The sequence below is a fragment of the Trichoplusia ni genome, chromosome 2 (genome assembly GCF_003590095.1).
Source record: "Trichoplusia ni isolate ovarian cell line Hi5 chromosome 2, tn1, whole genome shotgun sequence".
NCBI classification, from domain to species: domain Eukaryota; kingdom Metazoa; phylum Arthropoda; class Insecta; order Lepidoptera; family Noctuidae; genus Trichoplusia; species Trichoplusia ni.
The window spans coordinates 10,051,564-10,296,483 of NC_039479.1; the positions used below are offsets into that span (position 1 = coordinate 10,051,564).

Here is a 244,920-nt window from a genome sequence, read left to right on the forward strand (position 1 = left end):
CACTACAACATGCAAACCATTAAGAAAAGAAAAACCCATTTATCTACCCTGCATGCAGTACGGCAAAAACACTACCACGTCATTCCTTTACCTAAGTTATCTAGTTAATTATAAACCAGTTGGAAATAACTAAGTTCAAAACTTATTTTAACGGTTGGTTTGAGTTTGAGCTTCCCTACAAAGACTACAGCAAAATTTCTTATCAGAGAATTTCCTGTGAAGACAAGTAAGTTCAGAAATCTGTAATTTATACAACGGAAATCATGACGATAATTCAATACCGGTACTACGATGTGATAAAACAGAATTGTCAATGTAGGAACAAGATGGTGACTCTACAAAGCACTTAGTGGCATTTTGCTCCTATTTCATTTCGGCAGGGAAATCAGCAAACAACTTCTCCTTCTTCTTCTTTACATTGGGTTGAGCGAAAGAGAGAGTCAGAGTTCTACTGACTAAAACTCATCCATGTTTCTCCTTTGCTCTTTGTGTAAAGGGCCCGTGGTTACCCTGCGGTAACGCTTTCGAACAAACCCGCCGGCCCATGTTGCTGGAACAACGTATTGTGAATTAATAAAGAATTATAAGCAAAGCCTTTGAAGATTGAATGTCACACATTTAATTTTGTGTACTACACGTTTATTATGCTAAGCATTGAAGCATATATAAATTTAATTACTCCGTTATTTGATCCCAAAACCTAACTTACAACCTTAAATAGTTAAAGAGCAGGGCACAAAATATTCGAAATATCATTTAATTAAAGTTGAGTAAGATATGTTTATAATAGACGTGAATTACTTTAACCAGTTCGCTGAAAGAGGAATATTAATAAAGAGGTTTCTAAAGACTATCTGTCAGGTATATGTATAGTGTGGTAGATATATTTTTGACAGTTTTAGTACAATAAAGGTAGAGAAAATACTATCTCTTTCCTGTGGGTTGTGTATAGCAGGATAGAACCTAACTCCTTAATTTGTTGAACTTTGTTAATCCGTTTGAGGGTGAAAATATGAGAAAGAATCAAACCTACAAGCACGAATTTTCTGGTTTTTAATATCAGTGTGAATTCCAATAAACTCTACGAAGATGAATAAAAAAGGTTGCTTTATCTCCTTGACTATTTGTATATTAAACATGACCGTTTAAGACCCAGGAACTATTTGAAATAGTTAAATTGGTTTTGTTATAAACAGAGGGAAGTAAGGAATGGCTAGGAAACATTCCCAATGGGAATTCTTCATATAGGATGTAATGTATCTCTATCCCGGGAACTGTAAGGGTGTAGACCACAAAAATTGTTGATCTGTTTCGCTGTTCAACTACCTCGTATTTTTTTCGAGCAACCACGATGACGATTGTCCATGAATATGATTTGACCACTCAGTGCGACCCTGGCACGAATCCTACAAATTAAGTTATGAGAAAGGTGTGATTAATGTCTTAATTTCAAAAAGTTGTTCGTAAGAAATATAATTTGGAACTTCGATATGAATAACCAATCGACAGTGTTATTCCTAATTTTTGAGTAGCTCACCATTCTTTTTCGAAACGCGACTCGCACAGAGAATATTAATTTTTGTCGCGGATTTCACGCACATGTAATTGACATGCATACAGACTCCTGACAAACTTTCGTCGCAGGTCACCTCGTCAAAACCCACAGAACGAGACGTGTCGCGGGTTCGAACCCTGTTTGAACATTTGTGTGAACCACGAATGCTTGTCATGATCTAAATGTCTGCGAAACCCCTTGATACCAAGATTAAAATCATTGTCGTTTTTTATAAAAAAATATATCTAGATGGGAATGGAAACCACGACCTGCGGCATGGCACTCAAGGCCACAAACCACAAAACCAATGTTCCAACAAATTCACTAACACTACACCAAGCGTAAACAAGACGATGAAATTCGTTTATTTCCAACTTTCTTCTCAGGGAAGCCAAAGCTCGAAAATTTCAACTCCATATAAATTTCATCTGTTAAAAGTAATACAACATTTATCCTATTTTCAAAATAAACTTAATAAAAGGGGTTTATGGCTGTGATGATAATGATTATTTACGGAAATACTTTGTTTCAATTTAAATTTTGATGCTTATTTTCAACAAAATCTATTCCTGAAAATGTTTTAACAGTAAGTCATTAATCTTGACAGGCATGTAACACGCTCATAAATTATATTACAAAACTTATTCATATTATGCTAAAACGTCAAAACAAGTGTGAAGGGTAAATATATTTTCAGTTTGTTCTATTCTAAACGAAATATTAACTTTCAACTAATGTTAACATAACATCTAAGGAAAATCTTTGTTGGTTCAGCATGTAGACGATTTGGTAAAAATACAAAAAAGGAAATGTGTGTAATACATTTTTCAGGGTTTCGCCACCATAAAGTAAAATCTGAACCTTGTAATCAGGGACCTATATTTCTGTTGCTGATACTGAACTGAAAAAGCAAAAATCGAAGCGAGCTTTGGTTGGTATGATATATTTTTATTCGCACATATTCAGTTTTATTTTTCGTTTGTCGTGAAAATCCAAAGGCGGTCAATGAACGAAATTCCATTTTTATGCAAAAATGTTTAGGCTATTTTATAGAAAATTGCCTTGATTGTCTTTTACCTCCTATATTAACGTTGCTTAGCCTTTTCTGTTTTTCTTTTAAATCTAACAGTGTTCAGGTTCTTTTCTGCAAACTAAGTTTAAAACTGGGATCTGGTCTAATCTCTCCTTGGTCACGTCCAGTGGCTATTCTTACACGAGCACAAAAGTTTAAGAGTAACGACTATCACTTTTTCATGTAAGTTTTCAGCCTTATAAAGAGTGAAGGGGATAACTCAGTAAACCCTCGTGTCTGCACAAATGAAGTATAGATTTTACAAAACCAATTCAATAAAATTTGCACAAAAAAAAACATTTTAATATCTAGCAATATTGCTGAATTGTGGATTTTGTAAGTTAGACCATGCTTCGTTAGTGGCAGATTTTGGAATCCTAATAAAATAAATTTGTTAGCAAATGTGAGGAATGAACATGATTAATCATGTCGATGTCACTTCCAATTAGTCACTTTCCTTAATGGAATTTTACATTTCATCGGTATTTAAGCTTTGGCGTGGTATTTAGTAGTGGCAGTTTATTTTTACTTAAAGTGGTCAGTAACGTTGTAAATTAAAATGTTACGTGCGAGTCTCATGACACAGGGATTTTGAACGAAAATACTTTGAAAGCACAATCAATTATGGTCACCCATCAAATTTCCGATCATATCAATTTCTGAACCTCGATCTTTGTTTTTCACTATAGCGTTTTTCTGTGAAAATTTCAACTGTAGTTATCATTATTCATAAATACTAGTGACAGACCGACATATGGACGAACAGATAACAATGCTTTATCTCCATTTAAACGCCTTGCCGAACCCTAAAAATATTAGATAACATATTCTATGCATTTCGTAAGTAACATTTAAAACCCATTTAACAAGTGCTGGTAAAACAATAGATAGTCCAAAATCATTTTTATGCTAATTGCCTCGTTTCATCCCAAAATTCATAGAAATATTGTTGAATGTATTTGCATAGCAATATAAAACAATATGTGTTATGTGCATAGTAATATTTTTGGTAAAACCAAAGTTCATTTGCATTTTATTTGTTCGAAAAACTATTTTTACTAGACGGCTTCAGTTGACAACCATATACACGGTGATTTTTTGGTCGTCCTAAAAAAGTAGCCCAGTTCACACATCCGACGTAAAACACCCCTAGGCGCGATTTTTATTTTTTTATCATCAACCAAGATAATAAGTACGAAGAAAAATTAAACAAGAGAAATCTGAAATATACTCTTAAAAATGATAAAAACGCCGCCGCCCGCGCCCCTCACCATTGTAACAAGGCTCGGACCGCGCTCGCAACAGAGCTGTGTTTCTAAAAAACTACGAATTGCATCATAATACTGAATAAAAATTGCATTTTAAATTTATTCAAATCTCATAAATACCTATTTTTTTATCATGAACGTGTTCTAGTCATCTATCTAGTGGATACATGAACTGGGCTGCTTTTGTAAGACGACTAAAAAATCACGGTGTATATTAAATGTAGTTAAAGCTACAAAATTTCAAATTTATCTAACTATGTAAAACTGATGAAGAGAAGGCAGGTGGACAAAAGCGGTGATAGAATGTTGGCCAACGCAAGACAAAAGAAGCAGTGGCTGTCCAGGAGCAAGATGGGTCGATGATATAGTAAAGGTATCGGGTCAAGTCTGGGTGAGCCTGGCATAGGACCTGAGAAATTGGCACGAAAAAGCTAGGCCTGCACCCAACAGTGAGAGGATAAAGGCTGTGAATGACGACAATGATGACGGGAAACTAATAAAATAAAAATAAAACAAATTGTATTTTAAAACTCAAACAAACAAACTCGTAAAACATAAACTACATTTGAAGGATTAAAACTCGTTAGCAAAAACGATTAATTTGATTTGAAATATTTAATTAAAATGAAGGTTTCGATAAATGGATGGTCGATGTTAGTATAACAGATTACAGTTCTAACGAATTATTTCAATCACCATTCTAGGACATCGAGAGATCCTTTTACCCTTTTTAATATGAAATGTTGGATATTTTTGGAACGAGACATTTCATTTCCAAAAAAATAAATAAAAGAGGACTGAATGACACGTGATGTTCTCATGACGATTTTTATTCAACCATCAAATAGGTACATTTTCAAATTTAAATCGTGCCATAAATGAGATATTTTTTTCTCTAAATTACGCAAATATCTGGTTTTCGATAGGAATTATTTTTTACAGTAGGTACTACAAATATTCTGACAGTAGTATGTTATTAAGAAAAGCTACTGGCACTGTGTAGGTACATATGTTTCGTTTTGAAAGTAGAACGTAACAGTCGAGCTTTTCTGTTTTTAATTTTTTATACTCAGCCAGTCCACTAAAAACCTAAACAAACCTTCACTTGCAGTCTTTATTATACCCCTTTGACCAATCAATGGTCGACCATTGTCATAAGTTTTCAGTATAATTGCCAAGGCCAACAGCATGACGCAAGATCGATCGAAACCATACGTTAATGACCATATGTAGGGGTTTCTGACTAATGTGTTTACTGAGTCATAGGTGAACGTAGAAAGCTGTTGAGGAAAGTGGTTTTCTATGGTTGTACAAATTGGCGTGCTCTTTTATTTGCTAAGGCTAAAAAATACCTACACCTATATATTATTTCACATAACGCCAACTAGTCTCAAGCTAAGAAAGGCTTATATTAAGAGTCCTAGGTAACTGATAAACCTTCTAATATTTCTAAATAAATACATAAGACCAAATGAACCATCCTGAACAAATGATCGTGCTCAGAAACTTTTGTCCTGGGTGGGAATCGAACCTGTGACCTCCAGTGTAGCAGTCAAGCCCACTAACCACTAGACCAGGCGAAAATATGGATGAATTGAAGATGAGAAATATATAGAGGAACACAATATGCACGAATATTGATTCAAATATGTTCACTCCAAAATGCCATACACTTAGCTTAAAGTAAGATTAAGTATTGTAGTTGTGAATGCGTTCAGTCTTCCAACATTTCCGTGTCTTAGAATCTGCAATATAACATAAATTCTTGAGAATTTTGGCCATACCTCTTTGTACATCCAGAAAGGATCCTATATACTGGTAGATGCTTGTAAGGTTTATTCAATTGTAAATGGCTGTGCCATTGATGTTGCCTCCAGTTCTATCAACAATAGCAGCAGACCGCAGTCTAACTCCAGTACTATTTGACTTACTTCTTCTATCCAAGTGTCAGATTTCATTGGTTTGTGGTGGATAATATGCATTGCTATCGTAGTAGCTGGAACTAGCAGAAAATAAAACAAATTTTGATTTTTGGTTCATATGCCTTTTGCTTGAGTTCTCGTATAGGAAAAAAGCAATCCATTCGATAGCGTAAAATAACAGAAGAAAATGTATTTAAACCTCATAAATAATTTACGACTACCTTCGTGATCGAGTGGCGTTCGCACCGGTTTCAAGGTGTCGCTAGCTTTGAGGTCCCGGGTTCGATCCCCGGTCGGGTCAATGTAAAAATTCACATTTCTACAATTTCCCGGGTCTGGGTGTTTGTGGCACTTTCGTGGTATCTGAATTCCATGACACAAGTGCTTTAGCAACTTACTTTGGGTTCAGAACAATGTGTGTGATATTGTCCGCATTTATTTATTTATTTATAATTTTGCTACAAGGGGTATCAAGGTACAGAGATCTCAATTTCTGGAAAGGATCCAGCCATCCAAAATCGTTAACCCTGCGTAAGTAATATGGTAACTGACCAGAATTACTCCTAATTTATCAATTCACACTAAGCAAGATATTATATAATTTGATAATCTAAGCGAACTTCTACCAAGCCATTAGTGCGTCAATAAATTCTAAGTGCTTCTGCTACCGATGATTGATGAGACCGTAATGGTCAATTCATTGGTAAAAGTCTGCATAATGTAAATAGTGATAGTATAAAATTATATTTAAGAGTTATGCCATGATTGGTGCCTAGGGAGGCTTTTACCGCTTAACGACATAAGAATAACTCTTTTATGTTTTTGTTCAATCAATGTTAAGAGTTTGTCTTAATCAATTGCTTTTTATTATCGAACCTTTACGTTTCAACAATATTCGACTCTGGCTTAACGTATATTTGTCTTTCTGTCTGTAGTCCAAGTTTGCAAGTTAGATTTGATTCCCATCCAGGTGAAATTTTGACGGCATATTTATACTGGGTGACAATTATGGCATTAAATAAAGGCAGATCTTGCTAAGCTATTCATTTCTAAACGTATTTAAATAATTCCGAGAAATTTCAATTGTGTTACCAATTTACCAAAATAATGTTTTGTTTAGGACTTCGAGAAAAATCTTTGAAGCGAAGCAAATGAGTCAAAATAAAACGAAATGATGGAAATTTTTCCGAATAATGTAACCGTAGAGAATCAAAGTAATATAACACTACAATGAATATTCATATTTCGGAGAACATCACTGAAAACAACTTTAGCTACAAAACTACATTATATATTAATTTTCATAATCACCAGAACTTTGTGCAGCAACACATGAGATGAGATTTTAGTACTGCGAGAACATTTTAGAATCTAAAATGTTCTCGCAGAACTAAAATCTCATCTCTAACGTCCATTGTCTGTTTCCAAACAACCCTGAATTAAAAATTCAAATAAGTTCCCTCAATTTCCCCACATAGTTATGAAAACTCATTCGTATTCAATATTCTTCACATTTTCCACAAGTGAGTTTCAAATTTAAACCGGAAAAACAATGATTTGCGTAAATTGTTTGTAAAATGTGTTCCACATTGCAGGTTGCCCTTGAACTTGTGCCAGGGACTAATGCAATTCGCCGGAGACGCGACGGGAAGCGTTAGATTGGTGCCAGTTGTAAATTCAAAAGGCGAGCGTTACTGATGTACCTAGATAGAGCGACATAGATTATGAACTTCGCAGAATGGTTTGAAAATACTTATTTTTTAGTCATAGCCATAACATTTTATGCATTCGTTCAGTTCTATTTTTTTGTAATTACGGTATCACAGGGTAAAAGCGAAATCCTATTACAAGAGTCAAAACACACTTGTATGACGAGCACTAAAAATAAAATCGAGTTTAAGCAACAGTTATTAAGGAACCGTTTCTATGGAACCGTCAGTGTCGCAGTTTTGACTAGCATTTGATTGTTTGGCCAAAGTTAAAGTAAAGTAATAGAGTCTATACCTAAGCTGAGTGTCAAAATACTCAAAACGATTATTGAAGTTTGAACCAAAAATTAATACCTACATGAATATAAATAACTACGTGTTGAAACGGATCCCCCTCATATTAGCGGCATAGTTTCTGCATCAAAACTCTTCCAAACTCCTCAGTATGAATCCACTCATCTGCTATACAAACTCTTTGGCATGACGTACACAATGGCTCGCAATTATTATAGCGCCGCGAATAAGGATATGTCGTCTGTACAACGGCCGTTTGTTATTAACTAACAATTAGGCTCTGGTTAATTGACTTGACTATGCCACGATGGACATACGTGGACGTTCAAAGAATTTAGGAGGGAGCGGACGGCCTCTCTGTACTTCCCTTTTAAACTGAGGGTTTTCCTTTAACAAACTTTGTTCCCACATTTCTATTGATGAAATGGGTTACCTTTTTAGACCAAACCCATACCAACTAAGGAGGGAAAAGGGAGGGAAAAAGCTGAGCCCTATTACTGAGGCTCCGATATCCGTACCTGTGTTTATCCGTCCATATGTCCTGAGGCCCTGATGTCCGTTAGTCTCTCTGTCTGTCCATCCGTCCGTCACAAATCATGAACCATGTTAGGTAAAAAATTAAAATTTTAGTAATGAATTTCAGCTAAAAATAAAGATGGAGGTAAAGCAACGTTATGGGCATTTTGTTGGTGGGTGACGAATAAATAAGGTATCCACAAATTCATTTGTCGGTAACGACACATGGTACACGGCAAACACATGACCAAAAACGTATACGTGTTTCAAAAATGTACCTTGACATGTACGTAAATTGTATTTACAAATCTGCCATGCATCTGGTAAACTACAATTTCTGACCTCTTACACAAAACTAGATAAAATTTAATAAAATCCTTTAGTCGCTCGCTGTGTTTAAAATAAATGTTTGTGTTGGTCGAGTTTTTGTAAGAGAATTTTTGAACAGCTGTTAATTTAACTTAGAACTTTGTCAATGTTAGCTACGTAAACAAGAAGATAGTTGCTAGCAGCAAACACGCTAGGAGAATCAAATTTCGTTTTGAACAACACGACGTTTAAAACAAAATCTTTTCGCAGACTGGAATCTCTAGGGAAGGAATCTATGTTTAGAAGTCTTTCAGTTCATAGTTCTATTAAAAGTACCTTTTGCATAACATTTCCCAAAGCAGGATTCATTGAAATTCACTTTTCAAGATAAAGATAAAAAGATACTTTAAAATTTGAGTTCAAAAGGGTGTTGCAAGTTTATATATTATAGTTCAGTCACAATTTCCCAATAGGGATGCAATTTATTTTTGTTAGAAGCACCAGAGAAATAAACACAACAGTTTTCTTTCGGGCTCCCTTTGCACAGGACACCTTTTTTATCTGTATTTAAAAAAAGCTACTTCCACATACACTTGACTTGGTGACCACCACTCGTCTTTTGGAGCAGAAGTTGGTTTGATGGTTTGAAAGCCTTTAAAACGGTTCCAAGATATGAAAAGCTTCATCGGTAGCATAATTTGACCGAATCAAGGGTATTTTCGCTATGCTATATCAAATTATTGTACGTAAATAGACATAATATATTAGTTGCGAATGTTCCTTATCACTTCACGGTCAGTTTTCACATTAAGGGTTGATTCCATGCAAAGGTCAGCTTACGGCCTTAATTTGCGGCCGGAAAACATTACTTCACATGTAAGCAACATAATACGTTTATATTCGCAAGCTTTTCAAATAAAATTAGGTTTTTATAGGAGTGAGCATAGCGTTTTTAAGAGTTCCGTACACAAATGTATTATATTGAACACTCTTGCCAAGAATTTGCTGTCTTTCGGTTCGTCTATCATCAAGCTATATCTTCACATATGACACGTTTCTGAAGTCGCTAAATCAAAAGAAAAATCTAAGCAAAGAACGCAAATTTTCTTTACTTTAGTATTTGTGTCGTGAATGCCAATTGCACTTGACCGTTTATTTTTTGTTTAGCCATCAATGCCATGTTGCAGGGTGACGGCCTCCAGTCCATTTTGATACCCTGTACGATATATTACTTTTGCCTTATATACAATGTTTAAACAAAGCTTGAATTATCTTCAGTATTCAACACTCTTTCGTCACTAGATAATACTGATTCGGAATTGCAAAAGATTTTACATCAGTGGTCTTTTTGCTAACTACGTTTACTTCTTTCTATAAATTGTCCTTAATTTTTATGAACTACTAAATCGAATAAAACCTAACAACATCTAAAGCCAAAGAAGCGAAACTAAAACCTTACAAAAATCAAATATAGGTATATTTGGTATCGAAACAGACTTGAAAAGATCAGACGTGCGAGAAACTATTTTCGCTTATAGAATCAAATTTAATCTTCTATACATAGAACTAAGGAGTTTCAACGTTTCCTTTAACGGTAAAGTAAAGGACTTAGAGCAATAAGCTCTATATTAGGTGGGATGGTGCGCTGAGCTGAATTGAAGTTCATAGTAGAGCTAGTGATCGACCAGTGTAATTTGAACCTTGAAGTTTTTCCATGTTTGATTTTATCATAAAAGTTTAAGGTTTGATGCGTTGAATTCAAAATATATACGGTTTTATTTACAAGTTAAAAAACAAAAAGTTTTTAAATTAAAGCATCAAAAAATTCATCGGCATCGCTGCCGGCTGGGAGTTTGCCCAAAAGGCTGGCAGCATTGCCACGTTGAATGTAAAATTGTAAAAAAAGAAGTTTTATTATATTTTATTACGGTGTATTACAGTAAAGACGTTTGACATCTAATGCAAGAAACAACAAATAACCATTTTTTTTTGTTTAGGCGGGGGAATCCTCATGGACACCCACTCCCTCGGTGGAGGAAATGGGTAGTGTCAGACTTTTACTGACTAAACCTGAACCGCCGTGCTGCGTCATCCGCGTTTTTGTGTCGGTGTATGGCAATGCGTTGCAATCCTTCAAACAAACAACAAATAACCATGAAAATTATAATGGCCCAAATGCATAAATTGACACCTAATTTGATGAATTACAATGTTAATATCTGGTTCACACATCTAGGAGATGGATTATATTATCCAAGAGTTATGGTAAACTATATAACTTGTTTAATCGCACTCTACAAGTTACACAGAGGGTGGTGTAACTACTGTAACATATTTGTGCTTGTCCTATTTCTTCTTTAGCAGTAACAGTTTCTTCTTTCTCTTCTTTTAGCGAAGAGCACTTGGGAAGCGGTTAAGAGTAGACGAATCTGGGTACTGTCTTCTATATTTTGCCGTTTAAGAATTGCCAATTAGCCAATGTTGAGGAAAAGTTTCTTGATTTTGATTCAAACTAAAACAAACTCTACTTAACCCGAAAATCATGTGTTCGTCAACTCGTCAACACATATTCATAGTAACGAATTTTAAAAGACATTTTTCCAGTTGCCATGAAGTAAACAACAAAATATAATTAAAAGGTAGTTTCTAAAGTTTGAATTAAAATCCGCACTCAGCTACGGCCAATTAACAGCAGGATTAAACCTTAATTAACAATGTGCAAACAAAATAAACATAGTGAATGACACAATTGTTTCACTTTCCCAGAAATCTCCCGAAAATAGCAGCATGAATCCAAAAACCGAAGTACAAATAAGCCAAAAAGATATAAACTACTACAGAATTATAAACCTTGCTCGTAAGAACGCAGAGTTTCTTTTTCTTTGAACTTCAAAGTTGATATCAAACAGAATCTAAACCTGTGTGTTATCAGGTCTGATATGCATCCTTTTTTGGAGGGTAATTTTAAAGTAACGTTAGAAAAATGTGGGCAAAAAGGCGTTCGACGGTAAGAAAAGCAAGATTGTATTAATTCTTCATGTGGCTTTTGTTTATCACCTACGTTTGTGTGTGTATTTTAGAAATACGAAACATTGTTTGTTCAATTATTTAGCACAGTGTTGTTCTCTGAAACCTATTGGCTGAATTTATTTTGAAACTAACCTTTTTACAAAGTAACTACGGCATTATTTACACAACAGAATAAGCTCATTTAGAAACAGTCGACGTTTAATAGAAATTACGTGACTTTTTTACAAGAAAAATCTAACGAGCCTCATACTCTTGGATATATCAGAAATAAAATTTCAGTTTCTGTTAAATTTAGCAAACACTATTGAATTATGCAACACAATACTTAATGTTATTAACTCTTTATGAAGTTACACTATACTATGATAATATATTAAAGTAAGTATGTAAAGTATTTCCTGGAAAGAACCTATTCAATATACATCTAGGATTTATTCTAAAAGATTAGTTGGAGTAATGCATTTGATAGTATTCTATGTTTGTGAAAATATATGCATTATACAATATATGTTTAGGATTTTGAACACAATATTTTCTATTTTCGACAAAGTGAAGCTCCGCCACCTCAAGATGACTAAAAATAGTATACTGTTTAGGTACGGGACCCTATAAACCGTTTTACATCTTAGAAATTGATTAACAAGTATGCAATAACATCTGTTAAAATAACTGCATGCATTTGGTCAAAAAACCATGCCACAATAAAGTCGATTTTATGTTATTTTGATTGGTCTAAATAATTAATTTTGATTCACTTTTTTACAAAACATTACCTTCATATCTTTGCAATAAAAGTTATAGCCTGTAAATAAATAAAATATCAGAATGAAGAAACATCAAAAATGTGAGTAATTAACCTGTTTAGTTGTTTTTTTTTTTCAATTTAGGCTGAATCGTAACCGTCTGAGAATTTATATTAGTTGAAATGAAAAAACAAAAGAATTTTTGTTTAATTTTAATTTGAAAGTTGAAAATAGACGATCCAGATAATACGAAATACTTGGATGTAAATAGATGAACAGTATGAAATCCGATGAATGTATAATTTATGACGCTCTTATGTAAACTCCAAAAGACCACATGACAAGGAAATTTAATTTAAATTAGGCTTGCGTCGACCTCATTCTGGATAAAGAGATTTAGTGTTTATGTAACTGTGAAACGAAATGCTTATGGTACGTAATACAAACATATGTCCTTTTATACTGTAGCTTTAAATAATTTCATTGGTATTGATATAAGAAAATTTATTTATATAATCATAAATAAAATATAAATGATAATAATAAAAAAATAAAACTACTGTTTTTACTTTCTACATAAGTTAGCTTTGTTTAGGATCAGACCTTTTTGGATCACGTACCACTTGTAAAAACAAGAGAGAGCTACTTCATTACGGATACAAAAGAATACCTAATGTTGAGTGCTATAACGTTCCCTTTTAGTTTAGAAAACTTATTCGAGAAAGAAAAATGTGTAAGTCTGAAAACTTATGTGACAAATGTCTTTTCTAAGCGAACCAAATTGAAGAGGTTCTAAGTTCAACCACGTCTTTCTTGGAACACTAAACAGTGATAAAGCTGAATTCAAGTTGTCACTTTTAATCGTACGTAAGATAATAATATTTATTTTACAGTATTTACAGATACAAGAATTGAGTATGGATTTTTTACGTGTAAATTGTTAAGAGATTTAAATGAAAATGAAAAATTCTTTGGAAATATGCAAAGTCCTTTTGAAAAAGTAGCTCAATAAAAATGAAGCACATTTATAAGAGCACACTCATAGTGAGAGCGTTTAAAAATATCCGATCCGACATTGGTAACAAAAAGCAGTGCGAAATGAGTGTCAAAATTATCACACTAATATTTTAGAAGCCACAGATTGTATGTATGTACACTAGACCAAATTGCACGTAATAACTTTTTAACCGACTGCTTTAAATTAGGTATTGCTCTGATAGCTGAAATCTACGGGGGCAAAGCTGCTTGGAAAACTGAAATATTTTGAGAAAAATCAAAAAGTTGGATGTCTACGGGGAAGACGTAGTAGCAATGGGACAAAGATCTACTTTTAAAGTATAAGTTAAAAAAATGCTCGTCTTTCATAATCATCACCTGATTTGTGTTAGGTACCAGCTACAAATGCATGGGTCTCCTTTTTTTATGTCATTCTGCTCTGTATTTTGCCTATCTAAGTGGCATTCGTCCGTCTTTGTCTATCCTTTTTATGCCAAAATTCAATTCATCTACCCATCATCACAGCGTCGTTCATAGTCATCTTAAACATGGTCCAATTTCGGGTAAAAGAACTACATTTATCTTGCCTACACATCGTAAAGATACCGATAACGGATCGAATAGTATGAAAACTCTCCAAATCCCTCAGGAACTGTTAACGCTTCAGGTTTCTCAGATGTAGACGCGATCGTATTTAATGAGATGAAGTGATCAAATTACAGGCACTTTATTGAAGATGACACTTTGATTGATCGGTTTGACTTTTGAACAATAAATTACGTTTTAATTTGTAAGTCTGCCTTTAGTAAAACTCCTTGTATCTGCTGTTGTTGATATTCTGAAAGTAGTCAATGGAGATGATTTTACTGGTGCCTGTCTATAATTTTAATGCATTGATAGTTGGGTGGTAATTCAACACGCTAAACCCACTGTGCTTAACGTGAGGCAGGTTTGATTCAAACGTAGGTTTACCATTTGTGTGTACAATTTCATATGTTTGTACTGATGTGAAAATTACCGATGTTAGGCAGTCGAATAATTTGAAGATTATGAATTCGGGATTTTTCTTATTTTGGTAATGATGATAATAGTGATTTAGCTGTGAGAAGTTTTTATGATTGGTTCTGTTACTACGACTCGATAGTTGTGATGATACCATTTTGTAAACTATTTCAAACGTAGGAAAGGGAACTGCTCTAGCTCCTATTACTGATTTAAATAAACTAGCCAATCAACAAACAATCATAGTCACTTCCAGGACTCGTGTTACAGCATAAATCAGTAGCCGGCAGATATTACCTGAACAACAAGAATTTGTTCTAGCAATCTTATGATTACTAGAACAAACTGGATGAGATCGACTCAATTGACGCTTCCTACTTTACAAAATATTAGCACTTTTGTTATTACAATGTCAGCTGATTTATGACGCGGGAGTGAACTAGTTTCCACAATAGTTTGTCCTAAAACTAGTGTCAATGTTATCAGCCTTCCATGTTTCGAGCAATATTTTTGCTTTTGTTTTTGTCTTCATCATTAAAATCAGTTTGAAAAAAATGCAAGAAACTCACATACTTGTATTGCACATGTAAGACTGGGTAGACCATGGGTGACTATAATAAATCTTCCAATTTAACAAAAATAGGTCATCGTCCGACCTGACCGCTTCAGGAAATAGTGACAGTAATTTGAGTTGACTAATCTCACTTAAGTCTAAAAGATTAGATGCGTCATGGATCAAATTTAGAGAGCTCAACAAATGGCCAAACAGCGTTCTTTTTTTTCAATTGTCACTTTACTCAATACAATCTATTTATTGGGAGCATGTAACTTTGTTTTGTAGTACAGAGAGTACTTTCAGCTATAGTTTCTTAATTAGATTACTTCGAAACAAGAACAAAGAAGCCTGTTCAGTGTGGCCTACACCAGTCCTAGTGTTGTGTTCCATAATGGTAGACGGTATGTATTTTAAAGGCTTTTATTTTTACCTATCACTGGATGAAATTTATCCGTTTCATTTTGGAACATATAGTTCATAATTGATTTGGCGAAAGCGTCCGGCTTTTTTCTGTAATTATTCCGGTAGATGCTAACTGTATTTATTGTGGACGGTTTCATTTTTATACAACTTTTTATTTATGCCTACCTTTAAGCATAGAGCTTGTAAAGGTTGAAGTGATTAATGTGTTATTTTTTTTCGCGATTATATACTTCGGTTGATAAATGGCGTACGCTATACCAGCAACCTTGATTTATTTTACCCCGTTATGTACAGTACTTATAGGTCTGACAACCCTTTCGAATAAAAGTATTTATTTCAGGAAAAGCCTAGTGCCTTCCCTTTCTTTTGCTATTGACGAATTAGCGAAAACTTCAAGTCACATTTTTCCGAATGTCAATTCTTTTATGAAGGCTCTCAAAAATGGACCTTTTGCTGCAAGTGATGGTAATCATGTTAATCGTAAACAACTTTCTATCTTTACAGTCGTCGATCCTGGAGTCGTGAAGACAGGTGCATATAAGTATGAAGATGGTACTCGTTACGTTGGTGAGTGGAACTCTAAGGGCCAGAAGCATGGGATGGGGCATCTGGTACTCCCTGACGGGACGCGATACGATGGCGCGCTGATCGGTGGTCTGTGCTCCGGACTGGGGGTCATGGCGTTTCCTGATGGAGCGAAGTAAGTAAACCAAGTTGATTAAGCTTCGAATAAAAAATCGTTATTAAATCGGGGTAAAGACAATTGTATTAAACTACTTAGTAGCACTTAATGAAGTCAAGATTACTCTTGGTCAGCAATGTGACCCTTAGAACGAGCACTTCGCAAGCGTTGATGAGAGGGATCACCACTTAGTAAGTGCTCTCTCCGTGGTGTAAAAAAGCGACTCAACAAGCATTTTGAAGTCGTTGAAAATAAAAACTTTTCTCGTAGACTCGTTGAGTAAAATTTTGTGAATTACTGACGTAATAGTGCTTCTTAAAACACACTTTGCAATGTTCTTCCTCTGCAATCTAACTTTCGAAAATCCAAATCGACTGAAATATTTTTTTTTTTAGCTGTTGAGACTAATAACATCTCTAATTTTTGGATAGTAACTTTAGTAAGTGACTTTCTAAAGAAACTTAAATTTTCTTTTGTCACAAGAAAGGTTTTCATGAAATTTGACATTTAAATGTACCTACAAGTTGTTCAAAAACTGTTTTATCATAAAATCATTTTTACATGATCTGGACATCAACCACTGCTAGGTGTACCATCTCTTTTTCTAGACAAATATTTTAGCTTAAAGCGCCTTTCACCTAGGTATTTCCATCAAGCATTGCGATGTTATTATAAATACTTCTTCTTATTTAAAACAACTTGTTCTTGATGAAAAATAGGTATCAATTTATACTATCTTTATAATTTCCATTTGACGCCAAAATACACAGTTAAATGAACACATTTTCTTCGAATGAAAAATGGCCGGGACGAAAAATGTACTATTTTTGTGTGTTTGACGGATTTTTTAATTAAAGTGGTCCTTGAGACTACGATTAGTAAATTATTCACGCCGGCAACCATTAATCGAGGAAGAGTGAATTCTTGGATATTATTTTGCGTGTGCTTCAATTTATAAGATAGTAGATGGTAGTATTCTGAGAAATAGAGATTACAAGCAAAATTACGTTAATCGGATAATAATGTCTTTGATAGTATAGTTGTAGATAGATAGGATAGTTGTTTCTGATAAGATAGGAGTGGGATTTGGAACATTGTTCAAATATAATAACACTCACAATGTCACAAATCTTTGCTACCCAAACACTCACTTTAATAATCTTATTTCAAAAATTAAAAACATGATTCTCAACAAAAATACAAACATTGTTTTATTAGTTGGTAGTAGCTTGGGCTTGGAGAGGAGGGACATAGTTGATGGCATTGACACCTTATTAAGCTTAAATGTAGGAAAGATAATGTTGTGTGCTCTGCCATATGCAGACACATTCAGTAAAGAACAAAATAATTATGTTCACTACTTAAATTGTACATTGAATACAATAACGTGTCGTCATAGTGACAAATTAGTGTTTTTTGACACTAATAAGTTTATTAATGGGTTTCAATTAACCCAAGGTACTATGTATCTTCCTAGAAGATATAAATATTTTGTTGCTAGCTTAATAGCTTATAATATTAACTCTGTTATAGAAAATATAACACAGAATAGGTTAAGTTGTAATTTATTGTCAAGTAACAATTTAGATTGTTTAAACTTACAACGCAGACAATAGATAAGCACTCTGATAGCATTCTGCTCTATCATCAAAACATAAACCGCTTTTCTGGCAAAATTCTAGATGTTGAACTTCTAGTAGATAAGTATTCAATAGATATTCTTTGTTTTTGTGAAACTTGGTTAAAGCCAAATAAGATGAATTTTAATGTTAACAACTTTGTGATTGCCAGCGCGTTCAATAGACTTTCAGCAGAGGGGGGTGGGTCTCTTATATTATGTAAAGATTTCCTTAAATATAAGGAACGTCAAGACATCATCTCTCTCTCTATTGACCGCGTATGTGAGGTAGCATGTGCTGAGATAGAAAACCTTATTATTCTTTGTGTATACAGACCTCCTGCATCCAAATTACTGTCTTTTATTTTCATTATGGAGGAAATTTTAAATAAGTTGTGTCGTAATAATAAAGAAATACATGTTTGTGGAGATTTTAATGTTGATATTTTGACTGATTCCTCTGATAGAAATAAGCTTTTGTCTCTATTCAATTCATTTAATTTAAATCATATTTTTAATGAGCCCACTAGGGTAACGGTAACTTCCTCTACTTGCTTAGATAACGTTTTTTCAAACCGTAATATTACTCAATTTCGATTATTACCCGGTGTAAGATCAGACCATCTAGGACAAGTAGTGTCAATTAAAATTATAAATAAATTGCCTTTGAATAAAATAATTAAATTCAGACCACTTAAAAATAATGCTTTGAATTCGTTCAAAAATGATGTTGCAGATTGTATTAAAAATAATTGTTCATTTTCGGGTGTTCCAAATAAGGATTATGATAAATTGTTTCACATAATCGTGAAGTCATTTAACAAAACGTGTCCACAAAAAAACATTAAAATTAATTTCAAAAGTAAATTTAATGAGTGGGCTACTAAAGGCATTAGAATCAGCAGAGACAGGATGTACAGTCTGTATGAGGAAAAATCGTTTAATATTAATCCGAGTTTCCATAAGCATGTCAGAGATTATTCAAAAATCTTCAAAAGGGTTTGTTTAGCGGCTAAGTCAAGTCTCATTAGTAGACGGATAGGCAATTCTGATAACAAAATTAAAACTGTATGGAAGATTATCAACTCTGAAACTGGAAATACTAAACAAAGAGATACAGATCTCTCATTAAAAATCAATAATAAAAGCATTGCCAATAACATAGAAGTAGCTAACGCTTTCGAAGACTTTTTTTCAAACATCCCGATAGAGGTAACGAAATCACTCCCCTCGAGTCCCTTGAAAGCGGAGTGGCTACTTAAAAGGTCCATAGATAGAATTATTCCAAATTTTAGTTTTATTCATGTATCACCTTCTATTGTTAAAAAAGCATTTAATAAAATTAAAGTTAAGACCACAGAAGATTTATGGGGAATATCCGTCAAAGTAATAGAATCTATAATTGACACCATTGCCCCAATTCTTGCAAAAATTTTCAACGACTGTGTGGATAGTGGCACTTTTCCTGATTTAATGAAACACAGTAAAGTTATTCCTATTTTTAAATCTGGTTGCAAGAATGACCCATCTAATTATAGACCAGTTTCGGTGCTTCCAGCTGTTAGTAAAATATTTGAGAGAATGGTTCTCGACCAAATGATGTCACATTTTGATAGGCATAGAATCTTCCATGAGCGTCAATTTGGTTTCACCAAGGGAAAGTCGACGACCGACGCCGGGGCCAAGTTAGTGTCTAATATTTTAGGAGCTTGGGAGGGGTCACAGGACGCCATAGGAATTTTCTGTGACCTCTCCAAGGCTTTTGACTGCGTTGATCATAATACTCTAATCCTTAAATTAAAGTACTATGGATTACGAGGACAATCCTTACAACTGGTATTGTCATATTTATCATCTAGGCAACAAAAAGTAGGCGTAAACGGCGCAACATCTTCCGGGTCCTTAGTTAGAGTGGGCGTGCCCCAAGGTTCGATCTTAGGCCCATTTCTTTTTTTAGCGTACATAAATGACCTCCCTTTCATGATGGACAACTCGACTGACATGATTCTGTTCGCGGATGATACCTCTCTCATTTTTAAAACTGACAGAAAATCTCTAAACGTTAGTAATTTGAATAATAGCCTTAACGTATTATCGGATTGGTTTGCATCGAATAACCTACTTCTGAACGCGGCAAAAACAAAATGCCTTAAATTCACACTCCAAAAGGCTCGGTCTCAGTCGGATTTAAATGTAATGCTAGATGGCAACAAACTCGATTTTATTAAAGAAACGGTCTTTCTTGGAATAACATTGGACGATAAGTTACAGTGGGGTGCTCACATCTCAGCACTGTCTCGTAGACTAAGTTCGGCTGCTTTTGCGGTCCGAAGAATAAGACAGCTTACTGATGTTTCCACTGCTAAGTTAGTTTATCACGCCTATTTCCACAGTATTATGTCATACGGAATTTTACTGTGGGGAGCAGCTGCCGATGTTGAATCCGTTTTCATATTACAGAAACGTGCGGTTAGAGCAGTCTACTGCATGGGTCCGCGCGAGTCATTAAGAGAAACTTTTAAAGAAATTAATATTTTAACGCTGCCGTCGGTTTATATTATGGAGAATCTCATGTTCGTTCGGAAAAACTTGCATACTTTTAGTGTAAATAGTGATTTCCACAACATAAATACGAGAAATAAAAATAAACTAGTAGTTCCAAGATTTAGGTTATCCAAAACAAACGCCAAATCTTTCCTAGGGAATTCTATTCGATTTTATAATAAATTGCCAGATACTATAACCAGTTTACCATTAAACAAGTTTAAAAATACCGTTAAATCTATGCTGGTAAAGAAAGCGTACTATAAAATTAGTGATTATATAAATGATAAACGCGCGTGGACTTAGTATTATCTCTGTACATGTGGTCTCCCTGGCGGTCTACTAGATCATTATCTTATTTTCCTTGTTATCTACTATTAGTTTAGCCACAGCTCTATTCATAGAAGCTATGACATGCCTTGACATTCCTGTTAAGGATTTGATTAGGACTACATATTTAGATTATGTAAAATTATCATTAAATTATTATTATTTTCCTTTTTTGTTTTTTTTTGTGAAATGTGCTTTGTATATGTATCAACAGTGTAAACCTCAGCAAAACTTACTTCATTGTAACGTTATTTTATTTTTCTTCTCTGGAGGTCAGTTTTTATAGAAAATCATTAACACTTTGCTATTTGATACTTGTTTTGCTAATTTACGCTGTTCTTGCAGACATTCATTTTAATGTAAAATGCTACTGTAAAATTTTATTTTGAAAAGAGTAACTTATGGAGTTTCTTGCCGGTTCTTCTCCATAAGAATGACACTTTGGAACCGTGCAACTAGAGTCAGTAATATAACGTTTTAAAAGTGCCTGAGATACGGCCTATTTGAAATAAAAACTTTTTGATTTTGATTTTGATTTTGATTTTGGTATAACAAAACTAAGAGTAGAATATTTGATTACGTTTTCATCAGATACCATTGTTTGCTTTCCATACAGATAATTCTATAATTAATTATAATTGATAAGTATACATTATATCATAACATATTACAGCATTAATGTGGCCTGTTCTGCTGTAGATTGTTTTCAGTTTCATATCGAATTTTTAGAATCATTGAATTACTATTTGGGTGTTTGTGAGTCATGGGTGGCTGTGTGCATGTAACTATAATGTTTCTAAAACTCCCGCGACACCTGAATGAAATTTTTAAGTGCGAGAGTTATTTTTTTGAAGTAAAACTTATTTATCTCTATTTTTGTTCATGAGAGAACCTTGTGAGAATATAGGATAATGTTGACAGAACAGAGACAAAACAAACACTAAAATTACAAAAACTAATCTTTGATCTAACACTATCGATGTCACGATAAAGTTATATGTGAGTGTAAATCTGTTGTTTTTAGCACTTTTGCCCAGGTTTCTGAAGGAGAAATGGAAGGCAAGCTTGTCATTTTTACCTTAGTTGTATACTAATACCAAACCTAGAGATTTATTTGTTTTTTTGAACGGGCTAGTTTCAGGAACTACACGTCCGATTTCATTTTCAACATAGTACAAAAGTATATTTACGGTGCCGTATAGCTAAATAAAGTCAAATAATTTATTAAAACTGCAAGAAGAAATAATTTCGGTTTAGTTTGACATAATTTGTAAAGTTTTATTGGGTTTTGCATGTCATGGGCAAGACAATTGAGGTTAGATAGTTTGTCCTCGTTTTGTTTTTATGAGAATACTGTACTGTGGATACTTACAAATGGTTTAAGTAAATGATCTTTAGATTATTTGAGATTTATAATATCTCAAAACATTCCGTATAGATGAGAGACGGGTAAGCAATGGATTTGATAGATATAAATCTTCTTCTGACTAGAAATTGACTCACAGTTCTTTGAGTGATTACCACTAATACATTCTCAAAGAAACATCTTTGTCAAAACAATCATTAATGCCATAAGGAAAAACAGTCAAATTACAGAATCGAACCATCGTATTCTGAGTTTAATTATCAGTTGATTAAAGTTGCTTTTTATTTATATAGGTATGAAGGCGAGTTCATGCAGGGCTGGTTCCATGGGCACGGCGTTTTCTGGAGAGCTGATGGCATGAAGTTTGAGGGAGAGTTTCGAGGTGGACGAGTCTGGGGACTTGGTAAGGTTCTGGAGCTTGTTTACAAAAGTACAAAATTTAATTTACCCATGACAGTAAAAACTTTCGCCTCCTCAACTCAAAAGGCTCAACAGATTTCTATTCAACATGTCTACAAACACTTGCACATAATTCACCTTTATTACAAAACAAACCAAATTAAAATCGCTCAACTAGTTCGCGAGATTTTATGTCCCTGACAGACAGACCAACAGACACGTCATAGAAACCTCATTTTGCGTCGGTGATTAAAAATCAGTCAGATATATTTTCTACTTTTAGCGGAAAGTTAAAATGAACATTATACATTCATGTCTAACATTCGCGTAAACCTAAGAAACCACTATTAACATTATACCATAGTCCGTAGCGTTAGTTGTTTGTTCCATCAGCTTTTAAAGACACTGGCCACTCAAAGTAAGAAGGCGTAATATCTTGTGAATTGCAAAGTCTCACTATAACCACAGAAAAGTACTTAAAGTTACATTAAATACGTAAACGGACTAGATTAGCAACGTGATAAGGATTCCTAAAAATGAAAAACTTTTCGAAGTTTTCTCTCTAATCTAATTTTCGTAACTTCAGATTCAGGACGACTAAAAATGTCAATTTGGGGTTCTTAAACTAATAATGTCATCTACAATAGGGCTATTTAATCTTCTTATTATGACGGTGAACAAATGCAAAAAATATTCTTAAAGCCTTCACATATTTTTATGATAAAGACAGTCAATCATGTCCTTCGACTATTTTTTGTAAGATTTCTTGATCGAATCTAAAAATAAAATAATCTTTAATTAAAGTTTCCACACTCTTAGACATTATTTTTAGATGCTAATGCATGTGTCATGGTCTCTTAAAATATAGAAAAAGTTTCTGTAAGTGGTCTCCACGTAAAAACATACGTGGACAAGACAGGTAATCATTCTTATTCATAAATTTAATATTAAAGTTTGTGGCCATATTCCCAGGTTCTAGAACTTAGTAGGTACTCTATATTCAATCCTTATTTTCTCAAGAGAGTTGTACTGAATGAAGGTATTCAGAAGTGAATTTTGTTGGAATTCAAATTCAATATTTTGACTAATAGGCTTCTCTTCAATGTTTCGATTTTAGTTAGTAAATAAACAGTAACTAAGGTATAACACCGTTGTCCTATAACAAGTTCAAAAATGGAAAAGCTTTCGTTTGTTTTAAATTCAATAAAGATTTTATAGGCAGCTGCACAACGAACTAATATAACCCCATTTTCATTGTATTTTTGAATATTTAAAAATAATGAATGACATTTTACAAAACTTAACGTAATAGTTCTTTGATGTAAACAGATCAAGTGTATCACAAACATCAATTGTTTTTTTCAAAGACAATGTTATCAGTCATGAATTTGGATTAAGTGAACTGTATGTAATTCCAGTTTACATAAAAAGTATGTTCAAATAAATTGACGCCATGTAACGCGTATCTACTATAACTCCCACTAAATGTTAGGTCACATTTAGACGAAACTTATCTTAACATCTAAGGCTTATCATACATGAAGCAACGCAAGTCCCTATCACGAGTCTATTTAAGTCTCCAAGCGATTACCACTCAACTAAATCGTAGGTAAAGTAAACGTAAGCACTTATATGCTGGGACGCTGTTCGGCGGTTCAGGTTTAGTCAGTAAGAGTCTGGTACTACTCGCTTCCTCCCCTATTGAGTATATGAGAATTGCCCCGCCTAACCAAAAAGAGGTAAGCCAAACGTACCTAGCCACGCGTCGTGGGAGAAAGTTGCCAGGAACCGTAGTCTTGCGTCGCTTTGTGTACAAAGTGCTAAAAGTTAGTCAGATTCGAAAATCAGGTCGTCTGACCGTGACCTAAAGTCAATATAGACTAGACATGTCTGCAACATAACATTTGAGGATATTATTGTATTGGCAGTAGTTATAGATAAACTTTTCCAATACTTGAACGTTCTGTATACATTTTGGTCACTCCAATATCAAAGAAGATTTTATTCAAAAGAGTTTTATCTCAACTACCATTCCATTCAACATATTACGTAGCCATTCAAGCCATGTCTGTTCAATGAGATCACTGTGCACTAATGTACACGTTCTATCTCGAGATTTCAGGAATCGAAGCCAATTACGGTTAGATAGAGTTCTGATGCTGCCTCTCACGTATTCTATGCATTTCAACACAAGTTTACCGGACAACCTTCCACCAGGTATTTGCAGTTGTGGGAACGAAATAGCGCTCTACACGCCTTAGAACATTGTCTCTCTTTCACACCTGTATGAATGTTCTCATATGACATGGCTACTACGATATCTTAATACCTACATGATATTGATCTAGGATTGCGTGAAACGAAATCGTTGCGTTTTAGCATATGCTTTTTAAAATTACATCATAAAATAGTCATTCAAACTTTTTTTACAGACGACAATGGACATAGTAGAGCTCATTTTTAAAAAAAGCTGTGAATTCTGTTCAGTCAATTTCTGTTGCGGTGTCATTTTCAAAGATATATTTAGCGTACCTTTAATATCTATTTATGAAAAACCATGTTTTGGAATACTACAAATATTCTAACTTGTATGAGTATAATTGCAGCGATTTATTTATAAGGCGCTATGTAATATTTTTGTACAAGACTTTTTTTAAATATCTTGTTTTTCTTGTTTCTCGACCTCTTCGTTTTCTTTTGTAATAAAAAAAAACTTATCTAAATTTATGAGTATCATAATAACAATAATCTATTCGTTATTCAAAGCTTTTCGTATTAACATTGTTAGAACTCTTTCTTTTGATAAAATAAATTAGTTTTAAAATAATGAAGACGATATTCATAATATAATTGGTCAAAATATTTAAAATACTTTTCTAGTTTGACTCAAAAGAGACTGTAGTACTAATTTGTAACTTTAAAGTGGTACTTGAACCCTTAATATTATACGAATTTAATAGTTTCGTTTAAAACAAAGCTAATTTGGTATTAAGGCACAATTTGTTACAGTAAATTTAATATTAGTGTCTCTTTTTGTGTAATTTGAGTTTAATTTTTTAAGCAGTACTAACTTATCTGTACTAATATAAAAAGCTGAAGAGTTTGTTTGAACGCGTTAATCTCAGGAACTTCTGGTTCGAATTGTTTTTTTTTGTGTTGAATAGACCATTTATTAAGGAAGGCTATAGGCTATATAACATCACGCTGCATCTAATAGGAGCGAAGATACAATAGAAAATGTGGAATAATCGGGGAAAATTATTCATTTTTAAGGGCTTCCGTTGCATGCGCTGCAAAAACAGTTCAAAATCTTCTAACCACGTGGACGAAGTCGCGAGCAACAGCTAGTACTTAATAAGTCCTAATCTAATCCTATTCTAACTACACTTTGATACTTTATATAAAGGGGTTCGATTAAATCCATTGATCAACATCAGCCAAAATGTATGTCAGAACTAGGCAATGATTTCTCATTTAAGCCTTAATACGTTCATCCATCTCCATATCGTGTTCAGCCTGTATGTTCAAATTACTATGACACTGTTTTGTGATACTCAATAGGAGCCTACCACCACATAGGTATTATATTTTATGGCGAGTTGATTAGCCCCTATAGCCAAGTGATAGTCTTACAATCGTTAACTTCAATAGAAAACATTCCAAAATATGGAGATGATAGGGTAAAGTCACATGACTTATCGACACTAAATGTCATCTCTACACATTTGAGCCTACTTTACTCTACTTTAATTTTGATATTCACGGTTGTAGAAATGTTAGATGGGTGGTTGTCATTAACAGTTGCGGAAGCAAAACAACACACACACTGTAGAGCTGCGCCTTTTTCCCTGAATTACAGTTTCACTTTAAGAGCTGTTGAAAGAGTTTTATTTGCCATCCATATTCATCAGACTTCTATTATTAATCTAGTTAATCAAAACGTTTTGTTTTTGAAGGTCTAGTGACATTCAGCGACGGCAGCAACGGGTTCCCTCGCAACGAAGGCTTCTTCCAAGACTGTCGGTTGGTGCGACGCAAACGTTGTCCAGAAGTCGTGCAGCGCGCTCAGAAAGTTGCTTACATGGCCCGAGCTCAGTGCCAGCAGATTTAAACGTGGCAAGCAAAAATAGACCTTATTGCTTTAGGAAGAAGACAGAAATAATAATATCTTGATTAATTCTCCTAATGTGCCAAGTTCAAAACAACGGGAACGAAAAAAGCTTTTGGTCTTGAGGTTAGAAAGTTTGTGAAAGATTTTAGTATAATCCCAACATATACGGAAATAAGTATATGGTATACACTGATCTAAATATTGTAGCTGCACTGAAAATAAATGCTATTTCAATTGCTGTGACCATTTTTTTATTAAACTCAAACAAAAAATAAACGCGTCACACGTCAAGTACTATTAAAACCAAAACCAAAATTTTGTAAACGGATCAAAAGAACTCTTAAAGAAAAGCGTTTCAATACAAATTCCAACATTTTCTCAAAAACCACAATCACAAAAATTCTGTCCACTTAAGGCACTCCAGACGTTTCCATTCATCCTATCCTCAAAATGAAAAGGGATGAGTATCCTAACCACTTGAGGTTAACGTACCCAGCATAGTGACAAAAAAGTGTCACTGTATACGTTGGTCCTAATATATAAAAATGGCCGATAAGCTGCTTTTTTATTTCGGCCATAGGTATATAAAAATGTAAAGACAATGGCTGGAGAAGGTTAGAAATATACCTTAGGTACTGACTATATATTTAATACTTTTAACATTTTTTATCTTGTCTTAAACTCTTAATAGAATGATTCAGACTCTCAGCAAATATTTGAAGTCCATTATTTTTATACACAACAAAGAACATACCTAATGAAATAATACATGTTAGAAAAAAAAGAGGAAACACAAAACCCAATAGAACAAATTCTTAAAGTTCGTGAATACAAAACATCGTTTAACTCGACATAAAGAGCTTTTCACGAAAATCGAAACCAAGACTTTGAGGAAACCTGAAAAGAAAACATCAGAATAGTGTATTTTTTGCAAATGACTCACGTCCAAAGAAATTTTCTAATGTCAATTAAATACTCTTTCATAAAAACACTCTTTAAGAAGCATTGAGAGAGTATTTATAGAAAAGCTTTAGATGTCTTTAACCGTTTCAGACGTCTTCGAAAATAGTTATGAAGCGTTCAAGAGCGAAAGCCTAGGGTCTTGTAAAAATAGAATGCATTAAGAAAAAAAACGAGGTATCATGACGCACGTAATTCAAAACAAAGCCAACCAAAGACTATAAAACCTCAAGTTAACTGCCTGGATTAGTATTGTTAAATTTTCCTAGAGTATATTATATACGGGTGCCTCTTAGTTGTTCAAGAGAGAACTAAGTTTAAAGTTGTCTAAAGCCGTAGGTGTATTAAGAGACAGGAAAGAACATTTTTAGACTCGAAAATTATATTGGATTGTAAGAATATTTACTGGTATAAAATTGAGACTCTAGGATTAGCTCTATTTAATATTTATCGTGTCTTTTTTCTTAAATACATTAATTTGTCCTGAGTGGGAATCGAACCCAGTTTTGCACTCATAGTTCATTTGATTGATGTGATTGGTTTCTTGAAGTTTATGTTTTTTTTAATAATATTGAACAGTTGGTGAATAGCTCAGTAAAAAGCTTGTGTCAGGTAAATGGAAAATAATAAAATTATTTTTTTCGTCAGGATAGGAATAAATAAGGAACACAATAAAAACTCCAAGTAAAAATCAACGTACCAAAAATATTTTATTTAGCATTTACAAGGCCATTCTTTAATAATAACTATTAATAATATACTAAAGCTAAGTTTTAATAAATTATTTGTTATACTATTTTAATTGGATTTCAACTTTCGTTTCGCTATAGTCTCTTCATCGTCGAGGCATTGTCCGTATCTGACTTCCATGCATTTGCTTCCCTGTAAAAAAAATAAAGATTGATTAGTATATAAAAACACTGTAGAGTTCATAATACTAAGTAACTGATTATCTAATGTTTTTATTATAATAAGTTAAGTTTGTTCACCTAGTTGTCTAAAATACGAATGCTGTGATCTCCTGTAATTGAGGGAGCACAACTCAAATGTACACTATTTTTTGTTTGCAAATGTGTTTTTGTGTATGCTTTGTTGGAGATCCAATATTAAATAAATAAAAACTGTCTCTTGTAAAACAGACTCGAAACACTGCTGGTAACGTACGAATTGGCTTAAGAAAATTAAAATAGCAAAACGAATTAGTCATCTTATTTCAATTATCTTTTTGGGTCATGAGAATCAACATGGTGACAAACGGGTAGCCAGAAGAATAAGATTCCGCTTTCACCTTTTGGGTGTGGAACCTTTAAAATAAACAAAACCTAATGAATAACTTACACAACAACGATTAAAAAAAATCATTGAAAATAATTTTAAAAAATATGGAAAATTCTTGTTCTATTTATATATAGAAAGAAGTTCGAAGTTCGAATGGAAAATTCCAGGCTTCTATTTCAATACTGAACAACGTTATCTTCATATTCTCTAAACTTTAGAAGACGTGAGCTTCAGCGGGCTGCTGTGTGGGTGAAAACAGCGAAACTAATAAAGAATGCGAATAATAAAGTATGATATACCTTTGTGTGCTAACACAATAAAAAACCCTTTACATGCTATTGTTCCACAAATTTTCTTTACAATCGCGTAATTGTATTTTATAAGGTTTTGTTCGTACTGATAGAAATGTTTTACTGAAACCGAAAAATAATGGCAGACAGTGTTAAACGTAAATATGGAGTATTTGAGTTTCAATGTTTCCTTTTAAGTTTTTTTTGTTTGAATCCAGTAAGGCCTATCACGGAGTTAAAAATCTCTACCTGAATTGAAAACCAAATTCAACAGTAAATATTATTTATGACTTTTTGATCAAAAATGCTTTGCGGTAATTGTACAGGCATTCAGTACTCTGTATTGAATTAACTTATTCCGGAACAAATTAATTTTTAACTAACCAGAATAAGGTAAAGCAAAGGTTATTGCGGTCATAATTATTGCCTGACAAGAATTCGACCCTTCAAATTTTTTGTCGCAGTCTAAGTGGCGAGAGTCCAACTCGAACTTTATCGGTAAATACAGGCCTTTTTCGTACAGCCTTTCAAAATAATAATGATTGTTTAATTAAAATTCCTCTTCAACTGTTCGCGGTTATGCCATGCCAATTATAAATACATGTTACGTAATTGGAATATTTTCAAAAAGTAAAATTACGTCGCCTATATTATTCGTGATTTTAATGACGATTATTAACTTTTTAATTGAGAAATAATTTGGGAACAAATTAAAAATGTAATTTGGAAACAAGGTCTTTATCTATTAAACTCTCACTCAGTTTCATAAACTTATTCAAATTTTCACAAAAACCTTGATCGGATGTCGACTTCCAAATACAGAGCATTTAATATCACAGAAGCTTAGTCTACAAGTCTGTATCTACAACAAAATCCATAATATATTTGCTCAAAACGATTCACGGAAGACACAAGTCCTACTAACACCTACATATCCAAACAACTTTCTTCATAATATTAGTTTGTTGCCTCTTCGCATCTAGTATTGACACAATGCTTTCAACTTCCCCTACTAAGTACCGGCTAAAGAAAGTAAAATGATCCATGACATAACGAAACTCGCCACACAGTCTCACTTTCTCTCGGAAGTAGGAATACGTAACAGTTTATGTAACACTAAGTTCCTCATTAATGATCAGATTGATATTATGGAAACTCACTCGTTTTTACCGTCAGACATATTTGGTATGAATAAAGCTTCATTACGTTTTTGTGTGAGTGGATTTCTGAGCGAAGATTAGATGTGAAGGCTTTGAGTGCTTGACTAAATAATTGAATGTGGAAATTGAAGAAAAGCCGATGGGATTTTACCGACATAACAAGCAAAATCAAAGATTACTTTTTTGTTTTGCTTTATAAGTGTCAAACAAGTAGAAAACTATATATATTGTCAACTTAGCGTGCCACTCAAGGGATTTGATGAAGGTACGATAAATACACCACTGATATCCTTTAGACTTATGATTCAAGATTTTACAAAAACTTTCAATAGAAAACCTAGTCCAAAAAATCGTTTTTCTATTAGTAACTTTGCTTATCTTATTTAAACTAAAATCAAACAATAAATTCAGAATTAGCTACAAACCTTAGCAATATAGGCTTTCATGTAGAAGTTTCCGAAGAGGATGATGAAGGAGATCATGTAGATAATGAGGACGTAGTGCATCCACAGCGGGAACTCGCAGCCAGTCCTGATGCCGTTGATACCGAGGACCAGGGCGCAGGTGAACTGGATCTGGAAGGTAAGAGCAGATATTAAAAAAAAACCAGTCGTATAAGATGGAATAGATGAATATAGAAATGTCTTAGTAGATGGGATGGATGAACGAAGAATTTCCGTTTTGATAGATAAGAATTTAAATATTATTGAGATTGACGGGAAAATTGTTATCCACTTCGAAGTTTACAGATTGCTTAATTCGAAAAGATGGCTTGGATGGTTCGTAGAACCATTCTGCTTCCAATAAGTACAGTCCATCATTACCATGGTCATGTTCCGCTGATATTTCAACTACAAAATTTAAATTTACTTCTACGAATTCAACTTCAAAATCTCTAAAGGTATACGAAACCTCAAAAAAAACTTAGTAATACATATACTAATAAACACGCGTAATTAACTTTACTACGAAAATTTTTATCCGTTCAAAATAACATAAAAACTAATGGAACGTAGTCCGAATTATTATTATTAATTCGAAACATAATATAGTAGTGGCATGCAAACAAAAAACAAACAATTCCAGGTATGTTGACCCAAAAGGAGGAACTTATACTTGCTTACGTAACTTTTATCATAATAGGCACCAAAACGATATAATAACAGAAAAAGAAAACAAAAGAAACGGTGACACGCAACAGTATGCGTGTGCCGTTTGCAGATACAAAATATTTGTAGTTTGATTAATGGCAACTCGGAAACCTTACTATATTATGTAACTTTATATACTCCCTATATCGTTTGTTGATCAATCGACGTGTATAGATAATGTTTACTGACATGCCTGTACCGGAACTTGTGATCATAATCAACAAATATTCCATTCATTCGAAATTTCCCTGTGGCATTATACAAAGTGATTAAACAAACCTATGGCAAAGATACGTTAAAACTGATTCTCAGAACATACTGTAATAATACAAGTCAGTTGTTAAAACCAAAAATGGGACGGAAGTACCATGTTTTTTTGATATGTTATTAATATCTTGTGTGGTTTTCTTTCGAGGGATTATTAACAATATCCATGCTTCGTCGTAGCACGTTGTTTGCAGCTGGCGGTCCAGTAAGAACACCGTCTTTCTTCAAATATACAAGCTGAATATACCAACATAGCTGACAAATTGCCCAACACAAAAATAAATGTTCTGAACAAAAATCTGATGAATAATTTGTCGTCTAGAGAACAAATAACCCTCTTGTCACTGATGTTAAGTATGAAGGTGATACCTATACGTTGCGCAGATAATATTTTTTTTAACAAAACTCTTTGATACGCTTTCTCGCATCTGTACTTAATGTAATCGTAGATAAAGAGATAGTCTGTCGGCAATTATATTATAGTTAAAGAACTAATTACTTGGTCATTAAATACCGTCTTATGTAATAAGTTAATGCCGAAAAATGAATTGCTGATGGTATCTGAGTATCTCATTACTTAGAATTATTACGACGTAAGACAAACGAAAAGATCATGCAAGTATTTTAGGTCCAGAAAAATCTGTAGAACAAAGGAATCAAAGCTTTTAATTAACTTAGTTTTCTGATGTTCAAATTTAAATTCAAGTCTATTGGTACACAAATTATGAAATGAAGTTAATTATGCGTTAGCAGCCACTAGTTAAGAAGTGAAAGTTTTTTCTTTGTTTAAATGCGTTTTCCTATCAAAATATTCTAAATTGGAGTATATTTCTGGAACAATACGGACCAAGGACCATTACACCCTCCACTTAAGTATCCTTTGAAACTGTATAATATTGAAGTGGCGTTGCTAATAAGGCTGGCATAAAGGTTTTCTGCTGCCGAGAACCCACTTGTGTGATCAAACTCGTTATGTACCCAGTTATAATATTTAGATCGTTGATCGTAACAATATGACAGGAGATATTCCTTTGTTCATTTTCCAGAAATTTTTAAGAGTTATCTTTACTGTAATTCGAGTTTTGAGAAAGGTTTTGATTAGCAAATAGAGTAGAACCATAGCATACTTCATCATCAACTTGTCTCATTGTCTTTGTGTCTATCTGTTTGTATCACCATAGCTCCCGAAAGAGTTGAGCCCGAAAAATTTTAATTTAGTTATTTTTTGTATTAATGGTGAAGTAATCTGTGTGTGTGTTTTAGATATGTTTCATAAAAACAGTCAAGACATTGAAATTGAAAGATAAATTTAATCTTATTCCTCAATCTAAACACTAAGGATGCTGTAAGGTTTTACTCACCAGCTGCATGATAGTAAGGTACTTCTTCCACCAGAGGTATTGGCTGACGGCGGGCCCGAAGACAGACAGACCGTAGTAAGTGTACATGAGGACATGGATACCACTGTTCACCATCGCGGGGAGGAAGGCTGCAAAGAAAAACAAGGTTAATAAAACGAGAAATAAGAGAATATTGTGTATAGCTAACAAACGCCGCTTTATCATTTATTTAAAAACTGGTTGAATGTAAATCAAGAAAAACGATACTACATTAGTTGTTAAAAAAAAAATGTAATACTGTACATTAAACTTATTAGCAAACAAAACAGGTGCATCAAATTTATTTCGTCAATTAGGGAAATATGGACATATTTTTGAGATTCCTACGACATGACAGTATTTCACTGATGGTTTGCTTAACAAATATTTTTGATAGGGATCAGCGAAAAGTTGTTTGAACAAAGCTGCTCGCTTTAACCTACTACCTCTACTAGAAATATAATCATTCATTCAATAGAACTTCCTGTTTCTGAGTATACACTTTAAACCCTATTTTCCGCATAATAGAAACTTCTCTCTATGGACCGAGCGATCTATCTTGCGCGGCAGACATTCGACTTACAACCTAAAAAGATTTTAAAGTCTTCCTTATTTATATTCATCCTCATAAATCCAGGTTTTCCTGAGAGTAAGATAGACATTGCAATGGGTTATATTTTAAAATAATAATGTTTTGTTAACAATCAGGATGGCCGCAAACACTGTTTTTGATCGACTCCTAAAAAAAGAGCTTACTCAATTCTACCGTATATAACAAAGTTTGAAGCATTTTAACTTGTTTGGTACTTTCATTAATTTATAACAATAAATTAAATCAGTACAATTGAAATTTAAGCCAATGATTTAGATATGTTTTTTTGTGTGTATTTTGCTTAAATTAAATAAATTACCATTACTCCAATAAATTACGCTCGTATATTAGATGAAATCAATTTCAATATGAAAATGACACATTTAGCGATCACACATCTGAATGTCGAACTTAGGATGAAACTCACGAGTACATTTATACAGCATGGATTTCATCTGATAAAAGTCATTAAGGATATACGGATATGAGAGAAAAGAAGGCTACTTTTTACAGTAAGTCATTACAGTACATAAAAGAAAAATATACGAGCCCATAATATTTAAAATACGAGAGCTGTTCCTCAAAATAAAAGTTCAGGTAAAATATTCAGACTCTTTAATGTAACTGACACATAAAAATTACGTTTCGTAAAAAAGAATTAATATCCTGTTCATAAGAAATTGGTCCTATTTTTAGATACGTTAGGCAATAATTGGTTTATCGAAATAAATGAGAGAACCTTTATTATAAGCGCTTAGAGTGTACTATTGAATTGTGGAAACAAGACACCGCTATATATGTGTCTCGCTCACACAGTGACAGTCACTCTGCTATAAAAACTCCTAGTACAGGCATTGTCATCAGCTGTCATTGGAACTCTCTATCCCGAAATACTACTCAAATATTGGCCCATAATTCCTTAATGAAATATTTACTCGACGCCAATGATTAATTATCTCGTGAAATTAATTGCAGATAGAAAATACAAGTTATTGAACAGGAAATTTCCTCAGGACAGTAGCTAGAGATAGGGCTCCTAGTAGAATTGCCTTTAATTATTATTTTTAAGCTTCCGAAACAAAATCCTGGGACTAAAGGGTCTGCTGTCTTCGGCCTGTCTGTCCGTCTGTGTGTTACCAGGCAGTATCTCATAAACCATTAAAGCTAGACAGTTGACAGATATTTTGTGTCGCTATGATCACAAGTTATAAAAATTAAGTTTAAGCTGTGTTTCGGAGATTTTTCTAAATTTGATTTTCTTATACATAATATTTTTACAGAAGTCGCTGGCTCAACTTGCTTTTATATCGTATCATCTCTTAGGAAAGATATACTGATATATTTTACTTTTCGAGTCACAGAACGTACGTGTTTGCACGTATTCACTACGAACTAAAGTTAACCGCTTGCGAAAACGTTTAAATTCTTTTGAATTTTCGTACTATTCGGAATAACATATTTTGTAGGTTTCAAGTAAAAAACACATCTAATATTAAATGATAATATAAGTAACATACAACATTGCCAACGTCATCAATTTTATTGTCCTGGATTTCTATAAGATATTTCATTTTGAAATCTTTGAATGGGAATCAAATAGATAGACAAAATGGGTGGACCATCATGAAATTAATTAACTATTAATTTAGAAATGTTTTGGTGATCTTTAATGGCAATGTTAAATATTTTACAGTTCGCACAAATTTTAAGACACCCAATATATCATGTAGTCGTAAGCTCAATGTATCAATCAATAAATTAATTCAGCCTATCGTGTATTGTGGCTTATTTAGCGAAGTCCTATATCCAACAGTGGACCTCGAAGGGTTATTTATAATGTCATTCGCGCAAAATCAGATCAAAGAGTATTTCCACGAAATTTGCTCAACTATTTAACAACAAAACAGACCACAATTGAGTTACACTTTCACAACTAAGTTTGCAATATCACGTCACAAATCTAAGGAACTTCGACCTAATATAACTTTTGCACTGAGTTGCGTCTGCTTGTTATTCGAGTTCACGCAACCGCTTACGAAACCGACTTGTCATCAAAGTTTTTTCGATTCGTAACTTTTTTACGAAGAGCTTATGATTAACTTTATGTCTGAAACTTTTTTGACGTTTTCGTATGCGGATGGGACAAGTACAAGGATAGGCATGCCTCTAAAATCCCAAATTTTACAGCTGTATTGACGAATAGATTTTAAATATTGATATGTGAAGATGCTAACCCGCAGTAAACTAGTTTAAATGCTATTTTGAACTAACAGTGTCTCAGAAAAAAGCACAAACTGTTTGACTGTAAAATCAATTTCATTATCAAATACAGGCTGCTATTATTTTTTGCGAATAACACTGAGTAAATGTTGTGCGAAAGTGTCATGATCTTATTATTACTGTTAAGTAGTGGTAAGTGAAAGAGCTTTTGCACTTCCTTTATTCAACTTTAAAAAAAAAGGGCTATTAGTCCTTATTTGTGCTCGCTGCAAACCTCTATGAGTTTGTATGGTGCTAATTTAGGGATTAAAGTCGAGAAGTATTGGGATCAACATTGAGTCTCGTTAGCGGGGTTTAAGTTGTTAACCAAAGTCCGGAATAAACGTAAAATCTGATTAGCAAGGGTTGTGTAAGTTGTCAACACACATAAGTCTCTGGCGAGTTTGTTGTACTAAATAACTAAGAAGTTAGAAATCTTGTAGCCATTTCAATGCATCTTGAATTTTCTTAATCAAATAACTTTAGACTTAAAAAAATAGATTGACCCTGTTTTCTTACTCTTAAACCAAAGCACTTTACTAAATAAAATAAAAATGATTCATTTTTTGAGAAGCTTTCAGCCTTACATCAGCTACATATCATCATAATCTTGTACTGTCACACAATATACGCAAGCATGTACAACTCAGCATAATCGACACTGAACAAATAGTTCCAATAGTACGGTTGATATAGATCGACATTTAATTTGCTTACAAACAAGATTTGATTATAAAGGGTTAGATGAAAGTAGAAAAATTGCGACTTACTGGATCCACTAGGCACCCACTTGATTCCAATCCACCAGAAACTGAACATCGTAGAGTGATGGTACACGTGCAAGAAGGTCAGTTGCTCATCTTTCTTCCTCAAGATAAAGAAGAATGTGTCGCAAAATTCTAGAAGCTTCGAGAAGTAGTACCACCACACCGCGTCAGCTATCTGTAAAAAAGAAGTTTTATTTTAGTATACATGGTAGGTTTAAAAATTAAAAGTCACCACTTTCAAATTTTATCAAAATAGGTCCTGACGTTTTTATAGTTGCCTCAAAATTGAATTACAAAATTCCAACCAAAACGACAAACATACAAACAAGAAAGTGAGTGTACAAAAAAACGTGGAAAAATGAACAACATTAATCTATTTCAAAACTTGTCAACTTCAGTTAGGGTCTGCAAATTGAAATCCTAAACAATTTTTACCCGAGAAAAGGATGTTGAAGTGCTCAACGGACAAAAAATTAAGAGGAAAATTGCCTTCAGAAAATTTTAAGAGACCACTTCGCTAAGAGTACGTTTTCTACTCTACATTCATTGCTTACGTGCATAGGATTAATATTAAACGAGCATTTCCTTCCTAAGGATATGTGTCAAGGTTTCCGATACCATCTCGGAAGAGGGGAACAGGACGTAAACACAGCCTTTTCGCATCTCAAACACAAATCTCAAATAAACCTTGACACAGTCAGAATTCAAAATGTTTGCTTTACAAAATTACTTTGTTGACGATCATTTTGGAGTGAAACAAACGTACGCGTATGATTTAAAGTCAACAAAATATCTATATGTTATACTAGCTGTTGCCCGCGCCTTCGTCCGCGTGGTTAGAAGATATAAATTAAGAATTATTAAACGGAAGCCGTCGAAGATGAATAATTTTCCCTGTTTTTTTCCACATTTTACATTGTATCTTCGCGCATATTAGTCGCAGTGTGATAGTATATAGCCTAAAACCTTCCTCGATGAATGGTCTATTCAACACAAAAAGATTTTTTCAATTTGAACCAGTACTTCCTGCGATTAGCGCGTTCAAACACACAAACAAACAAACTCTTCAGCTTTATATTTTAGTATAGTATAGATTATATTTCATTCAATTATGATAAAAGAGATTTCTTTTTACCGCAATTCCTTAAATCTCCATTCAAGTTTATAATTATTTTTTCATGAATAACTCTAAGAAAATTATAGGTAACTAGAAGCAAATTGCCGAGGATACATAGTAAATACTATGCTTCGTTACATACTGACTCAATGAATGAAATTCCTACAAGCTAGTAACACGGTAAAGCTATAGGCTATAGATTTCAGTAGGTAATTATGCATGAGTATTTATACGAGCGCTTGGAGCACAATGAAATATAGGTGAAAGGGCGAATTTTAATGGTTGACCGACTCTTAACGGTTTTTCCTACAATCATTACCATAATGTTTGTGTAAGTTTATTGCCTGTTAAATAATTTCTTGCAGTATTTTACCAAAAAGGTTCTAGCTTATAAAGTACCCGTGTAATAATTTTATAGAACTAAAAAAAACATCCTTTGTTCTCTACTTTATTTGAATTTGTAGACTCTAAAAAAAAACTCCTCTAAAAATATTCCAGTTTTGAATTTTATTCCGATCGTCAACTGTTTCTTTGTGTTTTCAGAGCCTTGTATTGGAGGAGAAAGGTCTTCATAGAAGGGTAGTTCCACTTACTTGCAATTCATCAGGATCGTATTTCTGCCGGCAAGGTTCGCAGATGTAGCTGTATCTTAACCTGAAGGACGCCGTCAGGAGTCGTAACGCTATGTACGCATTCAGAGCGGCCATAGCCAGGTTGTAAGGTACTAGCAGCCAGGTCAGCTGGAATGGTCTTCTGTTCTTCATCATTTTAGGTCCTATCCAGACGATGAAGAGGTACATTAAGGTGTAGAAGACGGTTGGGGCTGGAGAGTCCACGAGAGGCCAGCCTTTTGTCCTGTTGTCTGTAACAAGCGAAAAGATTTAAAGTTTTTGTATGAAAAAAATAAATATTTTGGTATCCAAAAAATATGTTAACGTATTCTACTTAAATTTTAACCTTTAAAAGGTTTCAAGTAAGCTCTCGGTATGTTCTGTCTTCGTTAAGTTTCATCGAACTAATAAATTATGAAAACTATTTTCTAGAAATGTATTGCAAAGATATGTACTCTATTACCAAGTCATATTTTATTTCGAAAAAATAAAGGAGAAAAGCGATTTTATAAGTTAATAAAGTACGAATACGATTTAATGCGACTGTTGGTGAGAACAGGAGAACGCTATCAAACCTCTGAGATTTGGTAAATAGATCATAAAACATTGCCTGATAATAAACCAAATCTATCAAAATCCATACAAAAGTAACTTTATATCTTCACCAACAAGCATTTGTTTTCAAATATTTGTATTTTATTATTATATACTATTATAGTTTTTCCCGTATCCTTGTTTTCCTTCAATCTTCAATATATGATATCCCGTTCCTCGAAGCGACACCTACGTAATATCTGTCATAAATTCTCGTATACCCATCAGTCTATTTGAGGATCGATTCACGACGCATATAAAGAAATGCTGTAGTTTTTATTTGCTGTTTGTTTACCCTTAGATGGCATTGTGATAACGTGCATAGTAGAGTTTATTTTATGACCCTACTTAGTAACGCATAAACTTTATATGGTAGATATAAAAGTATTGATTTGTCTACTAGATGGTAACTTCAGTGTTATTTACTCGAAATTACTTTTTATTTGATTTATATGCCGGGGGTTTGCCACTATCCTGAAAATAGTTGTATTGCAGTTGTGGAAAAGAGACGCCACGCTGAAACGTATAGAGTGCTGTCCTGCTTCCGCAAATATAAAATCCTGACTTAAGACTACTACTTTGAGTGGGTAAGCGGTTTGTAATTATTCAATTACTAATCTGAACAAAAAAAAGAAAATTACAGAAAATATATACCTCATAATAACAGTACCTATTCACTAGGGTATTTTGCAAGTAGGTAATTATTGACCAACACATAATCAAATCTGAGCAAATACCAATCTTAACAATTTGCCCAGAGATTTTGCAGAAAATGTGTCTAATTGGCATTAACAACATCTGCTTGCAGCGTCATGAGACTAATTATCATCTTGTTCAGTATACGGACAAAGATTAACAAACCATTCCGATTTAAACCCAAAAATAATATTTGGGTGCATTAATGCTCTCCACATCGGTTATCCATTTATTCCGGAGCTCCCATTATTAATGTTCTGGGGAATGATCGCTTTATTCAAATTGAGTAATTTGTACACGCGTCCCTTTCACATTTCCTATTGATTATGCTCTATTTTGACTAATTTAAATTAATAGATTTTTGTATATTCCTCTTATTTTTTCTGATCTATGGAGCTACTGATTTCAAGGCAGTCAATCGATTCCTTTTGCAACACCGGGTTTAAGTGGCAGTTGTATTCGTTGGTTTTCATCAAAACTTAAAGGTATTGCAATGATTTTCATGTATGTGTTATTTGATTTTGTAAAGATCTTACCTGACAGTGATAAAGTCCATAGGTAATAGTCGTAGGTTTCTTTCAGCACGCTCTGTGTCGAATTCATAATGATGTCCGCCATTTTGTTTTTTTTTATGGGTTTCTGAAACAAATAGAAATACTGTAATAATTAGTTTTTCCATATATACTAGACGGGTTTATTTTGCACGTTGCAATATCAAATCATAGAGGTATTTCGTGGTCTAGAAATAAAAATATGGAGTTTTATTTGATGAATGTTGGTACCGAATTTTTGGAGCCGGTGGTTTTTGAACGTCCTTTTGACGTGGTATGTGTATTTGATTTTTTACCTTTGAAATATGAAAAAGGAATATCCATTCTTTTCCAAATGGTCTATGGATACTATTTTTTTTGTAATACATTTTTATTACTGATTATTGTTTCCAACAAAAATGCCATATTATATATTGTAAATCACCATTCAGCTCGATACGTATAAGGATGAGCAAACATACGAGATCTAAGTCAGTATGTCGAAGCACGCATGGGTATGAATAATGAAAGCAATCAGAGAGCACTTCAAATTAATGCCGAACCGTGAACATCTTTAAGTGTTCTTAATATTACGTTCTTATAGCAATATGAGGAGTGGCTGTTGAGAAGTAATTATGCGTGTTGGCACGGATTGCTGTGTCGGTTGTAGGCTACCACGCCTCTGTCGTTCTCGTGTAGGCTTTGTTGAGAATTCCAAGGCTTAGTCTGCCTCCAGGCTGTTTCTTATAAGCGATTATAGCTCGACAGTAGGAATTCTGTGAAGTATGCCACTAGCAAAAATAACTAAAACTTAATATCGTGGTTTAGGAGTGGTTATTACGGTTTTGCTTTTCTTTGCAAATTCTTTGACATATTTGTACGGAACCCTCCGTGTTGCACATGACCAGTTTTATTTTTGTAATATGGATCGACTGTCCACAGATGTGGGTGTATATGGTTTTATTATAAGTTTAGAGATTCGGCAAATAATTTGCGATTGTTCTATATTATCATTCAAAGGTTCAAGAGGTTATTAGATTCAAGATTGTGATCAATTCTTTTCCCATCCAAACTAATGCCTTCAAATATCTCGTGTGCAGAGAGCCGGTGAACATTGCGAAAGGTCATTGTCGAAGTTCGGCCATGCGGAAGTTATCGTTACAACGCGTTTCTGGATTCCAAGAATGGTCGGAATGCTTATGGTCTGCCATAAGAATTTATTCTGGTCAACAATTACTAGCCACTTTAGAGCCACTGAAAGTGTATGGCTATGGGTTCTTGGAGATGGCTCAAATATAAGAAAAATTTGGTGACTTTTATGCCATGAGATGATATGAACAAATATTTTTGGACATCATCATCATCACCCACAGCCTCTATCCTCCTACTGCTGGGAGCCAATCCTCGTGCCCATTTCTGCGGTCCTGTGCCAGTCTTTACTATATCTTCGACTCATCTGGCTCACGAACGACCGATGCTTTTTTTAGCACATACCTATGACAATTATGATACTTGGAATCATCGCTGTCCATCTTACCACTTACTGTCACTAAGAGACGTACCCTACACAGCTAATTCTCTGGTTGAATTTCAGCTAGATGTTTTACTTACTATTTAAACTTATTAAATAGCTACTGATTAATAGCAAAGCCTTCGCAATAACCTTAACTGGAGATACTCTAATTTCACGCTTAATAAAACTGCTTTTGAGTTTTTGATTATGAAAAAATATATATTACTTTTTTTCAGTTAAAAAAAGGATTTCTTTGGAGGACTACTGATTGTGACAGATATTTCTTCAGACAAATTCTTCGGTGTCACTATTTAATATCTTGACAAAAGAAAAAAACATGAGCAAAAGTTTTTTGTGAATACCTCAAAAGCTTACAGAGAAATTATTTCATCATTTATTTTCGTTTAAATTTGGAATTCCCTTAACGGTTTAAAAAAACCTTTTTCTGCTGGTCGGAAAATAACTTGATGTCGATTATGAAATTTAAATACAAGAAAGTGCAATATAATTACTGATGTCTAGAAGAAACACTGAACTTGACAACCATTCAATTTTCGCAAATCCATTAATCAAAAGAAACATAGGCCTAAGGATAGCTAATCTGTTGGCCGAAAAAAACAGCTTTCGCCAAACCGCGCATGACAATGCATAATTTAATTTTCATCGTCTCCTAAAGAATCTCTTTGTACTTAACTTTTATTATACTTATGTTTTTAGATAGGCTAATTAATTTTGTTAATTTCTTCTTAGCTAAGGATTCCCTAATAACAACATAATGAATGTAAAAATAGTATTTGTGAACAGAAGTTGCACCGAAACTTTTTCCATTCAGTTTTTTTTTTCTTATTATGACATTTTAACACCAAAGTAACAATATTGTTAGAGTACTGGTAGTATGACAATGATTTAATTTAATACCAGCCAAGAAGTAATATAGCATAGGAGAAGGTCGCGACGCCTTTAAGCTGATGTCAATAAAAAGAGTTTCTTTCATTAATTTCCTTACACGTGCCAACCCGCATCCCTGCCAATCCAATCATTTAATACTCGTGAAGCGGAAAATCGTTTGACAATGAGTTAACGAAGTCTTTAGATAAACAATACAATATTGATGTATTGTGCTCGGTGTTCGCACTCGGCTAATATTTGAAAAGGGATACGTCGACATTTATATGAGAGGATTTTTGTGCGAATGAACTTTGTAAATGTATGTCTTTATATGGCAAATATTATCAGCAGCGAATTTTGATAAGGATGAATTTAGCAACTTGGTCGAAGATTATTCATAGTTAAATGATACAACGGTTACCTACGTTTCAGTTCATACCGGAGTCTTTCTACTTCTGCCTACTGATGTTGCGGTCGTTGGTCCTAAACTGGGATCACGATACATTCATGATCGCCCATCACGTGATGATAGAGTATTTATATCATTAAAGATAAGTAAGTAATATAATAATGCTAAAATATATATAACTTTACCTTCATTATTTTATAGCTAACACAACATCACGCAGTGAGCTTTTCAGCTTAAAGCCAATTTATTTTAACCCCTTTTTGATTGAACGTGGCTAAAAATCCGAACGTCTATCAATAAACGCCAGGTCTAAAACAAAAGAATTAAAACAAACACCAAAGTTACGCGGCATCAATAGTTTTGCTTCGACAAGAAAGGTACGTGAAAAGTAGTTATATCGCTTTTTCAAAACACTGGCTTGTCAACTAAATCGTAAGAAACAAAATAGTTTATTGACCAAACTATTATAACAAAACCTCGAAAACGATTAACTGAAAAAAGGCTGATCGGCATAAATGAAAAGCTCTAAATTTTGAAATGAAACTACTTTTACGGATTTTATCGCGGTTTAATTATAGATTTTAGTTAAAATCCGTAAAAGTAGTTTCATTTCAATGTCTAACATTCGCGTAAATCTAAGCTCTAAATTTATTAAGGATAGACTAATATTTTCAATGCGATGATAAAAAGGGTTAAAACGCGCTGGTTGAGATTCAATGTTCTGTAAATAAAACTAATATATCACTCCCGTGTAAAATAGTCCCAAAAGTTATTAAAAACAAAAGAGAATTTTATCTGTACCTAAGCGATTCAATAAATTGGGCTTTTGTAGTTTAGCTGGGTGATCCTTTTTAAGGCTTGTGGGGTGTTCCATTAATTTATTGGAAAAAGAGCCTTAAAACTTTGACACAAGATTGAGTGTAAAATTTTTGTTTCAAATCCAGGTCTTTACTAGCCAACAGGTTAATAATGCATAGCAATACGACTAAGCTTGGCTAGGAATAAGACCTGATTTTTATTTAATAAATCTGATTCATAGGGGATTAGTATTAATTGCTTCGGTGTATTTTAAAGTGTTCAGTTCTTAAGTTAATAAGCAGAAATTTATAGTGATAGAGTAGTTTAATTAAGAGTTAAGCAACGACGAAATTTGTTTTATAATATTTCAGTCATACTGAAGATTTTTTCTTTTTATATTTTCAAGCATTTCAAACCGCGCGTTTGAGGGATATTTTTCCAGATACGCACACATTCCTATGTCAGCTGACAACAAACTATATTTCAATCTATTTCAAATTAACGTACACGTGTTCAAACAGTAATAGCTATTGTTTTTGTGTCGGGTCGTGATAGGAAAATGGGAAATATGTTATTTTTGCTAAGTCATGTTTATTTGCCGATTCAGAAACGAAAATATGTACTGAAAATATGAGAGTATCGTGTTTCAATAAAAGTTGTTATGTAGACGTTGAGCATGTACTTTTTGTATTGAAATAAGATTGTATAAAAGTAGTCGTTCTTGTTTATATCTGTTTATTCAGTGAAAAGTTAAAATTGACTTTTAGTTTTGATTTAATAATGGTGGGTTGGGCATGGTTATGGCCATTGTTGGCGCGGGTTTGCGTGATCAAAAATATGTGTTTTTGTGCATCATCATTCCCCGTGGCCTTATCCCATTTAATTTGTGATCTTCGCAACATGTCTTTTTCTTTCATATTGTTCTATCTGACGTCATCTCACAAGAAACACTGAATAAAAATCACTGCAGCCTTATGGTCTTTTACACTTTCCATCCGTTTTATTTCAAACAAAATTCCCCTCTTCATAATATCAGTGCAGTTTGTACCTAATAGGCACTCATATAGGTATGCGATATATTTCAATACGCAAAATCGAACTCGCCGTATCGAAATTCCTTCTACGCTTCCGAGTTCAGATTCTAATCCTTTGGTATGTTTGATATTACGAATATTAATTAAACACGGAATAAAATCCGGCCTTCGTACTGCAAAACAACTAAAAAAATTACCCACATATACCCAAAAGCGAACTTTATGCCATTTTATTAGGAGCGCTATTAACGTGAGTACCTACTGGATAAAGTGTAATTAATGTCCCTTGAAGAGTAGTGGATGTTATTACAAAAATACATTAAAAAAAGACATGATTTTTTTGGTTTGACGTTGATTAGTTTTACGTTTTTAAACTAAGAAAGCGTGGTGATCATTGCTCATTTCATCCTGTATAAGAAGATACCTTTGCTCGGCAGTAAAAATGGTAGAGGGTTATTCGTGGTTTACGAATTTTAGTGTGGCATTTGAGACATCAACGTTATATAATATTGTAATCTGCTCTTGAAACAAGCCAAGCTTTTTATCATTGTTAATTTTCCATGTGAACTTCAATTTCCGAAATATTTTCCCACTTGACCCTAACCTTTATTTGAAAAATCTATTTACCTAACAGATTGGACATTTTTGCTAATTAACATATCTCTATTAGCAATGTAACCAAATTATTTAACAAGTCAATACAAAATTCGTTAATCAACTGTGATAGAAAGTGCAGAATAATTAATCAACTACGTCTTCAAAAACTTTAACACCAACTGCATCTCTATTCCTAACGCAATAAATGCCAAATTCGCACATCATTCTGCTATTGTTAATGACTTGGGAACCAATAGTATTCGAGAAATCTAATTTTATGCCGGTTACTAAACCATAAACCATATTGCATTGATGCCTATCGAAAGCTACACATCAAGCCATGTTGGTATTTATGTAGGCCATACTCATGTTCAATATATTTTATGACAAAATCTTTTGAGATGAAAGTTTATATTTTAGTACTTAATTGTATATCCGATGTATAAATGACATTCAGAGGGTATCTGAATTTTTGAATGTTTGTATGTTATTGAGTATCTCGGTAGTTATGGAACGATAGCCAGTGATGCGGTCACCACGAATAACGACTGCGCACGACATTTCACAGGTTTGATCCCCGCTTGGGACAAGCATTTATGCGATCGACGAATGCTTGTTCTAAACCTAGATGACTTGACAATTTGCTTACACAATAGTTACATTTATTACGATGGTAGTAGGTCATTTAAGTTTCTTCATTTGCAACAAAATTATCGGGTATTTCAAATTGGAGCTGAACCAACATTCAAAGTACAGGTTTAATTTTTTTCTTTCGATATTGTTATGCTTAGTTAAACAACCAAGCTGTCTGCCGGAATGGAACAACAAAAAGAGCTTTCAATTCTTTTGAACAATTGCGCAAAATTTTGCAGTTCTCTTCGAACAATTGTACGATAAACCGAGAATATCGTGACTTTGCATATTTGGGTAAGAGAATAATGAAAACAGATATGTATACAATACTAAAAGAGGTACTACCAAGAAAGTCACAAACGTGGCCTTTGTTTGAAGTGAACACGGATAAAACATCATGAATCTTAACAAAGAGTTGTCATACTTGGAAACCATAGATGATTTCTTTAAATATTAGAATTTTGAAGATACATTCCAATATTGTGGAGATAAAGATGATGATGATAATATAATAGTTTACGTGGCATTGCTAGCCTTAAAGACAATAAAAAGTGCATTTGGTGAATCATGAACAAGAAATTTCATTAGCAGTTTGAATTGATAGAGGCTCGATTGAATTAAACGAATTTGTTTTTAACACACTGTGTGTTAAATGAACTGAAGATAGTAACGAAGATAGAGGTTAGTAATAAAAAGAAACCACTTGTACATACATTTTTGAAACATGATACGATCTATCCCGCAATTGACCCGTTATTTCTGAAACTATTGGTATTTGGTACAAAAAATCTGAGAACTGTTGAAATACTTTATTAATTAAAACTGAATTCCGTGTAAAAAAAACATTGTTTTGTAGAGGAAAACGAAAGATAAGGAAATATGCTACGAACAGAAACATTTCATATTTATTTTGATATGATTTTTAGATCCCTGTTTCTTATTCAGAAACATGAGCTGCCTTACCAATATCCACAAAAACAACTTTTTTTAGGAATCTTGCTGTTTTGCGGTATACGATCGAGCTTCGATTCATATTTGATTAGAAATATACTACAGGCCTAGTTCATCTCTTGGGTAACAATAGCAAGAAACCCATTGAATTATTCATGTTCAAATAAATCATTCAAAAGTTATCCATTTCTAGCATGATCCCCAATATCATTAAGAAACTTTCTTTGCCTTTCTATGATCATAAATCGCTGAACATCGAACGGTAATAATTGTTTAGTTCTGTCTATCTTAATGTATATTAAACAAGATAATTTATTACGTAGCTTATATCATTTTAATTACCTCAATTTCATCGTCAATTACAACACATTCGTTTTCTTCAATTAATAAATTAATTGAAATTATTATGAGCAAGCAATTACAAACAAAGCACTTCCTATTATTGCTATAACAATTACGTCTATCTCTAATTTATTATTTGTTTTAGAGAATCTTAGAAAGTTGTCATGGGGAATTAAATCTTATTTTAATGACTTTAAGGTTCCAAAGAGTTCCTTATGTATTTCGTAACAATAATATTAAGAACAAAAACTTAACGTGTAACTGATGGTGGTCATTCATTGTCACTTCCTATGTCGATGGTCATCGCAGAGAAAGTGAAATGTTAGACAGAGATACAAGATATACTTGTATGGAAGGGAAAAGGAGAGCAACAGATGCTGAATCACGTGCCGTTTTGAGATGTAAGTGTTCCGCGTTAAGCAACCGTTCTCTTGGAGTTCGACATATAATATATAAGGCGGGGTTTACAATGGATGCGTCCGATATTATGAATTAATTTTCAATGTATTGTATTTTCGCTTTTTATCGCAGAAACATAGGTTACTGAATATGGTAAGTAAATAGGTAAATAATTAAAATCAAAAGCAATTTATTCATTTTACACGAAGTGTAATTTCTTCAATTCTTTTTAGACTATTTAATGATACAAATAAAACAAAATGAAAAAGTTGTCAAGACCAAAAGCGGGTACAAAAAAAAAGGGTTCGGAAACGAAATCTTTGAATTATATGGGTCAGTGTGAAAAACGTTTAATGGTCATCCTAATTAATACGATCTGTTAGACCTTCGATGAACTCTTAACGAGTATTTCTGTAACAAAAAATCTCGAAAAAGGTGAATGTTTTGGGACCTTTTATACGTGTTATTTTACATGATTAAGTATCTAGAATTATAACAAATATATATAAAGTGGAATTTGTCTACTAGAATTAATTTATTACTTTTACAAGAATGATGTTGTGTAGTAATATACCTGCATATACAATCCGTCTACTAAATTTCAAAAAGGTATCAGGTTTTTTTTTACATTTGATACATCTACTGAATTCCACGAAAAATCTCTCTGGAGACAAAATATTCCAATAATAACATATAAAATCCAGTGTGTACTTGTGTTAACAGTAACATTTGGTTAAGTTATGCAATATCTACTTAAAGGGACTTTATAATATACGTACTACTTTCTCTAGTTATTTCCGAGAAAACGAAATTTATCGAAGGGATTTAAATTGTAAGTACTGCTAACAGCAGTTACACGCGTTTAAAAAATAAGGAAAGGGCAATGCTTGATAAAAGAGGTTAATAAATACAAATATATAACGACAAAGACTCACATTCTGTTACTTACCAATCCTACTGTTGTGACTGTCAAACAAAAATAAAATCTTAAATATAATATAATTTAAATATTGTTTAATGCTACATATGGACATATGTACATTAATGCTACTATGACAAACCCATCAAAGGCTCGATGCCGCGAATGATAAGCATGTTTAGATCCACCAATACCTTTCTGAGTCTGAGTGTTTGAAACTTCCGCGACACAAGGATGAAATTCTTTAAAGCAGGAGTCACTTTAAATATATTAAAGATGATAAAAAACCACTTTCTCCAATAATACAGGTATATTGAGAGCGAAGTGAGTGGCGAGCGACATCGACAATAAAATATCAGCCAATTAATATTCGAATATAATCATATGAAGCCATAATAATATTGTATTCAGTTACAAACTCAAGATCTCTAATGCTAAGAAAATTAAATTAAATACGTTGAAGTAGGAAGTGAGCTTTCTAACGCAAAATCGCAATTGAGTTCGACTCGCTCGCCCGCCGCCGCTTCAGGTCATGATCAAGGACTCCGGTTGGGTCCAAAACTAGTCGAGCTACCCCGATAAATACCCGTGAATAAGCCGTTGCCTCATTTCATGTATGTATCTTCACAAAAGTTACTGCAACATCTTAATATCTACTTTTCTGTTAGTGCATCTTAAATTTAATTTCATAAAAAAATGATTCATAAACAACAGCGCCTAAAAGACAAGCTTTCAAGACAAAGCTTTTGTTTCCGACAAGATTTAAAAGATCGTCATTACTAACATTAAAAACCAATTTATACCCTAAATGGTATCAGCAAGTTTGTTCAAAGCCAACATGGTTAACAAGATAGATACCCACAAAAGCCGAACAATTTCAAATGCAAATCAGGTTCGCTGCAACACGTGTTACAGCAACTTCCTATCATTACATCCAAGCGTTCAAATATTGATCAAAGAAACAACTATGCCTGTACTAAAATCTCTTAAAGAACAACTTTTGTCATTGTTAAAACGAGACAGCGCATAACACTGTACGTCACAGCATCTCACTTGTACAACAAACAAGAGTTCAGTTTCGACAGCTAGAGCTTCATAGTAAGGGGTCAGATCCTTGACAGGTGATGAATACACACAAACTTTCATGCCTCAAGTTACATGACAAGGGTAAACTTTCGTTTTTGAGTAATGGTGTTTGATGTTTTAATATAATAATAACGTCAGCGCTGACGTTAATGAGTGTGTCTTAGGCGAAATACAAGAAGGAATATTTAATATGAATCTCACATTGAATGACTGAATTGCATAGTATCAGACCTCAACAAAGCCTGTAACTTCATAAGGGAACTTTCTAATAAAGTCTGTATCCCTCAAAAGGGCTTAAGAAAAAACAAAAAAAATATTCAAATTTTAAATCCAAGTCACCTCTCAGTAGGTATTTATGGTAGACTAAATTGTAAAGTCAAAAACAAAACGCAGTCTATTTAAAGTCAATACGAGTGCTGAGTAGGTAGGTTGGGTATTAGCGCTTTCGCATAGCTTCAAATGAAGCTGTATGGCTTAACGGTAATCTTCCAGAAAATAAACGAAATGAATCTGTCTGTTTATATACAAACTGCATGAATAAATCAAAAGGTAAGATAGAATTCGAAGAATGAAGTATCAGATTTGATAATTTAAAAAGCATTCAAATGAAAAATAGAAAGAAATACCCATTTACATTGAACAATGAATACATTTCAAAAATATTAATCGAAAATTTGTTTAAAATTCACGAGCACATACCTAGTGTTTTTATTTCCCATTTTTTCCAAAATAAATTAAATACTAAAGGTCAAATATTTTTATTTTCTTTCCAGTACCAAGCTAACATACGAATATTATAAATACAGCCAATTTGTGAAGCTTAAACTGGATTAGGTGTTCGTGTAAGTCACTTTCTTTTCCCAAAATAAATATGAAATGTAAGGTCACGAACGTGGGCTCAAAACTCGTTTGGTTTTTGTTTCGATTTGTTTTTGTGTCAGATATTACTTACAATTACCATATACGGATTTCTTGTTAAGAATAGATCTGGGAAAGGGGAAAAGCCTGCAAGAGATTTGTCAGAAAAGTTCTTTAAGAAACAGTTATAGAACGTTTTCCTTATCAACTTATTTTTGTTTCATTTATTGATATCTCCGTTTTGGTATCAGCACTAATGAAAACGGAATTCGTGACACTGAGGATTCCCCACAAATTAGGTAAAGGAAATCAAATCTGCTTAACTATATTAGGCAACAGAAATGAATTCATAATCAGTGAAAATTTTAACTGTCTAGCCATCACGAGTCAAGAGACATAGCGTCATCACAGACGCACAGCAGAGCCTCAGCAAAATTGTTCCATTTCTACCCTTTGGATATAGAACCCCAAAAAATCATGTAACGGAACCAGCCACATGAAGATCAAACATAAACACCTGATCTCAACCTACTTGATCGCTTAACGTAACCGCTACAACGTTATAAGTGAAAGTGTCGGTAAAAAGTGGTCGTATAATAATATTATTGATACTTGTAACAGTAGTATTATGTAAATGTTTGCTCTCGTAACTTTCGAAAGCCCCTTCGTTAAGCTCAAGATCAATAGCATCATTTACAATTTATATTTCGATCAAAGTTCGCTTGAATGAGAACTGATTTACTTGAATTACGAGTTTGTTTGTGATGATTGCTCCAAATAATAATAATAATTTTGTATTTGTTGTTTCGAAGAATCAGCAATTATTGTTTAATGATAAGAATAATATAGAGCGTTGTGAACCAAACTAGAAATAATAGCAAAAAAGAAACTAGCAATGGGTGTCCATTAAAGCTGTAAAATTATAATAAAAAGGAGAAATAAGAGGATTACATTGCAATTTATTTTGGATAATCCATTATTAATATTCAAAGAGACTATAAATTAATATATTGCCAGCGCTCCGCCTACTACAACTCACAAAATTATTCCACAATAACATAAAATCAGGATAAAAACTATTCTATGTTAATCCAGTTCATAAACTATTTTGTACCAAATTTCGTCCAAATCTGTACAGTGGTTTTAACAAAGAGTAACAAACGTCCATCCAAACTTAGAAACTCTCGCGTTTTATAATATTAGAATTACTAAAAATGATAGAGTAACAATTTCTCCTAGACACAGCTTAGTATTTTATCAGCTGTTACTCCGTGAATGAAGGAGTCATAAGCAAAATTGAATACATCTCTTAAGTAATTAACAATACAAGTCTTGGAAAGTATGCTAACTAGTAAGGACAAGCAATCATTTTATTTTAATTACTCTATTGTTTTTTAATGTTAATTATTCAATACCTTGAGTCTTATTTATTACATGATGTTGAGATTGATAAAGTGTTGAATCATTTTGAGTTAAACGTAATATTGGATTGGAGGCTGTGGTTTAATTAACTTTCATAATTTAATCCTAATCCGACATACAGGTAATTATTTCTTCAGGTGGTTCCTTTTAATTATCACTGCCATGTTATCTTTCATCTTATTACTCAGCTTTTATTCCGTAATTAATTCGATAGCCTAAGCATTACTTGTTAGGTATAGGATTAAATTTAAAAAAAAATAGGATAAAGTGTCTTTATTTTTAGTTGTATCCCATCACACTCATTAATAAATGGCCTGACCGATATTCGGGTACGACGGCTAGAGTCGCAAGTCACCTGCCGAGAGACGTATTATAGTTCACAAGCATATGGGCCAACAAAGGTGCACTCTCTGTTGCCACAATCTCATAGCCCGATGGGACCAATGCGACTGGAGGGAGATCAGACGCAGGACAGAAATTTGTACGTGCCTTCCGAAAAACGAAAGCTATGATAATAACTTCTGTAACGCGCAAAACATCGGATAAGTCTGTGCGTGCCTTGGAATCGAACTCGACACGTTTGACTCAGCAGCCCCACGGTCTTACGGTAAACGATTATGAGAGCTTTTATTATTCATCATTATTTCAATTGAAAAATACAATTCCAATATATTTTAGTTTTCTCAATAAACTCTTACATTAACCTCAATTATAAAATAAGCGAAAGTCAATGAAATATTTAATGTTTCAGTCACAAGTTTCTTTGACAATAAATCTTTATTTTGAATCCGAAAACTTTCGTTTCAATTAGATTACTTTTGAATATTTTCTAAGTTTGAATGACCTTTATCAGAATCAATGATTTCGAAGTTGTTTATGCAAATGCTTAATTTTTATTCAGAATAGTTAAGTGACGTTCACATTGTTATAAGTTATTCGAAAAGCTTTCTATTTTTTGAAGTTAAATCATAAATTAACGGTACATAAAATCAATACATTTTGGAGACACCGAGGTGTAAGTTCAAAATATTATTTAATTTACGTTTTAATTTTTTACTTGCATGGATTTTACCCAAGTGCAGTTTCAAGTTTATTATTGAACGTTGCATATTGTACGATATAATAAAATATACGTAGTAATTTTATTTAAACTGTTATCTTTATAATATTTTAATGTTAATTCTTCAAACAAAATCAAAATTATTAATTATTTTACATAAAATAAATTATTTACTAAACAATCAACAAACATACAAAAACTTACCTTAAGTTCCCTAACACAAAGTTCAAACTTCCTAGTCAATGTTAGCACACAACACTCGCGTCTCCCGCGCAGCTGGTGCGCTGCGCTCGCCGGATACGACTGCGCATGCGCGCGATAACCGATACCTTACTACGACTTTACACTGTGAAGGGTGGGTTGAATAGGTTCGGTGACCAGAGAAAGAAGAGCTGTGGATAGCGAATTTGGTATAAAAGTATTTTTGGATTGTTAGATTTTTAAATTCTTAAAATACCGGACGATAAGCGTATTATTTTAATTTTAATATATGAAAACAAGGTGTATTTTTATGATGTTTATTAACAGCTTCCTCCATAATGACGAGTAGCTTAATACTATCAACAGTTATTAATGAATAAGTAAATTATGAAAATGATGTTATGTATAAGTTCATTGCTTTTGGGTAACGCTAACCAAGATTGTATTAGTAACCGTCTACTGCTGAAAATATGTTATATTATGTAAAAATATTGAGCTTTTAAACGATTTCATAACGAAATAATTACTGAGGAATCTATTTGACCCAATTAATATATTAAATATGATCTAGTTTGACTAGTAAAAATATTACTAAAAGCACTCTACACAGAATTTATTTTATCGTTTTAAATTTCTGAAAACTGAAGGAAAAGGGAAATAAAGCTATATCTTAATATCGCTTTTCCTTCAGTGGATATCAACCTTATTGTGTTATGCGTAACTTTTCTCAGTGATTAATCTTACGCAACATAATTAGTATGTAGAATGGACGGCTCGCGATATTTTTTGTGTAATTTATCACGCGACTGCGGTCAGTTTTTGGGAAAGTCTTCGGAACACAGTATCATAATACAGAAACACTTGTTTGTATATTGTTTTTTTTTTTACTTTCCATTTTAAATAGTTTCAGGATTTTCCTTGAATGTCTTTAAATCAAAATACTGTATTGAATTCTTTTGGTGATTCTGTAGTTTAGTAGTCTAGTAGTAATAAAAAAATGAAAAATCAATACACAGTGAAAGGGTGCATTTGATTACAATGGTTACCGAGATAATATTTTCTCCAAAGCTAGTTCTGAGAATCAATCTGTCCAATGTCAAATGCTAGCCTCATTTAAATAAAAGACTTTTAGGTAAATATCTATGATTATTTGTTTAAAAAAAATGCCGCATTAGCTTAGCATGATCAAGGACTCCGGTTGCGTCCAAAACTAGTCGGGAAATCCCGATAAATTCGCGTGAGCAAACCTTTGACAATAATATTTAATCCACCCCAAGAAAGTTACAATAATAATTTTAAATATCCTTTAATATTTCCTAATTGCTTCATTTATTTATTTATTTATTTAATTATCACACTAATCTACCATTACAGGTAACTTAACCTAATGCGGTAGCTAGGACTAAACAAAGGTCTAAGTATTTATGTGAACTAGGGTTTCAAAGATTGAATTATTATGCACATAGTTGCAGGTCCAAAATTCCAGCAACTGTTTTAATATGTAATTTTCTGATAATTCTGATATGCATAGGCAATAAGTTAGCCTGATACACATGCCCATCATTGCTCCTCCTGGAATTGCTGGTTGCTTCATCCACTTTTCTCCTAGATATGAAATTTACGATTCCCATTTTTCAAATGTCTGTCATTCCGCGATTTCTTGGAGTGCTCATAATAATAGTAGTAGAGTAGTCATAATTTTTTAATAATTATCCCTCCCAGAAAATCTACGAATAGACGGAAAATATTTAAATGTAGAGTTACCTCTACAATAACTGTTCATAACTGTATTATCAAACGAATACTACTTCGAAGAAATCACCTTGCTTTTCCCAAAGACAATTTATTGGTTTCAAACTTTCCTGATAATATACGTTTCGTAGAAGTACTTAGCTCTTGACAAACATTTATAGTCTTTAAGAAATACTGGCTTCTGTGATTTTATTCGATTGTGAATTGAGGTAATATGGGACGATTTCAAGTGGAACGTCGGTCTATCTACATGGAAAGATTAGTGAAGAAAAAATCGAATTTGGTAGTGAGAAGTTCATTTCATTGCATATTTTTAAAACACGATTTCTATACATGTTAATGATAAAATAAACCATTTAATTAAACCGGGCAAGTGCGAGTCGGACTAGCATATTATCAAAAATTATTTATTTAGTTTTTTAGGCACAGCAGCTGCGCAACAGTAATACATCATCCATAAAATCTTCAGTTGTCTAGCTAACAGGCTTCATAAGTAACGATGAAAGATAGTGAGCACATCCTTAACAAGGTTATGTTTGACGCTTTGGGTATGAAACCCTTAACCCAAAAGATAAGTGATATTTTTTCAAGAGACATCAGATCATGTTTTAAAGATCAATTTGCTTCGTAAAAGGACAATGAAATTTCTCATTTCCCATCTCAAAAACTGGTCTAATAAAATAACTTAAATATCATATGGTCGAATACAGCAAAAGTAGACATCTAAATCAAGTAGTACCGAATTTACATGGTTACATTACAATTTACATAGTTTTTAATTACAGCCTATCTGAGCTCTCTCTACAAATTGCTTCTAACAAACCGGGTAGGCAATCAAAATATCTTGAAAATTATGTTAATTTAAGTAAGCCACTTTCATTATTAATTTTTCAAGTTATTGCCTAATTTTCGAATTTAATTGTAAGAACCAAGTAAAATATCTTAGGACGTCTTATTGTATTAAGATTATTTTAGGCTTGTACTAAGGCTCTGCTGTCGGTCTGTTTGTCTGCCTATAAGCATCTAGCCTGTATCTTATTAACAGATGATCTATTTCTAGAGTAAGCGCCACTATCCGATCCTTGGCCACTTCTAGCTACTCATCGGCATAAAGCACCTGAAGGTCCTCCTGCCATCCTTTTGTCGGCTAACGGGGCCTCTACCTGTTGGTCGTCCCAGATACGCTCTCGTAACACCATGATGTTCTCCCATCCTTTCGAGTCTATGAGCTTTAAATTTTATGTTTACATTCAAATTTGTGAACGTTCTGCTAGGGAGTTTGTTGCGCCGTTTCTTCTCTCACAGGAAGAGGAAGCCGTGACGGGTGGCATAACTGGGTGCTGTCCAATGTATGCTGACCTCAAAGAAGTACTTCTTAGTAACCTAATTTCAATAAATGACTATTAATTTTGATTTTGAATTATATTATTGCTCATTGCAAAATGCAAAAAAGCAAATACATGAAGGTCCTCGGATGTGTGTGTTAGTCATACAACTCTCGTCGTTATGTGCTGTGTTGTATTTGTTCCGGTTGCGACTCCTGATCGACTTGTATGACTCGTGTTTGAAGGCTTGTATGAACAACGCTTTAAGTGCACTTTCTTTGTTTTATGTGGTATGCAAAGATTGTAGGTGAAGCTTGAACAAGTTGAACAAATTCTGTTTGTAAGTTAAATCTAGGTTTTGACTTGAAAGCAACATACTCATTCTTACTCATTCAAAATTGGGAACTTTAAGAAGTTAGGAAACTTGTTTAAATTTTCATGTTTTCACATTTTGTTTTTATCTGAGTAGAAGTTAGGTCAATAAAAATTGCTTCACCCTTAGTTCAGATTATTACGAAAATGCATTTGATCGCTGACCTTAATGACCAAGAATAGAATAATCAAAGGTATTGTTTGCTTATTCTGCCCAAGAAAAAAAAACCTGGGCCTGCAAAACACAAGCGAACATACTATCCAATAAAAAGAAACATAAAAATGATTAAAACAACAATTTTACGTCCAAATAGGTGTATAAATTCTATTTAAAATACTAAATAGCATCTCTTTCATCTATAATAACTATACCAATTATTATTACATTGAGCTTAATAAAAAATTCTGTGTGAATAACATTAATTGAGTGTTAGCGTTTTGAATAGCTCTCTTTTTGCAGTCGTCATGCCAATTTGAAAAGATAGCTCAATTTATATGCACAAAAAGTTTCGCTACAGTCTCGCACTACTCATAGACTAATTTGATACCTGTTATGCACTTAAATTAAAAAAAACAGTATAATGAAACGGTTTATGCTCGATTAGAACACAGAATCTTCTAATTTATAAAATTCCCGTGTCACGATCGTAGTGAACGTACTCCTTCGAAACGGCTAAACCGATTTTTACCAAATTTTATATGCGTATTCAGTAGGTCTGAGAATCGACCAACATCTATTTTTCATATCCCTGTTAAGGGTTGCTCACAGTAAAAAATATATATTTTTTTGGACGAAATTATTTTTTTTATTTTTTATAATGTGGCATTAAAAAATACATACAACTAGAAATAATGTATTTGGCAAACCAACGTTTGCTGGGTCAGCTAGTATAAATATAATTTTGCCATTACGGTTAATCATGGGAATTAGAACTGAAGGAAGAGTGGGACTGTGTCCTTGGTTTTTATTTACGAGGAATGTTTTACAAAAAAAGCCTTTTGCTGTACCTTGAGGATCTCAATGTGACTAAATGGGCAATTTTGTTAATTCCAGCTTGAGTATTTTAACTTTAATGACCCCTAAATACTTATGTTGTATACCAGAAGGGTTTATATATTTATTATTTTGTCATATTTTGGTAGGTTTATTGGTTTTTTTGTCATGATATATTAGCAATTAAATTATTAACGAGACCAAGAGTACCTACGTATGCAAATAAATTAATCGGATAAAAAATACTGTATTTTAGCATTTACTGTGTGGTAAATACAATACAGATAGACGCTCACACAAATAAATATAAATCAAACATTACTCGGTAACACTCACAATTAAAAACCATCTATCTCTAAATAAAAATGATAAAAGTAACTATTATAATTAAGAGTATATAATAATGTTACACGTATTACGTAACGTAGTATACGTACATAATTAATTACCTCTGATCTAAGAAAAAGGAAAGTCAGATGCGCCAGAGCGACTCTACACACACATAGAAAAAAAAGAGTTCAAATATAAAATGGTTAAATAAAAAAGTATAAAATTAATTATAATTGATTTTTATTAAAAAAAATGTAAATGAATATTTATAAAATTGAGAGAAATAATCTAGCGGATTAGTTACAAAAACAGTTAATAATAATGTCTAAACGGTTAAATGAAATGCAAACACTTATACACAAGTGGCAGATGATATGCAAATAACTAATATGTAAGAACATAAATAATCACTTGAATCTATTAAGTGTCTTTTTAACACAGTGCCACATGAATTTTATTGATATTTTTGTACACAGTTTTCGTATTGAATATAATACGAGTGTCACTTATTTTAAAAATATTTAAGTTATATGCTCAAAGACTCCCAGACTACAACAATTACTTTTGCTGTGCCTTATAGAGTAGAGTATAAAATTGTTAATCATAATATCTATACATTAGACCTTAACACTTTATAGAGTGCAAAAAAAAGGTTAAAAAATTATTAAAGTTGCCTACTCTCCATTTTTTCCATCTTTGAACAAAACTTATTTAACCAACAACCGAAAAATACCATCAAAGTTACATCAAATACTTCTTTTGAATCATCATCAATATAGCTCCATTTCACCGGTACTTTTATTATTAGGTAAAGCGGTTAATAGTCAAAGGTACCAGGGCAACATGAATGCAAGGCGTCCGATACCAACGGACGGTCATCGTAAACGAGAATCTTTTATAAACAGTGAAAGGCGACGGAATGCCACTTGCTTTCGACTCGATTGCAACACCGGAACTTGTATTTAGCGGGCTACGACCAATTAGAGGCGTTAAGGTATGTTAGACGATAATCTGGACGAAGATTTGAGATTTGAGGCTTACTTGCTAATTTTTTTATACGAAACGTACTTTTTAACAAGAGTTTTCCTCATAAGATGCTTCAATATTTGTTTGAGTAAAGAGGTTTACGCAATCTTTGATTAACCTAATTGTATTTTTTTACTGTCTTCTTTTCGTTCTTTTTGATATACCTAGTTATTTTTGAAAGTTAAAACATTTTAAATAAAAAAAAAACAGAGATATTTACGTTTCGATAGGTAGTTTAATTTTAATAAGCAATACTCCAAATTGTAACAATTGGACAAATGGTCCAATTGAAATTTAATTTTAATTAATATAGGCTGATTGTATTTAATTGCAAAATGTTAAAACCTGACTGTTTGTAAACTTCCATTTTAATTTAAATTAAGTTTGAATATAATTATATACACAACGCAATATTTTCTCGAACGTTTCACCAAAATTGTTGATAATTAATTGATAACTTTAAATCAATATTGACTGCTCATAGTTAAAGTTCATTTTAATACTAAATATTAATTTACTTATTCAAATCTATAATTTATTGTTTGCAATACGTTACGTACATAAATATTTTAAGTAGTAATCAAACAGACAGGCAAACACAATACACTTTTGGTTTGTTAAGTTATGAATGTTCTATTGCCGATTTAAGACTTTGCAGTGCAAATATAAATATTGAAAGCTTTGAACATTTAATAAATCACTACTAAGCTACTATGAGTATTTTATTGCTTTTCGAAATACAAATAATTTCAAAATTTTAGGGTAATCATGCATTAAAGCCGTTACGTTAATATTATTTTAGATCCACACAGTTTAAATGGAGAAACTGGTGTCAGAATTTAATACCTATGTCGTGAACCTTGAAAAATTATCTATTCTGGTGGTTACCTTCCGTGGTTTTCCTTCATCGTTTCTAATTAAGGATATTAATTTGGTAATAAGTACAATTCTAAAACCATTGGTGCGCGCCAGGGAATCTGTAACTGGTCTTATCAAGTCATACCTTATCTACTTACAATATTTTCAAGATGGAAAATAAATACAGGTATCGTGTTTTCGTTAAGTTTATAAGTATATTTATCGTGTTTCAAGGTACTCTTCCTAGCACCCGTTCTTTTTTACATTTTTACCAAACCTAAATTAAGTCTGTTGATATTTGATTGGATTTTGATCTCCAAAGGGACCACATTTTTATGTAAATTGCTCTTAGCTTTTTCATTCGCTAATATTTGAGCGACTTTGTTAGCTGAGGTGTACGTAAAATTAATATTCATTAAACGATGATTGGGTTGTAAACTGGCAAAGCCATTGGAAAAACAATAGAGAAAAAAATAATGCCGAGAACAATTTAATTATTTTTTTCCGCACAACCATTAATATCACGTCCAATAGTGACGTCACGGGATGATGACATTTTTTTTGCAGTTTCCGTCTTGTAGTTTTTTGTATAATAATGGATACATATTTTTTAGTTTGTCCCGCAAACATAAATTGTCCAAATGACAGTAAATGAAACTTACGCGTGACGTCACGATTGAGTATAAATTTTACCCTATCGTTACGTCACAAGCCCCCTCTCCTAAACTTCAAAGCAGTTAATCTTTGTCAATTCTAGTTTTTTTCTGAAAAAGGAAAAAATACGTGTCTCATACTTTTCAATTATCTAACTGAGGGGCTAATGAGATTTTTTCTTTTTATATCCAGCCATCATCCCTATTATACCGTCTTATTTCTCAAAAAATGCGCTGTACCGCATTTTAAATACTTATATTCATTTCATTAATATCAGCTGATTTGGCTCACAACCCATTTATTGAGTCACAGCATACGGCACTTTAGGCTAGTGCCTAGGGGCCCACTATGACCAGGGGCCCAGCACTAAAATGAAACCACGGTAGAAGCCCACATTATTGACAGTTAGCATCTAAAAAAAAGCTCGATAAATTTAATTTAATGAAAATAACTTGAACCAAAGGGGCCCCTACTCTTTTGTTGCCTCAGGGCCCCTAGGCCCCTAGATCCGGCCCTGACAGCATATATTGAAAATAGTAAATAAATAAACAGAAAGTGTAAAGAGAAACGGGCATGGGCATGAATTATTCTCTGGCAGCCCACTCCTCAAAGCGACACTTTTGTCTTTGCACATCGAACGAACAGCGTCAAACGGAGTCCCTACGGAATCCTTACCACAACTTGAACAGTCTATCACATAGAAATAAATCGCTCTACCACAGCTTCAAGTATTTATAATAGAATCAATAAAAAAAAACATTCGAGACACATCTGGACACAACCGACCTTTAGGACTATTGCTAAGGTCAAATCCTAAAGCCTAGGCCAATTAGTAAATAGTCCTTTTAATATTTGTACTAAACAAACGCGAACTAAACTCGGGTGTTTATACTATTTATTGCTTGAGCTGGTCGGCAAACATATTGGTTTAGCCAAAGTCGGTATTAGCAGTCAAGCTAATCGTGTGTATTTTAAATATAATCGAATCTGTGTTTGTGCTTCTAGCTAATACTGGATAACTTGTTTTCTTTTTATTTTCATCTTCAAAAATAAAAGGCTTCTAAAAGTGATTCCAGAACTATCATTATTCCCCTGCCCTTATCCCTATTATTTTACTTGGGGTCAGCGCATGATGTCTTCTTCTTCCATACCTTTCTATCTGAAGTCATCTCACAAGAAACACTCTTTGCAGACATATCGTCTTTTTCACAATCTATCAACGTTTTTTTGGTTCACATCCATGCTCACCGCATGATTCACATTCCTCCGCATAACATTTTTCCAAAACTATGATATCAAAAAAAAGGAAATACTTATATTATTGTTTAATTTGGATAAAGAAGAAAAAAGAATTGTTTATATTCACAAGGCAACAGCCATCTAATAACCTTAAATCATGAATCGTTTTAATTAAATCTCCGAAATAAAAACCAAATAAGTTTTCCACCTTATAAATTGCCGTACAATTGATTACCAACTTTTAGTAAACAATTACATTAATTTGAATGTAAAAACTCGAAACAATTAGTTACTTCAAATAATACTGTTGTGTGGCTTCTTTCCTTTGATTACACATTTTGTCTAATTGCGAATATTACGTTTCGGTTACTCGTGTATTGATTTGACATTTTCAAAAATAAAGGTCATGTCTCAAATAATAAATATTTTTTTTAGGTTTCATTAGGTTTTGAAATACAGAATTTTATTGGTTCCTATGCGATTGTCAAACATTTTCGACACAAACGGCTGCATCTTTTGATTGCGGTGCTGAAGTTTTGCAGCTTCAGAGAACAATAGATCTGAGTATGTAATACGAAGTTATTCAGTCTAATATCACCAGGAGTCCCTGACAAAAAGTCTAGGCACACAGAAAGACGGGCAATAAAGTGATCATATGAAAGGCTTATTCTGTTCTGTATATTCTTTCCAACTTCGAAACTCATTTTTAATAAAATATATATAAAATAAAGCACTGTATATTATAAACAGGATTATAATGGTTAAATGGGGCTATTTAGTAAATAAAAATATTAATTTCTAAATCCTACGCTACTGTCAGCTTTATCACAAGATCTTTGACAAATTTTCTAATTCAATGACTCAAACATTGTGTGTCCAAATTCATTGTCATGAATGAAAGTTAACATATGACCCCCGTCAGTGAAACACAAAACATGCCTTCGCAATATTGAATGATAATAGGATACATGATAAACCGTGTTGCCTGATAATGACGTCATCTTAAAAAAATGTATTACTACTAAAGCCTTAGGCGAGAATCGTGTAGATACTACTTTCGTTTTTAGAGTTGCGCTGTTCATCAAATATTATATTGAATACTTGTTCGAAATTTGTGATAACTCACAACCAGTTCATACAAAGGTTTTTAACTGTTTTTTTTTCATTGATGGCGTATGGAGGTTTATGAGTAACTGCTTACCTTAAACATTCTGTATATGATAAAAAATGTCTGTTAGTTTAAAAAACTTAACCTGTCAAACCGAGACCATGTATGAACCAGCTGTTACGATGATTTTTGTATTTTTTAAATATTTTTTGCAGACTTTTATTAATTAAGTAAATCATTTATTTTTGACCTATTTAAATATCATCATCATCATCAGCCTATCGAAGTCCACTGCTGGACATAGGCCTCTCCAAGTGCACGCCACTGAGATCGATTTTCGGCTTCTCGCATCCAGCTCCTGCCAGCCGTCTTGCGCAAGTCATCACTCCACCGTGCCTGAGGACGTCCTACACTACGTTTGCCGAGGCGTGGTCTCCACTCTAGAACTCGTTTACCCCAACGGTTATCGGTTCTTCGGCTAATATGGCCAGCCCACTGCCACTTCAGCTTGCTGATTCGGTGGGCTATGTCGATGACTTTGGTTCTCTGACGGATTACCTCATTTCTGATGCGGTCCCTCAGAGAAATACCGAGCATAGCCCTTTCCATAGCCCGCTGAGCGACTTTAAACTTGTGAACCAGCCGTACCGACAGTGTCCACGTTTCGGCTCCGTAAGTCATGACAGGTAGGACGCACTGATTGAAGACTTTTGTCTTTAGGCACTGTGGGATCGACGATGTTAGGACTCGACGTAACTTCCCAAATGCAGTCCAACCCAACTGAATTCTCCTATTCACCTCGTCCTCAAAGTTGTTTCTACCTAACTGCAATGTCTGCCCGAGGTATACATATTTCTGAACAACTTCGAGAACGGCGCCGTGTATCGCAATCGGTTCCGGTAGAACATGTTCATTGAACATGACCTTGGTTTTGTCCAAGTTCATCCGTAGGCCGATGCGTAGAGAAGATTCAGCCAGGCCGTTCAGCATCTGTTGTAGGTCCTGCAGCGTTTCCGCCATGATGACAATATCGTCAGCAAATCGCAAGTGAGAGATGTGTTCGCCATTAATGTTGATGCCGCGTCCTTTCCAGTTCAGCGTCTTGAACATATCCTCCATTGCATTAGTGAACAATTTCGGGGAAATAACATCCCCTTGTCTCACTCCTCGATGCAACGGTATGGGCCTTGTTTGCTGATTCTGTACTTGGACGGACATTGTAGCGGCTTCGTAAAGACATCTCATCACTTGGATGTATCGCCAATCTACTTGACAACGCTGCAGGGACTCCAGAACAGACCAGATTTCCACCGAGTCAAAGGCCTTCTCATAGTCCACAAATGCTAGACACAGGGGCTGATTATACTCTTCGGTCTTCTGTATAATCTGCCGCACTGTGTGGATGTGGTCTATGGTGCCGTATCCGCTCCGAAACCCGGCCTGCTCCGGCGGTTGGAATTCGTCGAGTCTTCGCGCAAGTCGGTTCGTGATCACTCTTGAGAACAGCTTATAGACGTGGCTTAGGAGGGAAATGGGTCGATAGTTCTTCAGCTGGGTTTTGTCTCCCTTTTTGAAGAACAGGACGACAACACTCCTACTCCACGCCTCTGGAGTTCTCCCTTCAAACAGGACGGCATTAAAAAGCTTTTGGAGCTCCCCTAGTAAGGGGTTTCCGCCTGCTTTTAATAGCTCTGTTGTAATGCCATCCTCGCCAGGGGCTTTTCCATTTTTGAGCTGTCTCAGAGCGATCTCGATTTCGCCACTGCTGACTTCTGGCAGGTCTTCGGTGAAATGGCGTGTTAATGTGGCTCTGGGATCCTCATTTCCGGGATCAGGTCGAGATGCATGCGATGCGTATAACCGGCCATAGAAATTTTCCACTTCCGTAAGGACTGCCGGCACCGAAGAGACGACTTCTCCACTTGTTGTGGTCAGCTTCGTCAAGTGGCTTCTTCCAAGAGATTGTACGAACACCTTTGACCCCCGATTCAGCTCAATTGCTCTTTCAATGTCTAGAGTATTGGAGCACCGGAGGTCGCGTCGTACGTGCTTGTTGATCTCTTGGTTTAGAGCCCGCTTAGCTGACGAAGTGACAGGCGGGTTTTCACGTCGTTTCTTCATAAGCCCTAATGTCTCTTCCGAAAGCTTTGATTTCCTGCCCTTACGCTGCATGTTACAGAATCTCGAACCTTCCTCCCTGAGGATCCGAACCACATATTCGTGGTTCTGGTTAACGTCTGTTGTGGTTTCCACGGCGGCAAATCGGTTCTCCAAATTTGACTGGAACGTTTCAGATCCTGTCATGGTTTGGAGCAGTGTTGGTCGGAGCCTGGCCTTCATCAGACGGAAACGTTCGGCCTTGAAGTTGATATTCAGAGAGCCTCGGACAAGTCGGTGATCGCTCCCGGTATTAAACCTATTGATCACGGAGACGTCTCTGAATATGTGCTTCTTGTTCGTCATGATGAAGTCAATCTCATTTTTAGTCATAGTGTCGGGGCTTTGCCACGTCCACTTCCTTTGAGGCTGCTTTTTGAAAAAGGAGTTCATCAAAAAGAGCCCCTCGCGTTCGAGGAAGTTGACGAGCATTTGCCCCCTATGATTCCTGCTTCCAAATCCATGGGATCCTACTGCCGATTCGCCGCAAATCTGTACTCCCACTTTAGCGTTAAAGTCCCCCATGACAACGGTGTAATGGGTCTTTGTAGTGAAGTGGAGGGCCCTTGATATATCATCAAACATATCCTCCACTTCATCGTCTGAATGTGTCGAGGTCGGTGCGTACACTTGCACGACCTTAAGGCTATACCTGTCGGTGAGCTTTATGATAAGGTACGCTACCCTGTTCGACACACTAGACACCTCCACAACGTTATCAGCTAGGGACTTATTAACCAGAAACCCAACGCCACCTTGAGATTGTTGGTCTCCCTCTCGGAAGTACATTAGGTGACCTGATTCGAGGGTTATGGTGTCCTCTCCCTCTCTTCGAACTTCACATAACCCTAATATGTGCCACCTAATCTTCCCAAGTTCCACCTCGAGTTGCGCCAGATGCGAGTCAAGCCGTAGCGTGCGGCCGTTGTACGTCGCAAGAGTCAGATTTGTTTGGTGGCCTCTCGTAACCCGGAGATTCTTCGCACCCCCTGTCCCGCCGTAACCACGGTCGCCACCGTGACCGGGAATAGCGGGACTGCCGGGAACTAGGGGCCGTGGCTTTTGTGTGCTGCCCATGGAGGTATTTAGCCTACTGCTATCACGCTGGCCAGACGGGTTGATAGAGGGTTTTTTTTTTTTCCGAGTTTTCCTTCTCTCGCACTGGTGTTCGGTGCATTTTGACTCCATTAGTCGACTTCTACGACACCCACTGGAAGAAGGGGTAGCGACATATGTATTCTTTAGCCGTCGCTACACGGCAAATGAAGTGTATATTTAAATATACACTTCATAAAAATATGATGCATTTCTATAAGCTCATATAAATCTTACTTTCTTAAATCATAATTTTATTAAAATAAAACGTAACACCAAAATAATTTAAATAATTTATTGAATTAAATAATTACTTGCATGATGTCATAATGAAAAAATACTTTACTAAGAGATTAATCCTTATAATATCTTGTGACTTGATCAATTTTAGATAACCAAGTCAGAAACGACTGCAGAGAGATCAGGCGTAGGTCCCTCATTTTTACGAGGCTTCCGAAATTTAACAAAACGGACGCTGTGTTATGAATTTCCAAAACGTGTACTCGAGACTTTTAGTGCTTTTGCGGTTTATCACTAGGCCACAAATCTTTAATCTAGTCATATTAATTACAAATGTCATAATGATGTACACTGGACTTCACCGAGGTGTCCACACGTCACCGCTGTCTTTATACATTTCATCTATCCCATAACTTGACAGATTATCGATATCGCAAACCACTAACGATGACTGCAATGCAATACTGACGAGATAAGTCAGGGCGCTTAACATACGGATTCTCCACAAATTCAGTAAATCAATACTAGAATATGTTTTTTACATTTGTGTTCGTTATGTCAACATAAAATCAAATGGTTTAAAATAGATTGTGAAGAATGAAGTGAAAAATACTACTAAAAAAGGAGTCAAAAGTTATGAAATGGACTATCCATAATTCGTTCAAAAAATGTATCGTCATTTTTAGGGTTTCGAATCCTATAATTGAGATTCCGCCATTTCTCCGTCTGTCCGTTTATCCAAGTATCCATCACTGGGCTTTATCTCATGACCTCTGTCAATTGGTGTAAGAAACTTTCGTAGATAATTTATTTTTGCGGCTGCTATAACGATAAATTAAGATAAAATATAGAAATTAAGTTTAAGCAGCAAATTAGTTTATGTCGAAAAATGCCGCTTGGCACAAAGGTTTTTTTTTTTTTAAACTACACTGTTAATTTATAATGCAACAAAGAAGTTGTTAATACGCAGCAATGAAAATCGTAATTTACAAAATTCAACCACCAAAATTTTAAATATTTTCCTTCTTCTTTCTGAACAATAATTACAGCCTCTTGTGTTCAACATTTTAAAACGTTTTAAATACGCCAAATGTTTTTGTCTTTGACACAAAAGAATGCTGCTTTGTATAGTCAAATACTTACAAGGTTGCCTGATTTCTCCAAAAGCATTTCGAAGACTTTGAAAAAAAATAACGTGGTACTTAGCTAAAATTATAATCGAATTTGCTCGTTTGCGAAAATGTCTATAGAATGAGATATAATAGTAAAATCGGTTAAGTGTGAGTCAGAGTCGCATCACTCAAAATTCTCTACAAATAGATTCAGTTTTTGACCAGTTCTCTTCTTACTCTTTGTGTACTGGACCCTAAAACTGGGCTTAAAACTGAGCCTTACTTTTTATCTGACTGTGATACGCGAGCAGCCTAACTATTCAGTCAAACGAAAAACCATTCGATCTGGCGGCGAGTGCCAATCAACAGACGTGTCTACCCGGAGGCGGCAGCTAAACCTATTGAAACTGTGGAACGAAACCTCATAGCCCGGTGACACAAACAAATAACGCTCGGGCAAACTGCATAGACCTATAGAATAAGTGAGACCTATATTCCATCTCTAGTATAATAGTTGCTTTTATAGTAGTTAGAAAAGCAACAGATAAATAAATTAGACCGGGCTTATTGAATTGATGTCTTATTGAAAAGAACAGTCGAGTGCGAGGAAGGCTCGCGACACAGAGGGTTGCGTTTGAAAGAAAAGCAAGTTGGCAATACTAAAAATGGATACCTAGGAGTAGTAGGCTTAAAATAGGCTAGTAGTAGGCATAAATTACGGAAGTAGTACTATAATTAATATAATTATTCAATAGTTTCGTATGACTCAAGGTAGCTTTGGCGACCCATGTGTTCTTGTTCATCAATAAAGAGAAGGTGACCTCCGGTAGATGTTCAACCTTGTTTAAGATTAAAGTTCTCAATCAGGACTTTGTATTTTACAGGTCTAAAAAAGGACATCTTGTCATGAAGTTATCTCGTGAATGAAAAGAGATTTAAAAAGGAAAACAGCCATCTCTGTTACATTGCTTAAGAGTATTGTCGCTTTCTTTGCCAGTAAGTTAAACTTAGTTAAAGTCTTTTGTTCGTGTTAACTAAGTGGAACAGCAACTGGAGTTAAACGTCAATTGCTTGTGTACCTTGTTAAATCCTAGGATTCAGAACAAGTAAAAGGAGTTTTAAGTTCGTTTTGAAAAGGAATTTGAATGTCGGTGATACTCTTTGGCCATTGTGAATTTGAATTGAATGTTTTTAAAACGAGAAAAAATGAGGATTTTTTCCCGAGGAAGGAGGGAGATTTTTTTTTAAATGAGGAATAATTTTAAGTTCTAATGTGAGAGTTTGTTTTGTTTGACGGTATAATACAGGCATGTTATTCAGATCACCACTCGAATAACCACTGTGCCGTAAATTTAATCCCCGTTCATGTCAAACATAAATGTCATCAGGAAATGGTATATAGTGCTAAATCTGAAAGTCTTTTGGATATCCCCGAATATCACATTACATCAATATCAAGTTATTTAGTGCCAAAGTATTATAGAATATTTGTTGTTATGCGAACCATATTCTACCGGGCTGAGATGAACCATCGGACTAGCCACAAAGAAAGATTAAAACTTCTTAGGTTTACACGTATGCTACACATTGAAATAAAACGACTAAATTACGGATTTTATGCTGATTGATTGATTCTATCATACCTGCAAAGGTGTCGAAACGTCGGGAAAAAAAAATCTAAAATTAATCCGCGATAAAATCCGTAAAAGTAGTTTTATTTCAAGATTAAAATTGCTATTGTTCAGTGATATACATATAAATTAGAATTAGATATCCAAAAAAAACAATTCACGATCAACAGAAAATTTAAAATCTCGACCCATTGTTCTGTTAAATGAATTTTTAAACTGCTAAGTCTGCAATAGCTGGTTCAGAAGTAGTTGGTCATCTGACCTAGTTTTCTTGGTTACGCATTTCATTACGTAATTCATAGAGCCATCAAACTAAAGCCTCTGGACCCTAACGATCATTTTAAAGCCATTAAAGTAAAATGTCAAAGACATCCGTTTGTGACGTCATAGACGATTTGACAGATTTTTAAACGATGACTTGACTACGTGACTTTATGTCTGTTGGCAATGACACTAGGTATTTTCACACGTTTTCTTCCTTCTAATGCTCTTAGTTTGCACGTTTTGACCAATAAAATAAGAATAAACTTCAACTCTTTGTCAAAAAAAATATAGAATAACGTCTGTAATCGTGTCAATTGCTCAACACAATTTACCTAAAATAGTAATATTTCTTCTTTATTCTCAAATATTTTCAACAGAGGCTCTACAATACTAAGTACATAGCGTACATTTTATAAGCCTATTCATCTGATGTCACATTTTTTTTTCTTTTGTTGTTCCTTTTTTAACTGTTTTTCTGACTAATTATCTTATGTCGAAGGGCGCGCCTACGCTCATACACTTTCTATTTAAGAACACATTTTGTCCAAGTTTATACAAAACGTGGGTGTTCCTGAAAATAGAATTTATGTAGGGAATACGTCAAATAAAACCAGGGAAGTGCGCGGCGGACGGAGGGTGTGAGGGTTCTGTATGTTTAGGCTAAAGAAAACGAATTTTCAAAACATTAGGTCATCTAAGGAAGGTTTTCAACTTAAAACCTTATTTTAGAAGGGCAACAAAATTATAACTTATTTGATATTTTTCACTATTTAGATATCTCAGTTCTTGAGATACGGCTTCACAGACTGACTGACTCTCGGCCTAACAACAGAGCCTCAGTATGGAACCTTATTACTGAGGCACTGTTTTACTTTTGGGTAACCCAAAAATATGTGATGTACTTACAAGGAAAATAACCTAAAAAGGCACAAGAGGTTACTTAACATTTTCGCCAAATTAGCTTGATACAATTATCATGAACTCGTATTGACGTTAATGTTATTAAACCCCCTTACAACATTATATAGGCCAAGGATACTCTTGCAAAACATGATTACAGCATTAGGTTGTTCACATCCACTGCTCCACTTTCCATTATTATCTATACTCTATACTAATATATAAAGCTGAAGAGTTTGTTTGTTTGTTTTTTGAACGCGCTAATCTCAGGAACTACTATTTCGAATTGAAAAAATATTTTTGTGTTGAATAGACCATTCATCGATGAAGGTTTTAGGCTATATACAATCACGCTGCGACTTATGGGAGCAAAGATACAATGGAAAATGTGGAAAAAAACAGGGCGGGTAGAAAATCATCACTACATAGTATAAAACAAAGTCGCTTTTTCTGTCATCATGTTGTATGTCCCTATGAACGCTTAAATCTTTAAAACTACGCAACGGATTTTGATGCGGTTTTCAACAATAGATAGAGCAATTCTTGAGGAAGGGTTTAGTGTATAATAAGTTTAGGTTTTGTGTAAACTGACAATATTACAACGATATTAGTTAAACATGTCGGATAAAATTAAGCCATTCGAGAGCTTTCCTCGAGAACGCTGCCAAAACCTTTTGAGTTACAACAAAATTATGTATGGCGGGTTTGTACCTCTTTAATAAATCTAAAAAAAAGTCCGCGGTGGTATATGTCTATCTTCCAAGGATAACCCACAATAACCATTTTTATGTGTTTTCTTAATACAGTAAAATTATGGGTTATTTACGAACCTATTTTTAACAATACAGTATTAATCCTTATCCAAATAAATAAGTTAGACATATTATACATGTAATATAGAACAAAATTGCCTTTTACACTACACCAAAAAAGTGAATAGGTAATGAGTTATCGTAATATTAAAATCTCCGCGCGAGAAATTAAAAATCGATGAAACGTAGCGAAGATATCGTTGGCATCTATATACTTAAATACTTATACTAATATATAAAGCTGAAGAGTTTGTTTGTTTGTTTGTTTGAACGCGCTAATCTCAGGAACTACTGGTTCAAATTCAAAAAATATTTTTGTGTTGAATAGACCATTCATCGAGAGAGGTTTTAGGCTATATATCATCACGCTGCGACCAATAGGAGCGAAGAAAAAGTCATAACTTATATCTTCTAACCACGCAGACGAAGTCGCGGGCAACAGCTAGTAACTTATATCTCTAACCACGCGGACGAAGTCGCGGGCAACAGCTAGTATATAATAATTGTTTTATTTCGAAATAGCACACAGCCGCAAACCGTAGTTTGTCGTAATTTCCCTTTGACGTCACGAGATCTAAATCACTCATTCATTGGAATCTATAAACAAATTGGCAATTCTGTTTGACTGTCTTCAGCCAAAAACATCATCAACATTATCTCACTTATATTACAAATGCGTGTGTGTTTATTGCCTCTTCACGCTTAAACTGCTCGACCGGTTTCGATGAAATTTCAGTAGAAAGGTTGCTGATGTTTAGAATTTAGATATTCGCTACTTTTATCCCACACGTCTGAAGAAGTATAATGATTTTGCATCCTGGAAAACACAACATCCTGGAAGCTGAATCCGCAAGCAACAGTTATTTTTATATTGTGGAAAGTAAAAGGAAATCTGTATGCTGTCTGGGGCGGTTGAGACATAAAAATATGAATAATGATTTAATGCTGATGATAATGATAATGATCTGTTTTTTATTACAATAATAACTTGGAGTTTTTCATATGAATAACAGATGAAGCAAACAATTCTTGCACAAAAAAATTGCATTGCCATTCAACGTGACAACACTGCCATCCCTCTGGGCACGTTTCCACAGGATCACAGGTTAAGCTACGATTGATACGATGGGTTTCGGAAGTTCGGAAGGCAAGTTAAATTGCGGGTCTTGGTGAGCTTGGTAGTCTTCAAATGTTTAATATTAGTAATAGTTCTGTATGTAAAATCATTTTTAACCGACTTTAAAAGGCAGGAGGCTTTCAGTTACTCTTATTTTTTTATGTTTCGCGACCTTAGAACTTCGCACGGGATGAACCGATTTTGTTGATTTTTTTCTGCTTTAATTTTTTCAATTTTGGTTCCATAAATTGCCCCAGATGTTTTTGTATAGTTTTTAAAACAATATTATCATACATAGTACATTCAGTAGTATTCGTTGCCAGTTTCTAATGACGTCAGCAGATATTTTCGAATTCAATGAAAAAATCAGACTGCACTTTACGTTGGCATAAAATAATGAGCAGAGCAATGTTGATCCAGTTATTTTATATCCCGATCTGGTTTTGAATGTTTTATATTTCTTTTGCGAGAAAGTGGTTTTACTTTCAACGGTTTAATGGCAAAAGAAATATGCAGCGGTATACTGGTCTAGATTTTAAATAAAAGTTTCTTGAGTGATTAAATTTATAATAATGGATTATTCATCAAAACTTGTTTTTATGACATAGACATAGCGTATAATCGTAGATAAAAGATTGTCCAAAAAGTTTTTTGAAATATTATGTCGTCTTTTTGTATTCAGTTATTTAATATAATGTATCTGGAGAGATCGGATTTGCTTGAGAAAAGTCAAAACACAAAGTTTTACTAAGAAAATTACTAAATACAAAAATATATTATTATCCAAGCGACTATCAAAGATGGGTTAAAGTTGGGTCGAAGTTGGGTTTACAAAATGAAAACAGTTGGTACGTCAAAATAAACATAAAAACAAAAACATCGTAATATTTAATTTTACTCACTCATATCATCATCATCATCAAAATTAAGTGCTAGCACTTTTCAACGTAATAAACAAATAAAAATTACAAAACTAAAATCAAAATTACAAACAAAAACCCAAAAGTTCCAAGAAGTTTTTGTACTCATTATAGATTTATGAGTACCTAAAAGTTTTTTGTGACTTCAGACCCGAAGCTTTTCATTTAACACCTAACTTTTATTCTAACTAGGTAACTACTTCAGGTTATTATGAAATCGGTGGTATTAAAACTTGGTCTCATGACTGAGGAGAGAGCCTCTCGGGAACAATTGAGTCTGAAATAAATTTCAATCCTAGCCACAAGATTCTTCTTTTATAGAAAAATAATAAAAATATCTTAATTGTACAGAAATAAACATTACGTAGGTATTTTACGGTAACTTAATCAAAATTTCTGGTAATTCGAATCAAAATATTTGTTTCTAGTAAGCCTAAAAGGGGCGCTAAATAAACGTTATTTTACACTACTTATGACTCTAAGTTCGCGTTAAGAAAATTAAATTCCCATGAAAGAGAAACCTAAAACTTCAATCGAATGGCAATCATAATTTCTGACGACACGTGTTAAAGATTAACTTTATGTAATTGAAAGGACATCAAAACGGGTGTATTATTTTAGGCCCGTACAAGGCTTAAAACCTAAAGAGTATTTTCTTACTTGGTCATACAGACGACCGAAAACAACATTATCTCTGTCATTCGTTTTTACGAGGTTCTTCCAAAGTAAAATCGATGCTACGTATTAATAATTTTGAAAGGGAATAACATGGAGATTCAAAGTTCTGGATACGATATAATAGAAGGAGTAGTAGCTTTATAACATACTAGCTGTTGCCCGCGACTTCGTTCCCGTGGGTAGAAGAAGACTGATATAAGTTATGATTTATACCCGTCCTGTTTTTTTTCACATTTTCCATTGTATCTTCGCTCCTATTGGTCGCAACGTGATGGTTTATAGCCTAAAGCCTTCCTCGATTAATGGTCTATTCAACACAAAAAGATTTTTTCAATTTAGACCAATAGTTCCTGAGATTAGCGCGTTCAAACAAACAATCAAACAAACAAACTCTTCAGCTTTATATATTAGTATAGATTTTATAGTCTTTATGTTTCAAGGACTATAAAAATACATGGATACTATTTTTGCAACGGTCTACCACCATGTCTTAAGTCAATGTTATTGAGGGTGTTGAAGAAAGATGTCGCTTCACACCGTAAATTGGGTGTCACACTTCCACAATTATAAAAAATCTTACCAATATTATAAACGCGAAACTATGAATATAAGGAATATAATACGAAATAAAAAAATACATATCCAATATTTTTTGGAAGTCTGTGTGACGGAAAACATTTTTTTTTTTTGGTTAATACGTGTAAAAATATTTCGATAGTGTTATGTTGGTTTTATGATTGATATCTTTACAACTTTCCTATTAAAACACCGTCGGATACAATACAATACATGTTCTCAGATACATGAGATATTTTATTACTTTATATAAAAAAACCTTACTTTTCACACAGCTGTCAATGAAGGCTTGTCTATTTAACGGCCTGCCTCGTCTCGGCTAGTAGATAATTAAATATATCCGTTCAAACATTTGTAGTTGGTGAAACAAACGAACTTTCACTTGGAGTTATTGTTGTCGTTAAAATGTGTTGAAAACATAGCGCTCTTGCTTAACAGACCGTTTTTAGGATTCCGTATTGAAAGGTTATCGAAACCTTATTATGAGGTTCCACTGTCCATCTCTCACCTGGCTGTTTCTCATGAACCTTGAGAGATCTAGGAATATATATTTTGACGACCTCCGTGGTCGAGTAGCGTACGCACCGGTTTCAAGGTGTCGCTAACTCTGAGGTCCCGGGTTCGATCCCCGGTCGGGTCAATGTAAAAATTCTTATTTCTACATTGTCTCGGGTCTGGGTGTTTGTGGTACCTTCGTTGTATCTGAATTCCTTAACACAAGTGCTTTAGCAACTTACTTTGGGTTCAGAACAATGTATGTGATGTTGTCCGCATTTATTTTTTTTTTTTATTATTATATATCTGTTGCCGCTATAATAAGATATACTAAAAATGAAGATTGAGGTTTAACAAAGATGTTACGGTCATAAATGTGACGTGTTTCCAATTTTGATTATCTTTATCTTTTAACTCTTTAATATGTACTGAACTCTCACATGCCGGTTTTTAATATAGTCTAGTCGTATTAAATTGTTCAAGCATAATAAAAATCGCAACTAAACTTGTTTGAGTCATAGTATTTTATGTAGTGCCAACGTACTTTAACAAGACCAGCTGGAGAGTCCGGCGAACTGTCAAAGAATGCGCTTAACATTACAGATCTGTCATAATCGAATGAAAATCCTGATAACTTGACTAATTTTGTTAAAAAAGATTATTAATCAACTGAAAATATTATTACACTCACTTTCGTGACGCGGATTAATAATAATGTAATAAAATTTAGTAAAGGTTGAGTCACGCGTGTTTATTGCGGTTCTCCGACTAGTTTTGGACTCAACCTCAAGTCCTTAGCTTAACTTTGAGCTGACGTTGTTGAGTCCAAAATTTTGTTTGGCTTTCCTGATGAATTCAAGTCAGACAACCGTATTAAATGAACAACTACAATTTAAAATAGTTTGTCGTGTGAAAAGTTATGTAACTTTAAACAAATATAATGTCACTCTTAAATTATAGCTAAACTTTGTAATTAAAACTCCTTAACTTTAGATACCAACTTTGGGAGATCAAACAGTAGTCTGCTGGTATTTTCAACAGTATATTACAATACAATTTAAACTCCAAGGGTTTTATTACAGTCTTAACAACTTTCTCTGGAATAAAACTATTTTCGGAAACTATAAGGAACTTGCGAGTTCTCATAGTAGGACTTTCATTCTTGTGGTAGGAATACTCAGTATATTTACTGTATAGGTACATACCGCCGTATCGTTTCCATGCAGACTGGCCCTATATACCAACAAATGCCAACGAAATTTAAAGCTATTTTTAGGGTATTACGAAACGTAAAGATTTTCCATATTGAGTACGAGCCTTGGAAAATCCATCTTTCATATTTTCCATCAAGAATATTTCAATTCATAGCTAACTCCGCAGCCGCAAACAATTTGAAGGGTAGCTGCTAACTGCACACGAGTATCGCTTACATCACAGTTCGGAGAATACGTTTGAAGCTTGTTGTCAATATTTCACACCATAGATAGCCACAGACCACATGAAGGTATAGATAGAATATACTCTTTAATCAAAAGCTAAAAGGTTTAGCAAAGTGCTTCTATATGTACTATAAGTTATTTGATACATATTTTTCTTTACATCGATAATTAAATAATAACTTACTATTTTCGATGCAGTCTAATTGTATTTCAATCATAATACTTTGCTTTAGCGATGACTAATTTGGCCGATTTCGATCTGTTTAACGTCTTATTTAGTGCCTATTGTATCTTTCGTTATATGCCATCACGAGGAAATTACAAATACCTTTCTGCCGATTTCTAAAGTGTCATACTCTAATTTAGAAGTAATTGAATATATATACATTTATAGTTTTCTATTTTTCTTTCAGTAGAACTGTCACCGCGCAAAAGGACCATACAAAAAGTATGAAAATAAATAAAAATGAAGAGGCGGAAATCGGTTCTATTTTTTACCATCCTTACTTCGAAAAGAAATAAAAATGTTGTTTTGCTTATTTAGTTTATTTTTAAGATATTCCTACAAGTAAGTGGATTATTAGCGATTTTTATAATTCAATGCAACCAACCCAATAACTCAAAATTAGTTTTGTAAAGGAAACCATCAGAACCCTTTTTCTTTGATTACGTGTTCAGAAAATGTCTCCACTTTACAACTTCTTAATCTTAATAATTGAAATCTACATAAAGATTTAAATATTTTTATATTTACTTAGCAATTTTTTTAACCCTTCTCGTTTCTAAGCAAAGGCTGTTACTATAATTGTGCTGGGATGAGGAGAATATTGAAATTAATTAAGTGGGGAAAAAATATTCTGCCATATCTGGTAAAACTAGGAACCAATGCCCACAAAAAGTGAGGTTTACACAGGTATTTACAGACGCATATTTTTCTTCGCGGCAAAAAAGGACTGTCTAAATGGCAATTCGACTAGTTTACTGATGATTGAAAGTGTAAGCCCAAGTGGGGTCAGAGTGGAGCGACCAGCCATATGTAGCTGCTTAATTAAAGTGACTATGAACCCGTGTAGGGCAAGACTTGGATAAAGACTGGACAAATGACAGTTCTGTCAAAGAAGAGACGAAGGGTGGGCGAATCTGGGTGCTGTCTACTGTAATTTGACATTCAAAAACTAACTGCTCCTAGCCCAATTTAAATAAACAAATTTTTATTTTGACACAAAACTTTTTACTTTATCTCAAAGTACCTAAATAATAATGCGGATACGAATATGCAAAAATACACACACACATTAGGTTGTCTACTTATTAAAAAAATATTAGTTTGCAGGACAAAATAAAAACTGATATTCCCAAAACCGGATAGCAAATGACTTATTTATTTTAGTACGGCTTACAAAACCAGTAACATTATCTTAATACCTTACTCTTAATTTATCGATAGATTAAACAAAACATTATCAAGGTATCCATCATCTACTCATCTAATAGCTAATGATATACATAATATAGAGAGCCTACCTGTGTCCACTTTCTCTTAGTTTTTGAACGTAAACTTACAACAAAGGTCATCAAATCTATACTAATAGATAAAGCTGAAGAGTTTGTTTGTTTGTTTGAACGCGCTAATCTCAGGAACTACTGGTTCAAATTTTTGTGTTGAATAGACCATTCATTGAGGAAGATTTTAGACTTTATACCATCACGACTGCTACTAGCGAAGATACTATAGAAAATGTGGAAAAAACAGAGAAAATTATTCTACTTCGAGGGCTTCCGTTCAAGAATTCCTAACTTATATCTTCTAATCACGCAGATGAAGTCGCGGGCAACAGCTAGTATAAATATAAAATTATGTGAGAAACGAGTTTGTTGGATAATCTTTACAAAAGATGTGACTTTTCGCACTATTAAAATTCCCTTTAGGTACGAAAGCGAGTTTTGACTTTACTGTGTATTAATTGTTGGCTGCGACTTTGTCTGAGCTTGTTAGATATTATTTAAAGCGTACAAAAGAACCAATATTATGAGAAGCGATAAAAGTTTTTTTTTATTTCGGCATTAATTTATTACTACCAAATGTGCATGGTTTCGTACGTACTTGATTTTGGACTTAACGTCTTTATAAACTTGTAGCCTGTGTAAGATGTATCAGAGTGAAGTTTCATCAAAATCTATTCAGAAGTTTTGGCGAGAAATAAAAAGAAGCACCAACCCATACTTACAAATTATTGCATTTGCAGTTTTAATAGGATTGAATAGGTTTTATTAGCTTAAATACAACTGTGGGACATGAGAGGATCTTTTACGTAACATCAGGTAACGACTCACTTGATATTTGTGTGCTGTGTAAGAGTTGTATTAAAATGTATAAGCCTTCCTACGTGTTTTTCAACTGGATGTTTCTCAAACTGCAAAAAATCACTACATAGATCATCGGCATTTTATTTAGTACCAGGTAAAAATGGTTTTGCGAACTCATAATAATTATATTTATACATACAAACAATCAATATTAAATTATAATAAACGAAAAACTATGGCACTACCAATTTCTTTTAAAATTATATTCCTACACATTCCTACAGATCAAATCACAATATTTCTTGTTCGTCTCCTTTCGAGCCTACTGATTGATTTCTTTAATGCGACCTAATTCGTTTTCGTTCTAATTTAAGAGTATATAAATAAAACACACTTGAACCAGGGCAAAAACGTACTTATACAAAATAAACTCTACCTAAGCGACCTTAAGGTAGTTTTTGCAAAATAAACTTTCAAGTCCTTACATATTTTACGGCCTGTTTCTGAAGCCTAAATCTTGTTGACGGTTAGGTAAATCAAATTAGATACCGGATTGATTAAAGGCTCCTATCATTGTAACGCCTACAACATTTTGTCACGTGCCGCAAATACATCAGTTAGACAGTGATTGCTTGCTATGTCCAAGCTAACAGGCGCCATATTTTTCCACCTTGACACTTGACACCAATAATATATTTAGGGCCAATTTTTCAATGCCCAGATAACTTTTATCCGACGATTATGTTTGATGTTTTGACAGTATAGGAAATTTGTCAAACGCCCATATTAATTCTTCAGATAAAAGTTATCCGACGATTGAAAAATCGGGCCTTAGAAGTTTAGAGATATTATATAGTTCTTCAAAAATGTCTAGAACGTTATATAAAATATTAACACTAGCAAAGGAATAAACATGGATAAGATGATACGTCCGTAAATTAAGAGTTCAATCAAGCTAAGTACCTAAGTAGTTAGTAGTTGTCAATTGTCCAGGTCATTAGGTCAAGTTTAGAAAATCCAAATACTAGCTTTCCGCCCGCGGCTTCGCCCGCGTCGAGGTCAGTTATATGACGTTTCCAAGAGAACTCTTCAAATGTCCGGGATAAAAAATCCTATGTTCTTTCTCAAGGTCAAGTCTATCTCTGTACCAAATTTCATTAAAATCAGTTTAGTGCTTAGACGTGAAAGCGTAACAGACAGACAGAGTTCCTTTCGCATTTATAATATTAGTAGGGATTATAGCCCTAACAAGCACTAGGTAAATAAATTTCCAACTAAGACTTATAATATTACTGAAGTATCACTCTTGTGCTTTAAGTTTTTCTCATGTTTATCTCTCAAGTTGCTTAGCTCCGTCGAGTCTTGAAAGATAATATGATTAATGCATTTTTATTCAGTGCACGGAACAAACTAATTGAAGCCAGAATAGTTTCCGTCATTAAGGAGATAAACATAAAAGAAAAACGCCTGAAATGTCTCTAATAACAGATGTTCAAAGGAAACCAAGTCCACTAAGCTAAATAAAAAATAACAAAATAAATTAACCACGTAAAAAAGACTCTAAAACAGATTTATTGTCTGCTGAGTAATAATTTATTAAAGTCGGCATTTTCTCATTATATCCAGGATATAAATGGTAATATAAAACCTAAATTAACTCAAGTACCCCAGTCTGCCTAAATCTTGCTAACTTTTGCTATTACTTTTTTATAAGGCGTAGTATATTTTTTTGGAGATCCATTTTAAACTTATCTTCTAAAGCTTGGAGTTAAAAGGAGGTTGTATACTTAAAATTAGGTCTTATTCATAGAGTGATAAGGTTGAAATAAGTCATTACATATTACAGTTCTTGGTACTTTACTTTAATATTGGAATGTTTTAAGTGATGGAATTACTTTTACCTATATTTAATATTATTTTAACGATGTTTATCTCATAATTATTTTGTTTGCTTGAAAATTTTATCTAAGTAATGGTAAGCTATTTTACTTATATCTCTAACTGCTTTAATTGCCTAGAACAGGGTGGCACGAGCCACAATACCTATTTTGGGCACGTCGCAGAATTAGGTATTTTAAGACGATCAGTTTGATAGTATTTATTTATAATTATTTTCCAAATAATCAGAAAGTCAAAATTATTTGATGGCACGCGAATGACCTCATTAAACTTTTTTTTGGAAAAAGTGGCACGTTGATGCATAAAGGTTCGCCTACCCTGGCCTAGAATCACGCTGGTAGCAAACTACTTTTAGCCTTGTAGTCAAAAAGGGATAACTAGGTCAAAAATTAGCCTTGCAAAATACTTTGTTGAGTAATAGGTTGGTCTGAAAATTAGGCTATCCAGTTGCGCAAGCCAGGACTATTAAGTAATTAAAGTAATTTCGGTGCAATTAAAATTAACGCTATAGTCTATTTTAGTTTTCGATAATAATATATTTCATTTGTTTTGTATTTTTATTTTGTCCTTGTGTAAGTTTCCTTTTATTTGATGTCTACATGAAAGTGTAATTGTATGGCAGTGATGACAGATAAAAACTAAAATTTAAAAATGACAATGGCTCTATATAGCGAATATATTCATTTTTTCGAGTTTTTTTTTTAATTTTGTATATAATGAATACAATAAGATAACGAACAAAAAAATATTATTTATATCAAGCCTATCATAAATTAACAGAACGATCGTTTAAAAAAAGATACATAAACTTACTTCTAAAAACATTTTGGAAGATAATCTAAAATTAATTAGAAGCATGATATCAATGTAAGCATATCCATTTCACAAATCTACTTACTTCAATAAATTACTATTAAGTTGTTATGTCAAATTAAGGTTTTAAGGCTAAGAAAATGAGTACAGTACCTTGGTGTCCCTTTTCCTAATTTGTCTTACTTCATGTAATATACATTCCTCTTATATTTTTTACTTTTTTATCGAAATTCCTGATACCAAGTGTATATCATCTATACTAATATATAAAGCTGAAGAGTTTGTTTGTTTTAACGTGCTAATCTCAGGAACTATTGGTTCAAATTGAAAAATTCTATTTGTGTTAAATAGACCATACATCGAGGAAGGTTTTAGGATATATACCATCACGCTGCGACTAATAGGAGCGAAGATACAATGGAAAATGTGGAAAAAACAGGGCGGGTATAAATCATAATTTATGTCTTCTAACCACGCGGTCGGAGTCGCGAGCAACAGCTAGTATTTATATACGACCCTAGTAATATCGAGGTTCATAATTGCTATTTACTTCACGAACATAAACTTTTATGTAGTTTAGAATCTATGACCACGGACCAGACTTAACGAGTTCATTAAAATTACTTGTGAAATTGTATTCTTCAATTATATTTAAACCTGACCTGTTGTATATTTTAAAAATAGGAAAGCAAAAAGACACGAACAGGTCTTAATTGTGTTTTTGATCCATTAAAAGTATGAAAAACCAGTCTCTAAGTTATACGTGTCACGTTTACGATATGTGCTACGAAACGTCTCACGTCCCTGAAGGCAGCCTGAGTAAATCGTTAACTCGAAACTGTTATTACAATAACTAATTACCGCATCCAAGCACTAAGATTTAATAAGACCAATAAAATTCCAGACTTAGATTTTCTCATACAGTGCACCACACATCTGTAGCAATATTCCCATTATCAAAACACCCTTATTGTCAACGCAGTAAGGACAACATTTGTAGTTCATTATGACTGTAATCATGGTATCTATTGTACCAGACAATAAAAATCATCTCTTATACAACTCTATAACATGTTCCCTTCGCATTTGAATGACGTCATAATTTTTCATTGTTTACGTAAATTAGCATGAGAATTAAACTCATAATAACATAATACGAAGCACTTATAATCGTACATTCAGGTTTATTATTGTCTACTGATACTTATATTTTTTTTTGCAAAAACTAAAATGCAATCGTTGGACGATAATTTTTGTCTAATTCTTGATGAATATAAGGGATATTTTCATTCGGTCAAAATGAATTTGGGTGTACTCAGACGGAGATAAGGTCGAGATTGCATAAAAGGGATGGAAGCAGATAGTGTAAGAATAAATAAATTCTCTAGTTTGTTGGCCACGACTTAAAATAGTATTGTCGGAGTTTTGAAATCATGAGAAGTGTTGGTTTTCCTTCTGAGATAATTATCACGAAACCCTTAGATACGGTTTCTATTAAACTAGCCACTGAACAAAAAAACTATAATAAAAGTAATTCGATCAAAGTCAAGGTTTATAAAAATCTGGGTAAAGGGATCAAATTAAGTCAATTAGAATCTGACAAAGAGACCTTGTTTTATGAAAACAATGATTCGAGGCGAATTCCTGTCAACGGAGACCCAAGATGATGACCTTTACTGGTGACCAAAACGGAAATCGCACGTTACTACCTAATTAAATGTTTACATTTTCAAGCAAACGCAAATTAAACCTATACTTTACATAAATGATTAAATGCCCTAATACGTCAAGTGTGCGATTAAGGGTATAGACAGACAGATTTCGACAACAATACCGCTCCCAATTGCAGTTCAAGTGCAGACGGCGTGCAATCGGACTGCACGTTTGGCTTGCAGTTCTATTGCAGTAGTGTCAACTGCATTCAAACTGCAATTTGCAGTTGGATTGCATTTAAAATGCAGTGCGTCTGTCTGAAGCCTAAGTACTTAAACGGGTCTAACTAGTCACTATAAATTAAGGTTAGTAGCGAAGGATATCTCCTATCAACTCCTATGCCTAGTAGTCTATAATATATGGAAAATGTTAAAATTTCCATACTAAATCAATCAGTCAACTTTGTTACAGTTAGGACACTTATTAGGTACTTGTGCCACTACCGATTTCCACCGGTATATTCTGTATGTAGCCGCAAGAAAGACGCATAGCATATGCATAGCATAATGTTTAACTCAAGAAGACAGCTAAATCATGATACCTTTATTATTTTCAAGTACAATGTAATTCCTAAGTGTCGCTATTGCCTAGGGCTACTCATCGACGATGGGACAACTGCCTTCCTTAGCCTTCACTAGTATTTTACCGATGTTTTAATAAACAAAACGAGTGATGACATGGATACTGTATGTAAAAATAACACCTAAGATATTGGAAATATCTCAACGTTTTGATCTCTAGAACCGTAAAGTCAACGGTTTTTAAAATATCCATTAACATTCTTCGAACAAATACGATATAAGAAATATTTCAGCACCCGTGAACGTCATGCCCATTAACATAACAATTAAAAACGCAGTTATACATTGTTATAGAACAAAATATAACAATTTACATAAATTACACACGTTATGATCTGCGATCATTCACAAAATCTGAAACAAAGCTCTTTATTTAGAACAACAATAATGTCGTTGGATGTATTATGTAAATATTATTAAATTTTGAGATTTGAAAAATAAAAAAAAACGAGATATTTTTAAAATGTTTCAGGGCAAATATAAGTGGCAATTTAATCTTTACTAGAAAATGTTATTTAGAATCAAAGATTATTTTAATAAAATCATTCAATAGCAGAATTTTCCTCTTACGTGAGGGTAAAACACACACTGTTTTATGTCGTAACATTTCCAGTGATTCATATTTTTTATCTTAACATTGAGAAATTCAAGAGTACCAAAATGTCATGTAAAATTTCGAATTTACCTTGAATTTAGTGTTAAGTGTAGCTGTCAATGATAATTCTACATGTTTGTGTAATATTTCAAAACAAATACTACTCTCTGGCTCGGGAACAAGATAAAATGGTTTGTGATTTTTATCAGATTTCCAAAGCAAGTTAGGACTGAGTTCAATGCTCGTTCGATTTGAATTTTGATCAGAATTTTAGTAGCTATTGGGGGTGTGCTAAACGAATTAAATGAATGCACAAGAGATCTGACTAGAACTGTTAAATTATTTCAGTCATTTATTTGGTTACTCACCTAAGATCATCTAAAATAGAAACTAGGGTCATTTTTTCGAACAAAAAAAAACTATTCATGAGGGTTTCAATATTACCAAAAGTTTAACGATTTTATACTTGGTTCAATATGGGTTATTCCCCCACAAAAGTATATCTATTAAACAAATCAGCCTATTTGTTATCTCATCTATTTATTTGACTTTTTTCCTTTACAAACCCATTTTCTTATCAACTGTCAATTTGACACCTAACATTTAAATCTGATATCTCAATCGGACCATTGTAACTATGTTGCGTCATTGTAATACAGATTGATGGTGGAAAATAAATCAAGTTACCCAATTCGTGTATCACGAGATAATTGTTATTAACATTAGTAGTAACATTCCAGTTTCCCCATCTACATAGGCGAAGGCAGGTCTTAGAACTTGGAGCGAGTGATATCGCTCAATTTGTGCAATTGCAGTTTAGCCACGAGCTCCTCAAAAATACCAATTACGTTATATAAAAAAACCCAAATAAATCGCATTTCATTTTCGACTCCAATACGTTTAACATGAGGTATCACGTACTTACTCTGTACACCATCAATTACACCGTCACGAGCAAAACGTGACAATAACGACATTTAAATTAAATGTTTTTGTTACGTGATAATTATTGTTATCATGTCAGAACATGAGTAAGAAACTAAGAACATGAGCAAAAACATTGTAATCGCTTTGTAATGGTACAATTTGTTACGTTGGCTATCAAAACTGACTAAGTGTTGATGAGATGCCTTTATCATAAATAAACACGGACAACATCGCTCTGAACCCAAAGTAAGTTGCTAAAGCACTTGTGTTATGGAATTCAGATACAACAAAAGTACCACAAACAGTAAACACCCAAACCCGAGACAATGTAGAAATGTGAATTTTTACATTCACCCGACCGGGAAGCGAACTCGGGGTCCCAGAGCTAGCTATACCTTGAAATCGGTGCGTACGCCACTCGACCACGGACCTCGTCATGACAGTTTTAGAGTCTAGCTCAAAATAGATGCTGCATTACGCGGCAAGATGCGTTATCGTTTTTATCCTTTACTCCTGCACTAAGTAATTTCATCCTTCTATCGCGGGGAGTTTCACAGAGATTTCATTAACAGGCACAAAGACACCCAGAATGCTTGTTCAGAGACGAGGATTCGTGGATTATACAAATGATTGTCTTACACGACGATCGAACTCGCGGCACGTCAAGCAAGATTTGTCAAGTTGACTCGGCTTCCACAACTAGAATAGCCTTATTTAAGGGGTAGTGCAAAGGTCCCTGGGTTTATTGAGATTGTCGAAAGACTGACCTGGACAAATATCCGGACGTATTGGATTTCTTTTTAGTGTTCATTATCTGATCTTATTAGGAAGATTTAAAAAATTATGTATTTCAGTTTATGCTATAACAAAAGAAAAACGAATCTAAGCAGCAGTTGGTAAGGTCATCTTATTTTTTTTTTACAAATTTGTTTTGCTTTGCTTTAGACAATTGGTACGAAACCTTCAGTATCGCGATCAGGTATTGTTTTTCGATTTGTTAGTCATCACATACTTTTTTGTAAATGTCATTTAAACTGAAAACCCGTTCGTTAACAACCATGAAGGAGGTTATCAATCGACCCGTATATTATGCTGTCTTGAGTTTCACTAAAGTCCTTTACATACAGGCGATGCATTTCTCCGATACCAAACGACTTTAGTATCAAATTGAATTGAATTGAGAACCACATAAACTAATATTGGTCGTCGTCGATATTAAATTAATCGGGTACCTATGACGTAGACTTGCCTCCACTAAAATATCTATAGCATACAAATATGTTTACCCAATGCTAATAAAGTTTAAATTTGAATGAAAGTCAATTATTTCCAATTGGGTGTAAACGACCAGTTTAAGTTTATCATTTATTTAACTGTTTTTACACATAGCAGTAAAACAGCAAGATCCTCCTAAATGGCTGGACCAATTTTAATGTTTTTTTTCAGGCGGCGGTTGCGCCCTCGATAGGTTTGGTTTAGAAATCAGCCCTTTAAAGCGAATTTTACGGATTTTAGTGCGAAAAAGTGGCATGTTCTTTGCAAATTGAAATATGAAAAAATGGTTAGTAAGTATAGAGAAAAAAAATATCATCTTCCGATAAAACGTGTCAAAAAGACGAAGACCATGTTTACATTACTACATACACAAACGTTCTAGTACCTAGCACAAACGATTCTAAACTCAATCACAGGGCTCCATCTAAAGTTCCCATATGTACCCAAGTCGCTTGCGTAAACTTCTTAATTACCTATAGAAATGTTAATACAACACCAAAATCGTCACGGCCTTCAACTGCGCCGATTTGGTTGACAAAGGAAATTACAAATAATAGTAACTACGTCCTGTTTATCTTAATAGCTCTTTTTACAGCTGGTTAACTGTTTTTTTGGGCTAGGCATATTATCTTGAAGGACATTTCCATTTTTTTTTTTAAGAATCGACATTGCCTCTTATAGGTCTTTTATCCTTGTATCGCTGGGGGTTTCACAAACTTTCAATTCACATGCAAAAAGACACCCAGATTCAGGACAAACATTCGTGCATCATACAAAATATTATGCTGGTTCTATTCCACTAGCTCTAGAAGGTATATTATAGCAATGGTGCGTACCGAGTGGTGCGGCAGACTTTAGACTAATATTTTGGACTCTGAAAAAAACGCCGTTGGAGATTTTTTGCCGGTTTTCCAGGTGACTAGATTTGTAACTTAAAGATTTAAAGCGCCATTTAGGAGCATCTGGATATCAAATATGTTTTTATTTTGGACTGATACTTGTTTTTTTTGCAAGCGTCTTATTATTTTAAAATTAATAAAAATTACGTATATACCATGCTTACATCATTATAATCCATTTATATCCTTAGTACCTTGCCTGCCTTCATTTTTATTCTGATCACTTACCTGACCTTTGTGGGCCGTAAATATTTAAGGAAAACACGCTTAATTTTATTATAAGTACTGATACAAGGGAAAATTACAGTTTTATAATTTAATAACTAAAGTGCTACAGGTCAAAAAGAAACTCGAAAAACCCATATGGGCATTTTTGTGATTGATTGATTGTGAAAAACGATGCACGGCTTCAAAGAGTGTTTTTTAAAGTGAATTAACGTCAGAAAGGCTTGAAAGAAGAAGAAATGCTGCACCGACCCCAAAAATATGGGTTTCAGGACAGGTTCTCCTCTTAATTTCGCATATTCATTTTTCAGGTTTTTAATAAAGAACTCAATTTGTATAATCCGACTTACATTGAAAAGTATTAGCAATCGCATCGCCACACCGAATCTAATTCGATAACTGATTTATGAATTGGAGCGTTAATGAAGTTATTAATGAGAGCAAATTACCTTCGTTAAATCGACGGGATAATCTCATGCAAAACGCGATTGAAAATGGAAAATAAAAATAGTACTTTAAGTCGCAATTAATACGGACAGTTTTTGAATGCAATAAAATTAAAAAATACATCTTACTATTATCCGCAAATTAAACCTAGTAATTAATTTATATACCTACTTAGTTCATTTTTATTTGCTTTTAAAGTAAAGGACATCAGAATTGTTCTCAGAGTAGTGAGCAATCTCTTTTCAAGGTCGCTTGCATCGGCTATTGGCATTTAAAAAGTTAACGCCAGCCTGCTATCGAGATGATTTACAGATTAAAAAGGGAACAACCTATTTATTGAACTTCATGGTCAAGGGCGTTTTTATTATCGTTTTATGCTCTTCAAGGTCGCATCAAAATTAAATGAAGAAGTCTTTTCTTTTTGTATAAACATACCTCTTTTAATAGAAAATTTGAATTCTTCTAATAAATAATTTGAAATACCCTTTCCGTTGATTTTCGTACCATCCTTTTGTTTAATTGTTGTCAATACAGTTATGAAGAGGATATTAGAAAAATGCAAGCGGATATGTCAATACCTGAGTGACGCTATTGGAGGTCACAAAGTAGGTTGTGTTGTGATAATGATTTGTGACAAATTGTCGGATCGTGCGCGGGCGCACCGGCAGTCATAATTCGAGTGCCGTGCAGTACTTACATAGTGTTTATTTACTCATTTATTTTTCTTTTCAACCAATGTGATTATTAGGCTGTGTTTTTTTGTTCAGTGCTTCGTTTTCTAAAGGTTTGTTTCTGATTTTTTTATTACTTTTTTATTGAATGTATTTTGCCTACGTATTTTTTTTTATTTAAATTAGTAAACAATTAACTTTTTTGTAATGTTTATTTTTAATTATAATCGAATGACTGCAGAACTGTTATCCAAGAATTTTAAACTAAAATCTTTTTGTTTTTATTTCATTTAGAATTGGTTTAATAAATCAATCATTTACATATTTAACAATCAGTGGATAAATTCAAATTATTTTCATGGTATTATTTCGTGTAGTTAAGGCTTGTGAATTTATAACAACAATTACTGTTGTTAAACATTAAATATACTAGAACTACCGCAAACTATAAAATTAGCTCCTACCCACATGAATAATTAATTGTGTACTTCTTGGTAAATGTTCTATTTATTGACATTTCTCTTCATAATTCAATCGAAGTATAATCTAATAAGCATTAAAGCTCGTAACAATAAGGCGTCCGGTTAAAATGATGTACTCGTATTTTATTCTTTAATTTGCCTTCATTTTTTCGTTAAGATAAACAAACAGTGTTTTTATTAATTGTCAAGTATTACGGCTTACGTTAATACGTTTTAGAATCCGATAATTTCTCCTAAGAGTCCCACACTATACTGTGAATGTGGTTATGAATTTGTGTGATAAGCAAAACCTTTTTTGCGAAAAGACTCATTTAAAAATATGGTATGCTCGTCCTACTATTTTCTTATGTACTATAATCAACTCGTCCTGAATAATTAGTCTGTGTTTCTTAAATAATAATAATGAGCGAAAACCAGATTGAAATACGCCTTAATTTTCTACAATGCAACAAAAATTGTTCAATAAAATCAATTTATTATTTACATGATTAGTTTATCGCGATCACGATTTTTCTGTGTTGTGTCGATGAGGCGTAAATTCTTTACTGAATTAAATTTTATTGAATTTTCCTTAACTAAACAGGCATATTTGCGATCTTAAGAACTTCAAATGTATATTATAAACATACATTTTAATTCACTGTCCAGCCGGCATTTTGACTGACCAATGGTTAGTGATCCTGACTTCTATACCAGAGGTCGTTGGTTCGATTCCTAACCAGGACAAATGTTTCAGTAATGAGCATGATCATTCGTTTTGGGTTTGAGTGTAATTATCTATGTATAATAAGTATGTTTCTTATAGGTATATAAGTATGATAACGATATATTACGTTAGTGCGATGTAATTAGCGATTGTCTAGTACTCATAATACAATCTTTGCTGCTGGTGTGAAAGATGAGAAAAATACTACTTACTGGGCATAAGATCATGAACCTCTTTTTCAAGTTGCCGTAGGTCCTTATTTTTAGAATTCCGTAAGTAAAACGGAATCCTATTACCGAGGCTACACTGTCTGTCTGGCTGTCTATCAACTGGTTGCACTATTTCCATGAACCGTTACAGCTAGACAGTTTATATTTTTACAAATAATGTATTTTTGTTACCGTTACAATAATGTGTTAAGAGGCATCGCTTGTTCATAACTAATTTTTTTGGGTGACCCATTTTTTTGGAAATGTATGATCCACAGACCCATATTTTTTTGGAACCTTTAGTGTTGGTAGTCCAATCTTTTACTTTTAGGAGTTATATTATAATTTAAAAATTTTTAAGTTAGGCTCATTTAAATTATTTAAGAATCCGATTTGCATAACCGTTAATACCTAGTTTCCGATGCTTACCGGGATGTATAGAAATTATTTTACAGTTTCTATTACCTTCACAATACCTATTTCCTGCCTTAGGGATTAATTTTATGCTTCGATTAGAGCTCTGCTAGATATTTATTACAAGACGCTTAGCAAGCTAAGCATCGTTCGTCTCAGCATCAGCGAGCCAAGTCAATTGACCTTTCAACAAAAACTTGTGATAAGGCACAAACAAATATGGACTCTGGACTTTCAGCAGTAATCAAACTATAAGATATTCAAATAAGAATCCATCCCTATACCGCTTAACAACACATATGAGAAATCCAAAGTCATTTCGAATCTTTTTCCGAGACAAATTTGAAAATACTACGAGATATCCTTATGATCCCTGATTTATACATGCCTACCCTTATCAAGACAGATCCCGAAGCTACTTTATCGATTCTATTCGTATTTGTCTCAACCACGCCATAAGGATGTGGCTCTTGGTTGTCTTTCTCAGTGCAGTACATAATATATGGCCTGAAGTGGTAACCCTTGGTTGTCTTCATTCATTGACTGAGTTCGTATTGCTCTTGTGAACCGTAAGATAGTGAGTGACGAAACTGGCTTGATATCTGTCTTATTTTATAGCTTTATGTGTAACCATCACGCCTATGTTGTTGAAGGATGAACAGAGGTGCAGTGTGTAAAATCAATAGAAAACAAATTGCTCACGAAAATGGTTTTGTGGTCTAGTTACATATATTTGTACATCCTAATATTTGTAGCCACCAACATTCGACATTAAAAGAGAACAAGCTTATTTAAATATGGAATTATGAATGTGTTAGACGCACAAAATATTACAGTTATTTTTTTAAAATTCTAGAAGAACAACAAAAAAATGTTAAATAAGTTACAGTACTGAAAAATTGCTTAACTTGGATTGAACCCGCATACATACAAAGATCCACCTTCAAGTCATTGCTCTAGGTCACTACGATCATAATATTTCACCATCGACCTCCATAAATTTATTTTGTTATAGTTACGACAATTTATAGGGGTCCAAAAGATTGTGAGGGTATCCTGAAAATACTGAAACACATTTTCTTAAGGATAACGTTATTGACTGCGTTACTATGATTAAGGGCTTTTAACCTCCCAATGTTTATCATTGTCCAGATGGCTCTGACGGCCTATCGTTAAAGGTACCTTTGACTTTATAAAAGTAGTGATAACTCTGTGTTATAGCCGTGGGACTGCGAAGGAAACTCATACGTTCGATTCCCGGTACTGATGCCTTTCTTAATTAGTGTACATAATATTTTTTTATTAGTAAAGCGAATGACACTTGAGATTTAATTTCAAAGATGTCTTTTAGATATTATTAATTTCTAGAAAAAAATGGTGTTTTCAACTTCAATAAAGAGGAAGTTTTCAATTCATTTTTGTATGTTTGTTAGCCTATAACTTCGAACTGGATAACCCGATTTTGTAGATTGTTTTTTTATTCAATGTGATATAGCTGTCATTTCATCCCATAAAAATCGACAAGTTTGGCTCACTAGTATTTATTTTTAGCTGGTCGTATCGAGCGGGAAAATTCGAAAGTAACAATCTCTATTTTTAAGATATAACTTTTAAATAATTTTTATGAATATAAATTCAGCGGTTTTACCATATTGTAACATCATACGAACTGTCAGAATAACACAACTATGTATTTATAATGTTTGTTATTGATGTATTTATAATTATATATTTATTAAATGAAGTCATAATAATGGCCGGTGCATTAAGTTCCGCTTTGAAAATTCTCCTCGTGTTGGGCTTGTAACTAATTATATTCTGCGATAGTGTAAACATATGGATAACAGTAAACACGGAACCCCAATACTTAGGTACTACTGTTAAGGTCGTAAATATGATGGGTGATTAAATTCCGTTGAAAAAACATATTCTTTAAGCGTACTTACTATTAGTACCTACTTGCGTAGCGAGTTCAACTCGTAATTCACCGCAATTATAAATTATCTCCACAATTTAATAAAATTCCAAAATTAAATTAAAACCATTATGTGCAAGAGAAAAACCAGACACCTTGCCAGACATTTGAATTAATAAAAAAAACTCGACTTTCAATCAAAATCTTTGATTGCTTTTTGTAGATATAAATAGGTTTATTTATAGCTATAACTTCCATAAAAACGGTGATTATAACATCAATATCTGTTTAATTACTCTGAGGGGGAACACGATCTCTTAGAGTGAGACTCTTGTTGAGGAAGGGAGAAGGCGCTCTACAATATGAAGTACGCCATCCTGCTTTTACAATTACACCGATCCAACTTTACCGGTGGTAGAGTGCCACCTCTCAGCAATGCCTCTAAGTTTGCCTGTTATAAACGTACTTGCCTTTAATGATAAGGAATTATTGCTATCGTTATGTACAGCTGACCGTATTTTAATATCAAGCGAAAATAAACTTACTCCCTTTGATATAAAGATGATTTTAATTTATTCAAAATTATACTCTACGTTAAAATAAATGTAGGTACAGATTTTAGTTCTTTTTTGATCTTAGTGTAAAAACAGCTATTGCTATTATTCGTTTCGGAATTTTAATTTGGTTTGAGTATATTTAATTATATCTACAACAGTTGATGTTTTTATCCGCATAACTTTGAAATATTTTTGTTTGAAAAACACTTGTTTTTTGTTAGTGTGAATACCGTACTCAGAATTAAAGTACTGAAACAAATGTACATCAAATTACCTTTAACTAATTAAAATACTGGGATTTCTCAAAATCTCACAATAAATAAAGTCTGTCTTGACTGATAGTCGAGAATAGGTCACTACACTAAGTTCGCCGTGTAAGATGTAGGATAAGCATTTGTGCGATCTACGAATGCTTTGCCTGAGTTTGGGTGTCTTAGTGTATGACTTGAAAGTTTGTGAAATCCCAAGCTACACAATGAATTAAATTCCTCAGTGTCGGCGCAGTTTATAAAAAAAAATCAACTTGTTTCAAAGTAGCCATTTGAGAATTAAGAGGTCTTAAACATACACACACACATGCTTTCGTGTAGTTTATTATTTAAATATAATTAATTCGATACCCGACGTCTTTCTGAATTGACGTCTAGAAAACCTATCCAGAATTGATTCTAGGATTCCGTTTACACATACTCAACAAAAGAAAAATTAAAAGGCTCTCATAGAAAAAGCATTTTTTTCATCATTTTCATATCATTCGCGCGCAAATCTGACTTGCATTCACCGGTTTTTAGTTCAAAACATTAATGGAAACCTATAATGAGTTCATAGCGGAAAGCCATGGAGGTTCTTTGACCTCGATCTCATGGCACATTTCCTCCTATTGTCAGAGATTTCATCGAGAAGTACATTCGTTGCAGTGAGGAAACGCGACCTTGTCAAATACAGGTGATATCAAAACTTAAGTAGCAAAGTGATAGTTACAGAAGCGAGACAGTGCTCTATAAGGTGTAGTGTGGCATCTCTTTTTCACAATAGTATTCTCAATTTGGAAAGATTTGGATGGCTAGTTTTGTGATTTCTTAATGAATTAATTTCACGGCTTATCTACAGATTGAGAGAAAATTATTAAATTTATAACTTGTTACGCTGTTTGCTCGTGCTGTGCCTTGCGTCAAAAATACCTGATTATTTTAATAAAAATTCTGGTAGGCAAGTTTTTTTAATGATGTTTTGAATTTCAATAATTACTTAATTATTACGAGTGAATACACAGTTAGCTGAAACAGTGCACTCAGGCTGAAATACAATAATAAATGAATTTTACCCAGATTCTCCCACTCATCAATTAAAAATAATTTAGCTGGTAATCTATAACAACTTCCAAAACTTTATTACCTATATATTGTTTACTATTCAACAATACATCAGAAACAAAACATTCTGAATAAATAAAAAAAAAAAGTGATCCGCGTTATAAAAACATGCTGTATTTTTTTGGCCTTCACCGAATTGTTTGTGCATCCCACGCGGTTTATTCCTCATTAACACGCGTATTAGGGGTCATCGATATGTGGGCTAGAGAATGATGCAAAACTAATTGTATAGTGTGGTTTTGGGAGTTTTAAGATCGATAAATTAATGTATCGAGACAAAAATATATCTTGCAATTTTCTCGAAAGGTTTTTAAACATAAACTTGTTTTCGTTTCGTAATTTCTGTATTTATGTATCAGAAAATCAGGGATGGTAACAAAAAAAGTCTACTTTCACTAATATAGAGTAAAACCACAGGAACATTTTATTCTAATAACTTTTATGAAACGGACTCATAATTATAGTTATTTGAGAACGCTTAACTCTCACGTATTAATCGGGATCGCCCGACAAATTTTATAAGCAAAACGGGAGCCACTTATCATGACTGGCCGCGTGTACAAAATGTTCACGTTTAATAGCTTACAGTGGTAAGTACGTGGTATAGAAAATAACAAATTATTTGGTAACAGTTGATAATGTCCGTAGTAGTCAAAGTCACGTATTTAATTGTGATGGAGAGTTTTTAGTGTTTTAAATTATTTTAGGGACAATATTTTATTTTGGTGGTATCTTTGTGAATAAATTAAAATTGCAGTCGTCCAAATATACCCGTACCAAGCCGTTATGGCAGAATGCTCGCTGTACCTTAATTCAAGTTACTCAAACGGAGAAATGTTAACAGATTACTAGTTGTTTTAAAGGACATTTTTATCATTATTCAAAATAATAATATATAGACTTTTTGCTAAACTACCTTTATATAAAAGTCATCTGTTGGCGTCCACGTGCGCCCGTAACTATCAGCTAACAAATAGATCCGATACGCCGTGAAACATGTCTGAAATAACTTACGCATTCCTAACAATAATCATTTATTTTGATGTATTTTTATACTGTTCCACTGTTGATTAGGCTTGCGGTATAAGGCACATAGCTTGTAGCAGCATAAACGATATGTCTTCCAAACGAAATTTACACAAAATAGGTTATTGACAGCATTCAAAATTGTGTGGTTTAGCTGAAATTGCACAAGTTGACCGACCGATGGTTGGATGGGTACCATCTATGTCATATCAAGTTCTTCCGTGTTTCGGAATACAAGTTAAATTGTGGGTCTCACCTGTTACAGATATATATATCGCCAGATATCTTAAGCAGTCGTTACGGGTTGATAGAAACTGGAAAATCTGACCCCTAGTCTGATGGGATAACACGTTGCCCAGGTAACTGGGTTGAGGTCAGACAGGCGGTCGCTCCTTGATAAACGCTTGTACTTTGCTGTACTAGGTTAGATTGGAAGCTAACCTCATAGTTTGAAAAAGGCTCACAAAATTATAGCTATGACATTGGATTTGCCAGTGAAGGCAACACCGATGCTAGAGATGGTTTTCTTTCTCCCTGCCAATGAATACCATGTCATTCGTGCTGTAAAGATATTTTTTTGAAATCTACAAAATATATGTAAATATTTTAATTTTCTATAGAATAGCTATCACTACTACTACTAAGACAAGGGTCTTCGCGACTCAATAATGGTATTTTTCCATACTTTCTCGCTCCAAACCTAAACCAATATTCTTGAAATAGAATTTGTGGCTTATTGTTCTTATTGAAAACATAAAACGGTAAAAAGAAATATTGAAATAGAAAGACAAATGTTATTCTAGGAAATCTTTGAATTTGCATGTTAACTTATTATAAACCCACAGGAATATATTGCTTAGATGAAAATTCATTTATTTTCTGCGGTTACTAACCCTCAGGTATAAAATTAGAGTGCAAAGAACCCGGTCAATTGATTTTCTACCGAACTTGTAGGTGCTCCACAAAAAGTTAGGGATTTCCCTTTTAATCAATTTTCATCATTTAGTGAGAGGAAGTCCCCGGTACGAAAATGTTTGACCCTACTTTAAGATCTATAGACTCTATAGTGTTGTCTTTTATAACGGAAACTATAGATTTGAGTGTAGGTAAATACGAAAAATGCCTTGCGTTTGGTGATAATAATATGACCAAAAACAAACTTGATGAAAAATAAAATACTCTTTATTAAAATTGAGAACCATAAAAGTAATAAAGTCACGCGGCCAAGGTGAAGTATAATGAGTTTTATGGACAAGATATAATAAATGACAGTTTCATAACAATGCATCCATTTTTGGAACAGTTTTTTGCATAAAAATTGATTCAAAACACCTTTTAGTTCAAGGACAATAAGTTATTTGTTTTTATAATTTCTCGAACGGCGCGTCGCATTAAGAGGCTACAAAATTTAGTGAAAAAAAAATTATACGAAAATATAATATTACATCGATGCCTCTTAACGAATGTACATATTGATGAGTCCTTGAGATGTAATCTTCTAATCTTGCAGCTGAGTGACTCGAGATAAACAAGTGTTTCCAAGTGTCAAATCTTTCGTCAATATCTTAAACTAATCTTCAAGTAGCACTCGTTGATAAAAATCTAGTAAAAAGGTTGACTAATATCTGTTGCAATAAACTGTAGCCGAGGTAGAAGCGAGATGGCAATCTACGGTATAGAGCGACGTCCCTCTTGCACATTTGTAAAAAGAAATACTTTGAGAGGTGTTGGTAGGGTTTTCAGACAAGATTTTAATCCTTCACTTAATTGGGGGTCAATGATTATGTAATGGTTAGGTATGAATTATGTTTCAACTATGTATTACTTTATCTAATTTTTATTTTTTTCCTTTTGAAATCTAAGTTTGATACTGTTTTTTATGTTAGCACCAACTTTATGATGAGTGATCCGTTCATACAGTGATTGAGTGATCACCATCACTATTTTTAAAAACTCTTGCTTTTTTTAAATACCTGCTCTTAGTAATCTTTATGTGGTGGCTGATTACACAAACAAGTCACATAAACATAAACAAACCCAGAGTCTGAGCAAGCAATCATCATACGCACATATGCTACGCGGGGATCGAACCCGTGGAACGTTGCATACAGTCGTTACTTGGCGAAACGATCCTCGACTCACTCGACTGTCAGTCACTTTGATATAATAATAATGTTGATACGAAGCATCGAAAATCATTTGTGGTATCTCAATTTTATTAAAAAAAAACCGTAGCTTTTGGGCCTATGCTAAAAGGAATTTGTAATAAAATAAAGTTCTTTGAAGGAACTGCATGAATTATACATTTGAGGCTGCCCTTCGACCCGAGAAACAGTCGTGGTCAACTGCGGTTTCTGTCCAATCCCTCGCATTTTACTTCCGAGGCTTCCACATTTTATACTTAAGCTTGCAAAATTTTAATAGCTTGGAGTTATGAGTTATGACTTCCTAGCAGCGTATACAATAGAAAATACGTAATGATTTTGATCCCAGGGCCTCGGGCCAATGGTAGAGTAAGTTGAATTTTTTTTTACTACTAACTACTTTTAGTGGTTGTTGCACTTAACTTTTTTGAAAGTTTGTTTTGATAGGCGAAGCCTAAAGTAACTATACCTTCAAATAGTCACAATTTTTTTGAGGTATAAAATATCCTCAAATTCGGGTATCTACAAATTACAGGCGAATTTTGGTATGAGAAATAACTTTTGGAGAGTCGCTGTTATAAGTCACATCTGAGGAAAATATCAAGGAGGCAATAAAATATCCAAACGAAGTCTTCCGTAAATTTGTTTCAGTCCTTCAAATCAAAGAAAAGGAAAGTCAGTTCATTAACCCTTTGAAAATATTCTGAAAATTTAATAATTTCTTGCTTTTCATGTTCGGTCGATGAACTGTCTATGACCTTGTCATTTTACGGAAGGAATGATTGAATTTTAGTTATGAATTGATAATTAAATTTTGTTTCTGTTTAAGTAGATTTTTTAAAGCACCACGGCAAATCAAAAGGGACGATTACTTTGGTTTCCTATTCTAGATGCAATGTTAATAGGTTCGCCTTGAGTTCCCAGGTATCAGACCACTAGACTATCAGAGCTTTAAATTCATTTTAAAATTTTTGTAAGAAACAATTAGATTTATTTCATTTCGAAATGTAACCGTCACCGCCTTTGTCAGCTCACCAATAAATAATTATTTGCCTTGACACTCACTTTCCAGAAGGTACCAAGGTTTGTCTGCATCGTTATCGATAATAGCCTATCTAGTAAATTAATTAATCCCTGAAGCCGAGTGTATGAGATCGGATAACGGGGTTATGTGACGTAAGACATAAGATCAATGAGGTCGGAGGAGAAAGCTTGATCCAATAAGAAAATAAAGGCGAAAATAAAATGTCCAGAATTATGATGCAGTCAAAATAATATAAGCGTTTGCGATTTGCGTATCTCAATAAAACCATATTAAATAGCAAAATTGCACGATTTTCCTACGTTTTTATACACTCACTTTTCTTGTAAGTTTGTCGGTTCGGATGGATTTTTGCTGCAGGCTTGGGTAACTTCAAATCCGATGATATTGTAATTTACAACTATAAAAACGGCTGGACTGATTTTTATAAAATTTGAAAGGGGTGAACTTTAAAATGGGGTGTTTTTTAGATTTTTAAATTATAATAATACTGACTGACAAAATGACTTCTTAATAAAGCCTGTCCTAGATCCCACTGCTGGGCAAAGGCTTACTAAATACTAAACGTAAATACGAGTCAGACTCGAAAGCAAATTGCCAGTATGCCAATACCGTAATTAATCTCTCTGTTAGACTAATTACTGAAATTACTTAATAGGCAATCTCAAGTGCAAACCGCTATTAAGCAGAATCTCATCATCCTCGATTACACTGCAGTGTCTAGAATCAATAATTATAATTGTATCGTTTATCACATTAATTTCGAGGTTAAGGAAAAACGGAACTGTAAAAATACTATACAGCTTGGTATATTTAAGTTACAAGGAACTCGTAGCTAAGTCATAACTGTATAAGTTGATCGATCACTGGTTAAGCTATGCATGACAAGGCCGGTCTGTAGATAGGTGACCATCTTTGTCACAACGAATTCCTTCGTGTTTCGGAAGGCACGTTAAATTCTTGGTCCCGGTTTTTATTCATACATCCCGGACAGTTTTTAGACTGATTGCCAGACAGGAAGTCTGGCAACCAGTCTTGCTAAGGGGTGTCGGGTTGCCAGGTTTAAGGAGGTCAGATAGGTTTGCAGGTTGGGTTCTCAGTGAGAATCAAAAATACTTTTTACTTTTTTCTGAGATAACAATTTCAGATGATATTTAGCTTACGACTGTAGCGACCTACCTTAATAAGGCGGTTACCTACTTAAATCATCATAGAAGCTTTATACTTGGATCGGTTTACGCTGATTTAATACTTTATGGTGTATTTCCACTGACGAGGATTTATCGAGTACCAATTAATCGCCCCGCATTCATAAAACAGAATACTGAATTATACGAGGACTTTGTATGAAAGAAACTCAATATGCAGTAGCTTTTTGAGCAATTAGTTAGATACGTCCATACGATCTTTAATGAGCCAAAAAATTATTAAAAAAAAATAGTCTGTATTATTTGGCTTTATAATCTTTACCTTCAGCCTATACGGAACGTGCACGACACCAGCGCCACCATGTAAACGCAACAAAAGGGGAGTATGTCAAACAGTGAATGACAAGTGCATAATGTTTATTGTTCTAAAATAAATAAAGTAAATATATAGAAAGACAATAAATAGTGTTTTTATAGATATATGTTAAAAACAATTAAGGAGAACATGGATGTGATTATAAAAACTGGTTTTGAGAGTGTAAAACATGAAATAAGTTTCCAGCCCCTATAAGAACTTTTGCAGTGAAACTTTTTTTGTAATGGGAGTAACAAGCAACACGATCATCCACTGCTGATGGTACTTCTATTCTGAATTCGGTGCAGTCAATAATTACTCTTGTATTGGTGTAATCTGGACTGAAACATTCTGGCATTGTTCCCTGTACTGCAGCCCTAGTAGGCCAAAATACCAAATTAGCAGATGCAGAAGCTAAATTTTTTAAGATTGAATGAAAAATTCGTGAGATAGTTGTTCTGTGTTTACCAAATAACACACTCAAAGCTGAAAATGTTAAGCCAGTTTTCATTTTCATTAAAAATATTAGAAGCCGGTCTTTCATTGAAACTGTACATTTAGTCACAGTTAATTTGGTTAGTAAAAAATCGAAATTATTGAATGACACGCCAGCAAGATCTAGCAGTTCATAGTCATTTTTTATTGATGAGATACCAGCAAATTCTCGGCTTGTAGTTTCAGAAGACTGGTCTTGAAATGATTTTTTGTTGGTGCAACAGCTTTTATCTTTTTTTCTGGGATTAGTTGTTGTTACAATTTTTGTAGTTGTTGCAATATCTACTTGAATTTCAGCATCACAGTGATCAGTGTAAATAAAACTATTGCAAATAAAGGTTGTTTCCCATAAATTGATTTCAGAAAAGATATTAACTTGACATCCTTGATTCACCAGACGAGGTTGAGTTTGATTTCCTATTTCCATTATTATTTCATTTGTTGTGGTATCCGAGACTTCCAAGATATCTGCTGCAGCTTTTGTGGTTCTTCGTTTAATCAGGCGTGTATATCTAGCTTGTACATGTGGCTCGTTAACCTTCCTCTTCCGATATACTTTGGGTAGTATCATGGGCACATAGCTTGGACTTGCTTGCGCGTCTGATTTTTTGCCTCCTATGAAATGATCACTGCATATTTTGTCGTCGGGTTTTGGATGCCATGGCGATCCATCATCACTATACAACAAATAATAATACCATAATTAGTAAATATCCTATAACATTATTTAAATTAATATTGTAGGCAATTGTATTTAAGGTTATGTCCAACATCACTTACTTTTTCCTTTTAACTGCAGCTATCCATTTAATTCTTTGATCTATTTTCCAGGCTGCTTTTGGAAAAATATAGAATTTACACTGACTATTTCCACTGGTATTTTTGCAGTTTATAACACAACAAGAATAATGACCCATTTTCAAAACAGCGTTTGACAAGTTTCACTAACCCCTTTTGTTACACAATTCTGCCACACCGTGCGCTGCCATCGTTTACTATATCCCTTCCATACACTACGCTCGTACTCAATAGATGTTATAAAGTACAATTAAAAAGCGAAACAGCGCGCTTAAAAACAAATAAACATTTATAAAGGCTTTGTTACTAAAAATATACGTTACTAGCTGTTGCCCGCGTCTTCGTCCCCGTGGGTAGAAGATATAAGTTATGATTTATACCTGCCCTGTTTTTTTCATATTTTCCATTCTATCTTCGCTCCCATTAGTCGCAGCGATGGTTTATAGCCTAAAGCCTTCCTCGATGAATGGTCTATTCAACACAAAAAGAATTTTTCAATTTGGACCAGTAGTTCCTGAGATTAGCGCGTTCAAACAAACAAACAAACTCTTCAGCTTTAAATATTAGTATGGATTTGTCTCAAAAGACACAATGCATAAAAACAACAAAACAAATAAGAACAGTAGTACTTAAGTAATGAAAGTCAACACGTGTCACACACATTTGCTACATAGTACAACCTGCTTCCTATTTACCTTCTAATCGTTTTGTAATTTACTAGATCGGCGGTGACGTTTACTGCCAACAGAATTATCGCTAAAAGCCAGAAGCGAGGTGCAGTCATTATTGATGCACAGAAGCCGTAAAGTTTACACTGGTATACAATGTGACCAGTCTGGTTACACTGTAACAATTTACCTTTAGGTAACTTATTCCTGGTGATTTGTGATTGGTTTTATCGATTACCTGCGATATATGTATTTTGTGTTCAAGCCTGATCAACAACAGACAGCGGATTTAATACAGAGTTTTAAATATTTTCCTACTCCCGCACTAAGGAATTAAATTATTAAGGGAGTTTCACAGACATTCAAGTCACTTATTCAAGACTCAGAACAAGTATTCGTGGATAACTCAAATGCTTGCCCTACGCAAGGGTGGAAACCGCGACCGGGGTTTGGACACAGTAGGTTAGGCGTGGTGACCTCCACCATCCGGCTACCCGTTGAATATTACAGATGTCGCTTTCTTCTCTTTATTTTAAATGTTAGGCATAATGAATGTAACAAAGTTTCTTAAATGTGTGAGACGAACTTGGCCATCAGTAGATCAAACATTTTAAATGATCACGTTATTTAATAAAGAAGAATTAAAAAGCGTTGCCTATCTACTGTATTCATAATTATTTGCAATAAATGTATAGGTCACTGAAATGTATGTCTTAATGTTCAAGTTAACACCTATGTTCAGAAACAACACATAAGTAAATCCTTTATTGTGTGAGGATGTCGAAATCTCTATTAAATAAATCTATATTTTTAATCTGGAAATCGAAAAAGAGAGAAAAAAGTATTTTGTTCCGTAACAATAGCAAAACGAATCAATATACTTACGTTAGCAAAAAAAATCAGTTCTTTGTACTTTTCTTTAGGATAGTTTCGAGAGGTTTCTAGACTAAACCAATATTTATGTGATCTAGGCAGAAACGGTCCTTTTCTGTTGAAACAGGCTCGTTTATTCAAATTAGGATGTCCTCCTAGTGTTCTTGAGGCATTGCTACAACGTATTGTTGAAAATTAAACTTCGAAACTTTATTAAGAATAAAGATAATTCCTGCGCTTTTTAGGGTTCTTTAATGGAAGGGTAAAACGGGAATCGATAGCAAAGATTTAAGTGTGTGTCTGTCTCATGGCTATACAATTCGAGATACTCACACTACATCCTTATGAACAGTGACAGTAAAACAAGTTTTTTTTTTTCAAAATAAGAAAGAAAAGATTAAAAATATCTTTATAATCGTATGTCTGCTGAGAAACAAATTTGTTTTTTTTTATAGCCAAACCGATTAGGTGCGAGTCCATCTCACACTTGACCCGTTTTTCATTTATTTTAGTTTCCTTAAAGGCAACTGTTTCGTCTAAATGACTGATCAAATGAAATTGTTACTTTTCTCACCACCTAAACATTCTTGTTTTACCGCATCTACATATTCCTGTAAAAAGACTCTTGAAAATTCATATGAGCTTAGTTATTTACCTGTAGTTTCAGCAGCAGACAGACACCGTCAAATGAAATCTATCGAAAACTCCTTTCTGAATGAAAACCCCGTGTAAAATAATTAATAATCAAAACAGCATCACTTGACCCAAGCAGTTCAAGTATAATTGGAAGTAAATTGATTTAAAAATTGAGATTTATTTCTAACCAAGCCCCTTTGGATTTAATTGGGTCATGCTTTATAACCAAACAAACCAAAGAATTTGTAGAAGGAATTGTTCAATCGAACTTCCACAGAACTTTAGGGGCATTGAACTTTCTCTTCTATTTCTAGTATTATTTATTTATTTATTCAACCAAAACTTACACTATTTTTACAGGTATAACCCAATATAATAGTGGAGCCATCCTAATACTAAACTTAAATGTTATAACTAATTACATGGAATGTTATCTTTGTGAATTCACTCAATGGACACGCAAAAATGTCAATCTCCTCTGCTACCAGGTTAAGATGGCGAAGCGCTCGCGTCAGGGGCGCGTGCAATAATGCATTAATTTGAATAGAATTAACTGATAGCTCAAATTACTAAATAGTTACTTCCTAATAGTTTGAGAACAATTTAAATATAATAAAAAAAAAACAGGAGGATTATTAGAAAAATTACATTCCTTTTTACACGCCGTCGTCAATAAGAATCTGTATTTTAGAAAGAATTACCGCCAATCTGACCTAATGAACACAGTTGCCTGAGCAAACTGATACTCCTTAGTAATACTGGTTAGTAGGTTTAGGTAGGTTAGCAATATGGGTCCTAACCGTTACGACAATCAAAGATGTATGAATAACAGCCGCAATCCACAATTGAACGTGCTTTCCGAAACTCGGCGGAACTCGTTATGACGTAGAGGGTTACCCATCCACGAAACGACTGTGTCACGTGTAGCTCCTCTCCTCCTAATCTTATTATACAAAAGTAAGTAAAAAAAAGAAAAAATGCAATAAGTGAAAGAAGAGAGCATTACTATTATCTATTATGATGTAGCTCTAGATTTTTCTGGTTTTCAATATTTATCTACTTTCTTATGCGTAATCTGACAGTTTCTTTACAAGTTGTAGCAATCGACTCCGCAACTGTATTTGATAGGAAGAACATACGAACTGTCATAATTCGTTTATCAAATTATTGTTAAAAATTATAATGCAACAGTTTTTATGTACAGGTATATTGCTGCTGGTCCAAGTAATATTTTTTATCACTCCGTATATCACTTTAACTTTATTGAGATCATGATTTGATGTCCGGTTTAAAGTGTTAGATTGACAGTTTGACTTAGAGAGATTAACGGATTGCCGCAAAATTACACATGCCATTTAAAACATTTATGTTCAGTGGAATCTCATTGGAATTCTGATACTACAGCTATTTTGTATTCTAGGGGAAACCACAAAGACAGGACTTATCGTACGCAATGTAGAACAGAATATTAAGAAAAAAGCTTTTTAAAAAACATAATATGCAACTTAAAATTAATAATTCCAACTTATATTTCAAAGGACTGTCAAAATCAAAAGAAGCTCGTTTAAGTCAACACGCGAAGTTTCTTATTTATAGTTTTTAGTTGACATTAAATAATGCCATTACTTAATAATAATTTTTTTTCAGAAAACCAAAATGGCGAAGGAAAAGGATTCGGTAGAGGTAGACAACTTTAAGTCAACGTAAGTGATCGTAATCTTATTTGAAAACATTTTAGCTGCTGAAAATTTAGTGAAACCAAATAAATACTAAGTGCAAACAAACTATTTAAAGAGCATTTTTAAGTTTTTTATTCGAAAATAAGCGAGATTCGATTTTTTCAGAAAAATCGTTTTTGTTAAAATATGAATTATAAAAGATGCTCAAAATTGTCATTTATGGGAAAGAGGATGTACCTACACAAGAATGGAAAAATAGGTTGGTATTTTTTGGGTCAGTTAATACGATACAGTATCAAATCAAATAAAATTAATAACGAATTTTAGCAATACTTTTCATATTACTTATCTAACATGGCTTTGCTTAACATATTTTCTACTATATACTACTACTATATTTTCTAGTAGTATAAAACTCGCAAAGTTTTCTAATTAGACCTGATGTTAGGAAAAGATCGACAAAACTTGTCGGGGCAAACAATATGTTGCTACAAGTTTTATCTTTCCTGATATTTTGTCGCAACCTTCGCAAGTGGATGCTAAGTTTCTCCATCATGTTTTGAATTATAACACTAAAAATAAGGTGCACCATGATAAACAGAAGGATATAGTTGAGAGGTATAAAATATACTGATATGATATTTTTGAATAAAACAGAAGATACAAAGCTTTCCAACTAAAAAAAAATCCCAAATCTTTCTTTTCCTTTTTGGAGTCTTTTTTTGAATTAATAAAATAATTGCATAAAACCTAAAAATAGTTATTAAAAATAAAAAGATTAATTTAAAAAGGTTTTGTAATATTTTCGTCATATATCTAAGGTCATGCAATAAAGACAAAAGTCAAATGTTTTATGCATGTTCTTCTTTGAACTCTCATTAAATAAATTATAATAAAATTTTAAGCCTTCTCTCAAATGTTTTCTTAGTTACTGTTTACAAGACGAAACTATTATAATTAAAGAGTGGTCTTAAAAGTTGTGTATTACTGAAGCTTTAAAACTAAAACAATAATATTTAACTGGAGATGTTTTTGCTGTAAGTAAATTTAATTGAGAGTACCTATAAAATATTTTGTTAACTTTAAAACAAGCCTATTATTATTATATTAATACCCCCCTATATACCGCCCACTGATGGGCACAGGTCTTTTCTCATAAGCAAGGTTTGAGAATTATATCACCAGGCTAGCTTACTGCAGTGTGCAGGGTGGCGTTTTCAGATTTCAATATTTGAAATCCAAGTTGCGATTGGTTGGAACTAAACCTGCACCTCGTGCATAAAAATGGATGCAAAAAATCCCTTTAGAGGAAAATGGCTTGCAAGTGGGAAGCTATTTTACCCAAGTATTGCAAAAAAAATTTCATTGTTATGTAATAAAAAACTCTAATTTATAGTCACATATTTTTCTACATTAAAAGTATCTACTACTGGAATTATCCTAATTGATTTGTCACGAAAATCATCTCAATATTGTTTTGGTATTGAAATGCAAAACCCGATTTGTAACCTTGAATTTATGTGTACAAATAATCCAGCCAGGCGTAACCACAATAGAAATTAAACGCTACGTTTTTCATTGATGGTCAACAAAACATCGTTCCGAATCATTGGATCACTGGCAAGGTCGGATTGACGAAAGAATCCACAAATAGTCACTCTTTACAGATTGCTCATGCTATTGTAATTTCGTTCTTAGTTTTTTGCCAACGTTCTTCTGGTAGTTTGAATGGCATATTCGTGTTTTGGTGACCCTTTTATTTGATGAGATATAATGAAAGTTTGAACAAGAAAACATGACTACAGTTAAACAGTAATAGGACGTTATGTAAACATTTGCTCTCATGTCTCCAAAAGGCAGAAATAGAGCAAATTGTCCATGTTTATATTGTTGTTGAGTCGAACGAACGAAAGATTAATAAGATAAAAAGTTCAATATTGCTTTCATAAGCAATACAAACATGGATGTGCGCATATTATATTATAATTTTGTATCGTGGGGGTTTAACAAATATTCAAATCACATGCCCAAAGACACTCAGACTCCGCAAAGTGTGTTTGGCGTCGTGACCTTTACCAGTCGGTCATCTTATTTTAAGAAAAGTTCCTTAAGAAATGTAAGACTCCCTTCGCTGTTGCTGAATCTGACCATTTTTTATTGCATAGCTTTGTTCTTACGTTTTACAATAAAACCATGATGATTAATGTATAATTATGAAATGGATACAAGAAATCATCACTGTCATCAGTTGTGCTAAATAAAACTCGTTCTGCATCCTTGAAGATGAGTCTTTAATTAATTTACTGTAGTAATAATAAATCATGAACAATCTTTTTGTCTGACGTACAAAAAGATCGTCTTAAAACCAGCTTAATATCTACACTTGGTTTGATCAAATTAGTACCAGGTTTTTATGAAACTTCCTTTTTGCAAACAATGAAATAAATATTAAATAAATGTTATTTTCAAAATCTTCTGGTTAGATTTTGCTAAATTATTAAACAAATTAACATACTCCAGCTTTTTAAATAATACAAATCGTTACAAGCAAAGAAATTTTTTAGTAAATTATACCTTAAGATGATGTTAAAAGTTACTCTGACAATCATTTTTTATATTGATTTTCTTCAAAATTTTCATTCTCTTCATATTTCCAGGGCGGACCTGACAAGTAACCCTGGGTTCCAGTCGTCACTCAGCATAGCATCAAAAACCGTAGCTGATGAAAAGCCATACAATCCTTTTGAGCATCGAACAGTTGAACATCCTAACTCGTAAGTACTCAACATTTAAGTAAAGTCACAAAACAATTTTTAGGTTGATATTTCAAAATTAGGATAACCTATCCTGGTTTTTATAGTATCAAAAACAAAACAAACTATTCGTGTAAAAATCCAGAATTCGGAAGTTGAAAATCCCATCCTACTAATTCTATTGCCAGTTGGCAGTTTGGAATTCCGCATTGGAATCAAAGCTTTGGCAATATTCTCCACTTCATGTGAATTTCTACCATATCAAAATCGTGATTATGGCAAAAATACTGTAATATTTTTGGCATAATCACGTGTCCATAGTCGATTGACCAACCAAGGCATGTGTTAAGTCCAATTCAAAATCATAAGAACTAAGAAGAATTTTAAAAAGGACTTTGACTCGCCTTTTTGTCTTAGCTACAAAAAGGAAACTACGTATTTCAGTATTATTCACGCCAGTTGCACCTCAAAAAAATATTTTCAGAAACTTATTTTGAAAATTAAGTCTTTGTCTCAGAACGTCTCCAATATCGATTGTGATTCAAACCGATGAACGCTGTAACTAATTTCAGTTACGTGTTTTAAGAGGACAAATTAAATAACAATGAGCGTTTGAGCAAAATATTTCCGGCCATTGCCCTGACAATGCAATATATTATCTTATCTTATCTAAGGTATTTCAATTTAGATGTATTATTTTTGTATCTAAGTGACATTTTAAATCACTGTACCTCCTTCTCGTTTTGTTTACGAGATAAAATAAAAGTCTGACGCATTAAACAGATTTCTTTTTCTAAAACTCTACTTATTGATACCAAGGCTTACGACGTCGTACCGGTATAAGCACAAATTCAGTTGCGAAGGTTAATATGTCAAGCTAAGTTATACCTTTATCACAAGTCTAGACAAAAGGATTCCTTGCTCTTGTGTCTCACCTCTAATTTTCCCTTTAGAAGCTATGCCACATATATTTTTCTAAACTGCCTAAACTTAACAAAGTCTGTAGGCGTAAACATACTTTACTAAAGTCCTCAGTTCCATTGTTCAAGCAAAAATAGTACAGAAAACAAAGAAAATACTTAGTAATATATTTCTAGGTTAAAAATTTATCAGACTGTTAAGGTATATGAAAATTAATTTAGGCTTCTATGCCTTCAACTCTCTTCATGAAATAAACATCAAACGGTTTTAGGTTAACATTACTTAGGCATCTTGTAAATTTGGATAAAACGATGTCGGTGTTGTAATACTTAAAACTTGCTTTGTTAATTTTTACATGAAAAGTTGAACAGAAAATAAACTTGTCTTTAACAAAATAAAAGTTGATATTATTCAGTAAGATGCTAGCTTTTTTAGTTCCTAAATGAAAACCAAATCTAAACAAATAAAGCCTGGATTTTTCCACGATAGCTTTTGTTTTCAATCAACTTACCTGACAAAGAAAAGCATTTTTACAAGCTAATATATTATGCTTTCAAAAATAAGAAACCAACCTCTAGACGCGACAGTTCAAAAGACAGAAACTCTCAACTTCATCAAAACTCCAAAATGGAATCCAGACGCAACTTTAAAATTTCATCCTTCTTCATACTTCGTCGTTGTTCATTTACAGAGCCAAAATATTCAAACAAGTTTTATTGTTTACAGGACAATTGGATCTATAGTTCATCTCCTGAAGTCATGTCTTGGATCTGGCATCCTCGCTATGCCTGCCGCCTTCAAGAATGCTGGTCTCGTAGCTGGAACTATAGGAACACTATTAGCTGGGTTTATTTGTACTCATACAGTGCATATTCTGGTTAGTCTATCATTATGAACGGTGGTCAGTTTGGATACTACATCGACGAAATTATTTACTGCTTAAAGCATTTTTATATCTATCATTATTATTAGTTGCACAAAAAGTTTGAAGACTATCAATTTCACTTAACACGTGACTCAATAGTTTTTAAATATGTTTTGCCGTAAAAAATATTTTATTCTACTCCCTTTATTACTAAAACACCGTAATCCTCACCATCGACTAAGTCACAAAGCGATATGATACATAAATCACAAACGGTTAGTCCATCTATCTCAGATCAGAACTGCAAACTTGCAATCAGTTCTTGCAAATCCTCGGTGTCAGTTTCTGTAACAACTAGTTACAGTTCTAATAGACTAATCTACGATCCAGACAGTGTTTAAGCAAAACAACCTTGACTGGGTTTCAACTGAGCGAAATTGCACCGTCTGCAGACCGAGGTACATTTAGCTATTCCGTCTAAGCCTAATTTAGAAGCATCAAAATTCACTTGACAAAGGAGCTGGTGAACTTTTAATGAGGTTTTTGAGCAACTCTTTGAATGAGCGAAGTACCGTTATAAACAAAACAATGTTTGTGAATGGAAAGTCATTCCTTTGTAAAGATATTTTAAAGTAGAAACGGTAATAAGAAACATAATTCTCGATGAACCTTGGTCCAATTGTATTGTTTGACAGCAAGTCTTCTTGAAATAGCTCAGCGGTATGACGAAATATTAATTAAAATACCTATGATATTTCTGTAACAAATTAAAATATGAAATAACTGAATATTTTGGGAATAAACATAAACTGATTGGTTGACAGCGTTTTTAAATAGATTTCAAAGGTCAAAGGCATTTTATGCCCAAAAAATCATTATTTGATCAATATTTGAATGTATCTTCTCTTTTTGATGGAGTAGGCAACCGCCTTTCTTAAAAGTTTCTGGTTAAACATCCTTTACGTCCAAAATCTGGTTAAAAGCCTTTTTTCTAGTTCTGAACACATATCTTTCGCCGCGCGTTCATGGACAGGTAAAAACTCTTCTCTGGAAATCAGGTTTTTCGTGAAATCCCCCATTACCAATAGTATGTATTTTCAGAAACGATGAACTTTTGTAAAAAATAATGTATTCTTTCAAACCAAATATAATTTTCAGGCACATTTGTAACTGTCGTTCATTGACATTTACTGTAAAAATAAAACATATTTCAGTTATTTATATCTTAAAATATCTTCTTAAATCATCTCGAACTAATTCTTTGAGATGTTCTCATACGTAAACAAATTTATATTTACCGTTTATATTATTTTAAGTATTAACATTCTTCTTATATTCTTTTGATCTTTCGTTGAGTAATTGTTGAGCGGTATTAAATATGCAAACAAAGTTATCAGTGGAACAAATATGACGTTACTTTACCATTTTAATGTTAAGGTTTTTTCTTATATTTTTGGATCAAGATACAAATCAATAAATTGTCTGCATTAAAAAAAAGCAATTTCATAAGCATGCACGAATAGCCGAGTGGTTGAGGTCACCACGCCAAACTCACTGTGCGCGTTGTGTCGCGGGTTCGATCCCCGCGTAGGACAAGCATTTGTGCGATCCACGAATGCTTGTTCTGAGTCTGGGTGTCATTGTGTATTTGATTTGTATGTTTGTGAAACCCCCGCGGCACAAGGTTTTAAAATCCTTACTGCGGGAGTCCTTTTGGAGTAATTATTGGATTTGGATGCAAACTTCCGTTGATGAAGTAGACAAAATGACAGTTATGTAAAACAACATTACCAAAGCAAACACAACAGTCAACAATATTATACATGAAAGATACCATATTAAAGATTCCGTATATTCGACCTAAGAGTCTGTATGTCAATAACGTGAAAAGGAAGAAAACCTTGAAGTACCCCACTTAGAAAAGCAAATCAATAAGACCGGTCCGCAGTAAAATTTATGAGAAGTTTTACCTAGTACATTCACATATGTAATGTTATCATAATGATTTTCAGGTCAAAACATCTCAGGATGTGTGTGTAGACGCAAAGAAGCCATCACTTAGCTTTGCAGAAACATGTGGTGCAGCATTTACTTATGGACCAAAGAAACTACAACCTTGGGGCGAATTCGTGAAGTAAGTAAGAAAATCTTTGTAAGGACATCCATCATCCCTTGGTAATGTTTAAACAAAAATAACTCTACATTTGAAAATCTGTTCAGAGGATGAGTATTTTAAGATCCTTGCAGCGTATTTAAAAAGAAAAAAAAAATACTTTGGTATGTGTATTTTTTAATAATAAGTTATTACTTCAATTCATCACCTATAGGATACTTTACAGTATTTACGATAATGGTAAGCCTGTTCGTGCTTATCTTAAAAAGAAATGTTCCATCTGATGCATAGTCAGCAAAACAGTTGATAAAACAAGTCAGATTTACAAAAAAAACTTCAAAAAAAAGCTGACAATAATTGGCATTTATACGTATCGTAACATGTTTGTGAAAATAATAAATCGTTTTATAATTGGAATGGGCATCTGTTGCATTTGTTTTGTTTTGTTGTTTTTGTAAATCTGATTGGGTTCATCAAGTTGCTGAAGCTTGAACTTGATTTTATGTAAAATTAGTGATACTCATTTTATATTTTCAGGACATTGGTAGACTATTCGCTTGTTTTAACATATACCAGTGTATTGTGCGTATACGTTGTCTTCATCGGATCTTCTATAAAAGAAGTAAGTTATTTTTAATTTAAGCAATTTTATTTATAAAGTAAAAATCGGCGTTTAATTGTCTAGTCACATATTCTTTATCCTTATTATTCAACTAGCTGTTGCCCGCGACTTCGTCCCCGTGGGTAGAAAATACAAGTTATGATTTATACCTGCCCTGTTTTTTTTCACATTTTCCATTGTATCTTCGCTCCTATTAGTCGCAGCGTGATGGTTTATAGCCTTAAGCCTTCCTCGATGAATGGTCTATTCAACACAAAAATAATTTTTCAATTTGGACCAGTAATTCCTGAGATTAGCGCGTTCAAACAAACGAACTCTTCAGCTTTATATATTAGTATAGATTTCATAAACAATAATCAGTTAATCCAGTAAACTTCACAAGAAAAGCCTTTGAGTAATTTTCCTACAATTAATGGATTAATTGGCGCTGAACCCTTAATTTAACAATAACAAAAATATGATATTCTAAAGGTCAAATCTTTATACCTCGGATTCGCCCACCCTTGATCGCTTCTAAAAACACTACCAACGCAAGAACCAACACAACTCGCTCACTAACAGCATAATGAGAGACAGTTTTGATAAACATTTCACAACCTACTCAGAGCATCTCCGTAATTACAACTATTGCTAACAATTTCACGCAACTTAGATACAAAAGTTACGCAACGTTAAAAGCTTCAAGATTGCATTACACAGAGAGGTCTCAAACTGAAATGAGCAGAACATCACTGAATTATGTATGTGAATAAAATATGTAATTGAAGTAGTCAAGGCAAGCTTATTCTCTTAAAAAACTGTCCTAGACTTTTATTTTCACATGACATGTGTGTAATGTTATTTTCACATGTGTTTAAGTAACTGAACAAACCAAATATAGATAACACCTGTTGAAATTATATTTACAGTTTTACTTTACATCTAAACCATTCGTAATACAAATGAAAAATATATTCATGCTCTATTGTATTTCATATCGAACGCAACATAGAACAAATGTGCTATAACTCACATCAGAAAGAAAATACCAACTTAGGAGTCTATAAGTGGGTCACTCAACACGGATGACTTCGTGGGATATGCATAAATTATGCATTTAGGTATCGAAGAAACTTCAAGGACAAATTTCACGGGTGAATGAACGCGATCAGTTTGAATATATCTTGGCTCTCGTTTGATTGAATTTCGCGCTCCAATTTGCATTTCAACAACAAAACCAAATGTAGTTTACGAAAAAGCCACAGATCAAGTAAAAAGTGTAGAAAGGTTACTGACGAACTTTATTCGAATAACGGAACGCTAGTTAAAGAATAATATTCACGTAATTTTGAGGCCTACGTTCAGCAGTGGACGGCGATAGGCTGAGATGATGATGATGATGATGAATTTTGTTCTTAACTGGACAAAACACGTGGAAAAGATGAAGTTCTTAAATTAAAAGTTTATTTTAGGCTCATGTTGCTCATGCGAAATTTCTATTCACTGCCTGCCTATATTTCGTGTTCAGGGGTTTAAACAAAACATCTGTTTCCAACATCATTAAGTAATTCCCTGGTTTCCCAATTAATCATGATTTTCTTCCCAGGTTGTGGACGTCTACTGGCCAGATTCACCCCTGTCTATCCAAGCCGCCTGTGCACTTACCCTGGTACCACTGGTCCTGATCTGCCAGATCCGGAACCTCAAGTACCTGGTGCCATTCTCAGCGATAGCAAATATCCTGATCTTCGTGGTCTTCGTGATAACGCTCTACTATTTGTTCCTGGATCTACCTCCCGTTAAGGATAGAGAAATGGTCGCCAGTATAACCCAATGGCCTTTGTTTTTGAGGTAGCTAGTTATGCCCACGTTTCTATACTCTCACTTTCTTGTCTGTTTGTCGTTCCCATTTGATTTTTGCAACTCAATTTTGAGGCATTTTCCGGTAAGCTAGCAGGCTGAAATTTTCAGGCTAGCTTCAAATCCGATGACATTGCAATTTATAACTATAAAAACGGCTAGTCCGATTTTGATAAATTTGGTATTTAGGTATTTTTAATCTTTTAATTTTATTTTTTTCCAATTTCGTTTTTATTATTATATCGTTATTAAAAGATTTCTACCTGTCATAATAACGACAACAGGCTATTCAGCAGTGTGTTAAAAATAATATTAAAATAGTGGATGATGAAGTTAATAAAAAAGGTATTTTTTTTTTTTGTAACACACGATTACTTTTTTTAATAAAAATCCGTATGATATTTCAGGGTGCAAAAGCTCCTGTTTGATCTTGGTTATAGCATCAATATAATATTGTGTGTTCCGTAAATATTTGCTAGAAGCTTTGTTGCACGTTAGCCGAGAGTTCATGTTAGCTTCATATACTATATTATCATGCATTTAGGGCAAGGACAAGAAAGAAGGTCCTTTCTATTTTCTCATATAATAAGTTTCGTCTTGATTAAGTAAACAAAATAGTTTTTTAATAGATAAAAAAAAACTCAAAAACTACGCTATTTTTTCAATAACGACTTACTCACGCGTATAATTGGGATATTCCGCACTTTCTCCGGGTCTTTAATCATGAGCTACCACCGGTTCGGTTGTTAGTTAAATAAATAGTGACGTACCAAGAAAGTTATTGTAATATAATCAAGAACCAAGTGTTTTAGAAACAGTTTGTATAACATTTTCAAATTATTTAATGCCAATAAGACCTTTGATCATTCTTATAGACGAAATTTTTAACACCGCTTAAAATTATGATAACTTTTACCTAAAATTACCAATATTCGAAACAGGCTCCATAATTTTCCATATTTCTCGGTCCTCTGAATACCATATACAATTTTGAGATAAATCGAAAATTATCAAAGTTTGAACCCCTCAATAATTTTCTTCCGCACGTCAAAGCAATTTCGACACATGTCTCGTGTTCATTACATTTTATCAGGCGGTTACAATAAAGCAGGTGCAGTTCAAAACCCAGACACTTTTGAAGTCTGTCTGACACATGATAAAGTGAACTGCAGTGCAGTCGTGCGGAAACTGAAATAAGATTAATTTAGAACTTTAGATGTTTTGTTGTCGGTCAAAGTCAGACAATGCTGAAATGTGTTTTGTTTTTATTTCAAATTAACTATTTTCGACAGAATCCAATTTGTTTCTGAAAAATGTTTGATACAGCAATTTGAAAAAACACTAACTGAATAAACCATTTTTATTAAATTTATCTTACACGAAATACTGTCTGGTTCTTTGAAAAGACTAGAGAGATTCGTCGTATTTTCTGTAGACCAATTGAGGTACAATTTTGATAAATAAGTGAAGCATACTTCACAAGGGAAACAGTGCAACTCTCCATTTGTATCTAAAACTCAACAACAGTTCAAGAAAACAATTTGTTGTATAAAATACCTGCTTGGCTATGCAAGGAATCTTTGAAGTCATACAAGAAACGAAACGTTATATGAATATAATGCATCGTTTATGATATCCCAGAAGCCGTACATTTTCATCTTTGTTACACAGTTGCGAAGTAATTTAAACTTCCGCAATCTTCTGCATAAATATAATTTATTCTGATGCTTAGTTCGTTAATATCTTTCGTAGCTCATATTATAAGGAAAAGAAGATTAAAACTTGACTTGTAGCTCGACATTGCACTGTTTGATAAAACATATAATTTCTTTATTCGTAAATCTTTAACTTTTATTATCATAATTTTTTGACACTACGCACAAACTTTCTTCTCGTCCTTTACAAAATATCTTATAAGCCACCAATATCAAATCATTTAATGTTTTTGCTCGCGGTCTCATCCTGACATAAAGAATGAGATGATAGTTGACCCTGGCGTCATGATCTTGTTCTATATGTATTCTGCGGTTTATTGTTCAAAAAATTCATGTACGAAGTTTTCCATTTTATTGATAAAGAATTGCCAGCGTGCTATGCAGTCAAAGGCACCGATTTCTTCTTCTTCGCTAGAGCACTAGGTAGGGAGCAGTAGACGATGGGCAATACAGGTGCTATTTTTAAGCTCGACTAATTTATCTAATTTTCCAGTACCGTGATCTTCGCAATGGAAGGCATCGGTGTCGTGATGCCCGTTGAGAACGAGATGGCGAAGCCGCAGCAGTTCCTCGGATGTCCCGGAGTTCTGAACACGGCGATGGTGATCGTCATATCTCTGTACGGAATCGTCGGCTTCTTTGGATACGTTCAGTATGGGGATAATGTCAAAGGATCCGTCACCCTAAATCTCCCTGAGGGGGATATGTAAGTAGAATGTTTAGATTAGAATATTGCTTTATGATGTGACGGTTTATTTGAGCGTATTTATTGGAGACTAGTTAGTCGGCCATCTTTCGACTCATTCGACTTTCGATCCTCTCGCCTTGCAGCTCATGAATGTCCCGGTTGGGTCCAAAACTAGTTTTGCTTTAAATACCCGTAAGTAAACTGTTGCATCAATTTCTTTAGGATCGTTGATGTTGTCTTTTGGGTCACCTCAATTTTTTTGAACATGTTCTAATATTTATTTTTTAACATTTTGGGCTAGGTTTCAGCTGACTAAAACAACTAGATCGTGCTGCATGAAATGATACGTAAAATTAAAGTAATCATTAATCACATTAACTAAAACAAGTTAGTGTTGTCTTAAAAACATCTATTTAAAGCCTTTCGTCTAAAGTGTTATAGTAACATCTGTATCGAACCTAGACAAAAGGCATTACCCATGATTTTTTCACTGTCGGAGCTCATCAAAATTTCCGAATTAGCTGTCAGTTCACTTAAATAAATTGGCTGCTTGAAAGCTTAAGATTACTAACGTCTTAAGGCACTACAAATGATGTCTGGATTTACCAAGAGTTTTGTCCACTTTATTACTTTTCAGAGGTTTCAGAGAATTCTGGAACGATATTCCGCGAAGTCTATAAGATATAATATATTCATTATTCTTGGAAGGCGGTCCGTAAGCTGGGAAGAATAAATGTCTGGTGATTTTCCTATAATTTGTTTTATTAATTTTGTACGACATAGTTTTCCAATATAATTGTTATGAGCGAAGTATTCATAGAGATTATTGTCAGCTATAAGATTTAAAGCATTTTCCTGAAAAAACGCTTTTGTGTTTGGTCTGGATAAGTGTTTGATATAATACCAGCCTAGAAATACCCTATTGCTGAGCACAGGCCTTTTAATACAAGAAAGATCTGGGCGATGATCACCCCGCTTTTCATAAGAGTTATTTTAGAAAAAACAAGTACGAATTACAAAAGTTTGAAAAAAAAACACACTATGCCTACGTAAGGATTGAACCTGCTCGTCGTTTTTACGTATCCATGAATAGAATCACAAGGTCAACACACACAAATTTTCAAAAAAACAACGCTATTGTGTGACGTCTGTGTCATATTAGAATAGGCGAAGTTTGGTTTCGCAAGTCATATGCGCGCACATGATCGAAACCAAGCTGCCAGTATATGCCAGGGTGTCGCCGTCGACGGAAACGTATAGAAGGACATCATCATCATCGTCATCGTTAGGGTTCATTTCACTGCAGAGAAATCGGCGTCTGCGCTGCTCTTGCGTTTCTCGTACAAATTTGTTAATCGAACACTAGTGTTCGAATACAAATCTCAGCTAAATATGAGATATAATAAATGTAATAAAATCACCTGCAAACAATATAAGGCTAAAACAATTTTTATTAGCAATTAATAAATAATGATCAAAATATCTGCCTACATTAATGGCAAACTCGCTTAGCTTCCAAATATACGAATCAATGACCATAAAATAACATTACAATGATTACTGAGAAGCCCCTACTAATTAACCTTAACGACTACCAATAAATATATTGTTAAGTACAAATCTCCAGGCTTTCCGAAAATATTTGTGTTACTGGGTAACAGATCAAATAATTCTGTTGACTTATATTTTTAGCTACCTTTATTACGAAATATAGCCATTTATTTTAGATATTTCGTGTTAGTCTAGGTCTGCTCTAATTAATTTTGATTAAATTTATATTGTAGGTTAGGTAAAGGTTTAAAGTAAACAGACTTGTTACTGTTGTGGATGCGCTTTTAGTGTGCCATCTTATCTTACGGGATCGGAAAACACAACAACTTTAAAAAAATATCGGTTCCAAGATATTTCAACTTAAACGTTTCACAAAAATATGTTTTTCTGTATTTTTGTATTTTTTTTATATATGGAAATTATTTCAAAAAGCCACGTAGTACTAAATTTACTGCAAAATTAAATATTAATCAGCATCTTTCCCCTCTGCTGGATTTTTATCGATACAAATTTCGAATTAAACATTTATCACCACCAAAATCCATTTTCTTCAATCCTGTACAAAATTAAATATTAATCACTGTTAATTAATCGACTATTAAATAAAATGGAAATAATTGTATCATCAGTAATTGAATAGCACAAGCACTTTATGCATTGAGTCTTACAATTGAATTTGCATAGAACTCACGTGAATAATTTAAATGTATTAAGAATTCAATTAAAATTTAAGAGAAAAAATGTATATAAGAAAGGTACATTTGCTTCGTTATGGTCTTAACCAGTACCATAAATGTGTTTATCGTGTAAGACGCCGATTGGGTTCGGATTATTACCGATTTAAAAAAAAAATTGGTCAGACTTTGTAGTTGGAAACCTTGGACTTTTTATAGATAATTGCGTCTACACTGGAAAATTGTAAACCAGTAAAATATAGAATTATTTAAGTATCGAATTAGTCTTTGCTTCCAATTTTTATGACTCATGTAAATAATGTAATCCTAGTTGCAAGGGGTCTCCCAAACATTCAGGTTATTTGCATCATTATATAATAATATTTTTTTTAAGTAAGTCACTTAAAACGTAAAATCAAACAGACATGTCAATAATTTATTATGTAAAAATGTTTAGTGAACTATTTTCGATACCGTTTACGAAACCCATTTTAGCGAGTAAATAAATAAGTGTGAACAAATATTGACATGAAAGCTTCAATTACTTCTCATGAAGTTTAAATATGATTGAATTTTAAACGCAAATTGAATTTTCTCGTATATTGCTGAACAACTTTAACATTTCTTCAAATTGACTTCTGCTATGGACTTACTAAAGTTAATAATATTTAAGGTTTGTAGCCAAATTTCAAAGTCCCATCAGAACTTATACGTATATTTATGAGTTTCCATTGCATATTTGAAAAGCATCCGAAAGATTTACCAAAAGTCCCAAAAAAGGCAAAAACTTTTTGGTTTGTTGCTCGGTTCTTGGGAGAACTATTGCAAACTTTGTTAGAAGAAGAAATAAAGTATCGGCCTCAGCGTTTAATGATTGTTAGTTTCTTCATGCCATAATAATTATTTCAACACATCCAATAATGTTACGAGACAAGATGGAGTAGTTCCAGAATTTTCTAGTTAATTTAACAACGATTATATATTTTGTGAAGAAAACAGTACTTTCCGAGATCTTTCCGGACATACATACAGACAAACAGACAACCAGACAAAAAAATCTAAAAATCATATTTTCGGCTTCGGAATCGTTTGTAAACCACCCTGCAACTATTCTTTTTTTTTAAATGTTCAATGTACAGTTTTCACTTTTCTACTTCAGTTTTATTCTTGTGCTTTAAGACGCGCTTGGCTTGTCGCCAGAGTCTCATCTACGAAAGTGTTTCTGAGCAAACTATCAAACGTCTGTGATCAGAATTGTAAAACTCATTCCACTAACTTTGCCAAGAACTTCAGCTTCCTTAATGTAGCGTTGACAGCTTAGCTTCTTGTAGATACATTCTTACTAGACTTTCATGGTATAGAAATGAAATAATACTCTTTAAATATATTAAACACAATATTATAAATAAATAAATAAATGCGGACAACATCACATACATTGTTCTGAACCCAAAGTAAGTTGCTAAAGCACTTGTGTTATGGAATTCAGATACAACGAAGGTACCAAACACCCAGACCCGAGACAAGGTAGAAATGTGATTTTTACATTAATCCGACCGGGGATCGAACCCGGGACCTCAGAGCTAGCGACACCTTGAAACCGGTGCGTACGCCACTCGACCACGGAGGTCGTCAAGATGTTATTTTCAATCATACTTTCAACACATATTTTTCAATAGTATATTAATCGGAGCTGTCAGATTTATCAGTCTATGCAGATTGATCACTAACATACATTCTTAGTATTTGTCACTTGAGTGTTTTTAAGACTTCGTGGCATGGCGTGAATTTTATCCTTGTGCAACTCCGTGGCACAAGGATAAAATTCCTTAGCCCGGTAACCATTTAAATAAAATCTATTCTTGTATTTCTAGTAGAACTGAGAATTCTGATAGTAAAAACTCGTATTCCTACGAAAAGTAGCAAAGGTCTTGCCCTTTTAAAAATACGAGTTATACAAAGAAACAAGAATTTACGACCACGTTACCAGCTTGAGAGTTTTCACTAGAGAGTACTTGTTTTATGGTACCTAACTTGAATGTAAGCTAAGGAGCACTAAATCCATTTTGTAAACTCGTAAATAGTTAGTGCAGCTTTGTGAATCTGTGAACTAATTTAAAATAGTAGCGATAGAATATTCTTGTTCTGTTCGTATGGTTTATGCATGATTTGATATGGTTGATGGTTGATGGATGATTTGTGTTAAAATTCCCATAACAATGTGTGCTAGTTTAATTCCTATAAAACATTTAACCTCGATCTTTATTTGTTGTTTGTCTGATTCTATTTTTGCCCAGCGAAACCTTAAAAATAGCATTGAAAAAGTCAGATTAAATAGAGAAAATTGGCTTTTTCCAGCATCGCACAAGTAGCGAAGCTCCTCATGGCGTTCGTGATATTCCTGTCGTTCGCTCTGCAGTTCTACGTGCCCATGGAAATGATCACCAGGAGAAGGAAGGGAAAGGAGTCCAAATACGAGAACTTCCTACAAGTTGGAGTCAGAACAGCGATTGTGACTATTGCTGGTAAGCATTTTATGATATAATTTTTTGACCAAGAAGATGTGGAAGCTTTTGCCTGACAGTGTGTTTTAATTGGACATGTGACCACAACCAATATACGGGGACAAAAAGTAAGTAACAGTGAAGCTGTAATTTCCCATGCTTATCATTTCTTCAATAAAACATTGTAAAATAGTTCAGCAATTTCGCGATGTTGGTGCATCGATATCCCACCACTCTGTTATTTGATATTGCCCCCTTTATGCCAAATATACCATCAGATGTTACAGGACATATTACCTATAGGATATTAAATGACTTCTGAACTCCTTACTTAATTCATACAAGAATTTAATAACGTAAAATGACTCAAGTAAACATAGCTCTCACATTGATAACTTTGATTTTCCTCATAAACTTCTACTTTCTGAGTCATCAGCTCATACGATTTCTAAAACAGCTAGTATTATCTGTGGGATTATACAAATTCTCTTATTTACAAAATTTAATCATCTATTGAAGCCGTGACGCAAATTGAATTTGATGAGATTCTTGCCTGAATTCCTAGTATCGTGAGCAAATTTATAATATTTCAATTTCGATACACAAAGTTGCTTATTATGACATTATATTTCCATTTTCGTCTTTGATTTAACTAATGACTGAGTTTCAATAAGATTTAGCTTTTGGCCTTTCTAATAACAAATTCCAGTACATTGTTTGACATTTAAACAAGAACTTTATTAAGGTGTAGATAATATTATAGGTCTACAAATTAATCGGGCACCTACTATTTATTTGTAACTATTACATTTGTAATAGTATATGATTATGAACAGTTTCTTCGCACTTGGACATCAAAAATGTGTCATTTATTTCCTCTTATCTCATCTTATGTGTTTATTATTTACAATGTCCAACCTAACAATACTTACTTTTCCAATTTGATCATAATTACCGTTGATTTAATTGCTCCAATATTCAACATTTCCATATCCATTTATTTCCCCTACCAGTGACTAATGAATATCAGTTTCTTCCTTTAATTAAAACGGTAATCCTTTTTCATTCCAAACAACAGTGTCCTTACCACATAATTAATGACCCTGTTTATACTTATAACGTTTTCTTGAGTATTTGGAACATGTATCTTATTTTACCTGTTGTTTTGTACGGAAGGCAATAAAATACTATAAATGTGTTTTTTGATAGAAGCCTTTATCTTCAAGTGATTTACAAACAGTTAACGTAACAAGATATTTAGCTATCCTTAGTTCACCTGCAGTATTTATAAAAAAAAATATGGTCAATTTCAATATCGCCAAACTCGTATTAATAGACAGAGGTTTTTGCCGGTCCATTTATTGCCTAATGTAATATGTACATTAAAGAACGAAATTAAAATTTCGACCTTGTATCGATGGAAAGAGGCATATTTTTCTTCATCATCATCTTTGAAGGAAAGGGGGATTTTATTTCCCTTAGTTACTTCATTTACTGTTTGTTTTTATTTTACAAGTTTTTTTGTTTCACCACTCCAGTCGCCATCGCCGCAGCGTTCCCAAACTTGGAACTGGTCATCAGCTTTGTTGGAGCCGTTTTCTTCTCAACCCTCGGTCTTCTACTCCCGGCTGTGGTTGACACCGTCTACCGCTGGGACAACGGCCTTGGACCCTTGAACTACGTCCTCTGGAAGAACATCATCATTGGAATCATCTCTTTGATAGCCCTGTTCTCTGGTGCAAGCAGTTCCATCAAGGGTATGATCGAGGATTTTGGAGGCCACGGCAGCGTTGGAAGCCATGTTAATGAAACTTTAACGTAAAATTGAACTTTTTAAACCCCGAATGTTCACCAACCAGTTTTTGTTAAGGTAGCTGAAGTACGGAGGTTGGTTCTGAAACGAGTATTATGTTATTGGAAGAGAACTTAGTTTATAAGCCTAAAAATACTTAAAGTATATAATAGATAAGAAAGTATTTTTTTTCTGTGAATACCTAGTACAAATTATTTTAAATACATTTTAGGTAACATTTTTGTATCACGTTACCTAGTATGGTAACAATTGTTTATCGACCGACATTCGATTGTACTTTTATTTATAATTAAAGTACAAAATTGTGTACAAATCATCCTACATTAGAAATGTACCTAGTTATAAGTTGTATTAAGTTTTTACCATTTAAAGTGTAAAAGTCCTTTGAATTGAAAATACCCTCATATTCAAAATGCAAGGAGAAAAATGATTATTTTCATCTGCTAATAAAGTCCGAAAAAGGGAATTATGAAAGTTGAAAAACGAACATGACTTTAAAATCGCTTGCAAAACTGTAATTTTTTATTTTTTCCAATATCAATTTCGCGACCGATACCGCTATAGTAAATATTTTGCAATTTTCGTAATACCTTTTTTGCTTAACTGTGCCAACTTAACGTTGATAAATATTTATATCCACAGGTACGATTATCCACGTGCCTAAATAATGTCACTAATAAATACAAAAATATGGTATTAAAATTTAAATCCGATTAAGCGTTAGGTGCGCTGTTCAAATTAAATGCTAATTTGTTTTTAATAATATTCGATTACAAGCAATCATTTGTTTTATGTATGCCAGTTTATTTGTTTTGCCAGTGATATTAAAACAAAAAAGGTTGTGTATATTAAAAAAATACAAATGTCAATGATCAATTGAAGAGTTTAAAATAAATAAAAATATCCCTGCTGTAAAGTAGCAAGTAAAACATAAAGTACTTAATCGGTGAAATATTTATTTTAAACAGTGAGAAATATTATTTATTTATACCCCAAGGTAAAACCTAAGTCCTATGTAATTAATTTGGTAGCCTGTCACAATTATTAAACACAGTAGATTATGTTAATGCTATTTTATTTAGTAAAAGTAATTTACAACTAAATTAAGTTTGTAAATAGTTAGACAACACCTATCTATATAGATTTTGTTTTATTTTAACCATTTTAGGAAAGTTTTGAAGAATGAATTTTGCTTTGTGTTTTAGTCATGAAATTCGTTACTAATTATGCAATTGAAAATATGTTCATTGGTATTGATGTGTGTACTAAATTGTTATTCCACAAATACAACAAAATGCAATAACGTTTGATATTAGAGTCTTAAATAATGCCATATCTTTCTCCTGTCTTCGATAATTAGCCCCAGTGATTCAACTAAGCTTTGTTTTTTTTCCACCGTTTTTGTAAACGAATGTTTTAATAGAACACCACATTATTCAAATGTGATTTACCTTATAAAATGCAACAGCAAAGAATGATATTTAATTAAAAACTTTTGAGTAACAGCGAAACTCAGTTGGAGAGTTACCTCAAGGTAATAAAAGTCATTTTCGCATAAGGAAAATTTTATTTTTAATTGTAAATTTAACAATAATATTGTATGTATTTTTAAATACTATGTATAAGAAGGCACTGTAATTTAAATGCTGTACTTACTTAAAACACAAAATCATTTGAAAACCATAATACATAGCGTATTAAATCAAAGTTTCAACATGGATTGTTTAAATAAACCTGATCATTCTTTAAATTAATTGTAGTTTTAATAAAACAGCTTTTGTAAAATCTTTGTATTTTATTTTATTCACATCATTCGTGAAAAGGCGGATGACATTAGCTTACTATTTTTACTTTGTCCCTTATACCTATCAGCTACCTTATAAAGTACGTTTAAAGCTTACAAACGACGCTTTCGACTGCCAAAAAAAAACATAATACAAAGGATTTCATAAGAAGGAGGAATAAAAAAAACGATTCCCAAATTCAGGAAGTTTGATTCGTGTGTCGTGAGGTTTTTACAAAAATACGAGTCAAAAGTTTTTCTTATCCTATTTTAGAAATTTATACAAGCAAACAATAGTAAATGTGCGTGTCGAATCAAAGCTTCCGGGTTCTGCCTAATTTACGTAATGATTCTAATCTACTAGAAACCTATGAAAACAAAAAGTTAATAAAGAAAGAATTCCAAAGTATTACAGTAATAGCGATGTTATCACCAGGTCAGGTTTGACCAGACGTGACCTAATTTCATTAAGATATTTTTTATGTTGTTTTTAGACCAATGCTGACTATTGGAGAATGAAGCTTATAATTTGTTTACTATAATTTACGCACTTGATCAGAATATCAACAGACTGGCTGTAATGATTCATGAGATCCAGTCTAGTGACAGACGAACAGACAAACAGACAGCAGTAACCATAGATACTGTAGTAGTTAGAGATCGCCGTTGTTACCCGTTGGTTGAAGCACCTTAAAAAAGCGCTTTGTTTTAAGTACACACAATTATTTATTGTAGATTATAAAGTGAAACCACTAATTTATCTTTCGGCATAAAAGGGTTACCTCAATCTGTTCCAACGTTAATTACTAACATTTATTTTGTAAGGCAAATTAAATAAACTTGTAGTTATGATATAGTGGTTTTGAGATTTTTTTCTTTATCCCATTTGTTTAGAACCCTCAGTGTTGTGAATTCGATTTTCACTTGAATGGCCATGTTTGTTTAATTCGCTAGATACTCATGTGTCAAGTCTGTCAAACTTGAATACGAAATAAATGCTTTTTAAGGGAGGGTCAATCAAAAGTAACAAATTGAATTTTGAATTCATTCAATATTAAGGTGTGAAAAAGTTGTTTCAATAGAAACGATATTTCTTTTGTCCAAAACATGTAAGAAATTGAACAAAAAAAGACTTTGAGTAGAGAATTGTCTGGCGAAGCTAATGGTCTTCTAAGACTTAAAGTGTAGGCAAAATCATTTCTGTCATCACAAAATTTATTGTAATCCAATAATATGTGTTCTATACAATGAAAAAAATTACATTTATTGCCGCATTTTAGGATGACATTAAATATCTATTAATATTGAAATTATAATTTCCAAAAAAGAACATGACTGAAGTTGATAAGTTCTCGGGACTGAACCATCGGGTTGCTAATCTGACTCGCACTTGACCGCTTTTTTCTTATGGTTTCTGATCCGAATAAAAAGATTTCCAAACTGCTTTCATTCTAGACATTATTGTTTTTTTCTTTGTATTCAGTAAAATTTATAAACATAATTTTGAATGATTAGATTCCATCCAAAACTGGTATCTGTTTAAATGGAAAGGTAGTTCAAGGTGTGTTTGACTATAGAAAATGTTTTAGGTATTATATCGAATGATTCCTGATATTTTGAGAACCTGTTTATAGTCTGACATTTAACGTTGTTATATTATCCCGTAATTAAATTAGACTCACTAAAATTTATGTAAACTATTCCAGTGTTTAATCAAAGGATAATTTGACGCTGTCGAAATTAGTTTGAACAATGAATACTGCCCACACATCAAACACGGTTGCACCAGTTTCACAACTTTTTCACACAACGCCATCTAGTTTCAAACTAAGCAAAGCTTGTATTATGACTGATGTAATATATAACTGATAAACGTTTCTATATAAATTCTGAATACAACCGCTGTGTTAATAAAGAGAATATATTTGAAATAACAGTTTCATTTAAGTGAAATACCACTAGAAAAAAGTGCAAAGCTTTTAAAGTGTCACAAAAAGATATCGATCACACGTACTATAAACTGATATCTCGAACAGATATCTAAATGGATAGTTGAAAATTGAATTGATATTTTTTTACTTGTTTCAAAATTGAAGCTCAGAGTTAAAATGTCGTGGTGATCCAGCGGCTATATGAATGGGTTTGGAACCTCGAGATGTAGGTCCGATCGTAACGCAGGCAATTAACTAATGTGATTATTTTAAGCAATCTATTATTTAAAAAACATCGACGACAAAGCCTGTGCTAAGTAGTTGGACATCTTTAAGCTGATTTTGCATTTTGTCAATCACATTAACTCAAGGTTTTTATTGCTATTTAAGAGCTCCTTTTGCAATGGTCTCGGACATTTACGGAGGCAAAACCATTTGCAGGACCTTGTATTTAAAAACTAAAACAATAACTAAACATTATTTGGGTATGTACCAGTAGAACGATGCACAATTATAGTTTGTGTGACCTATAACCCGACTATCTGAGCATTTAATGACGATACTAACCCTATTGTGAAACTATAAATAGCTGATAAGGAACAGAGTCACTTAGTTCTTAGAGAACACCTACTCACGAGCATTTGCATCATCAATACCTACACCATTAGCTTCTAAAGCAAAACCATCGGCATTGAGAATGCGAGCTGGTCCATTCCACGTTTTGCATTTGATGTCGTAGTAAAACACCTTTTTACTATTTTGTTCACACCTTGAACATTATTATTTTCCACCCACGGGAAGGGATAAATGACAGATTAGCACCAACCAGAAACACCTTTCTCCAATTTAGTGGATCCAATCTCCACTTTTCTCAGAGCCAACATCGTCCGAAATATCTCCCTTTTTTACCTTTTTCCTTTTTAGAGCTCATACCAAGCAGGCCGTGGTTTTGGCTAGTTTTAAACAGGTTTACTAGTAAATCATCAGCTATTTTGGAAAGATAAGGTTTATAAAATAATCAAATAGACCATCATATTTTAGTCGCTTTGGCCATTCTATCAGGGGATAGGTAGTGTCTTACTGAGTAAACTAAAATCGCGGTGCAACGTCAGCCCACGTTTTAGTGCCGGTATGTGGCAATTCGTGGCAATCCTTCATATCTTCGTTCCTGCTTATCACGATGTACACGTGTCTGCTCATACAAAGTTGTATACTTGAATGATCCTTCAAATCACTTGAAACTTGAACTGAACACGTCGGTTGCAAGTTTACTCTGGTATTAGGCATTAGTGTTGCAAATATGGCTATTTAGGTTTGGCTGCAACCTGAAGCCTTTCGCACGGCATTCTATGAACAAAAAGGACTAAAAAAATGTAATTGGTTATAAAGTTTGCTGTGTAGTATTTTTAAATATACATTTCGACGGGCCTGTTGGTCTAGTGGTTATTGACCCTGACTGCTATACCGGGTTCGATTCCCGCCCAGGACAAATGTTGTGTGATGAGCATGATCATTTGTTCTGGTGTCTGGGTGTAATTTATCTATAATATGTATGTATTTAGAAATATATAAGTAAGTTTATCAGTTGTCTGGTTACCATAACACAAGCTCTGCTTAGCTTGGGATCAGATAACCGTGTGTGAGTTGTCCCATGATATAAAATGATATATAAAAATTTACTATTTAGTTTCATAGAAAATCATTGGAATCAGGTGTCATAATTTGAATTGATTTATGCGCACAAGTTTCATACTTTTCTTGACAAATAATATCTATTAGAATATTTTTTTGGTTTATTGTTCAATATAACTGGAGCCTGATCAACATGGTTGGAAGCTAACCCAAGAATTTACTGCTTAGGATCAGACAACCATAAACAATTTTAAAGTGACACTATACTTTTTTTCTTACTCCTCCCTTTTATAACACTATTTCTGATTAGTTTCGTTGCGGATTCCAACGCAGTTAATTGTTGCCCTGGGACACACCGAACTGTGGTCGGTGGTTTTCGTTGGTTTCATTGTAGATCCTGGCTTTCAAGACTTGCAATGACGGACATGTGTGGCGGGCTAGTCCCAGAAAAAAAAACAATACTCGATAGGAATACTGATTGTCGGTATTACGTAGGAGAACATAACTATGATGATAACCATCGCTGAGAAAGGTTAACTTGTATACACATTTTCACATAGTTTCCTTGTTAAAAACACACGAGACGTCATAGTTTTTCGAATTAGTAGGACCATGCGAATTGCAACCTTATTGTTTTGAGATAAGTGTGTCAATTTCTTTGTTATCTTAATAATATAGTTTATGAACATGTAGCACGTTTTTGCACACATTATTATGGCAAACAAGCGACCTTCTATAGGTGATTGTTCTTAATGTAGATATAATGAATGGGTAGGTATGAAAACAGAACTGTGAAACATGGAAAATCTATGGAATTTTGTTTTTAGTATTTTGCAGCCATATATTATGTAGTTTTATCGTCATGTAACCGAGGATAGAGAATGGTGGAAGGATTTTGGGAGGCTTTTGCCCAGCTTATGGAAACAGTAGACCAGACAAAATATTTGAATTTTCCTTCCTGCATATTGACTTATCTATGTATATATTTTGTGCTTTGGGTTTACTACCTTTATAGTTGTCAATATAATAATATTTGTTTTCCATTCCAATTACCAGAAATATCAATAGAGATCACGAAATAGTTTTTGATGTTAAGGCAATTGAAAGAGGACTGTAAATACTTTGCTAAATACTGGATTATTCTACACTAGATATAGTCATCATCTCATCATCTCAGCCTATCGCCGTCCACTGCTGAACGTAGGCCTCCCCCAAAGAGCGCCAACCATCCCGGTCCTGGGCAGCCCGCATCCATCCGCTGCCAGCCACCTTCTTCAAATCATCGGTCCATCGTGCCGCAGGACGTCCTACACTACGTTTGCCTAAACGTGGTCTCCACTCTAACACGTGTCTGCTCCATCGACCGTCTGTCCGTCTGCAGACATGGCCGGCCCATTTCCACTTCAGCGTGCTGATTCTGCGAGCAATATCGGTAACTTTGGTTCTCTGGCGGATGACTTCGTTACGAATTTTATCCACCAGAGATACCCCGAGCATCGCTCTCTCCATCGCACGCTGAGCAACCTTGAATTTATGGACCAGGCCCACGGTGAGTGTCCACGTTTCAGCTCCATACGTCATTACGGGTAGGACGCACTGGTTAAAGACCCTGGTCTTAAGGGATTGTGGTATCGACGATTCAAAGATATGACGTAGCTTCCCGAATGCTGCCCAGCCCAAACGTATTCTTCTGCTCGCTTCCTTCTCGAAGTTGTGTCGCCCCAGTTGGATGGTTTGGCCAAGATATATGTATTCTTGCACAACCTCGAGAGCAGCGCCATTTACGACCACGGGTCTCGGAAGAACAAGGCCATTGTACATGACTTTAGTTTTATTTAGGTTCATTCCGAGACCCACACGTCGCGAAGAATCGCTTAGGCCGTTAAGCATCAGCTCCAACTCCTGCAGAGATTCCGCCATGATGACTATGTCATCTGCAAATCGCAGGTGTGAGATGTACTGACCGTTGATGTTCAATCCCCGTCCTTTCCAATCAAGCGTTTTAAAAACGTCCTCCAATGCGTTTGTAAACAGTTTCGGAGAGATTACGTCTCCCTGTCTTACTCCTCGACGCAATTGGATTGGTTTTGTGCTCTGTTCTTGTACTTGAACGGTCATTGTCGCAGCCTTGTACAAACACCTCAGCACCTCGACATATCGGCAGTCCACGAGACATCTCTGCATGGATTCCATCACAGCCCAGGTCTCGACGGTGTCGAAGGCTTTTTCGTAGTCCACATACGCTAGGCATAGAGGTTGATTATACTCCTCTGTCTTCTGTATAATTTGCCTTAGCGTATGTATGTGGTCCACGGTGCTGTAGCCTTTTCGAAACCCGGCCTGCTCCGGTGGCTGGAAGTCATCGAACTTTTGGGCGAGACCGCGAAAATTACCGCCCCCGTGGTGGCGCGCGTGGCGATAATTCGCCTTTTTTGAAAAATAATACCACCACGCTTCTGCTCCATGCCTCCGGTGTTATGCCAGTATGGATGACGGAATTGAAGAGCTTAACAAGCTCTGTCAAGACAGGTGTTCCACCTGCCTTGAGCAGCTCAGTGGTTATTCCGTCATCTCCCGGAGCTTTGTTGTTGTGTAGCTGTCCGAGAGCTATTCTAATCTCACCCATGTCAATGTCGGGAAGCTCGTCTGTAAGGTGGCGTGTAAGTCTGGCTCGTGGGTCATCCGCGCTGTGTGCTTGGGGCGGGCTCGATTTTGGTGAGTATAAGTCCCCATAATACTTTTCGACTTCAGCGAGTATCTCTGGCTTCGAGGTAACGGTAGTGCCCTGTGACGTACTGAGTTTTGTCAGGTGACAACGGGAGATATGAGCCTTGGAAAATACTTTTGAGCCTTGGTTCCGCTCTATAGCTTGCTCAATGGATCGGGTATTCGCACGCCGAGTATCGCGTCTTATCAGCTTTTTTATCTCCCTGTTAAGTACCTGACGCTCAGACGGTGTTGCGTTTATGTTTTCTCGCCGTTTCCTCATCAATTCCAGGGTCTCGCTGGTGAGTGCCGACTTGCGTCCATTACTCATCGGTCGAAAATACTTATAGCCCACCTCACGGACAACCCGTACCAGACAATCGGTGGCGTCGTTAATATCCTGAGTAGTTTCCAACATAGCGAATCGATTTCGTAGCTCCAACTGGAAGCTTTCGCTTTGGCAGCCAGCCTCGACCTGGGGCAGGGTTGGTCTGAGAGTTGACTTCATCAATCGCGCTCGCTCGATTTTGAGATTTATACTCAGAGTGCCTCTTACCAGTCGGTGATCACTACCGGTATTGACCCTGTTAATCACAGAGACATCTCTGAATATCTGGCGCTTGTTTGACATAATGAAGTCTATCTCGTTCCTCGTCACGTTATCGGGGCTCCGCCAGGTCCACTTCCTTTGGGGCTTCTTCTGAAAGAATGAGTTCATCAGGAAGAGCCCCTGAGCCTCGAGGAAGTTTACCAGCATTTGCCCCCTGTGATTTCTGCGCCCAAAGCCGAAGGGACCCACTCTCGACTCGCCATTCTCTTGTACTCCTACTTTGGCGTTGAAGTCACCCATGACAACAGTGTAGAATGTTTTGGTACGAGACATAGCTTTCACTATGTCTTCGTACATGGCCTCGACTTCGTCGTCTGGGTGCGAAGACGTTGGGGCATACACTTGAATGACCTTCAAAGTGTAACGCTCCGTTATTTTAAGAACAAGGTATGCCACCCTTGCCGACACACTGCCAACTTCCACAATGCTGCCCTTGAGTGACTTGTGGATCATAAAACCGACGCCACCTTGAGATGGTTGGTGTCCTTCTCGGAAATAGAGTAAGTGACCAGCCTCGAGAGTTATCGTCTCCTCCCCCTGTCTTCGAAGTTCTGATAACCCTACGATATGCCAGTTAATACGACTTAACTCTACTTCCAATTCGGCAACGTGCTCGTTCAGCCGTAGTGTACGTCCGTTATACGTCGCCAAAGTCAATTTGCGTAGGTACCCTGCCGTCACCCGGGGATTCTTAGCACCCCCCACTGCACCGTTACCGTGGCCGGTACCATGGCCAGGAATAGTGCAGCTACCGGGAACTGGGGGCCGTGAATTTAAATTGTGCTGCATAAGGGGGGGATTTGCCGTAGTCACCACGCTTGGCATGCGGGTTGGTGACCGCAGTTCTGTGGTACAGTTATTCTCCGTGGGGCGCTGCTGCCCGCCCCCGGTGTTGTTTTGTCCCTTAGTCGCCTCCTACGACACCCACGAGAAGAAATGGGGTGGTGCAATTCTAGCCCGGCACCACACGGGTAAGACACGGGTAGATATAGTAGACTTGTGTAATTGCAACAATTTAATATATGCAATTTAAAATTGTAATTCACATTATCATAATTAATTATTTGATGAAGTTAAATAGTAACAGATGTTATGTCAAAAACTGTAAAAGAATAATTACTATTTATAATGAACATTTTAAAAATTACTATTTGTTCAAGTGTACCATAAAAGTTTCTTGTAACACTATGCAATACAAAATGTTCATATTATTATTTATTATGTCATTACAAACATGGTGTCAATTAATAGTATCGAATTAAAAATAGAAGAGTCTGAAAAGAGTTACGCGTGCAGCAGGTTTGTTCTACATTTTGCTAGTGTCAAGGTCAAGTGCGAGTCCTATTCGCGACACAGGGCTCCATACAAATAGGCCGAAGATAAACAAATAAGTTAGGTGAAAAATTGTATGAAAAATTTAAGTCTTTCACAGCAGAGCCTCATGTGTAGGGTTCTGTTTTTACCCATAAAACAGTTGAATAATAAATAGTTGACAGCTAATTCCTTATTAAGATCATTATTAACCAAAAGTCAAGGTCCAAAATCATGTCAAGTATTTAGTAAGGAAAATTTTGCAAGTCTGACTTCAATTTTAAGTTTTATTAACCTAATAATAATATTTTTAAGGTCATCATTAAAATAACTTTTTGGATTTAAATGTCTCATTTTGGACGAAGGCCACCATGGAGAAGGTTTCGAAATAAAAACAAGATTTCTCATAAACTTTTATTGAGCAATTTTGTTTTTGACTCACTATTTCAACATTATTAAGGTTCCGTACTATATAATATATTATGTATTTAATAACCAAAAATATACTAGATATTTCGACGTCATGTCGAGTAGGATATTATTAATATTTATAGCCTCATTATTTGCACAAGTGTTTTTAAAAATTATTATAATTATTAAACAAGTAAACTTAACTTTTAAATTAAAATTAAAAAGAAAGTAAATTAACAAAGAAGCTCTAGTAATTATGCACAATGCGAGGAACTGGAAATTATTATAAAACAACGTTTGGAGCTAGTGGAATCATCGGTCTTATCAAGAGCCAAAATCGTCTGTTTTGGGTCACACAGGTGATCACGAAATTCAAAGGTAAAGAAAGTTTTAAGCAGCATACAATTTGGACATAGCTTTGGTATCAACGTTGAACGAAATTTATTGATCGGGCACATCAACTGAACGTTTCAGTTTAAAAACTGTCAATTCGTCAGCTTGCGAGTCATCACCTACTCTTATACTCACATTACCAGTGGGGAAGAATCGACTGGAGAACGTAACTTCTCCATTACCACAGAACACTTCAATGGAACTTGCGTCGATAAATATCTGCCAGTAAAGCTTGAGGGAAGGACGCCAGTTTGTCCTACGGACACCGTCATTGCCTCCCCGATCAAGTGTCACTTTACCTTTTCTGTAATCGTAACTTATAGAAACAGTATTATTTTCGGATTCAATGAGTAGCTCGAAATTTTTCAATCTAGCCGCCACTACTCTAATTTCTGCAGAATTGTCATCCAGTTTAATAACATTGTTAGGTTTAGCTCTCCCAGAATACAATTTCCTACCACGAATATTAGATACTTGTCGCACAGGTTTTTGAAGCAGTCTGAAATCTCTTGTGAGGTATAAGTATCGTGGCAGAGTCATTTGTCCGTTAAATCCATCCTGCTGATCAGGATAATTCTGTTCCCACATATCAAACCAAGCTACAACAACTCTATTTCCACGGGTATCCAACGTTGTTTGTGTAGCATAAAAATCATGACCGTGATCTAATTCCATGAACTCAGTTAGGGGTGTAAACAATTTGCTTTCATAATCAAAATTGCCGACTATGTAACCAGTTTGATACAGATTTCTATACTTATCTCCTCTGGGCTCTAGGCCTTGTGGCGAAAACAGCAGTACGAATTTGCCACCCAATTCGAAGAAATCAGGACATTCCCACATGTAGCCCATAGATCCGTCAGACTCACCCAATATTGAAGCTTCAGTCCAAGAAACTAAATCCTTTGATGTATAAAGTAGCACTCTTCCGACAGTGTGATTATTGTAAGAATTTCCCAAAACCATATAATAAGTATTACCATGTTTCCACACTTTTGGATCCCTAATATGCGGCTGGCGGTTCTCAGCTTTGAGGATAGGATTTCCTTCATATTTTTCAACGTGCACTCCATCTTTGCTGAAGGCCAATGCTTGACGCTGCACTCGTTCAGGATATTGGTTGGGAAAATTCACGTTTCCAGTGTAGAAAAGGTACATGGTTCGGTTTTCAATTAAAGCACTTCCCGAAAACACTCCAGTTTTATCGAATGATCGGTCTGGATACATAGCGATCGGGAGGTGTTCCCAGTGGAATAAGTCAGCACTCCTGGCATGACCCCAATGCGCGATTCCCGGATCTTGGCTTGATTCAGGGTTGAATTGATAAAACAAATGAAACTCGTTGTTGAATACACAAAAACCGTTGGGATCGTTCATCCATCCGTATGGCGGGGCGAGATGGTAACGCGGATAATATCTTGCTGATACATTGTTCGCTGAGCACCTGTAAAAACAGAGTGCTATTAGCAAAAACTTCGTGACAATCACCAACATACTTCACGTCCTATTAAACAGACGGCTCTCGTGTCTGAATAGTTTATTTCCGCCGCCGTCCCCAGTTATATACGGATGAAGTCGTGTCTCATCCAATTGCGTCGCCTGAATGTAAACTTATAGAAATTATTATAAACAATAGCATGCAAACTTGTGGCGGTTCGGAGTTTAATTGTATACTACTGAGATACTGATAAAGATAGTACTTTAGCAGTGATGTACGATATATTTGGTAACATATTATTATTAGCTAGCGTGACATTTTATATTATGGTGAAGTAAGCATTTTTTTTAGTCTTAATGCGATGTTCCCTCTCAAACAAGTTATAGTTTGCCATGAAACATAATCTGCAATGAAAATTATGTTTTTTGTTTGACATTTTGTTTTACATTTTATTCCTTATCTCGTTTACTCACTGTTGAGTTTTGTTGAGATTTTCATTCATAAGTAATGTGAGTGAACCGAGCGGCTCGCGTGTATCACGTAAGAAATTGTTTTGACGTGTTCTTAATTATCAATTTTACGTTAAATAAAAATATTAATACGACTAATTTCTAATCCACTGTAACAGAAAATTTCACTACTCCGTGCACTCTTTATTTTATTTATTCAAGTTTCTACTTCAAATGGGCTACTCACAATTTGGATATCTTTGCATTTTTCAATATTTTTGTCAATATTAATATCTTAAATCTGAACCACTAGAACATATTCAATCGGATGTTTGTTTCTTTTTTTAGGATTTGTGACTATACTTACTGTGAGAGTAAGTATCTTGTTACCTAGATAACACACAGCAAGATAGTTATCGACACGCTAAGATGCGTTATAATGTTCATCAAAGTAATTATAGTGGGTGTCCAAGTAATGAGGCTAGTTGGTGTCAAGAAATAATTATTGTTCTAAGATTGTGGAATATATTTAGTGTCCCAGAATGGCTAATAAATAAACGTCTTTGTCGTGGCGAGACGATCTTAACGCTTACCTCGCGGGCTGGTTCCATGACGGCCAGAATAGAGAATCGTGGAAGGATTTGGGTGACGCCTTTGCCCAGCAGTGGGACGCAGAGGGCTAGATAAAAAAAACAGACTCCGGTGCTACAAACACCCTGAGGTCAAAGCCGTTTTTTAAAAAAACATCGTTAAACCGTTTCAAGGCCAAGAGTGGATTGTGTGGCTACAAGAGATGCCAGGTCAGATAGCCTTCCTCTGGGTCAATTTAATTTTTTACCTATCTAACATACATATGCCAAATTATAGTAGAAAATATTAGGGCTTTCTTGAAGGCAAATCGTTATTTAAAACACTATTTTGCTTTGACTAATCTGGCAGGTCGAAACCATTGAAATGAAAATACTTTTTCCACATGTTTTTCGTACCCAATTTTATTTGTTTCTTCTTAAATTTTAACATCATATATAACATAGGTTCTCTGAATACAATTTCTTTACAACAACATTTATTTTAAGAGACACGTAGGCAATATTATGTCTGGTAAAATAAATGTTACGGCTTACAGACACAGACGATACAAATAAAATCGTTCGTTTTTTGTTTCGTCATTATGAAAATAAAACGTGACATCATTTGTCAATACACCAACATATTCTTTGAAGTTGTGGGCAATATTTTAATGATAGTTACAATGAGTATTAAATTCTACGTAACGTAATATAAAATTACTTTACTAAAAATAGATTCTATGATGTTTGACATAGGCAATAAATAGATCTGGTAAACAAACTCGATATATATTTAAAAATCAAGTCTTTGAGACCACGGCAGACCATCTTCTACTTTTTTATGAAAAGAAACACCCTCTCATTGGTCATCATAAGAAAGATGCATATATATAGAATAATCTAGGAAAAAACTAAAACACTTAATAAATATCCCGATTTGGGATTATTGCCTTTTTAATTAAGCATGTAGTCAAAATAAATTAGTAACATAAAAGTGAAAAGTTTTGGGAAAACGTTGCTTATTGCAGAAAATTGCGTTAAAAAACTTCACAACATACAAGTAATACAAACTTCTTTGATACATAGACAGTTTGCCTCAATTCAGAACATAATCTTTAAACCATTAAAATAACAAACAGAACAATTTGTGTCGTAAATTATATTTATAATCATTTTATAATACTCGTTCATGTAGAAGAAAACAAGTGAAGATCCACTGTGACGATCGACCGTTACGAGCTGAAACCAAGGCTGTTTGCCAGTACTTCGAATCAAACAGCAATGCAAAAGCATTAATTCGTCAGTTTAACAAAAAAATATGAAAATTCATTAAAAAAGCTTTAAATTCAGACAATCTTTTCAATTCATTTTTGCAAATGATCAAGCAAGTTTGACCAAACTAAAAAGGTTTCAGTCAAACAGGTTTGACCGTCTTAGTACCGGGAAAACGACAGATATCTCGGAAAGACACGATTATCGTGTTTATTTTACAGCTGCGGATAAATCAAGACAAACGTTCAATGAGATTAACGAAGCGTATAAGATTTACATCCTGAAGTAGTTTCAGATTCATCACGGTAACCGTTTCTAAACATTAATTGCGTTGAATTTAAATGTATGCACTCTTGAAATTATATTAAGAACATGTGCATATAGTCCTCGGAGTTGGGATATAAAACTATCTAACATACAACGGGCTAACTGTTCAGTAATCACGGAAAAGAGCGGAAACTTAAGTAACATTAACAACCATAAAGTTTGCTTGCAGTCCACCACAAAGTCTATTTACCACTTCTAATTAATTTTGATGATGGTTTCAAGACTTTTTCCTTATGGCAGATCAACCTTAAGTGCTAGGTGGTTTTCATTGGGATCCTGGTTTACAGCGGAGCCATGTGTGGCGGGCTTGTCCTTCAAAAATAGCTCCATAAGTTATGGTTTTAAATGTAATTGGTCAAGTTGAAGAGCTAACGAAAATATACCCCTATCGGCTGTCGTTTTATAATATTAAAGTAAGTCAGCAAACAGATCCGTGATTTCTCAAAAGTTGTAAAAAACCATGACCGTAAATACATAGTTATAAACGGCTACAACAACTGATAGAGATGGGAGGTCACCAGCTGCATTGAAGAAAATTCGGCCAATCCATTCGCTGCGGCTTCAGTATTGCAGGTTGTTGCACGAAGTTATTAATAATTCAAATACGGCATCTTTATGTGGATATATACGAACGAGCCTAATTTCAAAATCAGATTAATATTTAGTACCTGATTTTGAAATTAAACTGGTCGAACTTCCTTAGTTGCAGCTGGTGACCTCCCATCCACATCGGCCGCTGTCGCCATTTAGAACTATTTACGGTCATGATTATTTATACAAGTTAAGTTATAGAACAAATTACCAGAATTTCGAAATTAACACGTTCAGTCACCCAAGTGTGTGTTTGTTTTAAAACCAGCAAAAGTATATTTTTTGTAGTATTATTAAAAAGTGCTGCAAAAAAATTTGATAAAGTAATATTATTTTATCAAAATCTAAAAATCTAAAAAGAACCCAATAAAGCTTTTATATCCGATGGCGTATTCAATCAACTTATTATTCTCCCAACATCACACTATAACGGTCTATAACTGATGAAGTAAGCGCAGTGCATACAAGAGTATTGGATTCACAAATAATCGATTTTAAAACAATCGAGATCATCTCACCTAATAAATGTAAAACAACGCAAATTCTGTGCTCATTGAATTAAGAGCGAGAATTCCAGGGCACGAATCATTAACCGCATTCATAAATCACGAAAAAACGGATATAAATTCTATTTGACGTTAACGGGGTATTGTGAATGATCATTGCAATCTGGGGGCTCAAAGTGGTCGTTTTGGAGAATCTTAAATAGGTATTAAAACAAAATATATTGTCTTACTTGATGATAAAGTTTGAATTTACTTAAATGGTATTTACATTTATAATTCTCGCTGATTAACTTTTTTTTTTAATTTGATCTAATCACTTTAATGTTCGAAAGGAATAAAAGTTTCTTTGCATTTCAGGGGGTGTGCGGGATTGTGTGGGGAATGCCAAAATATTACTAATCTACTATTACTACTAATTTAAAGTAAATAAAGTATTAATAAAACCAATTAATTTCAATTCATCATCATTTTATTATCAAATTTAAATAAGAACGGTTAACATCAATTTTATGAGATAATATCAATAATCCAGTTATAGTAAACATTTGGTATTGAAACAGTTATTATATGCGCTTAATATCTATGTAACATAATTATTTATTAATTAACATTGAGTTTTTTTTAAACAATGCTTTTCGATGAGTTGAGTAAATCAAGTTTGAGAAAATGTTTTTTATCTCTGCTTAGACGCATCACTATCTTACAAATTCGTTGGCAGAAATTTTATTCTGATTTTCTAGTTTAATTTTAAAAGCCTTATTTTTAATTTATATTATATTTAAAGGAATAATATGATACTGTATTTGTTTTGTGCAGCCTTCTTCTTGTAAAAAACTACATGAACAGTTACTGAAGTTATATTTTTATAGTAATTCGTCAAACTTGAAGGTTTTTTTTTTATCAAATCGTTTACTATATTATACGTAATAAAATCTCCCTCAATGAAAATTCGTACGTGACTTGAGGTTTTTTTGGAACTAAGTGAAGTCGCTTTTCGATAAAACCCCAATTCTTCCCTAGTCATCATTTTGAGTGCAATTAAATAGGAATAATACAGTACAAGAATTCAAACCTCAGATATGACATGATTAAAAGTTCTGGCGGAACTTTGCGTAGGGCCCTGGATTACCGCGGATGCGGCACACAAAGGGCAAAGGAAGAAATATCGGTGGGTTTTAGTCAGTAAAAATCTGACATCCCCTTCCGTCTAACCCAAAACGTAAGTCATGACATTTTTTTGCTCATCCAAAAAAAAAAAAAAAAATTCTTGGATTTTTGCGCCAGTAACTTTCCTAACTAAACTACTGAGGCCAAGATTTTAAATAAGTTCATTGTACCGCGACACTTATGCCAGACCTTATGAATAAAGCCTTTATTCATTAAAATCTACAACATTATTAGGATTTGTTCAGTATTTTTTTCAGTCTTTAAAAAAAGATGAAATTTTATTAATTAATAGTTTTTTTTGTTCAAATCACTAAGTATAATTATTAATCCAGTTTTGATATTAACAGTTATAAAAAATCTCGTGGTCGAACTACAGATTATCACAAACTGTTCTTGACTTACACTATATTTACATCCCAGTTTTGTTTATTATTCTTAAAATATAATTATTAATATATTATTTATTTTTGCTGTATCACATCCTCTTGGACTCCTCACAATCTTAATACTTTTTTACAGATTAAGACTTTTAGAATGAAGTAATAGAATGCCCAATTACATGGTTTATTTTTCAGTGATAATTTCAATCAACAATAAGAATAGTTGCAATGGTTAAAATTATTTTTAATAAATATACTTCCATTTCATTTTCGTGTCAACCTTTATGGTTACTATATAACTTAAGTACATACAACATATATACAATCATCAATAAAAATAAGGTTTGCGTTTCACGATATTTACAATGTCTAATTAAAGCATATATCCCAAATTTATCGTTCCTCAGAATTCACAACATACGATAGAATGAGATCACACTGCCATCTATCGGCAGACTTAGAAATCACAGAATAATAAATTACATGAAAGTGAAACAAACACCAATAGTCCATAACGATGCTTAATTACGGTATAATTGTTCTGTCAACAGATACTCAAGACAAATGTCAAAGTTTTAAAAGTTTTTCAAATAGTTATTCGAAACAAAGCACTGCAGTTCAAAAGGTCATCACTACACTATCACTCACAATCTAAATTCAACCCTGTGTGGAGTAGTTAAAGTGCACACTCGCATATCACTGCCACTCTCCCATCCTCTATTCATAAAGAGGCTGAGTTGGTCCACTGGACTTTGGCAGGCCTGTTCTTGCCCACGTGATGCGGTACAGGAACTGGCTTCCTTCTTCTCCTGTTTCGATGACCTGGAGGAAAAATATAATTATTATGATTTATTTTAAGGTACATCAAATTACAAAAAAATGCATTGTAGATAGCTCACAGATTTAGGAAGGACACATATCGTTGCGCAACGAATGATAGGAGCAGAGTAGTAATGAAATATGTTCAAAAAACGGAAAGAAGATGTGTGCACACTAAAACTATTTATCCGATTATTATAAGCTCCTAACTCATTTCTTCATTAACGCGCAGACCAAGTCACGCGCAACAACAAGTTATTAAATAAAACCACGAAAACAATTTCCAAGCCAAGTTCAGTACTGTTTCTGTAGAACTAATTATAAAAACAACTGAATACCATAATAAATTCCTTAGTACTTAACAAGGCATTTGAAACTTCTTAACAAAACGCAAGGTAAATAAACAGAGGTTGGTATTAATATAATCCGCAATAAAGTAAAACGAATGAGAGTTGTAAAGACGAAATGCAAAGCTGTTTATTCCATCCCCACAGCTTCCTTTAAAAGTAGGTCAAACAAGGTTCATTCTGAAGTTACCAATAATATATTATTATCTCTAAGTTATTAAATGGATAATAAAGATACCTTGACACATACATCAAAATTAATTTGAATAAAATAATTTGCATGATTGTTTAATTATTATGCTCATCACTATAAAATAATACTAATTAGAAAACATAATACACACAACAATAAAAATAATTAATTTAGACAATACAAAATTCCGACGAAATCTGAGCCTTATTTTTAAAGTTTCGTACCGAAAGAGTAAAAATGGAAGCCTGTTACTGAGGTTAGACTGTCCATCAGTCCATCAGACACCACGCCGTATGATATTGATAGCTAGACATATGTAATTTTTACAGAATATGTATTTCTGCTGTCGCTATCATAGACCTTGGTTAAGCATCGGTTGTTAAGTTCATAAGTTTGATATCCAACGTGTTTCAACCTAACTGTTTTGAATATCTTTAGCCTATTTGAAAGGACCCCTTTGTGTTGCAAGTCCAACTCGCTCTTCACTGGTTTAATTTGAAATCGATCGCCGAATCGATCAAAATTAATGAACAAAGCTACACTGAAGAAAAAGGCGACTGAAAGCAGGTCGACAAAAAACCAAATAAAACATCTTATAAAAGTTCAATTTATTTTTAATCGTCTTAAAGTTTTCTTGTCATCGCGTGCGTGCTTGTTAATATCGGCTTTATGTTTTGCGAGAAAAGAGCCACGTATACCAATTTATATGTAGAAACCGTAGAAACCTGTCTTAATTGTAACCATCGTTTGAAGCGGCTGTACCGCGTCAGGAGGGCAGTCTCGAAAATACGCGGGAGTAAATCATTTAATCATTTAATAATTGCAAAATACTATCGTAACTATATGTGTACTTTAATTAAAAACCTCCAGTATGTAATCTACTTGCAGCTATACAATGTATAATCTACAATTTCTTCAAATGACAGCAAATCGTAATTGGATTTGAATCAATACGACAAAAGGCACAAAAGACTCAATTACTTGGTATAATCAGCTTGAATTGCAGTAATTGCTATGTGTGAGGGACTGAACTATTTGTGTGTTCTTACATCCTCAAGGTCTTGATACCGAATGACAGAAAATATTCTGAAAGCCTTTTCACTTGTACGAGGTTATTGGTAGCGAAAATGGGATAAGGCGAAATTTACCTACATCAAAATCGAAAATAGGCCATGGATTTGCGAGTAATATGTCTGACATGTTTATTTGAATTTTTGAAAACGTCAAATGACTCTTATTAACCTGTGGTACTATACCTAAACACTTAGCCATCTGAACTAAAATTCATCTGTTACTAATTTATATATTGTATTTAAACCTGGGCTCCAATTCCGTTAATTGCAATGGCCGAGCAATCGATTAAATTTGACACCATTCGTATTTCCCTAAGCATTTTGCCAACACAAAAATTGAAAATTCATGGAATTGTCCGTGAGTGGTCCGCCCCGTACTAAATTTCCAATTATTGTGTATCAGTAAGGTTTCCCCAACCAAGCGGTGGAGCGGTGACCTTGAATACCGCTATGATTATAGTGTTAATATCCTAGTGGTATGACTATTGGGTTTCCAAGTTTTTTCGTAATTTTGTACATAATACAATGTAATAATCACATAGTCACTTGCTAAACAATGTAAAAGAAATCATCGTGAAGACCGTAAGCATACCTGAGAATTCTTCGAGGCTGTAGTGAGACACTTTAAAGGCTTATACACTGACACCAGGTTGATATGGAAAGAAGACCACCATGGTAGGCGTTGAAGTGGTACTCATATATTAAATCAGTTGATGATTAATAGAAATATACACGACCCACCATATAATGGAGCGAAGAGGAATGTGAAGAGCTATCACTTTTACCAGTTAATCACCTTATATTTCCTGTCGCAAGGCCACCGCCAGAACTTTCATAAGAAATAAGCATCTTTGTACCTTACTTTGTTTTTCGCCGGCGTGGTAAAGCTAATGATATTAATCCACGCCGAGGCCACGGCTTTGGGATATGTCGGACCCTCGCTGACTAAAAAAACCTCAAGCCCCTTCAGCCAGACCGGGCCTGAACTAAAGCAACCGGATGGCTCGCGACTCTTACTGAACATCTTTGTATCTTTTTGTTTAGTTACGCGGGGAAATCCTCTTGGACACCCACCTCCTCGGGGGAGGAAGAGGGTAGTGTCAGTCTCTTACCGACTAAGAATGAACCGCCACCGTGCAACTTCCTCGTATGCATGGTATTTCAACATGCACCGGAACATCTTTGTACCTACCTACTGTATTCCCTCTTCTCACCAACTTTAGTTGAATGTATTACGTCTTGCATGGTGACTACAATGAATAGTTGCTATACCTGTGTGAAGGGTCGCGCGACCACGGGCGCGGGCAGCGCGGGGTGCGAGCTGCTTCCCAATGCAGTGCTTTGTGAACCGCTGCTAAACACAATCCTCCCCTTCCAGTCCATCCAGCTCTAGAACAAATTGCAACGTTGAAACACTTCACCTGTACTCATTATCTTTTTTTTTATTGTAAGTTAAAAAAAAAACAACTCCCGCAATAAGGAATATAATCAACAGACACCCAGACTGGGAACAAGCATTCGTGGATCACACAAATGTTTATTGATTTTTATTATGACTGTAAAAATCCTATCAGAAAACCTACCGCAAAAGAGATTGTTTTAAAGAGAAGAGAGAAAAGATTTGATAGTATAACCTAAGCTAATAAAGACTTATTAACTTTAACCTCTCTTGGCTCCAGTTCAAGTACAATCCAGAAATTATTGCACGCCGGTGCAGTGTGGTTACATAAATCGTAAAATATTGTTGGTTTCACATGAAGCTTTCACACATTCTTCATGATTTATTTTTCACAGTTCGAGATTGAAATGAATTAAATAAAAGGAGTAATTTGATACTGCAAACATCAGTACAATCATAAGTCCTAAAAGGTTCTTAAATTAAATCATTACTTAGATTTTCTGTCAGCAAGCAGTTACCAACCTCCATTACCATAAATTAACTAAGCACCGTGTTTTGTATGGATAGACACAGGCTAATTTTATCCGACTGCGAAAAAGGAGAGTAATGTTTTAAAACTATAACCAACATCAAGGCCAACAAAACCGCGAGCAACAGCTGCTAGTATTTAATTGATTAAGAAACCTTTGCTGGCTTTGAATAACTTTAACTAGTTAAATATCATATGTTACTTCAGCTTATACTTTTGGCAGGCCGTTGACTCAAACATAAACTTCAAATAACTAGTATTTAAACTTTGGAACACTATTTAATTAAGGTAACCACTTGTTTTAATTAAGCAGGTAATTTTAATGAAATTATAGATACGTAAAGCGCCTGTCTTCTTATAAAGTTCTCTAACAATTTCAGGCGCTAATTAATCTGAATTGAATTAAAATGCAAAATACATGTCTTAATAAAGAAAGGTGTTTCATAGGTGTATAACTATGACTTCATTTCTTGGTGGCTATTGCTATCCACAGACTGACCGGGACAAGCATTGCTTATCCTGTAAATTATCAGGCATTGAGCATCACGTAGCCGTGATCCTTCCTGAATTTCAGTTTTCATCTCAAATACAATACGAACCAATCAAACAAGACTCCCGATTATTAGAATTCCAATTAGCCCATTGCAAAAATATTTGTTCATCAACGAAAAAAACTTTTCATGGAAATTTTTCTTCACGTACCTAACAATGTTAGCAAATATTAAATTCGAGCTTTAATTGATAGTTCCGAAAACATTTGGTTGTTGTTGAAATTTCGTTTTTACGTACATACCTACATACAATAATCATTTTCAACTGAATTCATTTAAATACTTTAAAATACATAAAACTTTATTAAGTAAAAATTTAACAAGAGTCTCTGGAACTGAGTTGAAAAGGAATTCCATGTGGTTATTAATTATTTCAGTTTTATTTAAATATTATTTGTAAACAATCAATAAACATTAAATGTCCCGTTTGCGTTCATGGCCTTTGATTGATTGACAGCACAAATTAATTGACACAAGTGATTTAAAAAGCGTGTTGGTGGGATGTAAATTTGTTTGTGTGATCGAAATAATGAGTTATGATATGTTTTTTATCTGTTATTTTATTCAAAAAAGTTTATTTAAATTCAGCTTAATTAAAGTGCTTTAAATAAAATATGTAAAAAATACCCAAATGGACTAAAAATTTAACTGATTAACAACGTGACAAATTAATTATGACCAAACTAATTAATTATTATTTTGGTACTTATTCTTTTTTTTAGCGACAACAAAGAGACATTATTAGTGTAAATTTCAGGCATCTAACTTTTCATGAGATACAGTCTGATGACGGACAGACGAATAGTGAAGATTCAAAAATAGGGTTCTGTTTTATATAATTTAGAAAAGGAATCTTTAAAAGAAACATTTTATAATGTATGCAACTTTTGATGTAAGCGTAAAATCTTTAAAAAGAACAAAACAAGCGTTAAGCTCTTAAATGAAAAAGAAATACTTCATACCCAAAGCTTTCAGCTCAACTTATAAAAGTACACTCTTAGAAAACTTTTCACTTTCAAATTCTGCATACAATTTGTTTCACTTTCAAAGTAGCGCGTTGGTCGGGAACCATGTTCAAACATTTGACACCAAGAATTGAATAGAATGAACTGAAAAATATGGAAACCTTTTTACAAGTAACGAAATTGGTCGTAAAATTTTCTTTGATTTCTTCAACATATTCCTTTGCTTTTTGGAGTGTTTCACATTGTTTTTGTTACACAAATTGTCATTTTCATTCGTTTTCTCTTTGGTATTTTAGAGGCATATCATTTCATTACTTTGGTGAAAAACGCTTTAAACGAAGCAAAGCATTGCTAAGATACCTTTACACTTATTAATAAAATTGGTAGAAGTATGAAAAATTGAATAATTATCGATCGGAATCCTTAGAACGGAAACGGAATGGAAAAATCTTTCACAATCAGAGGTCCCTGCGACTTTTAGGTAATTAGATGTTAATAAAGACCAGTCCGCAAGTAATATATTTTTTTCAAGTCTTCTTAAATCGTAAATTGAAATTATTTTTTATGTATCAACGAATGTGTCTTGAAAAGTGTTAAGTGTGACGTCGGTGAGTTTGGATTTTAGAAAATCTTTTACGAAGTGACCTATATAGTATTGCCAGTAAAAATTACAATTTTATACTTGTTTCATGCAACTGAAGAAGTTAAAGCTCCAGTTTCATTATCGTACAAATGAAACTTGTTAATTAATTAATGGATGTTAAAAGTTACTTTGCGCTAACTTAATATGACGAAAGAAAATACACTTTCCGTTAACTGGAAATATCGAAGACCGCCTTTCCGAGAAAATTAAAATGAAATTAATTTTTGTCGTATCTAAAATGCTCTCGAATGCTGTTGGAGTCAAGTCAAGTCCGTATGGTTCATTTAGATCATTGGGACTTTTAGAAAAAAAAAAATAGTTGTTAAAAAGACCCATTCCAATTCAATAGCCGGACTGAGATTCAATTAGCTTATACATTATTTAGTAAGAAGGAGGAACTCGTGGCTAATCTACAACAGCACTAGTCGATGAAAGATTAAGCCACGCTTAATACGGTCTATCCATCGAGGAGTGACAGTCTACATAATGTCATAACGAGTTCCTCCATGTTTAGGAAGAACCATTGTGGGTGCCGGATTTTATTTATACGTCTTTGACAGTCATTGCGGGTATTTAGAAGCTGGGAATTCTGACAACCAACCTTACTAAGCGTTATCATGAGGAGGTCGAATACACAGTCACTCCTTGTAAAACCAACGCCTTACCGAAGCCCGACTCCTACATAGTTGCAAAAAGGCTAGGCTGATGATGATATTATTGATGTAATTTAGTTTAAAAAAAAATCTTATCTGTTATTTTTTTATTTCATGTGGAATTCTTTCATGTTTCAAAACATGTTTGACTCGAAGATATATTATTTTCAGTTGAAATAAAAACTTTTTTTAATCTAGTAGTTCAGTCATATTACGATATTAATTCAATTGATTGTAATGCAAGTAATTACCTGTGCGTCCAGTGTGGCTGCCCCGAATGACGCAAGCGGTGGCATCCTGGCTGGAGCTCACTGGTGGAGGAGTTGCCTGCTTGCATTCCAATTTCTCGGGAAAACACATCCTGTAACAAATGTTCAAGTTTAAGGTACATCTTGGGACAATTTTTATTATCTTTACTCTGATACTACATCAAGATTTTGGCCAAATTTTTCTATTTGAAATTAGATTTGATACGCTTATTGTATAACATTCATAAAAAAAAAATGCCATTCGTTCCGGTGGTCAAATTGTTGGACTGATTAGGCTTATTCGGTTTTTAGTTAATTAGTAAAATGTTTAAATTATTTAAGAACCAATAATATGGAAAATTAAATAATTGATGTACCAAAACCGTTTTCAAAATACAAAACAGCTTTGTAACGGAAACTAAAATAAGTTGTAATTGTTGAAATAAGAAAATAGAAAATTGTAAAATTGACTGTCGAAAAAAGAAAAGAAATAAATTTAACACGTTTATTAAAATCTATAACAAAATTGTGAGTGGGCGAGGACTTCACTGTTACTACTTATTGTTATTATTTTAAAATGCCAAGGACAGGACGTCCTGGCAAAGGTCACCGAAATCAATCAAATGAGTGACAAAGTGTAACTAACTTATATTTAATGAAGATATTTTATAAGAATATGATTTTAGCTGATACAAGATAATTTTACTATAATTATAACTATATTGAATACCGTTAGATTATGTTAGATATATACTGAAAATGGCATAGGCAGTGTTGTTTATTTCTGAAAATTAAAAGACAATTTTATTTATGAAATTAAAGGTGTTAAGAATGAGAAAATAAATCTAAGTTAATAATAAATCCAATCCAACACCTTTTTTCATCATCAAAAATTAAGGATTATATGCATAAATGGATCTTTTTCTTTTCAAAGACAGCTGGAACGTAAGTCATAAACAGACATTCACGGTCTGTCACTTTTTTCATAAGAGTCGTTGAATTTTTTATGACTTTATGAATTTTTCGGGACAAATATTTACCAGTTTGGGACTTCATAACTTATTTTTGAGTTCTGGTAATTGTCCTCCAAGAATGATCAACAAAATGACGAGCATATTAATTAAAGTCATCATTTACCTATGTATCTAATTAACTTTTGTGCTTTTACTTTTTTCTACATAGCCTCATTGTATTTATGATGCATTTATTACAAAAACGTTTTCATTTTGTTAAGCCTTTTCGTAAAGAACTTTTAGTAGTTTTTTTCTGTGTCTCTGTAATCTGCCTATAATACGTACATAATGATTTGTATTTCGTGTATTAACTTTTATATAGGTATGGTTATCAGTGATCTGAAGTCACAATAAATCACAATAAAAACTTCACCCTATTTGATAGTAGATGGCGTTGTGTGAAGTTTGTGGAATATTATGATACCTCCACTTTTTTCTTTGCACGAAAAATACCATTACAGAACCCCTGATATAACCCTCATCAGAAATGCTCCCTCAAATGCTGACATGCAATTGTTTTTATATCAAAGGTCACGCAATTTCCTGAGTATTCAGGAAAAACTCAGGAGTCAATAAAATGCCTTGTTGACAAGTTTGAAAACCACATTCCGATAAAGCTGAGGTTTTATTGCAATGCGTGTTTTGTACGCTGTTCAGAAAGTAAAGAACAAATGAACAATGAGCTGGAGGTTTAACAAGAATACGTTTTCTTGATCTTTTGTTTTGAAATGAAGTTATTTATTCATTCTGCAAATAGGACATATATTATTATCATTTTTACATGTCTTTTATAGTTTTTTTATTGGAAGAATATCGAGGGATCAGTGTGTAACTGTTTGTTAATAGCGATCTAGCCTGACGAATCAGACTTATCAGTTTAGTGCCCAATAAAATTTGGTGGAGTGAGAATATAATGTTGTATTTTGTGTTGCTACAAAAAAAACCTGTCTCAATCTTTTTTGTGAGTAATGAATTAATTAATATTTTTGGAAACAGCCTACGGAGGCGAAATAAAATACAATTCAAAAACGAGGCGAGCGAATCCCAAATCCAAAAATATAGTACCGAAAATACAATCAAAAATTCTGAAAATTTGGTTGACCTGGATAATATACTCATACGTGTACGTACTACAAGTTCTGATTAAAACCAGCCCTCATTGTCACCGTAATAATATTTCCGAGAAAAATACGTTGGTGTTAATCTTGATTGTAATATTTAAATTACTAACTGAAAACAATTTACGAATAAACAACAATTAAAGACTGAAATCAGTTCGAAATTTAATATCTGAATGTCAATGATGCAGAATGAGATGAAAACTTTATAATTTGCTGCATTGTTCATATTTTTTATTAAATTCGTATATGCGTCTCACAGTAGATACATTATTATTTGACAACACGTATAAAACCTCTCAAACGTTATGTAGTAAACTTTTGCGATCAGTAGTAATGACAGATATTTGACAACTCTTTTAAATGGCGAGATTTAAAAGACTTGTCAATTTTATCTGTCATATTTAGTTAAGCTGGGAATTTCGCGCTTGCTTTTGCGATGAAAAGAAAAGTCTATTTTCAAAGTGTAATTCTACTGAGATATTAAAAGCAGGTAAAAACAACTGAAACGAAGTCCTGTAACGTTGAAATTCAATTAAGATCCTTGGCGACAAGTCATTTAAACTGCACATCTGGTGCAACTGTCTGCGCGCATACCTCAGAAAATGAATAAACTCATTTCAGCGGGGAAGCTTAACAACATCAGGCCCCTCGTTATAATGTACAGCGATATAAGAAACATTAGAGGTGAAATTTATAGATACTTATTTTTGGAATATACAAAAAAATATTTACACTGATCCAAGAAGGTCGTCACAAAATTTGTGTACCTACATATATTTTATGTCGGCCATCTTAGAGTTTACGGGTTTTCTAAATCATAGCTAAGAACACTTCCAGCTTCAACATTTACCAAAAAAACAAAACAAAATCGGTTTATCTGTTCGAAAGCCACAAAGCCTCAGGGCAACGATGCGTTTTTACCTCGAAGTTAGAATGCAAACAAGATAAGACGAGGCACATGTTTGAGTTTGAGCCCGCATGTGGCATGTATCTTAATAGTATTTTTTCGTCTATGGATCCTGTTCAAACCTATGTCGTATTCGCTACTCATTGGCCTAGCCTTTTCCCAACTATGTTGGGGTCTACCAGGGCCACCAGTCCAACCGGTTTCAACTAAGTACCAGTGTTTTACAAGGAGCGACTGCCTATCTGACCTCCTCAACCCAGTTACCTGGGCAACACGATACCCCTTGGTTAGACTGGCTGTCAGACTTTTTCAAGCTTCTGACTACCTGTAACGACTGTCAAAGATGTAGGAATAACAGCCGGGACCCACAATTTAACGTGCTTTCCGAAACACGGAGGAACTCGTTATGACAAAGATGGTCACCCATCTACGGACCAACCGCGTCAAGCATAGCTTAACCTGTAATCGAATCACTTATGCGGTTATAGCTTAGCCACGAGCTCCTCTGTGTCGTCTATGTCGTATTCGCTACTATCCGCAGTAAAAAAAACCCGAGACAATATGCTGCAAGAATATTGTTTAAACTTATCTCCTTTATTCATCAGCACTACTCAGCGGAATACTTTACGAGTTAGGTCTGTTTTGTCTGACAAGCGAAAATCCTGTAGCGCTATCCCTACTTCCTACTCAGTATAACTTATTTGTTTTAGTCAGCAAACTTCAGCGACTGAAACTGTAAAACCAGTATGCTACTTACTCCACATCGGCATCGAGGACTCAGCTTTCAAATAAGCCTTTACGATACAAATCTTGCAAGTTAAATTTGACCCAGTTCCCGGTTTTAGATTTAGCTTAAATTTTGTATGCATATGTTGCTGTGTGACTGCAATATTACAGAGACATTGAGTTGATCCGATGGAGCTGGAAGGTGATCATAGGAGCCTAGCTGTAAATCGACTCTCCACTTTGTTCTTTTATTTTTTATTGACTAGTAGTTTTATGGTAAAAATGAAAGTTATTTTTTTACCTGAAGAGTCTGCAACTTTTAAACAAGCTGATGAAGGCCTGTCGAAACTTCCTGTTCATGAAGCAGTAGGTGATGGGGTTGCAGCACGACGAGCAGTAAGCCAGGAGTTGCAGAGAGACCACACCCTTGGGCCCGATGTACTGGTACAGCTCATCGGGGTAGAACAGGTAGATCTGGAAAGAGTATACTGGTTACACATCGATGTTAGACCGACTTATTAATAACCTAACCTAAACCTTATTAACGACCTAAAATCACCAACTGCTGGGTCTTAAGTCTAGGTCTTGCTATTTTATGAGATTTTTTGTCGTGCGCCGTTTTTATGTAAGTATTTACAAAAAGTAGATAAATGATTTCCATTTCGATTTTAAAAGCTGTGCATATGTTTTGTATTTAAAAGATTTATTTTCTGCTAAAGAATGTAAAAAAGCATACTTTTTCAAATAAGTTTTCGACAATCCACATCTCTCTGTAAGACAACTGCTTGGTATTAATACTGCTTAAGTCCATCCAAAGGCCGTCTGTAAAAGAGCTCTTAGCGATAAAACTGCCCATTTTATTGCGGAACCATGTAACTATTTACGTTGGACAAATCCGCTACAAATATGGGTCATGTAAAATAAAGAAAATTATACCTATTTAATTGAACGTCTTGCTTCTATTCGTCTTTTATATTATAACTATCATTTCTCTTTTGTAATTCGTTTCCTGAATCTATTGAGTGATTGAGTGAGTCTATTACTTAAGGTAGGGTATATCCATGCTATGCAACATATGTGACTTCTCGGCAATCTCGGCCTTTTCCAACGTTATGTTGGACCATTCAGCACATTACGACTCTACTCTTGTTGGTTGATTGTAAAAAACGGCAAGAAGGCTCGAAGTTTGGTTAGCTAAAGGCATAATATAAGATTATTTTATAGAACATCTAGTTATTTTACAAGCCAAGTCCTTAATTATTGTTATATGAACTTCCTCTTGTGTAGACGAATTTGTTAAAGATTTTTTTCATGTAAAACCCCAAGGGTAAACTTAAACAGGAGCACTTCCTTATAAACTTTGTAACAAGTAAGAAAGATGGGTGCGTCAGCTATATTAAGTGCCATGTAGCCCCTATTTCCCCGGAAGGCGACACTAATGAGCAACCTTATATCATTAACATTGAAAGTAACATCTTTCATTAATAAGGGTATAAGAAACTCACACAGTAACACCGTTTATAAAGTTCTTTTACGGATACAAACTTTCCTGATCGGGACAAAAATCCTTAAATCAAATTCGAATGGAGTTCTTTGAAGGTACGGTTTGTTTGGAAAAGTCTGAAAGTTTTGAACAAAAACGCTGTCGAACATAAAAATGGATCGAATTTGAGTGTAGCTTTCGATTCGATGGTCATATTTCATGTGTTTTAATTGTACTTGAAATCGGCCAGTCGCAATAGCTTGCTGATCTGCTCAAGATGGCTGGCAGCCGAAGATAGATTTCAAAGGGCGTGTTATTGGAGAGGACTAGGTCCAGCAGTAGATGAATGTAGGTTGATCATGATCGTCATAAATAGCTTCATAGAAACAAAATAGAATTGGTTGTTTTGGCTTTCCATTTTGTTAGTACTTCCATTTAATTTATTAGGAAAGAGATCTTCATGAATTCATCTAAGTCAAATTTGAGGGATGCTCTAACTGATTTTTAAGTGAACAGAAAAATTTTAATGTATTAATTCGGTAGGTCTGGTTTTGAAAATCCTCAATGAGCTAACGTGGTTTCAACACCTGTTACATCTCCACTTGAAAATACTCTTCCTAGCATTGTTATTGAATTAAAATACCAAAGTGTAAACCTCAGCTAGATTTTATATATTGTAAGTAATTATACCCAACACTTGGCGGTTTATGGCTGTCTGGAGATTCAAGGGCTATCATTAAAGTATAATCGTTCAGTGACGTCATCGTTCTGGGCCGCTTAGCTCCCTTTAGTGTGCTGATAACTGCTAGGTCATTTCAGTTTCATTTATAATATCAGTTTGGTTGGTTATGTGTAAGCATTTGGCCTTGTTAAGCAAGGGTAGCTAAAAGTTGCTTTTGTTAACATAGTTGTATCTATTAACGTATAAATATGAAGACTTTGGTAAGTGATAATTTTAGGGTTTCGTACCCGAAAAAACTGAACTCTATCACTGAGGCAAAGCTGTCGATCTTTCTGTGTGTCATGGCTTCTACCATATAGTTCTATTTCTGCTAAATCTAAAGAAAAAAATCAGAACCGCGGAAAAGTAACATTTGTTACGGTAATAATGGAAAAGTGAAGATTTTTTTTCTATTGGTCCACGTCGTTTAATAATGCTAGTAATAAATCAAAAGCTACCTGGAAAGTGATAAATAGTAATAAATATAATTCGCCCAGGGAAAATATTGCGCTTATAAAGTTTGAAAATAAATTGATACATGCCCCTGATAAGATTGCCGAAGAATTTAACAATTTTTATATAAATCAAGTACAACCAAATAATAGCAATAGGTCTCAGAAACATTTCTCTACTAATAGTTTATTAAAATCCATGTTTATGCCTGCATGCAATCCACACGATATATATGTAATTATTAATAATTTAAAAAACAGCAACAGTGCAGGTATTGATGACATAATCACTAAAGTAGTTAAATATGTGGCAACTAAAATCTCCCCAGTCTTAAGTTATATAGTAAATTTATGCATAGAAACTGGTACTTTTCCTAACAGCTTAAAAGTGTCTGTTATCAGTCCATTGTTTAAAAAAGGCGATAAACACGACCCTAAAAACTACAGGCCTATTGCTCTACTTCCAATATTTTCTAAAATCATAGAAAAAAATATATATAACAATCTCTACTCCTATTTGGAAAATAATAATATATTAGCAAACGAACAATATGGGTTTGGAAAAAATAAAAACATAAATATGGCCATATACAGATTTCTAGAAAAAGTAATCACAGGTATAGATAATTCTACACCCACGAGCGCCTTGTTTATGGATCTAACTAAAGCATTTGATTACGTAGATTTAAAAATATTAGAATTTAAATTGGAAAACCTTGGAATAAGGGGTAATGTCTTAAACCTAATAAAATCTTACTTAAATAACAGGAAACAAATTACTAAAATAAAAAAGATCTGCCCTATTACTAAAATCGAGGTAACATACTTATCTTCGCCAAAACTTATAAAATATGGAGTACCACAAGGCAGTGTACTTGGGCCTTTATTATTCCTAATATATATTAATGACATGCCCCAAGTTACGCCACATCCAATGACTTTGTTTGCCGATGATAGCACTGTTTTGTTCAACAAGCAAAGTCAAGTAGGATTAAAAATTGAAATTGAACAGAGTTTAACCAATATAATTAACTGGCTAAGAGATAATAATCTTCAAATTAATTTAGAAAAAACTAACATTATTTCTTTTAAACAGAGAATAAAGTACCCGGACCTTGACGTACGTTACGAAAATAAAAGAATTAAAGAAATCGTGCAATCAAAATTTTTGGGCCTATGGCTGGATGAAGGAATGACATGGCGTAAACATACTGAACAAATTATAAAAAGAATTAACCAATATCACTATGCATTACATAATCTAAGCAAAATTGCAAACCGCGAAACAGTTCTAACTGCTTACCATGCATATGTGTCCTCGTCGTTACGCTATGGCATAATTTTTTGGGGAAACTCTTCAGATCGAGAGCTAGTTTTTAAAGCCCAAAAAAAAATGTTTGCGAGCAGTGTGCAAGCTGCAGGTTACTGATAGTTGTCGGCCGTACTTCATAAACCTTAAATTATTAACTCTTCCATCTATATATATACATGAAGTAGCTGTGTTTGTAAGGAGAAATTTTAACCTATTTGAAACCATTAATTCCAAACGCCACAAATACACACTTCGCATAAAACCACATAAAACAGCTCTATTCTCAAAGAGTATATTAGGTATGGCTCCAAGAATTTTTAATAATCTACCTTTACTCATCAAAAAGACTGAAAATTTTAACAACTTTAAGAAACTACTCTTAGAATTTTTAATTGAGAAGGCTTACTACTCGGTCAATGAATATTTAAACGACAAATTTTGAAAAAATATCATCCTTTTAAAATGTATAGAATAATATCCGATTTATTTAAATAACTTTCTTTAATATATAATAATTTTGATAAGATTTTGATAAAAAATTCAAAATAATAATATGATGATTATTATACTATAATATACTGTAATATAGTATAAATTAATGATAACACATATTTTATAAGGCCGCATGTATTAATATAGTATAAATTAATGATAATACATATGTTATAAGGCTGCATGTATTAATTTGATTATTACAGTCAAACCATATTTGTATACCTTCTAAGGTGAAACATAGTGCAACTAAAATGTAATTTTCCACCAAGTGTACCACCTATGTTTAACAAATAAATAAATTTGAATTTGAATTTGAATTTGAATTTGTCGCGGGTCCGACTCGCACTCAGCCGATAAATAAAGTTCTTCTCCTGACCCTTCTATTATTTCAAAATGAAAATATTGGAAATTACTCCTTTTTTCGAGAAATTTCTACTAGCAGAACAACATATTTTTTTTTAATTTAACTTATTTTTTTCGCACATTCATGAGAATTATTTTGACGAAATTAATAATTATAATTCAAACTAAACAGAACCGCTACCACAAAACTAAAATATATTTATTAAGCAGAAGCCCTCCAGAATTTAACCCCTCTACCTAATGGTTGAAATCTGAGAATCGGCTCTTTCATGATGCTCATAATGGTTGTAACAGCGTTTCTAATGACTTACCTTTAAATGATAATACCATAACGAGCCTAATGGAGAAAGGTGTTTTAATAGGGCAACTTTGTTATTATACTGGATTTCTAAGTGTGTTTCCCTGGCCTATTAAAAGCAGCTTTGATGTTAAATATCAAAGCATACGTATGGTAAACTGTCGCATATTAAACTTCTCCCCAACTCCTTACTTTTACTCCCTTCCTTTCTAAAGCAAAAAGAAAGTCTTTAAGGATTTTTTTGGCAAAAAGTGACATCTATTGTACGCTTGAGTGCTGCGTATCAGAACCTCTATTGCGTTACAAACCGCGAAAAAGTTTTTTTTTTCTAAAATAAAATTTACAAAAATATATTATCTGTGTTCACTATTTTTTTATTCATACCTGGCAGTATCTCTCTTCACCATTCACATTACCCGTGTTAGTTTGTATAACGTTAAATCAAATACACAAGGATTTACTCAAATACCAGGAAAATGCAAACGAATTTCGAGTTAATGGTACTATATACCCATTATCCGTTGCGAATTGGGTCTGTAAACGTAATATTACCCTTTGTTACAGGGCGTTTGTTTACTCCTCCGCCGTTAGCCCTTTCTGATATCCGCGTTATTCTGTCGGTGCAGACTTTTACATACTAAATATTGTATCTGAATGTGTTTTACAACGATTGTTTTTTTTTGTGTAGTTTGGTATGTTTCCATAAATAAAAGATTATGAATATCATTAGAAGGCATAGATAAAGAAAGTAGATTGGGTTTTTCCTGCAAGGCAGATAGTCAATTCTCAACCCTTTCCTTTATGGACAGAGGAATGTACCCGGTTGTGGAACATTTATAGTCCGGTATCATATATTACTATCGATGGTCACGTCATAGCAAAAACTAAGAGCATTAAATAACTGTTCCTTTATTTAATGCATCAAATTGCATTTAATTCATCCAAAAAATAAATAATAAAGTTAGAAAATTGCATCAGCTTCCGATTGACTACTAAAAAATTCCTCAAGTAGTTAGTCTAGTTTGTAAATAACTTGATGCATACACAAGAAATATGAAATTAAACGAAGAGGCTTAGCTTCTATAAATCGCATTAAACTACTTCCCGAGGAACTTTACATCATCAAAACGGTCCACATTCCATCATTTAAGGTGGGTTAAGCCTGCCATAACTATAACTCTTGTAAATAACGGAATGCAAATAACACCAATAACACCGCCCAATACCTTTAACCCGGGTTGTTCCCGGAAAACGATTTAGGTTTTCAGAAACTAGAACAAAATTCATCAGAAAAACAGGCAGTATGCAAACAATATTTTCCATTTGTTTTTAATTACTACCTAAAATCCCGTTTACCCGTTGAAAAAAAATATGAGTTTTCTGCTATCATGTATTAGTATTAGTTGGTAGGACAAAGAATTTATACAGAAGCTAGTGAATCATGCCTATCCGTACAAACTAAAAGAAAAGGAAAAATCTAAAAATACTGCGTCATACACAAATTTCTGTGAAATAAAAGTACAGTGCGGAACAAAAGTGCATGCATAAAGTAACTTCGTTTCCCTATCGTAGTTTCAAATAAATACAGCACGAGGGATATACCAATATGTGTGGCCTACTCCAGTGTTCACTTTTATGGATATGTGTAGCCGAGTGGGCACAGTGGTCGCGACGTTTTGCGGGTTCGATCCTCACGTAGGGGAAGTATAAATGTTATCCATGAAGTTTGAAAATTTGTAAACCTGTGAAGCCTTAAAAAAAAGAGAAAAGAAACACTAGCCTGGAAAATATACTTATCTTTTTTATCCATATGCTAAGAAGTTTAACGGATTCGGAGCTATTTATTGTAGAGCCAAGAACTTAGAGAATGGATTTCATAATCGATTTTACAATTTTCAAATACCTTAGAACACGATCCGGAAAATTTGCTCCAAAATTAATCGTCGAAAATTAAACTTTGAGCACCATATTACAAAACAGATTTAATGTAATAATAGGCACTTACATTTAAGTATCAATAAGAAGCCGTGCTTTTCCACCAAAGGAGTTATAAATTCAGGTAATATTATCTTAAATGGTTGTACAAGGTCATTCGTTGAGTAAGGTATTTATAGCCAATTAGGAAGACTCCTTGAAATGAAATGGAGAGTTTTAATGACAGTGACAATTATATTAGAAGTTATTTTAAATGGTCGGTGACAAGAAACTTTACTGTTGGATGTCGTGAGTAACGTGTGTGTTCAATTGAATGGAAATTATCGCTCGCAATTGATTTTATTATTACTTCTACATAAATAATGAATCCTATTTTTTTAGCCTAAAACAATTTTAAGGTTTTGTTTTTTGTCTACATAGCTTTATGATTTAATTGACGTTAATGTCTTTTTTAGATGCAGCGTTCCAAAATATCGTTTCTATTTAGGAAAACCGGTAAGAAGCTTCATAGGTTACTCTTTAATAGCAATCAATATAAAAGTATTTTTAGTAATATTACGTATGAAGCAATAAGAAGAAGAGGACTCTTCCCATGAAGTTAGCCCGTGAGTGAAAAAGAATGTTTAATCGTTCTAGTACAACTTTAATCAGATCATCATCATCATCATCAGCCCATATTCGACCATTGCAGGGCATAGGCCGCCCCATTGATCTTTCTTTGGTTGCTAGCATCTCGCTCCTCATTTCTTAATTATTGATATTAACACCAGGTAACGAAGCCGGTATCTAATACCACAAGCAAGTTAATAAAGATATATTTGATCCGATCAGTATCAAAAATTTGAAAATAATGAGATCCCTTCGTAAATTATCAGGAAACGACTAAGAATCGAAAATGACTTCCTGACACTCGTTACTAGGTACTATTAAAATGGACGTTATGCAAGAGTAATTAATTATGATAAAATCTTTGGGCTGACTACACCAATAAAATGAGTCTTAAAAATAATCTTGAATTTTCCCTCATTATCCTCTTACAGAATTACAAGTACCTATGCCTCACGTCCGTTTTATCAAAGATTAAAGTCAAAAAGACTTCCTCGATGACATTATCAGTGAAGGTAATTATTCCAAAATTAGCCTGTTGAAGCCTCATCAACGTTGAGATGGATTCGGATAAAAACACAACCTACAATTTCAGCCAAAATATAATTGATTGATTATTGAACTTGGATACCAATCATTAACATCCAAAGTTTTAAGCCAGTTTTGAATATCACGTTAATTGAAAATACACAAAATAATATATTTGTTTTAAGTGCCAATTAATATGAAACTGTAAATCGTTGAGGTCATCATTTGTGTGATTTTAACAAACCGCTGTTTACACCCAAAGATAACTTGATCGGCAAATGAAACTGGAGTTTTCCAAGAATGAAGTTGATTCTAATCTGGTTTGAATGGCCTGTTGGTCTAGTGGTTAGTGACCTTGACTGCTATACCAGAGGGTGTGGGTTCAATTCGCACCCTGGACAAATGTTTGTGTGATGAGCACAATCATTTGTTCAGTCAGGGTGTAATTTATGCGTGTATGAAGTACTGCAACGCATTACCATACGCCGACATAAAAGTGCCGATGACGAAACACTCACGTTTAGTCAGTAAGAGTCTGACAGTACCCATTTCCTTCCCCGAGGTATTGGGTGGTCATGAGGATTCCCCCGCCTTACCTTGGGTGTAATTAGTGTACAATTATTTTTGTTTTTGGAAATATATAAGAATGTTTATCAGTTGTTTAGTACTCATAACCAGTTTTGTTTAGTTTGAGACTAGATGACGTTGCGGAAAATGTTATATGAAAACTAAAATCAGTCAATACTCCGAAGTGTTTATCGAATTCAGTCAATAGAGTAATAATTTCAATTAAACGTTTCCGAACCATTATTCGGTGTTTAAGTCACTTTGGAGTTTGCCTGGGGGCAAATTTAATATTTCATAAGCGCTTCAGATTAATCTGGATATTAATTTAGTATTTATTGGATACTTTTATAGGCCTTTAGAGATTTATTGAAATAAATGGTAAATTTACGACCTGCCGTGTTTTCTGAATCGATATTATAGCTTGGAGTATAGGCCATCGCCTGAAAACACGTGTAAATTCAATCGCCTGAAAACACATGTAAATTCAATTATTTAGTGCGATGGCCAAATCTCGATATATTTATATAAAACATTCAAGAATTTTAATATTGATATACGTCACTATAAGATGCTGTTAATTATTACGTAACAACTTAATGCTTCGAGTACGGAGATTCCAGACACAATAAAATTGATTTTCAATTGTTATCGACCACGATCGTGTTCTTAGAGACTGGACGTATTAAGACAGAAAGTCACTTAAGTAGAGACTGAATAAATTAATAACCGACTTGGTATTACATGGATCTCACAACTTTTTACCGCAGAGCAACTGAGTTTTGCGAGACTTGGTATTTTTGACAAGTATTGTTTTTCATGGGATACATCTTTACATCTTCCTAAAGATTTGACGGCTATTCTATATCGAACTTTATCTATAGTCCCACCATAGAAGGCGTTTGAGGAAGAAGGGTTGTGAGGACCTCGAGAGGTATCATACCGATTTTGCTATCAAAGCTCACACACTTTGAGCGAATTTCTATTATTATGCAATAAGAGTAATCCACTTATGTACATAGCTGTTGCAACCAATCTCTCCATTGAACCGGTTACAACATGCAAGAGCTCTGAGTCCCCGTAAAGAGTAGCCCCCTGGGACGTTCAGGTAATACTCGATCATGGACATATTATTATTATAATGACATTGAAACAAAGTTTTCAAATTGCACTAAAAGCACTAAAGTATTTTATGCTATGTCGCTGAAAGCATCAACATAGTACATTTCTATTTCAAGCATTATAATTTATTTGCTTAAATTAAGGAATAAATGAAATGATACAAGTTGACATTTACTACAATAGGTATTTTATTATTAGAAAAAGAAACAAGCTAGTTAGTTGCCAATAGAGGGTGATAAGTAAGCCATTAATCATATGTTTGTCGTGCAGGTTTGATAAACGGTAAACAGCTCATTAATGGAATACTCACATTATTTACTTACATCCAATATTAATAACGATTGACAACATACATTATTGTGTAATAATGGCTGACTCATATAAGCAGTAGGGACATTAATTTTATTGCGCCGTTTCTTCTTCACAGATAAACGGTGAAATATTGGTATTTCGGGATGCTCTCAAAAAGTACTGCTTAGTAGCCTAATTCGAATAAATTATGTTTGCATTTGAAATTCAAACTTCTTTGTCTGAACAAAAACTAGACTTATTAAAAATGAAACACACGTATGTAATCCTGGCTTAATTAACCAAATCTTTAGAAACAAGGTCCCTATAAGGAAAACGACCACGGCTTTCACTTCCCAACTTAACCCCTGAAACAGCTTCTCTATTATGTTAATACAAAGTTAAGGGCAGATTAAGTAGCATCTTAAGTCTTTTGCAGCTTTCACAGGTAACGAAAGTCAACGGATTGAAGCTGATATCCAAATGGAACGAACATTTCTATAGCACTAATGCTCAGCACTAATTAGGAGAATTTTGAGAACCGAGAAGTGACAATGTTACATCGCATTCGAATAGAAAAGGAATGGAAAACTTGATTAAGACGTTAATTCAAATGATTGCAGTAATTTTGTGTTTTTTAGCGTTCGAAGAATTATACTGTACTAGCTTTTCGCCCGCAGCTTCTTCTCAACTCTTCAAAAGTCCGGGATAAAAACTATCCTATGTTCTTTTTCAAGGTCAACTCTATCTCTGTACCAAATTTCATTAAAATCAATTCAGTGGTTTAAACGTGAAAGCGTAACAGACAAACAGACAGAGTTACTTTCACATTTATAATATTAGTAGGGATAGTAGGGATCTACAGGCGCTCATTATTGGAACTTCAAATGTACGGGTACAACATTCACCTTCGTAAAGTATCATGACTGACTTGTCAGATCGATAGTATAGAATTTAACTTGTCTCGATCCTTAAGATCACGTACTTATCACAGCCTGTACTGATTATACTTATCCAAGCCAATAACGTCTTAACCGCACAAATTCAATAATCCACTTACTAAGAGCTTTTCATTAAGCTTGCGTATTCAGTGTTACGTGCCAAATTAAACAGATGTTGCCTCCAAAGTGGGTATTAAATTAAGATTACTCATCCATGATTGAAACTTCAGTCTAATTGTAATAATAATTAAAGGTATTCTCATAATGCGAAGAAATCGCTTGAAAAAAAAATTTAAGTGTATTTTATGAATCAATTTGACTGCTCATATTTAGATGCAAACATGATTGTCAATTATTATGATGTTCAATCATGTATTTTTTTTTTCTTTTGAAACTGGACAGGTGTTCTATCTAAGAAATAAAATAAAAAATACTCTTTATAAATATATTGTAAGAAAATTTGGAACCCCAAATGTTAAAATCTGAAATCGCCAACTCGCAGTGAATTGGCGTAGTGATCAAAGGTCAAACCTCCCCTATATGGGCAAAAGTCTGTGCCAAGCAGTATGATAAATAAAGGATGGTATTGTTATCATTAATAAGAATGATAAATCTTACCGTATTTATCACGTGGAGAGGTGTCCAGCACACGAAGAACTCCAATATGATGACAAACAGCATTCGTATTACCTGAAAGAAAACAAAACTCTTTATATTTTTTCTTATTCTTTGTACACAACTTCAACTATGTATGTTTCCTAAATGTTTGAAAAGCGGGGCCTATTTAAACTCTAGAGTTCTCTACGTAAGACTGACTGTAAAAGTTTGATTGTTAAAGAATAAACATTTTTGTTTTTACCTCATGTGTATCATTATTAAATATTTTTATTACAATTTCATTGTTATAAAGACTCATTGTACACGCTAATACGGTGTCATGGAAGGTTTAAATCAATTGAAAAAAAAAAACAATTTAAATAAGGCGTTAGTTTTTTTTTGAATAGTTTAATAATTTTCAAGGAACTGGTATTAAAATGGAAGAGTATCGGTAACAATCTGTTGGTAAGCAACGTTTCTTTTTGTCGCGATGACTTTCATCCACATGATCAAGCAAATTGTCCAAATATCTATCTTGAATGTACGTTGATTTAAGCTAGTACCTCATTCAATTTTAACATCTCTAAAGTTTAGACAAACTTACACTGTTTTAAAGTAGAAAATATCAAATGATTAGAAAGAACTTTCCATTTCGACAAGTGACATAACTTTAACTTGTCAGGATCAGTAAATATGAGCGATTTGTCAGTGTCAGCGCTCGTAAAATTATACCTTGTTTACAGAAAGAACGCTTTAACCAGGGTACGTAAATACAAAGAGTGATTCCCGAACCGAGAAACAAAGCTGTTTGTGGAATCCCTTTCAAAACATAGCCAATGTCATATAGAGTCAACATACCATACGCAATACCAGGGCTAAAAGCAATAACATGTCACGAGAACCAGTGAATATGAAATACGTATCTTTGATATTTCCGCATTCCCCTTCATTGCGTCATTCCAATTTGAATTTATAATATATTCCTTTGACAGCACATTAATTATGGTTTTCTCTAGATTAAGAAAATTTTAGAACGATGAGGTACATTTTTTTAAATAAACTTTATCGATGAAACGCCTGAACTATATTATGTCGACAGATATTATCGAAATAACATTTTGGAAAGAACAAAGTTTCGAAACTAATATAGTATCAGAATAACTTCTTTAAACTGTTACTTTGATGACAGCTTAGATAAACATTCATACCTCAAGAAAATCTTAAGGTTCTAAAATTAACTATTCATACCTTAAGAATATCTTAAGTTTCCAAAATAAAACTTAAAAAGTATACACCTTTATCATGAAGACGATTTATACAATAAATTAAACAAAAACTTCAATTTTAAAACTGAAAGTATGTATAATTCAATAAATAATAATTTAGGTACAACCCTAAATTAAACCAAGGGCCATTTAACACAAAAGTTGTAGTTTATTATGATTTTCATAAAAAAAACACCTTTTCTAGTCAATATTACGCGTCATTACGGCACGTGTTATCGCTAAAGAGAAATAAAGTATTATTTCACAAACTGCGCCTGCTTACAATCAAAAGCTGAATATATATTTGTTCATATCAAATTTGCACAATCAGAAAATGCTTCAAAATGTAACAAAACAACAATAAACAATTCATTTCAAAAACAAGAGCCGACCATTCGTTCAAATTACAAAAACATTTTGAAACGAGTTTATTGAAGCCCTTAATAATTATTTATCAGCTTCCAGTTCAAGGTAAAAACTCCATTGTTTGAAGGGTTACATGCCCTTGCTGCTGACAGCAAGGGCCGCACTTCGAACAGGGATATGACGTAACAAACATGTTCTATTCATGAGCCTTCTCGGAATGAGAAGCTATTATTATTTGTATAGACTGATGAAACGCTGTATCAATTACTCTTGATGAAATGTGGGGTTCCGTCTAGGTATACAGACACTTTAGGCCCCAAAAATCTTGACTAAATGGTATAAATCTCAGACAGACAATGTTGCATCACAAATTAATAATAATTATCTGGAATGATGTTTTCGTCAAGAACTATCGAAGAAGAACATTTTTTTATGATTCCCGCACTTATTAATTTATTTAATCCTTGTGTGGCTTTGATTTCACAGACATTCGAGTCACATGCACCAAGACACACAAGCTAAGTACAACCGTTTGTGGATCACACAAAGTCTCGTAGGCGGGATCTAACCGGTGACTCGTCGTGCATTGTGCTTTTGACGTAGTGACCTCAACCACTCAGCTAACTTTAGATCAAATCTTGTCTATTTAGTTCTGTAGCGCTCCGAGAAATTCTACTTGAATGCTCTGGTGTTGTAGAGATATTTGATATGAGAGATTAAAAAAAAACCTGTTCAAATAATAAAAATCAAAGGCAAAAGAAAGCCACGCTCAAATGGTTTCAGATTGAACAATATAACAGTATTTCTATTTAATCGATTTAAGAAGAAAAAAACAAAAAAAAAAATGTAAAACCATGTTAGTTATTTTAATCGTCATTTCCATCATTTCCTTCAGTCATATTACCGTCTACAGTCTTCTCCAGTTCCTTTCATCTTGTTATTTTTTTCTACATTTCTTCAAACGCTAGACAAATTTTAAGCAAGTTTCTTACAATCATATTCTCGGGTTCCGTCGTCAAGTCCATTAGGTTTGTTAAAAATAAGTCGTTTTGTATTGACTGCCCTCGTTGTGCTTATGACATCGTTAGGGTAACGTATACACGTTGACTTCTTAGCGAGTCATTATCGAGTGTATTTATAGAATGTATAAAAATATCAACGTGCTGAGGAAATACAGTAGTAGAGATATTTTATCACTGGTTTTACTTGTTACGTACGTTGGAAGTAGGGATGGTAACATCAGTTGCTAGTAGAAAGTGTACGAGCTAGTGCCTGGTCACACGAATTTTCAACTCACTGTCAAATCCGCATCATTTGTCACGCCATAAACTGCCGATGGTAAAAACTATCACCCCTACAACGTTTAAATGGCTCGACAAAATGTTATTAAACATGACATGAACATGATTCGATTTAAATAGAAAACAAACAAATTGAATAGCTTCATCTGCTCGGGAGCTACGATGCCACAGACCGACATACAGACACGACATACTAATAAGATCATACTTACTACTTACGAAGTCACTTTTTTGTTTTCAGTGCTACGACACAGTTCAGAGCAAATTTGGAATCCACCCCCACTAATATAACTTAAAGTGACGGTGGGCCCTATTAAAAATACATCAGTACTTTCAACAACACTTAACACCATTTTATAAGTTAGTATTTTAACTACTACACTAAATTAATGATAAGACCCAAAGATCCCTTAACAGCTATAAAAGGGGAAACTTCTAAAATCATTGCCAGAGTAGGACGTAATATAGTACTTAAAAGTTAAACCTAGATTAAAAAGTGTTGTGAAATGTTTTAGTCAAGACTTTTGATGGGAAATCTATCAAAGTCGATACATTATTTTACAGTGACTGTCGTGAGATTCATGCATGCCTAATTATCAATTTACTCATAGTTTCAGGTCCGAAACTAGTCGGACAATCTTGTTAGTAAACAGTTTGTAGAATGAAAGTAATATCAGAATTTGATTTTTTTTGGAATGAAAAATATTTTACGCAAATTTTCATACCTACATAATAAATTGGACAGCAAAAGATATGTGTTGCGTTACACAATATGAGCCTAAGTTCGTGACAAAGGCAACTCTATATTAGGCTTCCTTATTAATCTTAGCAGACAACAGCAACAAAAATAGAGAATTATTAACATTATATTATAATTAAAGTCCCGCGCGTAGCTACGGAACTTACATTAGCATATCTACCGAACATTTCGGCCTCACAAATGAAACAAAACAAGGGACCTATCTACATATTATTACTTACACAACAACGCTTGTTGTTATTTCAGAAATGACGGAATAATCTTAAATGAATTCCTGAATCCGCGGCTGATAGGCGTCTACAGAGGAGGTTCGACATTTATACATGTAAATTGAAATTGACACAGGTGGGCGAAATACAAAAGCATTTTCTATTCCTTGATAATCCCATTTGGATGGGTTTCAACATTATCGGAAAAAGATCAGGTGTATTCAGATAATAGAGCTAAATAAGTTAATTTTCACCGTTTATAATGAGTTCTTGCCGTTAAACACTAGTAAGCGAGTGTAATCCGCCTTGCTGATGATACGAGCTGAGATTTGAAAAGAACCTTTTAAAAAGACGATTTATAAGCTCTAGGTGAAAAAAGCAAACTGAAGGCCTCTCAGATAATAAATAATACAGTATTTCCCTTCGGAAATATTATCAAGGTAGAGCAAAAACGTTCAAGTCATGTTCGTAATAAATAATACCTGGAGTATCCCAGATCTTACGATTATAGTATATGGAAATAAAGGAACGTATATTTATTCAAATAATATGTATATATTTGGGTTTCTTTTTGGATCTAATCTTTGATTCATTCACATTTTTCGTTTCAAAAGACTAGAGATCGTAAATCTTAGTCATATGTCTTGAATGAAATGATCACTTTTCTGATAAAAAATTGTGGAGCAACCAAAAATATCTTACAATAGTTTGGGGTGATAACTCACTTTTCGTTTAGCTTCTATGCTCTTATCGATGTGTGTGGACCTGACAACGTGTCTGAACTCCAAATCCACGGTGTGCATGCAATACGACTGAGCGCTTTTGTTGTCTGCGTCCAATCGCTGCTCAGACTCATCCTGGGAACAAAAGAGGGTTTAATACGCATTGAAGATAAATCAAAAGCACGTATCTTTCGATTTCTCTTTCAAAAGAGTGGAAACAATTTTTGTTTGTATGCGGTTGCCATTGTCCTGCAATGTGAAAGATGTTTGATACAAACGTGTATATGTCACTGAACCTAAATGGCTTTAACGGTTTTTACGTTATTTTTGTATGCCTGGATGGCTCCCAGGATGTACTGGGTAAAAAAATATTATGTGAGTAACTGCAATAAACTTTACAAGGTTCGGACGTTGTTTTGATAAAATCCGGAACTACTGAACTGATTTTGAAAATTGTTTCACAATCGAAAAATCCTGGCCAATGAAGTGGGCACGGTTCAGCTAGTTATAAATCTATTTGTATTGATAATTATATTTTATCTAGTAAGTGAATACACGGGAACTACTGAGACAATTTTCAAAATTGGTTCTGTAGTTCTTCAGTTCATCCCAAAAACGACCGAACTCTGTAAAGTTTTTGTCCTAATAATATTAGTATAGTTATCCTTAAAGTTAAATAGTTACTATCTTCAAACTTAACAGTCTTTACATATTATCTTTAAAGTTATTTTATTAAATTCTCTTTGGTTACATGTAAAAAGATCTATTTTAGGAACAGGATCGCATATGATATTGTACTTAATTGCATCTCACGTGAATCTAGGAACTAACCCGGTCTAGTCGTGGGTGTATGTAATGCTCATATGATACCATGCTAATCTAGTTTCTGATACATCCACCCACATGCGACTCTACAAACAAACACTACAATTAGTTCACTTTCATTTGTACGTGACCAATGAGTTAAGTTTCTCTATGTGGAAAGAGGTGTGTGCCCATCAGTGGGACGTAAATAGGCTGGCATGTTACTTTAAGTATGTTGTCATGAACGTCAAAATTATTGGAGGTGTTTTTTGGATTACGCGTGATCGTTCCCTCGAGAAGGTCAAGCATTTTGTGTGATCCACGAATGCTTGTCCTGTGTCTAGGTTTACTTTATGCATGTGACTTGAATGTTTTATAATTTCCCCGCGACACAAGGTTTCAATTCCTAAATGCGGGAGTAGTAATAAAAAGTATTACAAATCATTACTTTATTAAGTTTATTAACACCTAAATTTATAAACAACAGGTAAAGTTAAATGCTTACAAAAGTAATATAACAATAATAGTTTAAATAACTTCATCAGAAGTTAAAGTACTGAAAGCATTACCTATTCCTAAATTGAACATACTCAACCCTTAAATTTAATTATGAAACTTCTTCCACAAAATGGTTTATATTTTAATAAATATATGAGTTTCGGTAAACACGAAACGTTGAAAATGAAACAGGTAGAGGCGTATTTTATAAATTACAATAGTACGTTATATTTTACGTTAGCTAGTATTTCAAATGTTCAGGCTTCATTAGAGGCCTACTTGTATCTAACTTTAGCAATATCTAGTGAAATGATGTTGAAAGGCGTACTTTGAAATAATTTCAAAACCAATAGGCACAAAGCCGATAGGTTACATTAATTTTGTAAGCTCAGGTTTTTGAGTAAAGATGTTTGAAAATTTTTTTTGAGTCATTTTTTTGAGCCACTTTTCGTAATTAAAAATCTTAAACGTCACCACGCCGAACTCACAAAACCCCCCGCGAAACAAGAATTAAATTCCTTAATGCGGGACTCACATAAATTTAAAAAAAAAATGTTATTAAATTAAACCAAAAAGCAGCATTCTATTATACGCTAAACGTTAATTTAGATTATGGTTTCAAATGTGTACGTCACTTCCTTGAATCTCTGCTATTACAGGCAATCATGGTTGAGTGGTTTCAAAATCATATAAGCAACGATATCAGTCAAGGTTTAGGATACAATTTAAACTTATCTAATAAGTAATTTAATACAATTTGTTTAATACAAAATTAGGCCTGCATACTAAGATTTGTTTTTGTTTTATTTGTGGCAAAATATTGAACTTTCCGAAAAGGGTTGCGTGTTTGAACCTTTACCATAAAGTGTTTGTACAATATAACATTTCATCATTAAACCCATTGGAAAGGTCAGACGGATTACGAATAACGCAGAAAAATATCCAATTTATGTTACTGGGCAACCCTCGTCGGTATGTTTATGAACAGAGCTTGGGTCGTTCTCAAACGCAGTACCCAAGTGTTTGCACATCCTCCTACTGAGCCTGAGTCATTAATTAGGAACTCTGTTTAGACTCATGTTTACCCAACTACCTTTCATGAGTAGGGTTGTCAAATAATGTTAAAAATTCTGGACGCAAAATGGACCCGAAATGGTATTAAAAGTCCCAATCGCCTGAAGGCTAATTTTAATGGGAAACTAACTTAATTATCTGGATGCGACACTTAATATTTAAGGATTCGGATAAAACATATTGTGATGTAGGAGGATTAGGTGGACGAAACACAAAGCTCAAGTGGCCTTGAAAAGGAGGGTTTTTGTTAAATGCGAGTCGGAGTTCCATACAAATAGGATAGAAAAACTGCAAATTAAAAACAAGCATCTTTTTTCTGACGATGCGAGCCGTTGCTTGACTTAGATTTGTATTTAAATTATTTGTTGTTTTACAACAACAAACAAGCATTATCTGTGAAAATGTGACCTGGTAAGAAATGGACAGACAGTCGAGCCTAATCAATAGGGTTCTTTTTATAGTTCATACCCAAAAACAAAAATAAATAAAAATAAAACGATAAAGATTATTCAAAGGATAATGCGTTTCAACGTCACGAGATACTTGCATTTTAATTATTGAATCAGAGATGCCTTTAAATTTTGTCAAGTAACATTTCAATAGCTTTGAAACAGCCCCGGTCTCCTAACTTTCAAAATGGGTAAAGTTTGCTATTCCTGTTTCAAACTACACCATAGCGGTACAGGCTTTCGTTAAGTACATGAAAACTTCAGTATGCAAATATTTAAAACAGATCAAAAACTATAAAAGCTCGCAATGAATAGAACGCACTGACCACTGAAATAATTCGGTTTGACACATAATTGGATCAAATTGTTTGATAATTACCGCAACTAAATTAATTGAATTAAACGTGAACATCCCACGCGGTGTTTTATGACATAGAGCAAAAATATAAAATAGATTGCAAGTGATAATTTCTGGATCGAAATGGGTGTAACTAACAGTATTTTTTTTACAGTCTAGTTCAAATATTTGAATCTGAGTATTTGAACAAGATGAAAAAGAAAATCAATTGAATAAAACCAATAAACAAATAGCAGAAATAATTAACTCGGCTTATCGCAGTCCACAGCTGGGCATAGGCTTTCCCAAACCAGTTTTCTGCCTTCTACATCTAGTCCCTCATATTGCAGATATATCCTAGATTCTTGAAAATACACTTTCACCCACAGTACCTACTTAATGCAATGGTGGAATTGCAGATGAAGATGGATTTAAAAAAAACTAACATGCATAAAACCTTGAACTTAAATCACTCCCTTTTTTAAAGAACGTATAAGCTTTTATAAATTGCGACTCAAAAAAAGTTTCTGAGAAATTTCCATTTCAGGAAAACACATTCAAACTAATTCAAAGGTATTTTTTTTTACGTTCATTCATAAGTGTTTGACGGATCCCTATTCGGAGTATATCTAGCGATTCTGATTTGTTTACACTATAGTTTTTGGTGCTGAAACAATGTGACAGTTTTGGCTGTCACATAACATTTTTCGACGACTCTTTCGGAAAAAGAGCTTTCGGCTTTGTGTAAAAAAATTGTGTTGTTATAGAATATGGCCTCAAAATACGTTGCAATGCCCCAGAATTGTACAATATTTCTATCAAGTTTTTTAAAAGACAACACAATAGGCCTCGTATATAAATTCAGCACTACTCTTTACGAATATCCCAAAACATATTCAGCAAGTCCTTAATAAAACTTTTACATCGTTGACATATTTTTATGCCTATTTTCCTATTTATACCATACTTTATTCAAAAGCTTAGATATTGCGTAAATAAGGTTGAAGGGCGGAAAAAGGACATCAGAACGAACTTGAATGGAGCGATCCCGTGGCCCTCTGAAAGATCACCGTCCCATTGTGACTCTTGCCTGTAAGATCCGGATTTTTCTCCATCCCCGTACAACGATTTCCCGTGAGAATATTCTACAAAAAGGCCAATATAAGTGTGGAACTGAGAAAACGCAGCAAAAACTACGCAATTCAGAAATATGCTGTGTTTGTATCAGGTATTACCAAGTTGTCGTACAAATGGTAGTAATTCTAGAATTTTCTCTGTTCAATACTTATTACGTATTTCGCATTTGTCGGGACTTTAAAAGAAGCTGCGTCTTCCAAGTTTGTTTCGACATTATTAAAGTAGTTTGATAAGGAATATCGAATAGCAATCTACAAAATGAAATGAAAAGTTATGATATCCTCTTTACAGCATGAAATTATTTAATATTATTTCATGCAAATACTGCCAGTTACGCTTTCGTAGTTTTAAGAGTTTAGACATGTTTTTTATGTTCTTTAGTGTTCTGTAATATTACGCAGTTTATTGCTCGTTAACCTTATACTTTCTGTGCTTACACTAGTAGTGATATTACAAACTTATTATGTCGTATAGTTAGAATAGTTTTAGATAGGAGAGGACATTTTGAATTGTACGAAAGAGCTATGTATTTTCAGTGTCCAAAACGTCTTAAATATAAAATGAATGAAAAGTTAAAGTGAAAAATTGGTTTAGTACATCCTCAGTTATGATGAAAAAGAAATACGTGCGAGCTAAAGTAACATTTTATTTAACCCGAAAAGTTATAGCGTAACAGTGTTGCAGTTTCTGAGCTTGGTGCTTTTGAGCAACACTTTGAGCTAAGGAGGAAAAATTCATTCACAGAAGTGACATCCATAAGATCTATTTACAGTGATTCGTTTAATTGTGTTTGCGAGACAATTTATGTTAATATTAAAGTCTTACATCACATATTTACTTCGTAATATTAAATAAATTTTATAAAACATTTGGTTCTTAACTCCATTGTACATGAATGTTTTTGTTACACTAAATACTACAACAAACTTACTCGGGTTAACCCCTATTAGCGGAGGCTCAAAGATCTCTGGCATTAGCCTCTTAAGTAAATAACTAAGTTATGGAATTAGGTGATTCAAGTAACTAACTAAGTGTTTAACAAGGCCTAAGTAGCGCTAGGGTCAGTTACTTAAGTTTCTCCTCTAAGTCAAATAAGTAAACCATTAGTGTGGGCCTAATTATTGTAAAGACAACTTGCAAAGGACTAATCTACTGGGTAATTAAACGTCTCCATAAGTATTCAAAGTCTAAATTTATGTATTGAGGTAAATTAACAACTTTCGAGAGACAGTCAATTGATTAATAGACGAAGCCCACATTTGATCAATCCTGCTCCCCAAGGGTTGACTATTAAGTTTATGTAATAAATGAATAAAAAACAGTTTTAATTATTTTTTGACTTACTCGTATACACAAAATAATACTAAACTTATATTTCACAAAGGCCTTTTCCATGGCCTAGTATTCACGCGAACAGATGCATGTCTGAAGTTCAGTCATACATTAAATTATACATTCAACATTCAATCAATATATTGATTTACAGAAAACTTTCTTCAAGGCACGTACTCTATTATTAGAGTTCCGAACTAGAAGGTTAAAAATGGAATCTGATTATAAAGACTCTCCTTCTTGTCTGTCTGACACTTCGCCTTATATCATGAGCATCAGTAGCTAGATAGTTTTAACGTTCCAGAATCATGTATTTCTTTGGCCAACTTTTGTTGCGGTAAAAAGAACAACTTTTGTTGCCTGAAAGTAGGGATGATTTTTTCAGTTTCTGTCTTGTAGTATACTGTATAACAATGGATACGTAGTTTTTGATTAGTCCCGATAGCATAAATTGGTCAAATTAAAGTGAATAAAATTTATGCGTGACGGTAAGATTATTTTACTTTATTCTTACGTCACAAGCCCCTTCTTCTAAACTTTAAAGCAGTTTATCGTTACCAATTACAGTTTTTCAGAGAAAAGAAAAAAAATAAAAATGATGTCTAATATTTTTCAATTGGACTAAAGCGATTTTTCGCCAGTCGTTATTTTGTCTTATTTGAACGGAACTCTCAGCCACAAATCCGTTTTGAACTTGACCGGGTTTACATAGTAGGTACTGTCCAGTCAAAGAGTGAATAGATTCATAAACATACATTCAGAGCACGATTCTTATTCCATACATATTAAGTTTGAAAATGCCGTCGAAACGTGATACATTGTTTCTCTTCAGTTTTTATACTATTTGTTTTATATTAGTTTGAACACCACTCTCACACATCAGTTGATATTACAGAATAAGGTAAATGTGAGTCAAATAGATTTTCTTTTTAAAAACGATTCCAGTATTAAGGATTTAATCCTTGTGTCGCAGAGGCTTCACTCACATTCAAGTCACATGCAGACTTAGGAATCTGGATGTTTTTGAACTTTTTTTTATTAAATTCATATATGATATAATATCATTCGTTCATAATATTATACATAGATGACGCTTTCCCCACATTTTTATACACTCACTTTTCTTGTTTCTTTGCTCGTTCCAGTTGGATTTTTGCAACTTAATTTTGAGGCAATTTTTGATAAGCTATCAGGCTGAAATTTTCAGGGCAGCCTTAAACCCGATGACAATTTACAACTATAAAAACGGCTAGACCGATTTTGATAAAATTTGAATGGAGTGACATTTAAAAACGTGGGTTTTTAGATTTTTGAAATCTATTCATTTTTGTTTTTCAAAAGGTATATTGACTTACTTTTTGTGGTTTCTTGGGGTACCACTTCTTGCAGCAAATGTCAGCTGAGTTGCTTTTGATCATCGGCGTTGTGGGTATCAGCTGATTGCTCTTGAAACTGTTTTGTCTGGATACTGTGGACAAACAGAGAAAATATTTTTTAAATTAGACCAGTAGAGGAACAACTAAGTGTCTTACTTAAAAGTCACGCTTTTCTATCGGGATTGCCCGACTATTTGTGGACTCAACCGGAGTCCATAATTAAGAGCTGACGTCCTAGCGGCTACCTAGACCTACGATTTAAAGTAAGGTAAGGATGGGATCTACTTATGTGTTTTAAGAAAATCATCAATATTGTGAAATCACGTGTAAAAAAAAATCTTCATTCCGGCTGTAATTGGTAGAAAAAGGTTAAAACTTTTGAACCGAAAACGTCTTATAATCACTTGAAACAACACGCTCTCATGCAACCATAATTTATTTGTAACAAAGCATCACCTGCAATAAAGCAATGTTGGCAAATTGCTGACGTAATTATAACATTACAAATCCAACGCGCATGAGTTCGTTAGAATTTGGTGGAAAACCCTGCCGCTAAATATAATTGGGAATACGAGTATAATTACATTAATTCTCATTTGTGGCCCACAAATATGTATGAAAAGTTGTTTATCATGTTACGGTGATAATACAGTTGAGCATTTACCTGGAACAGAACAATGAGTCTCTCACTGCAATGTTTTAATGTATCACGATTAAACAAACCGAATATTTAGTCGAGCCTTTATATGAACACGAGCTCTCGATTAAAAAAAAACAAGCCAGCTCACTCACCGGCTGCGAATAATTCACTGAGGTCCGAGCATTCGCATAAATGTTACATTATATGTTAAGCCCATCCTCAGAATTGTAGATATATGTTGGTATGTACATATACACAATTAAAAAAAAGGATTTGTAACTTGTTTTTCCTTTAATATCTTGCCAATTAAGTTCCAATTAAAATATTGTTACTCTACAAAAATAATTTCTAGGGCTTTTGATATAGCAATATTGTTGCAAAAATTCGCGTGAAATGAAATCAAAGCTATCCACTCCATTATTCCTAGACATTTTCCTAAAGAATAATCCGTCAAGCTGAGACACATTTGTAAGTAATTTGAAACTCCACACTCAACACCAGATGTGGCATATTACTGCACTCGTGTTTTTACGAAACTTTTTCTACGAAGGACCTACTTTTTGTTACTACGTGTCTAGGTTTAAAAAGTGACAGCTTACTGGTAACATTGGACTTGCCGAAACGAAAATTGGAATCAAAAGACGCAAATTAGATTTTGAAATTGTGATTGTGAGCACTAGCTAAAATCTTTTTTTTTAGATAGTAACTGTCGTGAGAATGATTCATTATTAAATGATGTAACGGTTTACTCACGCGTATTTATCGGGGTAGCCCGACTAGTTTCGGACCCAACCGGAGTCTAATCATGAGCAGACGGGCGGGATCGCGAGTCGAGTCGAGTTCGACTCGCATCATTTAATAGTTAAAATCTGTCGTAAGCTTGATAAAATTAGGAAATAAATAAATTATAACATAGGAAAATAGTAAAGTAAAACATTGCAAGGAAACCGACACACCTAGAATATTTCAACGGTATATTTGTATATGACGTCAGAGATATGCAATTTAAACTCTGACACCAGGTTGGAAAACAACCTTACGATAAAAAGAGTATAGCTGAGTCACTTATACAGCCTGCTACCGGAGACTTCACTACTTAAAATATGTGGTTAATTGAATATCAGTGCACTAGACATAGAATATCAGGACATATGTTTATATTGTACCTTCATTTAACTATATTACATAATATTTTGAATATTGAATACTAAGGCTTCATATTTCACTAAATTAATTAGATAATATTTTCAAAGAATAACAGATTATATAAACGTCACGTATTAAAAAACCTCTATCATACTTTTATAAGAGAATTTTAACAGGTAGTTATAACTAAACTAAATACGAGACAATTCTGGGAAACTGTCAAAACTCAAATAAATCAAAATTAGACTAACAAAATAAAACCAGATTTTTATTTGACGTTACCAAATATGAAATAAAAATATATTTATTTCGAACTATGTAGCTTTTATTCGTATATCCGCTATCATCCCTAACGGATTTGAGGCATCGCATATGGAAATGGTTAGAAAGATATTTATTTTGAACAAGCTGTTGCCCGCGACTGCGTCCGCGTGGTTAGAAGATATAAGTTATGATTTATACCTGCCATATTTTCTTCACATATTCCATGGTACCTTCGCTCCTTTTATTCGCAGCGTGATGGTATATAGCCTATAACCTTCCTCAATGAATGGTCTATTCAACACCAAAAGATTTTTTCAATTTGGACCAGTAGTTCCTGAGATTAGCGCGTTCAAACAAATAAACTCTTCTTCATCTTCTCTTGTATATTAGTATAGATAAACTTATTTTTCTTATGCAATGGCACTTTCTAAATCATTCAAAGTAGCTCCTAACAGAATGTTTCTTGACAAACGTTAAAGTTACATTTCACTGAGCACCAAAATGGCGAATCACTTTACGAAGTGACAGGTCAAGATCACGTCATTTGTCAATAATAAATGTCATAAACAAGTTTACTATTCAATTTGTCGTTTTCTATGTGTTACTGTGGCTTTCAGTAAACATAAATTAATCAATCAACTGAGCCCATCCTGGTACACAGTTGGAGATAGGCCTCCCGCTAATTCTGCCAGAAAACCCGGTTCACACCCACCCCTTCAGAGACAGCTACGTACCTTTTTAAGTCATCGGTGTCTTACACTAAGTCTGAAGATTCGTGGTCTCCGTTTCTCTCTCCTCCTAGTGACGCTTTTTATATCGACATGACACATCACATGTCAATGAAAAGCTAATTCTAAAACGTATAGTAGAATCCGTGAAACAATACTAAATATCAGCAATATTGATAACATCGTAAAACAATATTTATCGAATCAGTTTACTGTCTTCCTAAATTATATTCACTGAGCCATGAATTCATGGAAATTAATATTAATACTGATTTGATAAGGTTCAGGGACAAGGTAACATGAAATATTATTTATTGCAAAGATAATACGTATATCAAACATTTGCAAGAACTTGAAGTATTTATACCAAACTTAATGTCAGTCCAGACGCTTTGATAGCCTTAATGTTACGAATGCAGGACTTCTAAGTCAAAGGTCCGATACCAACTTATTGAATGTTGCGTGCGTTTTAGAAGATCATAGCTTCTGTGTTTCGGTAGACACGTAAAATATGCCCTGCGCTTGATCGTTTTCCGGCCGTGTCAGATTACCGGTTCAGGTTTGTACTTAAACTTGTACATTAAAGCTAACCAGCCAGCAATTAAAACTTGATAATAGATAGAATGTTACTTTAATATCTTCATTCTATTTGTTTGTTTTTTAAATATTGGAATATTCATACCAACTTCATTAATACTAATTATGTTTTGACGACCTCCGTGGTCGAGTGGCGTACGCACCGGTTTCAAGGTGTCGCTAGCTCTGAGGTCCCGGGTTCGATCCCCGGTCGGGTCAATGTAAGAATTCTTATTTCTACATTGTCTCGGGTCTGGGTGTTTGTGGTACCTTCGTTGTATCGAATTCCATAACACAAGTGCTTTAGCAACTTACTTTGGGTTCAGAACAATGTATGTGATGTTGTCCGCATTTATTTATTTATGTATCTTCATCTCTGCACAAAGTTGGGAAACGTGCCCATCGTGCTTATCGATTTTAAAGGTCCACAATTGTCACGTCGAAAAACTTTACCACATGCAATGAAATACTTGATACAAACCCAATGGTACGTGATTTTAATCAATATGATAACCTATGCACTTCTCTCTATATCAATTATTCATAGTGCAAGCTGGCTCTCTATTAGTCAGCTTTTAGATCATGAGTGTTTGAAGGTAGACCAACCTTTGTGAAAGCAAAACGCCGCTTCATACATTGAATGCAAGATCCAGACATCAAATTAACCTACAAACTCAATGCCTTGTCGTTTAGGTTCCAATTGAATTTCAACCATCGGTATTTTATTCATTGAAAATCTGAAGCAAAAATCGTACGTAGCATCAGGTATGAATATAGAGCATTCAGAGCTATTAGAACGAGAAAACTCACCGTAGGAAAAAAATTGACAAAGAAAATGGAAGGAAATTGAGAAATTGCTGAAGAAAACATTTATATACATTTTTATGAATTTCATCGTGCTATATACACTATTAAAAAATAAAACCTTCCTCAAGGTCTTCATCTATTTCTAATTTTAAACTGTTAATTATAAAAGAAGGTCTCACACACCTCCCACAGTGGCCATTAAATTCCCTTTCAATCATACTCCAACAACTTCCTCAATCGACAGATCAATGTTTTTCCCATCTCAATAGAAGGAACCGGGCAGCGTTAACAATGCTAGACAACTACATTCAGTTCCACGACCCGCGTCAGCTGGAACGAACAATACCTCGCATTACTCACCGCTGTTAACTGGGATGAGGTTTTTGGAACAAGCGGAACGCGGAAGCTTCGACTTAAACCCACAATTCAAACTGATTGAGGTTTCCTGTCTTCTGAATAACTTATTTGTGAAATTTACGGGAAGTATTCACAACTATTTGAAATATAGATATTATGTAACTGTAAAGGCCCGAACTACTGTTACAAGATTTATTGACTTTGAATGTTAAAGTCTGAACCAATCTGAAGTATGATCATCGTTTATATTGGAGTTTTACCATTCAATTGAGGTTTAAGTAAACTCTAATGGTAAAAGCTATATTTTTTTTTTATTTTTACATTTTCCGAGTCGTGTTGATAAGCTCTAAGATTTACTGGTGAAACCAAAGATTTATGAATATTCGGGGTATTATAGAAACATATGCATGTATGTATAAAACATACTTTTAAATCAATATTGTTGAACAAATAAATGCAATTAACCAAGTTGAATCAGCCGGTTAAGCCACGAACTTTTGGTCAACTATTCACCTGAACAGTTGATTTTCCACAAGCATTCAATGCATTAATTAAATAAAATTATTTCAATAAATTCACGTCGATTGGTAAAACACTGCAAAGGGTGTAGAAAAAAGATGTAGATTGACCATCACATAATTTAAACACTGTTAATTATATCAATGTGATAATTAAGCTCAATATTTTCTACGCGTAAAGGTTCAATATTTTACAGTGTAAAACGTAGCAGGATTAATCTATAGTCCGAAACGATTCGGGCATTTATATGAAATTCGATGTATAGAAATTTACAAAACAAAAAGCGACCAAGCCAGTTGTGTCATGGAGTTTAGACGCCGATTGTGTGAAATATTCGCGCTTACTGTGACTTATGGACCTTCCTCCAATATCCTTGACATATCTCTTAAAATTCTGGGCACGAAGGTTCAGAATATAGGCCTTTAGCTCAAACAAATACGAAAGTCCTTGTATTTGTATATTAGCCTGCTTTAATCTGGAAATTCGTCACATAAACGCCGTTTATTGCTGTGAGTAAGTGACTGTGAATTTGTGGTTTCGTTTGAATTTCGTGAAGTGGTTTTGGTAATTTTTCTCAACGATAATATATTATGTTGCATTTCCGATTACAGGGGTAATTCACAGAAAAAGGATTATTATTTTTCATTTTAAGCCTAAATCCTCAAATAAGCTTAAATTCTTAAAATGACAGTCAAAGAGAATAGTAATTTTATTTTACCTCAAAGTATTGTAACGGTTTTTGAACATGGGAGAATCTCTCAAATAGAATATTTAATAATAATCCGAGCTTCAGATGTGCTTTTATATGTATAAAGGCTTATGGTTTTTCTCTCGAGGTAGGTTTTTATGCTAGTAAACTTAACCATACTTGAAATCCCGACTAAAATTCGATCATTTTAGTCCTCGTGTAATAATAACTATCGTGAGAATGATTCATTATTAAATGATGTAACGGTTTACTCACGCGTATTTATCAGGGTAGCCCGACTAGTTTCGGACCCAAATGGAGTCCTTAATAATATAATAAAATACACGTTATTTTTTTTTTAAATCTATTTCTAAACAGAGCTGGTACATGTTTCACTTAAATTCAAGCTTTTAAAAAATAAAAATAAATATCTATCGATAACTTAGGGGCCTTCTATCTCGACTATTTCTTCTTAAAGTAAAACTGGTGCTGTTGTGTGAGCAATGTCCACTCTACACGACATAGAACGGTATCTCGCTTCGACAAGTAAGTCAGCTTTACTTTATAGATAGTGGTCTTATTCAGTCACATCTAACAATGTACACCTCTAACATGGCTGTCAACGCATTCGCAGAACTAATTTCAAATCAATTAACCCGCACTCTATGCCTCTATCAGATTATTGCTTGAGACGAGGTTGGAACAATCATATAGAAGATTTTTTATAATTATGTGTACTAGATGTCCAGACTATAAAATTGAACGTCAAAAAGACACGACGCAAAATGAAAAAAAAAACAAATTACGATCCCGGTACACGTTAGCAAAGTAAGTATTTTAAAGTTTTGTCTGTTCTTATGTGGAGTGCAATAAAGAATATTCTACCTTTCTGCCTACCTATCTATTTTGAATGCATTCTGATCGCGAAAATTTCAAATACCATTTATTGAAATGAAGATATTCCAAATTCTCAATAATATTACATATTGAAGAAATATCTGGTAACATTAAAGAGGATAACACTACTTACCAAGAAATGTAAAATTCCAAATTTCAGCTCATGTCAGTGGCACATAAACGTATATCGAAGAAGCAAGAAATCAATATAATTCACCTCTCCCATTCCAAATTCAATGTAGTTGCATGTAACTGCTGGGAAATAGACAGCATAATAATTTGTGGTTGCTGAACAGTTGCGGGATTCCAAAACGAAGCTTCTACGTATTTAATTGACCCGAATGCGGTAACATCTCTACGAGGATAACTTGAAGGACCATTGAATCGTTCCGTCAGGGAAACGTCCCATTTCTCTATCACATACCGGAATTATATAATAACTAGCTGTTGCCCGCGGATCCGCCCGCCACAAATTGAAAATGATCACAATGGAATTTAAAATTGGGATGAAAACTACCCTATGTGTTAATCCTGATTATACACTATCCAGGTTTCGTCTAAATCTGTTAAGTGATTTTTGTGTGAAAGAGGAACAAACATCCATACATACAAACTTTTGCGTATATGATATTAGTAGGATCGACATTGTACGTGAGAGCAAAATTAATTCAATTTCCAGTAAATGATCCAAATTCCTTTATCCAAGAAACCTCTTCAACCAGTTTGCAGCCTAGTACTTAGAATGGACGTAGCCGATGGTACTGAAAAAGCCCTAAACTAGGAATTTCCCTGAAACTTTGATTTTATAGGGTAACATGTTTGAAACGTTCAGTTTTGCTGCTAAAACGACCATTTACATAATCGTGTGAAAATCCTGTCCTACAGATCTTGGATGATTGAATAAATTTGCTGCCATTAGATAACGTGTATACCATTTGGTAGATCATTTACTCTATTGAACTCTGAAAGCCTACATCAAGATAGGGATTTGTATTCATTGATTTTATACGTGCGATGATTACTGAATACTACCAATGTTATATTGAAGCGGAAGTTTATTTTGCCTAGAAAATTATTGGCAAATGGAAAAAGAAAGTGCAGCAACGAAGAAGGAGTGAATTCAGGTATTAGTTGTAGAGAATGAAAGGGGAGAAAAATACCCTTATTGCTTAAAGTTTGTTTCATTTGCCAACATTGTTTTCAGTATTTTTTTTCAGATTTAGTCGTGGAAGGAGTTTTGGATAACTTGTCCAGCAGTGGGACGAAGTAGGCGAAATAAAAAATAACATAATAGTGATATAATAAGTACTCTCTGTACTCATAAAGTTATCCTATTAACAATAAAGACAAGACATAAAACTACACGTTTTTTTCTTTACTAAAATAAAAGAAAAACGATAAAAACAAAGTAAAAAAATACAGTGCTTAGCAAGAACAAGTTTCATGGAAATAATAAAATTTTCGCGATATGTCAAATAAGATTTACGAGGGTGTGACATCATCGGCAGCTGGGGTAACATTCCTAGATTTTTAGGGTTTCCTAATAATATTAACGGAACGCTCATAAACTTCTTGTTAAAAATTTTATACCAGCATAAAACCTTTTTTGTTATATTATAATAAGTATTTTTTGCGTAGGCTTTAGCGGAGGTTTAAGACGATTTACAAGATGTATTAATTCCATAAAATTTTATTTTTAACTCACTTAAAAAAGAGGGAGGTTATCAATTCGGCTGGTATGATTTTTTCAAGTAGGTGTGTAGCGATTAAACCAAGACGTCTGGTCCAATTTGCGTCTTTTTTCGGTTAAATATAAACTTAAGAAAGGCGATCCTGAAAAAGCGTTGATAATGCGCAGATAAACAACCAACTTACGAAATCGCAATAATTAAATTAAATTCTATAAACTGAAGAAGAAAATATTAATTTAAAACTCAGAGGCGTTATTACAATAACATAATGAAAATATCAACCGAGACATTTTGGTAACGCGTAGGCGAGGCGTTGTCAATCAGACTGTATTATTATTATTGCGCGGCGGTCTGGATAAGGATATCAAAATAACAGTGTAGAGGCGTTAACGAATACCTACGCACTAGTTGGGATTGTTTGTTCTATTTCATTTAAGACTAGCTGTTGCCCGCGACTTCGTCCCCGTGGGTAGAAGAGATAAATTATGATTTACATATACCTGCCCTGTTTTTTTTCACATTTTTAATTGTATCTTCGCTCCTATTAGTCTCAGCGTGATGGTTTATAGCCTAAAGCCTTCCTAAATTAATGGTCTATTCAACACAAAAAGATTTTTTGGACCAAAGATCAATTTGGACCAGTAGTTCCTGAGATTAGCGCGTTCAAACAAACAAACTCTTCCGCTTTATATATTAGTAAGTATAGATTAGAAGTTCTTTGTCGAATAGATGTGGAAGAGGTTGCACTGCAGTTCAGTTTTAGTCAGTAAGAGTTTGATACTACCCACTGCCTAGGAGCTGTGTCCATGAGGATTCTCTGGGCTAAACGAAAAAAAGGGGCAATCCTTATTGAAAGAGCAGTAATCGTCTCGGCTATTCGTGCTCTTTTAGTGTGCCCTTTAGAGTATTTGTTCGGATTAAATGGTGGTGATATACCTACTACTTTCTTACGACTACTACTACCTTCCTACCTGGTGACGTTCGATATTTTTATTGCTTCCGTTATAGTATTAGTTATTTTATCACGCCATATTAGCTTCTCAAAATTCTAACCCTACGTAGACAAAGTCGCGGGCACCAGCTAGCAAAATTATGTATTACATGTGTCATGAAAATTCTAATTTCAGCAGAAACATTCCGTTATTGTTACAATTAATTTGATGAATTGCACGTCCCAATGACACTTGTTAAAACAACTGAACACCTTTTGTTTTAATAAAATACTTGAGTTTTCTTTACAGGACTTGAGTTTGACCCCTGTTTCAATTTAGTAGCACTGCGTTTGTAGAGAACAAAAATACAAAGATAGAACATTGAACTCAACTTGTTGACGCTTTTATTAAATTATATTTTTTTTATTAATTTTCTTTCTTATCATGAAAATAGAAAAGGATCAAAATCAATTAACTTTTAAATATGCTTTTAAAACAAAAAGTGCCTACTCAACTTTGGCTTTGATTCTTAAACTAACAAACACAATGAAGCAAATCGATACATTTATCTAACATCATGAATAAAAAAAGATTTTTCGTTTTCTTAGAAGCTTTTAACATAGTTTGGGATCTTCAGTATCAATTTGAGTGTCGGTCACTTATGATAATGGGAGTTTGCTCTCAGTCTAACGACATTAATTAATTAACAGGCGAATGTCCAGGTTGTGTAAAGGTTAGGACAGGCTTCTAGATGCAGTTACTGAATGGAGATCAGACTAAAGGCAGTCTTCCTATCAGATTTGCGTTGAATGAACTTAATATGCAGTGAGATGGTACAAAGGGGATAGGTTAAACGGGTGCCTTGCAATCTGCTAAGTAATCGCTGATGTGACAGGGACCTCAAGTCTCTGAGGTATGGTATAGCACATATTAGTATGGTGAAATATTGTCTTACAGGAGTACGTTTTTTACCATTAAGAGAGCAATTCGATGTATATTCCTAGTAAATAGAATGATGAAAATTATTTGGAAGTTATATAGCTTTTCAAAACTACGTTACGTCTAAACGGATGCAACTACTGGAGGAAACTTATTATCTGACCTCCTCAACCCAGTTACCCGGGCAACAGGCTACTTCTTCGTAAGACTGGTTGTGTAGTTTTCTAGCTTCAGTTTCTGCGTATAGACTCTTATCGATTAGGAGAAACTCGTTTAAATGGTCAATCATCCAGGAGCCGCTCACATAAACCGTCGCTAATTATTTAGCTTCGAACTACTCCTCGCTGTATTCAACAATAATATTGAGTGATTTAAGTTTGTACATATAATTATGTCTACAATCATGCCCTTTCCATTATACCTAAGCCTGGGTAATATAGCTAAGTTTTCACAATATTTTGAAACACTAACAAAATTTAACAACACACCGCTAAATCAACGATAATTAAGTCTACAAGAACCCTTGTCAGCATAAAATTATAATAATTTGACGCTCAGCTCTCCGAAACTCTGTTGTTGATGACTTTGAGCGGTCTAGATCTAGGTAACGTCAGCAACAAACTTTGGCAACAAGCCTACACAACAGAACTACTTGAACCGAACCAGAACTTACAAAACAAAATGCGAACACATTTATTTATTAAGAATTTCATTAATTGAGTGTTTTTTTTCTGACCATACTTGTTTGAGCTTCTGAGTGTGAAAACATGGCTTTGTTGACTAAAACAATAACTGTGTCAATCCGATTAGGTAGGGAGCTGGAAATAATACTGATTTGTTTATTCGCAACGTTGACGGCATTTACAATTTTGTATTTAAATTATGATGAGAATCGAGTATTAATCATAATACTCGTAAGCCTTGTCACATCGTACTCATTCAAAATGGTATTGGTTTCGTGCGGAATTCATGGTGCTGAATGCGCCATAATTGTATATAACTTTTTAAAGTATTATTATTGTAGAAGTAAAACATATGATAGTGGCTGTCCCGCATCTATTAAATAGTTTGTATAGATATAGCCATTTTAATTCGAATGGGTTGAACTGGCTTCCAATTAACTTAATGTAATAACAGCCAAGCCTTAACTAACAATAATCTCTATTTATGCTACAACAGAGAGAGATATAAAGAGTGATAAAACTTAATTCTTCTCAAATAATTTATTTCCAAAAACAAAATCCAAAAGTTTTTATTTCAAAAAGGCCGTTTTCCAGACGATTGAAATACGTTATAGATGTTCTAAATTGTTTTTAGAACTTTAAATAAGAGCATTTGAAAATTTTGCCTCTGATTTCAGCATAGAACTTAAGCAGCTTAACAGAATACCTATCTCATCTAAAATGGAACTGTAATAAGGTTTTATTAACGGGTGAGGACTTGCAGAAGACGTTCGTGTCAGTGCAAACAATTCCACCCCCTTTTAGTCAAAGAAGATATTTCAGTCTATAGCGTGATATCTATACTCTATACTATACTAATATATAAAGCTGAAGAGTTTGTTTGTTTGTTTCTTTGTTTGAACGCGCTAATCTCAGGAACTACTGGTTCAAATTGAAAAATTATTTTTGTGTTGAATAGACCATTCATCGAGGAAGGCTTTAGGCTATAAACCATCACGCTGCGACTAATATGAGCGAAGATAGGTACAGTGGAAAATGTGAAAAAATAGGGCAGGTATAAATCATAACATAATATCTTCTACCCACGGGAACGAAGTCGCGGGCAACAGCTAGTAGGTAATAAAGTTTAAGAGACAAATTCAAAGTGTTGGAAAGTAATTTGAAGTTCCAGTTTTCAGTTTAAAGTTCGATGTTTATATCCCAAAATAGCTTCTGCAGTAGCTTGTTTTCAATGTGATCTTGTATATTTATTTATGAGAAATCATTAATTGTATTTTAGTGTCTATTGAAAATGTTTTAGCAAATGAACATAATCTTTCAGCTGTTTTGAATACAGTTATACTTTCAACCTATTTTGAAAAATCTGGCAAACATTATTCCACGTTGCTTCTTTAAAGTGTCTCTTTAAGTTGCTGTTCGGTTACCCTAATCAGTCCGTGGCGGATAAGGTTGTAGTTTGTTTTTGTTTCTTAAGTGGGTTTTATCTTAGACAACGACTATTCTTGCTTAGTGCCGTATGTTTTTGTAAAATTTTGTAGAAGTCAAAAAACTATCCCTTGGCAAATTTTAAAATTAATGACCTTTCATAAAGTACCTCTAAGAAAAGGCGCGTATTCATTTTTAAAAGGTCGGTAACGCACTTGTGCCTCCTCACGTGTACAGTTCCGGGTGTCCATGGGTGGCGTTAATGGCTTAATATCTGGGAATCCGTTTACTCATCTGCCCCAATATCATTAAAAAAAAATCGGCTTCAAGCCTAATTGAGAATTGAGGCATTCGTTTATGCAACCTCTGTATCTCAAAATGCGTCATAAATGGAACACTATTTAAATTTCTACTTATCAAGAACACTGAATTGTCTGTCTCATTGGAAATTGATGTAGTTTATACGGTAATTGCTCGTATACTTGGCAGTCCGTGAAATCCAATATCAGTTAACTACGCGTATACGAGAATCATGAAGACACAATGCTTTTAACTTAACATAAAAGTCTGTTATATCATTTATTAACTGTCCAATATTTCCTCATGGAAAATTGAATTAATTTTCAGTAAATAGAAAACAATTTAATTCTACTTCAGAAATCCATATCGCCCTAGTGCTGGAAATCAAAATGCCGTGACATTTAATAAGGAAATTCTGCCGCATAGAGAAATAAATCACATTCTGTGTCGTTTGAGGAATTATATCCGGTATGTTATAGAGTTTGCTACAGCGAGACGGGAGTTACCAACGTTATCAGCTTTTACACTTTCCGTAGGCGCTCAATAAGCGTATATTTATTATATTATATTTTTTATTATATTGTATTTGAAATAAAAAACCTATCCCACAGTAGGGAACTTAATCCTTGTGTCGCGGATAGATTCACATACATTTAAATCACATGTGAACAAATACCTAAATACGAGGATCGAAACCGCCGAACTTCGCTTACAGTGAGTTTGATATAGTGATCTTTACACCCGACTATCCATGCCGTCAAAAAAAACGTCACATCAGCGATAACCCACACAATACGCCTGTTTGTAAAGTTTCCTCTATAGCATTGGACCTCATTGAACACTACGCTAACGCGAAGCAGATACAACGGAATTATGTCAGACGTCGTTGTCAATGAAGAGTGAATGAACGTAAACCTCAAAGGAAAATTCAAAAAGCGTGATGGACGTAACACATCACAGCAAAATGTCGGATATAACCTCGAACAACAAAATGTTAATATGAATGTGGGTTAACATTTATTTTGGTAATTAAATTATGCTTCATATTTCCATCTGGAAAAGTGACAATTGAAATGGTCACATAATAATACTTTGATTTATCATTATTTGTACGTTGGTGGGTTGACATTCGTCGTAATTTTGGTTGGGAATAAAAGTCAAGTATAAATTGCCATAATATTTTTTGTATCTTAATTTATAAGTTGTTGTTCGTTAATTAAATTAACATGCACTATTGTGACAAAACCGAGTATGACACGGACACAAACAGACTCCCAAGAACTCATTATTTAGAGTAGCTATTCCTCGTAGAGCAGCTAGTTTTTACATACACGTGCAAGATATAAATAAGCATCTGTTTTGTATTTCAATTCAAGTGATAAATTCATTTTACTTTAAACACTAAGATTATTAACAAAAACTTACAAAAACAGAAAGAAGAAAATATTAACCATTAAACATGAACCGCTCAACAGAAATAAGACCTGAAATTAATCTAAGTTAAACTGTTTAATATTAAAATTGAGATAAAAAAATGACAATTCAAAGAAATGACAGCTACTTTACGGTAAATAAAGTATAATAATCATGGAAAAAAATTAAATACAGAAAATTTGAGAACCTTTTCGTATTTGAAGTCGGTTAAAAAGGTTATGTTAAGCCTTCATATTAAATACTTTCCACTAAAGACTAAATAAATAAACTTACAATGTCGTTGCCACTTGAAGTTATGTTGTATCTCGTGCCTCATCCCTCTCCAGAGCTTGGTCACGATCAAGCAGTACGCGAAGGACATGATGAAGAAAGGCACCAGCAGCAGCCCGCCGTCCAGACCCAAGTTGAATGCTCTCTCCAACTCTAGACTCGTCCATACTTCTCGGCACTTGAAAGCTGGGAAAAGAAGATTTATTAGTGAAAATTTTAAAATGTGAAAGAAACACGGACCATTTGTCATATGAGATGGGAGTATGTTGATCAAAATTTAATATGGAAAGGAAATTTGAATACGCCTACAGTCTAATTTTATCGATAAAATTACATTTAGAATCGTGATTTGGAGTCCGACTTCTTATTAGATACTATTCTGATCTCTGTTTTTTATTTAGGCATTGCCTACAAGAGTTTTAATTTTGGATTAATAACTTGTTCACTTAACCCTATTTCTGCGGACCGTCTGTCCATCAACAGACTATATCTCAAGAAAAGTGATTATAGAGTTAAATAGTTGAAATTATCACAGATAATATATTTGTGTGGCCTCAGTTATAATAAAATAAAAACCAAGGTTACGGTTATTACCTTGTTGTTAGGTGACAAATTTTAAGGGAGAAAACCACAAATTTATTTCTCACCCAACCTATTTGTTCATTTTTAGCCTATTTTTAGAGAACACTCAGAATCAACGTCGTACTTTATCTGTTATTTAAAATTAATAAAGATTTTCTTCATATGACCAGATGACGGTAGTTGACGTGAGAAGACTGATTAATTTTAATTGATCATGTTTCAAGCTTTTGTAGAGATCAATTTGAACAAAGTCGCTCTAGAATAACTGTTAGTGTCTTAAGAATAGGTCGATTAGGTGACAACTTGGCACAGGCAACAACATCAAGTTAATTTGATTCATAGTTCCATTCCTTAAGTTAAGCTGCCAAATATCTTTAGCCAGATAATATACAGAAATTGTCAAAGGTTCTTTGGCATGGTCTCCGGAGTCCTTATTACTTGGACTAAGCCTGCTACTGGAATAATAAGGCATTGAAATAATTGGCCAATGTTACATTAGCGTTTTATATAAGGCCCTAAGTAGGTGCAGCTAGCAGTTTATAAAATTCATATTAGGCCTTTTTGCTTGTTCCGTTCCCGAAGGACGAAAACCTTTATTCAGGAATCCTTTGGTAATGGTTCAACTGTCCATGATGTGTCACTATCTAGCTATTTTAAGATAAGAATAAAACAAAAAATTGTTTTAAAAGTTACAATTTTAATTACTTGAAACTTTCACAGATGATGTGTTTCTGTTTCTGATTTAAAAACAAAAATAATAATTATATTTTAAAAACCATTTTTTTTTGGAAATTTTTAAACTAACGTAATTCAGCGTCTCAAGTCTGAGTTGCTGTTATATTTTTGATAAAAGTATGTTTTATTGTGCCCTCTGACGTTTCGTATTTCATAAGCAATTCTTTTTGAAATGCCATTAGGTCAATAGACATCGAATCCGACTAACCTAATAGAATACTTTATTGGCAAACTTGAAAGCTTCTCTAGACGACTACGTTTTGCCTTTTTCTTCGTAAGATAAAATTTAATTGAAATTTTAGTTCGTTTCATTTAGTCTTTTGTAAGGACACATTTTTATGTTTTATAGAGCGTCTGCTGCAAAAAAGCAATGCTTTTTTTTTTTGTTTTAAACAAAAACTTACAATCATCTTTCTTCCATCATACTAGTGCAATCTAAAACTTTAAAACATCTGTTACAGTTCTTTAAACAACAAAATTCTGCCTGGAAACATAATAAATGAACACAACAAAATCTCTTTACAAATTCGTCTCAAAATTGCTACATAATGACAATATGCGCGCAAACTTTCAGAAAAAAATGGGCTTACATTCTGTGCGAACATTTATCACATCTACACCATTACGGGCGACATTTTTACATAGCCTAGCAGAATTTACCACGGTCATTTTCACTTGGTGAAACTGTAGTAGAAGCGAAACTTCACGGTTATGAATTTCACACTCCAAAGTTAGTTTCCAACTATTCATTTATCTTTTGATCTTCGAATGGCGAATGAACTGTATATAATTCGCTTGAAATTGTTTTGGTTTGTGGCCGCAAAGTTGATCAGTTTTATTCATCGGTAATTTGTGTGTTTATTGTGGCAATTTTAATAGCGGTCGTTTATTATAAGATTAAAATATTTCATTGAAAATTGTTGTAATATTCAAATACTAGCTGTTGCCCGCGACTTTGTCTGCGTGATTTTCAAGATGTGAAAAACTAAGAAGTTTAATAATAACGATCACCGCAAAAATGTAATGCAATATTGAAAATGAAACATTTTTTTTACATTTTAAACTTCCTTTTTTATTTCTAAATTATAAGTAATCTTGAGCGGCCCAAAGACTATCAAATGTTTAAATTAAACACATTTCATCGTTTACGATACTATCCTGGTGTCAAATATTTCACAGCTGTTTTAATGACTTTTTCTTATTTAATCCCAAAAAGAGGTCTATAACTTTGACATATCTGCCTGCCTGTCTGTCTGTGACATCATAGCTTTCGAACAAATTGAACTATTTTAATTTAAACGTGAATTATGTGCAAGTGTTCGTTTAGACATGTTTGACAAATCGAGCCGTTTAAAAATGGGGGGGTTGCAAGTAAAAAATAATAACACTTCTGCCAAAAAATGTTTTACTTTCGAGGGTTTTCCATTTTTTAATTGGAAAACCCTTGGTGGGTTATGATTTTCGAGCACGTCTGTTCTTGGGACGGCCTACACCTGAAATAGCTAGACGGATGATGACAGTGATTATGAGGTACCTATCATAAAATTGGAACAGTGATAGCCAGACAGTTATTATTTTCACACACGATGTTTTCTGACGATATAAAGAAAATGTCAAATTATTTTTGTGGACGGAGCTGGTGAAGTGAGAGTCAGGCTCGGTAACTGTGGATTTTACATAGTGTCATAAGATATAAGATTTTGCAAAACTGCGCCCAGATAAACGGTTTCCTGAAACACGTTTGATTGCCCTCTTAATATTAAAACTGATCTTCCTCACAAACATTTGGACTATTTCTAAAATAAAAAAGGTGGGAAACGTGTTATCTTGACCCCCTGGTGTTTTGATCATGATTTGCCTTTAAATTGCTGATAAATAAATAGCGTGATAAAAAAAAAACTATCAGACAACCCTTTTTTTAAATTGACAATGACAAAAATCTAAAGTATAGGATATGTGTAATTTGTGATGTTACGACAAAGCAAAATCTAAATCTATATCTATACTAATATATAAAGCTGTAGAGTTTGTTTGTTTGTTTGAACGCGCTAATCTCGGGAACCACTGGTTCGATTTGAAAAATTCTTTTTGTGTTGAATAGACCATTTATCGAGGAAGGCTATAGGCTATATAACATCACGCTGCGACTAATAGGAGCGAAGATACAATGGAAAATGGGGAAAATTCTAACCACGTGGACGAAGTCGCGGGCAACAGCTAGTTAATATATAAAGCTGAAGAGTTTGTTTGTTTGAACGCGCTAATCTCAGGAACTACTGGTCCAAATTGAAAAAATATTTTTGTGTTGAATAAACCATTTATCGAGGAAGGCTTTAGGCTAAAACCATCACGCTGCGACTAATAGGAGCGAAGATACAATGGAAAATGTAAAAAAAAACAGGGCAGATATAAATCATAACTTATATCTTCTACCCACGGGGATGAAGTCGCGGGCAACAGCTAGTATGAACATAAAAGTGACTTCATGTGCATGAGTTCTATTTACTGTACCAATTTACAAAGAAAAATTACGTATTTTATTCGTTAACCTACCTGACGATCATTGAAGTAAAATACCTACCGTCATCCCTACTGCATAAATGGAACTTAAATAAAGACTACATGAGGTTAGTTATGAGGTTACGCTGTCTATACCGACAGCCAAAATAAATTTTCCAGACATTGTATGACGGATGTAAGCGCTGATAGCTACACGCTATTATCGCCTTATTGGGGAAATTTCCAAAAATATGTTCCTAATCCTCGTCGGCTTAGCTTTGGGATCTCAGAAACTCATTCAGTCTCGTTCCTTCCCCTGTTTTTACCAGGCTACGAAAGAAGAAAATTTTAAATAAGTAGAGATTACAACAAATTGTTAAAGGATTTCTTGGAAGGACCACGTGTGGTGTTACGAGAGCGGATAGAGTAATAAATGAGAATATAAGGGGAAGTTTGAAAGTGGCACCGGTTACAGAGAAACTACGTGGTAACCGGCCGGTATAGGCATGTTATGCGGAGGAATGAAAATCATGTGGTAAGGAAGGCGTTAAGCATGGATGTGTGTGATATAGGGGAAGAGGACGACCAAAGAAACGATGGATGGATTGTGTGAAAGACGATATGGCTGTAAAGAGTGTTTCTTGTGAGATGACGGCCGATAGGAAGGTGTGGAAGAAGATGACATGTTGCGCCGACCCCAAATAAAATAATTGGGATAAGGGCAGAGGAATGATGATGACCACGTATGCGGTCTCTGTAATGGCGGATGTAGACTGATCAAATCGTTAAAATGTTGAAAAATCCCAGGTATCAGTAAACATTGTTCTGTCAATAGATACATAATGTCAAAAACCGTCTAGCGTACGCTCTTATTCATTGATAGGTTTGGTCGTACAGATCTTTCACATTGCATACCTATTATGCAGTTTTATGCAAGTTTTGTTTGAATGTTTATATTTTTGTTGCTAGTTGTTACAGATGAACCAAGGTAATAATTAACTGTGTCGTTCAGTAATTTATTGTTGCATATTTATAGATGATGTTTATGTTTCTTTTATTTTACTTGTGAAATAGTCGCAGTAGGCCTATATCAGACTTGAAAGAGAATGAAATCACTAATTTTGTGAAAATGATTTATTTTCGAAAAATCCTATTATTGCTCTGCCAAAAGTCTTAAGATAAATAGCGTGATGTTTTTTGTGTAAATTGATGACCGTGCTGCCTACTACTGAATGGGGTGAAAATACACCTCATAATTGTATTAAACGATGTTATGGGTGAGTCCAAATATTTAAAACTTTACTGCTCATGCCCCCTGCACAGTAGCGTTATGGTTTTTGTATATTTGTTGTATCATGTCTACGATAAGGTTCATGCAAAATTTGAACGAAATATATTCAGTAGTTTATGAGATAATTTGATATTTGTTTATAGATATAAAAGGCTCTTGCTCACTCCCTGTAACGAAAAGCGAGATAATAAGTAAAAAGTATGTTGACCGGACCTCTTGTTGATATTCTCTGAAAATATGAATCAAATCTATCCAGTACTTTCCGAGATCTTTCCGGACATACATACAGACAAACAGACAAACAGACAAACAGACAAAAATTCTAAAATTTATATTTTCGGCATCGGAATCGTTCGTAGACCACCCTGCAATTATTCTTTTTTAAAAATATTCAATGTACAGTTTTTACTTTTCTACAATTTTATTATATGTATAGATTAAAAGCTCAAACGATTTATGGTCACTACGAAAGCAATTATGTGTCATTTACATTATTTTACTATGTCTCTAACAAAATTGCGTTTTGCATGTTTAATGGCACTATTCTTATCAAGAGCTTCTCTTAAAGTAAAATTGATTTTTAGGCTGTAATTCTTGTTTCATAGGTATGTAGACGCGAGTTGTTTGACTGAATGACGTAATATAACACCTCCCTTTCACATCTGCAATCGTATTAATTTAAGAGTTGGTGGTAGGCCCGCTGGTACATAGAAAACTTTTTCATATTAGTAAAAGGTTGATCAACAGATTGTATATTTTAATATATTTAGTAAATTTAAATGCTGGACTGGTTCTTTTGAATTTATTTTGCTTAAATAGAATTTCTTTATTATTTTCCATGTCGGTGATTCTGCTCGCATTTCCGACTACCAAGAAATATTTAATAAACAATACTACTTTTGGAAATATCCCAAGTTGCGCAGCCTTCGACAAGTTTATTGCCTGAAAATTCATGTGCAGGTCATGTTTACGAGTACATAAATATTTTATTGATGTTAGCGTAAAGTGACTACCGGTAGACTATTAAACATAGATACGGCAACATGCAAGTGTTTTCAAATTTAAAAGTTTCCCAACCCAATGAACGACGGCATATTTACATGCTTTCAACATGACCGGAGGAAGAAGATGGCTGATGAAGCCCACACTAGTCATCTTCGAGCACAAGCGAGTCAAAATACCGACTAGGATGAAGTTGTCGAAAAAGTTTTGAAAAATTAAAATCGTATTTAAACCTTAAACTTTGCTTACCAATGGTAAACAACTAAGATGTCGGTGACAGTCTTTCACACATTACCCTAAAGCAAAAAAGCAAAAAACGCCTATGAAAGAATCCTTAAGAAGCTCAAAGAACAGATAGACAGACGTACAATGTATTCTTCAACGTTTCATCATCCCTGATAACAAATCTCTAGATCACGGTAATAAATTAAGCTTTGCGTTTGTGTCGTGAACGTAAAAGGCAATTTATATATAAGTTATCTGTGTACGGTATTTAATTAAGACGTATGTACTCTGTCTACTCAGCTTTTTGTTTCAAGAGGCTGTTAAATCTGAGTTTTGTATATTTACATAGTATGAAGATGAAGTAAGCCTTAGTTGCTAGTTATAAATGACGAATGTTTAATTAAATTTGTATGTTATTTTGCCATTGATTTTGCAGAGGAAACTATTTTGTAAGGATTTCAAATGCAAATTATTAATTTCTCTAAAGCTGTTGTGTTATAAAGTAACAAAATAGACTTAGAATCTAATGCAGTTCAACCAATACTGTCAGTGAAATACGGTTCTATTGTTGCTGACTGTACCATCAGCACAGACTAAGTAAGATATGTATAAAGAATGTTAAAATTTAAAATTTAAATGTTAATTAAGAATGCCTGACTGTCAGTTAGTCAGCAACAGCTGTTGATAAAGAGTTTGAAAAATTACGTAGACCTTCTTTAAATTGAAACGAATTTAAACTAAACAGTGTTCAACGAATCATTAATTTAAATTTAGATTATGTTTTTATATCAACTTTCTATTTATAGGCGAGTCTCAATTTATATGAAGTTCTGACTTTCGTTATTTATTTTGATAGGCATCTGATTCTTAATTTTTTCAGAAACATAGGGTGTTTTTTTTCCATTCCATACGTTGATTTGGATGTGTTTCTACTAGCTTCTTGCCATGCCACCCGAAGTCTTGAATTGTGCTGTCATGTTTCCACGACCATACTAATATTACTTTAAGACGTAGTGGTAAACCTTCAGTACTAACGGCCAACACCGAAGGGAATTTTATTTCTTGCCCAACCACTACTGCCAAAATTGGCCTGTCTAAATACGCAGTAAAAAGAACGTCTAACTATCTTACACACAACATACACCACAATATTCAATACACTTTATGCAAAAGACAATCTTACCGAAGCGTCGTGAACGCAATCTGAATGCGAAAAGGGAAATCATGTCTCATTTTCCCCGCAGTCAAAGTAGATTGCTTTTAGGAAAAGCAGAACATGTGCAAAGACAGCTTACGAACGATGTAATGATTAAATGATACGCGAGCTATCTCGTCGTGTTTGCTTTATTCCTTCTGAAGATGATATGGATTTGACTGTTCACCTCTTGTAACCTGATAAAGTGTTGCTTAACTCATTGCTTCAATCTAGCATCTATATAGTGTTGCTGAAATCTAGATCTCTGAAATGATAAAGCCCTATGTTTCTCTTTTTTTATTTATCAGTTTCTGTCCCACTGCAGGGTAAAATCATTTCTACTCTCGTTCAATCTCTTATTTGCCTTTTATCTTTTTTGTTCTTGTTAATCTTTCGGAAGACCTTTGTTTTTTACAAAGATAAATCTGTCATAAAGGATCTTAGTTAAGCGTCCCACTAACGCCATCTGGGTCTGCCCCGCGATGTTTGTATTGAATGCCACATTCTTGTGTTTATGTACACTAGCTGTGCTCTAAGTAATTAATTTCCATTTTCGTATCAACACTGCACTGCGCTGCGCAGATAGCCGAGTGGTTGTGGTCACTACGCCAAACCGACTGACTGTACGCCTCGTCTCGTAGGTTCAATCTCTGAGTACGACAAGTGTTTTTATCATCCACAGATTTTTGTACTGAGTCTGGGACCTATCTTTGTTCATGTGACTTGACTGTTTCAAATGTTTGTAGTTTGTACAACCCCTGCGACAGATGGATTAAATTACTCTGTGCGGGATTTGTTAAAAAGACATGAAAAACTTATTTTAAGTAAACATTTCGGTAATTAACCATTGACAAAATAAATGAAAAAAAATATGCAAAGACTGCGGTAATTAGCATGTACGAAAAATAAAAGTGCTCTTGAATAAAGGCTTGTAAAATGAGCCGCCTACATCACAAGTGCCGAAAACAGATACAACCTTTCTTACAAAATAGTGGTTTATTTTTGTCATCAACAAAAATGGGGAAACTTTGTCTCATGAAGGTGATAAAGCTTGTTATCATATTGGACTGCACGGATAGCCGACTAATATAGGTGACCATACTAAGCCTATTGAGAGCGACAGATCGAGGGTTCGATCCTCGCGTAGCGCAAACATGTTCTCAGTGTGGGTGTCTTTGTGCAAGAGACTTCAATGTTTGGGAAACCCAGCGTGACACAAGGACTTATGTACTATGAAAGACTAATGGAGTAATATGAAAGACATAGGAAGAGAATTAGACTTTTGGTTAAAATAATTGAAACATAATTACCAAAAATTAAATATTCATGATGATACTTTAAAGTAAATGCTTTAAATACTCAGTTAATTATTTACGTGGTAATCGTGTCAGTAGCTAGAGTAAATTTGCTTTAATTAATTAAACACGGTTGTCACATTAATCATTCAAGTCAATTAGCTATGATCATAGAATGGTTGGCGATTTAGTCTGTTATCTTAGTAACATTAATTCTTAAGTGAAACATTCATTAGGTTCCAGTAAATGTTCAGGACTTAAATAGGAACATACTTGCTAAATAAACGGTCAAGTGGGAATTGTACATACAGGCTAAAGAAAGAAGAAAGGTTTAGGTGAATATAAAAAAAAGAATGACTCCCTGACTGAATTTTAATCCTTGTATCGCGGGAGTCATTAATAATATAAGCCATGGTAGGTGTCAATAATTAATTAGCAAATTAGAAGATTTATTTCTGCAAACAAATAATATATTGGCTACTTGTATGAATGGCTACAGGCATTAATTCCTGTATAGGAATTAATATGTGATTCAAAATAAATAAAGTAATAATGTGACACTAAATGCAGTGCAGCTGAAATAAGCGGCTGTCATTAATTGAAGACTAAAAAACATAAATAAAAAACAGACGAACCGAACGAACCCACTTTTACAGCAGCTATCACTAAAACCCTGTCGGTATTGAATGGGCTCTAGGCGCGAATTCCACGAACCACTTACCCGTTTTCCGGTTGCGCTACAAAAAGTCGTGACGATCCTACGGTAAAAAGAACTCGAATGCCTCCCTTTGAAAAATCGAGTGAATGAAAAACAAGTGCCAGTCAGACTCGCACACTCGCCACTGAGAGTTCAGTACAAATATGCTACAGACAAATTTCGTGCAAATCTACCATGAAAATTGGTCACACATCTCATTTGTAAGTTTCTTAACCTTATTTTTTTTATTATTTCTTGTTGTAGTATCAAAAGGAATAACTCATCTTTCAATATTTCAACTATTAAGACATATCTTAGTTATGTGGTTCAGTAGCATCCTAGGCTTTTATGTTTTCAGTAGGGTGTATTTAAAAAAATATCAAACAGAAACAGATACCTAGTAATTTACGTACAACTTAAACAGTATTATAACTTAACAATAAACCACAAACAGAATTACTTAGTCATTAAGCCTACACCTTTAGTAAACAAAGGGGGCGTTAAAACATATTGTTAGAAAGTTCACGACCCCAAAATATCAACGAAAAGCCTTGACCGTGGCGGGAAATCGCGTGTTCAATGTACTCTCCATAGCAACAAAGACAGTTTATCATAACTATAAGCTACATCAGATTCAAAACAATTTTGATTGGCTTTAGAAGGTCGCGTGAATTTCGTCATTAGGCTTTGTTTGGCTAAGTGCATATAGTAGCGCGATGTCGTGAAAAATGGCGTGGTATCACACGAAATCATAACTTCTAAGCTAAGCTGTTTTGTAGCAATTTAAATCGGGATTTGCAAAAGGGAGTAGCATCAAATAAGGCATATGTATTTTTATTTGAAAAGACAATAACGCAATCTAATAATAAACTTGCATGAATCGAAAAACGTGGTTTTAGGCAAAACATTATTGAAATGAAAACAGCATTAGGCAACAAAAACAGTATTTATATGACTCCTATAAAATTTAATGTCTAAAAAGTTTCTTCATAAAAGTGTACTATCATAAACAACTTTAAAAATTAACAGCACTAATTAAAAACCTCACGTCATTCAGCTATGAATAGGTTAAGTACCAAAGCCTAATAAATAAAAAGGCTGAAATAAATATTTTGAATAAAACTGAACGACCTTATGCAAAACTAATATAATGGTATGTGCGTTATATATGGCACAGCACTTAAAAAGTCCATTCTAGTTTGACCTCCAGGGATTCTTGCATGTTAAAGCATTCTTTTAGTAAAATGAGTGCACATAGAAACTGCATAAAAAAGAAGACCATAATGGTATTATACAACACTACGTTCAATGCACTACGGAGTATAAGGTATGTTTATAGGGGAACTTTAAAATAGATTTATAATCTAGAATTATTTTTATTTATTAATATATTGACAGCTATAAGCCTTATATTAGGCACTCTTAAAATGTGATGAATATTTATAGACCGCCCGCAATTTCTCCCCGTTTTTTGAAACATATTTCATTTCTGTTCGTATTTTATTAATCACTAGCTTTTCGCCCGCGTCGAGGTTGGTTACATCGCGTTTCCAAGAGAATTCTTCAAAAGTCCGGGATAAAAACTATCCTATGTTCTGTCTCAAGGTCAATTCTATCTTTGTACCAAATTTCATTAAAATCGGTTCAGTGGTTTAGACGTGAAAGCGTAACAGACAGACAGACAGACAGACAGACAGAGTTACTTTCGTATTTATAATATTAGTAGGGATAGCGTAATAAAAAAAATCAAAATCCATTTATTCAAAATAGGCTACACTTATTGAATGTCAAAATATACAGACAGCTCCCCGTATCGCCCACCCTCACCGCTCCCTAAGTGCTCTAGCTGTGAAGAAGAAACGGCGCAACAAACTCCACAACATAGCACGCTGTCGCTTTATTACATAAATATATTTACACCTAAATTGATTATTAAGGAAACGCTGCAAAATAAGACAGTGTTTACAGAGGGTGGGGTATGACTTATTTGATCTATTTAATAAACTAACAACCAAGACAGTAGTACGACCAGTCACCACAAGCAGCACCCGTTCACGAGCATGACGCAATGTTATACATTCTATAGTCTTCCTCGATAAATCGGCAATCTATCACGTATATTTTTTCAATTCGGTCCAGTAGTTTCTGAAATTAGTACGTTTAAACAAACAAATTATCAAACTCTTCATCTTTATTGATAAATATTGAAATATCTCTAAGCGATACATCATAGAAGAAAATTTAATAAACAAATTGTTTGTTAAGCTGCTCCATTCCGGTTGTGATTTTCTCCGTTTCGACTGAAGAAAATGGCTTATGTCTGCTTCAATAGCATAAGCTGGTTTAATATTGCTTTCAGATGATTATTAAATGTTGAGAGGAAAGCTAAATTAAATGGTCTTACTATTATTATACGGGCTAAATGAAAATTTCTATTAGGATTTTCCAAATTGTTCTTACGTACAGTCTCAAGAACTTATTATTTTTATACGAACGCAAATGACTTAAAACTATTTATTATATTGGTCAAATTATTCCAAAATATAAAAAAAATAGATAAAAGTACCTCTACATTACTTCACAGATGATTATTGTAAAGCAGAACCACAATTTCGAAAAACGAAAAATGAATATTAAGATGATAATATAAACGTGGTCATGAAAATTCAATTAAATCTCCATGAAGCGTTGTAGTTCGCACGTTCTGAAATTGCATTTTCTGAAGACATAAATTTCAGCTTAACATATGAGCTAAGTTAAGTAACAGCCTATCAAAGGCTCAAAACACGAAATTACATGAAGTTGTAGAGTTGAAGCCAGCTGTTAATATGTTATTTAGCAACACTTCAACTTATAATTAGAAAATATAATTTCAACACGTTTGTGAAGAACAGCCGGGATAAGTCATTTATTTGTTGTGATATTTTCAGCTTTGAAATAAGGTTGAAATTGGTGAGACTATTTTAATGTAATCACTATGACACCTTTTGAAACGTCATGAAATTTACTAGTCAGTGACGAACAAAACGTAAGAATGATTGCTTTAAAACAACCTCTACTTTTAGTACTTGTCGTAAAAGCACCGTCTCACATCTGTAAAAGTTTCAACTTTATGGTTTAGCTATCATGATTTATGAGATGATGATGTCGTACGGCCCGACAGACAAACGGTTCGACAGCGGAGCCTCAGTAATAGGGTTCTGCTTATACCCTTTGGGTACGAAAGCCTTAAAATATTTGCAAACATATCAGTTATACCACTTGTTAAAAATTACACGGACTTAGTACAAGTACATATTTTCCGTGTTGAGGGCTAAAACGGTCCACTTCCACAAATTCATTACCAAATACTAATTCCTTGCTTTCGAAAAGTTTTCAAGTGAAAAGCTCAGTAAACAAACTCTTCAGACTAATGAGGATAAACAGTTACAAAGTCTTTGAAGAAGTACTTCAGCTTTAACAGACTTTGCCTTTTGAATTCTTGAATAATTGGTTTGAAATAAACAACAATTAAAACCAAAAATTCGGATTGCCGATTGGTGGAAGTCACTACGCCAAACCCACTGCGTGACACGCGCCTAAGCGTGGGTTCGAACCCAGCGTAGGACAAGTGGTTGTGTTTTTCACGAATGCTTGTCCGGAGTCTTTGTTCAACCGCATCGTTTCTAGCTAGGGTTCTTTATTACGTTTCGCCAAAATCGGTCTAGCCATTTCAAAATCATGAACAGCTTTCTAGCTTTCTAAGAAGGGTGTTATAAGTCCAAAATTGGTTAACCAATTAAAGTGCAGTTTTTTTTTGTGTCTGGTATTTTACATTTAAAACTAATATTACCTCGTTTCTGAGATAAACTATTAATCTATTACATTCACGAGAGAGAACCCGCAGCCAAAATTTATCTCACTATACACGTTCTAATTATTTTGGAAATTTTGGAAATGTTTACATATAATCCCGTGGTTCATTACTCGGTTAATTATTAACAGAATACTAATTAAAACAGGCCGCATGGAACTCGACAAGCTGGTATTATCTCATAGTTATCAATAGTACTGGAATTGGGTTGTGAAAATAGTTCACTGAACAATAATTAATTTGTTTTACTCATTTTCGTGAAGAGGAAAACCTTAATAGTCATTATTGTAATTGGAGCTAGGCGTGGGTACACCCAGAATTCTAATTGTTGTAATTAATTCTGGATGTAGTACCAATTTATTCTCATTCAAAGCATATTCATGACTTTCGTTAATATATTTAAGATTTATGTATTTCATAAACTATGTTTTAATATTAATGACCCTACATTTTAGCAAATTTACAAAATTTTAAAAACAACTTTACAAAATACTAATCTTGTTAAACTTATTTAAATAATGCAACGGCTCGCAACTCCGTCCGTCGGAAACTAGTCGGGTAATCCCGATAAATACGATTGAGTGAACCGTTGCAATTAGCTATGAATTATCCTCACGAAAGTATATCAAATTTAAGCAAAATACTTGAATGAAAAACCCATTTCAGCAGTCTCAGTACGTTAAATTTAATTTTATGAAATGTCATTCAAGGTGCAATCCATTCACAGTTTTATTTTCAGAGTTTTCTCACGCAACTTACGTGTAGGTATCATAAAATGTTATGACTTGCACACTACAGCCCAATAAACAAATGTAAATTGTCAATTTCGTGTTTTTTTACGTCTGACTGAATATTTAAGGCAAAATAAACCACAAAGATGGGTAACATCTGTTTTCATTCTAATTGATGGGCCAAACACCTTCAATTAAAATAAAAACGGCTGACGATATAAAAGCTGAAGGTTCTTTTTAAAACGTTAGTATGCAATTTTAGAATCTGCGGTGGTGGAATAAAGATGAATTTGCAACGTATAGATTTAATGTCTATAGTATTAACATGAAATATGTTCTTTTACAAACTAGTCTACATTTCAAGACTTGTTAATGCTAGACGCGTTATAGCGTTTCCATAAATCAAAAAGATCTCGGGTTTGTAACTACATTATCTACAACTAAAAATAAACGGCTCCCGACCAAAAGAATTTAATCCTCGTAAAGTGAGGGCATGCAAAAACATTCAAGTCACAGGCACAAACACATGTGTCTCCTCTTTGCATCTTCCTCAAGTTTATTTGATTTAAGAACATAAATCTTGTCTGAGTTAAAGACTGACTGAATATAGCTGTTTATTATTTAACACAGAATATTACGAGTAAATCTTATTCATCCGCATACATCACAGATATGCACAGGAAATTTGGACCTTATGACGTTGTAGCAAGGTGAATTATTCACTACGTCATATTATGGAACACCGACCACTACCTTTGTTCGTTGCGAAATTGGTGAACAGAAATAGAAAGTCATAAAACGAGCCATTTATTCCTTTCAGGCTGGTATGCGTGTACGAATACGTAGCTATGTTCATGCGCTGTGCATGTTCCACGGGTATGAAGGGTGTATATTTCCAGTGCCGGTGACATCGCCAGAGAGTGTTCATGAATAAACTCTGTTCGATTGTGAGTCAAATTGGTATGAATCGGTCCATAAATATTGTTTGTAGTCTGTATTTGTATGGATAGTCAAAAAGTCAAAATGGTTGATGCAAAAATAGTAGTCTCATTTTGCCAAAATCGTTTTTGGGTATATGAGCGGGTTGTGTCGGTTTTGCTAGAGTTTTTTTAATAAAAAGGGAACAATACAGTAAAAAAATGTGATAACTGTTGTTATAGAATTATTGACGTATGCGAAATTTGAAAATGGCGTCTAAAATTGTTATGTGCACGCTGCTGATTAATGATAATGATATTTTAACTAAATAACTGTGTGTGTTCAAAACGGATACGTCATGATAAATTATCATTTCTCTAATTAGTTGTAAGCAAACAGTTTCTAACTTCGGGATGATTAATGACATATCCACTGCAAGGATATCTGGATAGTAAATGACTTTATCAATGCATACTTAAGAAGGTTAACTGTATATAATCAACTAGCTGTTGCCCGCGACTTCGTCCGCGTGGTTAGAAGATATAAGTTATGATTTATACCTGCCCTGTTTTTTCCACATCCTCGATTGTATCTACACTCCTATTAGTCGCAGCGTGATGGTATATAGCCTAAAACCTTCCTCGATTAATGGTCTATTAAATACAAAAAAAATTTTTCGATTTGAACCAGTAGTTCCTGAGATTAGCGCGTTGTTGTTGTTGTCAAACAAACAAATTCGTCAGCTTTATATATTAGTATATATAGATTCTTTTTTTTTTGGATGAGAAGTCATCAAATGTTTTTTCCCGCTTTAGTTAGAGGCGAAGTGAGTTTCAGACTTTTAGGGACTGGCTACCCATGTTTCTTCCTTTGCCCCTTGTGTACCGGGTAGCAACCTTTTCGGATAATAACGCTGGACCGGCAGGCATCAGCTCTAATACACTAACATAGAGCTGATGCTACATGCTGAGCTGGGCTACATAGAGCTGATATCTCTTTGAGACGTGTCTTGGACCTCGAATGCGTCTTCCGGCGCGGGCCTGGTCCCGATTGGGCGGTAAGCTACCCATTACCGACGGTCTGCAGGCTTCTATGATTGCCGGGAGTAGTCACATGATAACATCTTATTGTCTTCTCGTCAGTCTCCCTTATAAAGAACACAAAGTTATACTAAAATTTATTCTAATTTTAGGACCACAGAATGATCTAAAACTGCAAAACTTCTAAACGTCAATTCTAAACTTTCATTTAGTTGTACTGACCTATTAAACCTGACTTTCCAACTTTTAAGTGATGTTTGGGCTTTCACATATATTAAATAGTCAACCCTCGTCCCTCGTGCTTTTAAGAAATAACAAACATTTTGGGTACTGCAAAATTTAGGGTGGGACAATTGTATAGCTCGTCATACTTAATTGTTTGTCATAGCAACTATTTGGTGGATAAGCTGTTGACAGAAATGTTACTGTGAATTGAAAAACTTAAAATAATTAAAAGTTTTAAGGAACGAGAGCCCTCTGTCACGATGAAGTCGGTAACTATGACGATAATTTGAGAGTTTTTCCAAATTCACCCATGCACTGTGAAGGAATATTTTAGGGGCAGGTCCGAAAATTTGAGCAGTCCAACCAAAAGGAGGTTCGTAATAACAACAACGATAGATAACTTGGATATTGAGCCAAACTGTATGCGGAAAGCGGGGGATTGGCTATTGTGGTGCAACCTGCGAAGGGTCAATATTTATCTGCGGATCGCAGTAGGTTGAGAATTTTGATTGAAAAAGGGATGTAAAAGTGTCTCAAAGCCAACGTAAATATTAAAAAAGTCCATAAGAAATGACCCCTGTGCTGATCAAACACCTACACAAATATTTACACCACACCATATTACTAAAGTCATAAACTTTTAAGAGTCGGTCCTAAGATACAAATCTGGTCCTTTTCCTACGTGACTGAAATCAGAATTGTAGGAAAAATATCAAATTTTCATTATTGCTTTCTTACCTTATGATCCCAAAAATTCTTTCGTTTTATTTTTTTTTGGGAGAAAGGGTTTCTTGGTTACGAAGCACGCGTGTCTTTTTTGTTTTTGTGTAATTGCCGGAGAGTGACAGTGCAAAAATATGTCCCTATTGGAGTACCTTGTTCTACTCTCCAAAGGACGAAAACGAATTTTTTTTTTTAATAAATCAAAATATAATACGATGTTAGCTTACATATCTCATAATCATAACAACTGGAACTGAATCAGGACAGACACTTTGAGAAGACATTTTCCTGCTTCGAAGGTAAGAACGAATCTTACATACGTACATATATACTTAATTAAAACTGAAAGACACTAGGCGATGCTTCATCACTGAAAAAGATCGGTAAAACGTGTTTGGAGTGTAACATGAATGCTAATTAGGACGAAGTAGAAAGTTATTGTAGACGCCCTTTGGCCCACACAAGGGAACTAGGAAATTTTAATTTAATACTACTTTATAATCTTCAATCATTTTAATCAACAATAACAAGGATTTGCGTAAATTATAAAAAGCTCTAGGCAAAACCTCACAAAAGTAAACTATTCCAAGAGCCATTGTTAGGCTGCTTGGGATTATGCCACGCGGCCGATAAGCTCCTCTTACCGATAAATACAAGTTAACTGTTACACGAATCCGTTGGACAAGTAAAGCGATTATGGAAATTACCTTCTTGAATGCGAAACGTTAATCGGATTAATTCCTTGATAGCGTAACGCTTAACTATAGAGAATTTGTCTTTCAATCAAATCCAATATCTTTATTAGCTCAAAATTTGATTCAAGAGATGAAATAAAACTATTAGTTAAACTGTCCTGTCGGAGTAGTGGTTAGCGGCCCTGACAGCTATTATTGAATACCGTGGGTTTCGATTACCACCTAGGACAAATGTTTGTGCGATGAGCATGATCATTTGTTCTGTGTTTAGGTGTAATTTACCTATATAATGTACTAGCCGTCCCGACAAATATACCCTACGTATCGCCTAGCAGTCGACACTATAATTTTTTCTACGAATATTGTGAGACATACATTAGCCAAATCGGTTCAGCCGTTTTTGAGTTTTAGCGAGACTACCGAACAGCAAATTCATTTTTATACATCAGAATATGTTTATATATTTAGCTTGTACTTGGCTCTTATTTAATACTTATTTTATTGATGGGATCCACATATGTAAGCAACCCCAACCAAAGCAGAAAAGTTTTACTTTTAACACATTATTACTGTGCACTTCTTCGTTAACTGATAAACTTGTGTTCCTTGTCACAGTTATAATGATGTTATTGTCAAAGATATTTCGGGTCTATTTTCCAGACGAGCTCCTTCTAACCATAATAAGCAAGACATAATAATTATTAAAATGAAGTCATAACAATTTTCTTCCGTAGTTACATTTAAATAATAAACACTTTACAGATGTAATGGCTTTGTTTACCCCGGAGTAACATTAACTGGAATATTTGTGTCTATTTCTTTTTCGTATCAGTTGGCAGTCGTAAGATTAATGTTTAACTTTGATAAACAGATTTGCACTAATAAAGCTTTAGATATTAAGGATCGTATCAAATTCTTATGACATCCAGTTTTCTAGGGTAGACGCTAAAAGTTAAAGTTCGACGGTCGAAAATACATATAACAAAATTTTATCTCCACAATTTGCAATAGTATTGTAGCTATCTTGAGAAGTCCATGTTTATTCTTCTATGGTGCAGGACTAGCTAGCCCCAGGTAAATAATCTAAGTCAATTAAAAGTAATCAACGATGCGTCTGTATCTTGGATCTATGTCCACGTGTTGGTCTTTAAAAAGAACCGGGTCTCTTCCGATAAAGTTTTACCTTGAAGAAGATACAAATCCTCAACCCAATTGCCTGGGCAAAAAGATACCCCTTAGATTGGTTGTTAGACTTTTGACTACCTGAAACAGCTGTTTCCTTTGTTGACAGCAGTCGAAGATGTATTATTAACAGCCGGGACACGAATTTAACGCGCTTTCCGAAAGACGGAGGAACTCGTTATGACATAGATTTTCACCCATTCACGGACGTAAGCGTAGCTTAACTTGATCGATCCACTTTTGCGGTCGTCTTCTTCGTTTCTTTTCCTCCTTTTCGATGCTGAATATGCTTTGGTTATTGTGTCGCTCACTTTCTAATCCGTCCAATTAGTGCGGGCGTAGACAAGGCGGTCGTTCTTGTTCTTTGACCGATTTGAACTAACGACACACGGTATATCCCACTACGTTTATGACAAAAAATGCACTTCAAAATTGGGACTTTTCATTTTCCTGAACTATGTGTTTTAGCGAGTATTTTTTTCAGATCTTAGCATTATAGCTCAGATCTGACTTTGACTTCTTCACTATCTTCCGGACTATAATGAAGTCATGATATTTTTATAAGTTAGGAAGAGATCTAAATTCCGGTATACAATTTTAGATCATTTTCAGCTTCAATATGGCGAATATCAATCAAATTAAATAATAAGGATATATTTGAATAAATATCCTTATTATTTAATTAAAACAACATAAAATGTATAAAAGTTTCGTTCCTCCTTTTTTGTAGTAAATTTTGCGAAAGCGTAAATTTCGTTTTAAACTTTAAAATATGTCTTATCACGTCGCCGGTTTATTTGAGTGCGCGTCATTCGTGTAATATTAACTCAGTAATGTAGTTTGTCAGTTGACATAATTATTTAACTTTAATGCCAGAAGGCTTTTACAACGAGCAAAAAGCATGTATTATAAGTTTGCTTACAAATAATGATGTAAACTATTTTAGGTGTTGCTCTTGGGGATTATATACTTAGTCTAAAGATTACAATTAAATTAATTACCTGTTCGACACGGTCATGAGAAAAGTACTAGATACGTTTAATTTAATATCCTCAATTCAAAGTGGTTTAGCCATGTTTTATTATATTAACCAAACATGGCTGTGGCAATAATTCCTATTAAGTCGGACTCGTGACACTGACGATTCCGTACGAAAAGGCTAAAGAAAAAAGAAATGGTATCCAAATACATTTCTAACCAAATTAATACCGTTATAGCGGCAAGAATACATAACTTGAAAAAGTAACTGGATAGCTCATGAGATACAGCCTGGTTACAGACAGAGGAGCATTAGAAACTGAGTTTCGTTGATACCCTTTATCGTTTTTATTTAATTAATTAAAGATAATTAATTAAAATGAAATGAGTAGTCGGTTTTGATTTACCAATTTGCTATAGGTACCTAATTATACTTAAGTACTGTAAGGTATTGACTTTTCGTATTGACTTACCGTTTCCTCTCATTGGTTGTAGAGTAGACACGATCAGTATTGGTGAGTTGAATATGATGGAGAGGATCCAGACCATGGCTATCATTTTGTAGGCGTGGCACTGCGTCTGCCACTTCCTGGACTTGAGAGGTCGGCAGATCGCGAAGTATCGTTCCAGAGAAATGGCTACTAGCGTCCAAACGTCCACTGAGACGGAGACCGCTGCAAAGAAAATAACAATTTAATATGAGGTAACTTAAAAAAAAACTAAGGCAGAAAAATTAGAAAATACTTCAAGGACCTTTGAAATTAAGAAAATATTCGTTCTGATTTATTTTTTCGAGGTTATAATGTCCGACAGCTTTCCCTCAAATTCTTCCACTCCTAGAAAGCGAGAACCTTTATCCCTTATAAGCGTTATTTTATATGTACATACATTTTTAATTATATACTTAATGAATCTCTGATATTATTATATTTTTCCAAGATTGTAATATTTCACTACTGGGTTAAGCTCTACCACAAATCCTCGTGAAAACGAAAGTCTTTTTCCTTAATGACCTAGTCTAGCTTTTATCCAGAAAAATCCAATAACACCCTAACATTTGAACTCGTCATATTTTCGGGTGTTGTTCAAATAACCAATGACATGGAGTATAGACATAATAAAGGGGACCTCGATCGTCAAAATTGATTTGAAATCCAAGTGTGGTCCTTGAAATAAGTCTCCAATGTCGACCACAGGCCTTTGACTGACATAATCGTCCGTCGGTATTTGCTCGTAACCTACACACATTTTATTTCAGAAAATGGTTCCAAATTTTTTTTGCATGTTCGTATAGATTACTCTGGTTCTACATGTAATGGATATATTGAAATCCTAGGAGATTGATGAATGGAAATAGCTTTCGACGATGATCGATGATCCGGTCGACATACTTCGGGGTACAAATCGACTTCAGATGAATCAATGAGTCCCAAGTGAAATGTAGAATTTCATTTCAAAATGTCGATAGACGAATAAACAAACTGACAGAACACGGAACCTTAAAAACAAAAGTTTACAATTCTTTTTTTACCCTGAATTAAAATACATTTTCGTTGAAAATAAATTAAAAAAACCTGTCTCTACCCACTATCTTATTTTTTTTGGCTCAAAATAAATTAATAAAGACCTATCATTTCTTTTTTCCCGTAATTTAATAAACTCAAATCAGGATATAAAAAGAATTTAAAAGCAAAACGCCAAATGTTGATTGTTAAAAGAGAAGGTATTATGTCGCTCAAGTAGGATGAAATGTTTTACGCTTTTCCAACAATCTGTCATTGAAAGGGTCGCACCAAGAATTTCATGTTTTTCAACTCAATCTGTGTCAAATTTAACTAAAAGGTTTAATTTATTTATAAATGGGAAGTGAAACAGCAAACAACGTTGTTTTTAAAATAGATTTGAGGAACTGACAGCGCTTTTTCTTTAAATATATTTCTGGGCTCCGGTATATTTGAACACTGGCTCTGTAGGTACTACCTATGCGGTCCTATTTATGGACTTGCATCCACGAGGTGTTGAAGGTGTTACAGTATAGGCTTTAAGCTATGTACATTTGTGGACCCTGTAGGACTTTTTCAAAGTAATATCATGTTTCCTCATATTTTTTGTCAAATACCACAAAAAATGCTGGAGAAAACGTCGAAAAGAACCTGGATACTAAATAGAGGAATATGATACCGCCAAACCGCAGTGAGCTAGACTATAAATCAATACTCAAGCCTCCCCTATATGGAAATACCCTATGCCCAAAAGGGTCTTATATATAGAGCCTGATACTATACAACCAAGTTCTACGATTTCTATCGATAGATTCGGCATCAAGTGATCAGAATTTTGATAAATCTTAAAGTACGTCACAATACTAAATTTCATCATCATCATCATCATCATCCACAGCCTTTATCCTCCCACTGCTGGGCATAGGCCTCCCCTTTCTCGTGCAAATTTCTACGGTCCTGTGCTAGCCTCATCCAGACTCGACCCGAGACATTTATTATGTCATCGACACATCTTGCTCCCGGACGACTGACGCTTCTTTTGCCTTGTCTAAATTAATTCTAAATTTAGTTACCAAATATCGGTCTAGTTAGCCATAGTTGTACTAGTTAGTTGCAGTAGTTGTGGTGTGCCGTGAGATTCTTAAAGCATTTTCTTAAACAACATTCAAGTTATCATCAGAAAGACTCCTAGAGTCAGTACAATCGTTTGTGGTTGACACAAATTCTTTTCCTACGGTGGGATCGAACCTGCGAAATGGAGCGCACAGTCTATCTGGCGTTTTATTATTGCAATAGTCGGTCCGTTATCTTCTAGTAGTAGAAAGTATAGTGTTAATTGCAACTAATCGGATACATTTATGAAAATTATGTAAAAATATCGTATAATACTATGTTTGTATAAAATAAATAAAACAAGAACTGTTATCGAGCCGATCAAAGGCTTCATTAAATTATTTTTAAATTTATATTGATTTCATACGCAGAACAACGAAACCGAATAACGTTTATTTGCATTTAACTTTGAATTCCGAATAGTCCGCATAACAATATTTCAGTTCCCTACATTGAACAACAGGCAGTCGGAATTTTGATCAGTTCTGGTGATAAAAAGAATACATTTGTGTGTTCTTTTTATCGTTTCCGATTATAGAGTAAAATAAAAATAAAAACTAACTGTTAACATTCGCTCTTGGTGTAACAATTATTAAAAATATAAAAAGTTTTTTAACCAAAATACTTAATCAACCTCTTTTCATTCCAATAAATCTGTTTTCTTCATTTTAATATCCGTTTATGTGTTAATTAATTATCTTGTAATGTAAATATCCCACAACTGGAAATAATTAAAGGGCATTTGCCTTGAACTGATGGAAAAATAAAAAAGGCAATTTTGCATTGGGAAAATCGTGTATAATAAAAACTATTCACTAGACCAAACCTTGTAAAAAGCTGATCACATTACCAATATTTAACCAGTCATCGTAAAACAGTACCAAAAAAACCTTTTTCAAAATGTAATACCGATACGGAATTTATTGAGCACTTTATTGAGTTACGGTTCTGTATAGATATAGGTAATAATGGACGGTAGCTGGATCCCTAAATCAGTTTACTGAGAGCACTGAAGCAATAAAGGCCTAGACTTGTGTAACCGGGATTAATGTGGAGTCATAAAATACAACACTTTCGGGTTTGGATTGATGTACTCAGCTCAACTAGTAGTGATAGCGAAGTGGTATGACCGTTGGACTGTCAACTCAAGGTCGTAAGTTCAAATCCCGCACGAACCGATACCTTTTCGAATTCTTTTACATAATATTTCTAAGTAATTATCACAGTGAAGGAAGATCGTAAATAAACCAAAGAATTGAGTATTTTCTTAAGCTGACAGGCATTTTAACTCCGACACCAGGTTGTAAGGTAAATTAACCCTATCAAAAAAAAAACATTTCGAAAAATACCGTCCAAATTTTTTATATATTTGCGCATACGGCCAGCTGATTTAAAAACTCAATCAACACCACATTCTTTAAAAGCATGGATTACTTTTGTCAGTAAAACATAGAAGCTTAAAGGATTTTTTGGTCTATCCTGATAGCAATGTATATTTCATATTCCATAGTGTGTATTTCTGCGGGCCATATTCCATTTATCCGCCGTTCTATCCATTTTCATAACCGTTTATTTCCAAGAAACTGCCTGTTCGTCTGTAGTACGTGTTGTATGAATTTTGAACTGTGGATTAAAGATTATGTTCGTTTTCATATGCAGGATGAACTTGCTGCACTGTAATTATTATCTCTTTATCGTATTATTGTTTCAACAGCCACCAACTTCAAGACATTACTGAAAGCAAGATGATGCGCCATAGGTGGTAAAAAAAATGAAACCTAATTTTCCCGTTTTTTTCCCTAGCCACTGCTGGGCAAAGGTATCACCCAAATCCTTCCAAAATTTTCTATTCTGGGCCACATGGAACCAACCTGTGCGGTAAGCGTTAAGGTCGTCTCGCCACCGCTTCCTAGGTCGCACACGGCGACGCCGTCCATCCGCTGGTTCCCATAGAGTGGTGACTTTTGCCCAGCAACCATTTTCCCGTATGCTGGTAAAATTATTTACGCCTAAAATTTGCTGTTCGCCGGAAACCTAATTGGGAATTAACTAATGTGTTGAAGTGAGTTCAAACAAAACAAACCCTTAAAATTTGTTTTGCTGAAGTCATGCTTTGCATAGTAGTAAATAGTGGGTTCGTATGCAAAAATTTTGCTATGTCCGAAATTTGAAGGGATGGTTTGAGTGAACCCGAAAACGAAACAAACATACTGATGTTCAGACTAACATCATTAGTTCGGCGTTTTCCTGTCCATTGGTTTCCAATAACGAGTGGAAGCTGCAGTACTTCGCCGTTCATAGTTTATGAAAGAGATACTGTGATGTAGCCGAACTTCGCTTAAAGGTTGTTGACGTAGTGGATGCCTCCGTCTGTATTCACATTTGGACTTTGTCAGAATTAATTAACGAACCGGTTTTGGTATTAGGACTAACTTTATTTTGATCAGCAGTATTTGGACGTTCGTACTGTTTCCGTTTGTGTACTTAGAGTTTTTTGGTTGTATTATTGAATGTGTGTTTTGCACTTGAATTAAACTGGAGTACTCTTCCAGTTTCAAAGTAAGTTTTTTTTGCTGAAATTTGGTCTGGAGTAGCATTGTTAGTTATACATCAAGTTTACCCCGTTAACAGTATTTTTAACGTGGACGAGTGCTGATATATTCAGCACGAAATTGTTTGTTTTCATGAACTATCATACATTACATGCTGTTGTATTTTTCAAGAAAGCTTATTGCAGGATCTGAACTATAAATGACCGGTCAAGTATGGGTAGGAAACACGTCACGGGGGGGTTTAGTACAAATTTAAAAAGATCAAAATCAAAATAAATTGTCATTTATCAAATTTATGACCCCACCATATTCATTATCTGTGAAAATGACTTCTGTTTAGCTCGAACAGTTCCTGAAATACGTCCTAGACCTAGACTTATAAATAGGAGACCCTCAATAGTAGTTCCGTTTTAACTCTAAGTTTACCCATACAAAAGGGAAAACAGATCAACAATAGTTATTCATGAGGTCTATTAAATTCAATCCATACTGTCCTCAGAATATGAATAATGATGTCTTGAAGCAGTAAATTCTATTTTGATAAGCTGTATCATATCTTGCTCTATTAGCAAGAGGAAACTGTATTAATTTGTGACGAGGGTAGCTACAACTGAATTGAAATTGTCAGATGTATTATATGGTTGATACTTTCAATAAGTTAATCATTAATGTATGTTTGTATATATAGGAGGAGCTCGTGGCTAAGCTATAACCGCATATGTGATTCGATCACAGGTTATGCTATGCTTGACGCGGTTGGTCCGTAGATGGGTGACCATCTTTGTCATAACGAGTTCCTCCGTGTTTCGGAAGGTACGTTAAATTGTGGGTCCCGGCTGTTATTCCTACATCATTGACAGTCGTTACAGGTAGTTAGAAAATTGAAAAGTCTGACGGCCAGTCTTACCAAGGGAAGGTACACAAGGTATCGTGTTGCCCAGGTAACTGGGTTGAGGAGGTCAGATAGGCAGTCGCTCCTAGTAAAACACTGGTACTTAGCTGAAACCGGTTTGACTGGTAGCCGACCCCAACATAGTTGGGAAAAGACTAGGCCGATGATGTTTTGTATATATATTTTTTATGCGGTACTATAGTAATATAATATAGATGGGACTGTACTAATTTTGAACCTTCTGTACCTTCATGATTAAAGCTGACCCTATAACTGAGGCCCCGCCGTGATAGTCGTATAGATATTTTTAAACGGATGATGTATCACTGTTGCCGCTATAAAAAACTAAAATAAAGATCGAGGTTTGGCAGAAAATTTGTGAAAAGCTACTCTGTAATTTGTTGACATCCTCAGTGTTGTGAGTGTAATTAGCACTCGAACGGTTATTTTTTCTAGACATTAAGCACTTGTAGTTTTATTTTTTTAGGTGAAGAATGAAACTAACCTACCGAGTGATATTATCTTAATGTAAGTACACCTTAAAAATAAGTTTTGAGAGTTGGTATTTTGTAAGGGGAAAGTTTAATACCTCTTAAATAAATATATATTCATATCTTTTTTAAAAACTAAAAGGCTAAAAGTAACTAAAATGAATTTAAAAACAAACTTTTTCAAGTACTACAAACTCCAGTTATAAAACGCTTACCTTGTAGAAATGGGATTAACTTGCAGAGTAATGCACCAAATAGAAACCTCCTGTAGATCTGCCCAACTAACGTGAAAGGTAAGCAGAAAACGCCAAGGAGGAAATCCGAGATAGCCTGAAATAGAAAACATTTATCACAAAAATGTTCTAAGTTAACGGCTGACGTAACTTGGCACATCGTAAGCGGGATACAACATACCACCATCTCATTCTCACTTACAGTTTACAGGTACTTGCATCTCACTCATACTGTTATGTTGCTCTTTTTAGATGTACCAAGTTACGAAGACTTTGAGTAAGTAAAATGTTACACAATATTTCGACAAACCAACAGGCGCTCTCTTATTGAATGTAGATGCACTTTTCGTTTTAACATGGCATATTTGAATTCGATTTTGCAACCGAAAAGCTGTTTTGCAATGTGATATTTGAATAAAACCTTGCTTTTAAGAATAACGTCTATCGGCTGTAGTACTTTCGTTTATTGAATGGGGAAAACTATTATGCAATGTTTGCTGAAAGAAAGAATTGAATGAACATTTGTCACTTTTTTTGAAATTGAATATTTTTAGTAAAACTAAAGCAAAACCGAACTAGGAACGAAATGAAGACGGATTATTTTATGATTTCTTCGAAATGAATATCATTTCCATAGTTCGAAGTAAATCTTTTCGTTGAATGACGTTAGCTTGTCAGTTAAATACATTTGAGCGATTCTTCAGCATCAGCGTTCAGAGAAATTTTGCTCATCTACAGATCTAGACGGCCTGCCACCCAATATCATTTGAAGTCGTGTATGATTGTTTTTTTGTTGCATAATGGCAGGTACATAGGTACAATGTTATAGTGTACTATCTGTGTCAGTAAACGTTGTTTTGCCATATAAATTAGTTCTAGGGAATAATAAAATGAGGCTATGAAATTAATACATGTTTTTCTTTTCAGACCTTAATATGCACATAAAAATTCATGAGAATCGGTCGAGCCGTTTCGGAGTTCAATTTCCCATGTCGTAAGACGAGAATTTAACATATTAGATTGTAAATAAAGTAATACACTTTTTTTGGGATCGTAAAGTTGAGGATTCCTAATTTACGTTTCGGATACATAATGATCAATAGATTTAGAATGAAAATTTTCGGCAAGTCACGTGACTTTGACTTGCAAGTTCAATACGTTTGAGCATATTTTTAATTATGATATAGTATAACAGGTGAAATATAACTGGTATAATAATACGTTATATACAATGCACAGTCTTTAAAATTATTACCCTGCCACGTCCTTCAACAACCTACGAGCTACCCTTTTCTCCAACAATGTACAAGGAACCACCTACAAATACATTTACATTGCATGCCCTACAGACACGGCTCGATCATGTTTCGTGGTAAAGGTTGACATGCACAAGTCTGTAGTTACACGAAATTCATGATTATGTATAACTAAATACGAAGTAAAGCGTGTAAGGAATTTTAGCCAACTAAACAAATTTCCAAGTAGATCTCATCAAATTCTAACCTAACATTTTAGTGTGGCTTGTAAGGTTAAATCATGATAAGGGTCTATACAAAAAAGGCTAGCAATAGAATCATAAAATAAAGATTTCGCTTTCATACGAAGACCACAAAGCAGCAATGTCGCGAGGCCGACTAGCACTTAACTAGATTTTTTATCCTTTAGTTGGTGACTAAACAAAAATTACCAACGCCATTGTTATATACGTATCGTAATCAGGTAACATTTTTATAAATGTTTAACACTAACCAAGTCCACGATAACATCAACCACCTCCTAATTACAGTACACACCTAGAAACTGGAAACTTTGCAGACGGCCATAAGTTTGACGAGTATACAAGTGGTAGACCTCGAAAACTTATACAAATTATAATTTCCAAGTCGAAAATGTTAAAATAATATGTACCCCTCCTCAACTCTCGCAGGCCTAGGGCGGAATGGATTTCCAATAATATTCGAATTGTAGGCAAGTCCGTCGAGTTTTAGGCTGTGAAAGAATTACATTCAAGTCAAAGTCACATCACTATTCAAAATTGAATGTCAGTACAACACCTTTAAATAGTTTATTTTTTAATACGAAGCTATGTAGTTAGAGCCATCTCGAAACGAAACGAAAACCAGTCGGACTGACAGTCGAGACTTAATAATAGGGTTCTATATTCACACTTTAAATATGAATCCCTAAAAAAATATATATGTAAATGTCTGTAAACTAAGACATCATACATCATGCAATACAATATGAGTAGGTCTGAGACACCTCAATTGCTCATTGCATCATTTGAGACATCCGGCACCAAACCCACAGCGCCTTGTATGACGTCCTCTCATTATTCGATCACCTTTGGACCCGCGCGTAGCGAATGCATAGTCAACGTAAGGCAAGCATGCGAACAGCGAATTGTTACCGAGTGGCCAACCCGCTTTCTGCACCAGGAGGGCTTGCGATCGAAGTGAACCGGTGAATTGATATAGAGGGCATTTACCCAGACAAGTCCTTATAAACAATACCAACCGCATGAGGCCCGGTGGTGCCGAGTGAGCACCGAGTGGCTCTAATGAACTGTGACCTTGACCCTGCAGTATAGGCACTCAATAAGTACCTATTCATAAACACGCGTATGTTTTAACCTTTTGAATCCAGGATTGGAACAGAATCCCTATAAATGTCGATAGTATTAAATAAACAACGCAAACTAGGAAATTTATTGGAAATGCTGTTTCCGCAAATAGAAATGAACAAGTTTCTCGACTTTCAATTTATATTAAAATCGATTTCAAACAGTTTGGTTAAACTTTAATTCCGAAGAGTATATATCTGACAATGGTTACAAAGCAAAAGTGAAGAGACCCGTGAAGTACGAATAAAACATGAAGTAATAAAGATTCCGTACTAAAAAGCTAAAAAAAGAACAAAATTACAAAAAACTGTTTTTTCACCTTGATTTTTATTTGAAATTTATTTTTATCGCGGTCGCGTTTGTTTTCGCTAAAGTCTAACTTGTAAATTCCTTTATGACGATACCCTGATTCAATTTTGTTTACTGAAATCTGACATAACATTTTTTCGTTTTTCATGATCATTACAATAGGGATGATGACTGGGTATAAAAAGAAAAAATCTCATTAGTCCCTCAGTTAGATAATTGAAAAGTATGAGACACGTATTTTTCCTTTTTCAGAAAAACTAGATTTGACAAAGATTGTCTGCTTTAAAGTTTAGGAGAGGGGGCTTGTGACGTAACGATAGAGTAAAATTTATACTCAATCGTGACGTCACGCGTAAGTTTCATTCACTGTAATTTGGTCTTTTATTATTATATTATTTATTATAACTTTATTTAGAGACAAAACATTCATTAAATTTTATACGAAAACAACATTTCTGTGTCTCTTGAGTCATAAATGACGATTGTTATTCTTTAATTTTGGTCTCTACAGGCGTGAAAGCGGTGTATAAAAATGAATAACCAAACAGCTCTTGATATTCCCACAAAAGGTTTAATTATAAAGAGTCCAAGAAATAAATATTATGATACTTAATTACATATAACTCACTTCCAATAATTCAATTCAAAAGTTTTTCAATAATAACTTCGAATAAATATGAAATGCGTCGTTAGTGTGCGGATTATATTACTTCTTCGGGAAAGCTCGTCATTTCAAATGAATGAACTCAAAGGATAAACTAGGGAAATATTGCAAGAATTTGATATTATTTTTAATGAATAGTAGGCAGTACCGTACCTACTATTTGGTTATGGTTATCTTTCTTTCCCAAGTTCAATGTCTATGTAAGGTTAGTCTGGCTTATGATGATGCGGGCTGGTTGCAACGTATTCAATAACGTATCGTAAATTCTTAACAGAACTCTTTGAGGTGCTTTCAAAGACCATTCGAAAAATTACTTCATGGAACTTGTTACCTAATAAAGTGTTATTTAAAACCTTCTAAAAGTAAAAAAATGCCATAAGTGAAAAAAATGCATAAGGGCAAACGACCTATTACTTAAAATGTATGTGTAAAAGAAAACATTTTCGTTCTCTACATTTTTATAAGAATACGAAAAAAATAAAGCCTTCGTCTGCTCAATGAAAGTCCTAAAAACAATAACGTTTCCGACCCCACAATCATTTGAATTGTAGAAAAGAACCTATTCTGAGAAAAACAATTTCCCTTCATACAAAATGTATCTAGAATTGACTTTGAAAAAGACTTAAACAGTAAACCTACTGGTATTTTGACATTAGTATAAAGTAACATAAGAAAAAATACAAACGACAGTTTCTGTTCGCACACTGAAGGCGGAAAATATGTTCATGACGAAAAAACTCCCCACATTGTGTATATTGTATTATTCTTACAAGATCATTTTTATTACAATTTAAAATAATAAATGAAAAATTTTCAACAAGAAAAACAATCCTATTGTTGTGTCTTACGCCCTGACGCCATTTTGAGCTGCCACATGGTGGTTCCCAGAAAAAGCTGTAAACAGAATAGGAGTGGCGCAAATGGCCATGGAACTCATATATAGACTTCCGCGTCGCAGTAAATTAATCGAAATGGTTAAAAGGGTAACGAAACTCGAATGAAACTAGGTAGGCAAATTAGCCAGACGTGTTGACGGTAAGTTGGATGTGAAGTGTAAAAAAGAGAGGTAAATGGCATACTAAAAGACCAGAAGGCAGCTGTGGATCGTATACAAGGCTTATAGTGATGATAACAGATTTATCTATAAAGAAACAGTTTGTATGCCGAATTTCGTTCTCGCTCTCAATGGCTATAGTTACATAGCTAAGATTACTATTTAGTCTTTCAACGTTCCGGAACTATGATCATAGATAAACCCACGCACACATACGTCAAATTTGTAACTCAATGTCGTTTTTTCGTTGTGGGTTAAAAAGTTAAGGCGTGTGTGGTCCATTCCAATATTAGATTTTGGTGGGATCAGACTAGTAATCAGTCAAGTAAAACCAGCCCAACGCTGTTACTTTATTTGGCAACAGCATATTTTACCTTATCACGCGAAAATATAGGTAACTTTATGCTCATTGACTTCCCGTTTTACTTTTTCCATATGTACCGGTAAAGAGGTCATCTGCCCCGTATGCTGAAACTGCATCGCTGCTAAATCATTCAGTTAGTTTAAGCCAATCTACATTCAATCTACCACCAGTATTGATTTAACTGGTTCAAACCGTGTAACGTCACTACAGAGTTGTGTGTACGTTGTTGCCCCTCCTTAATTACAAATCCCCGAATGACTTCAATTAAATGACAATCGAAGTTGTCGAATAAAGAATTGGTAATTAATTGCATTGCTGTTCATTGAGCTGAATTCTTCTCGATCAGTCATGAATTTTAGCTCAGGGCAATACATTTGGAATTAAAAGTAAACATTTTCTTTTTGAGAAGCATTCCAATACTTAAGAGATGGAACGCTTTGGTCGCGCATATTTATCAGGATTACCCGACTAGTTTTGGAAGCACCTCTTCTTTGGAGCCTTTAAACATGATGGCGGTATCGCGAAATTCTCACGAAAGATACTTAAAACTAACTTAATAAAAATTGCAATCATCCTTTCCTAACGCTGTTCCAATGCTGCAAATGTATGACAGCCCAAAAGGCTATTTAGTTAAACCACCACTAATTGACATGAAAAAAATGTTCTATGAATGATAAAATGTTGTTTTTTTTTAATAAGAATAATTTCGGGTGAGAAAAGGGACACTAAAAAAAGGTACGAGAAAATAAGATTTCACAATTTACATTTTGATCTAGTTTTAAATGTGTAAAGTCACATATTTTGCGTTCCATTATACATGGATTTGGAAGGTCGCCAGAAAGGCAACTTTACTTGTGTTGTATATTTCTTTTTATAATATGAAAATATTTTTTCTGGGGAAAACGTGTCCGCTGTCATGTTGAGATTTTCTATTTTGCGTATCTAATGAATGATTTAGGTATTGAATGAATCATTCTCACGACAGTTACTGATTTAGGTATGTTTGTGTGAGCTGTTGAAATCTCATTTGAAAGTCCTTCATCACACATATGTACATACATACATACTTCCTTTGATAATGCACGCGAAATTTTTGTTTGTATTTTTCTCATCTAACTCTAGGGGTTTTTGCCGTATTTTCCCCATAAGAATCACACTTTGAGAAAACGCATACTACTCATAGATTCACCACCTAAAGACATTGTCCTACTTGAACTATAAACTTTTTGATTTTATAGAATGTAACCTGTCATACCGCTCGAAAAAGTCCCACAACCTAAAAATACATTTTCCCTCATGCAGTCACCTCAGAGAGCACACAAACTTTTTTTTTGCCAGACAAAGCTTCGAATTTCAAACCCATGTTTGATAAATTCTTTGAAAAAAATGTTAGTAAAATTTTAACGGCAGCTGCGTAAACGGCTCAGCATTTTGAGTGAAGCCGCAATCTTCGTATTTAGGTCAAACATGTTTTGAGCCCTGACAATCTCCTATCACTTCATTCCATCTCCTCTTTTGTTTCTCTAGTTAGTCTCGTTAAAATCCGACCTAATTAACAGACACATACGGTATCAAATTGGTAAAGCCGGATATTTGTTTGCGACTTTCGGTCCAATAGTCTTGAAAGCTTTCAACATGGATTGCGTTCGATCCTCATGCAAATTGTATGCGTCATGTTAAAAAGTGGAGGAAAATAACTTTTCAGTTTGTTTTTAATAGGTAACTTTTTAGTTGATCATAAATATTGTGAATTTAACTTGTATAGTTACGTCCGTACCTAAAACGAAACTGCAAGGAAACCGCTCCGTTCACCCTAAAAATAATTTGAAGCACGGATACTCATACATGGACATACTTAATATCATTTAAACTGAACCTTTTTTCCAAACCTCAAGACGCATAACAGTTGCAAAATCATACTTCCAACAAGTAAAAATAATAAATTCAAACGTTATTTTCATTTTCTTATGCTATAAGAATTTCCACTCTCAAAAGTGAAAAGCAAAACAAAACTCACCAGATTCAACAGATAAACATTTGTTATTGTTCTCATTCTCCTGTTGCTAGCCAGAGTTGCGATAACGAGGCAGTTCCCCGACACAGACAGCATGAATATCAGGAAATACGGTGGCAGGATGAACCGCCATTCGTACGCGTTGCTCGCAACCTTGCCTGCAACGCTAGTGTTACGGACTGCAACAAACGTCGATATCGTCGACGTTTCTCTCATCCGAAGTAACGATGAGTTTAGGTACGTATTTAGTTCCTCCATTTTGAGTATCTGTGAACAAAGAATAAACAAAGATTAAACCAGATTCTAATTATGTAAGTATTTGTTGCATATATTTCTTTTTAAGGAATTTGAAAGAAATAATTAATTAATATTTAAGTAAAGAATAAACTTGTTTAAGTATTTTTGAAGACAATTCGAAATGACTCAAACTACATGGATTTGCTTCATTTTATCCCTAAGTGACTATCGTCATGGCTTAGTACCATAATTAGATCAGGTCTATGACATTAAAATAATTATCACGTGATTCTAAATTTTTAGCTCAATTATTAAATATTACAAAACCCAAGCCAAATGGTTCAAAAAAGTTTACTAAACACAACATTTTGTACAACAAAATATGTTGTAGTTAAGTAAAAGTTTTTAAGCACATACAAAACACACGCAGTCAAATATTTATTATATCGTCATATATTGCGGTCCACTGAAACTTTAAAGTGGCATCCCGGCAGTACCGCGTACTGTGCACTGCAGTGAGAACAGAAATCATATGTTATACCAACATGTTACACCGTTCATTTGAAAGTTAAATTGAAAATTTGAGACGGATACACATATATGTATTTCACTCTTGGAGTTTGAATTCGAGTAACAATCCTTTTTATATATATTTTTTAACTTTCCTTTTGCATATTGCCGTAGAGTAACTTAAGTTATAATATGTTGTGTTTTGTCCTGTGTTACACAGTGGAACAATCAAAATAAATTAGATTTTTTTGAAGTTCTCTACAAAACTAGCTTACCCTTAGACCCATAAAATTCATAAATATAAATACCAAAAATTTCAAAACTTAGGATCTGTCCTTTCGCAAATCCCAGTCGACGTTTTTCTTGGTTCCTTGTATGATAAAATGATTACAATTTAAAGTGATTCCAAGACTCATTACATAACTAAGTCAAAGTTCAAACCAGTATGAGATTAAAGATAAGGTTTGAATAAACCGTTAAGCAGGTAAGCCTACAATGAGGCTGACTAATCTTCATTCAGTATTAGTGAACCAATTATAGAGAACAATGCAGAACCCGGATGGTTGTTTACTTCCAAATGCGGTCTGTATTTGGAAGGTAATGAACTATTGAATATTTTGGTTCCTATCGTACTTGTCGTGGTGTGTCTGTGGGTATTACGGCATCTCATAATGAAAAGGGGGGAGGATATATGTAGCTTATTTTGGGTGGGATGCGAATATCTGAAAATAACAGGAAAGTGGTTAAACAGACACTTTAAGTGACCTGGTAGAAATGATGTGAATACTCTATATATTGTGTTTCGTTCGAGAATGGAAGAGTAATTTGGTAAATCACGTTGATTAATAACTGTCCATTCATCATTATTTTGGTTCTGATCGGAAACAGAATCTTGTCATTATATTTCATGACGTGACAAAAATTCAACCTTTAGAGCAATTAGGTATCAGAAACATGAAATATTCGTGAATGAATCATGGACGTACATTAAGATCGTATGTTTCACGTTCTCCCAACTTGTTACAAAATTTACGAGCAAACTTACTTCGAAGTTTTGCAGTTCAGATTAAAGTATCAAATCAAAATCGACTTTCAATTTATATCGCAGTTCATTTCAGATTAATTAAAGAGTTTTTATATCACTTTGGTATCATTTGTGGTAGTTTTGTTGGGTTAATTTTTTTTTAATTGGATGCTATGTACACTGAATAAAACTGATGCAATATCATGATGTTATGTATCTTTTTTCTTTCTCATATTATGGACGGTGTAAAGGTTGTCTGAAATAAAGAATTTTTATTTTATTTTATTTAAAATCTCTTTTTTGCTTTGTTATTGAGGCTCGTCAGCGGTTCTTTTATTGGTCACAAGATCTTTTACAAATCGCCTTTAGATGTAATTTACAAAATGTCGTAGTTACATAGCAATGCATAAATTAATGTGTAATTTTGTTTCTAACGCAAACATGAGCATTATAAGACACTACATGTTAAAGGAAAAAGCCAAGAAAATCCGGAATCTCCAACGCCCTGTAGCTAGCGACCTGATAAATACTCAAACCTTCCTTATACAAGAAGATAGCTGTGCACTGCAGTGAAAAAAACATAAGGTTAGCATACATAGAAGTCTAAAAGTGTTTTCCACGCAATTGTTGTAAAGTAGAGGGATGTTATACTCGTTTAGTAGAGATTGTAAATATTGGACCATTCATGCAAGCCTCTTTGTTTAGAAACACACTTAACTCCTTGTCAAGAGTTTTCCGATATTGTTATGAGCCTACCATTGAAAAGGATACCATTTATTTAAGTTATGACTAAGATATTGTTGATCATTATTTGTTATGGGTATCATGGCTGTTATAGTTAATCGTTCAAGGTGATTAGATTACTAAGTATTTGTTATTATTCTTTAATGGTCTGTAACAAAATGTGTCATCCCAATTTTGTTTAGATTTAATCAATTTTCTTAAATTTTAGTACTGGTAAAATAAAATAAAGGTTTTAAGATTACACAATAGGCTATAGGCTACTAATTGACTTGGTCTACAAAACTACGGACTGCTTGGATAGCTCAGAGATAAAGGTAAACACGCCAAATCCACTGTGTGAAACGTGTCGTGGGTTCGATCCCCTCGTAGACAAGCATTTACGTGTCCCTCGAATGATTGTTATGATTCAGAGTATGTACTACAGTATGTTCACTACGTATTTGTGAACCCTTTGCTACATAGAGATTAATTTACTGGATGTGCGAGACGTTTTAAAGATAACTTTAGTCTTGATCAAAATTACTGCCATTAAAGTCTGTAACTGAAGGTTATTTTTTTTAATTGACGTTTAAACAACACCTTTATAACAATCAAAATAAGGCTTTCAATTTCCCAAACCATATCATTTCAGTTACCTGTCTTATAATTACTGCCTTAAAAATTACACTAATGAAATAGTAGGCATGGTTTTAAATAGACCACAATTATCTATACACTGATACTGTTTCCTTTTTTGCTACGACAATAACGATTTTCTAGATAGAGCATTTAAACTAATTGCTTTGACGTATGGGAATATACAAGCCTCACGTAATTATATAAAACGGTTTTTTCTTTTGCGGTGGAATATTATTTATGCTTTGCTCAAATATAATGTTTATATTAAGCGGTAAAAGTCTATGGCATTAGATGTTGAACGTGGATTTTAAAACTAAAAAATTGCAAACAATGTACTGGAGGAACATTAAGATCGTAAGATCGCTTCCGAAAAATGCTTTTCCGTAAATTTATTCCTTGTCTCGCGGTGAGTTTCACAAACTTATCAAGTCACCTGCACAAGGCACCCACATTTAGAACACATTCTTATCACATCCGATGCTTGTACTACGCGGAGATCAAACTTACGACAACTCGCATCTTGGGTTCGGTCGGCGTGATAGATTTAGTTAAGCTTGCCATAGTTTTTGTGTGATAACCTGCACCACTCTGGTTTCCGTGCAGTCAAAGCCAAAGGGAAACGTAAAATCTATCTCCTACTAAAATATTCAGTTTCATCCAGATTTTTTTTATGTGAAGTTTATTTCCGCATGCAATTTGAATATGTATGCTAAACATTAGGGAAAGCGGGTTTCAAAAAAGTTGACAATGCATAGTAGAACTAAATTCTTGTCAGTCCACTAATGATGTACCAAGTTTGTAACTATAGAAAAGGAAAGCCCTGAAGCAAGTTCTGAAAGTTCTTGTCGAACTCTCGTCGTAAATATTTTACACTATTGAAATAAGTTGTGACTGAAAAATCATGTGATAAGCTCTTTGAGGTTCAAGAAATTGTACTGATAAGTTTATGTAAAATTAGTCACACTGACAGTATACAAGAGATAAATAAAGAAATTTGTAAAATCATCATCGGCCTAGCCTTTTCACAACTATGTTGGAGTCGGCTACCAGTCTAACCGGTTTCAGCTAAGTACCAGTGTTTTACAAAGAGCAATTGCCTATCTGACCTCCTCAACCCAGTTAACTAGGCAAAACGATACTCCTTGGTTAGACTGGTTGTCAGACTTTTCAAGCTTCTGACTACCTGTAACGGCTGTCAATGATGTAGGAATAACAGCGAGGACTCACAATTTAACGAGCCTTGGGAAACACGGAGGAACTCGTTATGACAAATATGGTCACCCATCTTCAGACCAACCGCGTCAAGCGTAGCTTAACCTGTGATCGATTCACTGATACGGTTATAGCTTAGCCACGAGCTCCTCATTTGTAAAATAATTATTGTAAAGGAAAGTTGAAATGCCGTGTGAAATGTTTTATCATGGCTTTAATTTTCCCCTTTGGCCCTATACACTTTAAATTTCATTTTAAACAAACCTATCAACCAACGAAACAAACTCAAATTCAAATAAAAGACAATCACCACTTGTTTCAAGTTCAAGTTTTTTAATTAAAACAAAATTACTCTGTTGTTATTGACCAGTATTATTGTAAGAGTCTCCATTGAAAGAACATCTTGAACAACATTGAAAAACAAACTTTCCTTCTAAAGCGAGTAATTAATTTAATGAGTTTTGACACTTTGGAGGTTGGTATACTTTCATCGAGTCTTAAAAAAATTAAGGATGCGGATTTAATTAAATAAAAGCTATATTTAAATTATTACTTCTTTAACAAAGTTCAGGATTAGGTTTTTGTCGGTACATCTTAGGAATTCGAGGGAAATATTTATGATAGGTATAATTAGGTCTTAGAGCTATCAGTCGAATTCATTGAAAATTATGTTTTACGAAAAAAATGGGAAAAAGGTGAGGGTTCCGTACAAATTTGTCAAAAAATACCCATAAAATTGTTGACTGTACCAATTTTGTATGGCAAGTATAAAATAGCATAGCGGCTATAGGGCTATATATTCGTTGTTTTAACGTCACAATAAGTACATAATCTGCGGAAATTTCAATTAAATCTAGCTAGCACGGTTTATGAATGACAGCCTGGTGATAGGCGGACCGACAGACGGATACACCGACAGACCGCAGAGCCTTTGTAATAGGGTGCCGTTGTTGCCCATTTGCTACGGAATCCCAAAAAGTAATTCTATCAATATTTTCATTTCAAATATCAAATTGAATTCACGATTACCTATCAGCTTTTAACGTCAACTCCCTATCAAGGAAACTTTACAACCGAACAATGATTTATCACGATCCTATGTAATTAACCACCATCAAAAACATTTTATATGATAAATCTACTCCTAATTGATGAAGGGTATGAATGGAAGATGAATGGTGTAAAAGAACTTCAGAACAATGGCTTTAACCGTATCACTCATCGTGTTCGTATGTGTACAGGAAACTCATATTAATAATGATCTCTAGTGAGAGTGAAATATGACTCGGTTTTGAAACTCTATATTTTATGTGGTTTGTACGTGTGTCACCTCATGCAGAGTCAGTGTAAGGTGACAAGGGGCAGGATAGGTGCGATAAGTTAAATATATGGTGAGCCTTTTTTAGTTAGACTTGCTACACGGTAAGCTGAGTTGTGTAAGTCACCACGAGAAACCTATTATGCGCGCCGTGTCGCTGGTTCGAGATCCGCATAGCATAAGCATATGTGTGTTCCACGAATGCTTGTTCTGAGTCTTGGCTTCGTGCAAGTGTTACTTGCATGTTTAAATTAGTAAGTGCGGGAGTAGCTTTCATTTTAGACACGGTTCCATACAAATAAGGCAAGTAAAAACAAATGTAACAACAGTTTCTTAACCATTATTTTTGTATTTCTTGTTATAGCAGTTAACAACAAGCATCATCTATAAAAATGGAACTATCTAGCAATTACGGTTCAATAGATACAGCGTTGGTGACGTGACAGATGCTGTCGAATAGAAACTTGGGTTCACAATAAACTCGGGCCTGTGGACAAATTAAATTTCCACGAGCGCTAGCGTTTACAAATCGTTTAATTAATACATTAACTCGACCACAACAATCAAAGTCTACCGCAACACAGCATCTAGTCCGAGCCGGCTACCTTTTTAGGTCATCGGCCCATTTCTATCTAACCATCCATAGTACCTATATGTACGTTAGATGTACTGTCAAGCAAAGTCACATTACTTGTCGAAACAAAATGTCATTGAAGTCTTTCATTGAAAAGGAAAGTTAAAATGCCATGTGAAATGTTTTAACGTTGCTTTGATTTTCCTCTTTGCCACTTAGATACACTTTTTTCTTCAAAAAGCAGGAAAAGCGTGGTAATTAAATTCTTGGTGAAAGAACAAGAGGGAATCCAGAATAAAAGGCCAAAACAACGAAGCCATTCAAAAAGGTAAAAGTATTTTGGGAACAGGGCGTAGCGATTTTAATAAAAAATAAAAACAATGGTAGTGTAGAATCGCACATGCAGGAAGCACAATCAACACACTGTCGAATTGAGGGAGCGCATTTTAAAACACTTTTACTTAGCTGAATCCGGTTATACTGAAAGCCGACCCCAACATAGTTGGGAGAAGGCTAGGCCGATAAAGTGAACTGAACAATGAATCCAATACTTTTTCTTAAATAGCGCAACGTATAATTTTGATAAGAATAATCAATCGCCTCTTGCTTATATTTCCTAAATAACATATGCTATATGATAACAAATTTAATTTAAAATAATACTTATTGAGGAAGGCTTTTATGAACACGATACCGTGTCGAAATAAATACGCAATTATTTTTTTGAACATCCCAGGAGAACTGTTAACACTACACCACAGCCGGTCAGAGAGTTACGAGATGTTTAAAGTGACGGGTACAAAGTGAAAAGAGTTATCAACAAAATAGAAACTTTGCAGCAGAGCGAGTGATAGGAAAAAGTGTTCCCATTTCGTTATTTTAAAACGAACTAGCTGAATTTTTCAACATCAATTTCATAACTGTTTTTTTTAAATGAGTCGTGGACGGGATACCTCAGCCGCACAGACAGTCGTCTTTGGGCTAGAGTCACCGCACAATGGGAGAAAACCTATGGACGGAACCTACATGGAAGGCCTATGAGGCAAAATGTAACCCAGGATAAAGAAGCGTGGAAGGATTTGTACGAGGCCTTAGCCCACCAGTTGTACACTGTGGGCTAGATGAAATAAACGAAGTGAGATGTAACCTTATTTTATTTCACTTCGTTCATTCAAATTCCTCGATGGATAATGAGATTACATTCAATGACTAATAAAGTTAGTTTCATTGTGTTACCATCCAGGAAACTTCATCTTTCCCTTCCCGTATTAAAAGTAAGAAATTGAAGTTTTTTGTCAGTAGCCGATATTAATTACGATTTGATGATGGGGGATTCGTATTTTTTTTCTTGATTAATGAAAAAGAATGTGATGTCTACACGACTTAATTAATCAATGGTAACTGTAGAAAAAAGCACAATGGATAAGGATGAATGGCTGTGACCAATCCGTGGTCCAAATATCCTAACACATCCTAAAGTAGGTAATATAGGTAAAGGGATATTTGCAGTGTTAAAAAGAGACGCCACTTTACACCGTATAGTATCTTGTCACACTTCTACAACTATTGTTGTTGTATAAGTGTATTTTACTTTCAGGCGCCTCGTTCATATGTCGTTTCGCCCTTGCAGTTCCACATAGGATTACCCGAGGTTGTAGGTTTAAGCCAGGAATTAAACGCAGGGAAGTACCAATGCAATTTACAGTGATATTTACTTTTTCATTATCCTAAGACACCATTGACAAGCAGTGCACGAAAGAATTGAGAGGGAAACTCGATTGGAAATATTGGAATCTGGAAGCGTCAATCCGCTGCAAGTCAGCATAGTAAATTATGCCGAATGTTGGAAGGAATATGTGCTTAGCAGTAGAACATTTTATAAACTGGTACTAAAAGGCGAGGTAGGTTAATTATTGTAATCATTAAAAGTAAATCAACAAATTACCATAGAGCCAAAGTTTAATTTAAAGTAGCCTTAGACATGCTGCCCAACAAAAGTTAAGTCAACAAAGATTTTTTTTTTTGTTTACTTATTCTTTTCTGAGTATATTTAAATTTAATATTTACAAAATTATATCGAAATCTATGTGTGTTCGATGTCATAGTTAATTAAGATCAATATTGAAAACAATGCCTTAAAAAAAACGCTGAGCTCTTTCATAATAAAATAGTGATTGCACTTGTAAAAACCTATTGACAGACATTCCAAGAAAATTATAACTGTTTCAGACATAATTAAATCCTTTGCAGATTTATTTTCAATGCCAAAATATTAATTTGTGAATAAATGTTAATTTAAATAATTTTCATTTTAGTTGTGAAAATAGGTACTTTACAAAAACTACACTTTAAAATAATATTGCCATACATTTCAAAATCGCGTCTTCGTAGTTATATCAAATAGCAGTTAAGCTTTAAATTAATTGGAAAGATCTGTTGATTTTAATTAAATGACGTGAAATTTTAGAATTGATTAAATCTAATGCAATCTTATGTGTTTTACACCTGTATTTAATGACTGCGTAGTGATGCTATGAGATGTAGAGGTAGAGCGTATGTTTATTTTTAAGTATTTAGATTTATTTTTTTGCACAGATATACCTTTTCCTTTACATTTTGACATAATAAATGTTTTTTTAATGAATGAATAAATCATTGGCGAGGGATGTGATGGCTGACCTTAGTTCATGATCTAGGGTTGCTTGTGGTGACTGGTCGTACTGCGACATTGGTCTATAGCTCATTAAGCACATTATAATAGTCAAACTACCTCGACCTTAAATTTATCTTTTCTGGCAGCAGTTTCTTGATAATCCACTCGTATACGTATGCATGTTATCATTTTTCATTATTTTGTTAAATAACTTTTCGAGGGTTTTCACGTACCAAATCGTGATGGATTTAAAACAAACCTAGATGTTCATGCCAACGAGCGTTTTGACGTAACATTTCGTCGAGCCTCTGGATGAGCACAAGCGATCAAGTATTTTTTCAAAACATTCCATCAAAAAGCCGATGCAAGGTACAACGAAATGTTACAGGAAAATTTACACGTACTGTGGGCATCACGCTGAATATCCTCAAGAGAGTTACGTTACACGAAAATACTCTTGAAAACTGAGCTGTTACTTGTAGTGTATACCATGTACAGAGTACTGTTATTTTAACGTTATATTACATAGAAATGTTTGAGGAAGTGCTCTAGAGTGTATTTCTACCGTAAAGTATTGAAAACGACAAGTTGTATAATTGCAGACAGCTGTCAACAACAGAGTGTCGTTTTGCATTTCATTAAAAAGAGATTTTATTATTTTTAAATGAAATGAAATGAGGGTCGGACAAATAGGCTAAATAACAATCGTGGATATCAAATATAACTGCTTAACTATAGTAATATTTTTTATATTCGTTGCGATAGTAGCAACATACATTATCTGTGTACTATAATTGGAGTTACTGCGAATAGTAAAGAACAGCAACAGGAGTCATTTTCTAAAAAAGTATTTTATTTACATCAAAATTCCAATACTCACATGAATCCTTAGGTTTACGCGAATGTTAGACATTGAAATGAAACTACTTTTACGGATTTTATCGCGGTTTAATTTTAGATTTTAGTTCCCGACGTTTCGAAACCTTTGCAGGTATTTGTACCACAAATAATTAATTAAAATATGAAGGTAGAACGAGCAACATCTTCTGTCAAGACGAACGCCATCTCAGTCTGCCCGTGACCATGATACCTGCAAAGGTTTCGAAACGTCGGGAACTAAAATCTAAAATTAAACCGCGATAAAATCCGTAAAAGTAGTTTCATTTCAAACTCACATGAATCATCTACATAATTCCAAAAAAATGAGACGGTGTACATCTAGATATAAAAAAAAACTATGATTATAGACAAAAACAAAACAATAAAGTCGGATTAAAAGTACAGTCATAAATCTAAGTTTCGAGTCACGTAATGTAATAAGCGGTTGATGAGTGTTGTGTGCAATAAGGTGGGGTGTACCTTGAGCCAAGGCTGGGATATGAAAGCTCATGAACTGCTTTTATTGGATCCTGGTGACCTTGTTGTTCTATGCACAAGGCCATTCATTCTAGTTCCATATGATAAGAAAATAAATAAATAAAAAAGGGTAAATTAGTTTTTTTTTCAACTCGATATATTTAACTTGCTTTTTCCCCGGAGTTTTCGTGGAGACGATTCAAACGAGCCCAAACAAGATGGGATTGTGTCGATGTATAGCGAAGCCTCTGTATCAGATCAGCTTAAGATCACATGTACATAATTACGTACATTGTATTAAAAATTACTCCTCATACGGAAACCCGAAAGTATGTTAAATTTAAAGCCAAAAAAAGCCGTGCAAAATAGTTTGTAAAACATTTCTATTTCTGACAGCTCCTTGAATGCGGAAGACTGAAAACTGAATTGCAGAACATCATTATTAAAGAACCACAAACGTGGGGAATTCTCCCGACAGCACAAAAAGGCTTTTGCCTCTCCAATCTAACCAGGAATAAACCTTAATACCTCTTAAATTTAGGGTATCTGAAGGAACAGGGAACGATACTTATTATTATCAAAGCACATCTTATAGATTTTATACAAGGAAGCAGCTTCATTGATTATATCTCCGTGTAATGGGGTTTATTAATCCTTTAAAAAAAGCACATAACAGACTCTTTAAAAATGAGATAAAATTAAATCAAGTCTGAAAGAGTGTGAAATCCCTTGAAAAAATACGTCACGTCAGATAAAATCAAAATGTTTTCCTGGAATTGTTCGTTACATTCATCCTATTAAACTCCCTGTGCAGCCTACTCTGTAGACATCGAAAAAGTCAAAAGAAAATTATGTGAGAGGAGAGGTGATGACATGTGTTGTCCCAAATTGCATTAAGGTACCTGGTCTCGGAGTTTTTAATCCAATTCAACATACTACTAATTTAGAAACAGTGATATAAAATTAAAATTTCTAACGAATAAATCATTCCCAGTAAAACAAAAGGTAATATTAAACCAGTAAAAATGAGCTTACTTATTTTCTTTAAGATCAAAGTATTTTCAATACGAGTCCAAACTGGACCATGTGTTCTTATTGTGAAGCTTGTACGGCCACCTAATAGCTCCAGAATCAGATCATCTCAACGCCTTCATAATTACATTGTCACTCGACACATATGTATGTTCAATTTCAAGTCAATCGGAAACCGGGAACTGGGTCAAATTAGCTTGCAGGATTTAATTAGGGACAAAGCGCCAGGAGAATGTAAATAAAAGCTCATAATGCGCTCAAAATGAAAACACAGAGCCTAAAAGGCTGACAGAATGTATTATCCCTCAAAAAATTTTTTTACAGGTAAAGCCATAGCATATTCCCGGAATACATTGTTACAGGCATTTTCAAATCTCCTGTAGCTTTCTGCAGCCTTCTCTGTAGGCGTAAATATTTCATTAAGAATCATTAGTCAACAGAAAATAAAGGGCACTGTCCACAGTTGGACATAAGATTCTGATGTTCAAAATTCCGTTTTGGTACTGAGTCATGACTACTTAGGTTGCTCAGTTTTGATTTTAATAAAATGTTGAACTAAATACATAACTAACTAAATAAATGAATTTAAGATTCAAATTCTCAACAAGTACTTTGCATGTCGGATCTGTGTCCGCTTGCACGCCTTATAAAGAAGCCCGGTCCTCTTACCATAAAGTTTCTCGTGAGTGAATAGAGATACAGTTAATTATCAGTTACAGTAGTAGAAATCAGTATTGTTAAAAAAAAATATTAAGTGGTTATAAAGTTATTAAGTGGTCATTGATAATTAAATAATAGTTTTGTTGCAACGATATCAAAAACAAGGCAAGATAAAAAGACTTTTAGATTAAAGTATTCTCAATTCAGAGCCAAAACTGATGAACAAAGTTTTGATGTCATGTTTTATTGTAGTGTTCGTATGGTCATACAAATTCCAACTTCAGCATCAGATCAGCTCAATGTCACCATAATAAAGAACAGTCATGCAATATACATATCCTATCGAAATTCATCTCAATCGGAAATCGGGTTATAGTTCAAATTTAACTTGCAAAATTCGATTACAGACAAAGGGAGAGCAAGCACATAGCCTGTTGTAGTCAACATCCATATCACAGCACTAAAGTACCGCTTATACTCAGTTTAATCTTTTAATACTAGTACATAAATGTATTGTGAGGTGTACAATAGGACATAAAAGTAATAGGCTGTCTTTTGTGGATATAGAATGCGACTAATGGTGGTAATATCTCAAACATAAAAGAAACCCATGATTTAAAACTGAAATGCTCCTAGCTTATAAGAATAAATAGGGATTTTATTTCACTTTTTTTTTTAAAGAACTCATTTTGATTTATCCTCAAATTATTTTTCAACCTTGTTTGGTCTGTTATTTGATTCGTTAAAGGTTTAAATTATTTATAATATTTATTTAAAATTATTATTTAGCAAAAACATTCTTGACATTTCAGTACTGTCCTTACTGGAATTTTAACTGTACCGGAAAATTTTTACGTCCTTTAAATCCCTTCCCTGTTTCAAAAACTTTTTTATTTCCTTGATAGAAATTCACGTATGTTCCCAAAAAAATGAACAAATACGATTTTTTATGGAGTTTTTACATTTTACCGGAATCGCATTACACTATTGCATTTAAACCTAAAACTACAAAATAAAATTCTTTGAATTTTGTTATAGGTATGAACAATTAATTAATCAAGGCTGAGCTTAAGTTAAGCAAAGCGATAATTATAAGATATCAATTTTATATATCAGTGCATAGGCCCGGCCCTAACTCTTTATTCAGATAGATCGAAATTATTTGAGATCGGCCAAAGTTCAGGACTAGTCGAAGACTTATGATGATTTCCTCTACTTTCTCAAAGGTTCCAAAAAGACAGAAAGCTTAGGAAGTACAACACAGTTACACACAGTACAGTTTGCTTTTCCAAAGAACCTAGCTTCAGTCTCGCCGGTTGCAGATGAAAGTATTTTTTTTGTCATTAAGTGGCTATGACATAAACTTCTAATTTGATAAGCTTATTACATACTATAAATAGGGCCTGCACTAATTTACCCCTGCCATGTCTTCGTATTGAAATTTTACTACGCACCTTTATATGTGACCTTATGGTGTCTAAGCACCGTAATTTTTTTCCCTTCGTATTAATGTAATTTGGAGAAAAATCTGTGATAAATAATATTTTAAGTAACATTTTTTTTTCTCCCATCCGGGTTTCAATATTGAATCCATGATCTATTTAATATACGCCAATGTTGGTTCTGCCTTTTTGGTGAAACATTTAAAAAGGAAGACTCCAAACTATTAAGTTTTGTGATGAAATGTAATGTAATGAATGTATAAATGTAAAAATCAGTTACTTGATGAACTGCAGATATTGCCGTTTAGATTATTTTTTACGATACATTCTAAGCTAAACTTACAGTTTTAGGTGCATGACGCTACTCTTTTATACGGTCAAGTTCATAAGTGTAATATTTTCTGGATAATATAAAGACTAGCTTGGTAGTCACTTGGTAGTATTACAATTAAATAATTAATTAATTAAATACATTATACTCTCAATTTTGTTCTAATTTAATTAATTTATAACAAAATGGTTTCTCGTATTTCGATTTTCTTTAACGTTAAAAAAAATCCTGGAAACAATTAATTTATATATTTTTTCATGATAAAAAAAAATTAAACTTACTTCCAAAATTCAATCCTAAACAAACACAAAAAGTTTAAACTTCATCGAAATCATATTTTCACTAAATCACTCACTGTAATCACTTTCGTCAATACGTAACACATAGTTACAAAACAACAGAATATTCACTGATCACCGGAACAAAACACAACTTTTTATCACTTTGAGGGAAACTTGTAAAGTTTCGAGAAGTTTTCGTGGTTGGGGGCAAGTGGGTGCCTCGAAAGCTATCTACTGACTGGCGGTCGTATGAAAACAGAGAGGTTTGTTGTACGCATGCGCAAACGGAAGGTAGAATAGGTAAGATGCATCAGTTTTGTTTGTCAGCAACTGTTTGATGAACTTTATGATTATTTATTGTCTTAAGGTGTTGACAGTTGGGTTTTTTTTTTACTGTCAGCTTGGGACAGATTTTCGTTGCTTCATCTGTTTCTTTGACTGGGGACTTCGTAGCGTTTTTCTTTTGGGAAAATTAAGGGTAGAGAGAGGTTTTTGTTTCATGGGCAATATTTCCTTGTAAGTTTATGTGTCGTAGCTTGCGGGAGACCTATGGTCCAGGAGTGGAGGGGATTTTGCTGATTTGATTGATTAAAAAGTTTTTGAACGTTGAGTGCTAATTAGCATAAATATGGTAACGACATACAAATGTTATTTTTTTATTTTTACGTCGGCGTTTGGTAACAATTTAATGTTTTTGATGGATTTTATTTATAACATTCATTCACACGTATTTATCGGGATCGACTGCCTAGTGTCGGACACAACCATTATTAAACAAATAATCTGAATTCATGAAAGTTTTTATAATAATAGTAATTATATTCACCTAAATTTTTATTTTCGTCTATTCGTTTTATTTCAAGTCAACTAGTTTGAACCAAATTAATGGATAAAAAAGTTTTTTCAATAACCCATATTGAAAAAGCTTTTTCACCCACTTGGGTTTTGTTCTCATAATTTATTTCGCGCCTGAATTTTGTCAATAGATACGAAACAGACTTGTTTCACTCAAACAATATGATTGAAATCAAAGTATTGCGCAAAAGAAAGACGGTTACAACGGACGGAATACAAACGTTGAAAGCTTTTAATGTCTCTTATTTTCCTCATACTGTAATTTCTTTCTCTTATTCAAAACTTCTTTGCGATAATTTTATTTTCTACTTACCCAAAAGGTAAAAAATGAACTATTACTGTGATTCCGCAAGCTGTATCGCATGAGCGTTAATGGTTAGTTTCAATTTTCACTGATGATGAATTTCTATCACCGGTTAACGAATGCAATAAAAATCAAGAACTTTTAGTACCACGGCTATAGGTGATCAATTTGTTTTCCTATAGAATATTTACATGGAATCCATAGTTCCCCGGGTGTAACTCGCGATTCTTTCTTATGGTAGACTTATTTTTAAGGTAAAAAAAGATTTTCGAGAAAAGATAGCGTAGCGTTTTGGTTACATTTATTATTCATACAGCCTTTATGTATTATTTATTTATTGCATGTTGTTTTCCTTATGTGAAAGAAAAATGGGTGAATTGTGGAGATTATGTTTTGGGCTTTTGTTTTTGATATAATGCAAAACAGGGTACCTATACGTGTCTATAGGGAAAGCATATATTGTACCTCTATATTTCCTACGTCATGTTTGTATGTAACCTTTATTTTATTGTGCCTGAAAATGTTCTACACTGGAACTATACGACTTGGACTGAATTAATAAAATTATTTGCTTTGTTGATTTGTCCACTATGATTGGTAACCTTCAAAATAGGTAAAATCTTGAAGCTTTCTTAATGTTTGTAAAGTATTAACTTGACTTGGATTATTAAATTACACAGTGCCTGTAGAAAAGAGAGCAAGGTGTACGGTCGTCAACAAAAGTGGGTAAAGACAAAATGTCCTTGCGTTATAAAGTACTTATGTTGACGTCTAGACACTTATCTATACTTCTATACTAATATATAAAGCTGAAGAGTTTGTTTGTTTGTTTGTTTGTTTGAACGCGCTAATCTCGGGAACCACTGGTTCGATTTGAAAAATTCTTTTTGTGTTGAATAGACCTTTTATCGAGGAAGGCTATAGGCTATATAACATCACGCTGCGACTAATAGGAGCGAAGATACAATGGAAAATGGGGAAAATTCTAACCACGTGGACGAAGTCGCGGGCAACAGCTAGTAGTTAATAATATGCTAAACAACAATTCCTATTTCTCACTGAAAAACACTGACACTTTATAAATCTGATTGTGTACACTGACTTCTGTGCGTGACTGTATGTGATTGATTATAATGTATAGCAGAAGCGGAGAGCATATGATGATGGGTTTTGTTCAAATATGTGCTTTTTGGTACACAAGAAGGTTTTATTCTTAATTTGTATGGTCAAGAAGAAAAGATGATGCTCACAAAACAAATTTTAAAGACATATGTGCTTCTTCTGTGATTTGAAATATAGAAGTGCAAACCATCTATTTTTTTTTTTGAACTTACCATTTTACTAACATTTCTTTCGTTGACGGTACACTTTTAAGTTCTATCTTCCTGCATTTGAAGGCCTTTTGATCGGCAGATTTATTTTTATGACGTCATTCACAAATCAGGCGCATTTATGTTATTATGTTTATTTGAATGACAAATCGTTGTTTTCTGATGGTGTTTTGATGACCTTGTGTCTGTGACCCAATTTGATGTCGATGCTAACATTTCTGTCACATCCGTGTTTGGGGTCCGGCATTTCTTTACCAAGAATTTTAAAGAGTTTTAAATTGGATGGTTCTCGAGATCAAATGATACCGGCTTTTTTACTTGTAAATAACTTTTTATTTACTACGTTCGATGAGTTCTCGTCGTATCTTTAAATTTCGGTTTGAATTATGTAAGAATTATAAGGTTGGTTGAGTTGTTTTAATTTGGCATTTTAATAGCGTCTGTTTTTTCCTTTGATAACACTCTATGGTTTTACACTTTACAGAAAAGCTACTGGTGTGTTGATTTCTCTTGTCTAGCCTATTTACTAATAAAGACGTTTTTCATTGAATTGTATCGAGCATTGATTTCCTAAAATAAGCCAAACTACGTATTCACCAAACTTACTTCAATTACATCAAATTGCAATAGTTTCCTCGTGCAGGACTTCATATTTCTAGTTCAATACAATTTCCACTAAAACATATTAAATTCTACTGCCAGCGGCTTTGAAGACGGTTCTTTAGAATTCTCATTTAAAGTTCAATGAAACAACCACTTTATTACTAACTTTAGCACCACCATTAGGGCAAAGAAGAATAGAGAAAAAAAAAATACCTTTAAAACGAAATAATAAGGGCCAATAACACTTTAGGAAAATGGTTATATCCATACCTTTTCCAAACAACGGAAGCTTAATATACCTACTATATTGTTGGGGCAACAAAGAGCCTATCATTTTTTTAAATAGCCTTAGGCTGAAAAGGCGTTCAGATTATACACGATTTAAAACAAACGGCTTATGGGGTTTCAACAGAATCAATCAATTCATACATTTTGCATACTTAAATGGCGCAACATATATGTGGGATATTGTAATTTAAGTAACCGGAACGCAACCGATGAAAGAGAGGGAAGTATGTGTGCGAGAAGGACGGAAGACTAATGGCGAAAAAGGGTGGAACGACGACGAACGATACGGTGTTTAAAATAAGAAAGTGTAATTGGAATGTAAAAATAAAACAATTCAAAAGTGACCTACGCATTTATTATTGCCATAAATCCCACATATATATCGGGACTTCTCGCCTATTTTTGTACCCATTCGGAATGCTTAATCATGAGCTGACTCGGCGGCGGCGTTAACAGTCAAACTGACAGTTCGAATGCCTTTCGGCCCGCCGTCCGTCAGCGTTAACCTTTATATCCTTCAAATTGAATAAATATAAGTCTATACTACACAATCAATAAGATACTTCTTGCTCTTAAAAATCATCTTCTCGCACCTGTCCACTGAAATATGTTTAAAGACTCTTTATTTCAAAATTCTTGCGAAGTTTCTGCCCGTTTGCTTTAATGTGTGATAGTGTTTAAATCTTTTGTGTAGAATGTTTGAAAGTCGAAATAATCGTCATGTGATGTGTGTAAACGACAGCTAAGTACTTAAGACTGATTGATTTTTGAATTAAAGGCTTCGTCAAACAGTGTTATCGTTAAAGGGTGACGCTTCGTAAAACGATGTAAATTGTACTGCACTGTTGTACTGTGTTGATGGTTGCTATGGCAACCGTTGACAAAGAGCTTTGTGCTTGTACATAGTGCTAGAGGTGAACTTCAGACAGTTAAATCTCTGATGTTTACAATGCTATGTATTGTAGATTTATTTACCCTGCCGTTGGAGACTTTTTCATCTAAGTGTCTATTGCAACAACATTTTTTACAACAATAAATATGGGCTTAGAGATTTGTGCATGACCAGGGTTACCTAATTGTTTAAAATTCAATTGGAATTAGTGTGTAACTTCAGAGACTACTATATACTAATATTTATTATTTTCATTGAGCTGTTGATTTTCACGAACTAAAAACTATCAAAGAAGTTAAGTATACATCTATACATCTGAATTAGTAAGTTTCTAAAAAAAATGTATTTTTTTGAGATACTGCTATGAGTTCAACCACCTTAATAAAAGTACCTATAACTTATTTAATCAAAAAGTCTCACTTTTTCTCACTACGTCTTCACCACTTCAAGTTTTAAAATGACAAGTGTTGTTGACCTTTCGAATTTATGTATTGTGAACTTCATCAATCATACTGCAATATTATGGATGGTCTATTCACTTCAGTCCTTAATAATAGACTTCTATGCAAATCTTATTGAAATGCCGTCAATCGCTATGATGAAACTAAATTAAGTTCGATTGTGATTCAAATTGCTGAAATCGTATGCAAGATACTACCATATACAATATTCACTTACTATATTTAACAATGCCATCTAGTCACAAACTAAGCATAGCTTCTATTATAAGTACTAGACAACTAATAAACAGACATATATTTCTAAATACATTCAAATTTTAGATAAATTACACCCAGGTACCTACTGAACAGATGATCGTTGTTATTAAGGTAGCATTTGTCCTGAGTGGAAATCGAACCCAAGACCTTCTGGACAGCAGTCCGATAACCAGTAAACCAAATATGTGGAATAGTTGCAATTGTATATTTGTAACACTTACTTAACACAAGCAAACAGATTTAAAAGAGATCAGCGCGCTAACTATAAGCTGCTTGCGCCGGACTGGTGTTACGATAGAAGCGAGATACCACAAGCTTTATAAAACACCACTAGCTGTTGCCCGCAACTTCGTCCGCGAGGGTAGAAGTTATAAGTTAGGATTTTTTGAATGGAAGCCACATTTTCCATTGTATCTTCGCTCCTATTAGTCGTAGCGTGGTGGTATAAAGCCTAAAATCTTCCTCGATTAATGGTAAAAAATAATTTTTCAATTTGAACAAGTAGTTCCTGAGATTAGCGCGTTCAAACGAACAAACAAACAAACAAAGTCTTTAGCTTTATATATTAGTATAGAGTTATATTAGTATAGATTTCGCTTCCACAAAAGCTTGATTGTCGTCATGGTAAATTTCACAATATGCGTTTGGTATAAGTTTGTGTAACGAAAAAACTTTATATTTAAACCGCTTCACATTTTTGACCTTTTGACAGGAGCCGGTGAACCTTATTTATATGACGTTACAAGGACAAAGAAATTCCAGTCTTGTTTCAATGATATGATCAATCAGTAGGAAAATCGCGATTTAATTAAATTCTCAATAGAGTCATTAATATTGTGCATCGAAGTATGACAGTGTTAATGATTTGTAAATCTTATTTGTATTTGGTGGACGAAAAACAGATTTTTAAAATTGAAGATAAATATACCTATTCAGGAAAACATGTTGGGAAACTTGAAGTTAAATATACATCTAAAAACAATCTATACTAATATATAAACCTGAAGAGTTTGTTTGTTTGTTTGTTTGAACGCGCTAATCTCAGGAACTACTGGTCCAAATTGAAAAATTCTTTTTGTGTTGAGTAGACAATTAATCGAGGAAGGCTTTAGGCTATAAACCATCACGCTGCGACTAATAGGAGCGAAGATACAATGGAAAATGTGAGAAAAAACAGGACGGGTATAAATCATAACTTACATCTTCTTCTACCCATGGGAACGAAGTCGCGGGCAACAGCTAGTTAGTAATAAGAGTATTTAGTCATCATCATCAACTTTTCCCAACTATGTTGGGATTGGCCTCCAGTTATATGCCATATAATGCGCTGTCACTCTTCTACAATGATAATCATAGTACGTTTAGAATTAGTGTTAGACTAAGATGCTGAGTTTGGTAGATCCTAATCAACTATGATAGTAATCTTACCTTAGTAACTATTTGTATTTAAATACGTGCTTCCATCACTAAAATAAACCAGTCTTCTGTAAGTCCTAGCCGTGACTATCATTTTAATATCTTATCCTATTTTAGTATTCTGCATACATCAAACGACGCTATTATATACTGTAAATTGTAAACAATGACGTCAGATAGAAAGGTATGGCAAAAGAAGAATAAAAAAATGGGATAACATCAGTGTAATGATGATATATAGCAAAACTAGATGTCTATGCATCCATACCCCTTGTGTTGTAAAGGTCTCTTTCAGTTTTAACAAAGTCTTAAAACTCACCCCTTATTTTAATTACGTTTTTCTCACGTGTATTTACCGGAATTGCTCGTCTAGTTTCGAACTATATCGAGTTTTTAATTATCCGCTGCCGCGTCAACTAATGTTTAAAAAACATGGTTGGGCCGAAAAGTTTTCAAAAGTCGTTCGACTATCCGTGCAGAAGTAAAAGGAGTATAAGTAGTTGCAGTACTAATTTTTCGGAACATATTGATAAACTTCATGAAAATAGAGATAATACAACTTTGAAATCGAAAATTTCTATCATAGAAACTCTACAAAGAGTTTATAAGTATTCACCAAGTATCAAATTGCGCTAAACCGCTTGAATAATAGAATAAATCTAGACACACATGAACGAAGTCGAGTTAGTGAATAGCATAAATGTATTCGATTCTAGTTTTTAAACAATTCAAGTGGAATAGAGATGTTGGCTTAATAGTCACAAAGGGTGTGGTGGTATTGAAAGCGGTTTGGTTGTGCTTACTTATTACGAGCATTTATTTTGTAAGTCAGAAGGTGAAGAGCTATTCGTCTTACTGCCGAAGATTGAGCTCAGTGGTATGTCATTTTTTTTTTCATTGTCCTATTTATCTTTTTTAATAGAACTATGAAATACGTAACAAATTAATTACGTACTTAATAACGGCTTACTCACCGTTTTCATCACGCACGATTAGCGTTTTTATCTTGATAGTGGACTAGTTTGAACACAACAGCAGTCCTCAATCATGCGGTGTCTAACTCCATTAAAAAAATACTTTAACGATGGCGCCTGCGTTTATACAAAGAAATCAGCTTATATCTTTTCAGTTACTTTATTCAAAAGTCAATATATCAAAATTTCTAGAAACCTAATTTATTACGCCCAAATATAGAAATCAAGACAAATAATACTAAACATGACAGCACCACTTGCACTCGAACCCCACCTTGACCATCTAAACAATCTTGATCTTATATTTAGACCGTGAAATTATTCTAACGTATTTACTCGAAACTA

At 34.0% G+C, this 244,920-nt stretch overlaps 6 protein-coding genes across 6 annotated transcripts; 2 read left to right on the top strand and 4 right to left on the bottom strand.

Annotated features, from left to right (window-relative positions):
- Positions 1-14,577: 14,577 nt before the first annotated feature.
- Positions 14,578-26,679, top strand: LOC113506904 (MORN repeat-containing protein 4 homolog). Its single transcript, XM_026889748.1, has 4 exons — positions 14,578-15,373; positions 15,900-16,095; positions 22,229-22,338; positions 26,291-26,679. Exons 1-4 carry the CDS (start codon positions 15,364-15,366, stop codon positions 26,443-26,445), a joined length of 471 nt encoding a protein of 156 aa, XP_026745549.1. The 5' UTR covers positions 14,578-15,363; the 3' UTR covers positions 26,446-26,679.
- An 864-nt stretch (positions 26,680-27,543) lies between these two features.
- On the bottom strand, positions 27,544-53,305 carry LOC113506913 (elongation of very long chain fatty acids protein 4-like). The gene is made up of 7 exons (XM_026889762.1): positions 53,210-53,305; positions 40,103-40,205; positions 38,259-38,527; positions 36,552-36,723; positions 32,913-33,040; positions 30,559-30,708; positions 27,544-28,287 (listed from the first exon to the last, which is right to left on the bottom strand). The coding sequence occupies exons 2-7, from the start codon at positions 40,182-40,184 to the stop codon at positions 28,204-28,206; spliced, it is 885 nt and encodes a 294-aa protein (XP_026745563.1). The 5' UTR covers positions 40,185-40,205; positions 53,210-53,305; the 3' UTR covers positions 27,544-28,203.
- Positions 53,306-88,566: 35,261 nt separating this feature from the next.
- LOC113506931 (proton-coupled amino acid transporter-like protein pathetic) lies at positions 88,567-125,015 on the top strand. Its single transcript, XM_026889778.1, has 10 exons — positions 88,567-88,765; positions 105,141-105,196; positions 107,830-107,946; positions 109,573-109,723; positions 111,724-111,845; positions 112,362-112,446; positions 114,032-114,276; positions 116,494-116,706; positions 121,272-121,438; positions 122,956-125,015. The coding sequence occupies exons 2-10, from the start codon at positions 105,150-105,152 to the stop codon at positions 123,237-123,239; spliced, it is 1,431 nt and encodes a 476-aa protein (XP_026745579.1). The 5' UTR covers positions 88,567-88,765; positions 105,141-105,149; the 3' UTR covers positions 123,240-125,015.
- LOC113506943 lies at positions 100,002-101,549 on the bottom strand. The gene is made up of 2 exons (XM_026889787.1): positions 101,299-101,549; positions 100,002-101,195 (listed from the first exon to the last, which is right to left on the bottom strand). The coding sequence occupies exons 1-2, from the start codon at positions 101,433-101,435 to the stop codon at positions 100,184-100,186; spliced, it is 1,149 nt and encodes a 382-aa protein (XP_026745588.1). The 5' UTR covers positions 101,436-101,549; the 3' UTR covers positions 100,002-100,183.
- A 9,004-nt stretch (positions 125,016-134,019) lies between the features above and the next one.
- LOC113506951 (sucrose-6-phosphate hydrolase-like) lies at positions 134,020-135,541 on the bottom strand. Its single transcript, XM_026889798.1, has one exon. It carries the CDS (start codon positions 135,499-135,501, stop codon positions 134,056-134,058), a length of 1,446 nt encoding a protein of 481 aa, XP_026745599.1. The 5' UTR covers positions 135,502-135,541; the 3' UTR covers positions 134,020-134,055.
- An 8,208-nt stretch (positions 135,542-143,749) lies between these two features.
- LOC113506960 (cholecystokinin receptor type A-like) lies at positions 143,750-237,857 on the bottom strand. The gene is made up of 11 exons (XM_026889809.1): positions 237,194-237,857; positions 223,205-223,468; positions 216,156-216,270; positions 209,864-210,064; positions 189,528-189,710; positions 175,208-175,320; positions 168,225-168,356; positions 163,620-163,691; positions 152,195-152,367; positions 148,130-148,239; positions 143,750-144,527 (listed from the first exon to the last, which is right to left on the bottom strand). Exons 2-11 carry the CDS (start codon positions 223,457-223,459, stop codon positions 144,493-144,495), a joined length of 1,389 nt encoding a protein of 462 aa, XP_026745610.1. The 5' UTR covers positions 223,460-223,468; positions 237,194-237,857; the 3' UTR covers positions 143,750-144,492.
- Between the last annotated feature and the right edge of the window lie 7,063 nt (positions 237,858-244,920).

Bases quoted from the DNA above. Each gene is read 5' to 3' on its own strand.
- LOC113506943 (XM_026889787.1), bottom strand. From the start codon at position 101,435: ATGGGTCATTATTCTTGTTGTGTTATAAACTGCAAAAATACCAGTGGA. The intron at 101,196-101,298 runs GTAAGTGATGTT...TTTGTTGTATAG, and splicing joins GCTGCAGTTAAAAGGAAAAA to TGATGATGGATCGCCATGGC.
- LOC113506951 (XM_026889798.1), bottom strand. From the start codon at position 135,501: ATGTTGGTGATTGTCACGAAGTTTTTGCTAATAGCACTCTGTTTTTAC.
- LOC113506931 (XM_026889778.1), top strand. From the start codon at position 105,150: ATGGCGAAGGAAAAGGATTCGGTAGAGGTAGACAACTTTAAGTCAAC. The intron at 111,846-112,361 runs GTAAGTAAGAAA...TTATATTTTCAG, and splicing joins CCTTGGGGCGAATTCGTGAA to GACATTGGTAGACTATTCGC. The intron at 116,707-121,271 runs GTAAGTAGAATG...GGCTTTTTCCAG, and splicing joins AATCTCCCTGAGGGGGATAT to CATCGCACAAGTAGCGAAGC.
- LOC113506904 (XM_026889748.1), top strand. The intron at 16,096-22,228 runs GTAAGTAAACCA...TTATTTATATAG, and splicing joins GCGTTTCCTGATGGAGCGAA to GTATGAAGGCGAGTTCATGC. The intron at 22,339-26,290 runs GTAAGGTTCTGG...TTGTTTTTGAAG, and splicing joins TGGACGAGTCTGGGGACTTG to GTCTAGTGACATTCAGCGAC.
- LOC113506913 (XM_026889762.1), bottom strand. From the start codon at position 40,184: ATGGCGGACATCATTATGAATTCGACACAGAGCGTGCTGAAAGAAACC. The intron at 38,528-40,102 runs GTAAGATCTTTA...CGCTTGTTACAG, and splicing joins ATGGACTTTATCACTGTCAG to ACAACAGGACAAAAGGCTGG. The intron at 28,288-30,558 runs GTTTGTAGCTAA...TTTTTTTTACAG, and splicing joins TGAAAGCCTATATTGCTAAG to GGAAGCAAATGCATGGAAGT.
- LOC113506960 (XM_026889809.1), bottom strand. From the start codon at position 223,459: ATGGAGGAACTAAATACGTACCTAAACTCATCGTTACTTCGGATGAGA. The intron at 175,321-189,527 runs GTAAGTTTATTT...GTTTGTCCACAG, and splicing joins CTTCAAGTGGCAACGACATT to TATCCAGACAAAACAGTTTC. The intron at 148,240-152,194 runs GTAAAAAAATAA...CATTTGTTACAG, and splicing joins AAAAGTTGCAGACTCTTCAG to GATGTGTTTTCCCGAGAAAT.